Source organism: Pan troglodytes, chromosome 8 (assembly GCF_028858775.2).
Source record: "Pan troglodytes isolate AG18354 chromosome 8, NHGRI_mPanTro3-v2.0_pri, whole genome shotgun sequence".
Lineage (NCBI taxonomy): Eukaryota > Metazoa > Chordata > Mammalia > Primates > Hominidae > Pan > Pan troglodytes.
The window spans coordinates 82,618,810-82,884,038 of NC_072406.2; the positions used below are offsets into that span (position 1 = coordinate 82,618,810).

The 265,229-nt window shown below is 48.9% G+C and overlaps 4 protein-coding genes across 8 annotated transcripts; 2 read left to right on the forward strand and 2 right to left on the reverse strand.

The window, feature by feature from the left end:
- The first annotated feature begins 3,314 nt into the window (after positions 1-3,314).
- On the forward strand, positions 3,315-21,978 carry EIF4EBP2 (eukaryotic translation initiation factor 4E binding protein 2). The gene is made up of 3 exons (XM_003312603.6): positions 3,315-3,808; positions 17,967-18,152; positions 19,780-21,978. Exons 1-3 carry the CDS (start codon positions 3,664-3,666, stop codon positions 19,809-19,811), a joined length of 363 nt encoding a protein of 120 aa, XP_003312651.1. The 5' UTR covers positions 3,315-3,663; the 3' UTR covers positions 19,812-21,978.
- Positions 21,979-30,515: 8,537 nt separating this feature from the next.
- On the reverse strand, positions 30,516-40,217 carry NODAL (nodal growth differentiation factor). 2 transcript variants are annotated; one of them, XM_024346415.2, is made up of 3 exons: positions 40,135-40,217; positions 33,378-34,075; positions 30,516-31,157 (listed from the first exon to the last, which is right to left on the reverse strand). In XM_024346415.2, exons 2-3 carry the CDS (start codon positions 33,867-33,869, stop codon positions 31,005-31,007), a joined length of 645 nt encoding a protein of 214 aa, XP_024202183.1. In that variant the 5' UTR covers positions 33,870-34,075; positions 40,135-40,217; the 3' UTR covers positions 30,516-31,004. The 2 variants fall into 2 exon arrangements, with proteins under 2 accessions (XP_024202183.1, XP_521502.4); XM_521502.8 differs by lacking the exon at positions 40,135-40,217 and adding an exon at positions 39,579-39,785.
- Positions 40,218-76,655: 36,438 nt separating this feature from the next.
- Positions 76,656-170,504, forward strand: PALD1 (phosphatase domain containing paladin 1). Of its 4 annotated transcripts, none has more exons than XM_054659686.2 (20): positions 76,656-76,736; positions 124,182-124,395; positions 127,482-127,584; positions 128,142-128,321; positions 129,556-129,720; positions 130,888-131,048; positions 131,262-131,337; positions 132,189-132,340; positions 132,692-132,791; positions 133,006-133,110; positions 136,148-136,243; positions 136,617-136,745; positions 137,229-137,345; positions 137,429-137,584; positions 137,917-138,099; positions 139,441-139,581; positions 139,802-139,873; positions 145,689-145,829; positions 163,803-163,958; positions 166,011-167,878. In XM_054659686.2, the coding sequence occupies exons 2-20, from the start codon at positions 124,211-124,213 to the stop codon at positions 166,161-166,163; spliced, it is 2,571 nt and encodes an 856-aa protein (XP_054515661.1). In that variant the 5' UTR covers positions 76,656-76,736; positions 124,182-124,210; the 3' UTR covers positions 166,164-167,878. The 4 variants fall into 4 exon arrangements, with proteins under 4 accessions (XP_054515661.1, XP_016773987.2, XP_054515662.1 ...); XM_016918498.4 differs by lacking the exon at positions 76,656-76,736 and adding an exon at positions 76,846-77,138; XM_054659687.2 differs by lacking the exons at positions 76,656-76,736; positions 163,803-163,958; positions 166,011-167,878 and adding exons at positions 76,852-77,138; positions 170,231-170,504.
- A 26,247-nt stretch (positions 170,505-196,751) lies between these two features.
- Positions 196,752-202,255, reverse strand: PRF1 (perforin 1). The gene is made up of 3 exons (XM_001171235.8): positions 202,096-202,255; positions 199,773-200,315; positions 196,752-198,580 (listed from the first exon to the last, which is right to left on the reverse strand). Exons 2-3 carry the CDS (start codon positions 200,309-200,311, stop codon positions 197,452-197,454), a joined length of 1,668 nt encoding a protein of 555 aa, XP_001171235.2. The 5' UTR covers positions 200,312-200,315; positions 202,096-202,255; the 3' UTR covers positions 196,752-197,451.
- Between the last annotated feature and the right edge of the window lie 62,974 nt (positions 202,256-265,229).

Below are 265,229 nucleotides of genomic sequence, written 5' to 3' on the forward strand. Positions count from 1 at the left end.
CTGTCTCAGAATGAATGAATGAATGAATGAATGAATAAATAAATAAAAAACCTCGGCCATGGCTCACACCTGTAATCTCAGCACTTTGGGAGGCCAAGGTGGGCGGATCATGAGGTCAGGAGTTTGAGACCAGCCTGGCCAAGAGAATAGCCTGTCCAATATGGTGAAATCCTGTCTCTACTAAAAATACAAAAATTAGCCAGGCGTGGTGGCAGGCACCTGTAATCCCAGTTACTCGAGAGGCTGAGGCAGGATAATTGCTTTGAACCCAGGAGGCGGAGGTTGTAGTGAGCCAAAGATCACGCCATTGCACTCCAGCCTGGGCAACAGAGCAAGACTCTGACTCAAAACATAGTAATAATAAAAAATAAAACTGGCTAGGCGCGGTGGCTCACGCCTTTAATCCCAGCACTTTGGGAGGCCGAGGTGGGTGGATCATGAGGTCAGGAGATTGAGACCATCCTGGCTAACATGGTGAAATCCCGTCTTTACTAAAAATACAAAAAAATTAGCCAGGCATGGTGGCGGGTGCCTGTAGTCCCAGCTACTCGGGAGGCTGAGGCAGGAGAATAGTGTGAACCCGGGAGGTGGAGCTGGCAGTGAGTCGAGACCGCGCCACTGCACTCTAGCCTGGGCGGCAGAGCGAGACTCCATCTCAAAAAATAATAATAATAATAATAAATAAATAAAACCTCAATTAATTTCAGTATGACTTTGTCAAGAGGCAATTATTTGCTAAGCACTTTATATGCTAACTCACAGGGCTACCAGATGAGGTAACATGGTTATTGCCACATTACAGATGAGGCTCAGAGAGCATAGGTAACTTGTCTGGGGTCACACAGCTTGTAAACGGCAGAGCTGGGACTCAAACCCAGTCTGTATGTTCCGAAACCTGTGCTCTGTTCACTTCCCCCAGGCTGCCTGGCAAAATAAATAAAAAGCACCTGTCCCCAAAACTTTCAAATTGTACTTTGGTTCCTTTATTTCATTTCATCCCATCTTTAGTCCTATCCTCTGTGTCTTTTTTTCTTTTTTTGAGATGGAGTCTTGCTCTGTTGCCCAGGCTGCAGTGCAGTGGCATGATCTCGGCTCACTGCAACCTCTGTCTCAAGGGTTCAAGCGATTCTCCAGCCTCAGTCTCCCAAGTAGCTGGGACTACAGGCATGCGCGACCGCGTCCGGCTAACTTTTTTTTTTTTTTTGTATTTTTGTAGAGATGGGGTTTCACCATGTTGGCCAGGCTGGTCTCGAACTCCTGACCTCAGGTGATCTGCCTACCTCGGCCCCCCAAAGTGCTGGGATTACAGGCATGTGCCACTGCGCCCAGCTTAACTTTTTTGTGCCATCTTTACCCTTGCTCTGGCCAGAAGGGACCCTCCTCACTGTCCCCAGAACACCCCCAAAATTTGTAAATAAAGACAGTTCAAAGAGTGATGCACCTTATTTTTTAATTAATTAACTAACTTTTTTAGAGACAGGGTCTTTTTAGGCTGGAGTGCAGTGGCACAATCGTAGCTCACTATAGCCTTGAACTCCTGGGCTAAAGAGATCCTCCTGCCTTAGCCTCCTGAGTAGGTTGGGACTATAGGTGCACACCACCATGTCTGGATAATTATTTATTTATTTATATTTTTGTAGAAATGTGAGAGGAGGGTCTTGCTTTTTTATCCAGGCTGGTCTTGAACTCCTGGCTTCATGCCATCCTCTTACCTGAGCTTCCCAAATTGCTGAGATTATAGGTGTGAGTTACTGTGCCCCTACTGGACTGATGCACTTTATCAACCACACACTGTAAGCTCTACACAAATGTAAACTAGTATCTTCCCCTTTCCTTCCGCTAGAAGTGTCTCTGTTGGCATGTCCAAAGTCTCAGAGTCTTTCAAGGTTAAACTCAGCCCTCTGCAACTCTGGCAGCTTCCAGATGGCAGGACAGGCAGGGGACTTTTTTTTCTGGATTCCTGGGGCACTCACCACAAAATCAGTACCATGTAATGCCCTGGCCTGCCCTGGGCTGTGTAAGTTCTTTTGTCTATGTTCTTGCCAAGCACCTGTTTGACCCTCTGAGCAGTGAAGCAATAGCTGTTTTCCCCTCAACCTCTCTTACCCTTATTTCTCTCATTTGCAAAATGGGAATGATGGTAGCTATGTTGGCCTTACCCATGAGTGTCTTCCCAGTCCCACCTTGGGCATGTTGTGGGCAGAAGTAGTGCTGCCCTAGTGCAGCGGTTCTCAAAGTGTGATCTGGAGAGCCCTTCGGGGATCTGAGACAACCTTCTTTTCTAACTACATACCTGTGTGAGGCTGGGTTTTCTTCATATAGTTGAATCAACACATTACAACAGCTTGAACACAGAAACAGATATGAGAATACAGCTGTTTTCTATTAAGCCAGATATTAAAGCGTTTGCAAAAATATAAAATAATGCCACTGTTCTATTTGTTTTAGATAATTAAAAAATATAATGTCAACATGTAATAGGTTATTATTTTATGAATTAATAAACATTTAAAACATTCTCAGTTTTAATTTGTTTTTTTTTTTTTTGTTGTTGTTGTTGTTGTTTTTTAGAGACAGGGCCTCACTCTGTTGCCCAGGCTGGAATGCAGTGGCTATTCACAGGTACAATCCCACTAGTGATCAGCAGCGGCTCAGTTTTAATTTCTAATACAATAATTATCAATACATATAATCCACACAAACAAAAGCTCTTGGAAATCCTCAATAATTTTCAAGAATGTAGAGGTACTGAGACACAAAGTTTGAGAACCCCTCGAGGAAAGAATAGAGTTCCAGATCTAGATTTTTCAGGTACCTCATGGTCTAAGCCCTCTCCTGTGCCTCATTTTAACTCTAATACAATAATACTCATTCTTGTTGCCATGGGTGGCTCTTGGTTTCTTCCTTTTCCTAATGTTTAGATCTTGCTTTATGTGTGTATATAGTGATGGTCTTTGGAAGGATACACAATTAACTGGTACAGCGGTTGAGCAGAGTTCGGAAACTGGGAGAAAGTGGCACCATAAACCTTTCTGCTCTGTTTGATTTTTTAAATACAGTACATCGTGCATGTAGTGCCTGAATTAATAATGAACAATTAAAAGTAAAATTACATTTTTAATGCATAGGAATGCATGAGAAACTCAAGTCTGCTCAAGTAAAGTGGTGTTAACCGACAATGACAAACAATAAGAAAGTTTTCCTTGTCCGCCTTCACTTAGCTCGCGCTCCCTCTGGCTCCTCTCCCGCTCGCTGGGGTTAAGGCACTCTCATCTTCAGCCCTGCCCCTCGTCCCCGCCCCCTTCAACAACTTCAGCCACGCCCCTCACTGCCTCGCCCCGCCCCGCGGCGACGTCACCTCCGGCCGACCAGCTTCCCCAACTCCCTCTGGCTCCCGCCTTCGCACGCTTCCGGTCGTCGTCGTCGCCGCTGCTGCCGCTGCTGTTGCTCCTGAGGCTGCTGGCTGAGGCCGGAGGATCGAGCGGCGGCGGCGGCGGCGGCTGAGAGGGCGGCGGCGGGAGCGGAGCGAGACGAGGGAACGGGAGGAAGCGAGCGAGGAGCGCGCAGAGCGCGCTTTTCCGTCCGCCTGAGGAGCCGAAGCAGCCCCGGCCCCGCAGCCGCCGCCTGCCCGCCGGACAAAGCCGAGAGCCCGCGCCCACAGCCATGTCCTCGTCAGCCGGCAGCGGCCACCAGCCCAGCCAGAGCCGCGCCATCCCCACCCGCACCGTGGCCATCAGCGACGCCGCGCAGCTACCTCATGACTATTGCACCACGCCCGGGGGGACGCTCTTCTCCACCACACCGGGAGGTGAGCGCCGGCCAGCCGTCCGCCGCGCCCGGTGTCCCGCCGCGGTCCTCTAACTCCTCGGCGCCTCGGCGCCCGGCCGCTTCGCCCCCGCCCCCAGCTCCACCGAAGCCCCGGGGACGCTGCCCTTGGGCCCGCCCGAGCGTTCGGGACCCTTTACTTCGTGTTCGCTCTTGCCCGCAGCTCGAGTCGGCGCGCGCCCCACTCGGGAATGTGGCTGTCCTGTCGCGAAAAAGAGCTCTTGTTTCCGCTTCGTGGCAGGCTTACGCATTCGACCCAGTTTTCTCTCTCCTCTCTGCCTCCTTCCCGGGCGGATTTGGCTCCACTTGGCCTTGCATTACAGTCTGCATTGCCTGTCTGTTGTAGATTGTGCAAATTAATGCTTGATTTTGGAGCTGGCTCCGGGGCTTTTTAAAAAAGAACTTTGGGAGAGGAATTCGGCCCTGGCATCCTGCGATGGCTTGTTTTTGCTGCTTTTAGAACACCGGGAGGAGGCTGGAATGCGGAGTCTGGAAGCCTCGCCCAGCGTTATCCCGCTTTGACAGCATTGTTTACTTTGCTGGACGAGGCCCCACGGGTGAGGGGAGTCCCCAGGCGGGGAGGAGAGCGTGATAAAATAAAGCTCAAGTAATAGCCAAGGGAAAGTAGGTGGGGGTGGTAGGGCGCTGACAGCCTTAAGGTAGGGTGTCTTTCGGCAGTGACGCCTTTGGAAATGGATTGAAGGACCTTTGTCAAGGACACCCCAGTTGGGTGGGGTGGTTGCTTGATCCTGTGGAAGGGGCTAGAGAGAGGCAATCCAGAGAGAGGGTGGTTCCCTGGCATTGCTTTTCAAAGCATGACCAGGAACTGTTTACAAATAAGTAATACTGGGGTAGAGGTGAAGCTTGGTCACGGGAAGAGAGCTCAAAGGTTGTCTGTGCCCTAACTGGGCTGTCCTCCAGAGGGAGGAGCCTGGAAAGCGATTTTGAGGAGCCTTATTGAAGGGAACGGGGCCTCCTTTTTAACTTCAGAACTTTGTCTTCTTTTGGTGCTGGGGTGGCCTCTTGCTAGAGGGTGGGGACTTCGCAGCTCCTGCGGTCTAGAGGATTGCTAGCCTTGTTCCTGTGGGCAGGGCTCAGGAGCTGTACTACAACCAATCCGGTGCAGTTAGGCCTGGACCATCCTTAAATCAGTTGCACAATAGCAAGGCCTGTGGAGTAAGGAGACCTTCTTGCCAACACCAAGGGATAAAATCTAGGAGGGAGCTTTACAGAGAAATTCAGCCAGGCAGCTCTGGGGGCGGGGCGGGCTGCCTTGAAAGGCTTTTTAAATGACCCAGGCAGAAGTTCATTAATATATATGGAGAGCTGGGTTTAAGGAAATGTTAACTTTGCAGAATAGTGGAGTTCTTAGGTGGCTTAACTCATGGAAGAAATCTCCCCCCGATATGATCAGTTCAAGACCAACTCGTGTTTGAGCATGGTCCAGGGTCTCACTCTGTCGCCCAGGCTGGAGTACAGTGGCACGACCTCGGCTCACTGCATTCTCTACTTCCTGGGCTCAAGCGATCCTCCCACCTCAGCCTCCTGAGTAGCTGGGACCACAGGCACGTGCCGCCACGCCTGGCTAATTTTTTTGTATTTTTGGTAGAGTCTGGGTTTCTCCATGTTGCCCAGGCTCGTCCTGGGCTCAAGTTATTCGCCCCGTCAGCCTCCCAAAGTGCTGGGATTACAGGGGTGAGCCACTGCACCCTGCCAAGATCTTGCTTTTTAATCCTGAAAAATTTTGGCAGACCAGAATCTGCTCCATATAAGAGTTGTCTTGAACTTGAACTGATAGCTTTTAAGAAATAGATGCTGTTTTCCGAGGTGATGGAAAGGGATTTATAACTTCTTCCAGAATTCTTTGTGGTATTGCTCAGTAAATGCCTGTGCTTCCAGAAGTTCAGAACACGTCATAGTAACAACTGCACTCAGCTATAGTGTATTTGGAAAGGGAACTAAACTTTCAGCTATATATTAATCCCCTGAGGGAAGAGCCACCTAGACACGTTTTTGGCTTATGTCAAATAGTCAAGCTACCATACTTTTAAAAATAAGGGCATAGTCTTTAAGCGTTGCTTCAAAGATAGAAGCCTGTCTCATAGCCTGGATTAGTTCTTAAAGTGCTTGCAAAGATTCTGCCAGAAATACTGATTCATTACCCCTCCTCCTAACAACACTCAATCACTGTTTTCTCAAATATCACTTAACTTCCCCCGACATTGTTTCTACACACAGTTTCTTGTTTTGGATTTAAATACTTGTGATCTTGGCTCTTCTTTACTGTTGAGCTTGTATTTATTGGGAGAGCCCATCATAATCTTTGGATTTATTTGTTTATTTATTTATTTATTTTTGGAGACGGAGTTTCACTCTGTAGCCTAGGCTGGAGTGCAGTGGCGCGATCTCGGCTCACTGCAAGCTCTGCCTCCTGGGTTTACGCCATTCTCCTGCCTCAGCCTCCCGAGTAGCTGGGGCTACAGGCGTCCACCACCACGCCCAGCTAATTTTTTGTATTTTTAGTAGAGATAGGGTTTCACCATGTTAGCCAGGATGGTCTTAATCTTCTGACCTCGTGATCTACCCGCCTCGGCCTCCCAAAGTGCTGGGAGTACAGGCGTGAGCCACTGCGCCTGGCTGTAATCTGTGGATTTTTAACATGAGGGCTTATTCAATATCTTTATAAGGACATGGTGCCGTTGCAGTTGGATTTAATCACTATTACAGCAATGAATACTGTTTAGGTGTTCTTTACTTACTGATTTAACTTCCCCCTCTGATGGTTTGTGTATCTCTAATGCTACATTCATCTTCCTCTCATCATGTAATTTTATTTCCCTCAACCAGGGTGCAATAGTTTGTTATCTGGCCACCTCCAGACGCCTGGATTAATATGGTTAGGTATCGTTAGTAAATTTTGTGTGCCCAGGGGAGTGGTTCGCACAAAAGGGGACAACAGACAAAAGTAGGAAATACAGTCCTTGGTCTGAACAGGTTTAAATTCTTGATTTGGGGGTAGGGGCAGACAGATAAGATTTTTAGTTCTGAAAGAGTAGAGTCAAGTGCTAACATATATTTCAGACTTGAAAACATTTAGAAAAATGAGTGATAGGCTTGTATTGGAAATCTCTATTTAGTGGTAAGGGAGGGGATTAACATTTCCTGCCTCAAACTTCTAGAAATCTTCTGGAGGGTCACATACATGTCAGAGCATTCCAGCATAACAACAGTTGATGGACCGAATGCCCTAAATGATCAGACTGAGCAGGGACATTCACAGCATAGCAAACTTAGAGTTTCTCCCCCTTGAAGAGTTCTTTATTCATTGGGGATCACAGGAGATACAGCTTACCCTTGAGCTTTCTCAAAATTGCCTTTCTGTGGTTTGGGAAGTGAGAAGTGGGTGAAAACACACTTGCTGTAACCTCTTGGATTTCTCATATTGCTGGAAGAGTACCCTTTCTCCTTATGAAGGAAGAGGAAACTTTTTGTTGGGCAAATTCCAGGCCAAAAAAAAAGCTCTTGGATTTTATTTTTTTTTTCTATCTGCCTGTGGAGGAGTGGGGATGATATTTGGTTCTTCCATTGAGAAGCTACCTCTGCCCTCAAAGGAAGGTAAAGTTACTATAGTTGGCTCCACTTTTAATAACACTAGTGACCTAGAAGAAACCTAATGCTTTCATTTTATTATTGAGAGAAATTGGGACCCAGAGAGGTTAAGTAACTTGTTAGTATTAAACAGCTAATTATTGTCCGTGAGTCCCTCAAATTTAGTATCCTGATCACTATTCCAGTTTTTTCCTCTACTGTTTTGAGATGCTTATCTTACTAGGAAAGGAAGTTTGCAAACATTTAAAGAGACTTTTCTACCTCTGGAATGCTAGCTAATATGATTCTTTCTGCTACCTTATTTCCTTTCTAGGTGCTGAACTGCCCCCTTTTAGAAGAGTTGTTTTGCTCTGGGGAATGAGCAGAAGCAGAGACACCTCTTTTACCCTTTCTCTTTGCCTTTCTTTTCCTGCACAGAGTTCTCATCAGCCATGGAAAAGTATGCTGTTACCATAACAAGGGCAGCAGAGGGGAACTAACTGTGATGGTCTGAAATTTTGTCTGGGTTGTAGCTCTTCTGCCTCTTGGATAGTTGATATGATTGGTTCATTGGGACAGAATTTCATAAAGGTCATTGGATGGGTTTGGAAAAAAGGAGAAAGCAGGAAGAAGGGAAAATAATCCACTGGGAGTGAAAGTGAACTATACCAAAATAAAGAGTATTGGGGGTGAAGGGAGCTGCTTTTTTTTTTCTTTCTTTCTTTGAGACAGAGTTTCACTCTTGTTGCCCAGGCTGGAGTGCAATGGCGCCATCTTGGCTCACCGCAACCTCCGCCTCCTGGGTTCAAGTGATTCTCCTGCCTCAGCCTCCTGAGTAGCTGGGATTACGGGCGCCCACCACCACGCGTGGCTGATTTTTGTATTTTTAGTAGAGATGGGGTTTTACCATGTTGGCCAGGCTGGTCTCGAACTCCTGACCTCAAGTGATCCGCCCACCTCGGCCTCCCAAAGTGCTGGGATTGAACCACCATGCCCAGCCCTGTTTCTTTTGTTAAGATAAAAATTGTCTTTGTTGGTTTATTAGCACTTCAGAGATTTGATGGTTGTGCACACTGAATGTGGTTTGGCCACCACCTGTCTCCCCGAAGAATACCGAGTTAGGCAGCTTTTAGTTTCCTCTGGGTTATTTGCCATAGAGCTTTTCAGGAGTCTGTCTCTTCATCCAGAGTCTCCATGAAGAACAGATGTTTAAAACTGAAGTTCATTCATAAATGTTCTATAACTCAGTCAATAAAACATAGACCTTGTTCTACCTTCCTAAGTTGAAAGAATAAAAAGCAGAGAAAACACTTTCTTTGTTAAGTCCTTTCTGTTTTTTCCTTTCTTATTTTCCCTTATGGGGGTGGGAGAGAGAAAGACAGGCTTAGACTTCTTTTCTGAGTGCATTAGAAGCACTTGCTGCTTGTTCGTCTTGTATCTGTTTCTCATCTTTTGGTGGGCCCTTACGTGAGACATAGCTGGAGAATTGTCAAGAATTCCTAGTAGAAATTGAAGTTACATGCCAAATGCTTTGTTTCTTTTTTTAATTCAATGTCTAGGCTTGAAGGATACCTTCCTCCTCGTGGTCCCTGCTGCCCTAGCAGTGTTGGTTTGTATGTATGTATTTATAAGATATTTTGTAAGCATCTTTTTTCTTAGTTCCTTATAATGGTTTTTTAATACACTATCTCTTGATGTTTTAAACATACATAACAAAAATTTCCATTTTAGTCATTTTTAATTGTACAGCTCAGTGGGATTAAATATATTCACCTTGTTTTGCAACCATCACCACCATCCATCTTCAGAACTTTTTTCATCTTCCTAAACTGAAACCTCATACCAATTAAACAATAACTTCCCATTAAGCAGTACCACCGCAGCCTCCGGCAACTAATCATCCTACTTTGTGTCTTCATGAATTTGACTACTCTAGGAATCTCAGTTAAATGGAACCACGTAGTAATTGTCCTTTCGTAAATGAACATTCATCAGTGTTCATGCTTTTTTTCTTGCCATTTTGCTTTTTTTTATTATTACTACATTTTTTTAATACCTATGAAAGCAACAAAGTTTTAAAAGTCATATAGTCTTACTGGCCACACAACAAAAAGCAACATTCCGATGCCCCATTCCTTCATCTCCATTTCCACTCTCAGAGACTCTTTTTAAACTCATTTAGCTAACGTGCACTGCAGCCTTGACCTCCTGGGCTCAGCCTCCTGGGATCATAGGAGTGCCACCAAGCACGGCTAATTTTTAAAATTTTTGTAGAGATGATTTCTCACCATGTTTCCCAAGCTGGTCTTAAACTCCTGGGCTCAGATGACCCTCTTGCCTCAGCCTCCCAAAGTGCTGTGATTATAGGTGTGTGAGCCCCTATGCCCAGCCTATTTCTTAGTTTGGGATATTAATTCATTTTCTGCTATGGAAGATGAGGATTTAGTTGTTATATACACCCTTCTCCCAATCAATGTATATACTTCTGTCTCCTATCCTCTTAATTTAACTTTTTTTTACCCTTTTTGGTTAAACTAATATGTATGTAATCTTTACTAAATTTTGGTAAATATTGAATGCAGATGTGGCTGACATTGTTGGTTTCCTGCTCAATAGCTATTCCCTCTTCTTGCTTGCTGCCAGATTCCCTCATTTTTTAAATGGCAAGGTGCTAAACCCCAGGATGTAGACTGTGACAGCTCTTAAGTCAGTCATAGTTTCCCCAGTGTTTGGTCTGGTGGGCATCTGAACCAGTTCTGGACAAATGAGATGTAAAGGAAGTCTGCTGGTGGCTTCTGAGATTTTCCCCTCCAACGGAGAAAGTCCCAGGAGGAAAGCCCTGTTTGACTTCATGTTCTCCTTTCCTGCTTGGAACTCTATTTTATGAGGGTGTGGGTCCATCTCAGCCTTTTTGGAGGGCTTGTGGGCAAATTACTTAATGTTTCGTTCTCCAGGCTGTCTATTTGCGTGAGTAAATGGTTAATTCTAATTCTGGAAGCAGACTTAGTTAAACAGAATTTTATGATGGCGGCCGGGGGGTGGGTGGGGGGACTCCCTGTAAAAATATAGTTAACAACTACCCTGTAAGTTAACCATGTTATAGTGGACTTTCTCTGTGTGGTTTTATTTCAGCTTATATAATTTCTTAACTATATAGCTTAATGCATGGATTATTTATCATTTAAACTAAGGTACTTGGTATTGAAAGAGGCCGTTATGCTTGAATGACCTTGTTTCTATACTAGCCATCTTGGCAAGCGTAACTTTGGGCTTTATTCATTGACCTTCTTGTTGTTTTCTGCAGTTTGAGAATCACTGGTTTTTAGATTCAAAGGTAGATAGGGTTTTTCCCCCCTCTCTGTCAAAGGGACTCAGTTTTACTCTCATATTTCCCTAGTAATGTTAAATCTAGAAAGTCCTGGATGAAAGTATTAGATTTATCCTAATATCTGGTCACTAAGGGATGAAAAATTTATAAATAGCTAATGTTAACCTAGATCTAAAGCTTCCTATTCTGAAATCCAAACATGAAGACTAAGAAAAATATGTACATTTTGAAACAAAGCAGAAAAATGAAACTTCAACAATGTAAAAGAGCGTAAAATGCCAGTAGACAGCCATTTTCAGCAGTTTCTGTTTACAGTGCTTTTGCTGGCTACCATTGTTGCTGTAAATAATATATGTATACTGTGATTTCTTTAACATTAGACAATACTGTTAACTCCCCATTATGAAAGATGAGGAATCTAAGATACTTTTATTACTTTCTGTCTCTTGTTTCTCATCCTCTCTCCATTTACTAATTTCTGTAAATTGTATTATCATTTTTGGCTTCTCTAGTAGTTATCTTTAAAGCTCTAAATAATATGTGTCTCAACCTGTCAACTTTAGCTCTCCACTGTATAAAAGTACACCATTCACCTGTCCTCCTGCCTTTACTTTGCTGGTATGTAACCTCATTATGTTTATAATATCAGGGTTTGTGGGCAGGCTTGGTGGCGTACACCTATAATCCCAATACTTTGTGAGGCCAAGGCAGGAGAATTGCTTGAGCTCAGGAGTTTGAGACCAGTCAGGGCAACGTAATGAGACCCCATCTCTACAAAATATAAAATTAGTTGGACTGTAGTCCCAGCTACTTGGGAGGCTAAGATGGGAGGATCACCTGAGCCCAGGAGGTCAAGGTTGCAGTAAGCCGTGATCATGCCACTGCACTCAAGCCTGGGTGATAGAGCAAGACCCTGACTCTCAAAAAAAAAAAAAAAGAAATCAGAGTTTGTAACATTTACCTACTGTTCCTTAACTGTTAATTCTTCTATGCTTTTACTATAGTTTGATTATAAACGTTGAAAATCAAACAGCATATACAATATTGTGATTTTTTTTCATAACTTTCCAATATAAGACTAAGGAGCATGATTATTTTCATAGAGAAGGAATGGAAAATTGTTTTTTAATTTTTGTAACACTCCATCAATTGATCACAATCATGCCCCATTTTAATACTGTGTTATATGAGCTATGGATTTCTTGTGTAGTCTGTTTTCCTTCTTCAGTAGCTTAAGGTTAACTTGTTTCTAGTTACTTATGGCTGCATTGGTTGACATTAAATTGAGCTGACATAGCGTTGGAGGGAGTCTGGGTGAAATGTGAATTGCTAGGAAGTCCTTGCTTCAGAAAATGTACATCTGTGCATGCATATGTATAAGACACCTTAAATATTTTAGATTTTTTAATAGATTCTCTTGGAATTGATGTAAGTTTATAGTAAACATAATATTCAATAAAGGAAATAAAGGGTTTTTTCCTGCCATTTTATCCATGGTTGAATCTTAATTTTTTTCTTTGAATAATTTTGGTTTTTTAAAAGGTCAGTTTCTTTTGAATTACACCCTAAAATCATTAGTGATTAACAAGCTGATTCTGTATTTTTGCTTTATACCCACTACAATTAAATTTTTTTTAGCTTGCAGAGATTACTAAAATTCAAAAACTTATAAATACTATACTTTCATAGTCATATTTTTCCTGGCTATATTTGAGAACATTATAGCATTAAGACGCTAGTTCTTCAGTGTGTCTTGTTGTCTGAATTATTTACTGTGTTGGCATTCAAAATCAAACATATCTTAGGAATGCATTAAAAAACTATTAGAAATAATAGGTGAGTTTGCCAAGGTTGCAAGATAAAAGAGCCATATAGAAAAACCTGTTTTTGGCCCAGCACAGTGGCTCACGCCTGTAATCCTAGCACTTTGGGAGGCCAAGGCTTGCAGATCACTTGAGGTCAGGAGTTCGAGACCAGCCTGGCCAACATGGTGAAACCCCATCTCTACTAAAAATACAAAAATTAGCTGGGCATGGTAGCGCATACCTGTAATCCCAGCTACTTGGGAGGCTGAGGCAGAAGAATCACTTGAACCCAGAGGGTGGAGGTTGCAGTGAGCTGAGATCACGCCCTGCACTCCCGCCTGGGCAGCAGAGGGAAAATCCGTCTCAAAAGCAAAAACAAAGAAAACTGGTCACGCTTGTTATCCCATCATTTTGGAAGGCTGAGGTGGGCAGATGGCTTGAGCCCAGGAGTTCAAGACCAGCCTGGGCAACATGGTGAAACCCCGTCTCTACAAAAAATACAAAAATTATTTTTTTCTGGGTGACATGTGCCTGTAGTCCCAACTGCTAGGGAGGCTGAGGCAGGAGGACCGCTTGAGCCCAGGAGGTGTAGGTTGCAGTGAGCCAAGATTGCACTTCTGCCCTCTAGCTTGGACAACAGAGCAAGACCCTCTCTCGAAAAAAAAAAAAAGAGAAAAGAAAAGAAAAAGAAAGCAATCCCATTTACAATAGCATGAAAACAATTTGATAGGAATAACTTTAGTCACAAAGCATAAAACTTTTACTCTGGAAACTACAAAACATTGTTGAAAGAAATTAAAGAAGACCCAAATAAGTGGAAAGACATTTGGTGGTCATGGATCAGAAGACTTAATATTGTTAAGATGGTAGTACTCCACAAATTGACCTTCACATTCAGCACAGTCCCTATCATAATCTCAGCTGGCTTCTTTGACAAGCTGACAAAATTCATATGGAACTTTAAGGGACCTAAAATATCCAGAACAATCTTGAAAAAGAAAAACTAAGTTGGAGGACTTACACTTTGTGGTTTCAAAACTTATTACAAGTCAAGACAGTGGGGTACTAGCATATGGATATACATATAGATCAATGGAATAAAATTGAGAGTCCAGAAATAAACCCTCACAATAATGGCCCATTGATCTTCAACAAGGGTGCCAAGACAATTCTGTGGAAAAAGAACAGTTTTCAACAGATAGTGCTGATACAACTGGATATGCACACAGAAAAACTGAAGGTGGACCAGATGGCTCAAAGACCTAAATGTCAGAGCAAAAGCTATTAATGTACAACCTTTAGAAGAAGACAGAGGCAAATCTTTATGACCTTGGATTAGGCAGTGGCCTGAGATATGACTCCAAAAGCACAAACAAAAGAAAAAAAAAAAAAAACAGATACATTGGACATCATGAAAATTAAGAACTTTTGTGCTTCGAAGATCATGAAGAAAATGAAAAGATAACCCACAGAATAGGAGACAATATTTGCAGTCACATAAGAGATTTATATCCAGAATAAAGAACTATCATAATTTAGTAATAAAGACAAATCATTGAAAAATGGGTAAAGGTTCTGAATAGACAGTTTCTTCAAAAGAAGATATGTGGTGGAATGGCCTGTTAAGTACATGAAAACAGCATGTTCAACATAATTAGCCATCAGGGAAATGCAAATTAAGATCAAACCACAGTGAGAAACCACTTCATATCTGCTAATGTTGGCTACAATATATAAAAATTAGAACTCTTACACACTGCTGATGGGAATGTAAAATAGTACAACCACTTTGAAAAACAGGCAGTTCTGGTCGGGCGCGGTGGCTCACGCCTGTAATCCTAACACTTTGGGAGGCCGAGCTGGGCAGATCACGAGGTCAAGGGATCGAGACCATCCTAGCCGACATGGTGAAACCCTGTCTCTACTAGAAATACAAAAATTAGCCGGGCGTGGTAGCATGCGCCTGTAGTCCCAGGTACTTGGGAGGCTGAGGCAGGAGAATCGCTTGAACCCAGGAGGCGGAGGTTGCAGTGAGCCAAGATCATGGAGCTGTACTCCAGCCTGGTGACATAGCGAGACTCTGTCTCAAAAAAAAAAAAAACAGGCAATTTTTCAAAGGGTTAAAGGTAGAGTTACCATATGACCCAGTAGTTCTACCTTAATTTTTTAATTTTTTTTTTTTTTTGAGACAGGGTCTCACTCTGTCATCTAAGCTGAGTGCAGTGGTGCAATCATGGCTCACTGTAACCTCCATCTCCTAGGCTTAAGTGATCCTCCCACCTCAGCCTCCCCAGCAGCTGGGACTACAGGCATGCAACACCACGCCTGGCTAATTTTTGTATTTTTTTTTTAAGAGACGGGATTTTGCCGTGTTGCCCAGGCTGGTCTTGAACTCGTGAGGTCAAGTAATCCACACACGTTGGCCTCCCAAAGTGCTGGGATTACAGGTGTGAGCCATGCCTGGCTAATTCCACTTTTTTAGTTTGGTATATACCCAAAAGAATGGAAATGTGTTCACATGAAAACTTGTACGTGAATGTTATTCATAATAGACAAAAAGTGGAAACAACCCATTTATCAGTTGATGGACTGTTGTTTTTATCGACTTACCAGTCCATCAACTGATAAATTGATAAGGTGCGATATATACATACAATGAAATATTTGGTAATGAAAAAGAAATGAAGTACTGATAAATGCTACAACATAAACGAACTTTGAAGACATTATGAAAGTGAAAGAAGCAGTCACAAAAGACCATATATTGTATGATTCCATTTATATGAAATGGCCAGAGTAGGTAAAACCATATAGAGACAGAAAGTAGATTAGTAGTTGCCTAGGGTCAGAGGGTGTGGGGAGATCAGGTGGCATCTAAGGGGTTGGGGGAGGTTATGGGGGTAATGAAAGGGTTCTAAAATTGATTATGGTGATGATTGTACAGTCCTGCGAATCAACTAAAACTATTGAATTATACACTGTAAGTGGATCAATTGTAAATGAATGCTATTTCAATAAACTTGTAAAATACCGTATCTTATCAGCTCTTTAAGGTCATAGAGGTTCTTCAGAGTTTCTCTTATACCTCACACATTTAGGCAGAATCTCCACTACCTATATCCTAGTTGGTTTAATTGCAATTCTTTAATGTATGCGTTGTTGCTGATACATAATTTAGAAAGCTTGCTTCTGTGCTGTGCTTTTTTCACCACCTCATCTCCACAATTTCCAAGCTTGATGTACTACAGAAGTAAGAATAATCTTGTTCCAGTTTGCAAGTTGACTCATCTGACAGTGAAACCTCACCCTTCTGAAATCTCGTCATGAACAAAAGTGGGGTAACTCAAACAGATAGGCAAAGTCCATTGTTAAACCTCCTTCCCTTTGTTCATTGGAAGGCCATCAGACCCCCTTTCAGCCTATTTGCCCTCATTTTACATAGCATGCTAATAAGCAAGTTGCTGATTTCCAAACCCACCAGACTAGAAACACCAAGTTAGAAAGGGTGTTAAGGGTGTGCTATACAGATTGAATTGTGTCTCCCCAAAATTTTATGTTGAAACCTTAATTCCCAACATGATAGTATTAGGAGGTGGTGCCTTTGGGAGTTAATTAGGCTGAGTTGAGGTCATAAAGGTGGGACCCTCATGATGGGATTTGTGCCCTTGTAAGATGGAACACCACAGAGTTGAGGCCCCCTTACCCCCCCATGTAAGGGACACAAAGAGAAGGCAGCTACCTACAAGCCAGGAAGAGAGCCCTCACCAGAAACCATCCATGCTGGCATCTTAGTGTTGGACTTCTAGCCTCCAGAACTATGAGACAATTTCTGTTGTTTAAGTTGTGCAGTCTGTGGTATTTTGTTATGGCAGCCTAAGCTGACTGAGTCATAGTAGTAGCCTGGAAAAAAGGTAGCTCTTAGTCTAAGGGGACAAGGGCATTGTGGGGGAGGGGTGCACCAGCACAACCTTGACCATCCGAACTCTGTATAGTGATGTTCAGCTGTACAGAGCACCAACTTGATAGGGCTTAGAGACTTCTTAGGTCACAACATAGTATAATAAACAATTTTCATAATACTGTGATTCATCAAGAGGGTTGAATCATTTTCTGTTGAAAGCCATAAAGGGATTTAAATCTGTATTAGAAGTATTTTCTTTCAAGATAATTGAAATTGTTTACCCTTTGAAAGTTGAACTAAGTTTTGTGCTACCCAGAATGCCTCGTTCCTCATAATTTCTAGATGCCTTTTTGAGTGCTACTCTAGTTTTTGTTTTTCAAAGCAGGTTGAAGGTAAGTTTCTACTTTCCTTGTCCTAAAATTATATTTGATTTACATTTTGAGGCAGGATCTTGCTCTGTTGCCCAGGCTGGAGTGCAGTGGTGCAATCATAGCTCACTGTAGCCTTGAACTCCTGGACTCAAGCTATTCTCCTGGCTCAACCCCCGAGTAGTAGGGACTTCAGACCAACAGCACCTCACTTGGCTCTTTTTAAAATAATTTTTTTAGAGACAGGGTCTCACTATGTGGCCCAGACTAGACTCAGACTCCTGGGCTCAAGCAGTCCTCCTGCCTTGGACTCCCAAAGTGTTGGAATTACAGGCATGAGCCACCATGCCCAGGCTCTCTTGTCTTTTTGATAATAGCCATCCTAAGAGATGTGAAGTGATATCTCATTGTCGTTTTGATTTGCATTTCCTTGATGATTAGTGATGTCGAGCACCTTTTAATGTACCTGTTGACCATTTGTAAGCAGCACGTTTCCATAACTGTTTATCAGTTAAAGTGTACTCTTCAAAACTATTGTTTTTAAAACATTCAGGTAGCACTTAACTGGTAAGCAGATTGTTTTGTAGAATAGAGAGGGGCTGCCAGTTTCAGCTTTGACTATAGCTGTGAGAAGAATCTTAGTCTCAGTCCTTCTTTGGAAAGCCTTTAAAAGGGGCTGTTTATTTTTTCTCATACTTGTTTATTCTTTCATTTAAAACTTTTTTTTTTCTTAAAGATGTTAATGTTAGGGCCTAGGTCACATATAAATAAGACATAGCCCTGACATAAGAAACTCAAAGTCTATAAAGAGAGACAGATGGATAAACAGGAGTCCTGTAATGCATGATGTGTGTAAGATGGAGAGGAAGAACCTTTTAAAAAAGTGAGGGGTGGGGGTGCTTCATAAAGGAAGTGATGGTTGGAGCTGAGTCTTGAAGGATCAACAGGAGTGTCCCTGGCGAAGAGAAAGGGCATTCCAGATGGCAGAAGAGCCTGTTTACAGGCAGAGAGGTTAGAGATTATGCTTTCAACTTGAATTGTAAAATCCTTAAAAGTTAGGATTACATGGGATTTAAATTAAATTCCTGGGTGGTATTATATGTTGATAACTCCTTAAATTGTTTCAAACTCTTTTTAACCCTGTTTTCCAGGAACTCGAATCATTTATGACAGAAAGTTTCTGTTGGATCGTCGCAATTCTCCCATGGCTCAGACCCCACCCTGCCATCTGCCCAATATCCCAGGAGTCACTAGCCCTGGCACCTTAATTGAAGACTCCAAAGTAGAAGTAAACAATTTGAACAACTTGAACAATCACGACAGGAAACATGCAGTTGGTAAGAGAATGGCGACGTTGGAGACCTAGAGCGTGGCTCTTGGAATTTGAATGTCTGTTTGCTGTAGGTTGAGAAGCTACTGATTCTTCAGTTTTGTTTTGTTTTTGTTTTTTGTTTTTTGGTTTTTTTGAGACACAGTCTCATTCTGTCACTGAGGCTGGAGTGCAGTGGCACAATCTCAGCACACTGCAACCTCCGCCTCCTGGGTTCAAGCGTTTCTCCTGCCTCAGCCTCCCGAGTAGCGGGGATTACAGGCGCCTGCCACCACGCCTGGCAAATTTTTGTATTTTTTAGTAGAGATGGGGTTTTGCCATGTTGCTTAGGCTGTTCTTGAACTCCTGACCTCAGGTGATCCACCTGCCTCAGCCTCCCAAAGTGCTAGGATTACAGGTGTGAGCCACTGTGCCTGGCCAATTCTTCAGTTAATAACTAATGTTCAGTTATATGTCTCTAAGGTTTCCCTCCTCCCCCAAAGGTTTCTTGAAATACTCTGAAAACCCTGAATTCTAAATCATAAATCTGATGTAGTTGGTGGGAGAAAAGAATCCAGAATCAGGATGATAAACCCCAAAAATGACTCTTTGAACCATGCCTTAAGGACTTCCTGGCCTAGGCTTCATTGGACTAAGGATAACACACACAGAAAACAAAACAATTTCATAGCCCCCATTTCCATCACCCTCAGGCAAATAGACCTTGTTTCTTTTGTTTTGTTTTGTTTTTTGAGACGGAGTCTTGCTCTGTTGCCCAGGCTGGAGTGCAGTGGCATGATCTCGGCTCACTGCAAGCTCTGGTTCCCGGGTTCACGCCATTCTCCTGCCTCAGCCTCCCAAGTAGCTGGGGCTACAGGCACCTGCCACCACGCCCAGCTAATTTTTTGTATTTTTTAGTAGAGACGGGGTTTCACCATGTTAGCCAGGATGGTCTCGATCTCCTGACCTCGTGATCCGCCCGCCTCAGCCTCCCAAAGTGCTGAGATTACAGGTGTGAGCCACTGCGCCTGGCTGACCTTGTTTCTTATATGAGTTTCTTTTATATGGTGTGAGGAAAAGCGGTATGGTTTATTTCTTCTATTTTCCAGAACTGCCTTTAAGGTTTACCTAAATTACCCCTCCTCCAACACATTCTTTTATTCTTTATCACTGTAGAAGCAGAATGGTGCGGTAGGAGTGGCCAGCTCCTGAAATACTCCTCAGGGACTGCACTTGGTGACCCCTAGATGTGGGCCAGCATTCCGCTTTGTCATATTTCAGATGAGTTTTTTAATGGACAAAGTGTTAGTTTGGAGCAGGGCCAAAGTCCAAAGCCTCCAGAAGAATGTGCTCCCCTGAGAGATGGCAAAGAGCTCCCCAAGAGCTGCTGTTTAGTCATCCTGAAGACAAAGGGACAATGGGGATGTTTTCACTTGTGTCCTTTTCCCCAAAACTTCTCCCCATGGGTGATGGGACTGCCATTCTTATTTTTCAGATTAAGACCAGCCAAAGCAAAGCAGAGTAATTGTTTTAAGGCAGCAGAGAGTGGGACAATTTGAATTACTTTTTGTCTCTCATTTAGAGGGAATGACAGTTAAAACTGTTATGTTTTTTTGTGTACGTGCTAAACTCTTCATTTTATTTGTCCTAACTAGGGGATGATGCTCAGTTCGAGATGGACATCTGACTCTCCTGCAAGGATTAGAAGAAAAGCAGCAACACTGATACTTGTGTGCACCTGATTTGGCCAATAGGATCAACAGTGAAAAGACAGAAGAGGCAATACCAGCAGTCCCCATTACAGTCTCCACCTCCCCATCTTCCTCTGGGTGCCAAATGATGGGAAGATGAGCTTCATCTGACCATTTCTTCTCCCTGTCTCCTGTTCCCCTTCCCAGTTAAACAGGTTAGATTGAAGGCCCTTGCTGTATTTCTGTAGAGCTAAGCAGCCCTTAGAGGAAAACAGTTCAGCTCTGACTTTCCTAGTTGTTTTTTTATTGAGAGCCACCCTCATACCCTGTAATTTTGTCCCAAATCAAACATCAACCTACCAACAACTGCCTGGCTGGGAAGTCTGGGGAAGGGATACAGAGCTTGGTGGGCCTAACACCATTCATATTCCTTACCCTCTGTCTCTCCTCCCTGTATCCCACCTATGGTTCAGTGTTGCAAGAGTCTGGGCTTGGGGTCTTTAAAACCAGCAGGGGGAAATGATAAAAAGAGAGCTGCTTTCCCTTTTACCTTGAGGTATTCGTCCCTCGGGGCAGAGCACAGCTTGTGCAACTCTGGTAGCATTACCCTGTGACACTGTTTTGAGGTCCACTTCCTTTCTTTCCTCTGGGAGGAATGTCTTCTGTCTTTGGTATTATAGTTCATCTTCCCATTCTTTTACTTAGTGCATTTGTGCAGATATTTTTAACTCTGTACATCAGAAGAGAGCCCTTGGTAACCAGTTTTGCTCTTCTTCTGCCACTCCTCCCTGCTTGCATCTCGTTGCTGGCAGAGTCCTCTTGTACTTCAAGAAAGCAAAGTGATTTTGTCTGCTCCTAGAGCAGGTCCATACCAAGTAATAGAGGCACTTTAGCTTCCACTTGGTGGGTAAGGCCTGATCATAGTATTCTGTCAGATAATGCCTAAGAATGACCGCTGAAGAACGTTGACCCATTTGAGTACCCGGTCTCAGTCGTCATTTTTAAGTCCAGTGAGCATTGTGGTAGTTGTTCTTAGATTGCAGTTTCTTATGTTTTGAGTTTGAAGTTGATTTTCAGAATGTTCTTAGAAAAGAACTGCATTTTTTTCCTTTGTGGATCTGCTTTGTTTGGCTGCTGGGATAGATAAGCATGGGCTTAAAAAATGTGTTCCTCCCAGTTTTCTTGCCTTTCCTGTTGTACTCTGAATTTCTCTCCCTACCTCCCTTACTTTCTTCCTCTCTCCTTCCTTTCCTTCCTTTTTCTCTACCAGGCCATTTTTCAAATTTACATCAAAGATACCTGAAGTGTTGGTATCTGAGAATATCTGTCACTCCTCTTATCTGAGAAGTGACCTTTTATTTTTAAGATGACTACAGACCTATTTTTAGATATGTTTTCAGTACAATTTTGAACAGCAACTTTTTAATTAAACATCTTCCAGTGTTAGGAAGTTGAGAAACGTTCATAGGCGAGTCTGCTGTTCTATGTCACCATCTTTTGTCTCCCCTAGTCCCCCAGGAGCTCTTTCCTTTCCCCTCTAGTTTTGGGTGTGCATGTTTGGAGTTTGTAGTGGGTGGTTTGTAAAACTGGACCATTCTGCCTTGCTATGGGTTGTTCAAGAAAGCCTCATTCTTTTCTGTGACCCTTTCGCTTTTGTATTCACCCTCCTTCCCACCTACCTGTCCTGGGGCTGTTGAGCAGCATAATAATCCCGGGAGAATGATTCCCCTCATAGAAAGACAAAAGCATCCATCCCCTCATAGTTAAGTAGCCACTGGTGTCCTGGGAATTTCTGGTTGGATTTGGTGCCCTGAACTTTTTTATTAAGAAATCAGATCCCAGGGTGAGAGTAACAGGCCATTTGGCCAAGAAAGAAACCTGTTTGTTTTTCTTTTGAACTATGAAAAGACCCTGTTTGTGAATATATTTTAGAAAGAGAGGAAGGATGTCTGCAGAACTTTGTTCTGTTTTCTGCCACAAAAATGTGAATAGTTCAGAGTGAAAACCTTTTGTGACGGTTGATGTCTCAGGAATAAGCTGGATCTCCAATGTTTTGGGGATGCTTTGAGTCTCAAAAAAAATTGATAATCAGAAAAGTAATTTTTGTTTGTTTGTTTAATGTATCCCTGTTCTGTTTTTAATTAAACTCCAAGTCTCATTTTACATATTCTTGGAAAAACCTAAGTTGTGCTGTAATTTACATAAGAAGCATGCTCAGGACCTCTTTGTACCCTGGGGAGCCTGATTCTTTGGGAATGAAGCTTTTCATTCTTCATACACTGGCCTTGGCATCCTGTGGAATTTGACCCAACTAGCAGCTAGTCAGTCTGTCAGTGAGCAGAAGAGTGAACTCTTCTTGATCTTTATTGCTATGTGTGAAAACTTGGCTTCCTCACTGAACGATGAGGAATGGATTTAAAGCATGAGCTTTAGTAGTATCAAGATGCCATTTTCCTTTTTCTTGCTGTCTTGGGGAGCTTCTGCATGTGACCCCCTAATCAGAAGGCATGTTTTTAGTATTTCTTGGGAGTGTCAGCTGTATAATGCAGCAGCTGTTCAATCCCTTACCCTTCTCTGCAAGGACTTCCTTACAGCTTGGTGCAGTTCTTTCCCGGAGGCCACCACTACTAGACAGTCTTTCTTTTATCTTATGGAGATAAATTGGCATTTAAAAAATAATTTCACAAGGCATGAGATAAACTTTCAATAGATGATACCTTTGTGTCATGCCTCATGGAATTATTTTTAGAACAAGCCAGAGTCCATTGAGTGGTTTACCTCTGCATGTTTGGAGGGAACCTCACAGATGAAACCCTTAATGAATAATGTGTCCGGGGTTTTTTAGAGAGAAGGAGCACTCTTAAGTTACCACTTTGAGACAGCTCTTAACATCTTATTGACCATTTGTAGTTTTCTTTTTATGAGGAACCCATGCTTCTATACTTGGGGGGACAATCGATCTTAATGAGAAGTGACTTCCCTTCAAATTCCAACAGCAGACATGCATTGTCATGGTTCTGTCTTTATAGTGTGGTTTATTGAGTTCAGCAGTTCTCATATTCTGTTTAAATAGGTACAGCATTTTCAAGGGCACAGATACAGAGAAGCTGGCTTTCTAGGTATTGGGCTTCCAAGCCAAGAGTTTTGTCCTTCCACCTGTATTAGTTATCTATTGCTGTGTAAAAAATTACCCTAAATTTAGTATGTTAAAATAGTAAACATTATCTGTCAGTTTCTGTGGGTTAAGAATTTGGGAGTAGTTTAACATGATGGTTCTGGCCCATGGTATCATGAAGTTACAGTCAAGATGTGAACAGGGGCTGCAGTCAGCTGGAGCTGGAGAAACCACTTCCAAGTTCTCTCTTTGTGGCCGTTGGCAGGATGCCTCAGTTTCTTCCCATGTGGGTCTCTGCATAGGGCAGCATGAGTGTCCTCACACCATGACACCTGGCTTCTCCCTGAGCAGCTGATTCCAGAGATCATGGGGCAGGGCCAGGAGAAAGCTGCAGTGCCTTTTAAGACATAGTCTTGGAAAGGACACACCGTCACTTCTTATCCTAGTTGTTAGAAGCAAGCCACTAAGTTCAGCCTGCACTCAAGGAGAGAGGAATTACACATACCTCTACCCCAATGGAGCAGTAGCAAAGAATTTATGGACATATCTTAAAAGCACCACACCCCAACTGGGGATGAAAGTAGGTCAACAGGGAGGTAGGTTTAATCTAGATAAGCTGAAAGATAGATTGCTATCAAAAACAGTTCTCCAAGATGTGCATAGCCAAACTGGGATAGAAGGCAAACTCCCCAAAGCTACCTGCTGGTTTTGAGAGGGGTGGTAAGACATGGCAATTCCCAGGAGTAGTAGAAAATAATATGCCTAACTACCAACAGCTCAAGTATGCTTATTTGCACATCCTAGACTTGGTGTCTGTAAGACTCAGTTACCACTTTTATTTTCCTGTAGCTAGGAATTAGCAAAAGGAACTGGGGCCTTCCAGCTGAGCCACTAAACCTGTCTTATTTGGAATGGGGATTGTCTAGCAAAGGGAGCAAACATGAATTAGATGTTAAGCTATTGAGCTGAAGAAAAGAAAGCAGTTCACATTTAGGTGAAATAGATGATGTTATCAGGAAGCCAGGTTCCCACCAGAGTCGGTGCTTGGTACCTGGTCTCTCCAGTCTCAACAGACTCAGGTCAGGTGTCTCACCCAGGAAGCAACCACTCAATAAAATAGGGAACATCTGAGAATTACAAATGTCTATGCTTGATTGCTCCTCTAAATCCAGTGCATAGGTTAACCCTGCATGCCCATTTCTTCCTGGGCTTCTTGATGGCAATGTGTTCTTAAATAACTGGTCTTGTGTTCATGCTAAAGACAAACTTACATGAAGTTTTTCAGTTTAAGACATTCTAGTGAATGGCTGCTATGTGTTTCTGGCACTCATTCCTAACCAAGTCTTTAGAGATTTCAGATGACCTTAAAGATGTAATATCTTTTTCTTTCTTTCTTTTTTTTTTTTTTTTTCTGAGACAAGAGTTGCGCCCTGTCGCCCAGGCTGGGGTGCTGGAGTGCAGTGGTGCGATCTCAGCTCACTGCAGCCTCTGCTTCCCAGGTTCAAGTGTTTCTCCTGCCTCAGCCTTCCGAGTAGCTGGGATTACAGGCATGTACCACTATGCCTGGCTAATTTTTATTTCTATATTTTAGTAGAGATGGGGTTTCATCATGTTTGCCAGGCTGGTCTCGAACTCCTGGCCTCAAGTGATCCGCCCACCTCAGCCTCCCAAAGTGCTGGGATTACAGGCGTGAGCCACCGCGCCTGGCCAAAGATGCAAATTCTTGTTTGGATTTATGCTCTGCCTCTTCCCAGCATTTTCTTATCTGTAGCCCTGCTTGCTTGAGAGTATACTTGGATAAGAAGTATTGCTGTTGAGGGAGCTATAAGAAAAGGATACTTCTTCCAGAAGTAAAGAACTCGTCTTTAGAGTACCTTTAAATGAATTTTGTTTTTCTTTCTTATTTTGAGGTGGATTGGTCTTCTCTTTTTGGGTTTCCAGCTCACTGGGACTCTCAGACCTTCCCTTTCCAGCTCAAACACCATTAGTTAAATTCCTTCATTCTCATTAGAATGCAGCCTGCTGAGTATGTGGGTTTCACTGCCGGAGTCCATCATTTAGCCAGTATACATAGAGGAACTGCTTCGAATCAAGGCAACTGGTGAAGGGCTTAGCATGTTGGCAGCAATATCCCAGAGATTGAATCTGTTTGCATTTTCCTCATCTAGGATAACAGCTGCTTGAAGCCAGGGCTCTTAGCCCTTTGCATTCCCCTTGAGCGAGGAAGCCACACTGCCTTTCTGTGTCTGGTTCAGAGCTCTTCCTTCTTGGCGTGTTTTCTGGACTACATGCACATGGGCAGCTATAGATTAATCTGCAAAACCTAGTCACTTACCTACCCATAATATCTGGGAAGGTGTGGTATTTGTTTTAAAGAAACATTGTTTCTTTGGGAGGGCAGTTTCTGTCTGGACTTTGAGGTGGACTTAGTTATCCCTACAGTTCTTTAACTCTCAGCTTTTAATAAAAGATGAAATCAGATATTGATGCAGTTGGGTCACAATTCTTTAGAATGCTTCTACCCCAGGGCCGCTTCCTGTTCCTAGTCATGGTTTTCCAGTTTAGCAGTGGAGTTTCTTGAGGCTAACTTACAGAAATTTCTAACTGAAAACTTTAAAGAGTTATTGATACTTGTTTTTTCAGTCAGTCACTTACATCACCTAGCCTACTCTCTGGAATTTAAATTTATTTCTCTAGGCTGGTCCTGGAAGTTGATAACCTTTTGGCAAAGCTTAGATTTAGGAGAAGGCTTATGAGTCCCTGTTCAGCGGGTCTGTGGATTCTCTTTGCTTATGGCTCTCTGCCTGCAGCCCTGGCAGACCATACTGTATGTCATGGATACCCAGTGGAAATATTACTGAGATGAAACACATTTCCAAGGGTATTTAAACTCTCACTCTGCCACCTTTCTAAGGGTGGGAGGCTGGCAGAGAGATGCTGCAATGCTTGATAATCATTTGGCCACATTGAAATTTCCAAAGGGAGCTCTTGCCGGTGCTTAAAACCAAAACTCCTGGACACTTAGAAAATTCCATGAATCTAGCACAAAATATCCATTCTTGCCCAAGTGTATCCCCTTTCTCTCCAGCTTAATCTTTTTTTTTTTTTTTAAAGCCCAGGCCAAGGGTACTTTTAACTGGAAACCGGGGAGGAGGGAAGAACACTAGCAGGGAGCTAAGAGGCAGGTTGCTGGGTAAGCCATCCTGCTCATACCTGGTGCCTGTATCTACATTGCTGAGTGCCGTGCGCCAGTGCCTTTCCTTCATCTGCAGATGGAGCCCATCTCTTTCCACCTGGGTGAGGAGACCCTCTGCTACTCCAGGGGTAAACCTTAAAGAAGGTGTCTTGAAGAGCCCAAAGGACACTCACGTGCTAAGGTGTCCATTTTATGCATCTTTAAAATATTTTATTTAAAAAAAAAATAGCCCTGCCCTGTCTTAGTGCCACTAATGGCCCAGTTCCATCCATTCTGAATGGAAAAGCGGAGACTGCCAGCACTTTCCTTGGTCTTCCCTTTGTCTCCCATGATGTGTTGTTCCCTCATCCCTCCCATCCATTTCACTGTGTGTGGATGGATAGCAGAGGGCACCACGCAGTCCTTGAGGCAGTCCTGTGTGATTCCATGATCAGTTGTTTTTGTATTTTAACTATTCTTCCAAACCAGCAGATGTTTGGAAATTAAGGAAAAAATTAAATTCTCATCAATGGTTGCTGTTATAGTTAAATCAGTAAAGATCTTGAGTATCAACTTGGTGTTTTAATTTTTTAAAAATTTCTGGCAAAATCCTGCTAAGGTTATTTCACATTTCAGGAGTTTCAGTTGGTGGGGGAGATGGGCAGAGGTAAGAGGCAGTTGGCTCTTTATCTGTCAGTTCTCCACGCTTGCGGAGCATGCACTTTGTCAATGTGGACCTGTGTATGCAAAGGAGATGGTGGGACTCTCAGGGAGCATGACCCTGGTCCTGTGCTCAGGAGCTTGCAGGTGAACATGTATATGCTGGGCTGACGGCACCCAAGCATGTCCTTCTCTTAAGTGCCAGCCCTGAGGAAGCCCAAACAACTTTTCCTTTCTCAGAAGAGGGGCTGCCTGTGCCCCTGGGAGCACTGGTTAGATGTCCATCATGCCTGTTACCTCAAACCAAGCTGTGCTGCATGAGCGTCAGATTCCCTGCTGTTAACTAATCCAGCGGGTTTCGTGTATTAGTCCTGAGAATGAGAATTATTTCACGTGCACAGAGGTCCACAGAATAAAACTGGACTGGAGGAAGCTTTCCCATCGGAACTGTCTAGGGGTTTAGGGCACGCACAGGCTTTGGAGTCAGGCAGCTTCAGTTCCAGCTGTGCTGCTTAGTAGCCGAATTACCCAGCAGAATTCTTATTCTACAAGCCTTAGTTTTCTCTAAAATAAGGTTAAGAAACAACTTTTCTAGGTGGTTGTCAGGCCCAGTTGATGTCATAAAGAGCCCAGTGCCTAGTATACTCAGCTCAGTAAACAGTATTTAAGGGACTCAAGCACAGCCCGGTTGACATGGACACCCAGAGATTATTCAGCCCCCTCTCCTCTTCCCTCCAAGTGTGTAAGTTAGGAATGGAACAGGTTTGAGCACTGCAGCTACCACCTACTCATGGAACCTATAGAAGGACTAAAGGATCTCTTTAAGGGAAGATGGGACCAAAACCTTAAAAGCGCTTTCCTACATCCTTTACTCTGCCCTAAAGGCAATTAGGATAGGTAAGGATCTTACTGCTAATGAAAAGGAAGACTTTTTTTTTTTTGAGACTGAATCTCGCTCTGTTGCCCAGGCTGGAGTGCAGTGGTGCGACCTCGGCTCACTGTAACCCCCGCTTCCTGGGTTCAAGTGATTCTCCTGCCTCAGCCTCCTGAGTAGCTGGGATTACAGGCACGTGCTACCATGCCTGGCTAATTTTTGTATTTTTAGTAGAGACGGGGTTTCACCATGTTGATCAGGCTGGTCTCAAACTCCACACCTCGTGATCCGCCCGCCTCAGCCTCCCAAAGTGCTGGGATTATAGGCATGAGCCACCGCGCCGGCCCGAAAAGGAAGACTTAAAGATGGAGACAAACCCCAGGTTAGGGGTGCTATCCCAGGGTCACAGCCACTCCCCACATCTCTATGGATCCCGTGTTTCTGTTTCTTACAATGTTTCTAATTTCTCCAGGCTTACCTACTGCCAGGCCCACCCACTTCCTCAGCCAAGGAGTGTAATGTGTCCAATTTTTCCCACTCACAACTGACTTGGCACTTCTTGAGAGCAAGTTAAAATAACTCTTGAGTGCTCTTAAAACCCTAGGTTCAGGCCAGGTGCAGTGGCTCACAGCTGTAATCTCAACACATTGTGAGGCCAACACAGGACAAGAGCTTGAGCCCAGAAGTTGGAGACCAGCCTAACAACATGGCGAGACCCTGTCTTGACAAAAAACAATCTAAAAAATTAGTTGGGTATGATGGTGCATGCTTGCAGTCCCAGCTACTTGGGAGGCTGAAGTAGGAGGATTGCTTGAGTCCAGGATGGCAAGACTGCAGTGAGCCATGATTGTGCCACTGCACTCCAGTCTGGTTGACAGCAAGATCCTATATCAAAACAACAGAAAACATCCCAGGTTCAGACAGGACACAATTCTCCAAGGTAGTATTTAAAGTGACTTATAGAGCCTTCAGCAAGCACATGGCCTAGAGCATGGAGCTATTCCCTAGGCTCGGGTAGGTAGCCTTTGCCCCAGTGACTTCTGTCCAGGTAACAGAATGACTCTGCTGCTGACGTAGCAAACACTGAGCTTTCAGCAGGGGTCAGCAAAACACAGAGTTTCACTACTTTGTGCACTACTTTTATTTGACATGAGGCAATGCCCTGTCGTCAAGAGTTTGTTCTTGGAGTCAATAGAGCTGACGGTAAACACTCCCACAAGCTGTAGCTACAAATAGCTTGACCTTTCGCTCTCTGGCACCAGCCATGTAAGAAAGTCCTGGGGTGGGATGTTCACTTCTAAGAACTAGTTCAGTAGTGTAATTGGGTTCAAATGTTTGGTTCTAAAGGCTAAGGCTTGGATCCCAAGATAGGTGAGCACAAACCTCTAGTTGCTGTTAAGCAGTAAGTGCCCGTAGGGCTCAAGAGACCAGAGCTCAGCTCTTGGCCCTGCCACTCCTAGCTGTGTGGTCAGGCCCTGAGGCCTCCCTGGGGTCTCATTTAGGAATGGGGATCAGACAAGCTGACCTCACAAGGTTGTCCCTGCTCTGCTGTTCTGTATATGGGCAGATGCAGAATCCTGTTGATTCTGAATTGTTGGATCTGGGCAGTCTATTTCTAGTCCAGGCAGTGAACAGCTGGATCAGCTTTGTTGTGGAATCAAGGCACTGAGGTTTCTCAAGCCCAGGCCTGGCTCCAGCAAATCCAGCCCCTTTCTGGGCCATGACTATGGTGTTGACTCAACCAAAGCCTCAGCTGAGTTCGTCTGAGCTCAACAGGGTTCACAAATGATTGGAATCATTTTCTTTAGCATAAGTGGGTAGGCTTCTTGGGAAAGCAGAATGGGGTAGATATACTGTGGGCTCACATTCCCAATAAAGTGGCCCCTTTGCTCCATGACACTACAAAAAAAGTGCCCCTGCTTTGGCAATGCTCAATGAGATCAAGCTGTTAAGAGCAGAATTGCTTCTTTTGTTTGTTTTATTTGAACAGAGACAGGTTCTCACTATGTTGCCCAGGCTGGTCTTGAACTACTGCACTCAAGTGATCTTCCCATCTCAGCCTCCCAAAGTGCTGGGATTACAGGCATGAGCCACTGCACCCAGCCAGAATTGCTGCCTTTGAGGTCTTTTTACCTGGAAGATAACTGTGGTCAGGGGTTTTTGGGGATAGAGCTGCCTCACTCAGGCTCCTTTTGCTGTGCTGCCCATGTGGAACCTGAAATTAAGTCCGTCTTAGAACCCTGAGTAACAAAAGAGCCGATAAAGGTTAGATTAAGAGCATGTGGCAGGGACTGGGTTTAGCAGGCTTTATAAGCTTTAGAGGGAGATAGGGATAAGGTAGCCCTTCCTATTCAGTCTACGGCTTAAAGCTCATGGCTCTTCTGAGCCTGACAACAGACATTTAATATGAATGCATTAGGATTCACCAGCGTTCCTTTTACAAGTGGAGACTGGACAGTGAATTGCTCACCTGAGGTCGCGCAGCTTCCAGTGACTGAGCTGTGACCACAGAACAAGTATCTTGCCACCCAGGGCAAGGCCTTCACCACTGCTGGATAGGAAGCTCAGAGGCCTCATTAATAGCACACATTGAGAGACTGAGGTGGATTGTCACCAACTTTAACAGACTCAGGTTGTGTCTGCCGAAGCAGACTGACGCAGGGATGTCTTCTGTAACCCAACATGGCCGGTCCTCTTGGATGAGTTCCTGCCTCTGCCTTCACAGGCACCAGCTGGCCCAGGAGAACTAAACAATGGCTTTATTGTTGTACAGCTCATTAGCAGAGAACCACTCCAGTGAGCCTCTGGACAAGGCCAGTGGATTGCCACTGGCCAGCCAGAAAGCTGTGGGGCTCCCCCAACCCAGCCTGAGGCAATGAGATTGACGAACTCTTTTTAATCTATACAGTGATCCCTAATCTTTGGGGAGGGGGACAGGTCACACACAGACTACTTTGGAGAATACATGAAAGCTATAGGTGACTTCATCCCACCTCCAAAATACATGCACATATGTCTCAACTTTCACATACAGTTTCGGGGGGTTCACAGGTTTTTAAAAAATCCAGTAAAGAACTCATGCACTTTTGCTTTTCCTCGCCACTGTCTTTTCAGTAAAGAGAACATCCAGCAAGCCCCCTGCACAGGCTTCTTCCTCCCTCTTCCTGACAGCGGCCTCTGTGCTTGGCCAGACTCCACTGAGCCCTTCATTTACAGAGTGGGCAGCCCCTCCTCTTCAGTTCTGGTGGGCAGAGCAACTTTGCCCCTCTCTCTTTCTCCTTACTGGATTAGATGGTTATCATGTCTTCCAGGAGTTTCCCAGCCTTCCAGAGTGCAGGCAAATCCAGTCTCCCTCCAGGATGTCATCAGAGGCACCCACATTCTTCCACGATCATGTCTTTATGGTGATCTAGGAGCACTCTGCCATTATCCACATACAGCATGCTCAGCGGCTTGGTCTTCACTGGGGCACAGCAAGTGGAAGGGACTCGGTGGGGCTGGTAACGTTTCAGCAAACTCTGTAAAGGAAAGGAAGGGAGTGTCAATTCACATCCTGATGGGCAGGTCAGAATAGTAGTATTTCTGGGTAAAGAGTAAAAAAGTTATGGAGTTAAAGTCAGTTCCTGAGTGCAAAAATAGCAGAAAATTATTTTCATAAAGGAATTAGCTTGCCAATATATCATGAACTCTAATGTCTAAACTACCTTTAGCTCTGTGCTTGTTTTGTGAAAACAGCCTTTAAACAGATTCAAAAAATTACATGTATCTGGGTAGAGTAGTAGCTAATTTTTTTTTTAAGTGGTAGCTAATTTTTATGTTCTCCTATTATTCTAGTCTAAAGGGAATACCTTTTTTTTTTTTCTTTTTTGAGATGGTCTTGCTCTGTTGCCCAGGCTGGAGTGCAGTGGTGTGATCACAGCTCACTGCATCCTCAACCTCCTGGGCTCAGGTGATCCTCCCACCTCAGCCTCCTGTGTAGCTGGGACTACAGGTGCATGCCACCATGCCTGGCTAATTTTTGTATTTTTTGTAGAAATAGGGTTTCGGCATGTTGCCCAGGCTGGTCTTGACCTCCTGGGCTCAAGCGATCCACCCACCTCAGCCTCCCAAAATGCTGGAATTACATGAGTGAGCCACCGTGCCCGGCTGTGAATACCAATTTTTAAAATATTCCAAGAAACTCCTGGTTTACTTCTAGAAATATGAAGCAGAATAGTTAGTCATGTGGAAATTCTTATGGGATTTGCTGTCAGCCAGAGAAGGACAGAGAGAGTCAATAGGAGGAAAGGAACAATCCCTTGGCGTTTTGGAACCAGGGCCTGTCCCTGTGGTCTAGTAACATCTTTTTAGATCAGAGTGTCAGAGTTGGCAATTGGGACTGTCTGGGTCTTTGTGGTGCTCTAGGTGGGCGATGAAAATCAGCAGGCCTGGGTGAGGCTCAGGACAGATCCTCGGAAGCTCTAGTACCCCCAGCGACTCCCTTGCGTGACCTCAGCCCATGTGCTCATGCTCCCCAGAGACCCTGAATCCCGCCTGAGGCTTGGCATGGAGGATATACTGCAAGTCCAAGAGATTCTCATTCCAGACTTCATGGAGTAAAATGAAAACATTTTGGTCCCATATGACCTTGGACAGCAGGGCAGAGCCACCTATAACATCAGATCCACCATATTAGGTTATATTTTCTGTTCTCTCCATCTTCTTCTCTTTCCTAACTCACCAGCTCTGTTCTTCCTCCACCACCTCCTAGACCTTAGGCTGACTAGTGGCACCAAGTGGCAGCCTCTAGCTTTGTCTACTTCTTTTTCTTGTTTTTGAGATGGAGTTTCGCTCCTGTTGCCCAGGCTGGAGTGCAATGGCATGATCTCAGCTCACTGCAATCTCTGCCTCCCGGCTTCAAGTGATTCTCCTGCCTCAGCCTCCCGAGTAGCTGGGATTACAGGCATGTGCCACAACACCCGGCTGATTTTTGTATTTTTAGTAGAGACGGGGTGTCACCATGTTGGTCAGGCTGGTCTCGAACTCCTGACCTCAGGTGATCCACCCACCTCAGCCTCCCAAAGTGTTCGGATTTCAGGCATGTGCCACCGCGCCTGGCTGGCCTTGTCTACTTCTGTTGAATGGGTAGTCAATTCTCAACCAAAATACTGTGGCTGGAACAGTGTGATTCCAACTGTGGCCCCATAATGCAGCCAAACATGCCTGTTACCTAGCAACTGCTTTACATGCCATGTGCATGTCATCTCATTAACCCTACAGCATCCCTCTGAAATATGGCATTGCCCTCCTCATCTTACAGGTGGAAAAACTGAAGCTTGAGAGAATAAGCAACCTAAACAGTATCACACAGCTAATGAGGAGTCAAATGCAGGCCTGCCTGTCCCCAAAGTCCAGATTCTTCCTTTCCTAGAAAGTCCTAGCACTTCCTTTCCCAGGGCTAGGGAAGTGCTGAGACCCTCTGGTCTACCCCCACCCCCTAATTTTATGAAAGACAAGGATAAAGTCCCAGGGAAACAATGTGTTCAGGGCTACCCAATGACGCATGACCCCATACAGGCTCTATAAGGATGTTACACTCGGTCATCTCTACATCCCTGGTACCTAGCACAGGATCTGGCACATTGGAGGTGCTTGAGTAACTGTGAATACAGGAACATAGTCATTTAATAGCAAAGCTAGAGCCCTGTCCCCCAAGGCCAGCTTACTGCCTCCCCTCCCCCTCACGCCTGGCATCCCACCTGGATGTATGCATGGTTGGTCGGATGAAACTCCTCCCCGACAGGATTAGGACACTCGCCCTCGCAGCGATAGGCGTTGTACTGCTTGGGGTAGATGATCCAGGAGCCCCATCCGATCAGGTTGAAGTCCACCTGGAACTTGACCTTCCGACACAGTTGACTTCTGTCTGGCAAGTGATGTCGACGGTGCCTCTTGCCCCACTCCCAGGACAGCTGTCCCTCCTGGGCCCGCCAGGAGCTCTCAGCTTCCCACAGCAAGGTGGACCCACCCAGCCACCTCTGCTCCTGCGAGAGGTTGGAGTAGAGCATAAGGAGCACATTGGTGGCAGGCGGTGTGGGGGGCCGCGGCCAGCACTCTCCAGCTACCCTGGACATCTGCTTCTCCAGGGCCCCAGGGCGCTTCAGCCACTTGGAGAGAGGCCTGGTCACCTCCAAAACCATGCTGCCCAAGGAAAAGGTGACCTGGGACAAAGTGACAGTGAATAGGTCCATCTGAAACCGCTCTAAGCAGCTGTCTGAAGCCTGCTCTGTGTTGGGCTTTGGCTGGTGGAAAATCTCAATGGCAAGTGAGCCCTCAGTGGGGAGGTCCACGGGGCTGGACAGCTGCAGCCGGAGCTCAGCCCATGCCAGATCCTCTTGTTGGCTCAGGAAGGAGAAGTCAAAAGCAAACGTCCAGTTCTGTCCATCCACCTCCACATCTGGGTAGGAGAAAACCAAGAAGGAAGGAGGGTGAGTGAGGGCCTCCCCCAGCCTCAGTCAGCGTCACAACCACCATAGCTCTTGCTGGAGGCCTTACCTTATATAGAATTACCTTCGAATTCTCACCCCAACTCTATGAGTTGGTAAGATTTTCGAGTCCCTTTTAGAGATGAGGAAAACTGAGGCTCAGTGTGGTTAAAAGATCTGACCAAGGTGTCATTCTTGGAAGGTGGCAGAGCCAAGGGTAAATCTGGATTTGCCCAACTGCCAAGCCCAGACTCCGAGTTACTGTTCTTCCAGTCCCCCTTCCAAGATAACTTGCACAGCCAGAGGACAGTCAGTAAAAATGTGATGAGTTGCATCTCCCCCTCCCGTCTCCTCCCGTACATAAAGTCTGACCAACATGGAGAAACCCCGTCTCTACTAAAAATACAAAATTAGCTGGGCATGGTGGTTTGCGCCTGTAATCCCAGCCACTCGAGAATCATTTGAACCCGGGAGGCAGAGGTTGCAGTGAGCCAAGACAGTGCCATTGCACTCCAGCCTGCACAACAAGAGTGAAACTCTGTCTCAAAAAAAAAAAAAAAAAAAAAAAAAGAGTGGCTTGTTTTACAGACACCTTGAGCTAGATGTGAATATCATGGAAAAGCTCAGAGCTCTCAGGGAGCCACAGGCAATAGAAGCCAAAGACTGGTCACCCTCTACCCACCCCCCAGTTCCTAAGAGTTTTTGGCAACCTTACAAATAGGTTTCTAAAGGCTTTCTAGGCATGACTACCCACCTACAGGATGCTCGCCCATTCCTGTCCCAGGTCATTCACACACCTGGGGCACACAGCAATCACATGCACCCAGAAGCTTCCAGAAGGCTGAAAGTGGGAGTTGCCTCTTTACAATACAAGGTGGATTATTTCCCAAAGAAATTCACTTTCTCTCTGATCAAAGATGCTCTATGAGACAACAGATGAATAAACTGTTAGATGCCCAGACTGGACCTACATCAGAGATCATCACCCAGAAGACACACACACCCAGCCCTGTTCCACACACCCAAGACAACCAAACCCAAGCTGGATGACAAGGAGTAGGGGAGCACACTCCATTTATTCTGGTCCTGGATTGATTTTCCCTGATGTCTGGGAATAGCACAGATTTGTGGATTTTCAGGTGACTTAATAGTGATGCCGGGCGCGGTGGCTCACGCCTGTAATCCCAGCACTTTGGGAGGCCAAGGCGGGTGGATCACCTGAGGTCAGGAATTCGAAACCAGCCTGACCAACATGGAGAAACCCTGTCTCTACTAAAAATACAAAATTAGCCGGGTGTGGTGGCTCACGCCTAATCCCAGCTACTCAGGAAGGCTGAGGCAGGAGAATTGCTTGAACCCAGGAGGTGGAGGTTGTGGTGAGCCGGGATCGCGCCACTGAACTCCAGCCTGGGCAACAAGAGCGAAACTCTGTCTCAACAACAACAACAAACATAGTAATGAACTTTCTTCAAGCTCAGTTTCCTCTTCTTTGCGATGGGAATAATGCTGTACCACCCTCTCTGATTATCACAAGGACCCAGAGAAATAAAGAGGTTTGAAGGTTTATTGCTAAATAAAAGTTGGGGTTATTCATTAGAAATAAGACAGGGCATTTGTAACTCTTTGTGAATAGACTCTGGAGGTAGTGATGATCTCTGATGTAGGTCCAGGCTGGCTGCATAACAGTTTATTCATTGACTGTCTCCTTGAGCATCTTTGGTCAGAGAGGAAGTGAATTTCTCTGGGAAATCCAGCTTGTATTGTAAAGGGGTCACTCCCAATCTCAGCCTCATGGCAGCTTCTCCCAGCCTATCTCCAGCAGCTCTTTTTCACTTAGTTTCCACTTCCCTCCTCATTAGCACCTACAGGAGGCAATAACCGGCCCCTGACTAGCAGCTTTCCCCAGAAGTGTGGGGAGGAGGCTAACATTACTCAGCACCCACTGCTGCCACCTGTACCTGGAGGATTCGGGAGGTGAGTTTAAAAACACTTTATCTTGGCCAGGTGTGGTGGGTCACTCCTATAATCCCAGCACTTTGGGAGGCTGAGGTGGGTGGATCACTTGAGGTCAGAAGTTCGAGACCAGCCTGATCAACATGGTGAAACCCTGTCTCTACTAAAAAAAAAATACAAAATTAGCCAGGCATGGTGGTGCACACCTGTAATCCCAGCTACTTGAGAGGCAGAGGCAGGAGAATCGCTTGAACCCAGGAGGTGGAGGTTGCAGTGAGCTGAGATTGCACCATTGCACTCCAGCCTGGGTGACAAAAAGCAAAACTCTGTCTCGAAAAAAGAAAAACTTTATCTCAACTCTTTTAGAAGAAGGCACTCCTGCTTAATGGTTAAGAGCAGGGGCCCCCAAGTCTCCCCATGATGGCTCAAATTCTGTCACTTGCTGTTTGACTTTGGTCAGGCTACTTTCCTTCTCTGAGCCTCAGTTTCCCTCTCTGTAAAAGGGAGATGGTAAAAGTAGCCACCTCACAGGGGTGTTAGGATTAACTGAGATAATTCATGTAATGTGCCATGCCCAGCACAACCAAAGTTCAATAAACATTGGCCATCATCAGCTGCCTCATTATTGCCCAGGTCCGAGAGTTAGAAATGAAGGTGTCCGGACAGGCCACAAGGACCTGGACAGGGGTGCAAAGTTTCCTATGAACAGGATGGGCAGTGGGAAAGGCTGGGTAGGGAAGAGGCTGCTCCTTCCTGCTGAAAGAAGTCTGTGACTCCACCACCCTTCCTACCTTCTCCCACTGCTGCCAGGGTGCCCTGGAACAGGGCTGATAGGTTCTCTGGTTCATCTTAGAATAAGGGTTCTAATATTGTGGGTGTCACTGGTGCCTGATGCAAGGTAGGAATGTTCTCAGAAAAAAACAAACACATCCAAATACAACAAATGTGATTTTAAGGTGGGTATGAGGAAGGGGTTCATGGACACCCAAAAACCCATTCATATGCTGAATGCAGACTTAGCCACACAGATGCCCCTGATGTCCTCCTGGCCCACCTCCAGTTCTTTTTTTTGAGATGGAGTCTCGCTCTGTGGCCAGGCTCGAGTGCAGTGGTGCGATCTCAGCTCACTGCAGCCTCCACCTCCTGGGTTCAAGTGATTCTCCTGCCTCACCCTCCCAAGTAGCTGGGACTACAGGTGCGCGCCACCATGCCCAGCTAATTTTTGTATTTTTAGTAGAGACAGGGTTTCATCACGTTGGGCAGGATGGTCTTGATCTCTTGACCTCATGATCCGACCACCTCGGCCTCCCGAAGTGCTGGGTTACAGGCGTAAGCCACTGTGCCCGGCCCCACCTCTAGTTCTGAAGAAAGTGGCTCACACCCTTGGGTTCCCTTCCAGTCACCGACACCGCCGTCCCCAGACAGGGCTGTGAGGCAGGGCTGTAAGGACCTGACACTGAACACCCACTCTACATTTTCATAAATTATAAGGGTCGTTACCATCAGTGGCTTCCCGTGTGCCAAGTGTTTCACAGGCATTCTCTAAATCTCCTCACTGTTCCTCTCATCTCACCATTTGCAGATGAGAAAACTGAAGGTCCAAGGTGAAGGTTAAACGGCAACAGATACAGATGTAAACCCAATTGGACTCCAACATCCCTTTCATGCAACTGCGGTGCAGCTTATTCTAAATAAACCCAAGATGGAAGGAGTGGGACCAGGACATCCCTTCTCCTCCAGTCTCCCTCCAGGCGGGCTCTTCCCACTGCTCTTAGAAAATGAGGCCAATTCACAACGTAACTGTGCCACATGCCGCTGTACACTAAAAAACAGTGTTTAGGCCGGTCGCGGTGGCTCACGCCTGTAATCCCAACACCTTGGGAGGCCGAGGCAGGCGGATCACGAGACCAGGCGAGACCAGCCTGGCCAATATGGTGAAACTCTGTCTCTACTAAAAATATTAAAAAATAGCTGGGCGCGGTGGCGCTCGCCTGTAGTCTCAGTTACTCGGGAGGCTGAGGCAGGAGAATTCCTTGAACCTGGGAGGCGGAGGTTGCAGTGAGCCGAAATCGTGTCACTGCACTCCAGCCTGGGCAACAGAGGGAGACTCTGTTTCAAAGAAAAAACAAACAAACAAAAAAACAGTGTTTAGCTGAAAGAGAGCAGTCTCCTAATTTACAGAAGGGAAGGCAGATAAACCAAGACGCGCCAGGGACAACAGGGAATCAGGAAGCAGGATTTGAGGCCTAGAACCCAGTTTTCCAGATGCCTGTCCATCACCGCACACATCTCGAACTTTCCAGAAGGGAGTGAACTGGAAAAGCGCTCCCTCCCTTCTTTGCCCCCTCCCATCCCCGGCCGCTTTTCGGTGGAGGGGCCGAGCACTCCAGCAAATTTCTCATTGCCCCGCCCCGGAGGGTGTCCCCTGGTCTGGCTGGTCCCCAGATGACCCTTCCGGAGAGGGTCACCGGCTGTCTGACCCCAGGCGCGGGAGCGAAGGGCCCCCGGCACCAGGTCACAAGGGGCGGGCAGGCGGCAGGTCGGATCAGATTAGCGTTTGTGGATTGCGCCCCGGCCCCAGGGAGGGCCGTCTGGCCCCGCCAGGCGGAGGGAGGCGTGGGCGGCCGCGGCTGCCCAGGCGGCGGAATGTGGATTGAGGCACGGAAGGGGCTCCCTCTCCGCAGCACCCACCTGCTCGCCGCGCTGGGTGCCCAGAACGCGCTGCCAGGTCCTCGAGGGCGATACCCTCAGATCCCTGCCGTCCTTGACACCCACTCCCCTGCAAATCATGGCCCCGAACCCGGGGTTAAGCGAGACACTTGACACTTCCCCGGCGCGGCTGGAGGACCCAAGGCTGCCACAGTTCGCGACTTCGGGACAGCCCATTCCTGATCTCCGGGCCGTGAGCCCGAATCCCCGATGTTACCAGCTCAGCTGCCGATACTCCCGACGTCACACCCCGGGACCCATTCACCCTCACTCGCAGAAAGAAAAAAAAATCGCCAAGACCAAACCATTACAGTAATACCAACGACCGTTGACTGTGGCTGTGCCGGGTACTGCGCTGAGCGTTTCGCGCGCATTGTCATCTCGCGCTTTCCACAGTCTGATAGGCGAGGTGTTATTTATTACACCTATCCTACAGATGCGCAGACCCAGGCGCCGGGATAAGCAACTTCACAAGACTGTGGAGATTAGGAGCTCCCACCCTTCCGCGCTGCACTCCACGCAATCCCAAACCAAAACCCAGAGACAATGGTCCCCGTCGAGGACACACCCTGAACGCTAGAATCCCTTCCCGACTCGGCCGTGGATACGCCCCCAGCCACCAACGCTGCACCCCGAGCCTGCTGACGCGGAGACACCCGCAGAGCTAGGCCCTGGGCTCGGGACGCCCGGGCGGCTGCAAACCCGGCTCGGAGCCGCAGCCCCCAACCCACAGCACTTCCCGAGTCCGCTGGCTGGAGGCGGCGGAGGCGCCCCGGGGGTGCCCAGCAGGGCGCGGCACGCGGCACAGCCTACCTTGTGCCTGTAGGCTGCGGATGATGTCTGCCCTCGGCAGCGGGTCGCGGTAGAGGCTCAGCATGTACGCCAGAGGGGATGGCGACGAGGGCTGCCCCCGCGTACGCAGGAGCGCAGTGGCCACCGTCGCAGCACCCGCCTGGAGTAGGGCCCACCAGGCGTGCAAGAGGAAGGGCAGGCAGTGGGCGTGCATGGTGGGCTGGCCAGGCCTGAAAGCAGCACCTCCAGCCCTTATATCCTGGGCCTCAGCAGCCGCCCCGCCCCCACCTTTCCTCCCTCTGGGGAAGCTTTAAGATCATATAACCCCCCTCCGGAGGGTGGGGGGCAGAGAGACCTCCTGCTGGGGATGGGCGAGACCTGAGCCTGGTGCGGAGGAGGCCCGCAAAGCTGGCTGAGGACCTAGTTCCAGGGACGGGATCTAGGGCTCCTGGTTTGCCCGGTCTGGACACCCTGGCACCCTGCTCCTCTAGGTACCAAAGGCCTTGATGCTGAGACAGAGCAGGCTTGTCCCGGCAGATTCCCAGGTCAGAACTGCGACTTCCTTACTCGACCTCACCTGGGATCCCTGCCCCATCCTCTCCACTCAGGCTGCAAATGGACCGCAGGCTCCTCAAGAAGCGGGAAGAGAATGCCGAGGGATCCTCGCGGCTCTCAGGCAGACTTTGACACAATCTGGCCGGCGCAGCCTCCCTGGCCACTGTCTAGATGGCCTCGGGGAGCACCCCTGGCCCTACCAAATACTGAAGTGCTTTCCTGGGGAAGACAGAAGGCAGGAGGGACCAGGACGATGGCTTCTGCCCATGAAAAGGGCGTGTTCAGCAGAAGCTGGAGCCAGATGGAGCCAACGGGGTGATCCTGGTTCATCAGGCTCTTCCCCGACCGGCAGACATCACCCCAGTGATTTCAGGAGGAAAGGTGTTACCCTTGTTGCCCACATCCCCCAATCCCTGCCTGGTGTGGCAGGGCCACAGAAGACCTGGGTGTCGGCTCAGGGCCACTCACTTTGATCTCTGGGCCCAGCTTTCCTTATTTGCACAAGAGTGATCTTGTCTGGCCTCCTCCCTTCCAGGTGCAAAGTCAAGTCAGGGCTGGAATGACTTTTAAAGAAATGTAAATCCCTGCCCCAGTGTCTGGCCCCATCCGTTTTCCTTTACACCTGAAGGCTCTTTCTCTTCTTAGCTCCCCCCACCTACCTAGCCTTGACAAGCACTTAGCTGCTGGCCAACACTTACTGAACACTTACTAAGCGCCAGGCATAGTGCTAAGTGCTCTATACACCTGACTTCTTTCACAGGATGCCTCTAGCTCAAAAGAACCATAGGCTGCTGGCCGGGCACGGTGGCTCACACCTGTAAGTTCAGCACTTAGGGAGGATGAGGCTGGCAGATTGCCTGAGCTCAGGAGTTCAAGACCAGCCTGGTCAACATGGTGAAACCCTGTCTCTACCCAAAAATACAAAAATGAGCCAGGCATTTTTGTGGTGTGCGCCTGTAGTCCCAGCTCCTCTGGAGGCTGAAGTGGGAGGATTGCTTGAGCCTGGGAGGCGAAGGTTGCAATAAGCCAAGATCGGGCCACTGCACTCCAATCTGGGCAACCGAGTGAGTCCCTGTCTCAAAAAACAAAACAACAACAACAACAACAACAACAACAAAAGAACCATAGGCTGCGACCTGAGCAGGTTGTTAGAAGATGGAGAAAGGCCCAGCAGGCTCAACTAGGAGCTCCAAGCCTTTGTCCTCTGTCTTAGGGGAGGAGGCTGTCCCACATAGCTGGAGGCCTCAGCTGAGATTCAGGAGACCTGGGCTGTCCACCACATGAGCCCTGGACAGTCTGTTAGTTTCCTAAAGCTGGAAATGTCTTGTTCATCCTGCTGTCACACAGTATATACCATCATCATCGTTGGAACTCAAAAAATCTGTGTTAAGTAAATAATTCAGGCCAGGTGTGGTGGTTCATGCCTGTAATCCCAACACATGGGAGGCCAAGGCTGGAGGATCGCTTGAGGCCAGGAGTTTGAGACCAGTCTGGTCAACATAGCAAGACCCTCTTTAAAAAAAATAAAATAAAAACAAGTAAATAATTCAGTGAGACCAGACGCAGTGGCTCACGCCTGTAATCCTAGCACTTTGGGAGGCTGAGGTGGGAAGATCACCTGAGGTCGGGGGTTCGAGACCAGCTTGACCAACATGGAGAAACCCTGTCTCTACCAAAAATACAAAATTAGCTGGGCGTGGTGGCACATGCCTGTAATCCCAGCTACTCGGGAGGCTGAGGCAGGAGCATCGCTTGAACCCAGGAGGCGGAGGTTGCAGTGGGTCAAGATTGCGCCATTGCACTCCAGCCTGGGCAACAAGAGTGAAACTCCGTCTCAAAAAAATAAAAAAAAAAATTCAGTGAATGGCACTATGTCTGAACTCGCCTGAAGATACGTATCACCTTGGTGTTTGTTAAACTGTTGACTCCCTTTTTTTTTTTTTTGAGATGTAGTTTTGCTCTTGTTGCCCAGGCTAGAGTGCAATGGCACGACCTTGGCTCACTGCAACCTCTGCCTCCCCGGTTCAAGCAATTCTTCTGCTTCAGCCTCCCGAGTAGTTGGGATTACAGGTCCCCACCACCATGCCCGGCTAAAATTTGTGTTTTTATTAGAGATGGGGTTTTGCTATGTTGCCCAGGCTGGTCTTAAACACCTGACCTCAGGCGATCCACCCGCCTCAGCCTCCCAAAGTGCTGGGATTACAGGCGTGAGCCACTGCGCCCGGCCAAACTATTGATTCTCAAGTCCAGACCCAGACCTTCGGATTTAGAATTTGGTGAGAGGGCATGGTCATCTACATATTTCACAAGCACTCCAGTGATACTTTTTTCTTTTTTTTTTTTTGAGACAGGGTCTCACTTTGTCACCCAGGCTAGAGTGCAGTTACACAATCTCGGTTCATTGCAGCCTCTGCCTCCTGGGTTCAAGTGATTCTCCTGCCTCAGTAGCTGTAATTTCTGCCTCAGTAGCTGGAATTACAGGCACATGCCACCACGCCTGGCTAAATTTTTGTACTGTTAGTAGAGACAGGAGTTTCACCATCTTGGTCTCGAACTCCTGACCTCGAGTGATCTGCCCGCCTTGGCCTCCATAAGTGCTGGGATTACAGGCATGAGCCTGGCCCTCCAGTGATTCTGATCAGCCAACTTTGGGACCCACATGGGCTAGGGTTCTTGTTGCAGTTTGTAACCCACCTCTCTACATTGTTTCCTCATCTGCAAAACATGTCTAGAGATTACTCCTCCCATGTAGACTAAACGAAATGAATGTAAAAATGCTTTACAAGCTCTAAAGCCTGATGTCACCGTAGAGGATGATGCATGCGGGTATTATTGTGGGCGGTCCATGGTTGTCATCTGACTTCCCCAGCCTAGAGACTCAGCCTCAGCCCTCTGTGTCAGACCCCTCCCCAGAGGCAGAAGGCACCCTCATCCAGGTCATGCACATATAAATACAACAATGACAGGTTGTGGTTTGTGCTGTGGGAGCCTCTGACCAGGACTCAGGTTCCAAGGATGGCAGCACAGGGAAGGCACAGACAACTAGATGGAGGTGCAGGAGTCAGACGCAGTGAAGCCAATTCCAGAACCCAGGTCTACCAAATCACCATGTGGCCTAGGGTGTAGGTGGTCCCTGTTTAAACATGCTCAGCTCAGCTCAGAGCACCCTCATCCACTGAGACTGGGAAGGAACAAAAAAGACGGCATGCTTTCCATGCTGGACCAGAAGCTTCTTTTTTTAAATTTTTAATTAATTAATTAATTTATTTTTTGAGACGGAGTCTCGCTCTGTCGCCCAGACTAGAGTGCAGTGGTGCCATCTCGGCTCACCGCAAACTCCGCCTCCCCGGCTCACGCCATTCTCCTGCCTCAGTATCCTGAATAGCTGGGACTACAGGCGCCCCCCACCACGCCCGGCTAATTTTTTGTATTGTTTAGTGGAGACGGGGTTTCACCATGTTAGCCAGGATGGTCTCGATCTCCTGATCTCATGATCCGCCCGCCTTGGCCTCCCAAAGTGCTGGGATTACAGGCGTGAGCCACCGCGCCCGGCCGGCGCTCACTAACTGTTTAAGGTAAAATGAATAATAATAACCATAGCTAACATTTATTGAGCACCTAATGCACCAGACATTCTGCTAATAATTGCATTGATTTTATCCTCATCCCCACTTCAGAGATTATGAGAAAACAGAAGCTCAGATAATTTGCCCAAAGCCACAAATTTACAAGTGGAAACAGCCAGTATGTGAAGGGTCAGTCTGCTTGTCACCCAAACCCGTTGCTTCCCCATAGAAGAGGAGTGAAAATGTGCCTTGTACTAAGACTTTAAAAAAAACTTTCAAATAACGTCTTGCCTTTCCCAGGGTCCAACAGCTGCAGACAGCTCATTTCTGATGTGTATTGGCTTAGAGCCCTGTGGAGGCCTGGAATTTCTCTCTGACCCACAAGAGCAACTGTCTGACAAAGCTCATCCATCTCTGAACTTTCTTGGGCTCTGGCACTATCCCTGGAAGAAACTGAATCTCTGTTGCTTTTTTAGGACCGAGGCTAACAGTCACCCTCACTTTTTAAAGACATTAGTTAGTCCAGGATCTCTTTCATACAAGAAAGACCAGAAGTGCCCTTTTTCCAGGTGAGGAATGACACCTTCTCGTTTCCTCTGCCCCAGACAGACTGACCGTCAGATTCCCTGACCTGGGAGATAACCTTTGAGGCCATCCCAGCTGGCAAGAGGGTGGGGGCAAAGTCCCTTGAGGTTCTCAGATGCTTTCCATAGAGACATTTTGGACCCTCCCTTGATGTGAGCAGCAATGTGTGACATGGTTAAGTGCTTGGATCCTGAAGTTGAGCCTCCAGGAGGCAGAATCTGGATACTTCTCTGTCACTTCCTGCCTAGGGATATTAGACCAGGCACTTAGCATCCTGAATCTTCTGCTTGCTCAGCTGTAAAATGGAGACAAATCATATCTACTGACAGGAATGCTATAAGTAGTAAATGTGTGTAAAGTGTATAGTGCACGTAGCATTTAGTCATTCATTCATTCATTCATCGAACAAACCTGCTTGTCTAGTGAGTCTCTGGCAGGCTGACTTAGAGCTAGATTCTCAGGGAATCAAGGACATGTGTTTAGTGAGCATTTCCTGTATGCCAGGGGTGACACTGGCTGCCTTTGCCTGTATATTGCCTATATAAGCAATCCTGTTCACCCCTCACTGATGTTCTGTGCGGAAAGCCTTTCAGGGATGGAGAAACTGAGGTACACAGGAATTAAAGCATAAGCTTTGTGAGGGTGGAGAGCACCTGCTTCATCATATCCCTCTGTGCCTAGCATAGCTCCTGGCACACAGGTACCAGTAAGTATTTGCTAAGTGATTGAACCCCATATTCCCAAAGCAGGGCCCCCAAACACCCTTGCCTTTCACGTATTCTTTCCTCCTGCTGTTTCTACTTTATCTCCCCCAGTAAACTCCTAAACTCCTACTCATCTATCAAGACACAGTTTAAAAGTCTCCTCTTCCACAAACCTGTAACTGCCCCCACAGCAATTTAGCAGAGCCCTCTTCTTCTTCTTCTTTTTTTTTTTTTTTTTTTTTGAGATGGAATCTCACTCTGTCTCCAGGCTGGGGTGCAGTGGCATGATCTTGGCTCACTGCAACCTCTGCCTCCCAGGTTCAAGTGATTCTCCTGCCTCAGCCTCCTGAGTAGCTGATATTACAGGTGAGTGCCACCAGGCCTGGCTAATTTTTGTACTTTTAGTAGAGATGGGGTTTCAGCATGTTGGCCAGGCTGGTCTCAAACTCCCAACCTCAGATGATCCATCCACCTCGGCCTCCCAGAGTGCTGGGATTACAGGCATGAGCTACCGCACCTGGCCAGCAGAGCCCTCTTCTAAGTAAAGCATCAGGGCGGGGTGTGGTGGCTCGTGCCTGCAATCCCAGTGCTTTGGGAGGCCAAGATGGAAGGATCGATTGAGACCAGGAGTTTGAGACCAGCCTAGGCAACATGGTGAGACCCTGTCTCTACAAAAAATTTAAAAATTAGCCAGCTGGTGCCTGTAGTCCCAGCTACTTGGGAGGCTGAGATGGCAGGAGGTCAAGGCTGCAGTGAGCCATGATCACACCACTCCACTCCAGCCTGGGTGACAGAGTGAGACCCTGTCTCAGGAAAAAAAAAAAAAAAAAAAAAGAAGAAGAAGAAAATCAACAAGCAAAATAAAGCATCATTGAGCAGTTGTCTAAACTCTCTTCAGTGAAGGCCACCAGCCTACCAGATTGTGAGCTGCCTAGGAGCAGGGGTGACCCCTGACTCCTTTCTCTCTGAGGCCCCAGCCCCTGGTTTATAACTGCCCACTGTTTGCTGGAATCTGCAACCTACGTGAATGAATTCAATCTCATAAAGGCAGGTCTAAGACAAGTCTCTCGCTTCTACCTTTAGTCTGTATCCCCAACTGTTGGTCTTGGAGGCTGATGCCCAGGCTGAGAGGTGCCATCCAGTGACTCTGCTGGGCATATGTGGCTCTCTGTGATCTCAAGCTAGAAATGAGCCTCCATCTCCAGCCCTGTTGTCCAGAGCCCTCCCCTGCAAACCCCTTCGAGCCCAAAAGCACTCCAGCCACATGCAAACACCTGCCCTTCCCCAAAGTTCAGAGCTGTTCTTTTTCTGCCCAAAATGATTTTGCCTCCTCTTCATTCAACAAAACATTCCTATTTCTCCCACAGAATCCAGCCCAAGAGTCTTTTCTTCCATGAAGCTTTCCTTATATGATCTCCCTCCCCTCAGGCACTCTCCCCTGAGACCCCTTCCTTATCCAGGCTCCGATCCCAGCCATTCTTTGTTTATGGGACACGATCTTCGAGCCCCTGGGAGCTTCCCACCAGCAAGCCTGGTGCTGGTTTGCACTGTATTCTTCAAAGCGCTGGGCAAAGGGCCTGGTATGCAGTAAGTGGAGGTTGCAAACCATGCCTGCAGCTGGCCCTGGCTGATGCAGTGTTTTGTCTGCCCGCCAACTATGTTTTTAAAAGTTTTGGGCTGACTGCCATGGCTTGCACCTGTAATCCCAGCACTTTCGGAGGCTGAGACAGGAGGATCACTTGAGCCCAGGAGTTTAAGACCAGCCTGGGCAACATAGCATGACCTCATCTCTAAAACAACAAAAAAGTACATCCCGGCCTACATGGTGAAACTCCGTCTCTACTAAAAATACAAAAATTAGCCGGGTGTGGTGGTGCATGCATGTAATCCTAGCTATTCGGGAGGCTGAGACGGGAGAATCGCTTGAACCACGGAGTCGGAGGTTGCAGTGAGCCGAGATGTGCCTCTGCACTCCAGCCTGGGCGACAGAGTGAGACTCCACCTCAAAAAATAAAATAAAATAAAAAAGAAAGAAAAAAGTATCTGGGCATTGTGGCCTACGCCTGTAGTTTCAGTTATGCAGGGGGCTAAAGGAGGGAAGATGGCTTGGGTACAGGAGGTTGAGGCTGCAGTGAGCCATGACCGTGCTACTGTACTCCAGCCTGGGCCACAGACTGAGACCCTGTCTCAAACACAACAAAACAAAAAACAAAAAGAAAGAAAAGTTTTTAAGATGCCAACAGTGTACATTTTTGAGATTGTTCATAAAATATGTTTTTGTTTTTTTTTCTTCATTTGAGAAATGGAAAGAAAGGTCTGGACCCTCATTTCAACATGGAAAAGTTTCCCTAAAGCCAAATAGTCACTATTTCCTTTAGGCAGGGTCTATTCTCTTAAGTGCTAGAGTCAATCCTTAACTTATTACACCCAATTTGCCTGGCCCTGGAGAACCTTGTTATATTTTATTTTATTTAAAAATTATTATTAGTTTTTTGAGATGGAGTCTCACTCTGTCACCCAGGCTGGAGTGCAGTGGACTGATCTCGTCTCACTGCAACCTCTGCCTCCCAGTTCAAGTGATTCTCATGCCTCAGCCTCCCGAGTAGCTGGGATTACAGGCATGCACCAGTATGCCTGGCTAATTTTTGTATTTTTAGTAGAGACGAGGTTTCACTATGTTGCCAGGCTGGTCTTGAACTCCTGACCTCAGGTGATCCGTCCCTCTCAGCCTACCAAAGCAGTGGGATTACAGGTGTGAGCCACTGCTCCCAGCCCCACTTGTTATATTTTAGATGACAGAAAGACACTCTGGAGTCAGTTAGGAGTGTTTGGGTTGGGCCCATCTCATTGTCCTTCTTCAAAGGGACTAATTCATGCATTGTGGGTAGCTGGCCCAGGCTGGATGAGATAGACATAATCTATTATTCTATAAAGGCTTACTATAATGTGTTTGCACTCTCCTATCAATCCTATGAAGTGGATTGGATGGTTACTCCCATTTTACAGGTGAGGAAACTGAGGCTCAGAGAGGTTAAGCAGCTTGCCCAGGTGGAGCATCTAGCAGGTGGTAATGTGAGGGGCCCTAAGTCGTTGTGACTTGAGAAGCCACACTGGATGCTCCCTTGTCCCAGCAGAGTCACTTATTATTACTTTCCTTGCACAGAGAGGTCTTTCCCAGCTTCCCCCATCTAAATTGACATCCTGCACTCTGTTATATCACTCTGTTGATTTTCTCCACGGCTCTTCCATGGTCAGAAATTACCTTGTGGTTGGGCGCAGTGGCTCACGCCTGCAATCCCAGCACTTTGGGAGGCTGAGGCAGGCAGATCACATGAGGTCAGGAGTTCGAGACCAGCCTGGCCAACATGGCGAAACCCTGTCTCTACTAAAAATATAAAAATTAGCCAGGCATGGTGGCGCGTGCCTGTAAGTCCAGCTACTCGGGAGGCTGAGGCAGGAGAATCGCTTGAACCTCGGAGGCGGAGGTTGCAGTGAGCCGAGGTCGCGCCATTGCACTACAGCCTGGGCAACAAGAACAAGACTCTGCCTCAAAAAAAAAAGAAAAAAGAAAAAGAAAAAAAGAAATTACCTTATTTTGTTTTGTACTGTATGTTTCTTTTTTATCCTTTCCCCTCCCCAGCACTAGGCTGGCTATAAGCAGCTTCTCTGTTTAGTTCATTGCTGGACCCCCAGTCGTTAGCACAGTTCTTGACACATGCAAGTGTTCATAGTACACCTTTGTTGAATGAATGCATTTAACCCGGTGTCTGCATTGCAGGACACAGAGGTAAGAAGGCAAAGACAGGGAAGGTGCTTCTTGGTCCAGTGGCCACTAAAAGGACATAAGTCCCTCAGGTCAGCAGCTTCCACTGCTTTCAAGTTCTTCCACCTCACTCTCCTGAGCACACGGTTGGGTACACAGTGGGTCTCAAATACTGGGTGCACTGTCTTGGCATGCTGACGTCTGGACATCAGCAAGACAATGTCTTCTGTGTCCCCATCTCCTTATGGACATGATTCATGTTACTGCACCTTCTGTGTGCATCGCTCATGCCTCCAGTCTCTCCCGTGGTCCTTGCAGGAGCTATGTGACCTGAGCAGGGCTGGTACCACCCTCAGACAGGGTGACTGGCCCCACATCATCCAGCTGGCAGGGCCTGGTCTGTCTGACTCTGAAGCTCAAGCTCCTCCTGCTCCCATGGCCCCCCAGCCTCTTGGGGTGGAGCCAAGTCGAGGCTTGCGCTTCCCACAGGGTCAGGAGGTGAAGGCACAGCCTGGCCTTGGAACCCCGCGGAATGGGAAGGTTTTGTGAAACAAACAGAGAGACCACCAGGAGGGTGCCCTCCCCTTCCACCCCGGAAGCTTCTCAGAGATTCCCACAGCCCAGCCAGCTGCCTCTGCCTCCCACCTTCCCACTTCCCCTCCACGGGGAGTCACTGGTGCTGAAGTTGAGTTGGAGATGACCTAACTCTGAGCCTGGGGGTGGGAGAAAGGCTCTGAGAGAGAGAGAGAGAGAGAGAGAGAGAGAGAGAAAGAGAGAAAGAGAGAGAAAGCCATGAATAAGAATCAGAACTGGCCGGGTGTGGTGGCTCATGCCTGTAATCCCAGCACTTTGGGAGGCCAAGGCAGGCGGATCACCTGAAATCAGGAGTTCAAGACCAGCCCGACTAACATGGTGAAACCCCTCCTTTACTAACAATGCAAAAATTAGCCGGGCCTAGTGGCACACGCTTGTAATCCCAGCTGCTAGGGAGGCTGAGGCAGGAGAATCGCTTGAACCCGGGAGGCGGAGGTTGCAGTGAGCTGAGATTGTGCCACTGCACTCCAGCCTGGGCAACAAGAGCGAAACTCCTCTCAATAATAATAAAAATAAAAATAAATAATAATAATATAAAAATAAAAATAAGCTGGGCGCGGTGGCTCACGCCTGTAATCCCAGCACTTTGGGAGGCTGAGGCGAGTGGATCATGAGGTCAGGAGATCGAGACCATCCTGGCTAACACGGTGAAATCCCGTCTCTACTAAACATACAAAAAATTAGCCGGGCGTGGTGGCGGGTGCCTGTAGTCCCAGCTACTCAGGAGGCTGAGGCAGGAGAATTGCCTGAACCCAGAAGGCGGAGCTTGCAGTGAGCTGAGATCGAGCCACTGCACGCCAGCCTGGGCGACAGAGCGAGTCTCCGTCTCAAAAAAAAAAAAGTCAGAACTAAGGGCCGGGCACGGTGGCTCACGCCTGTAATCCCAGCACTCTGGGAGGCTGAGGCAGGCAGATCATCTGAGATCAGGAGTTCAAGACCAGCCTGGCCAAGGTGGTGAAACCCCATCTGTACAAAAAATACAAAAATTAGCCAGGCATGATGGTGGGTGCCTGTAATTCCAGCTACTCAGAAGGCTGAGGCAGAAGAACTGCTTGAACCCAGGAGGCAGAGGTTGCAGTAAGCCAAGATTGTGCCATTGCACTCCAGCCTGGGCAACATAGTGAGACTATGTCTCAAGAAGAAACGAGGCTGGGTGCGGTGGCTCACGCCTCTAATCCCAGCACTTTGGGAGGCTGAGGCGAGTGGGTCACCTGAGGTCAGGAGTTTGAGACCAACCTCGCCAACATGGTGAAACCTTGTCTATGCTAAAAATACAAAAATTAGCTGGGCATGATGGTGGGCACCTGTAATCCCAGCTACTCAGAAGGCTGAGTCAGGAGAATCGCTTGAACCTGGGAGGCAGTGGTTGTAATGAGCCGAGGTAGTGCCACTGCACTCCAGCCCAGGCGACAGAGAGAGATTCTGTCTCAGAAAAAAAAAAGGCCGGGCGCGGTGGCTCACGCCTGTAATCCCAGCACTTTGGGAGGCTGGAGCGGGCGGATCACGAGGTCAGGAGATCAAGACCATCCTGGCTAACATGGTGAAACCCCATCTCCATTAAAAATACAAAAAAATTAGCCGGGCGTGATGGCGGGCGCCTGTAGTTCCAGCTACTCGGGAGGCTGAGGCAGGAGAATGGCGTGAACCCAGGAGGCAGAGCTTGCAGTGAGCCAAGATCCCACCACTGCACTCCAGCCTGGGAGACAGAGCAAGACTCTGTCTCAAAAAAAAAAAAAAAAGAATCAGAACGAAGAATAAACACTAAACAAACTAAGAATAACACTAAGCACTTAGGGAGTGCTTACTGTGTGCCAGGCACTGACTGTGCCAAAGAGATTTATATGTGCAGTTAGCTCAGTGTCTTCCAAAATTGCTTGAAGACAGTAATCACTGGGAGCAATTATTAGTCATAAAGAGAGCTCTAAAAGTCCTAGTGCACTATTTTAGTCATATTTAATCTTTAATAACTTCAAAATTATAAGTGATAGAAACTTACAAAACCAGCTTCTGATAATTTATTGAAATTTCTTTTATACTTGTTTGGTTTTGTGATCTTTGAGTAATATATTTTAAATTTTATTGTTTTGTTTCCGTCAACAGTTGCTATCTTCAAAAAGCATTTATATTAAAAACATATTATTCAAAATTCAAAACCATCCAAAAGACCATGGATAATTCAAGTTCAAAGCTGAATAGATAACGACCAGGCATGGTGGCTGTGATCTCAGTACTTTGGGAGGCCAAGGCAGGAGGATCACTTGAGCCCAAGAGTTCAAGACTGCAGTGAAATATGATCATGCCACTGCACTCCAGCCTGGGTGACAGAGTGAGATCCTGTCTCTTAAAAAAAAAAAAAAAAAAGTGAATGAGTAAACAAATTGTGGTATATCCATATATTGAAATACTATCTGACAATAAAAACGAATGAGCTATTGATACACATGAAGGGGATGAATCTCAAAACAATGATACAACAATGATGTTGAGTGAAAGAATCCCAACAAAAAGTAGTATGTACTGGATAATTCCATTTCTATAAAATTCTAGAAAATGCAGACTAATGTATAGTGGCAGAAAGCAGACCAATGGGTTGCCTAGGGATGGGGGAGAGGGAGGGATAACAAAGGGCAGAAGGAAAGTTTTGGGAGTGATAAATATGTTCATTTTCGTTTCTTTTTTTTTTTTTTTTTTTTTGAGACAGAGTCTTACTCTGTCACCCAGGCTGGAGTGCAGTGGTGCAATCTCTGCTCACTGAAACCTCCACCTCTGGGGTTCAAGCGATTCTTATGCTTTAGCCTCTGGAGTAGCTGAGGTCACAGGTGCGCGCCACTGTGACTCGGTAATTTTTGTGTTTTTAGTAGAGACGGCGTTTCCCATGTTGGGCAGGCTGGTCTCAAACTCCTGACCTCAGGTGATCTGCCCGCCTTGGCCTCCCAAAGTGCTGGGATTACAGGCATGAGCCACTGTGCCTGGCCTATTCATTTTCTTAATTGTGGTGATGGTTATATATATCTCAAAGCTTATCAAAATGCACACTTTAAATATTTGCAATTGTAGCCTAGTCAACATGGTGAAACCCCGTCTCTGCAAAAAATATAAAAATTAGTCTGGCGTGGTGGTGCGTGCCTGTAGTCCCAGCAACTCCAGGGGCTGAGGCAGGAGGATCGCTTGAGCCTAGGAGGTAGAGGTTGCAGTGAGCTGAGATCATGTCACTGCATTCCAGCCTGGGTGACAGAGTGAGACCCTGCCTCAAAAAAAAAAAAAAAAAAAAAGAAAATATTCACAGTTGTGTGTTGATTATACCTTACTAAAGCTGTAAAAATGAAATTAAATGTAATGAACTTTAGAACTATAAAACTTGGCTAGGCACAGTGGCTCATGCTTGTAATCCCAGCACTTTGAGAGGGTGAAGCAGGAGAATTGCTTGAGCCCAGGACTTCGAGACCAGCCTGGGCAACATGGTGACACAGCGTCTCCACAAAAACTACAAAAATTAGCCAAGTGTGGAGGCAAGCACCTGTAGTTTCAGCTACTCAGGAGGCTGAAGTGGGAGGATAGCTTGGGCCCAAGAGATTAAGGCTACAATGAGCCATGATCGTGCCATTGCACTCCAGCCTGGGTGACAGAGTGAGACTCTGTCTCAAAAAAATTATATATGTCTATATATATCTTATTTGAAATTCATAAAACTAATGTGTAAAAAATTTAAATAAACTTTGATGTTCTTTGTAAGTTTGTAGCATTTATACTTCTGAAATAGAAGTATACTTAATAGAACATACTTCTATTAGAGCTTAAAAGTGCTTTAAAACTTTTAAGGATATCAGTCTTATAGGTCTATAGCCTCAGGGGCCCTGGGGTGGGACCCGGGAATCCTTGCTCTTTCAAAGAGTAAGGTGGGAAACAGCATAATCTTTTTTCTCTCTCCGTCTCTCTCTCTGTCTTTCTCTCTCCCTCTCTTTAGCTCTCTGGCTTTTCACAAACCCATGAGATAGGTATTGCTAAAGATGAGGGATCGGAGGCTCAGAGAGGCTCGGTGACTTGCCTCAGGTCACACAGCTCATTAACAACGGTGCTGGGATTGGAGTGCAGGCAGTCTGACTCCAAAGCCCACACAGGCAGGGGCTGGGGGCACTTACATCATCTCAAACTCCCCAGTCCCTGTTCCTTGTTGGCCACTGACCGCAGAGCTCTCAAGAGCCCCAGGCTGGTGCATTCCCCACTAACATCAAAGGGCCCCAGGCTTCAAAGGCAGGTGAGGAAGATGCACATACCCCATACCTGGCTGGGTATGCAGGGAAGCCTGGGAGAGCTAATACGATTAAGCAGAGACCCAGTGGGGCCGGAAGTAGCTTCCCTGAGTAGATCATTCACTGGAAGTGGCTTGCATACATTCTCACTCACCAACCACCCTCAGAGTCTTTCATTCTAGGGCTACTAGCAAAACCTCTGGACACTTGGGAATTAGGACAGCAGTGGGGGCTGTGCCAATTGAGTGTCCATCCCATAGATGGACAAACTTGTTTGAAGCCAATTGTTACCAAATTTGTGCCAGGCATGGTGCTGAGTGCTTCAGACTTGTCTCATTTTTATTCTGAAATTAGGTACAGGGTAACTATGTTAAATGCATGACTCCAAGGAGCTCCTTTGATGTTGCATTCTGTAGGTATAATTATTCCCATTTTACTGATGAGAAAATGAAGGCTTGGAATACCTGCCCAAGGTCAAGTTGGTACTAAGTGGCTAGAATTGGTACCCAGGACTATTTTGATTCTAAACTCCATTCCCTGCCTTGGCCGTCAGGAGGGACAAACAGCTAAGACACCAGCATGTTCTCCTGGCCCTTTCCCTTTACTCTGGGTGTCAGGAGTGTCAGGGGTGGCAGGAGTGATCTGTGCCTGTTTGCCCACAGATCACCCCACATATCTTTAGGGAATGGGAAATGGGCAATCTAAAGCTGAGATCATCTCCTCATGATTCGAGATGTTACAAAACTACAAGGCCTCCCCGACCTTCTCCCATTGCTCCCATGTTCATGCCCCCATCCCCCAATCATTCTCCCACCAACCTGCGCTGCAAACACTCCCTGACCAAGGCTGCTGTTTCAGAGCCAGAAAGCGCTGGGGTTATGAGGAGTGAGGGAGGCTCCAAGCGCAGGGCCACTTCCCCCCAGCTCCTGTCTTGGCCACACCAGCCTCCCTCCCAGGGGAGCTTCCAGCCCAACCTTCCCAGCCTATTCTTGCCTACTCTTGCCCTCCCACCCCACCCCTCAGCTCCGTTTTTCTGTCCTCTCTGTCCCTGTCCGAACTTTCCTTCCCCACTGGAAGATCTAAGGTCACATACCCTTTCTCCGCCTGTACCTGCCTCAGGTCCTGAGCTGCCCCATCAGGGATGGTGGGGTCAGTAACAAAAATTTGGAGGGACCCACCCTGCTGGGAAAATCGTCCTTGATGGGAAAGTGCAGCCAAGGAAACTCCCTGAGGGCAGAGGTGGGGGAGCAGGAGGGTTGTTTAAATCAGTACCAGTTAGGCTGGGGTATGGGGGGCAGCACACCTAGGTCCTGCTCCCAGCTCAACCCTGACCAGCACATGACCTTATTGAGCCTCAGTTTCCACATCTAGGATGATTCCTAGCCCTGTCGCCGCACTTGACTGTCCTATGCTTGGTGGAGCTCTGAGGCCAGCGGGTGGAAGTGTCTCCTCACATTCAGGGCCTGCACAGTTTCTTCTCCCTCTCCTCTACCCACTCTTTGATGAAATGCAGCCAATTCCCGCACACCCCCCTGCCCCCCTCCCCTGCCTGCTTAGTTCTTATGTATTGTGCTATTGTGCTTTTTTTTTTTTTTTTTTTTTGTTTTCAGATGGAGTTTCACTCTTGTTGCCCAGGCTGGAGTGCAATGACGCGGTCTCGGCTCACTGCAAACTCCACTTCCTGAGTTCAACCGATTCTCCTGCCTCAGCCTCCCAAGTAGCTGGGATTACAGGTGCCTGCCACCACACCGGCTAATTTTTGTATTTTTAGTAGAGACAGGGTTTCACCATGTTGGCCAGGCTGGTCTGGTCTTGAACTCCTGATCTCAGGTGATCCACCCGCCTCGGCCTCCCAAAGTGCTGGGATTAGAGGCGTGAGCCACCGTGCCCATCCCGTATTGTGCTTTTTAAACACAAAATGAATGCCTATTTGCTGTAGAAAATTTGCAGACTATATAACGGTATATACAGGAAGAGAAAAATCCCCTGTAACCCCATGATCTAGATATAACCATGGTTAATATTTTGGGGGTACATTCTTCCTGTCCCCTGCACTTAGGTATTTATGTGCACATGCATTTATGTGCACTTAGAAGATTCACACCATGTGAACTGTTCTGTAAACTACTTCTTTTATGAAACCAGAACATCTTTCCGGGCCATAAAGCATCCTCTCCACTACCATTTAAAAATAAACGTTGGCTGGGTGTGGTGGCTCATGTCTGTAATCTCAGCACTTTGGGAGGCCAAGGCAGGCAGATTGTTTGAGCCCAGGAGTTCGAGACCAGCCTGGCCAACATGGTGAAACCTCGTCTCTACTAACAATACAATAATTAGCCGAGTGTGGTGGCAGACACCTGTAATCCCAGCTACTCAGAAGACTGAGGCAGGAGAATCGCTTGAACCCGGGAGGCGGAGGTTGCAGTGAGCCGAGTTCTCGCTACTGCTCTCCAGCGTGGGCGACAGAGGGAGACTCCGCCTAAAAAAAAAAAAAAAAAAGTTGCTTAATTCTTTAGGCCTCCTCCTCCAGGAAGCCAGACTGGAGGATTTCTCCAGCCCAGTCAGCCTCTCTCAGGGTCCTTACACCATGTTCCCTGTTATCCACCTTCTCGTAGACTGTGAACTTCCAGGGGACAGAAGCCCACTCTGGGCCCTTTCACTCAGTGCCCGGTGTACGTAATAGATGCTTAATAAATGAGGCTGGAAAGGGTACTTTTCTTGATTGCTGTCAGCAGGAGGAGGCTGAGGCAGAGGAAAAGAGCACTGGACTTGGAGTTGGCGTGCCTGCCTGCCTGCCTCTAGCTTCGCACTCTTGTTTGCAGCGAAGGGGCATAGTGGTCTGTGCGGCGCGGTGCCCAGTCCCGCCCGCCCCGCCGCGCCTGGCCGGGCGCCTGGCACAGCCCAGGCGCTCAGCGGAGGCCCCAGGCATGGCAGGACCTACGGGGCCCGGTGAGGTGAGCGCGCCAGGCCGGCCGGCTGGGCTGGAGGCAGAGGCCCAGGCGCCCGCCCTCGTGGGAAAGCGCGCGGAGGGCGACCCGGGTGAGTCAGCCGAAGAGCAGACGGGCTGCGGAGCAAGAAGACCGAGGCTGGAGGCGGCAGTGAGTGTTCCCGCCGGGCGGGTGGCGTTGTCGCCGCCAAGGGGGACCCACCCCGCTCCCCTGTTCCCCGCACTGCGGGTCCCGCCGCCGGGGCCGGGACAAGAGCCTAGTGAGACAGAGACGCTCCGGCGCGAGCTCCTGCCCAGGCCCTGTGGTCGGGCGGGGTGGGGGTTACCCAGGGCTCTGCCCTCAGCGGGATGTGTCCCCTCCCATCTGTCCCGTCCCCTCGCTGGGCTTCTGTCCAGTGGCCTCATTCTCTTGCTGCTGGTGGGAAGGGTGGGATGTGCCTGCTTGGTAAATTGTGGGGCGCCACTAAACGCGGGGGGCCCCCATTTGGTGCCAGGCGAGGCCTGGTGCGTGGGCAGGAGAGTCAGGATGGGCCCCGCACACCATCACCGCCTTACCACGGTGCTGCACTGCTAAACCAAGGGATTACTGCTGTTCCTGGGCTCAGGGAGAGAGCGGCTCCCCCACCTTTATCCCCCGCCATCCGCCCACCCACTGCTTCACCATTCCCCCATCCCACCCCACCCCACTCCAAGCCCCAGGGAGCCCAGTTTATAAGAGCCACTGCCACCGTTTGTCCATCGCTCACTGGGACGCTGCTTTGTGATAAACATTTTGCACAGTTACCTCAGTTAGCCCTCCCGCTGGCACTATACTGACGGCTCCCTTTTCAGATGAGGAACCGGGGCTCGGAGAGGTGAAGTCACTTCTTCAAGGTCACTGCAGTCAGAGGCGGAGCTGCCCTGAGGCTAATTGAAGCTTAAGTTTCAGAGCCTTGCAAGGCCCGGACCTAATTTTTGCATTTGTATTTTTGTGTTCTTTTCCTTTAAAAGCCCCCTCCCCCGACAGTAGGAGGGTCAAGCCCCTTCAAAATGGATCTCTCTGACCGTGCCTGGTCTGTCTGCTGTCCTCTGTGGCACTGCCTCGGATGGGTGGGGATGGGGGGTTGCTGGGGCTGGGCAGTGCCAACCTGGCATGGAGGGAAGGACGTCCAGATTTGGTCAAGGGGCCCACATGACCTTTGCATGAGTCTTGGCAGACTCCAAACAGCCTGCTGTGCGCGGAGCCAGCTTAGGCAGAGCCCCCGCCTTGAGACGTTGGGATCTTCTCTGGGACTCAGCTGTCCTCATCTGAGTTAGGGGTGGTTATTATGGGGTAACTGCAGACACGAGGTGAAAGTGGAAGGAACAGAGGCTGGAAAGCTCGGAGCCCTGCCTGTCCTCCGTTCCCCCACGTACTCCCCCTCAGCCACCCCATAGGTGAACGCCACTCTGCCCTGTGCCCTCATCTTCACAGCCAGCCCTCTCCCCTCCAGCTGCCGCACCTTCTCCATAGCAGTTGTCCGTGGTGCCGTCTCCCTACACTCCCCGCTTCACGGTCACCCTTCACCCCGTTCCATTGTGTGCCTCCTGCCTCCACCCACCATGGCGTCTGCCCTGGCTTGGGTTGTATAGGAGAGACTCCGTGTTACCAAATTGGCTCCAGCCCTGCCTGGCCGCACAGCAGCCTTTGACACGGTTGAAATGCTCCCCACCTCTTAGCTTTCGTGCGGCTAAGCTTCCCTTCCGCCGTCTGCGCCCCTGCTCAGTCCTCTTTGTCTTCTGAGCCTCTTCCCCCTGCCCCGGGCCTCCCCTCCCCTCGGCCCGCCCTCCAAGGCTGTGCTTCGACTTCTCTTCTCCCCTGCCGTTACTTGCCTCTCCTGGAGGGTCTCACCCATCCTGGGGCTTAAAAGCCACCAATGCCCATGGTGCCCGGCCTTTGTCTACCCCAGACCAGTCCTCAGAACTCTGGACCCCTGCACCCACCGGCCTACCGTGCGTCTCCCGTGGGCTCCCTCACAGTCATCTCCCGCTCCATTCATCAAGACTGAACTCCTCTGCGCCTTCTCCAGCGTTCTGTCTGCAGCCAAGCCCCTGATTCCTGATTCCTTCCTCCCTCAACACCACAACATCCAACCTCATACCAGCCCTGTGGATCCCACTTCCAAAATGGCTCCCTAGAATCCACCTGCTCCTCCCCATCTCTTCTGTCACCACCTGGTCCCAGCCACCATCGTCTCTCTCCTGGACAACTGTGGAGGCCTCCCTGCCTCCACCCTGGCCCCCCAGAATCCACTCCTCTCAGGAGCTAGATGGGATGGCATCACTCCCCTCACTGAAACCCTTCAGTGCCTCTCATTGCCTGTAGGATGAAATACAAGCTCCAGGCCGGGCCAGGTGGCTCACGCCTGTAATCTCAGCACTTTGGGAGGCCGAGGCGGGCGGATCACCTGAGGTCAGGAGTTCAAGACCAGCCTGGCCAACGTGGAGAACCCCGTCTCTACTAAAAATACAAAAATTAGCCGGGCGTGGTGGCATGCACCTGTAATCCCAGCTACTTGGGAGGCTGAGGCAGGAGAATCACTTGAACCCAAGAGGCAGAGGTTGCAGTGAGCTGAGATCGTGCCATTGCACTCCAGCCTGAGCAACAAGAGCAAAACTTCGTTTCAAAAAAAAGAAAAGAAAATACAAGCTCCAGAACCCCGGCCTGCGGGCCTCAGCCCTCTGGCTCATTGCTGTGCAGCTGCAGCAGCCTTCTTTCTGCTTCTAGAGTGTGATGTGAGTGTTCCCATTGCAGGGCCTTTGCCCCTGCTGTCTCCTCTGGCTGGAATGCCCTTTCTCCCACTCTTTGCCTGGCACACATCTAATTAGCCTTCAAGTCTTAGCTTAAGGGATGACCTCCTTGGAGAGGCCTTCCCCACGATCCCCTGTCACACTCCCTAGGAGTACCCCAAGTACTTACTGTCAGCTGGAATTATGTCTTTATTTCTGGGGCTATGGGTTAATGTCTGCCACCCCCACCAGATTACAAGCTCCACGGGGCTGTCTGGTTTACTGTCTGTGTTGCTCTGCCTCTCCTGTGCCTAGCACAGTGCCAGGCACACAGTCCGCACCCAGGAAACACGTGTGAAGGAAAGGTGTGGAGGCCCAGCTGCCAAAGTTGTCCTGCTGCCATCTGTCCAGCAGATGGCCTCCCAGACCAGAGCTTCACCTCTGTAGATGGGTACCCATAGCAGTCCTCAGATTCCGGGACAGCTCCTGTGCAAATCCCGGGGCCCCCACTTGAGATCCACATGGCAGATGTGGGAGCCAGGCCATGCCCTCTTTTGTCTTCAGTCCCAGAAAGCCCTTGGCACTTGCTTTTTTGAGATTTACGACTTGGCATTGTGATTTTTTTGTTTTTTGTTTTTGTTTTCATTTTTGAGGCAGGGTCTCGCTCTGTCACCCAGGCTGGAGTGCAATGGCACAATCATGACTAATTGCAGCCTCAACCTCCCTGGCTCAAGCCATCCTCCCACCTCAGCCTCCCGAGTAGCTGGGACTACAGGCATGTGCAATCATGCCCGGCATATTTTTGTATTATTTGTAGAGATGGAGTTTCACCGTGTTGCCCAGGCTGGTCTCAAACTCCTGACCTTGAGCGATCCGCCCACCTCAGCTTCCCATAGTGCTGGGACTGCAGGTGTGAGCCACCACCCTCGGCTTGGCATCATGATTATCTACCTGCATGTCCTACAAGGGGACTAGGGGCAACTCAAGCCAGAGACCTGATCTCACCTGTCTCTTTTTCCTTGCTTGTGCAGAGCTCAGAAAACAAATGACTAGTAGGGAAACTGAGTGACTCAGTCAGTGGAGAGACTGCTCCTGGAAGTTAACATTAAGGCTTTGGAGCCCCATTCCTGGGTTCTACTCCTGGCTCTGGGGCTTCCTAGTTGTGAGGCTTAGGCGAGTTTCTTAACTAATCTATGCCTCCCCTGTAAAGTGGGAATACTATGTGCCTCATAGGATTGTTGTGAGACTTGAATGAGGAAATACATGAAAAGTCTTTTTTTTCTGGTGCCTGGCATGTAATCAATGCTCAGTAAATGGGAGCTTTTATCATTGAACAATTCTTTACCCCCTACTGGAAGTCCAGTCTCAGCTGGGGAGAGGCTGCCTACTGTTGCACTGGGCACAATTGTGCATGCTTGTGCAGGGCATGCACACACATATGCAAGAACAACACACAACTCTCCCAGCTGTGGCGTGAGCTGGCCAAGGTGCCTCCCTTGCCAGAACAGGGGAGCCTGGCAGATGCCTTGTGCCCCCCTGGCACTGTGCCTCCTGTGCCCAGTGCCATTGGCTTGGCAAGACAGGTTGCCATGGCAGCAGGTGACTGGGCCTGCAGGCGGGGACAGTGGGTAGCCTTGGCTGAGCTCTCTGGTTTTTTAGAAGCGGGTGGCTTGCTGCCAAGGCACAGGCTTTCCTGTTACTTGGCTGCATCCATGGCCACACCCAGGAGCCCCTGTGGGCTCCCAGCCCTGGGAACTGGGAGACTGAGCCAGCCACTCACTCTGGGCATTCCCCCAGGCCTGGGGACATGCCCCATTGTCCATCACTCACATTCCACTGGAAAGATCTGGCGTGGGTCTTTTTCCTCTACCCCGTGGTGAACTCCTGGAGAGTTCAGATTGCACCCAGCACGTTGTAGGTCTCTCTCGAATGTTTGTGGGGTGAATCAAAAAACAAAAAATGCGCCGGTCACGGTGGCTCACGCCTGTAATCCCAGCACTTTGGGAGGCCAAGGCGGGCAGATCACAAGGTCAGGAGATCAAGACCATCCTGGCTAACACGGTGAAAACCCATCTCTACTAAAAATACAAAAAATTAGCCGGGCATGGTGGCAGGCGCCCGTAGTCCCAGCTACCAGCTACAGGGAGGCTGAGGCAGGAGAATGGCGTGAACCCGGGAGGCGGGAGCCGAGATCGTGCCACTGCACTCCAGCCTGGGTGACAGAGCGAGACTCCGTCTCAAAAAAAAAGAACAGGTAAAGCAGGTAGAATTATGACTTTACTCTCCTCTCACCACCTAGAGGAGAAAAGGTGGTGAGAGGAGCGTAAAGTCTCCAGACATAATTCTACCTGCTCTAGAGATTAATATCTAATTAATAATATTACTTTAGTACCCACTGTGTGCCAGACATTGCTCTAGGTGAAGCCAAGATTTGAACCCAGATGGATACATTCCTGCTGTCATGGAGCTAATATCCTAGTGGAGGGAGACAGACAATAAACAAACAGGCAAAAAAACCCAGGAAAACATCAGATAAGGACTACAGGTGCTATGCTGAGAATTACAATAGGGGGATGCAGTAGGGAGGAACTGAGTGGCCACCTCAGATGTGGGGACAGGAAAGGCCTCTCCAAGGAGGCGACATTTAAGCAAAGACCTAATTGGAAGAAAGGAAGATCTGGACGGGGAGCCTTCTAGGAATATGGACAAGCTAGTTCAGAGGCCCTGAGGACAGACCACACTTGACCAGTGTGGAAAGAAGTGAGGTTGAATTTAGTAGGTGAAGGGGATGACGAAGCTACACATACAGTAAAGTGTACTAATCCTAAGGTTACAACTTGATGAGTTTTCACGCATGCATTTGTCCACATAACCCCTATCCAGATCAAGCTATAGCACCCCAGAAAGTTCCCTCGGGCCCCTCCCAGTCAGTGTTGCCCCTCACCCACGGGCTGCTCTTCTGGCCTTGATGATTGTCATAGGCTAATTTTGCCTGTCCCTGGACTTCATATAAATGATGAGATCTTATTCTGTATTCTTGTTTGTATCTGGCTTTTTTTTTTTTTTTTTTTTTTGAGACAGAGTTTCACTCTTGTTGCCTAGGCTGGAGTGCAGTGGCACAATCTTGGCTCACTGCAACCTCTACCTCCTGGGTTCAAGCAATTCTTCCACCTCAGCCTCCTGAGTAGCTGGGATTACAGGTGTGTGCCACCATGCCCAGCTAATTTTTTCGTATTTTTAGTTGAGATGGGGTTTCACCATGTTGGCCAGGCTGGTCTCGAACTCCTGACCTCAGGTGATCCATCCACCTCGGCCTCCCAAAGTCCTGGGATTACACGCATGAGCCACCGCACCCAGCCTGGCTTCTTTCACTCATCATTAGGTCTATGATGTTCATCCATGATGTTGCTTTGTATGGGTAGTTCACTCATTTCAGTTGCTGGGGTATTCCAGGCTAAAACTGTACCTCCTTTCTTTTTTTTTTTTTTTGAGATGGAGTCTTGCTCTGTCGCCCAGGCTGGAGTGCAGTGGTGCAGTCTCTGCTCATTGCAGTCTCTGCCTCCCGGGTTCAAGCTATTCTCCTGCTTCAGCCTCCCGAGCAGCTGGGATTACAGGCACATACCACCACGCCCGGCTAATTTTTTTGTAATTTTAGTAGAGATGGGGTTTCACCATGTTGGCCAGGCTGGTCTCGAACTCCTGGCCTCAGGAGATCCACCCATTTTGGCCTTCCAAAGTGCTGGGATTACAGGAGTGAGCCACCATGCCCGGCCTCTACGTACACTTTATTTATGTATGTATGTATGTATGTATGTTTGAGATGGAGTCTCGCTCTGTTGCCCAGGCTGGAGTGTAGTGGCATGATCTCGGCTCACTGCAAGCTCCACCTCCCGGGTTCACATCATTCTCCTGCCTCAGCCTCCCGAGTAGCTGGGACTACAGGCACCCACCACCATGCCCAGCTAATTTTTTGTATTTTTAGTAAAGGCGGGGTTTCACCATGTTAGCCAGGATGGTCTCGATCTCCTGACCTTGTGATCCGCCCGCCTCTGCCTCCCAAAGTGCTGGGATTACAGGCGTGAGCCACCGCGCCCGGCCTCGTCATACACTTTTAAGTAGCTTATATATGCTGGTGAAAGGTCCCCTGGTTCTCTTCCATTTTACAGGTGGGGAAACTGAGGCTCAGAGAAGGGAATAGACTTATCCCTGGTTACTCAGGCAGTTAGTGGCTGACAGTGGTACTGCTGACTCTGTAGAAGGCAGAGGCCCTGGGTTCCAGGGAGGGAGGAGGAGAGAATGAGTATTTACTGAGCACCTACTATATATCAGGTCCTCCATAGCTATTATGTCATTTGCCGTCATCCTCAAAATAACCCTGCCAATTAGGCGTGATTATGTTAGTTTTACAGGTGAGGGGCCTGAGTCTAAGAAACATATTTACAGAGTGGAGTCAGGACTCAGGCGGGCCAATCTGACTCCAAAGCCTGACACCCTCCAAGACATCACGCTGCCACTCAGGGAGGGGTGAAGACTCCATACGCCAAGGCTGCACAGGCTGAATGCAGAACTCACAGGTGAATGAAGAGCTTGAGGGGGCTTGTTGGATTAGGCTGGTCCCTCCTCAGGATGGAGGACAGCAGGGAGAAAGGTCCTGGTCTTCTGCTTTGAACCCCTGCCAGGGTCCCGCAGACATTTACCCCCTGACGCCCCAGTTTCGTGGTTAACTTGCTGTTAACCTTGGGCCAGGTACTCCCTCTCTGGCTCCTTTTAGCTCTGCTCTTCTGAGTGGGGTTTGGACTGGGAGTCTCTTGGCCTTCACTGTTCTGATCCTGCCCCATGCCCCAGGGCTGTCACCGGGGAGGCTGGAGGGGAGAGGGGCTTTGGGACCTCCAGGGTCTCTACCTCCTCCACATGCTGGTCTTCCTGATTCAGAGCTGGATCTCAGGCCCCCTTGGGACTTTGTGAGGAGGCCTTTTGTTGGAGGAGGACAATTATTTTCTCACATTCAGTGGGTTGTCTTTTAAAAAAAATTGTGGTAAAATATGCATAACATAAAGTTTGCCATTTTAACCTTTTTTTTTTTCTTTTTGAGACAGAGTCTCACTCTGTTGCTCAGGCTGGAGTGTAGTGGTGCGATCTCAGCTCACTGCAACCTCTGCCTCCTAGGTTCAAGCGATTCTCCTTTCTCAGCCTCTGAGTAGTTGGGATTATAGGTGCCCGCCACCATGCCTGGCTAATTTTTGTATTTTTAGTAGAGAAGGGGTTTCACCATGTTGGCTAGGCTGCTCTTGAACTCCTGACTTCGTGATCTGCCCACCTCAGCTTCCCAAAGTGTCACGATTACAGGTGTGAGCCACCACGCCCGCCCATTTTAATGATTTTTAATTAAACACTACAGTGGCATTAAGTACATTCTTGTAGCTGTGCAACCATGAGCACCATCCATCTCCAGAAGCTTTACATCTTCTCAGGCTGGAACTCCTTACCCATTAAACAATCACCGAGGCTTTTAAAATAGTGGTTTTTGGAGATGGCAGGCAGCCCTCCTTGAGAAGCGTGAGGGAAGTTGTAAGAGAACGTGAGAGAATGTGGAACACTCTGGGGAGAAGGGACAGGAATTTGAGGGGAGAAAGCAAGGGCCCCGGGGCAGGCAGGCTTAGCAAGCTCACCTCCGGGATGCTGCCAGGGCTCGGAGAGTCCCCTGCATGGGCTCTTTCCTTCCTTCCACAGCCACCCCAGCCCCACCATCCTGGCCTCACCCTCTCTCCCTGTAAGGAAATGGTGGGCATTTTAACAATTTCGCTGCCTCCTGCCAGCAGCAGCCCACTCCTGCACCCTCTTCAGAGACTTGAAGTGGGTGACAACTCCTGACGGGCGGGCCTGGGGGTGCAGAAAGGGACTTGTCCACGGGTCTCTAAGTGTCAAATGTCAGGTAGGTGTGAAGTCAGAGCCAGGAGACCAGCTTCTGGGGGGTATGGGAGGTGTTGAGTGTTGAGAGAAAGCAGGGTTTCATTCTCTTCTTGACCCCCTTGGGAAAGAGGCCCCCTGGGGAGCTGGAGGTAGAATCACAGTTAAGGCCTCTTCTGGTCCTAGAGGTTCCCACCAGCCTTTGAAAGTCCTGGAATGTTTAGCTGGAGAAGCCTGGGGGTGGGGGTATGAGATGGTGTTTCTCAAATATTTGAGAGGCAGCCCCCTGGGAGGAGGTACCTGTGCTCTGGTGGTCCCAGTGGTGGAGGTGGGGGGTGGGAGGTGAGGGGAAGTAAAAGAATAGCTGGAGAGTGAGGGGAGCCACTGAGAAGTGGATGTCGGGTTCATGTGTGGAGAAGGGTGAAGGATGTCCTAACACCCCGCACAGTTCGCGGGGAAGCGGATGGCCTCTGAAGGAGTGAGATCCCCGTCACTGGGAGGATTCAAGTCAGGCAGCAGTTTAGTAGCCGTATACAAGAGCTCTGGAGTCAGAGAGGGCTGGGGAACACTGGGCAAGTTCCTCAATTGCTGTGTGCCTGAATTTCTTCATTTGTAAAATGAGGATAGCAATGGAACCTGCTCTAAGGGTTTTGTGAGGAGTGAGATCATGATTCTGACACAGTAGCCAGCACTTAGAACGCACCCAGGATAGGACAGGAGTGCATGGAGGGGATTCTTGGATGAGGTGGGGAGTTAGATTAACTCCTCACTACGAGCCCCCCAGCCTGGATTTTCATGGAAGGAGTGCCCTGGGGCTCACTGTGGCAATGCCCCTGAGTTATCTGAAGTTCGCCACCTGCCACCAAATGGGCAGTTTACCCACCCACCCCCCATTGATGGGGTCTGAGGACAGTACCTTGTAATTACACACAAGTCAGGGGTTATTTATCCTGTTTTACAGATGAAGAGACTGAGGCTGAGAGGCTCCTTGGCATTCCCAGCACAGACATGAGAAGACAGGAATGAGATGAGGATTCAGGTTTCCAGAAGCCTGGTCAGGGGACTTGACCTGTTGTGATGGCCCTTATGGAGCCTGGCCCCTGGGCTTCCCTCTGTCAGAGTAGTTGCCTATCTTACTGGGAAGAAGGCAGGTGTGGTCCACCAGGTAAGGTTTTTTTTGAGATGTAGTTTTGCTCTTGTCACCCAGGCTGGAGTGCAATGGCGCGATCTCGGCTCACTGCAACCTTCACCTCCCGGGTTCAAGCGATTCTCCTGCCTCAGCTTCCTGGGTAGCTGAGATTATAGGTGCCCGACACCATGCCCAGCTAATTTTTGTATTTTTAGTAGAGAGGAGGTTTCACCACATTGGCCAGGCTGGTCTCGAACTCCTGACCTCCGGTGATCCACCCGGCTCGGCCTCCCAAAGTGCTGGGATTACAGGCTTGAGCTACTGCGCCTGGTCACCAGGCAAGGTTTTTAAGGAAACTTTCTTTCCCTAGAGCCCAAGTGTGGAGCCCCCCTTCCCTGCCTTTGCCCACAAGGAGCCCCTGCCCAGGACTTCTTATGGATGGGGTGTAGTGGGCAGAGCACAGCAGCCTCACCCTAGCCCATGAGGCGGGACTGTGTGTGTGTGTGTGTGTGTGTGTGTGTGTGTTTTGAGATGGAGTCTCGCTCTGTCACCCAGGCTGGAGTGCAGTGGTGTGATCTTGGCTCACGGCAACCTCCGCCCCCCAGGTTCAAGCGATTCTCCTGAGGCAGGACTCTTATTATGGTCCTATAGTAGATGAAGAGACTGAGACTCGGGGCACACAGCTGGTAAGGGACAGAGCTGGGATTTAAATCCAGTAGCGTGGCTTTAAAGCTTGCCTTTATCTACCCACAGTGGAGGGGGCATGGTACCATCTCTGAATCCATTACCTCTAGCCGCGGAAGGCACCTTGGATTTAGGGACTGCATGTGTTCCTTCTGAGCCTTGGCCAGCACACCCTTAAGAGGAGCTGGCATCGCTGGGGCCTCTGCCAGCTGGAGTTGGGAACATCTCACCCCAGGCTGGCAGGCGGCTAAGGGTCAGTTTGGCCTATCAGCCAGAGGATTACCTCGGAGTCCCTTGGAACATGGATTCCCAAATGTGAAACATTCTACCGTGGCCTTAAACCCTCTGAGGGGGCTTTCCCAGGCTCAGCCCTGGAGATTCTGGCTGAGGAGGGCTGGGCGGAGCCTGGGAGTCTGTCGTGTATACCCTCCACCAGTGATTCAAATGCACACACAGGCAGGCTGAGGAACAACTGTTTACTCCTAACTGCTGGACCGTGAATGCTTGTCTCAGATTGTCTGGGGGTGTCTGGAGGGGCCTTCCAAGCCAGCGGAGCTCCGGCGGCTGCTAGTTGAAGTGAATGTGCATTGAATGCATTATGCTTCTGAGTTTGCTGTAGAGGTGAGCAGGCTGATAAGCTGGGCTGGGTTCCCCTGGGCCACCCCTGCCTGCTGCTGGGTGCCTGCAAGATGCAAAGGGTGGGTGGGCTGGCGGGTGTCTGTGCCTTCTGAGAAGCCTAGACCTCAGCTAGCACCACAAGAAAGGAGACTGAGTCAGGTCATGAGTTCCTCATTGCTGGGAATAGTCAAGCAGAGGCAAGGGGGTTTAGTACAGGGCTGCTCCAGGTCTGGCAGGGTGCACTGACTGGCTTCTTAGAGTCCGTTTCTTTTTTCTTTTTTTTGAGATGGAGTCTCGCTCTGTCGCCCAGGCTGGAGTGCAGTGGTGCAATCTCGACTCGCTGCAACCTCTGCCTCCTGGGTTCAAGCAATTCTCCTGCCTCAGCCTCCCGAGTAGCTGGGACTACAGGCGCCCGCCACCACGCCTGGTTAATTTTTGTATTTTTAGTAGGAACAGGGTTTCACCATGTTGGCCAGGCTGGTCTCAAACTCCTGACCTCAGGTGATCTGCCCGCCTCAGCATCCCAAAGTGCTGGGATTGCAGGCATGAACCACTATGCCCGGCCCTGACTCTGTTTCTTTAAATTGCATTTATTATGTCCATCATATTCTGATGGCAGAAGGGGTGAATGGTGTGATATTTGGGGGCTGCTTTAAAACACTCCAACAAGGAAAAGGAAAACAGTAGATGAAGCAAGTGTGGCAAAATCTTGATAACTGTCATATCTGGACAATGGGTGTATAGAATCAATTATACTATTCTCTACATTTGTGCATATGTAAGAATGTTCCAAATTAAAATGACAAATGACTTAATTATTAGAATGTCAGAAATGCATGGTGTAAAAAACTCAACTATGCAGTAGGATAGTGGGAGGTCAGTCTGCTCCCCTCTCCCAGACCCCAGTCCCCTCTTAGGACTAAGTCCTCTTTTCAGCCTCTTCTACAGCCTTCCAGAGGTTGACTGTGTGTATACAAGCCTATGAGTATAAGTGTGATTTATTATTTTTTATTATATAATAAATAATATTTTTTTATTATATAATAAATAATATTATTATTTATTATATTTTATTTTTTGACACAGGATCTTACTCTGTCACCCAGGCTGGAGTGCAGTGGCATGATCTTGGCTCACTGCAACTTCTGCCTCCTGGGTTCAAGCGATTCTCCTGCCTCAGCCTCCCAAGTAGCTGGAACTACAGGCATGCACCACCACACCCAGGAAATTTTTGTATTTTTATTTTTATTTTATTTATGTATTTATTTTTTGAGGTGGAGTTTCACTCTTATTGTCCAGGCTGGAGTGCAATGACACGATCTCGGCTCACCGCAACCTCCGCCTCCTGGGTTCAAGTGATTCTTCAAGTGATTCTCCTGCCTCAGCCCCCTGAGTAGCTGGGATTACAGGTATGCGCCACCACACCTGGCTAATTTAGTTTTTTTTTTGTGTGTGTGGTACTTTTAGTAGAGATGGGGTTTCACCATGTTGGCCAGGCTGGCTTCAAACTCCTGACCTCCCTCATGATCCTCCCACCTCGGCCTCCCAAAGTGTTGGGATTATAGGCGTGAGCCACCGTGTCCGGCCTGAATTTTTGTATTTTTAGTAGAGACAAGGTTTCTCCATATTAGCCAGGCTGGTCTTGAACTCCTGACCTCAGGTGATCCATTGGCCTTGGCCTCCCAAAGTGCTTGGATTATAGGCATGAGCCAACGCGCTCAGCCTCGATAGTATTATACATTTATTACTCTTATCCCTGGATACTGGGTTTCCAAGCTCGCTGCACATTTCTGTGTGTGCATCTGGGTGGGTGTAACTGTCGGACAGGATTCTGTGGTTGGAATCCATGTGACTTATTCATCACCTTAGAGACAGATACTGAGGCTGCCTCCAGCACCCCACTGTCATGGTCAACACCACTGTGGTCATCCTTGTCCATGTCCATCTCTGAATCTTGCCCTTTACTCTAGCAAGCATTTTTTCTCAGCCCACATACATCTGCCTTGGGTTTTAAAATAGCTGCACGGTGTTCCTAGTTTTGGATGTTCCATAGTTTAGCCAATCACCTCTCTATTGACAGACCTTTCAATCTTCTCTTTCATTATCTCACTCAAACTATGAATAGCCTTGTTCAGTTGTCAGTTTGCACACATGCAAGCACATTTCTAGGCGAAAGTCCTAGTGATGGAATTGCTGAGGCAAAGGGTCTGTGCCTTTGTCATTTGCATGGATACTGCCAGAAAAGTGTGAGAATATCTGTTTCCCACCCATCAGCAAAGCTGTCTTCCAGCGCTTAGGTTCTTTGAGGCTCAGAGAGTGGTGGCCTGGCTGGGATAACACAGCCAGTGAGAGTTGGCACTGAGCCTGGCATGCAGGAAACTGAACCCTGGCCAGTGACCTTCCCAAGGCACTGCTTTGGCTTCTTCATGCCCGAAGCTTCACAGAGTCTGGGACCTTCCTAGCAAGTCTGGGGGCCTCGGCCTTTGGAATGTGCCTGGTAAGCAACCCCTCCAAGTGCCCACTAGCCCAGAGCAGTGTCAGCCTTGGAGCTCGTCACACGAAAGCCCCTGGGAGGTTGTGTCAGGCCTGGCCTCCGTAGATCCCTGACCCCTTCCTCACCCCCACCTCCCTGCAGCATCTTCATAAAGGGCTCTGTCGGAGTGAGACATCCTTGGGAGCCTGGAGTGGTGTTGCCTGGAGACAACTGGGCAACAGATCTGAGTTATTTATTTATTTATTTATTGAGACGGAGTTTTGCTCTTGTCGCCTGGGCTGGAGTGCAATGACGCGATCTTGGTTCACTGCAACCTCCACCTCCCGGGTTCAAGCGATTCTCCTGCCTCAGCCTCCCCAGTAGCTGGGATTATAGATGCCTGCCACCATGCCTGGCTAATTTTTGTATTTTTAGTAGAGATGGGGTTTCACCATGTTGGCCGGGTTGGTCTCAAACTCCTGACCTCAGGTGATCTGCCCGCCTCAGCCTCCCAAAGTGCTGGGATTACAGGTGTGAGCCACTGCGCCTGGCCAGATCTGAGTTATTTAAAGGAGAGAGAGGGTGGGACGGAAGGGATGACAGCCTGTTTATTCAGGGATGGATGGTCCTGCTGCTGCAGGGTTTGGCAGCCCCCTCCCACCCCTTGTCTTTCCCAGTGTCCAGAGCCTGGGACTCTGCAGCGAGACCCAGTAGAAGGCCACTTGGAGCACCTTTCTGACGGCAGTAGTGGTGGGGGATTCTCTGCATGCCCCGGGGGCTCTGTACGAGTGCTGGCTAGGGGAGGGAGGAGGTGTGGGCAGAAGGACCAAGCATTGGAGAGGAATCTTCTGATGTTGATAACCACAACTCCTATTATGAACTTCCTCTCAGACAGCTATTTGCTAAGAATTTTAAATTTATTAGTTCATTTGATCTCAAAACTTGTCAAGGTAGGTATGACTATCCCCATTTTACAGATGTGGAAACTGAGGCTCAGAGAGACATTAAGTGACTTGCCTGAGGTCACACAGCTAAGTGGCAGAAACCAAATGAAAACTCAGGTCTTGTCTGATGCAGAAGCCAGAACAAACCTCCATACATTGCTAGAGATGGCAGGGCCCTTGAATGCACCCACGTCTCCCCACCCCTAGCTGACCTGGAAGGTCCTGCATCCCGCCCTGCTGGGTGCCGCCAATCGTGCTTCCCCAGCACCCTGGCCCCACCCCGACTCTGCAGGAAACACAGGGCTCTGAAATGATCCGTGACTTGTCTGCCTCTCCCACAGGTCTGTGAGCACCTCGAGGGCAGGGCAGGGTCTTATTCATCTCTGTGTCCTGAGCCCAGAGTCAGGCACATAGTGGGCACTTAAAGAGCATTTCCACATGGAGCTTGGATGCTTGAGCAGCTCTCCCTCAGACAGGGGCCAGCTGTCTATCTATGGACCCTCACTCTCTCCCCGACAGCCCCGCAGGGACCAGAAGAAATGATCCTTCTTTTTTTGTTGTGTACTTGTTTACTGTCCTCCCAGCCCACTAAAATGTCAGTTCCATGAAGGCAGGAACTTGTCTGCCTCATTCACTTCTCAGGGGATAGAACAGTCTTGGAATATAGAAGGGGCTCCATAAATGTTTGTTGACAGACTAATTTTTTTTTTTTTAATTGAGACGGAGTCTGTCACCCAGGCTGGAGTGCAGTGGTGTGATCTCAGCTCACTGCAACCTCTGCCTCCCAGTTTCAAGCGATGCTCGTGCCTCAGCCTCCCAAGTAGCTGGGATTACAGGCGCACGCCACTATGCCTGGCTAATTTTTTTGTATTTTTAGTAGAGACGGGGTTTTGCCATGTTGGCCAGGCTGGTCTCGAACTCCTGACCTCAGGTGATCCACCCCCCCTCAGCCTCCCAAAGTGTTGGGATTACAGGTGTGAGCCACAGTACCCGGCCTGACTGACTAAATAAATGAATGAAATATTCGTGGAATGAATGAGCCAGGATTCCTCCCTGCTTTTCTCTCCTGATCTGATGGAGCATCTCCCTGTAGAACCTGAAGAATGTTCTGGAGCTAGAATCACACTCCTGCCACATGTCCTGGGTGCTCTTCAGTCAGGCCCTTAAGTGGTCCTGTGGGGAGGGAGGGGAGCAAGATCTGGTCCCTGCTCTTAGGAACCTCATTGTTCTGTGCAGCATGTTCAAACTGGAGGTCACGGGCAAAATCAGTGTAGTGCCCTGCAGTCAGCAATAACAAAAAGAAATAGGATAAGATAGATTAGAGGGCCGGGCGTGGTGGCTCACACCTGTAATCCCAGCACTTTGGGCAGCCGAGGCAGGTGGATCACCTGAGGTCAGGAGTTTGAGACCAGACTGGCCAACATGGTGAAACCCTGTCTCTACTAAAAATACAAAAATTATCTGGGCGTGGTGGCGGGCGCCTGTAATTCTGGCTACTCAGGAGGCTGAGGCAGGAGAATTGCTTGAATCCAGGAGGCGGAGGCAGCAGTGAGCCGAGATTGTGCCACCACCACTGCACTCCAGCCTGAGACTCTGTCCAAGGAAGGAAGGAAGGAAGCAGGATGCATCCAATGCAGTAAGGCTAAGCATTTTTTTGTGAATAACACACATTCACATATCTGTGTAGCCGGCCCTGGTGTAAAATGTATTTCTTACTTTGGGTCTTGATAAAAAAAAAGGTTTGAACCTTGTGTATGAATTTGGGAGTCGGGGGACGTAATCCTTAGGCTTAGACCCAAAGAAGGATATAACCAATAAAATGAATAATCCTGCCCATAATATGATGCCGATAACTGAACATGTATCCTGCGCCAGACGGGGATGCTCAGGTCCCAGGGACTGGCAGGGAAGGGAGGGGAAGGATTCCAGAGTGGACAGAGATCCCATGGGCAGATAGGGGAGGAGTCGAAGGCAAATTGCCTGGAGGAGGAACCTGAACTCAGCCTCCAAACACCCCTCTGCCCTGGCAGGTTCAGGGCTAGGTCATGGTGTGAGCTTGGGTGGCAACAGTAATGACGGGAACAGCTGTCATCAGTAAGTACTTGCTGAGTGCCAAGCACCTTTTATCCTCCAGTCTTTCCCAGGAAGCAAGAACTGCTCTTTGCATCATTTTATAAATGAGGAGACTTGGAGCAATGTGGTAACTTGTAGCATAGGGGGTCACATGGTGGTAAAGTTGCTGTGGCTAGATCCAAGCCCAGGTCTGCCCTGCTTAAAGCCCTTGTCTTTAGGATTGCACACAGAAGGGGGCTGAAAAAGTGGGAGTGCTGGATGCTGGAGATAGGGCAGTGGGCCCGGAAGGGCGGATGGCCAGGGCAGACAGGGGATCCGTCTGTGTTGGGATTCAGGCGTCACGGATGAGTTTGCGTGAGGCTCAGAGACCACTGGGCTCAGGGTGAAATCGCAGGCCCCAAGACTCCCACCCTGAAGGGTGCACATGATCCCTGTTCTTGGCAGTAAGGTGGTCACAAGGAGCAAGGCCAGCCCATGTCCTGATGTTGTCCACTCCTCAGGTCCAGTGTCCCTCAGCTGTGGCAGATGTCAGGGGAGTGGGGAGTAGAGAAGAGCAGCGAGGGCCTGTTTCCCATCTTTGATCAAGATTCATCTTTGCTGGTTTGAACCCAGCTCCTCTGCTTTCCAGCGAGTCATTTGTGCCTGTCAGGAAATCATTTTTGGCTTGAGTGTTCCCTGGAGGGAATCTGGGGTTCCCACAGCTCATGTTTCTGCCCAGGAACTGCACTTGGGAGCTCTCTCCCAAGAGCACCAGCACCTTGCTTGGGCTGATGGGGCAGTGGATGGCCACAGGCGAGTCTGTCGGGGCGTGAGTAACAGGTTACTCATATTCTTTGCAGCAGCAGCTTGTCTGGTTTTGGACGGTTGCAGGTGCTTTGTGTGTGTGCTACACGTACACACACATACACACATGCTCACTCATAAAGCCACACTCACTCCCACTAGACACTTGCACAAACATGGATCCCTGCAAATATGAGTTCATGCACGAGCAATACAAGAATGATAACATGGTGTCTTGGACGCTTGTGTGTGGGGGATGTGGGTGCTGGCAGTGCTGGTGGAGTGCTGGGTGAGTGGGGGTCAGTCCCGACCTCTCTCCTTCCTGAGATCCTGTTCTGGGACCCATGAATCTTTTCTCAGGGGATTTTGGGCTTCTGCTCTGAGCTTCCAGATTTCTCAGGAATCTTCTGCTGCAGTTTGAGAGGCTCGAATGGGCTCAACTGAGAGCTGGCTCGACTGATTCTTTTGTTCTGCCTGGGGCTGGGGAGAGAGCAGGATGCCTTCTCTTGGGTGTACCCAGGGCTGCTCTGTGGCCTTCTCTCCTTCAACATTCAGTCCTTGTTCCCCTCCCAGGCCCACGGTGGGGCAGATCTGACTGAATCTTTCTTGTGGTTGGGACTCTCCTAGCCCCACGGCCAGCAGACAGCCAGGGCTGCAGGACTTGCTATTCTGAGTAGGGACTTGGCAGGCCCTCTGGGGGGCTGGTGGTGGGCTGGTGAGGCTGGGCACTGTGGTTTGGATGCAGTCTGTGGCCTGACCCTGAGGAACCTCCAAGCCCTCAGCCCCCTACCTACCAGCTGAACCCTGAGGCTGACTGTTAGACCCAGAAGGGTTGTGACTGCAGGCTGTCCTGAGAACATCTTTGTCCTGGGCTTTTCTGCTTGGTTCAACAAGAACACCTACTGTGTGTGTGGTGAGTACAAATAAATGTATGGAGACGTGCCAGGCACTGTGCTGTGGGCCAAAAGACAGGTCAGGCACAGGTAGGACATAGCTTTTGTTCTCTGGGAGCTAGAGAGGCACACCGCCATGGATCCCGGCATCTGCTGGGCAGGGAGGGTGAGGGGAAGCAAAGTGTGTGTATTTGTATGTGTGTATGTGCATATGTGTATGTGCTATGTTTATGTATGTATATGTGTGCGCATGCATACCTATAGGTATGCATGTTTATGTATGTATATATTTGTATACATACATGTGCATGTATGTGTATACATGTGTGCATACACATGCACGTGTATGTAAATGTATATTTTGCACCTGCTCACACACATGCTGCCCCTACCTTAGTCCTGGCCTAGAAGAGGACATTATCCTGGAATGCATCCTCAGGATGGCAGGCTTCAGCTGGGGAGTCTGACAGCTGGTGGGATGGGATATGGGGCTGTGGCAAGAGGAAGAAGGAAGGAAACTGTGGCCCAGGATGGAGTCCTACAGTGTGCCACACACGATGCCTGGACATTACTTGCCCAGCTCACTGGCTTCTCAAATACCTCTCTGAAGGAGGATGAAGCCATCTTATGGATGTAGAAGTTGGGAATCTGAGAACTTACGTCACTTTTCCCAGACCACACAGCCAGTAAATTGTGAGCCACTTTGAGCCTAGCTCTGCTGAACTCTGAAGGTCAGGTCTGTTTCCCAAGGCCACTATGGGATTTTCTCTGCTGCTGTCCTTTTCACACACCTTGGGTGTCGCAGGAGCAGGTATGGAGCTGAGGACGTCTTCCCTGGGCCTGTTTCCTCATTTGTTAAAATAGGGATCAGAAAAGTACCGACCTTATAACATCGCGAGGCACTTAAGAGCTAGGTGCTAGGGACATGGTGAGACCACCACAATGAGTCATTTCTCTTGTCTTCAGTTATTCTTAGGGGTCATGGGGAATGTGTTCCCCTCTCCCAGCCCAGCGCTCTCCAGCCTGACAGAGGTGGGGCCTACACTGCCTGCATCCTGGGGCAACCCCAGCTCGCCCAAATCCAGCTCCAGTCCTGAATGGGGGTGAGGCAAGTGGTAACAGGTGAGAAAAAAGGATTTCCCGAGTGTGGAGCAGCGAGAGGGAGGAAGTGACTCACCAACCACAACAAAGCCTATCTCTCCGCGAGGAAGCACCAGCGAGGAGTGAACGTACGCACGTGGGTGCGTTCACCCACGTGCTCGCGGGGGCGTGCGGGGCCGTCGGAGTGGGCCGGGCTGGCTGCCGCCTAGTGCTAGTCCGCGCGTGTGGGGTGAGGGGTGGGGGTGGGGGTGGGGGGGCAGGCCTATGGTGCGGGTCACTGCCTGGAGCCGCATGATGGGTGGGGGCGGAGGGACCCCTCTCCATCCAAAGCTCTGCTCTGCTGTTCCCCTCTCACCTCTGGGGGCCGAGGGGCGCGTTTCCTTAGGACCCCGGGGCGTGGGAGAAGCCCCTGCTTGGGGGGACAGTCTGCTGTTTAGGGGCTCCCCTTCGACACGTGGGAGGCAAAAGTGCAGAGCGCACGATCATCCAGCTCCGGCCGCACTGCACAGCGAGGCCGGCCCGGAGCCCGGATGCTGGGCTCGGTCCCGCCGAGGCTCGGCCTGGCTGTAAAGCAGAGTGGGGCGAGGGAAGCCGGGTCAGCGGGTGTCGCGGGTAGCCGGCGTCCGGGACGGGGTGTGGCGCCCAGAGCGCTGCTGCCTCTCGCAGCCAGGAGGCTGGATAGTCGGGTTTGGGTGTCTTCCAGAAGGAGCCGCACTAGCGACGAGGGAAGAGGAACTGGCTTCCCGGGCAGTCTCCCCCGCCCCAAACTTTTCCTCCTCGCGGAGGGTGGGCGGGCGGAGGGAGGAAGCGCAGCCGGGGAACGTGGGGCCCGCGTTCCTCCCGCCCGGGGGCTGCGGCTGGGGTGAGTGTGTCTTTAAATCTGAGCCCCCAGCCCCTCGCGGTGGGGCTGGGGCTCGCGGTCCGGGCGGGGGCGGGCGCGGTGATTGGCGGCCGGGTCGGGTCCGCCCCTCGGCGTTGGGTAGCGGGGCGCTGGGGAGCAGCGCGGCGCGCACGGGCCGGGGCGCGCAGCTCCCGTCGCCGGTGAGCACGGGCTCCCTCTCGCGTGGCCTCGCCGGGTCCGCCTGGCCTGCCCACCTCCGGAGCCACCTCTGCCCCCGCATGGGCTGGCGAAGTTGGGAGGAGCGAGCCGGAGCCGGAGCCCGCGCCGGGCGCGCCCCGTCGCTGCCTGACTCGGCGCCCGCAGTTCGGGCGCAGCACGCCGGCCGCAGGAGCACGGATGCCCCCCGGAGCCGCGGGCTGGCAGGTACCGAAGTGTCCTGCCCTGGGGCTGGCGAGGGGAGGGCAAATCTGGAATCCCCCGGGCACCCCCCAGCCCGAGGCTGCTCCAGACACCAACTCCCCATCCTTTGGAGAGGTGAGGTCCTGGGCCTTCACCCCACACCCGCTCAGGATTGGTCCCTGGGAGGCAAGAGGGACTCACAGGGAGCAGTTGCTGGGTGGTTGTGTGTGTTGGACCCTGGGCTACCCCCTCTCCCGAGTTCCCTGGGTTTGGTGTAGGCATGGGCTGGTGACAATTCCACTTTTCATTGCCAGACCTGGGAGCATGGCCAGGAGCAAGGGTTCCCCGCGAAGTTAGGGGGAGATTGGGGAGAGGGAAGCCGCTTCATGACCGAGATGGGGTCCTGGGACTCATCTCTAGGGGGCGTGAGGGCCTCAGACCCAGGACGAGTCCAGAAGTCTCAGCGGGCACAGGCTTTGATTCTTGGCCCAGTCTGGCCCTCTTCCTCTGTAGGCCCGGGTCTCCGAGGAGAGTACATTTTTCAGTTTCAGAGTGTTTTCCTGAAGGGGCAGTAACCTGTCAGAGAGAGAGTGGCCTATGGGAGACCGGGCTCCTGAAGGTGGCCGGGATGGTTGGAGCCCTTTCTCTTGGGTTGTCAGAGATGGGAGTAAAACTTCATGGCCCAGGGAATCTTCTGGGCATCTCTACTCTCCCAGCCAGAGGCCCAGGAACCAACTCCTTGGCTTCTGGGTAGAGTAACCTGAACCCAGTGGCCGAGCACCTCTTAAATGCCAGGAAGGGCACTGGGCCGTGCCCCTGGAATGTGTGGATGGGGGAGGATTTGGAGGATTCTGTCCTCAGGAGGCTCAGCCCCTGGGGGCAAGACAGGACATAAACACACAAAGTTCCCCGATACAGGGTTTCAATACCAGTCCTAGACTGGTGATAGTGGAAAGCCAAGAGGCTACACACCATTAATTGCTATGTGAGTAATATAGGCTGCGAGAGTGCCAGGGCAGCAGAGAGCCAGTTCCATGCAAGCAAGCAAATGTGCTGAAATGTTCCAGCTCCATGCCCGCCCTTCCTTATTACCTTGCTCCAAGGGCAGGGAGCAGCAGGGGCACTGAGGAGGTTCTCCTGCACTCATCCCCACCCACTCCCAGGTTTGTTTGTTTCCTGCTGGTGGATTTCTGAAGTAACCCATTTGGTTTCTTGGCTTGGGCTGAGCACAGGACACTCCTAGTTGCCCTGTGGCTCCTGGGGTTTGGGGTCTAGAGCCAGCCTTGTAGGAGGTTCAGAGGTAAGCAGGAGGAAGTCCTCACTTCCTTTCTGAAGAGCCTCCGTCGCAGGGGGTTGGGGTAGGTTGGGAGGCTGGCAGGCACTGGGCCAGTTTCCTATGAGTGCAGACAGACCCCAGGTGGTGCATGCACCCCCCCTTCCCTTTCCTGGCCAGTGTTGGGGGTGGGCACAGTAGGGCCCAGGTGGCTTGAGGTGGGTGGTTCCTGGCACAGCTCTGACCTCACTTCTGTGAGGCTCTGCTGTATCTGGGGCCCTGCCCCCTCCCTCATTGTCCCTGGCAGGTTTCTGTTTTTCTGGAACACTTCGTGGAGGTGGCAGTGTGCTCATGCTCGTGGCCTTGGGTGCAGTTCTGGGAGTGGGAGTTGCTGAGCTCACCCGAAGCCCTTGGCTGGCACTGTGAGAACTTGTGTGAACACACTTGCCTGCCTCCAAACAGGTGGTGCACAGACCTGGGTTACCCAGGCACCTGTGGGGGATGCCCCGTGTGGGCAGAGACGTGAGTGCATGTGTGTGCTCAGGTTTACAGCTGTGTGGGCAGAGACATAGAGGAGCTGGATACATATATACATGAGGACAGACACAGGAGGATGGTGGGGGTGAGCAAACAACCCAGGGACACAGACATGTGCGGGGACAGACATACATGAACCCATCAGCGTGGGCCACGTATGGGCTGCAGACACGTACATAGAAATACACCATCGCTGGGATCTGAATCTCCCCACATGGGAGGCAGACATGTAAGTGGACAGACATATAGGTAGACCCAGCAGAGCACAGACGGGGATGGGAACCGACATTCCCAGACAAAAGACTCGGAGCCACAGGGAAGCCGCTCAAGTACCTGGGCAGAATGGAGTTGGCTGTGAGCTCCTGGGGGGCACAGACACATATGCTTGCCAGAGCCAGCTGACAGCAGAGGCCAGGAACCAGACACAGGTGGGTTCTGAGAGGTAGGCCGAGGCGCGCATTGCCTGGTTATCACTGTTTCCCTGCGTGGCACAGTGCCCGGAAGTTGTCCTGTTTGGGGTGGTGATGGTACAGGTGCTCTGTGTGGAGCTTATTTCTAGACTCTCACTTTGGGGTTTGAGGACCCCAAAAAGCTCAGTCTCCTGTGTTTTACTCAGAGTCATTTGGCCTCTCCACCTCTGCATTACAAGGCTGTGTTTGTGCCTTAAGTGCCAGCAGGTGCTCTTTGAATTTTGATTCTCATCTTCCCTGGATCTCCAGAGGCTTCCTGAAGTGAGGCTGTGTGGCCTGGGTAGGGTGCTCCAACTGTTCCTTTCCTACCAGAATAGGAGAGGAACTGCCAGGGGATTCTCCTTCTGAACCCAAGCCTGCGGGTCTTTGACAGGGATCCCCCAGGTGAGAGAGAGAGCACACATGTAGCTGCGTCTGTGATGAGAGCCACTGCCCTCTGGGGCGGGCTCCTTCTCTGCTAAGCCACGGGCTTGCACAGGGAAGGGGTCCCCCACCTGGCTATGCTCAGGTCTCCTCTGCCCAACCTGGCACCTGAGAGACAGCCCAGATTCTAGATATGCTTTGATACTAATGCACCATGCAACCTCCAGCAAGTCAATTAATGTATTGGTTTCCTCATCTTTAGAGTGGGGTCAGTAACCTCTACCTCCTTGTGGGTTCAGTGGGAGAAAATCAGTGCAAAGAATGTGGCCCAGTGCATGGCATGGAGTGAGTGCTCAGTTGATGTGGCGGTGGGGGCCTTTGATTATGAGCCATCCCCTGTGGCCAGGACTCTGCAGGGCTTCCTCAGCAGCTAGGTGCATGGCCCTGGGCCTCTGGGTGAGGCCTGGAGCAGGCTGGGTGGGCCAGGCACCTCTCCTGTGAAAGCTGGAGGGCTTTGTCCTCAGTCGGTGCCCACTAGTCCCTCCTTAGCCCTGTGGGACCTCCATACATGGGGTCAGGAAATGGCAGGCTGGGCGGGCTTATGGAAGCTTGGGCCTGCTGACTGCTGGGCCTCTGGGAGGGGAGCCAGTGTTTGCTAAGAATAGTCCCAAATCATGGCTTTCGCCTCCCAGAGGGCAGCCCAGCCATGTGCTGCCCCTGTCTTGGGCCAAGGCACTTGCACATGGACTTTTTATGTTTCCTGTAACTGGTGCTCAGCACAGGATTGAGCCTGGGAGCAGCAGGCTTAGTCTGGGAGGAGGCTCTGTTTGTCTTCCGAGGCCTTTGGCTGGGACCCAGGGAAAGAGAAGGTCTGGAAGCACTGGCCTTTATAATCCCTGAGTTCCTTTTCCACTCAGGGCTTTTCCTGACACATCTGCCTCGACCATCTTCCTACTTGCAAATAGACCTGTTGTGATTAAGAACACTGGCTCTGGAAAGAAACTACCAGGGTCTGAATTTCTGCTCCCTTCCTCATTAGCCGTGTGGCCCAGGGCAAGAAACTTAACCTCTCTGTGCCTCAAGTCCCTTGTGTAACAGGGTTAAGGATAGCAACTCCCTTATGAGAATGTCACAAGGATGAAAGGAGGTAATCGCAGAGAGCCTCCGAGGCTGTCTGGCTCCTAGGAAGTACTCAGTAAACATTAGGTGCTTATGTTATTACCATGATGTTATTCTCTCAGCAGAGGCCAGGATGCTTGCACAGGACCAGTTGGTGGGAAGGGACCAGAGTGGCATCTTGATGTGGGTTCCTGAGCTTTCTTGGCCCTGGGTTCAGTATGAGGTGCAGGGGCTCCGAAGGTAGATTAAACTCTGTCCCTGCCAGGAGGTGAGTGAGGTACATGCAGACCCCATGTCTGGTTCTGTGATGGGGTCTGTGCTAGTTATGGTTGGAGCCTGAGGGAGGGAATGGCTGGCCTGGGGTGTGTATGATACTTCACGTGGGCTTTGAGGGATGGCCAGGAGTTTGCAAAGGAGGAGGGCAAGGCTTCCCCAGCAGAAAGAGCAGCGTGGCAGAGGTGTGACAGCCCTTGGGAAGCGTTTTGTGTATTTCCCATAACTGGCATGTGGGCTGACTTTGGCTTTTAGGGGTGCCCCTGCCTGGGCTGAAGCTGGGGCACTGATGAGAGAGGCAGGTGGGGTGTCTGGGTCATCTGCACACCCATGGAAGGCAGTAGAGAACATCTTTGGGAACTGGGTGTGTCACTGCCAATGCTTTGGGCTCCCATGGAGCTGGGGCTTTCAGAAATTCCCCAAGGAGGGAGGATGTGGTGCTGCGAGGGCTGTGGGTACCCTGGGAAACGGCCAACAGGCTGGGCTGGGGCCCATGGGAGGGAAGAGGGGTGGGTGCCTTGAGATGACCTGGGACCCTGCCAGCTTCTGCATCCTGCTGAGCCCCAGGCCCTTCCTCTCTGTGGGCTGTGCCGGCCTCTGTCTGGCCTTCCCAGAGTGGAGGCCTGGGACGCTGGGACATTTTTCGAAGATTCTGTTTAGAAAGCACAGAGGGGACTTCTCCTCCCCTTTTCCTTTTCCTGGAATGGAGAATCTCCTGAAGGAGTTAACCCCTTTCCTGCTGGTCACAGAGTGGCCCATGCATGTGTCCCCCGCTTATTTTAGGATCACTGTTTTATTGTTGCCCTTTCTGTTACACGGGATGTATACATCAGGTGCTGAAAGGTACAACACATTCTGCAACTGAGCGCCACCTTCCATGACTGAACAGGCAAAGAAAGTACACTGAACATCAGCATCTGGCAATATATTTTTTGTTTGTTTGTTTTTTTTGAGATGGAGTCTCACTCTGTTGCCCGGGCTGGAGTGCAGTGGCGCATTCTTAGCTCACTGCAACCTCTGCGTCCCAGGTTCAAGCAATTCTCGTGCCTCAGCCTCCTGAGTAGCTGGGATTACAGGTGCCCACCACCACGCCCAGCTAATTTTTGTATTTTTAATAGAGATGGGGTTTCACCGCATTGGCCAGGCTTGTCTCAAACTCCTGATCTCAGGTGGTCTGCCTGCCTTGGCCTCCCAAAGTGTTGGGATTACAGGCATGAGCCACCGTGCTCGACCCCAATATTTTTCTAAAAAGAGACTAAAATGGATTTAAATTGATTAACACTTTTAAATCACATCTAATATTTGATACTACATGATTCAATATAGCTGAATGATGCAATGATAGAAAATGTGTTTACATCAAAGAATACAACCAAAATTAAGATAGCAAACAAAACCCATATACTTTTTTTAAACAGGAAAATACTTTTGAAGGGTACGTGTAACTGCCCATTCTTTTATTTTATTTTATTTTATTTTTTTGAGACAGAGTCTCGGTCTGTCACCCAGGCTGGAGTGCAGTGGCATGATCTCAGCTCACTCAAGCTCCGCCTCCCGGGTTCAAGCGATTCTCCTGCCTCAGCCTCCTTAGTAGCTGGGACTACAGGTGTGTGCCACTATGCCTGGCTAATTTTTGTGTTTTTAGTATAGACGGGGTTTTGCCATTTTGACCAGGTTGGTTTCGAACTCCTGACCTCAGGTGATCTGCCCGCCTCGGCCTCCCAAAGTGCTGGGATTACAGGCATGAGTCACTGCGCCCAGCTGAAACTGCCCATTCTTTTAAAGAAAATTTACTGCAAGCAAAGTTATCAACCTTCAGAAAATGCACACATAGTATTGCTAAGCATCCCCCATTCCAATATGCACACTTGGAAAATACAAAGTTAAACAAATTGTAAACAATAGGTGAGCTTCATATTTTTAAGAATATGGAAAGAAATCCCATTTTTAGCAGTGTTGTACAAAGAACTGTCTTTTCATGTGAAATTCATGAATTGTCCTTCTGTTGGGATCATACTTCACAAAACCACCATGTTTTTGAAACAAGATTACAGAGTACGAACATCTTAGCAATGTTATCTTATTATTAAAGTTAAATTTTTTTTTTTTTTTACTATTTTTCAAAACATCTCCCTTAAGTATGTAGGATTCATCTTTAAAATTCTTCCTAGAAATAATATACAAAGGAGAGGTATGTTTATTCCCTGTTATACTTCTGGAAGGCACTTCCATGGTGGAGAAGGGGCTTCTTTCTCTTCTGTTCATTGATTGTTTTTGTCCTTGGTGTGTGTTAAGATGTAAGATTTCAGGTTAGTTGTCTGAGCAAACTTCTTTTTTTTTTTTTTTTCTTGTTTTTGAGACAGAGTTTCACTCTTGTTGCCCAGGCTGGAGTACAGTGGTGTGATCTCAGCTCACTGCAACCTCTGCCTCCTGGGTTCAAGCGATTCTCCTGCCTCAGCCTCCCAAGTAGCTGGGACTACAAGTGTGCACCACCACACCCGGCTGATTTTTGCATTTTTAGTAGAGATGGGGTTTCACCATGTTGGCCAGGCTGGTCTTGAACTCCTGACCTCAAGTGATTCACCCGCCCCGGCCCCTCAAAGTGCTGGGATTACAGACGTGAGCCGCTGTGCCCAGCCACAAACTTCTTTTATTACAACCACGGAAGGGGCACACATGGGTCCTGTCTCTGGTATGGATTCACACACGCGTGCACAAATTGAAGTCCAATAAAAAGCATTTCCCACAGACCCACCATGTGCCATGAAAGAGCTTCTCTCCAGCACAGACTGGTTGGTGTTGTTCTGGTCTTGAGCTCTCAACAAGAGCTTTGCCGTGTTCTTCACAGACGAGGACTCTGGGACTGTGGCTGTGCAGATGTTTTCTCATGGCAGAGTTATCCAAGAACATCTTCGTGCTCCCTTTATGAGGGCAAGCTGTTGTTCTTGGGGCATCATCTTATTTAATTTTTCTTGGCTTCAGTCTAGCAAGTTATGCCAATTGTTTAGGATTTGAGAGGTTACTGCCAGGTATTCCTCCAGGAGGAAGTTTCTTTCCTGTCATATACTCTGAAAATCAGGAGGCAGGTTCTCTTCAATGGCCAGTTCTTCAACCACTGTTGAAGTATCAAAGTCAATATCTTTTTTTTTTTTTTTTTTCTCTGAGGACTACATGGTGACCAAAAACTTGCCCTCCAGGTTCTTGATCTGCACCTGCTTCTGCTCCCACTTGTTGTTGCGTGGGTTGGCGCCATCACCACCCACCACATTTCTGCTTTGACGTCTGCCCTGTAGTGACTGAACCCTTCATCCTGGGACCCCTGAGGTTGGTGCCAACCCCTGCACTTCCCAGGGACAGCCCTCTATCAGGGCCCCGGGACCCTGGTTGACAGGGCCTAGAAGACTTCATTAGCCAGTTGGGCACTGTGGCTCACACCTGTAATCCCAGCACTTTGGGAGGCCGGGGCAGGCGGATCACTTGAGGTCAGGAGTTCAAGACCAGCCTGGCCAACATGGTGAAACCCCATCTCTACTAATAATACAAAAATTAGCCAGGTGTGGTGGTGGGTGCCTGTAGTCCCAGCTACTCAGGAGGCTGAGACTGGAGAATAGCTTGAACCCAGGAGGCAGAGGTTGCAATGAGCTGAGGTTGCGCCACTGCACCCCAGCCTGGGCAACAGAGTGAGATTCTATCTCAAAAAACAAAACAAAACAAAACAAAACAAAAAACCTCATCAGCCTGATCTGAGTGGTGGTTTAGCTTTGCCTTGACCATCATCTGCAGGTGTGCTCCCTCCCTTCCTCCCGAGGCAGCCCTGTCTGCTGGAGCACAAGGACTTCTGGAGTCTCCTGCAGGTGTTGCCCTGCTGGCTCAGCCCAAGGCCTTGTGGGAATCTGATTTCTGAATGCCTCAAAGAGAAGGGCCCTCCCTAGAGACGAGCCCCAGAGTTGCCCTTTGGGGAGCCCTCTGGGGAGGTGTGGAGTAGTCTCTGCTCCAGGGGGCTCTGAGCTGGGCCCTAAGGCATCAGGTAAATAAGCCCTGGGCTGGCATTTGACTGTCCCTCTGAGCCCAATTTTCTTTTTTTCTTTTTTCTTCTTTTTTTTTTTTTTTGAGACAGAGTCTCGCTCTGTTGCCCAGGCTGGAGTGCAGTGGCATAATCTTGGCTCACTGCAAGCTCCACCTCCCAGGTTCACGCCATTCTCCTGCCTCATCCTCCCGAGTAGCTGGGACTACAGGCGCCCGCCACCATGCCCGGCTAATTTTTTGTGTTTTTAGTAGAGACGGGGTTTCACTGTGTTAGCCAGGATGGTCTCGATCTCCTGACCTTGTGATCCGCCCGTCTTGGCCTCCCAAAGTGCTGGGATTACAGGCGTGAACCACCGCACCCGGCTGTGCCCAATTTTCTCACCTGCAGAATGGGCGTGAACATTTTCCCCTGCCTATCTTTCATGTTTTTTTTTTAAACTGAGGTGAAATCCATTTAAATACAATAAACCATTTTAAAGCCCACAATTTAGAGGCATTTAGTATAGTCACATTGTTGTACAACCACCACTTCTATCACATTCTAAAACATTTTATCACCCTAAAGGAAAACTCTACCTATTAAGCAGTTACTCACCATTCCCTTCTCCACCACAGTACTTTTTTTCTTTAAAAAAAAAAAAAAAAAAAGAAACAGTTTTGTTGAGATATGTGTACCATAAAATACACCTGCCTGAAGTGTGCACTTTGGTGAATATCGGTAAAAGTCCTGGGCATGCAGCCAACTCCTAGACAAGTCTGACAACACTTTCCATCACCTAGAAGGGCCCTGTGCTCCCTTGTAGCCGGTCACCACTCCCACCTTGGGCCCAGGCCCACTCATCTACTTTCTGTCACTATGATTTTGTTTTTTCTGGATTTTTCACATACGTGGACTCATATAACAGGTAGCTTTTAGTGACTGGCTTCTTTACTCAACATGATGTTTTTTGAGATTCATCTCTGTTATTGGATGATTTAATCAGTTCCATTCCTTTTTTTATTGGTGAGTAGTATTCCAATGTGTGGGATATGTTAAAAATAGTTTAAAATTTCTCTCTCTCTTTTTTAAGAAGGGCCTCTTTCCTGTTGCCCAGGCTGCAGTGAAGTGGCTCAGGGTCGACTCACTGCAGCCTTAACTTCTGGCCTCAAATGATCCTCCCACCTCAGCCTTCTGAGTAGTTGGGACTACAGGTGTGCACCACCATGCCCGGCTAATTTTTGTATTTTTAGTAGAGACGGGGTTTTGCCCTGTTGCCCAGGCTGGTCTTGAACTCCTGGACTGAAGTGATCTGCCTGCCTCAGCCTCCTAAAGTGCTGGGATTACAGGCGTAAGCCACCATGCCCGGCCTAAAATAATCTTCACAAAAGATTCAAGTAGTAGCTTCACAGAAAGTAAAATGTCAAAGTCCCCTTTCCCCTCCTTCCCCTCTCTCTGGTCCCCGTAGGTAACACTGTCAGCAGTGTGCTGAGTATCCTTTGGTCTTTTTTCTGTACCTCTACATGAATTTGTGTGGTTTTTTATTTTTGGGGTGTAAATGAGCTCAAACTCGGTCCATGGCTGTGGGGCCTGCTTTCATCCGGCCATGTATCATGCAGAGGGACCCCACCACTGCCATGGGAGTTCTGAGCACATGCCCTGAGCTGGGGCTCGGCGGGGCTTTGGGAGAGATGGGAAGAAGTCTTCCTGGAGGTGGTTAATTTAGAGCAGGTTCTGGAGAAGAGTAGCATTGGATCAAAGGGGATCAGTCTGTCCGAAACAGCCTCTGTGGTGACCCGTCCCTGGGGTCTGGGTGGATGTATCCTCCTGCTGCTGGGGGTCTGGGTGGATGCATTCTGCTGCTGGGGGTCTGGGTGGATGTATCCTCCTGCTGCTGGGGGTCTGGGTGGATGTATTCTGCTGCTGGGGGTCTGGGTGGATGTATCCTCCTGCTGCTGGGGGTCTGGGTGGATGTATCCTCCTGCTGCTGGGGGTCTGGGTGGATGTATCCTCCTGCTGCTGGGGGTCTGGGTGGATGTATCCTCCTGCTGCTGGGGATTCTGGGCGGATGTGTCCTTCTGCCGCTTCATCAATGACCCCGACTTGGCTGCCGCTGGTGGGGGCTTCTTCCCGTCTCTCTGAAGTGTCACTGGAAGGAATAGGCCTAGGAGAGGGCAGTTCGTTGGGTTGACAGAAGAGGGACCCTTGGGGAGTTGCCCCTTGCCAAAGTCTCTTTAGGCAGCCTGTAGGGGCCTCCCAATAGCTATCTTGCCCAGCCTACGTGGGTGGAGGATGGGATGCCTGTGGCCTCTGAGGAAGGGGCTGCCTGGGCTCAGATTTTCACCCTCCTGGCCCCACCCCAACCCCAACCAATGAGACTGCAGCCAGTGGGGTCCCAGGTGCTCCGAGTCTTATGTCATGCTGCTTTCCTTGACACTGCCATCGATGTATAGATGAACCCCACCCCCTGCATCCTAAAGTTGGTTGTTTTCATTGTTTTTAAGTTTTCCCTAACTTAACAGTACAAAGTAGTGCCTTAATTGTAAGACATGAGTTCTGGGAGATAGGAATCCTGTGTGGTGGTTCCAGGGCAGCCACCTGCTTACCCAGGAAGGGGTTGTCTTGTGACTTGGGGTCTCATCCTGGGCTCAGGAATCCTGTAGGGGGAGGGGAGGACCTGGCGGGGAGCTCTGCATAGGTGGGTTTGTGGATGTTTCCCTTTCTGCAGCTCAGTGCTGCTCAAATGTGGGTAATACGTGGACTCCCAATTCACAGCCCTATTGAGATCTAATTCACATGCTGTACAATTCACTCATTTAGTAGCTTTTAGTACATTCAAAGAGCTGTTGTCTCACCACAGTCTAATTTTACAACATTTTCATCAACCTCAAAAGATACCCCAGTACCCATTGGTAGTCACTCCCCACCCCCAGCCCACTAGCATGCTCTGTATCTCTATAGATTTGCTAATTCTAGACATTTCATATAAATGAAATCATACAACATATGGGTTTTTTGTAGACTCCCTCTCTCTCTCTTTTTTTTTTTGAGATGGAGTCTCGCTCTGTTGCCCAGTCTGGAGTATAGTGGCGTGATCTCGGCTGATGGCAACCTCCACCTCCCGGGTTCAAGTGATTCTCCTGCCTAAGCTTCCCGAGTAGCTGGGATCACAGGCACCTGCCACCATGCCCAGCTAATTTTTGTATTTTTAGTAGAGATGAGGTTTCACCGTGTTGGCCAGGCTGGTCTTGAACTCCTGACCTCAGGTGATCCATCTGTCTCGGCCTCCCATAATGCTGGGATTACAGGCATGAGCCACCATGCCTGGCCCTGTCTCTCTCTCTCTCTTTTTTAAAGGTCTCACTCTTGCTCAGGCTGGGGTGCAGTGGTGCAATCACGGCTCACTGAAGCCTCAACCTCCTGGGCTCAGGTGATCCTCCCTCCTCAGTCTCCTGAGTAGCTAGGACCACAGGCATGTGCCACCACATCCGGCTAATTTAAAAGTTTTTTTTAATAGAGACGAGGTCTTGTGTTGCCCAGGACTTCAACTCCTGAGCTCAGGACTCCCTTTTGAACAACAACAACAAACCCCTCACTTGCTGATTGACATTATTCTTACTGTAATATAACTGAAATGTGTATAAGACCAGGCATAAGCACCTTAGACTTAAAGTTTTTACAAAACTATTAAAAAAAACAGGAAATAGTAGTAAAACCAGAAAGCCAACTCATTTCCAATGAACAATTACTTTAATTGGAAGGATGTTAACTGCACCTACATTGCCAGCCTTGGGTTGATGGTAGAGAGCTGTGCCCTTGGGCCTCTCTTGTGTCCCCTGCCTCTGTTTCTTGGGCCTGTTGTATAGGGAAGTACTAATAATGTTGGGCTGATGGGACGGGTTGGGGTAATCAGACCTCACATTTAAGCCTAGACTACGTGTGAGCAATCCCTGAATGTCTGTTTTAATAGGGTATTGCCCGATACTCGGAAAGCTGGCTTGTTTGATTGAAGACAAGCATAGAATAGTGGCATTATTGAAATCTGCTTGTAGTGGCTCTTAAACCCACTTCTTTTTTTTTTTTGGAGACGGAGTCTCGCTCCGTCGCCCAGGCATGGCGCAATCTGGGCTCACTGCAAGCTCCGCCTCCTGGGTTCACGCCATTCTCCTGCCTCAGCCTCCCGAGTAGCTGGGACTACAGGCACCTGCCACCACGCCCGGCTAATTTTTTGTATTTTTAGTAGAGACGGGGTTTCACTGTGTTAGCCAGGATGGTCTCGATCTCCTGACTTTGTGATCCACTTGCCTCGGCCTCCCAAAGTGCTGGGATTACAGGCGTGAGCCACTGTGCCCAGCCTAAACCCACTTCTTGTAGGAATCAGGAATTTGGCACAGAGATGGGCTTTGCTCATTTCACACAGATGCTGTCAACATGCACATGGTCCTGACTGCTAAGAGGCTGGGCCTTTGAATTGGGCACCTCCAGGCTGCCATGGGCTATGGGGTGGCTCTGTTCTCCCTCCCCACCTGCTTTTTTTTCCTATTTGAATCGCAACCTTTCTTTGTGCTGTGTGTGATGATATCATTTGGCCTTCATGGAGAAGGAACTGGATTGTAAACACAGGAGCAAACTTGAGGCTCAAATTGTAGGGCACTGCTTGCTTATGAGATGGTTATTCAGATGACCAGGGGATGCTCTCATTACTTTTTGAAATGAATTAAAATAACCCTTTTAAAGTGTACAGTTCAGTGACAGTACATTTGCAATGTTTTGCAACCATCACCACAAACATTTTCAGTTCCAAAACATTTTCATCACCCCAAAAGGAAAACTCCATCCATCCATTAAGTAATCCCTCCCAGTTTCCCCTCCCCCAGCCTTGGCAACCATGGATCTGCATTCTGTCTCTGGATTTACCTATTTTGGATAGTTCATATAAGGGGAATCATGTAATATGTGACCTTCTGTGTCTGGCTTTTTTCACTTAGCATAGTGTTCAGGGCTCATCTGTGTTGTAGCAAGTATCAGTACTCCATTCCCTTTTATGGCTGAGTAACTTTCCATTGTATGGATAGGTCACACTTTGTTTATTCGTTTATTATTTGATGGGCATTTGGGTTGTTTCTACCTTTTGGCTATTGTGAATAGCTGATTGGCTGCTATGAATGTTCATGTGCAAGTATTTGTTTGGATACTTGTTTTTTATTCTCTTGGGTATATACTTAGCAGTGGGATTGCTTGGTCATATGGTAAGTCTTTGTTTAACTTTTTGAGTTTGATGTTCTGGAATTAGACAGCGGTGATGGTTGCACAACTTTGTGAATATACTAAAAATCATTAAGTCATATACAGACGGTCCCTGACTTAGGTGGTTTCACTTATGCTTTTTCAACTTTACAATGGGTTTATAACTCCGTGGTAAGTCAAGGACCTCCTTATATCCTGCGATTTGTATCACTCTACCATTGTAAAGTTGAAAAAGTGTAAGTGGAACCATCATTAAGTCAGGGGCTGTCTGCTGTGTTACCAGAATTAAATGCATTTTTGACTTTTTTTTTTTTTGAGACAGAGTCTTGCTCTGTCACCCAGGCTGGAGTGCAGTGGCGCAATCTTGGCTCACTGCAGTCTCTGCCTCCTAGGTTCAAACAATTCTCCTGCCTCAGCTTCCTGAGTAGCTGGGATTACAGGTACCTGCCACCACGCCCGGCTAATTTTTGTGTATTTAGTAGAGATGGGGTTTCACCATGTTGGCCAGGCTGGTGTAGAACTCCTGACCTCAGGTGATCCACCTGCCTTGGCCTCCCAAACTGCTGGGATTACAGGTGTGAGCCACCACCTGGCCTTGACTTATGATATGTATAATTTATGATGGGTTTGTCAGAATGTAACCCCATGATTACATCAAGGAGCATCTGTACTTTAAAGGGTGAATTTTATGTTATGTGAATTATATCTCAATTTAAAAATTTCACAGATCCCTAAGCAGGCATTCATGGAGTCTGGATTGAGTCATGTTCTCAGTTTTGGCAACCCAGGGTCCTGCATCACCTCTTGGGAATCCTGGGGTCTCCCTTGGTGGGTGAGGACACTGCGTCTCACTCCATAGTCCCATTTTTATGGGTAATCGGTGCGAGCTACAGGAAACAAATGGGCTCACTGGCTGCCTGCCCCCCTACCTTGGCTCATTCTGGCCCTTTCCAGCTGCCGCTGCTGCTTCCTTTTTTTGAGTCAGGGCCTTGCTGTGTTGCCCAGGTTGGAGTGCAGTGGCATGATCGCAGTTCACTGCAACCTTGAACTCCTGGGCTCAAGTGATCTTCCCGCCACAGCCTCTCAAAATGTTGGAATTACAGGCATAAGTCACCACTCGTAGCCTGTTTCTGGCACCTAAACAAGAGGTGCTTACTGTAGAACTGTTCCTTAGTTTCCCCACCCGTGAAGGAGGTCTGTGAGCAGCCCAGCCATGGCCACAGCCTGGGCTCTGCGGACAGTGATGTCTGCAGTGGGTCAGACATGCCACATTGACTTCCTCTCCAGATCCTCTTTTCCTCTGTCTGTCTTTTGTGTCGCTTTCCACAATGGCCTGTGTGAGCCTCGGGACCAGTTCCTCTTTTGGGATGCTGCTTCCTTCTAAGATTGCAGCTGAGGGTGGCGTTGGGCCCCTTGTCTGTCTGTTCAGTCCTCACTGCACACCCACTTCCCCCAAGTCTGGCCCGTCTCAGTTGGTGGCAACCCCATGCTTCTAGGTGTTCAGGCCAAACACTGCAAAGCTGTCCGTGGTTTCTCTCTTTCTCTTACACTTCAGAAAAGATGTGCCAGGAGGTTCACTGGCCTCACCTTCAGCATGGATGCACGGCGAGCCATGTCCTCACCTGTCCTCTGCTGCTGGCCCCACCTCCAGCATCACCTGCACTGTTGCAGTAGCCACCTGATGTTTCTGCTGGTTTCTGCCCTTGTCCCCAACCAAGTCTTCTAACGCAGCAGCTAGCAGACCTTGTCAGAACTTAAAACTCAGGTCAGAGCACTTCTCTGTCCTAAGCTCCCTAGGGGCTCCCTGTATCCTCACAGTAAAAGCCAGTGTCCTTACTGTGGCTTCCAGGACACCATCATCCAATACCCAGCCTCATGCTCACCTTGTCATAGCCGCACCGGCTAGCTCATGGCTCTTTCAATACCCTAGGAACGCCCCCCCCGCCACAGGACGTTTGCATAGGCTAGCCCCGCGACCGGAGGTCCTTTTTCTCCAGAGAGCCACAGGGCTGCCGTGTCACTTCCTTCAGTCTTTACTCTCATGTGAGGCCTCCCCTGCATACCTTGTCTAAAATTTCACCTCTTCCCTGCATCTCCTTGTATACTATTTTACTAATTTATATAGTTTATTTCTGTGTCTCTTGCTAGTATGCATGAGGCAGGGATTTTTGCTCTGTATTTCTGGCTCCTAGAACAGTGCCTCACACATAGGTGGTGTCCCAGAAATGTTTGTAGGATAGCTACAGGAAGAGAGAATGCATGAGCCCATTTTATAGATGAGAAAATGATCCTCAGAAAGGTGGACTGGAACCTGGTCTCTCCACTCCCTGCCCGGGGCTCTCTGGCTGAACCACAGTTGCCACCTCCTCTTCCCCATATCCCTGACTCCAGAACAGTCACGTGAACCTCGTGGGTTTGAGTGTTCAGAGCTCCCTTAGAAGCTCCCCTTGTCAGCGGGGTAATTATGGAACTGGCAGCTACCTCTGGGCATTTGCACGGAAAGGATGGTAAGAGCCTGTTCCCGTGGGTGGGGGCTTGGTCTGTGTGAGGCACTGGGTTTGGCAAGTTAGAGAGATTTCTCAGTTAAACCTCACAGCTTCCTGTGGAAGGGGACTGGTCATGTTCTCCATTCTGCAGACAGTGAAGTAGGGAGCTTTTATACGGGCAGAAATGAAAAAGATTGGTAACATGTTGAACTAGGCAGGATGTGGGGAAACTGGCTTTCTTAAGCATGAAGCAGCATTGGTTGCTGTATACAATGCAACAACCTTTTGGAAAGGTAATTTGGCAGTATCTCTGAAAGCTGTTTAAGTGCACATCTTTAGCTCAGCCTCCTGAATTCTGGTAACCTGTCCTAAAGAAGTAAACTATCAGGATGCAAGGCTGTGTGCACAAGGATTTTGCGGCAGTGAACCGGAGACTCGCTGTCTCCTTTCAGTTCTGTGTTCTTCCCACCGCAGGGCATCTGCACGGGCCGTTCCCTCTGCTGCCAGGCATGTGTCTTCACATGACCGGGGCCTTCCTGTCTTCATACGTCGGCATAGGCCTTCCATGACTGTCATATCTAAAATATGTTCCTTCCCTATCTTTCTCATCTAGCTCAGCCTCTCAGCCCCTGGTAGCCCACATCACAATGTATACAGTGTATCATAATCGTGTTCCCTGGTGGACTCCCTCCCTCCCTCCCTCTCCTTCTCTTGTTGGAAGATCTGCTCCATGAGGGTCCGGGTCTGTGCCTGTCTGGTTGACAGGGTCAGTACTTCGCAGCTGTTTGTTGAATGAGTAGTGATGCAATGAAATGGCTTTTGCCACCATTAAGCAGACAGGGTTGGAATTACGTGTATTGGCTGGGAGGGGTGTTTGTATTAAGCAGACGGGGTTGGAATTACCTGTATTGGCTGGGAGGGGTGTTTGTGTTGTCCTGTTAAGGGCAAAAGCTTGTTGCACAAGGAAGCTTAAGAGGTGGGCTTGGATGGGGATGGGAAGGGCATAAGCGTTTTCTCTATAGACCTTTGACTTGTGACAATAAGTACAAGTTACTTTTGTAATAAAAAACATCTGGCAGGCCGGGTGTGGTGGCTCACACCTGTAATCCCAGCACTGTGGGAGACTGGGGCAGGAGGATCACTGAGGCCAAGGAGTTTGAGGGGAGCCTGGGCAGCATAGTGAGATTCTTGTCTCTACAAAAAAAAAAAAAAAAAAATTAACCAGCTGCGGTAGTGTGTGCCTGTAGTTCCCCAGATACTTGGGAGGTTGAGATGGGAGGATTGCTTGAGTCTGGGAGGTCAAGGCTGCAGTGAGTCATGATCGTACCACTGTACTCCAGCCTGGGCAACAGAGGGAGACTCTATCTCAAACAACAATAACAACAACAACAACTGCAGTAACAACAACAAAACCTGGTTAACCAACAAAGAAAATTTTAAAAAAGGGGAAGAAATATCCCATTAGGGAGTATCAGGACTTGAACTCTGGTCTTTCGGACTCCCAGCCCATTTTCTTACCCATAACCCAACCCTTGCCATGTTTCCACACACAGCCTGTTAGTATAGCCTCACTGCAGTCCTCAGGGGAGGGCAGAGTATGAGTTATTAGGTATTTCTGTTTTATTTTGTCAATTGAGATCTAATTTTCAGATAGTGAATCAAGGCATAGCTTGATGAATTGCTACGGTTGTATCACCTGTGTCTCCCTACCCAGATCAAGGTGTAGAACATTTCCAGTGCCCCAGAGGTTCCCTGGTGCCCCTTCCCGGTCCTTTCCCCCACCCTGCCACCCCTGTAGGTGGTCACTCTCCTGACCGCCTTCCCAAGGATCAGTCCTGCCTATTCTTGAACTTTGTACAAGTGGACTAACACAGTATGAGCTGTTTTTATCTGGTGTCTTTCATTCCACATCAGCCCTGAGGGAGTCACCCGTGTCGCTGCAGGTATCAGTGTCGTTCATTTCATTGCTGAGTAGGCTTCCATGGTAGGGACAATTTGTTAATTCTTTTTCTTATTGTTGGGACTTTGCCATGTTTCCTTTTTTGGTGCTTGTGGATAAAGCTACTGTGAACATTTTTGTGTCTTTTGATGAACATGAACACTCGCTTCTCTAGGACATAGAGCCAGGTGTGAACTGCTGGGTGCTGGGGTAGAATCCTCCTTTCACCAAGAGGGAGACCGAGGAGGTTCCAGAGGGTCTGAGAGAGGAAGAGCCTTGCCCAGGGTCACATGATAACTCGATTAGCCTGTCTAACCCTCTTCCTCCCTTCACCTTCCAGTCTTAACAACCTCCCACTCCCAGCTGCAGCCTTGTGGGAGAGTGGGCAGGCTGGAGTTGGGGGTGGGGGGACTTCTGGAGGGCCATATTTCCAAGTCTTGTTGCACTGGGCGTGCCCACGAAGCAGCAGTCTTCTCTGCCTTCCTCGCCCACCTCCTTCCCCATCCCTGGCTCCAGAGCGAGTGGCCAGACTGCAGTTTGCCCTACGTGGTGGTTGGTGCTGGGAGAGATGAGGAGGGCTTGCTGTTTGTTGGATGTTGGTGCTGGCCAGGCACAGACCCCGATCAGCACATAGGGGCTGTACTGGCATCTTGAGCCTGGGGTGGTGCACATACGTGGATGAAGATCTGAGCAGAGCCCTGCACACACCTTCTACTCACGCGTGCTCCTGGCGGGTGCAGGTGTGCACAGCTGCCTCGCTCAGACCCAGCCTGTCTGGGGCCAGCGCATGCCTGGCCACAAGGCCGCCAACTCCCTGACCCGAGGTAGCGTTTGGGTCATTCCTCAGCGCCACTCACAGAGCTCTCCTGACTGTGCCAACTCTCTGGGTGGTGGTGCCTTTAGCTCTTTCCATATCTGCTCCATCTCTCCATCCTGAGCTCTGCAGGGCTGGAGATAGAAATGAATATAGGCATTAAAAACTTTTTTTTTTTTTTTTGAGACAAAGTCTCGCTCTGTCACCCTGGCTGGAGTGCAGTAGTAGCGCGATCTCGGCCCACTGCAACCTCTGCCTCCCGAGTTCAAGCGATTCTCCTGCCTCAGCCTCCCGAGTAGCTGGGACTACAGGCGTGTGCCACCATGCCTGGCTAATTTTTGTGTGTGTGTGTATTTGTAGTAGAAACAGGGTTTTACCATGTTAACCAGGATGGTCTTGATCTCCTGACCTCGTGATCTGCCCGCCTTGGCCTCCCAAAGTGCTGGGATTATAGGCGGGAGCCATGTGCCTGGCCTATTAAAAACATTTTTTAATGAGGCCTTAATTTTCTTTTACCATGGTAAAATATACGTAACATAAAATTTACCATTTTGGGCGTTTAAAATTGTATAATTTAATGTCATTAAGAGCATCCATATTGTGCACCCATCACCACCATCCAGCCCCAGAACTTTTCCTTCTTTCCAAACTGAAACTCTGCACCCATTAAACACTAACTCCCCACTCCCTCTCCTCCAGGCCCTGGCACCCGCAGTTCTACTTCCTGTCTCTGAATTTGACCAAGGTATCTCATATTATTGGAATCGTACAATATTTCTTCTTTTGTGTCTGGCTTAAACATATAACATAATGTCCTCAAGGTTCATCCGTATTGTAACGTGTCAGAATTCATTTCTTTTAAAAAATGTTAACATTTATTTTATTTTTCTTTAGAGATGGGGTCTTGCTCTATCACCAGAGCTAGAGCGAGCACAGTGGCATGGTCCTAGCTCACTGCAACCTCAAGTTCCTGGGCTCAAGCAATCCTCCTGTTTCAGCCTCCCAAGTAGCTGGGACCACAGGAGTGTGCGCCACACCTGGCTAATCTTTAAAATTATTTTTTATCGAGATGAGATCTTGTGTTGCCCAGGCTGGTATCAAACTCCTGACTTCAAGCAGTCCTCTTGCCTTAGCCTCCCAAAGTGTTGAGATAACAAGCATGAGCCACTATGCCTGTCCTGTTTTGTTTTTTTTTGAGGCTGTAATTGTTCTTTTGAGCGTATTTGAAAGGTATCGCACAGACTGGGCGCGGTGGCTCATGCCTGTAATCCCAGCACTTTGGGAGGCTGAGGTGGGTAGATCACCTGAGGTCAGGAGTTTGAGACCAGCCTGGCTAACATGGTAAAACCCGGTTTCTACTAAAAATACAAAAAATTAGCCAGACGTGGTAGCGCGTGCCTGTAAACCCAACTACTTTTGAGGCTGAGGCTGGAGAATTGCTTGAACCTGGGAGGCAGAAGTTACAGTGAGCCAAGATCGCCCCATTGCACTCCAGATTGGGCAACAAGAGCAAAACTTTATCTCAAAAAAAAAAAGGTATCGTACGTCTTTGGGATTGAGTGAGGGGGTCAGCTTGATGGTGAGAGTGGCAATAAATAGCATTTGTTATGTTTACCAGGTGCTAGCACTTTCCTTACATTGTCTCATGTAATCCTTATCATATCCCTATGAAGTAGGTATTAACATTGTCCTTATTTTACACATAAGGGAACTAGGCTCAGAGAAGTTCGGTAACTTAGCCAAGGTCACACAGTAAGTCACGGGCAAGCTAGGTTTGGATGCCAGTTCTGCCTGGCTCTACAGCCAGTGCTGTGTGTTCCTGACCCCAGCTCTGGCCCTTCCTTCTTCAATACCAGGCTTAGAGTTATTTCTTCAAATCCTTCTTGTCACCTCTCTGGCCTGAGTGTGGAGCTGATTGGTGCCATGGTATGGGCCCCTCCTCCCAGCCCCAGGTCCCCTTCCTGGGCCCCAGCTTCTTCTGAAAGCCTCTTTATGCAGCAGCCTCTGGGCCAGGCGGGAGTGTCTGCAGGGAGGTGGGCCTCAGAGCCCGCAGTGTGAGGCTGGCAGGGGCGGCTTGGCCTGGGGTGGCCACACGGCAGGATGTCCCTCTTGGCAGGACTTTCCCTGAAAAAACAGCCACCAGGACTTCAGGATGGAAGGGACAGATAAACAGGAAGAGGGAGAAACTTAAAAATATTTTTCTTCCTCTCCCATGGCCTGGCATTTTCTCGCTGCTCCTCCCTCTGCCACTGGAGGTTTGAGGTGGTGGAGCGCTTGCTCCCCTGCCCGAAGCTGCCCGGGGGCCTGGAGAGCCACAGCTGGCAGGTGCAGGTTCATTCTTGTGGGTTTTGTTTTGCCTGATGGGCTGGTGTGAGCCTAGGCATTCAGGGCCAGACGGCCTGAGTTTGAATCTTTGCTCCACTGTTTCTTTACCGTGGGTTCTAGGCCAAGTCACTCAGCCTCCTGATGCATCAGAATGGCCACAATCTGTAGCCGCAGGGCTATTTGGAGAAATGATATGGCAGTGACTCTTTGTCACGCTCCAGCTGTGACACTCAGGTGGATCTGTACAGGGGTTTTCTCAGTTAGTCCTCATGGCCTCAGAGGTGGGTGTGGGCATGGACTTCACTGACAGGTGTTGAAGCATAGAGAGGTGGAGCTTCAGTCAGGGGCATCAGGCTGGTCGTGGCGGAGCTGAGGCTCGAGCCCAGACAGTCTGCATTCAATGCCCTGCTTGCTCATTGGTCTGACGTATGGTACCTTGGCACATGGTACTGTTGGAACTGTGAACTTCTTTCTTAGTTTGGGGTTGGTGGGGTGAGCTTTGCACCCCAGATGTCCCAGAGCAGTACCCACCCTGTTGCTCAGGTGCCTCCACATGGTGCCTCCTCCCTGCAGCCCCACTAGGTGGACACAGGCCGTGGTTGTGCTTCTCTCCCATTGCCACAGCTGGGCAGCACATCACACCCCGCAGAGCAACACCTAAGATCCTGGCATGGTCCCCAGGGACTGGGGTTCGGCCTACCCCACCTCATCCTATATTCTGGCCTCACAAGCACCTTAATTCTTCCCACAATACTATACAGGAAGCACCTCTCTCTATGCTGCTCCCTCTGCGCAGAGTGTGCTTCCTCCCCCTTCCGGTCTATCAAATGTTGCTCATCCTTTAAGTCCCAGCTCTGTTCCTTTTTCGGGAAGCCTCCCCAGAGTTCCCGACCATTAGTTAACATCTTCCGCCACTGTGCAGCTCGGTATAATGGGAAAGGTGCTGGAGTCCCTGCGCTTCTGTCAGCCTCTCTGTGCCTCAGTTTCCTTATCTGTGGATTGGGGATTATAGGGGTCGGGGAAGGAGAAAGCTTGGACTCTCTTGCTCTGGTCCGTGTGGAGTTGGCTGGAGCCGGTGCAATGTGGCCCTCTTTAGGGTTAAGTTCCTCCCATGCCAGGGGCGGAAGTGAAGAGGACAATGTGTGAAATGAAGTCACTTCCCTGCCGGGGGTCTGCCGTGTGCCTGGCCTTCTGCAGTAAATCCTGTTTCCTCCTCGGCCTCTGTATGCCCACCCATTCCTGGCTCCCATGACCCCACAGGCCACCAGCAGGTGGGGGCTCCTGATGGAATGTTGGCCTGTCTTTCATCCGGCAAGGTCACTTCCTGTCTGGATAAGCCATCCCACCTTTCCTGCCACTGAGGGAGGCTACATGAGGTCAAGTGCAATGCCCAGCCTGCTCCTTTTACTCCTGAGGATGCTGAGGCCCAGGGAGGGGAGAGAACTTCCTGGGGTCAGGCCTCCGGACCACACTCCAATTGTGGGGAGGACTGTGTGGGCCAGGGTGCCTCCTGTGGTTGTTTCTGGGGAAAACCAGGCCTCACAGGCCTGCTGCATGAGGTGAGGAAGTTTCTCGGCCTCCCTGGGCCTCCATGGAACCTGGGGGAACCTGAGTGTAAGAACCATCCTGAGAACTAACCTGGTCTGGCCAGGACATCATGGCCTTATTTAACCTTCACTGCCCTGCAGGAGAGCGAGGCTCAGAGAGGCCAAGCCATGGGCCTCTGGTGAGGGACAGCGCTGGGGTCTACGCAGCTCCTTCTTATCCCACTGGCCAGTTTTCCCATGAGAAGGTGTTGAGCGTTCCAGCAGTGGCACCTCGGGAGCGTCCTCACCCCGTGGGGTCAGGGTCTCTTGGGCTGTGAAGCTGTTGCAGAACCATGGTTGCTGGTGTCAGCGGCCACTGTGTAGTTCTTTTTTGTCTTTCTTTTTTTTCTAAATAGTGTATGTTTACTGTAGGGAAATGAGAGAAAATAAAGATATCCAGGAAGATGAGAAAAATCATCTGAGATCCCATTTTCCAGAGATAAGCACGGTTCACCATTGATGTTTTGAGATTTGTCCTTCTAGACATTTTTCCTCTGTGTATGTGTGTGTGTGCGTGCGTGCATGCATACCTATGTTCATGCACATTTGTATACAAGAGGCCTCCCCCTTTTTAATGGAACAAAACTCTAAAATACTGTAGTGTCTTTTGTTTTTAAACTAGACATATAGTAGATATTTTTCTACATCAGTAAATAAGCTGCTATTTCATTCGAAGTTTGACATCCATAAAAGAGCCAAGGACAGTGGCTCATGCCTGTAATCCCAGTGCCCTGGGAGACTGAGGCAGGAGCATTAGTTGAGGTCAGGAGTTCGAGACCAACCTGGGCAACATAGTGAGACCCTCATCTCTACAAAAAATACAGACTCCTGTATCCCATCACCACACCCTCTTCCTGCTCTCAACAGGACTTCTTGCCTGACTTTCAACATTATAGACTAGTTTTGCCTGTTTTTGAGTTTTAGATAAATGGAATCATGTAGTATTTGCTTATGTTGGCTTTTTTCGCTCCATGTCCTGTTAAGGATGTTCATCTGCTGCTCCATCCATTTTGATGGCCTTAATGACATCCATGATACATTCAGCTTCAAGCACTGTTGATGTGAAAGACATTTCTAATCTTTCACTAATATCAACAGAACTGTACTGGATACCTTTGTGGCCCTGTCTTTCCCTGTTTCCTTTGGATACATTGATAGAAGGATTGCAGGGTCAAAGGGTCTGCAGGACAGTTTTGTTGATATTAGTGAAAGACTAGAAGTATCTTTCACATTCATAGTGGTTGAAGTGGAATGTATCATGGACGTCATTGTGTAGTCATGAAAATGGATGGAGCAGGGGTGGATGAATATCCCTAACAGGATATGGGGCAAAAGAAGCCAATGTAAGCAAATACTACATGGTTCCATTCATCTAAAAAGGCCACTTTAAAGATATTTTAGAATTATTACCGGTTTACATCCTGCCAGGTGCTCAGGAGAGAGCCCGTCCCCAGTGCCCATGCCCACATGGGTGTTTCCACCCTGGTTCACCTCCGATGTGATGATGGACACTGCATGGTTTTCATTGTTTCTGGGTTCTCTTCTCTTCTCTTTTCTCTTCTCTCTTTTCTTTTCTTTTCTTTTGGAGTTTCGCTCTTGTTGCCCAGGCTGGAGTGCAGTGGCGTGATCTCGGCTCACTGCATCCTCTACCTCCTGGGTTCAAGCAATTCTCCAGCCTCAGCCTCCTGAGTAGCTGAGATTACAGGCATGCACCACCATGCCCAGCTAATTTTGTATTTTTAGTAGAGATGGGGTTTCTCCATGTTGGTCAGGCTGGTCTCAAACTCCCGACCTCACGTGATCTGCCTGCCTCGGCCTCCCAAAGTGCTGGGATTATAGAGGTGAACCACCACGCCCAGCTGATTTCTGGGTTTTCCATTACAAGTTAGGTTGGACATTGTGTCTCATGTTCATTGGCCATTTGTATTTCTTCTCTTTCTATTTTGCTTATTATTTTTGGTCTGTTTTACTTTCAAAATGTACTTGTTTTCCCATTTGTTTGAAAAATAATCCGTATGTTGAATGACAGATAATAGGCCGGGCACAATGGCTCATGCCTGTAATCCCAGCACTTAGGGAGGCCAAGGCGGGTGGATCACCTTAGGTCAGGAGTTCGAGAACAGCCTGGCCAACATGGCAAAACCCCGTCTCTACTAAAAATATAAAAATTAGCCGGGCATGGTGGTGTGTGCCTGTAATCCTAGCTACTCAGGAGGCTGAGGCATGAATCGCTTGAACCTGGGAGGCAGAGGCTGTGGTGAGCCTATATCACGCCACTGCACTCCAGCCTGAGTGACAGAGCGAGACTCTTGTCTCAGAAGAAAAAAAAGAGAATGACAAATAATAAAAATACGTTGAAAATATTTTTATCCAGTTTGTCATTTGCCTTGTAACTTCGTGTTTTGTTTTTTTCTGATTGGTCAAAAGCTGATTATTTTTTATGCAGTCTGATCTGTCCATCTTTAACTTTTATGTGTTCTGCCTCCAGAATTTTGTGTAGAAAGTTCTTTTCTGTCCCAAGATTATACAAATATTTACTTACATTCTCTTCTTTCATGTCTGTGGCTTCCCTTGTATCACGTCTTCTTTTATCCTTCCGCACTTCCTTTGGGAGCGTAATGTAAGATGAGGGGCAGCTATAAAGAGCATGCCTGGGAAGCCTGGCTGCCTGGCTTTGAGCCCTGCTCAGCCACCTGTGCACCCTTGGGGCAAGTTAACCCGGACCATCTGGGCCTCAGTGTCTGCACCTGCAAAAATGGGAGTAAGGCAAGGGTTGTGAAGGTGAAATCAAACTGTTTGTAAACGTATTCTCAGGGCTTCTTTACACTTAAAAATTGAAGACTCTAAGAGCTTTTGTGTGGCTTGTATACATATATCAATAGCTACCACACTGGAAATTGAAACAGTATATTTAAAAACACATATTTCGGCTGGGCACGGTGGCTCATGCCCGTAATCCCAGCACTTTGGGAGGCTGAGGTGGGTGGATCACCTGAGGTCAGGAGTTCGAGATCAGCCTGGCCAACATAGTGAAACCCTGTCTCTACTAAAAATACAAAAATTAGGCATGGTGGCGCATGCCTGTGATCTCAGCTACTCGGGAGGCTGAGGCAGGAGAATCACTTGAACCTGGGAGGCGGAGGTTGCAGTGAGCCGAGATCGTGCCACTGCACTCCAGCCTGGGTGACAGATTAAGACTTCGTCTCAGAAAACTAACAAACAAAAACACGTATTTATAAATTCATTTATAACAAACCTATTATGTGGTAACATAAATAAAATCTATTATTTTTCCTGGAAAATAACTGTATGTTCCAAAACAAAAAAATTGAATAGGAAGCGTGGCATTGCCTTTCAGATTTGCAAGCCTCTTTCGTGTCTGGCTTAACAGAAGACAGCTGGATTCTCATGCCTGCCTCTGCATTCAATCTATTGCGATACATTGTTTTGACTGAAGTACGGTGAAGAAAATCGGCTTCACCACAGATATGTAATGTGAAAAGGGAGGAATATTTTATTAGCTTCTAGATATTTTCCTTTGATCCTACGTAAAAATTTGACAGGTGGTTGATTCTTAAAGCTAGTTGAAATGTGGAATCTGAAAGCACATTAATGAACATTTTGTACCTCGTCACGTTAAGATCCACTGGACTGTGTTGCAGTGCGAATGGCTCCGTTACGGGATTTTGTAATATCAGGCATCTGTCTTTGGGAAAATATTGGCCCTGTGTGTTACACAGATCTTCCAAATGTGGATACATTTCATGTCAACATTTTTAAAAAGTCACATCTGTTACTATCGTCACACCTATTATCAGAAAAATCTTTCTGTTTTCAGCAGCTTTTGAACTCACAGTGGGTGACACACGCTTTCCAAAATTCTAATTTTCCCTTGAAAGCTCCAAGCTCCAACTTTATTATTGGCAACAAATTAAGTCAGTTGTTTTCTTTGAAGGGACAGGCTCACTTTACTCATTTTTGTGAAAATATCTGCCATGGCCAGGTGTGGTGGCTCACGCCTATAATCCCAGCACTTTGGGAGGCCGAGGGAGGCAGATCACCTGAGGTTGGGGGTTCGAGACTAGCCTGTTCGAGACCAACATGGAGAAACCCCATCTCTACTAAAAAAAATACAAAATTAGCCGGGCATGGTGGTGCATGCCTATAATTTCAGCTACTCGGAAGGCTGAGGCAGGAGAATCGCTTCAACCCAGGAGGCGGAGGTTGCCGTGAGCCGAGATCACGCCATTGTACTCCAGCCTGGGCAACAAGAGAGAAACTCTGTCTCAAAACAAAACAAAACAAAACAACAAATCAGAAACTGTCTGCCAAATACTCATATCTGAAAACCTACTGTTTGTCTGTCGGTCATTCTGTCAAGTAAAAATGTTGTTCCCGGCCAGGTGCAGTGGCTCACGTCTGTAGTCCCAGCATTTTGGGAGGCTGAGGTGGGCGGGTCACTTGAGCCCAGGAGTTGGAGACCATCCTGGACAACATGGCCAAACCCCATATCTACCCAAAATACAAAAGTTAGCCGGGCATGGTGGCACACACCTGTAGTCCCAGCTATTTGGGAGGCTGAGGTGGTAGGAGGATAGCTTGAGCCCGGGTTGAGGATGTGGTGAACCGTGATCGTGCCACTGCACTCCAGCCTGGGTGACAAAGCAAGACCCCATCTCAAAAAAAAAAAAAAATAGTATTCTTTGGACTAGAGGCTGGGTCAGCTCCAACTCTGACGAGCTCTGTGTCATTCTTGGGCCTTACATGCACTTCCCGTTTTATCACACAGAATGTCAAATGGACATGTACCCAAAGGCTAAGATTCAGTGAAACTAATCATTTTTACTGCCTCATCATGGACCCTTACATGATATTGGTGAATTTTGTCACTGCGAGTGCATATCTCTGGGAACACAGTGAGACCGGCCCATTTTGGGGCTGCTGCCTTGTTCTACTGAGACTCTAGCAGTTTCACCCCCTCCATGGCTTTTGAGCCACCAAATGTCATTCCAGTGAAAGGCAGTGACGTCTTAGTGCTGCGGTGAGAATCCTGTTGACCTCTGGACCCCTGGAAGGAAGGCGCTGGGCCCTGGGGTCTGGGGAGCCTGCTTTCAGAACTGTAGGATTAGATGACAGATGCACGGCTGAGCACAGTGCCTGGCACGCTCTTGGAGTCCAGTACATGTTACCTGCTGCCATTATTATCCTTTCCCCCAACGAACCTGAGTGACACGGCCTGGGGGAGTGGAGGTGGAAGCCATTGGGTTAAGAATTCAGTGTTTGTGATTTCAAATCCTGCTCAAGGTGCTAACATGTTTGGTCCTCAGGAGTGAGTGAAGGGCCCAGGGGACTTGATAGGTGCCCCATTTTACTTGCCCCTCTGAGCAGCAGGGAGGGCATGACTCATCGAGAGACCCAGGGGTCTCAACCAGGCAACTCTCCCTCATGGGTGGAATCTGCCTCTCAGAGAGGAGCCCTCTCAGAGTCACTCTGTCTTCCTTCTGACCTGAAAGGGCTTCCTTGGCCTCTGGCCTCCATGTGTCCTCCTCCTTAGCCTTCTTACCTGGGGGTGGGGGCGGTCAAAGGTCAGCGCCTTCCGCCCAGCATTTTCTTTCAGGCAGTCAACACATGGTGGCCACTTATGGACTGTATGTTGTATTCTGGGACCTGGACTAAAACCCCATCTGTGCTGTCTGATTTATTCTCACAACACAGACACCTGCAAAGTTGATCCTTTAAAAAAATTATCTTTCTATTAAAAAAATTTTTTTTAGGCCAGGCACGGTGGCTCGTGCCTGTAATCCTAGCACTTTGGGAGGTCGAGGTAGAGGGATCACCTGAGATCGGGAGTTCAAGACCAGCCTGGCCAACATGGTGAAAACCCGTCTCTACTAAAAATACAAAAAAAAAAAAAAAAAAAATTAGCCGGGCATGGTGGCGGGTGCCTATAATCCCAGCTACTTGGGAGGTTGAGGCAGGAGAATCGCTTGAATACATGAGGAGGAGGTTGCAGTGAGCTGAGGTAGTGCCATTGCACTCCAGCCTGGGCTACAAGAGCGAAACTCTGTCTCAAAAAACAACCAAACAAACAAAAAATTTTAGAGACAGGGTCTTGCTCTGTCACCCAGGCTGGAGTGCAGTGGTGCGATCACAGCTCACTGCAGCCTTGACCTGGGCTCAAGTGATCCTCCCACCTTAGCCTCCCAAGTAGCTGGGACTGAAGGTGTGCACCACCATGCCTGGCTAATTTTTGTACTTTTAGTAGAGATGGGGTTTCGCCATGTTGCCCAGGCTGGTCTCGAACTTGTGGCCTCAAGCTATCCGCCAGCCTTGGCTTCCCAAAGTTCTGGGACCACAGGTGCATACCACCACACTGGCTAATTGTTACATTTGTATGTTTTTGTGTGTGTGTGTGTGTGTGTGTGTGTGTGTGTGTGTGTGTGGTGTATGTATGTGTTCGTAGAGATGAGGTCTCACCATCTTGCCCAGGCTAGCTTTTTATTGTTTTGAAAAAATTTTCCCTGTTTTGTTTATCCAAGTGGCTCCTTTGTGCCAAGCACAGGCCAGGCCCTGAGGATGCCAGTGAAGGCCAGCACCAGCTCCTGCCTGGTGGGTCCCCAGGGAGACCCCTGTGGTGGGAAGGCACGGAGGGGAGGGTAAGGAAGCCTCCTGATGCAGGGAGTGGGCTGGACAAGAAGATTGAGCCAGTCAGGAAGATGTGGAATGAGTGATTGGGGGGCTGGTGTGTGGCCCTCAAACTTCACTGCTCCACGGAAGAAACAGCAGCATCTTTTCTGTCGCTGGAGGAAAACTGGCTGGGCCAGACCATTTGAGAGATGGCCCAGCCTTGTTGTTTATGGAATATGTCAAGGATCTTCAAAGGCAACATTTCTGCCATAAACAGACTGCAGAACAGCCTGCTCCCACCCCCTGGTCCAGTAAGATGCTCCTCGGCTTTCTTATTATTTTTGTTATTGATGTTGATTATTTGCCAAGGCCTGTTGATGGTGCCCATTCTGGGGACTGTGAGGAGGTGCACTGGCTGGAGTTTAGGGCATGGGAGTTGGGGAGCAGCAGGTTGGAGAAGGGCTGGGCCAGCCCAGCGTGCTCCTGGACTGCCACATGCTGCGCCCTGAGTCCAGCTGATATGCTTAAGGTGGAATCTGCCTCCTCGGAAGCAGGGTCACTGGCCCCAGCTGGACGTGCCCAGTGATGTGCATGAGCAGGAGGTGCCTTAGAGAGTGAGGAGCAGGAGACCCCTGTCCCAACGCCACCACCCACTGTTCTTGTGACTGTGGGCAGGTCTCCGGCCACCCGTGGACCCCAGTTTCCTCCTTTGTAAAATGAAAGGGTCAGACTTGGGTCTCAAAGGTACTTCTGGCTCTCAACTCTAAGACACACGTGGGTGCCCAGGGTGGGTTTCGACTCTGTATGGCGTGTGTGTGTGTGTGTATGTGTGCAGGCCTGTGGGAGCTGCGGAACCTGTGTGTGTGTGTGTGTGTGTGTGTGTATGTGTGCAGGCCTGTGGGAGCTGCGGAACCTGTGTGTGTGTGTGTGTGTGTGTGTGTGTGTGTGTGTGTGCAGGCCTGTGGGAGTTGCGGGACCAGGCCCAGGGCAGGTGAAGGGCTGGTCTGAGCCCCTGCCCTGGGTACAGACCTGGACGTTTCATGTGACCTGCACCCACAGTAGGGGAACCCTGCAGCAGGGCAGCTTCCTCTGTGTTTGTTCTTGAGCTGAGGCAGATGTTTCCTCCAGCTGGCCACTCGGCCCCCTGCCGTCCCCCAGAGTCGGGCCCTATTTTTAGCTCCATTGTTACTCACCCTGGGCATCTGGCTGCCAGGGGCGTGTAAGAGGCCATGGCTCCGGAAGGGGTACTCTCCCCCTGGGTCCCACATGTTCTTTGCCCCCTGCCGGTCCCTGCTCTAAGCTTCCTAGTGTCCGTTGGGAAAGCTGGGGTGGCTTCAGTGGAGGAATGAGGGAGTGGCAGGTGAAGTGCAGGAAGAGCCAGCTGCGGAAACGGAGGCTGGGCTCTGTCTTGTCTTGTAGAGAACTCTCTGGCCTGTTTTTTCACCTGCTTGATGGGACAGTTGCCCTGTGCTTCTCCCTTCCTCATAAGGTTGTCCTGAAGTTCCAATGTGAAATGTACTTGGTAAAGTGGCATTTGGAATCTACAACTATTGTGGGCTGAATCCTGTTAGTAGGGCTGCCCCACAGAAGGAACATCAGACCCAGAGTGGGGAGGTGAGGCATGTACTTAGGAAACACCAGGCCACCGGGGTCAGGGCCAGGCTGGGTGGAGCACAGGCTGAGTGCTGCTTGGCTTGGAGCAGGAGGCCCATTCATTTCCACTGGATGTTGATGGATGTACTGAAGGGGGTGAGGGTGGGCTGGCGTGCCTGGTTGTGGGACCCACAAGGGTGAGGACAGGGAAGGGCCTTAGGTCCTGGGAGGGCCTTGAGGGCCTTGAGCAGCTCTGTGGGGCAGCTCTGGAACTTCTCTCTAGGAGGGCACAGGGTGGGTCTGGGGGCAGGAAGTGCTGCAGCTTCTTCTGAGCGTGCAGCCAGTACACCAGCTCTGCTCCTGGCTGTTTGACACACAGGGCTTTCAGGAAACATTGATTTTGCACAAAGAATTCAGCTGCTGAAATGTCTGAAAACCACCCATCTATCTCGTCCAGATGGAAATAAGCGTGGGCTGTGCTGAACTCTTGGAAAGTCAGGGCTGGAGGAAAACTTCTAGTGGGGCTTTTTTTTTCTGTTCAACACTACAGGGCAGCTGGGATCTGGATTTGCCTAAAATATTGGGGATGTGTGGGGCAAATTCATGGTGTTGAGATGAGGGTGCCTAAGGGGGTACTTGAGTGCTGGGCAAAGGAGTTTAGACTGGAGGCCACAGTGGTGGGTGGGATGGAGACAGATGCTCAGAATCCAGGTCATGGTTCTCCCCAGCTCCTTGAAATGATGCTTTAGGTACCTGGGAGATTGCTGGAGGTTGGAAGTGGGGCTGAAGTGTGCTTTCCCACTGTCACTCTGGGTCTAGTCCCTGGTGGCAGCCAGGAGAGTGTCAGCAGGGCAGAGCACTGGGTGAGGTCTCAGGCCACTCTGAGTTTCTGCTGACCTTGAAATGTCCAAATGCCTGACTTCCTGGAAGTGAGCACATGAGCATTCCAGATACTCTTAACCCTATTCTTCCTGGGCCCCCCTCCCTAAGGCATTTGCCCCCAACACCTGGCTGCATGGAACCTAGAGATGGACAGGAGCCAGCCTTTTTCAGAAGAAGGCATTGCCTTTCTGTGAGTTGACCAGCTCCTTCCTAATTGTTACACTCCCCTCCCTCTGCTCCTTCCTGAAAGAACCAACAGGGCAGGGTCCCTCCCATCCAGGTAACACCTTCTTGCTTCCCAGGGACTTCCTTGGCTGAGAAGGCTCCCTAGAGGGAAAAGGAGAGACTCTGCCCTCCAGATGCAGAGAGGCTTGTGGTCTTTCTCTGCCATTTTGGAGCAGTAGAGGCCAGGTCTCTATCTATAAGGTGGAACAAACATTTAGCGGCTTGGGACTTTCGAAATCTCTGAGCAGCTGACTCAGGGAAAGCTGCTTCACCATGCTGTCTCGCAGTTAGTTGATGGTGCTCTAACGGTGTGCATCTCGTGTGTATATCCTCAGCTATCCTGCAGGCCCTGGTGGGCAGGGATTACGTTCTGTGAACCACACACTTGGATCCTGGGCTCCCAGGATCCTGGAGTCACTCCGCCCAAATGTGGAGCTGCCAGCCCACAGTGTAGCCTGGCTTTCACCAGTAGGGAAACTTGACATTCTCCTGCAAGAGGAGAAAGAAATAAATTCTCTCCTGTTCCCATGTGGCATGTGATCACTGAGGGTCAAACCTAAAAATAACAGAGTGCATTAATCAGGATTAGATTTGGCTGCAAGTAATAGGAAAAGCCAAATAACAGTGGTTTACACAACTTGGAAGTTTATTTCTTCATTCTGTCTAAGCCCAGAGTTTTGCAGACCAGGTCTGGTATAGTAGCTCTACCCTATAGTTTCCTTGGGGAACTTGATGTCCACCGCACTGTTCCCAGGCTGTGGCTTCAAGGGCTCATGGTTCAAGATGGCTGTGAAACTTAAGTCATCATATCTGTGTCCAGGCAGCAGGATCGAGACAGGGAGGAAAGGGGTCTTGTAAGGAAGGATTCCAGAACTTGGCATCTTATACTGAGGCTTATGTCCCTGTCTTAGTCCATTTTCTGCTGCTATCACAGAATATCATGGACTGGGTAATTTATAATGAACAGAAATTTATTTGACTTACAATTCTGGAGGCTGGGAGGTCTAAGAGCACAGCACTGACATCTACTTGGCGTCTGGTGCAGGCCTTCTTGCTGTGTCCTCTTATGGCAGAAGGCAGAAGGGCAGGTGAGCATGTGAAACAGATAAAACTCACTCCCCAAATCCCAATTTTAAAAGGCATCGAGGGCGGGGCGTGGTGGCTCACGCCTGTAATCCCAGCACTTTGGGAGGCTGAGGCAGGTGGATCATGAGGTCAGGAGTTCGAGACCAGCCTGGCCAACATGGTGAAACCCCATCTCTACTAAAAATACAAAAATTAGCTGGGTGTGGTGGCAGGTGCCTGTAGTCCCAGCTACTCGGGAGGCTGAGGCAGAAGAATCACTTGAACCTGGGAGGCGGAGGTTGCAGTGAGCTGAGATCGCGCCACTGCACTCCAGCCTGGAGACAGAGCGAGACTCCGTCTCAAAAGAGGAAAAAAAAAGGCATTGAATCCACCGTGAGGACAGAGCCCTCATGGCCTAATCACACCTCTTAAAGGCCTCTTAATACTATTATAATGGCAATTAAATTCCAACATGAGTTTTGGAGGGGCCATTCAAACCATAGCAGTACTGTTAGCCTGTTAGTCACATGGCCCCAGGTCGCTGCAAGGGAGGTGGGGAATGCAGTCTTGGCTCTGGGCAGCTGTGTGCTCAGCTGGCTGTCCCTGCTTCTGGGGGATGAAGGCATTGTGAGCTTTTTGATTAAATCTGGGCCATTCCCAGGCTGAAAAGCTGGACCAGAGCTTCAGGGCTTGAGTCTCTCACAGAGAGATTTCCCAATGGGGACATCAGTCCTGCCTTGGGACCAGAAAGCCACATGCTGTAGGCCAGGAAGGGGGAAGCAGGGGCTGAGCCCGAGGGAGAAAGGCTTTAGAGGTGTTAGCAGACAGCTCAGTGGCAGTGGTTAGAATTAGGGAGGCAGCGACCTCTTCTTAGTGTGGTCAGAGCATGCCAAGAAAGTGTGGTCTGTGTCTGGGCTGCTGAGGCCCGAGGGCAAGGGCCAAGCTCATTCATAGGACAGTGGCCAAGAAGCGGGGACTGAAAGGCTTGGGAAAAGTAAGGAAGCTCTGCAGGTTCTGGGACACAAGTGAACACGGTAAGCAGTGGAAGGCCCACCCCAGGACAGGGTTAGACTGGGAGCACTGTCTCCTTCTAGCCCACAAGAGGCCAGGGCAGGGCCCAAGTACAGTGTGGAAGTCCAGCCTGGTGGACTGCAGGGATCCCTGCCCAAGCCCACCCCCTGCTCACCTCCTCCAGGGGCACCTTGTTGTTGCACATTTTTTAATTCATCAAGAGAAGCCAGAGATCTAGATTTTTATTTGAAATTCATTGATTTCAAACTACGGGTGGCTAATTAGAGTGGAAAATACAAAACTATGAGGATCATACAGATTGCTCCTGAGACCGTCCTCTGGGTCCTCAGGGGCAGAACCAGGAGGAATCCATGGAGCACTTCTCATAAGACAGCTTAACACTTTTTTCAGTTTTATTTTTGAAATTTTTTAACCCCCATTTTTTTATTTGGAAAAATTTTAAACCTACAGACAAATTGAAAGAGTTCGCCGGGTGCGGTGGCTTATGCCTGTAATCTCACCACTTTGGGAGGCCGAGGTGGGTGCATCATTTGAGGTTAGGAGTTCGAGACCAGCCTGGCCAACATGGTGAAACCCCATCTCTGCAAAAAAAAAAAAAAAAAAAATACAAAAATTAGCCAGGAGTGGTGGCACATGCCTGTAGTCCCAGCTACGTGGGAGGCTGAGGCAGGAATTGCTTGAATCCGGGAGGCGGAGGTTGCAGTGAGCCGAGATTGCGCCACTGCCCTCCAGCCTGGGCGACACAGTGAGAATCCGTCTCAAAAGATAAAAAAAAAGAAGAGTGCAGTAAGTAAACTCCTGTCTGCCAACACCAGGTAAGATTTGTTTCATTTACTTCTCTCTCTAAATCATGAACGTCAGACATCAAGAGGCGTTACCCCCAAATGCTTCAGCCTGTATTTCCTAAGAACAAGGGCATTCTCCTTTTAGCCACAATCTGAGGATGTTAACTTATTTATCCAGCATATACTCCATCCTCAAATTTTCCCAGTTGTCCTCAGAATGCTCATTACAGCCTTTCCCTGCTCCCCAATCTGCGATCCCATAGACAGAGTGGCAGAGCAGACCCACTTGGAGGCAGGCAACTAGGGGTGCTGGAAAAGGTCCTGAATTCCAGGAACCTGCAGGCCCATGATGGCTGGCCCACACCCGGTGACCCGGGGACCGCTGCTGGCTGCGGGGCAGGCTTTGTCATCCCGAGAACCCGCCTGCCAGGTGAGCTGAGAGGGAGGCTTCCCCCTGCTCTCTGAGGGCGGGCAGGGACTTCCCCATCCCTCCACAGCTTCTCTCCGCTCAGTGGGCCGACCTGATTTGCATTCCCACACTCTGCTGGCCCTGGGTGCTGGCCTCCATGTGCCACAGTGCCTCTGCGGGCCGTCCGGTCATTCTGTCCACCTTTGCCCACTTCCTGCTGCATGCCCACCTTGACTTGTCATCTCAGTGTGTGGCAGCCATGAGGCCTCCTTCCTGCCAGGAGTTGGCGCTTGTTTCAAAGGCTCCCCAGGGATTGCAGGCTGAAGCCTGGAAGTCAGGGCTGCCCCCCGCAGTGGCAGCCCCGCCTGCAGAGCAAAGGACTGCATTTCCACACGTCCTCTAATTTCTGTTTTTAACTTTTAAACTATTTTTTTTCTAGTTTAGAAAAATATAAAAACACTTGAGAAACACATAATTTAGCAGGTGAAGGGTTCCTGTGATCCCAGCCCCCAGACAGCTTTATTTTAACATTTAGATTGGACTCTTCCTAGTTTTAAAGAGAAAGAGGCTGAGGGGCAGAAGTCATGAAGGATGGGTCTGTGGGACCCCCAAGAGATGAAGGAGTCGGGGCCAGGAGCCTCTGCCTCCATGAAGCCTGTCACCTGGGAGGTTCATGACTTTGACTTTGCTCAGCCGTCACCTCTTCTGTAAAGTGGTGATCCTAATTCTCGGCTCTCTTGAGGGCTGTAGCAAAGACACAAAAATCCTACCAGACTGTACAAGTGGAATTATTGTCAGGGGAACATGCGCTGCAGTGGGCAGAGTGCGCCTGGGCAGAGGGCCAGGGTTAAGGACACGGGGCTGGAGGAGCATGGGGTGCTTTGAGGTGGGTGGGGTGAGGGTTCTCTGGGTGAAGAGTTGTGACCTTTGCCCAACTTGGAAACTTATACAAATAACTAAACTTAAAAAGAAAATGTTCCTAGGGTAATCATGTTCATTGTAAGATATTTAGAAGCGATGGATGAGCAAAACAGAAGAAAATAAATATCACCCTGCAGCTCACTACTCAGGAATAAGTACCATTGCTGTTGAAGTAGATGGCCCCTAGTCTTTGGTGCCTACTTGTTGAGAACCAGCCTTGGCCCATCATCAGTAACCAGACAGGGTGGGGAGGTAAAGTGATGGAGAGACTCTGCCCTGCCCTCTTGGATCAGATTCGAAAGGGAAGGAGATAGGTCAGTCAGGTGCTAGTGGCCCAAAGCTGGTGGGGGCAGAGGGTTGGAGAGAACTGGGCTGACTCAGGCTGGGCACCTGTTCTTCCAGGGGTGGAGGACTTGTGCGAGGGCCCAGAGCAGAGCTGGGGCCTCCTGGTTCTTGAGGAAGGCCAAGAGCAGATGGGAACCTACCCCGAATGGCTTACCAGACAAAGCGGAATGAGGAGAGTGATGCGATGATCGTGGTTGTTAAGGAGGGTGGCTGCTGTGGCCCAGCCCAGCCTGGCTCTGCCCTGCTGGCTGCCTGGGTTGAGAGCCAGGGACTGCTGGCCATTCACAGATGGCGCCTGGGTGAGGCCCCTGGTTCTAGTCCTGGTCCTGAAGGTTCACGTCTGTGGCAGCTGGCAGTTGCTGGGAGTTCAGTGCAGGGTCAGCCATGGTGTGGGGGGATGAGGTCAGGGCAGCTGAGGAGTTGGAGCCCTCGCTGTGCTGTGTGTCGGGCCATCCAGGTGTTGCTCTGCACACATTCACTGATTTCATCTTTATACGGTCCAGCAGGGGAGGTACCGGTGGTCCCCAGTTTACAGTTGGGGAAACGGTTTGGGGAAATCAAGCCATGAACCCAAGATAATGTGACTAATGCATGATAGAAGTGGGGTTCAGCTGGTGTCCTGCCCAGAGCCCACGATTCACAGAGCCTAAGCCCTGTGTCCCCAGCCAGGGGTCAGGATGTGAAGAGTTGCCACTCCTGCAAGCCCTTGCTTTTCTTTTTGTTCAATGGGAATGAAAACACCAATTTTCTGGGGCTTTTGCATGCCTCTAACAGATATTTATTAAACTCTTACCTGCAACAGGCACTGGGCTCAGCCCTGAGTACCCTGAGCTGAGCAAGAGGTGTCCTCAGGGTCACAGAGGACTTAAGACTCAGAGCAGTGCCACCCAGTAGAAATCTCACAGGAGCCACGTGCCGCACTTTATTTTTATTTTTTTGAGACGGAGTCTCGTTCTGTTGCCCAGGCTGGAGTGCAGTGGTGCGATCTCAGCTCATTGCAACCTCTGCCTTCTGGGTTCCAGCGATCCTCCTGCCTCAGCCTCCCGAGTAGCTGGGACTACAGGCGTGCACCACCATGCCTGGCTAATTTTTGTATTTTTATAAAAAAGGCACGGTTTTTCCATGTTGGTCAGGCTGGTCTTGAATTCCTGTCCTCAAGTGATCCGCCTACCTCAGCCTCTTACAGGTGTGAGCTATCGCTCCCAGCCTTGTGTGGCACTTTAAACAGCTGCCTTCAAATACAGATGAATGAGTGAACTTAGTTTTAATAACATATATTATTTAACTCAGTATATCAAAAGATTATCATTTTGAGATGTAATCAACATAAACTATGTTTTGGTTCTTAGTTTTTTATTTTTTGAGACAGAGTCTCACTCTTGTCCAGGCTGGAGTGCAGTAGTTCGATCATGGTTCACTGCAGCCTTGACCTCCTGGGCTCAAGCGATCCTCCTGTCTCAGTCTTCTAAGTTGCTGCTACTACAGGCATGCACCACCACACCTGGCCATTTTTTTTTTCTTTCTATTTTTGGCAGAGACAGCGTTTCTATGTTGCCCAGGCTGGTCTCGAATTCCTGGGCTCAAGCAATCCTCCTGACTCGACCTCTCAGTGTGCTATTATGGACATAAGCCACTGTGCCCAGCCCCAATATACATTGTTAATGAGATATTTTACTATTTTTTTTTTTGTAGCTAGTCTTCAGAATCCGGTATGTATGTTACACTTGCAGCATGTCCTAGTGTGGACCAGCCAGATTTCCAGGGCTCAGTGATCACAAGGCACACAGCCCAGCTTCAGAGGCCAATGGGCCAGTGTCTCCCAAACACCTAGAATCACCTTACCTTTATTGGCCAGGCCCTTTTCTGAGGTCTTTACCCACAAGATATTATTTAACTTTCGCAATTACCTCATGAAGGAGGTGCTACTGTTGTTCCCATTTCACAGAAGTGGCAGCAGAGGTCCAGAGAGGTTATGGGGCCAAGGTTGCACAGCCGATGAATGACGGAGCTCAGTGTGAAGGTGTCACGAGAGGAGAACATTGTGGGACAAAGGACGGGGACACCTCTTGTTTTTAACAGATTTATTGAGGTAGAGTTCATACAATGAAATTACCCCCTTTTAAGTGTTCATTTTTTTTTTTTTGAGATGGAGTCTTGCTCTGTCACCCAGGCTGGAGTGCAGTGGTGCAGTCTCAGCTCACTGCAACCTCCGTCTCCTGGGTTCAAGCGATCCTCCTGCCTCAGCCTCCTGAGAAGCCGGGACTACAGGCACGTGCCACTACGCCTGGAAAATTTTTGTGTATTTAGTGGAGATGGGGTTTTACCATGTTGACCAGGCTGGTCTCGAACTCCTGACCTCAGGTGATCTGCTCACCTCGGCTTTCCAAAGTTCTGGGATTACAGGCGTGAGCCACCACACCTGGCCTAAGTGTTCAGTTTGATCAGCATTGGCAAATGTACGCCGTTGTGTGGCCATTACATTCAGTGTCCCCAGCAGTTCCATCCCCCAAAATGTGCCCTCGTGCAGTTGAGTCCTTCCTCCACCGACCTGCTGTCTGCCCCTGCAGTTTTCACGGGGTTATACAGTGTAAATGTCTGGGGCTTGGCTTGTTTCTCTCGGTAATAGTTTTGAGGTTCACCCATATTGTTGTGTCTATCTGTAGTCTGCTCCTTTTTGTGGTTGGTTTTTTTATTTTTATTTTTTGAGATGGAGTTTCACTCTTGTTGCCCAGGCTGGAGTGCAATGGCGCAATCTCGGCTTACTGCAACCTCTGCCTCCCGGGTTCAAGCGATTCTCCTGCCTCAGCTTCCCAAGTAACTGGGATTACAGGCATGTGCCATCACGCCTGGCTAATTTTGTATTTTTAGTAGAGATGGGGTTTCTCGATGTTGGTCAGGCTGGTCTCGAACTCCCAACCTCAGGTGATCCGCCCGCCTCGGCCTCCAAAGTGCTGGGATTACAGGCGAGAGCCACTGCGCCCGGCCGCTGTGTGGTGTATTATGGTGTGGATCTATCACATTGCGTTCATCTGTTCACCAGGTGATGGACATTGAGTTGGGCTCAATGTTTGCTGTTATGAATATGCTGCTGTGTACAAGTCTTTTTCTGCACATATTTGCATTTCTCCTGGATGGGTACCTAAGAGTGGAATTGCCGGGTCATATGAGAAGGGTATGTCTCCATTCGTAAGAAATTACAAAACTGTCTTCTAGGTGGCTGTATGCTTTCACTGCTCGCCAGCAGTGTATGTGAGTTCCAGTTACTCATATCTTCCTCAGAGCTCGGTATCGTCAGTCTTTTAAATTTGTCATTCTAGTGCAGGACCCTGATGACATGATCCCGAACATCTATTTAATGTGCTTATTTGGCATCTGTATGTATCTTCAAATCTTTTGCCCATCTTTACATTTTAAAAAAATTGACTTGATATTGACTTGTTTAGAGTTGGCACCTCTTTTTTGGGTCAGGATTAAATGAGATAATATACGTCAAACGCCTTGCAGTCAGAGATTCACCCATTGGCCCTCCTGGTGTACCCCTCTCTGCGCTCAGGGTCTCTGGCTCTCTCAGGTGGCTGTTCAAACCCCACCTCACCCCCAGTGAGTCCCCGACCCCTGCCCCCTGGCAGGCACATGAGTCACACACTCTCGACCAACACAGTGACTGACTAGCATAATTCCATAGTGACACATCTCTGTGTGTTCACAACACAGTCTTCCTGTTTGCCTCAGGCCAGAGGCAGTGCAGCCCAGCCAGGGAGCCTTGGGTCTGGAGAAAGGAGCCCTGAGTCCCAATTCTGTCCTTGTGGCCACTTGCTGTGTGAATGGGGGCATATCACCTGTTCTGTGCCTCAGTTGCCTCATCTGTGGAAAGAGAGTATTTTACTATGTTTTATTTTTTGTAAATGAGAGTCTTGCTATGTTGCCCAGGCTGGTCTTGAACTCTTGGGCTCAAGCAGTCTGCCCACCTCAGCCTCCCAAAGTACTGAGATTACAGGTGTGAGCTACTGTGCCTGGCCTCTAATATTTTAGTCCATTCAGGCTGCTATGACAAAACGCCATGAACTGGGTATCTTAAAAACAATGGAAATTTATGTTTCATGGTTCTAGAGGCTGAGAAGTCCAGGACTAAGGCATTGATTCAGTATCTGATACAGGCCCACTTTTTCATTGATCTTGCCTTCTTGCCGTATCCTCAGATGGTGTGACGAGGCAGCTCTCTGGGGTCCCTATTATAAGGGCACTGATCCCATTCCTGAGGGTTCTGCCCTCATGAATTAATTACCCCCTCTCCCCCAAAGCCTCCACCTCCTAATACCATGACCTCGGGGATTAGGATTTCTTTCTTTCTTTCTTTCTTTCCTTTCTTTCCTTTCTTTCCTTTCTTTCCTTTCTTTCTTTTGAGACGGAGTCTGGCTCTGTCGCCCAGGCTGGAGTGCAGTGGCGCGATCTCAACTCACCGCAACCTCTGCCTCCCAGATTCAAGTGATTCTCCTGCCTTACCCTCCCAAGTAGCTGGGATTACAGGTGTGTGCTACCACGCTGGGCTAATTTTTGTATTTTTAGTAGAGACGGGGTTTCGCCATGTTGGCCAGGCTGGTCTCAAACTCCTGACTTCAGGTGATCTGCCCGCCTCAGCCTCCTGAAGTGCTGGGATTATAGGTGTGAGCCACTGTGCCCAGCCTGGGATTAGGATTTTAACATATGAGTTTTTAGGGGCAAAACATTCAGACCACAACAGCTAGATGAACTTCAGGGATGTGGCCAGCTCTGAATCTGCTTTTTGGGGGATACAGGGCAGGGGGTCTTGAGTGGTTAGGCCTCAGCAGCGATAGGGTCTTGCAGCAACAGCCATTTGTGGAGATTGCTGTGGTCTCAGCATCTCTAAGGTGGGACTTGGGATTGTGCCAGAGGGTCTGGGATTCCGGCGGGCGGGGAGGGCAGGAAAAAGGGACGGGGTGGGCGTAGTGGCTGGGGTCAGTGGCAGACAGCCACCTTTCTGCTGCAGTCTGAGAAGCCAGACTCTATTTTGGAAAAGCTACCAGTCATCTTTTTCAAGCCCACTGGGCTTGACATGCTGGGAGGTTGTGGCTGCTGCACCCTGGCAAGGACAAAGAAGGTGGGGGTTTGTAAACTTTAGATTCTAGGTGGGGAAACCAAGATTGGAATGGTGATGGTTCATTTCCCCCAGAACCATACACAAAGCAATGGACTTCCACTCCCAAGATATTTAGGAATCAGCTCTTGAACCTCTTGCCTATTGTTCCTACCCCAGGGCCCAGAATGGGCATCTCTAGCTTCCCCTGGGCTTGAATACTGCCATTGACAAAAGGCTCACCACTCTGGCAGGTTGGGTGAGTATGTTGGAGCATCAGGCAGCTAATGGGTGAATTGGAGCTAATGTCCCACCTTCTGAAGCTTGAGTCCTCTTAAGGAAATGAGGTGACCTCTCTGCCAAGGACTCCATAGGTCAGTTTCTTTTCTTTTCTTTCTTTCTTTCTTTTTTTTTTTTTTTTTTTTTTTTTGCGGTGGAGTTTTGCTCTTGTTGCCCAGGCTGGAGTGCAATGGTGTGATCTCGGCTCACTGCAGTCTCTGCCTTCTGGGTTTAAGCGACTCTCCTGCCTCAGCCTCCCAAGTAGCTGGGATTACAGGTGCCTGCCAGCACACCCGGCTAATTTTTGTATTTTTAGTAGAGATAGGGTTTTGCCATGTTGGCCAAGCTGGTCTCGAATTCCTGACCTTAGATGATCCGCCCGCCTCAGCCTCCCAAAATGCTGGGATTACAGGCGTGAGCCACCGCGCCCGCCAGTTTCTTTTCCGACTGCCATGAGAGGCAGGAGAATGGCATGTCTGTGTGCCAGACTTTCTCAAATGCCATTAGAGCTGCAGCCTGGATGATTCTGTGGCTTTTTAGCTGGATACTGAGGGTTTCCATGGGTGAGATGGGTCCTGGAGTCCCTGACTGTCTATTGGAAGCTGTGTAACTCTCTAGGAGGCCTCGTCAGGGTGTTCCCGCAGAGAGTGGAGTGGATGGGGTTGGGAGTTGTTCAGATCCAAGAGGGAAGGGGACAGTGTGAGGTGCTTTTACTGCTAGGGTCAGCTCTAAAGAGGCAAGGAGGAAGCTGAGGGGCAGTTGTCAACTGCTGCCCCTTCCCAAAGACCAGCTGTCCTCATCTGAAAATGGACACAATGAGGCCTCATCCTTTTAGGGTTCTGGGGATTGATATGACATAAAGCATCCAGCAAGGTGCCCAGCGCTTCATGAGGGCTTTGGAATATTAATAACAGAAGCAGAGAAGATGGAAGAGGGCCTGTGTTTGTGGGTGGGGAATGTTCTTCCCTTAAAGCAAGGTTTCCTCTTTTTTCTCTTTTTTTGAGATGGAGTCTTGCTCTGTCGCCCAGGCTGAAGTGCAGTGGTGCGATCTCGGCTCACTGCAACCTCTGCCTCCTGGGTTCAAGGATTCTCCTGCCTCAGCCTCCCGAGTAGCTGGGATTCCAGGAGCCCGCCACCATGCCCGGCTAATTTTTTTTTATTTTTAGTAGAGACGGGGTTTCACCATGTTGGCGAGGCTGGTCTCGAACTCCTAACCTCAAGTGATCCGCCCGCTTCGGCCTTCCAAAGTGCTAGGATTACAGGCATGAAGCAAGCGTGGCTGGTTTCCCCTTTTTTTTTGTGCCAAGGACCCCCAAGCAGAAGCCCATGGATTCCTTCTCAGAATGCTTTTAAATACATAAAATAGGTGGGGTTACAAAGGAAATATGTTTCATTGAGAGAACTGTCAAAATACTTAAACACATTGCGTTTAAATAATAAACAGTAAACAAATGGTAATATTTGTCCTTAGGTATTATTGCACTAATAAGATAACCCATTAGGCAAATTAAGGTTACATTTTACTTTTGAAGAGACTCATCAGTGACAAGGCTGCAGTGGCTCAGCTTCAATGGGGGTGTCACACTGGGGAGTGTCTTTGAGGGAAAGGCTTGTGCCCCGCATGGTGGACACCCAGGCCGTTGTGATTTTTTTTTTTTGAGGTTTCCCAAGTATTGCAAATCCCACTTTGCAAATGTAATTGCAGCTTCTTTGCAGCTAGTTTTATAAGGCAAGGTCAGGCTTCTGTCTAGGATTGCTAGGATTCTCCAAGCTTGTTGAGTTCACCTGAATCATGAGGACCCATAGCGGGAGTGGGGAGTGGTTTAAGAGCACCAGGTGCAGAATTGCCCGAAGCTGGCCAGGTGCGTCAGCCCAGCGTCTGTAGGCAGGGGAGCGGGGGCTCACGTGGTCCCTGATGGGTCTGATAATGACTGTTGTTTAGAAGAGTGGTATCGTAAGCGACATTTCCAGATCCCACTGCGACGTGACGTGAAAATGGCCGTGAGCTCCGTGGGCACTGCCTCATACTCCATTGTCACTGCAGGGGCAGCCCTCACTCATGACCAAAGGAGAGTTAGAAGGTAGGAAATAAAGGCATAAACCATTCACCAACTATGCAGGGACATCTCATCCCAACCCACTTCCCCCTGTCTTTCCCTAGCAGAGGTTTGAGCACTAGGCACCCCACCTGCACCCCCACCTTTGCTGACCCCTGTCCCTGGCAGGTGACAGCCGTGCTGTGACCACTGGGACCACTAATCTGAGGCGCCAGATCCCCCTGAAGCTGGAAGGGGCTTTCAGACCATCCCAACCCTCACTATCATTTTACAGTGGCTGTGGACACTGAGGCCCAGAGAGGGGAAGGAAGTGGTCCAAGGCCCTTCAGTGTGTGGCCAGCAGGAGGAAGGCCCCACGCTGGTGAGGTTCTTTCTGGCAGAGTTGAGAGAGATTTCAGGGTAAGAGCTACAGTGTGACAAGCCTGGGGTTGCACCCCCTTCTAGATATTTTGGAGGTGGGCTTGATTTTCAAAGGACATTGCTCTCCCACCCCTAACTGCCTGTTCTACCCCTGCGGCCTGCAGCTGTGAACATCTGTGTCATCTCTGGGCCACCCTTGCAGGGCACCAGCTACAGCTGTGCCCTGTCATTGCCTCTGGAGCCCATGAGAGGTGAGGGTGGCTGGAACTGGAGCTGGGGGCAGGCAGGGGAGGAGAGGCGGAGGTGTCAGGCCGAGCCCAGCCCTGTGGGGACGGGCCCTGATGCCTGGCCTTGGCCTGAAGCTGTGGCTAGCTGTTGCCTTCTGCAGACCCTTCTGTGTCCTGCCCATCCTCTCCCTCGGGAGAGCTGCCCTGAGCCCTTGTTCTCCAGGCTGTTCCCACACATGTCTTTTTGGCCCAGGTTGCTGGGAGGGGTCTGGGAAAGTTTGATGAGGGCCGTTTGGGGCCTGCCAGGGCTGGTGAGGTGGAGAGAAGGTTCCGCTCTGCCCTTCGCCAGTGAGGGGGCCACTGCAGAGCTCCCTCCCCTCTTTGAGCTGCCTATTTTTCTGTTTGGGAACATAGAGGCTCATTCCCTCCACCCTTGCCAAAAAGAGAGAGAAAGAGAGGGAGAAATTAGGGTGTGGAGCACCATGGAGATGGGGCTCTTTTAAACACAAGGTGTGTGTGTTAACGAAGCTGTCACAAGGCTCCTGGGAGTTTTCAAGGGTGACAGGCGTGAGTGGGGGTGGGGGTGGGGGGATCTTTCCAGACTGGAGAGGGATGGGTGGCTGTTTGAGAAGGTTCTGGGAGGGCCGATGAGTCTGGAGTTGTTCTCTCTGAGAGTCCCTGAATGGGAGGTGGCTCTAGGGTAGGACCCTGAGTGCATGGTCCAGAGGAGGCCTGGGGAACACCCACCTGGGGATCAGAGCTCTGGTTCAGGACCTGGGGAAGAAGGGACAGTGAGCTCAGCCTTCAGACTGACCTGACCTCAGCTTCATGCTGACCCCATGACCCTACCTTCCACTTCTTGAGGTGATGCTGCTGCTTATGGGAGGGCTGGGGGGAGTGTGGATGGTTGGGAGCAGACAGTCCCTACTGATGTGGAGCAGCTTGTGCCTGGTTGAGGGCAGCTGGGAAGGTTGCCGTGCTCTAAGGATGCTTATTGTCCAAGGATGCTTATTGTCCTGGTGCTTCTGCAGAGTCGAGGGGTGGGGGGCTGGCAGGGCAGCTTGCCCCGATCCCCAGTCCTGGACCATCAGTATGTGGAGCCAGTGGCCACTGAGCTCCCAGAAAGTTCCCTGAGCCTCTGTCCCTCCTGTCTGTCGCCCTCTGTCCATGTGGAATTCCCAGCCCCCTCCCTTCTCTGCAGCTCTGGCTCTCAGACCCCTGAGCCACTCCTTCCCCATCCCTTGACCAGCCCTTAAAAGATGTCCCAGCCATCTTTTGTAGCCATTCCTTTATTCTTTAAATAGGTTTTAACCATATTACCCAGTGTTTGGAGGAGAAAAATTAGAAAATACAGATAAGCAAAAAAGAGAAAATAAAAATCATCCATAATCTCATCACTTGCAGATAACTCATGCTAGCATCCTGGTGTCTGTCCCTTGGACTCATCCTGATGCCCTTTCGTGAGTTACAGTGGGGCTGTGGCCTGCACTTCCTATGCAACCTGCTCTGTCCTAGATGTCTTTCCATGTCAGCCAATGATATTTTTAATGGCTGTTTAACATTCTACCCTGTAGATGTCTCATTATTTATTCAGCAAATCCTCTGCTGTGGGCTAGAGGTTGTTTCCAATGTTGTGTGATTATAAACAACACCCCAGTCAACAAAACATCGTGGTACACCACTTTGTGTACACATCCTCAAGTATTTCCTTAGGAGGGAGCCTTGCAGGACTGCTAAATCCCCAAGGGTGCCCGGTGTTCTTCAAGTGGGGTGGGAGCTGTGCCTGTTGAGGATATAGATGTTGATTCAGATTTTTATTTTTTATTTTTTTGAGATAGAGTCTCACTCTGTCACCTAGGCTGGAGTGGAGTGGCTCGATCTCTGTTCACTGCAACCTTTACTTCCCGGGTTTAAGCGATTCTCGTGCCTCAGCATCCTGAGTAGCTGGGATTATAGGTGCATGCCACCATGCCTGGCTAATTTTGTATTTTTTTTTTTAAGTAGATATGGGGTTTCACCATGTTGGCCAGGATAGTCTCGAACTCCTGGTCTCAAGCGATCTGCCTGCCTCAGCCTCCCAAAGTGCTGGGATTATAGGCATGAGCCACTGCACCCGGCCACCAATTCAGATATTGATGTTGATGTTGAGTTTGGGGCCTGGTATTTTCTTTGAACACTTGATCTGCTGATAGCTCACCTAATCTGGACTTCCTTGGCCTTATTTTATGACATTCGTGGCTATATGTCCTTCTGCATCCGTTCCCATCCAAGGCCTTCAAATCCAAGTCTGACTTCCTTCTTTGCATCTATCTGCCCCTGGTTCTTTCTCGGTGACATTTCCTGCTTCTCCTAGCCTGAAAGGTCTGGCCTTTGTCTATACCACCTGAAATAGTCACTTTGAACTCTAGGCCCTGACCTGCTGTGGATGATTCACCTCTTTCTGTCTCATTTTCACAAGAGGAGTGTAAACTAAAGGGGTTGGGGGCTGCATCTTTATGTCTGTCTATGTCCGTGACTCCCCCAAAGCATCGGTAAAGGGCCGGGTATAGAGCAGGCACTCAGTGAGCATGTGATCTTCTGGGCCCCAGGGTGTAGGTGGCAAGCCTGCCTCTGTCTCCAGCTGCAGAGTGAGCTGCCTTTCTCTGTATGGTGGAGGGCGAGAGGTGGGTCAGGTCTCCTGCTGTGGCTTTTCCCATCCCCTCCTTCACTGCACACCCTCTTATCCTACAGGTCTGGGGTCCTGAGGCTGCCGGCAGACTATGGGTACAACGGCCAGCACAGCCCAGCAGACGGTCTCGGCAGGCACCCCGTTTGAGGGCCTCCAGGGCAGCGGCACGATGGACAGTCGGCACTCCGTCAGCGTCCACTCCTTCCAGACCACTAGCTTGCATAACAGCAAGGCCAAGTCCATCATCCCCAACAAGGTGGCCCCTGTTGTGATCACGTGAGTGGCAGGGGGAGTGTGCCCATGTCCCTGGGAGACATGATGGGCGGGGGGACCTGCTTGGGGGTGCAGTGGCATACAGCACTTAACGCTTGCAGACTGGATTCGGGTTCATAGATGATGACACTGAGGCCCAGGGAGATGAAGCAGTTCATAGGGAGTCACACTGCATGCACCTGGTAGAGCTGGTCTCTGTCATGGGTCTCTGAGCCCATGCTACTCACCACGTCCACAGTGTGAGGGAATGCGGAAGAGGAGGCATGGCTGGGGGACCCCCCTTTTAAAAATAATTTTTGGCTTAACATTTTCAAAAGAAGTTTATGTACTTGATGGATGAAATTGGGATTTCTTTTTCACAGACAGTAATTATGGCTCAAAACTGAGGCTAACACCAGGCTGTTGAAGGGCCTTGGGCTGAAGGAGCTGGAAGCTGCTAGTTGGCTGTCCTAATGATGCCCCTCAGGGCTTGTTCTGGCAGCATGTTCTGGTGTTCTGAGATCTGTACATACTGTGTGCATCCAGAGGAAGAGGGTTATGATGGGTCCCTGAAACCCTGTCTGCCCTGTGGGGCTTGGAGGAAGGGGCGGGTGCTGGAGAGCCATGCTGGGGAGGACAGGAAGATGGAGGGGATGTTGGATCCATCTCCTGGTGCGTTGAGAAGCCTCGTACTTTCCACACCTCTGCCCACTGTGCTCCCCTCCTCTGGGTCTTCCAGGATGCAGGAAGCAGGAGATGACTAGCTAGGAATTAAATGTGTTCCACACATCAAAGTTTGGCAAAGACTTAGCAGATGGGTCCTTCTGTATAAGGAAACCTGAGGGGTGGGAATGATAAACCCTGCCTGCCAGCTCTGGGGCCTGCCAGGAAAACCGTCATCATAATCAATTCTTGGGCTTCTGATAAGGGGAGGAAAAGGGATGTCATATAAAAGAGACTTGATATGGAGTCTCTGTACTGACAATGACAAAGGTGGGTTTGGGGCCTGAAGGTAGCACGAAGACTCGTGCCCCAGGCCTGGTTCTGCCCTTGCTTTGTTCTGTGACCTTGCACAAGTTCCTTTCCCTCTCTGGGCCTCAGTTTCCTTATCAACATAAGCAGAGATGACATTCAGAATATTTAACCAAGTGATGTGTCTCAGAACAGTTGCTGACCAGCCATAAAAATCCTGTACACAGGGCTGTGCTTAGGGCCTGGAGCCAGCCATGAGCGCAGCACTTTTTGAGGGTGTAGAATGTTTGAAGTGGAAGGGACCTCTAGAAATCATCCAATAGAGGGGTCAGCAAACTACATCCTGCGGGCCCAATGTGGCCTGTTTTTTTCAAATAAAGTTTTATTGGAATGTTGACACTTCCTTTCACTTACATAGTATCTGTGGATGCTTAGGGCCTCAATGGCAGAATTGAGTAGTTGCAACAGGCACTGTATGGCCCACAAAGCAAGTATTTACTGTGTGGCCCTTTCCAGAAAAGGAATGGCAACCCGTGATCTAATGCATTTTAGCTCAGATGTGAAAACTGGGTTTCAGGGAGGTAGAGAGATTTGCTCCCCATGGGTCACGTGGTAACAAGGAGGCAGAGCTGGAGTGGGAACCCAGGCCTCTTCTAGTGCTCCTCTGCCATACCCATTCCACCCCTTGCCTTTCCAAAAGGCACTTTTTTTTTTTAAATTTAAGTTCTAGGGTACATGTGCACAACGTGCATGTCCATCACATATGCACACATGTGCCATGTTGGTGTGCTGCACCCACCAACCCGCCATCCACGTCAGGCATATCTCTCAATGCCATCCCTCCCCCCTCCCCCCACCCCACAACAGGCCCTGGTATGTGATGCTTCCCTTCCCGTGTCCAAGTGTTCTCATTGTTCAGTTCCCACCTATGAGTGAGAACATGCAGTGTTTGGTTTTTTGTCCTTGCGATGGTTTGCTGAGAATGATGGTTTCCACCTTCATCCATGTCCCTACAAAGGACATGAATTCATCATTTTTTATGGCTACATAGTATTCCATGGTGTATATGAAGGCACTTCTTTTGTCAAGAGGACCTAACATCAGATCATTAACTCTGGGAGGCTCTGTCATATTCATTGTTATCATCAGCACCGGAGCTATTGTGTCTTGAGGGCACAGTAAATCTTGTTTGAGTGTTTGGACTTTTACCTGGTTTAGCATCTACAGAAATCTTGATTTTTATCTGTGGGTTTTGTTTGAAATAGCCCTGTGTGGAGGTAGAACTACAATTATATTAATAAATGCTTACTGTGCCCCAGGCACTGGGCTAAGCACTTACAATCATTAGCACATTTAATTCTCAGGACAGTCTTGGGGGTAGGAATTCCTGGAAATGAGCTCCTTGTCCAAAGCTATAGAGTTACCAAGCGGTGGGTGGAGTTGGGCTTCATGCCCCAAGCCTGCGTTCTAAACCACCTCACTGTGTGTGGAGTTAGCAGTGTAGGGACTGTCCCTCCAATACAATCTGATGGAGGGACCATCCAGTGATGTTGTCTTCTTCAGGGTACAGGCTAGGCCGCTGTCATAAAGTAACCCAGATAGGATGCCTTCCTCAGGACGAAGCTCATCTCTTACATGCAAGTCCACGAGGACATCCAGGCTGGGATGGCTGCTCCGTGATCATCCAGGCCCCTTCTCCCTCATTGCTCCAACATCATCAACATGTGGCTTCCGTCTTATCATCTAAGATGTTCTACCTCTGCCATCACTTCTGGATTTTAGCCAGGAAGAAGGGGAGAAGACAAAATAGAAGGCACCTCTTCTCTTTGGGAATGGCCTGGAATTTGCACACACATCACTTTTCCTCACATCATTGGCCAGAACTTAAATCATGTGACCACAATGAGTTGCAAGGGAGGCTGGGAAATGTAGTCTTCAGCTGGGTGGCTCAGTCCTCAGTCACAGCCCTGGGGCTCTCTTGTTGAGGAAGAAGGGAAGAGTGGATATTGAGGGACAATGGGCAGTCTCTGCCACAAATCGTAGCCACAGGGGTTTTCCTGCGGTGGGCTCTGTGAGGGTGGAGCTGGCCTTGACCAAGGAGGTTGCTTGACTCAGTTTCCATTCTGCCCCCCCCCCAGGTACAACTGCAAGGAGGAGTTCCAGATCCATGATGAGCTGCTCAAGGCTCATTACACGTTGGGCCGGCTCTCGGACAACACCCCTGAGCACTACCTGGTGCAAGTGAGCTCAGGCCTTACCCTGCCAGCCCGCCTGCTGCCTCCCACCCCTATCTCTCATGAATTCCCTCCCTCACCTCCCTCTGGCCCTCCCCAACTTTCCCCGTCTCTCTGCCCATTTTCAGAACTGGCAGGGCCCTAGGATGGAGCTAGCACCGTGGTCCTCTGGTTGATTCCTGGTGCCCCAGCTCTGCCTTCCTACAAAAGCCCCTTCCAGGGGAGCTCCTACCCTAGAGCCAGCTTTGCCTCTGGAGAGCCTCTCCCTGCTCTTTCCTCCAGGCCTGGCTCAGACGTCACCTCCCACATGAAGCCCTCTCTGATGTCCCCTCTGGAGGAGTTGTCTTTCCTTTTCCTACACTTTATGATACCCTTCCCCAGATCACAGAGAGTTATATATTTTGTCTGTTTTTTCCATGAACTGCAGGCAACTTGAAGGCAGGATCATGTTCTTCTTGCCCCTATTTCCCCCATCCCTGTCCCCTGGAGCCCAGGACAGAGCTCCATCTGCAGAAAATACCCCTGAGCCATCTGAGTGACCTTCTTGTGGCTCTCCCCTGCCAGGGCCGCTACTTCCTGGTGCGGGATGTCACTGAGAAGATGGATGTGCTGGGCACCGTGGGAAGCTGTGGGGCCCCCAACTTCCGGCAGGTGCAGGGTGGGCTCACTGTGTTCGGCATGGGACAGCCCAGCCTCTCAGGGTTCAGGCGGGTCCTCCAGAAACTCCAGAAGGACGGACATAGGGTAAGTATGCCACTTCCCAGGCAGAAGCCAGGTCCCCAAAGCCAGGGAGAGGGGCACCTTGGAGGGGCAGCTTTAGAGGCGCTGGAGGGGGCTGCTGCATGGGGCTGCTGCATGCTGGAGAGGTGGGGTAGTGGCCTGGACTAGGCCCTGCCTGCCAGGACGGTCACTGCTGTTGGTCTGGTTGGGAAATTCTGGTGAATGTTGATTGCATGTCCTGACTGGATGGCGGGGCACAAGGTCAGAAGCCTTCATAGACCCTACTTGGGAGCCTCAGAGGAAGCAGGGGGCGTGACCGGGTGACAGGAGGAGCCAGCTCATAATTTGACAGCTTGCTGAATGGTGATCACAGCTAACACTTAAGTCCTGATGTTAGCCCTGTGATGGAGTGGCAGTTTGTCTCCCATTTTGCAGAGGAGGAAACAGGCCCAGAGAGGCTAAGTGACTTGCTCAAGGTCACACAGCTCATGAGTGGTACCCCAAGACCCAAACCCAGGCAGCTGAATTCCCAAGTGCCTGCTTTCAAGGACTGTTCTTACCTGTCGGATGTTGAGGCAGGGTTTTACGTGTCCCTAGGACACAGGCTGAGGGTCTGCTGTGATTGTAGGCTTCTTGAGTGCAGCTGCATCTGAATTGACCCCGGAGTTAAGGTGGAAAGGCTTTGAGTGAGACAGAATGGGGTGGGGGTGTGGGCTGTGTGCAGGTCCCATCTTCCCATCTTGATGATAAGTTCCTCAAGGGGACCATCTGCCCACACATTTCCCTCTGCCTGTATGGTGCTCAGTGAATGAATGATTGCGTGGTCATGGGGCATTCATTTCTTCAGCTGATGTTCATCAAACACCTGATTTATCCAGGACACCATGCTAGGACACCATGCTAGGAATTATGGGTACATGAAAATGACCAGGACATGATTTTGCCTACGAGGAACCTGTGGTCCATTAAGGGGGAAAAGATGCATTCATTGATAGTACAAAGCAGGAATTAACGCCAAGAGATTCATATGAAGGACTCTTGACCCTGACAGGAGGCAGGGGTCACTGCTGACTGGGAGGGTCACGGGGAGGTAGCATTTGGACTGAGCTTTGTTTCTTGGGTAGGATTCAGGTTGCAGGGATGGCGTGGGGTGCAGGAGGAAGGAACAGCTTGGGCAGAGGCCCTGAGGTGGGGCAGTGGTGCAGGTGTCTGTGCGGGATCATGATGATGGCTTCCTTCCCCCTCGGGCTCCTGGCAGGAGTGTGTCATCTTCTGTGTGCGGGAGGAACCTGTGCTTTTCCTGCGTGCAGATGAGGACTTTGTGTCCTACACACCTCGAGACAAGCAGAACCTTCATGAGAACCTCCAGGGCCTTGGACCCGGGGTCCGGGTGGAGAGCCTGGAGCTGGCCATCCGGAAAGAGGTGAGGACCAGTGCGGTGTGCGGGAGACCCCAGCCCACAGCCCAGCTTTGCAGATGCTCTTTTTGGGGCCAGCTCACCTGCTCTTACTGGCCCATGTTCCCCCACTGTTGTGCCCTGCTTGGGTGAGTGGCTGGCTGCAAGGCTGACTCACGGGCAGCCAGAGGAAGGACTTCCTATTCTAGCTCTCTTTGCCTCTGCCCCTTTCCCACCCTGCTTGTCTCCTTGATGCTCAATGTCCTTATTTAGAAAGGGGTCTGGTGGGCCGGGTGCAGTGGCTTATACCTGTAATTCCAGCACTTTGGGAGGCCGAGGTGGGCAGGAGTTCAAGACCAGCCTGACCAACGTGGTGAAACCGTGTCTCTACTAAAAATACAAAAAATTAGCTGGACGTGCTTGCGCATGCCTATAATCCTAGCTACTCGGGAGGCTGAGGCAGGAGAATTGCTTGAACCTGGGAGGCGGAGGTTGCAGTGAGCCGAGATCACACTACTGCACTCCAGCATGGGCTACAGAGTGAAACTCTTTCTAAAAAAAAAAAAAAAAAAAAGAAAAAGAAAGGGTTCTAGGTGAGTGAAAAGAGCGCTAGACCAGAAGGACCAAGGCTGTAGTTCAACGCTTTGAGAGCCACGAGCCTCTGAGTCAGTTCCCTCGGTGGGTCTGTGGGCCTGTTTCAGGATCCTCTGTCCTCCTCCTCTTCCATAACACAGAGGCTTGTGGAGGCCTCTGAGGCAGCTGACATACCATGAAGGTGTGTGAATAGGGTGTGGGGTCCCAGTGTCCCCAGAAACTTCCAGGTCAGGAACCGAGGCCATGCCGGCGCCCAGCTCTTTGCCTCTCCCATCCCCTCCAGGCCTCCTGTGTGCTCTGCTCCCCTCGGCTCCAGCTCCCAGCTGACCACACCTCCCCCGTCCTGGCACTGGTGGCTTTGTGAATTCCTGCACCCACTGGGCAGAGCCCTCCCGCCTTGCCCCTCTGTAGGCACCCCGATTCCTTCAGAACTCCCAGGAATGGCATAGAGAGCACTTCTGGCTGTGTAGTTCCCTCATGGGGGGCAGAAGCCTGCCTGTGGCCTCTGCATGGTCTGGTCACTCCAGAGCTCAGCCAGGGCACTCAGGGAGGGTCTTGAAGTTCAGGCCATGGCCCTCTGACCCCCACACCTCCCTCTAGATCCACGACTTTGCCCAGCTGAGCGAGAACACATATCATGTGTACCATAACACCGAGGACCTGCGGGGGGAGCCCCATGCCGTGGCCATCCGTGGTGAGGATGACTTGCATGTGACGGAGGAGGTGTACAAGCGGCCCCTCTTCCTGCAGCCCACCTACAGGTACCACAGGGCCACCCCCAGCCCTGGCCATGGGTGCTCCAGGTCCTGCTCTCCAGCTGAAGCCTCAGTTTCACCGTCTGCAGGTTGGGCGGAGTCCCCCACACCCATGTCTCCCACAGTGGGGCCCATTTCCAAACAGTGCCTGGGAATAGGGGGTGAGGGGGATTCCCAGAGTGGGTGCCTGCCTGATGGCTGCTCTCCCTCACCTGGCAGGTACCACCGCCTGCCCCTGCCCGAGCAAGGGAGTCCCCTGGAGGCCCAGTTGGACGCCTTTGTCAGTGTTCTCCGGGTAACTGGGGCACGGGCACGCATGGGGGAGGAGTCTTGAGAGTCGTCCCCATGGAGGTGCTCAGGGTGGGCACAGCCTCTCGCCTTCCTCAGAGGAAGGCTTCGTTCTGTGTTGTGTATGTGAGCATGTTAGGGTGGACGTGTGTTGGTGTCTGTCTCTGTATATGTCTGTGTGTGTCAGCGCCTTTGTGTGTGTCTGTGGGGAGTGTGTGTACATGTTTATGTGTCTCTCTGTGTGTCTGTGTGTTCCTGTCTGTGTGTCTCTGTGTGGGGATACATGTGTTTCTGTGTGTGTATGTGTCTGTGTGTGTATGTGTCTGTGTGTGTGTACCTGTATGTAGGTGTGTGTTTGTGCATTCTCTTATGGCAGAGTCCATCACTGACCGCTGGCCCAGTTGCTGGCCGTGGCTGGGCTGCTAACTTGCTGTGTGGTCCCGGACTAATCACCTCACCTCTCTAGACCTCAGTTCCTCATTTCTTTAGTGGAGCTAACGACTCTTGCCCTATAGACTCTTCAGCTGACATTTCCTGAGTCCTGGCGGAGTTTCTCTCCAGCCCCCTTCAGGGCATTATCTTATTTCACTGGCATCTTGCAGAAGGTGTTAATACTGGCCTGGTGCCCTCTGAGTCACTCTCACTTCCAGTTCTTTGAGCTCCTCCAAGGCCTGGGGAGGGAGCAGGTGGAGCTGATCAGGCTGTGGCTTTGGCAGAAGAGGCCAAGACACCTATTGGAGCCCACTTTGCTGCAGACCGTGGGGCAGGGTGGGCTGATGTCATGTTTTTCCCCCTGCTCAGGCCTCAGCCCAGGGTTTCCTGGTCTCACTGGGGCCTGATCCTCATGGTCTTTCCCAGGAGACCCCCAGCCTGCTGCAGCTCCGCGATGCCCACGGGCCTCCCCCAGCCCTCGTCTTCAGCTGCCAGATGGGCATGGGCAGGACCAACCTGGGCATGGTCCTGGGCACCCTCATCCTGCTTCACCGCAGTGGGACCACCTCCCAGCCAGAGTGAGTGGCCCGGGGCCCAGCGTCCTGAAGGGCTGTGGGGCCGAGGAGGGGACAGGCTGCCCCACAGTGTGGGGACATGTCTAGGAGCCCAGAGCCAGAGCTGGAAATTTGGCATCTGGGGTTCATTTCCTGGTTTGCCACGAGACTTGCTGGGAGACCTGGAGAAAGTCACCTGACCTTTCTGGGCCTCAGTTTCCCTAGTTGGGGAAATGTCCCCTGATTCCCACAATGTGATTCAGAAGGAACCTGTAGTCTGGTGTCCCCCAGCGGCCATATGAGTGGAGACAGCAGGCAGGTGGCCGTGTGAGACCTTTGGAAGAGCCTGCTAATGTACTGACCCTGCCTCGACAGGGCTGCCCCCACGCAGGCCAAGCCCCTGCCTATGGAGCAGTTCCAGGTGATCCAGAGCTTTCTCCGCATGGTGCCCCAGGGAAGGAGGATGGTGGAAGAGGTGAGCGAGGGACAGCAAAGGGCTGGGGCAGGGGTGGTGGAGGGGACGGTCACTCCTCTCACTGGTCGGGGCTCTCTTCCTTCCCGATACCCTCCCCTACCTCTTTGCCGATCTTTTTCTTTCCCTCTCTTTTCTCTTTTCTCCTGCCGTTCTGCCTTGACCCTGCTCCCCACCCCCCCACCTCCCTCTTACTTGCCTTGGTCTCTGGCACCAGGTGGACAGAGCCATCACTGCCTGTGCCGAGTTGCATGACCTGAAAGAAGTGGTCTTGGAAAACCAGAAGAAGTTAGAAGGTATCCGACCGGAGAGCCCAGCCCAGGTGAGGCATGGAAGGACGTGTGAGCAGTCTGCTTCTCTGTGAGCCCTGCAGCCTGATTTCATTAGGCATGTTGACTGGTTTCTTTCAGACTGACTTTTTCTGGCTGCTGCGTCTCCCATGAGAAGAGCAGTTTTCAGAGGAAGGGGAGATAGGGGCTCTGGGCCCACAGGAAGGACAAGGAAGAGGGGAAGTTTACTTTTCCTGACCAGGTCCCTTCAGCTGCAGAATAAACAGGACAGAGGAAGGGGCTGCTGGCCAGGGCTGCAGGGGCCCCTGGACTCAGATACTCCCCAGGCCACTCATGGCCTCCCACTAGTAAAACTCCTGGTGTTTCTTTGGGAAGACTGGGGTTTGGTCCAGCTGGCTGCTTCTGAAAGACTTATGGGCTCTAGGCTGTCTCAGCAGACCCTGTCCCCATGCCTTAGCGAAAGGAGGTGGGCTTGATAGTGTTTATATCATACAGCGCATGGAAAGAATCTGAAGCCACAGAGGCAGCTTCATCTTCTTTTTTCTTGTTTCTTCTTCTCTTCCTCCTCCTCCTTCTCCTCCCCCCTTTTTCCTCGCCCTCTTCCTCCTTCCCCCTTCCTCCTCCCCCCGCTTCCTCCTTCCCCCTCTTCCTCTTCCCCACTCTTCCTCCTCTCCCCTTCCTTCTCCCTCTCCTCCTCTTTCTCCGCCTCTTCCTCCTTCCTCCTCTTCTTTCCTCCTCCTCCTTCCTCCTCCTTCTCTTCCTTCCTCCTCCTTCTTCCTCCTTCCTCCTCTTCTTTCCTCCTCCTCCTTCCTCCTCCTTCTCTTCCTTCCTCCTCCTTCTTCCTCCTTCCTTCTCCTTCCTCTTCCTCCTTCTCCTCCTTCTTCTCGTCTTCCTCCTCCCTCCTCCCTTCCTTCTCCTCCTCCTTCTCCTTTCTTCTCCTTTTTCTTCTTCTCCTCCTCCTCCTGCTTCTCCTTCAATAGGGTCTTGCTCTGTTGCCCAGGCTGGAGCGCAGGGGTGCAGTCATAGCTCACTGCAACCTCGAACTCCTAGACTCAAGGGATTCGTCCACCTCAACCTCCTGAGTACCTGGGACTACAGGTGCATGTCACCACACCTTACTTTTTTAGAGATGGGGTCTTGCTATGTTGCCCAGGCTGGTCTTCAACTCCTGGCCTCAAGCAGTCCTCCTGCCTTGGCCTCCCAAAACACTGGGTCTTTTTCTTTCTAAAAATATTTTTAAAAGGCTGGGCACGGTGGCTCACACCTGTAATCCCAGCACTTTGGGAGGCTGAGGCAGATGGATCACTTGAAATCAGGAGTTTGAGACCAGACTGGCCAACATGGTGAAATCCTGTCTCCACAGAAAACACAGAAATTAGCTGGGTGTGGTGGCACGCGTAGTACCAACTACCAGGGAGCTGGTGTGTGCCCAGTAGTACCAGCTATCAGGGAGGCTGAGGCAGGAGGATCCTGTGAGCCCAGGAGTTCGAGGCTGCAGTGGGCTATGATCGTACCACTGCACTCTAGGCTGAGCAACAGAGCAAGACCCTGTCTCAAAAAACAAAACAAAATGAACCCAAACCAAAAAAAAAAAATCCCACACAGTACTTAGAGCCTGCCACAGAGTCCCTGGAATGTCACCCCTGCTGTGATTTACTAAACAGTCCCCCTCTTCTTGGACAATTGAGTTGCTCCAGTTCCCCATCAGTGTAAATACTTCTTTGTTGAGCAGCTTCATGAAAATGAAGGCTGTTGTGTATTTAGGATTCTTTCTCCCCTTAGTCTAGATTGGGCATCAGCAAACTACGGCTTAGACCAAATCCAGCCTGCCGCCTGTCTTTGTAAATGTGTTACTGGAACACAGTCTTGCTGTTCTCTACTCTGCTGGCCCACGACTGCTCTTATGCTGGGATGGCAGAGTTCAGTAGCTGCAGCAGGGACCCTGAAGCCTGAAAGTCTAGAGTATTTACCGTCTGGCCCTTTATGGAAAAAGTTTGCTGACACCTGGTGGAGATTCCCAAAGATGGGATTAAATTTCACCAAAGGGCGTGGCCCTTCTTTAGGACCTCTGTGAATCTCACTTGAATCTCACTTGCCCTCCAAAAGGTACTGACCCAGCAGGAGAACCTGGAGATCCGAGGGCCCTTGGGGTTCTCTCGGACAACCCACCATGCAGAGGAAGCTGGGCTGGGGTCAGGAGACTTGGGGAATCTGGCTCTGTTTGCTGTCAGCTGTGTGACTTTAAGGAAGTTACCTAATTTCTCTGAATCTCCGTTTCCCTCTGTAAATTAGGAGTAATTAGGATGGCTCCCCTGGAGCACTGCTGTGAGGGTCTTTGTATTTGTATTTTCTTGTGGAGAGGCTCCAGTTCTTTTTTTTTTTTTGAGACAGGGTCTCACTTTGTCATCTGGGCTGGAGTGCAACGGTGAGATCATAGCTCACTGGAGCCTCAACCTCCCAGGTTCAAGCGATTCTCCCACCTCAGCCTCACGAGTGGCTGGGACTACAGGCATGTGCCACCATGCCTAATTTTTGTATTTTTTTATAGAGATGGGGTTTTGCCATGTTGCCCAGCTTGTTTTGCACTCCTGAGCTGAAGCGATCTGGCTGTCTCAGCCTCCCAACGTGCCGGGACCACAGGCGTGAGCCACCGCACCCAGCCAGGTTCCAGTTCTTAAGGGAGGGCCTCTGGCTCGGGGGTGTTCACACACTGGGCTTCCTCAACACAGAGGGTGCACAACCCTGACCTGTTGGGTGTCGCTGGAGCTAAGTGAGGGAGCCCCTGCCTGTCTTGGCGCTGGGAGCCTGCTTGGGGAGACCAGCCCTGCACCTAGAACCACAGTGCCTGGTGTGGTCACCCACATATCTCCCCTGACCGCAGATAACCACAGCATCTGGGATAGGGTGAGACACTTAGAAGAACTTACAGCCTGGCAGAACTGTGTCATGAAGGGAGGGGAAGACTGTCTTCTGGGGAGTTCCAAGGCTTAACTCCTGCCCTTGCAGGGATGGGGACAGGGACAAGACTGCCTGAGGAGTCTGTCCTTAACACCCTGTCCTCTCTCTCAGGGAAGCGGCAGCCGACACAGCATCTGGCAGAGGGCGCTGTGGAGCCTGGAGCGATACTTCTACCTGATCCTGTTTAACTACTACCTTCATGAGCAGGTGGGGCCTGGGAGGAGCAGACCTACGTCCCCTCCTCCTGGGCCTCTCCCAGCCTCCCCACCGCAGTGACTGGCTTGCTGTGGAGGGAGACCCCCCAAGGAACCGGGGAGGGAAGGGAGGCCAAGAGAGACCCAGATTCAGGAGTAGTCCCTGAGCAGCTGGGCATAGGGAGGCCCCACCTCTTTCCACCGGGCCCTTGTCTCTGTCCTTAACCAGGACACCAGACGTCCAGGTCTTCTCTCAGCCACTCCCTTGTCCCTGCTCTGGGCCATGTTGGATATCTTTTGGGGCTTCCCCTGCCATGGTGTGGGCAGGGAGGGTTCAGGATGGCCCTGTGCCCCTGAATTCCTCGTCTCTCTGCCTCGGGCTGCAGTACCCGCTGGCCTTTGCCCTCAGTTTCAGCCGCTGGCTGTGTGCCCACCCTGAGCTGTACCGCCTGCCCGTGACGCTGAGCTCAGCAGGCCCTGTGGCCCCGAGGGACCTCATCGCCAGGGGCTCCCTGGTGAGTATGACTGGCAGTCGGAGAAGTGGGCATGGCTGTGTACTGGCCCTGGCCCCTAAACACTGGATTCCTGTAGGGTTGGGGTAAGCATTGCCCTTGCAGGAGGTGAAGAAGAGAGGCTGTGGGTGTTGGGATCCTCTTGTGAGCAGAATGGGGTCATGCTTAGGCCCCAGCAAGCATTTGCAGCTTTGGCAGCTGTTCTGGTACCTTCTCCTCAGTCTCAAACCCAAGAGCTCTGGGCAGGGTTCTGTGATCTTTGCCTCCAGCTTCTTCTCTTTGAGCCTCAGCTTCCTGGTCCAGAGAGTGGGCGCCATTGCACTTCTTCTTGCCAGGGCCGGGGGAAGCTCCAAGTGTGCAGGAGTGCTTTGTAAACTGTGAAGCTCGGGTTCCACCCCGCCCCCCGTCTGCCTTGGGCCAGGTCCTGACCCTTTCTGCGGCTGCAGTCGGCTGCTGTGGGTCCCAGGCTCGGTGCTCTTCCCACAGCGGGAGGACGATCTGGTCTCCCCGGACGCGCTCAGCACTGTCAGAGAGATGGATGTGGCCAACTTCCGGCGGGTGCCCCGCATGCCCATCTACGGCACGGCCCAGCCCAGCGCCAAGGTGAGCCCCCCTCAGGGCCTGGGTCCCCCAGTGGGTTTGGGGAGGGAGGGCTGAGCACTCACTGCCGGCCCTCCTGTGCCCAGGCCCTGGGGAGCATCCTGGCCTACCTGACGGACGCCAAGAGGAGGCTGCGGAAGGTTGTCTGGGTGAGCCTTCGGGAGGAGGCCGTGTTGGAGTGTGACGGGCACACCCACAGCCTGCGGTGGCCTGGGCCCCCTGTGGCTCCTGACCAGCTGGAGGTGAGGCCCCCTGCCCTCTAGGCACCCCTGCCTCCGAGGCTTCTGGGGAGTGGCCTGGGAGGGTCTTCAGAAGGCCTCACACTCCCGCAGACAGATGGAGAATCTGAGGCCCCGGGAGGAGCAGTGTCAGGGAGTGGCCAACTCAGGATTCCCACTAAAGTGCTCTGCTAACCTGCTTGGCTTTAGGGGGTGGCTGTGACCCCTGAGGCTTGGGGGGGTCAGGGATGGGACTGGAAGCCAGGGCCAGGCCTGGCCATGGCAGGCTGTGGCCTTTCAGGGCTAGCCTAGAGCCTGCCCCAATGGCCTGTGTCCTCCCTCCTGCCCTTGCCCAGACCCTGGAGGCCCAGCTGAAGGCCCATCTAAGCGAGCCTCCCCCAGGCAAGGAGGGCCCCCCGACCTACAGGTTCCAGACCTGCCTCACCATGCAGGAGGTCTTCAGCCAGCACCGCAGGGCCTGTCCTGGCCTCACCTACCACCGCATCCCCATGCCGGACTTCTGTGCCCCCCGAGAGGAGGTGAGGGTGCTGCTCAGGCTGAGGCCACTGGGGAGGGACAGGAGGCCTCCCTGTCTCCCCTCTGGTCTGGGCTCTGGGAGAATGAAACGACCCCAGCTTCTCTACGGGGCCCGGGAATGGTCTCACGAGGTTTTCCGATTTGGCCCAAGTGGTTTATTCACATTCCTTCCAAGCTTTGTGTGTGTGTACATGTGTTTATTATGTGTTATAGGGTATATGTGTGTGTATTATGTTATAGGTGTGTGTGTATCGGAGTGTGTATTCTGTTACGTGTGTGCATATGTGTTATAAGATGTGTGTACATGTGTTTATTATGTTGTAGGGTGTATGTGTGTGTATTGTGTTATGGGTGTGTGTTATAGGTGTGTGTGTGTTATCGGGGTGTGTGTGTATTCTGTTACAGGTGTGTGTGTGTATTTGTTATAAGGTGTGTGTGTGTGTTGAGGGTGAACATGTCCAGGTTGTCCGTGGTGTGTGTGTCTCAGTTGGGGGACTGTGTATGGAGTGTGTGGGTGGCGTGTGGAATGTGTGTGTGTGTGCATGTCTTTTTATGGAGTTTGTGATGTCTCCCTTGTCTGTATTGGGGGCTGTGTGTGGAAAACCCATCTTTAGGGGAGTGGTGTGGTGTGTGGTAGGGTTTGTGGAGGGGTCGTTAGGAATGTGTGTGTGTGGCATCTGTAGGTCTGTGACTGTGGGTGTCTGTATAGTGTGTGTGTTTACCGGACGTGGATCCCTGTGTGGTGCGTGTGTCTGGCATGTGTTGTAGGTGAGCCACCGTGTGCGTGGTGCGTGTGTTGTAGGTGGGTCGCTGTGTACTGTGTAACTGGCAATGGGGTCCGTTTCCTGCCTGAGCCCCTCCTGGCGCATCTCTTCGCGGCTCTCACTGCCTGCGGTCTGCTGCCTCCTGGTGGCCTTGTGCTGCAGGGCTGTTCTGAGGTCAGGCCCCCGTCCATGGTGGGACCAGGGCTGGGTCCAGCTCAGGTGGGTGGCAGGGCCAGCAGTCTATGTGCAGCCCAGGGGTTCAGTACACAGGGGTGACATACAGGTGCATGTCCTGCCTGGTGGAGGGTGGGTACCTTGAGCCCCAGGTGCATGCTGTGTTGGCTCACACATCCTGTCCAGGTGCTTGGTGTGAGGGTGATTACGACTGCACAGGTGCAGCTGTTTACACGCACATGGTCTCATGCACCCCGGTGAGTTTTGTTTGTGTGTGCAAGCTTGGGAGCCTGACAATTTCTGGCCCGAGGACAGTGGCTGGGGCTGCCATGTGGATGGGGACCCTGTTGGGGTTTGTGCATCCAAGAGACGCCCGCTGACCCAGACCTTGCTTTTCCCGTCCAGGACTTTGACCAGCTGCTGGAGGCCCTGCGGGCCGCCCTCTCCAAGGACCCAGGCACTGGCTTCGTGTTCAGCTGCCTCAGCGGCCAGGGCCGTACCACGACTGCGATGGTGGTGGCTGTCCTGGCCTTCTGGCACATCCAAGTACGTGTGGCCTCTCAAGTGAGATTAGAGGTTCGCCTGGAGGAGGGTAGACACTCAGGTCCCAGGCACACTGGCTCCACAGGAGGGTGTGAGGGGCAGAGACAGCCGGGTGTGGTCCCAGAGCCCCTTCCATCAGTCTTGGGCAGCCCCCAAGTCCTCCCCAGCAAGGGGCTCCTGGCGTTGGGAGGGGGCTTCTGTCTCAGCAGCTGTCTTCCCTCAGGGCTTCCCCGAGGTGGGTGAGGAGGAGCTCGTGAGTGTGCCTGATGCCAAGTTCACTAAGGGTGAATTTCAGGTGAGCATGCCCTGCGGGGTCCCTGAGGCACCTTGGGATGGGAGGAGGAGGAGGACTCCTGCTTGCCGGTCTAGGGGTCCTCAAAGCACGTCCCAATGCAGTCACGTCTGCCACCTCATCATATCAGTGCTTCCCTGTTCCCATTTTATAGATGAGCCCAGCAAGGCATGGGACAGCTTGGCTCTGAGGCCCTGGCAGACGGCCGGCTATGGAGATGTGGGCTGGACCCCTCCCTGCCCGGCCTTGCTGTTGGGCTGCTGTGTGCCTTGGGGAGGTCACTGGCCACTGTCTTGTCTGGGTAATGTTGATAACAACCTCCCAGTACCTTCAACCCAGCTGTGGTTGGTGACCTTGTGTGGGTCCCCAGCCTACTTTGCCCTGCCTGTTCCTCTATTTCAGATTAGGGCACTGGATGGCCAGCCACAAACATTCCAGATTTAGTCATCCATGTATTGTGCACCTGCCACATGCCACAGGCCATCTTCTCAGGCATCCTGAGAGTCGTGGCAACGTCCCTCGGAGTTGGCCCATGGCTGACCCACAGTCAGCAGCACAGTTGGCTCGTGTCTCACTGGCTAACTTCGCCACTTGCCCCTCCCCTGCCCTCGCCCCAGTCCTGAGGCCCTGACCGCTATGCAGCACCTCACACTTGCTAAGCTCTTGCAGCCTCTGGGCCTTTGCATATGCGGTGGCTTCTCCCTTCCTTCTTCTGGCTGATTCTCTGATTCTTTCCTTTTTCCTTTTCTTTATGTGGTAAAATATGCATAACATAAAATGTACCATTTCAACCATTTTTAAATGTACAGTTCAGTGGTGTTAAGTACATTCACGTTGTTGTGCAACTGTTGCCACAACCCATCTAACTCCTTCATCTTGCAAAACAGAACTCTGCTCTCCTATTCAGTAATTATTCCCCATCCTCCCTCCCAGCAGCCCCTGTTCTACTTTCTGTCTCAATGGATGTGACTACTCTAGGAATCTTCTATGAGTGGAATCGTACAGTATTTGTGTTTTATGACTAGTTTATTTCACTGAGCATAATGTTCTCAAGGTTTACCCACATTGTAATATGTGTCAGAATTTCTTTCCTTTTAGAGGCTGAATAATATCCCATTGTATGGATAGACCGCATTTTGTTTCTCCATTCCTCCATCAAGGGACACTATTTGCTTCCACCTTTTGGCTGTCATGAGTAATGCTGCTATGAAATGCATAGTGCACGTAGCTGAGTCCCTGCTTTCAGTTCTTTTGGGCATATACTCAGGAATGGAATTGCTGGATCCTATGGTAATTCTGTTTACTTTTTTGAGGAACCACCATGCTGTTTGCCGCAGGATATGCACCATTTTACATTCCCACCAGCAACACACAAAGGTTCTGATATTTCCACATCCTCACCAACACTTGATTTCTTTTTTCTTTTTTCTGTTTTTTTTAGAGGTGGGAGTTCACCGTGTTGGCCAGGCTGGTCTTGAACTCCTGACCTCAGATGATCCACCCGCCTCGGCCTCCCAAAGTGCTGGGAGCCACTGTGCCCAGCCGTTTGTTTGTTTGTTTTTTTTTTTTTTGGATAATAGCCATCCTGCTGGGTATGAAGTGGTATATTGTGGCTTTGATTTGCATTTCTCTAATGATTAGTGATGTTCAATATCTTTTTATGTGTTTATTGGCCACTTGTATATCTTCTTTGGAGAAATGTCTGTTCAAGTCCTTTGTCCATTTTTGAATTGGATTGTTGTTGAGTTTTGGTTCTTTATATATTCTGGAAACTAATCACTTATAAGAGAGGTGATATGTAAATATGTTCTCTATTCTGTGGGCTGACTTTTTACTCATTGATAGTGTCATTTGATGCACAAAAATTTTTAATTTTGATGTAGTTTGTCTGTTTTTTCTTTTGTTGCCTGTGCCCTTGGTGCTATATCCAAGAAATCATTGCTAACTCCAATGTCATGAAGCTTCTCCCTTGTGTTTTATCCTAAGACTTTTATAGTTTTTAACTCTTAGTTTTAGGTCTTTGATCCATTTTGAGTTAGTTTTTTTGTATGGTGTGAGGTAAGGGTTATCTAAGTTTATTCTTTTGCATGTGGATATCTGGTTTTTCCAGCACCATTAGTTCAAGAGTCTGTCTTTCCCCATTGAAGGGTCTTGGCACCCTTGTTGAAAGCCACTTGACCATATGTATGAGGGTTTTATTTTCCAGCTGAGTTTAGTCTTTGCATCGGTCCCTTGAATGTGATGGTCAGGCCTCTCCTTCTTCACACCAGGCCCTGTGCTGGGAGCTGTGTGTACTCCCTCTGTCCCCTTTCCCAGCTCCCAGGAGGTAGGTGCTTTTACTGCTCCCAGTTTATAGATGAGAAAATGAGGCCTGGGGAGACAAGTTTATTACCCTAGGGCCACATCAGAGAGGTGGGGCTGGGGTATAAGCCAGGCTGTAGACCTCAGAGCCTGTGTTCCAAAGTTACATCATGTGACCTGAAGACACCCCTGTACACCCTATCCTCACCCACCCCCAGATAATCTAGACCAGCTTCCTTTGCAATTAGTTCAGCATTTGCTGAGCCCACAGTCTGTTGGGGAGAAAGGATCAATAGAGCGTGAAGAGGCCCAGAGCAGACACTGGTTCTAAGGGCCAAGAGTGCAGCTGAGGGAGCCTGAGAGGACTTCATAGAGGAGGCAGCATTTGAGTGCCTTTGGGGAAGATGAGTGAGTATCCTTGGTGAGGAGGGGAGTGTCTAGAGGGATCAAGTGTGCAAAGGAGGGATTCTGGAAAGGGCAGGAACTATGTAAGGCTGTGATTTGTCAGAAGGGAAGCAGGCAGGACTGAGGGGTGGGGGCCCATATTGTGAAGGCCCTGGAGGTTTGCACTATGTGTTTGACCTTGACCGTGAGGCCAGAAGGGAGGCAGAGGAGGTTGTGATCAGGCTCTCAGTCTGGGGGCCCCAGCAGGCAGTTATGTGGATTGGGGAGTGGAGGGAGAGGCAGGAGCTGAGTGAGGAGGGGCTGCAGGGTGAGCAGGAGCAGCCCAGTCCTCATTGGTAGGTCTTGAGGGCTCCTGGATGTGGGGTGAGGAGGGCACCTAGGATGACCTCGAGTTTCTGGCTTTGCAGTAGTGACAGCTGTCGATGTGGAATTCAGGGGAGGAACAGCTGCAGCAGAGGCCAGGAGTTGGGTTCCCTGTGAAAAGCTGCAGCCCTCTGTCTGAGGTGGCCCCCAGAGGACGCAGTTCCCTGCACCCTCCTGGCGACCTGCCTAGAGCTTGGGATTGGGGATGTGGACTGGACAGCTCCCTCCTACTCCCCTGGGCACAGCCTGAGCCAGATCTGCCACTAGTTCCTTCCAGACTATTCCTTTTTCTCCTCCCACTTGGTTGCAACTCCATGCCTGCTGGGGTGCCCAGCACCAGGCCAGGACTCTGAGAAGCGCAGGAGTTGGGGAAAGGTCCTTCCCTGTTCTTAAGTGGCAGCCAGAGAGAGAAGAGAGCGAGTTAGGTGTTCATTCATTCACTGGGCAGCTGTTGCTGGGGCACCGGGCAGGTGCCAGGCACCACTCCAGGTGCCGGCAGAAAGCCCCTCACTTAGTGGGGAGCGGGTGTGAAAGTGGAAGCAGATGAGCAGGTGGCTGTCGACCACGGGACAGGGCGCTGTGGGGACCTTGCAGGGTGGTGGGGGTAGGTGGTGGGAGGGGTTATGGGTGATGCTGGAGAGGTAGGCTGGACCCAGTGGTGCGGGGAGCCTTTAGACCCCAGTTTCTGTGCTGAGTGCAAGAGAGCCATGAAGAGACCAAAGCCCGGGAATTATACAAACATGGGTTCACATTTATACTTTCGTAAGACCTCTCTGGCCACCAGGGAGAGGGAGGGTGGGGAGGAAGTGGAGACGCTGGTCAGAAGGGTACTGCTGTGGAGGCAAAGGGGGATGGGGGTCTGGATCAGGTGCCAGCTGTAGAGAGGTGCAGTGTAGACAGATTTGGAGGGGAACTCAGCACAGGGTGGCTGGGAGGGCCTGTGGGGGAAAAGCCATAAAGTAACCTAAACAGGCTTCAGTTTTCCCAGCAGTAAGGGGCAGATTATATCATTTTTTTTTCTTTTTTCTTTTTCTTATTACTTAGAGATGGGGTCTCACTACGTTGGCCAGGTTGGTCTTGAACTTCTGGCCTCAAGTGATCTCCCCACCTTGGCCTCCCAAAGTGCTGGAATTACAGGTATGAGCCACTGCACCTGACTGGGGTGGGGAATTATATCAGATGAGTAGTGTCCAACTCTGAGCGTCTGCGCAGTGCCTGGGGGCTGCTGCAGGTTAGGAGGAGGGTGGGGAGTCTTCTTACACCCCCTCCTCACCCCTCCAGCCCTAGTATGTGACAGCTATCAGTTTTATAGATCAAAGTTCTGCATGAGGCCTCGTTTGAAGCAGGATTTCTACTGCTTAAAAAATAAGCACCTCGACCAGGCGTGGTGGCTCATGCCTGTAATCCCAGCACTTTGGGAGGCTTAGGCGGGTGGATCACCTGAGGCCAGGAGTTCAAGACCAGCCTGGCCAACATGGTGAAACCCTGTCTCTACTAAAAATACAAAAATTAGCTGGGTGCGGTGGCAGGTGCCTGTAATCCCAGCTACTTGGGAGGCTGAGGCGGGAGAATTGCTTGAACCCAAGAGGCAGAGGTTGCAGTGAGCCGAGATCTCACCACTGCACTCCAGACTGGGTGACAGGGCGAGACTCCATCTCAAACAAAACAAAACAAAACAAAAATAAGCACCTTAGATCAGCTTAACATTCCATGGGTGCATTGGGGTGGTTTTTGTATCGTGTAATACAAAGCATACAAAATGGCAATTTGGAGTCACAGTCGTGCATTTAATATGTCTTGAACATCTTAAATGACTTATATTCCCATGTTTTTTTTTGTAGAATTATTTCTAACATAAACCACTTCTTGACTGTGGCTCTCCTGTGAGAACTGTGTGCACTCTGTGATGTCTTTGGCTGTGGCAGTCCCGTTTTCCTAGTAACTCTATTGATGTGCTTGGACACTGAAAATCTGTGTAGTGTGCAAGACATTAAGTTGTGGATTGGTGGGGCTTATGCCACAGCTTATCAACACTTGAAAATACTGGTACTTAATATCTTCTTAAAGAACAATTTGCCTCCAAATTTTAAGCTGGAAAGTTAATGGAATAACTTTCCAGCACTTTGGGAGGCCAAGGGTGTGGATTGCTTTAGCCCAGGAGTTCGAGATTAGCCTGGGCAACATGCCAAAACCCCGTTTCTACTAAAAGTACAAGATATTAGCCAGGCGTGGTGGCATGGGCCTTTAGTCCCAGCTACTCAGGAGGCTGGGGTAGGAGGATCACCTGAATCCAGGAAGTTGAGGCTTCAGTAAGCCCTGATCACGCCACTGCACTCCTGCCTGGACGACAGAGTGAGACTCTGTCTCCAAACAACAACAACAACAACAACAACAACAACAACAACAACAACAACAACAATAAATGTCAATGGAATAACTAAAAAGGAATCATAATCCATGCCTTTTTTAGATTTTTGGTACAAATTCAATGTCTGTGTACTGATCCTCAACACAACCAATAAATCCCAATTGTGGAGGAAAAAGAAAAGCATCTGGGTAGCCTGGCCCCGGAGATGTTCAGGATCCCCCTGTCCTCCCTCAGTCTGAGAACTGAGGAGCAGGCAGGGCTCTCTGTTCAGCGCCTGGGCCTTAGGCCTGGTGTGGCCTTTTGGTGAGGGTGCAAGCCTGGTGCTTGGGCTGTGGGCTCTTACCAGTTTTATGTCTGCTCACCCCCCTGCTCTGGCCCCAGGTAGTAATGAAGGTGGTGCAGCTGCTACCCGATGGGCACCGTGTGAAGAAGGAGGTGGACGCGGCGCTGGACACTGTCAGCGAGACCATGACGCCCATGCACTACCACCTGCGGGAGATCATCATCTGCACTTACCGCCAGGTGAGCCCCCACCCCACCCCACCCTGCCCCAGCCACCCTTCCAGGGGTGCACAGCCAGGGAGTGGCTGATGTGGCTTTGGGGTTGCTAGGGGTCCTAGGGGCCCCTCCTTGGCTCGTGGTCACTTTTCCACCTTCTGGAAGTGGAAGTGATCCATGAAATGGACACATCCCCAGCCCCGACCCACTGGTATGGGTACCAGATTCTGGAGTGGTAGGGGAGATGCATGCAGGGGCCATGTTCAAAGCATTCAACAACTGCTGTGGCCCTGGAACCAATCAAGGATGTGGCCAATAAGAGTGAACACCCAGGAGCCCCGTGGTGCCAGGCGTTAACCCTCTTGTTTCGGGGTCCTGGCGGGGGGACCAGAGGTCCCAGACAGGAGTCAGGTAGTGGGTGGATGGAGATCCTCAGGGTCTTGGGGTGGCTGTTTCACAACTAGCACGGAGGCCGTCATCTCAGGACGTGGGTATGTCTGTGCTGCCCTGGGGCTGGGGCTGGCTCCCAGATGGGGTGTTTTTTATCTGTAAAAATTGTTTTTAAATAACTCATTACATTATAAAAATAAAGTTTTGGCCAGGTGCAGTGGCTCACCCCTGTAATCCTAGCACTTTAGGAGGCCGAGGCAGGCAGACTACCTGAGGTCAGGAGTCGGAGACCAGACTGGCCAACATGGTGAAACTCCATCTCTACTGAAATACAAAAATTAGCCGGGCATGGTGGCAGGCGCCTGTAGTCCCAGCTACTCGGGAGGCTGAGACAGGAGAATTGCTTGAACCCGGGAGGCGGAGGTTGCCGTGAGCCAAGATCGTGCCATTGCACTCCAGCCTGGGCGATAGTGAGACTCCTCAAAAAAAAAAAAGTTTCATAATAGTCCAGATTTCATGTAACCATCTGGATTTTCAGCCTATCTGGAAAGAATGTGCCCTCAAGCCTGCCTGGGTCCCCAATACTCCCTGCTCTGTTGCACTCGGCCCTACTGGACCAGTCCCATGACCACAGGCTAGTGTGGGCTCTGGAGTTTTTGGCCTGGGTCTGTGTGGAGTGTTCACTTCTGTTCCTCTCTGGCCCATTGAATCTGATTGGCTTCTGGAACAGAGGCCGGTGCTGAGTGGGAGGGGCAGTGGTGGGAGCCGGTGGGTAGGGGGTGAGGACTCCATGGTGCTAAGAGAGGGCTATATGTACCAGCCATGTGTTCCCCACTGCTGGCCAGCAATTCTCAGAAACAGCTCTTGCCTGTGGCCCCTGCAGAGGGGGCCTGCCCCAAGCCAGCCCTATGCTCGGCTGCAGCTGTGCACACATTGGGGAAATGACTGATTGGTCCCAGCTTTTGCTCAGGGTCATGGATCAGGCCCTGATTGGGGCAAAGGGTGGATGCCTAGCTGGAAGGCAGGGCAAGGCATCTGGGGTCAATCTGGGTTTAAGATCAGAGGTCATTTGGGAGGGGAGTTTGGAGAGATAAAGAGGCTGCCAGGCCAGGGGAAGAGTGGCTCACACCTGTAATCCCAGCACTTTGGGAGACTCAGGCAGGAGGATCACTTGAGGCTAGGAGTTTGATACCTCCCTGGGCGACATAGCAAGACCTTGTCTCTACCGAAAAAAAAAAAAAAAAAAAAAAAAAAAAAAGGGCTGTTAAATGTGGGGAGGGGAAGGTGGTTAAGGAGTTTCAGAAGATGGACTTTGGTGAATTTAGGAAGAACTGTTTTCTTCAGGGCCACAGTTAGATTGGGTCCTGAGTCTCCTTTTGAGTTACCTTTGGGTCCCACTCACAATGGTCTTTTGGGAGCAATGAGCTAAGAAGCTGAGCTCCTCCCACTTTCAGAGGATGCTGAGAGGGCTGAGAATGGAAGCTTCCAGTTCAGTCTGGAAGCTGGAGGCCCAATAGTTGAAAAAGGATGCCTGCTTCAGAGCATCTTAGACCTTCCATCCCATGCTGGCCAGGCTCTGTTAGAGAGCCCCTACCTCCCTGACTCCTGAAGCTGATAGGCCCCCCTTCCTCTGAGCTCTGCAGCCCTCGATGTCCATTGCGAGGCACCCAGAGGGTGGAGCAGGGAGCGTGACAGGGCCTGAGCCATGGGGAGAGAGGAGGGCTCCCCCAGAGCTGGCCTGGAGCAGTGTCCTCAGAGACAGCCTGGGAAGGCGCATCAGGCGGGAGGGGATGCATGGCAAAGGCCAGGGGGCCGAAAGGTGCAAAACGAGTTTAGAGGCAGCAAAGGTGGTTCGGTGCCCGCATCTGATGACACAGAAGTTGTTGGAGATGAGTTGGTATGGGTGAGTTGGCACTCCTCCTTGGACATTGGAGAGGGAAGGGTAGTTGGGGCTGCTAGAGGTGACTGCTTGACTCTGTTGGCATTGGAGAAGGAAGGTGGCTGGGGCTGTTAGAGGTGGTCACTCTGGCTGCCTTCTGGATGTGAAGTGTTTTTTAATGAGAGAGGAAGCAGAGCCAGCTAGGATTCTTACCCGCTCCCACCAGGTCACCCACCCCCTTTCCAAAGGCCAGGTTGGTCGTGACCTCTGCAGTGGGAGGACGGAGATCCCCGAGCCCCAAGGCCCCTTGGAGGGCCCAGAGGCAAGATGTAGAGTCATTCTGGGATATGGCCACCAGGTGGCGCCAGTGACCTACTGGCCAAATTCTTAGAGGCACTGAAGAGCAGAGGGACTGAGATGAGACACCCTCTAGTTCAGGGGCTTGCACCCCACATGTCCAAGAGATCTGAGAGCTTTAAACCATGCTGTGGCAGAGCTCCATCCCTAGAGAGTCTGATTTAGTTGGTAGGGGTGTCTTGGCCAGGGCACGGGTCTTGTTTTTGAAGTCTCCCAGGTGATTCCAACACACAGCCAAGGCTGAGAGCCACATATTCTAAGCAGCGGCCCCCAGCTTTAGTGGGCTTCAGAATCACATGTTAGACTTGTTAAAATGCAGACTGCTGGGCCCCACTCTGGAGCTTCTGATTCTGTAGGTCTGGAGGTCGAACACACTCCCAGATGATACTGATGCTGGCGGGGACCACACTAGGGGATGTATACAATTCACGATGTATACAATTCATGTGCCATGCAATTCACTTATTTATGGTACACGAGTCTCTGGTTTTTAGTACATTCATAGAGTTGTGCATCCAGCACCACATCAAGTTTAGAACATTTTTCATCACCCTAAAAAGAAACCTCACACCCGCTAGCAATCACTTCCCCTCCCCCACCATCTGGCAGCCACTGATCTTTCTGCCTCTGTGGATTTGCATGGTCTGGCCATTTCATATAAGTGGAATCATACACTATGTGGTCCTTTGTGTCTGGCTTCTTTCACTTAGCATAATGTTTGAAGGTTTATCCGTGTTGTAGCATGTATTATTACTGCATTTTTATGGCTGAATAATATTCCATTGTATAGACATATCCCATTATGTCTGTCTGTTTATCAGCTGATGGACATTTGGTTTGTTGTAGAACTTTTTGGCTATTATGAATAATGTTGCCGTGAAAATTCATGTACAAGTTTTTGTGTGAACGTATGTTTTCATTTCTCTTGGTTATATACCTAGGAGTGGAATTGCCGGATCATATGGTAATTCTGTGTTTAACCTTTTCAGGTTAACCACCGTGAGTTGGTGGCTGAGTGGGGATGAGAGGCAACGATCTTCACTCCCAGCCCACGCTCCTCCCCAGACCATGTTGTCCTTGACCCAAGGATCTCATCCATGTTGCCCCAGTGGGCTGCAGGGAGATGTGCGGAGTCTCTAGAAAGGCAGCGGCCCCTACCACCCCTTCCCTCTAATGGTGACTTCTGGAAATTGGCAGCTGGGTCTCACCTGTGGTATCAGCTGTTTATTTAAACTTCTGCCCTCTGGTTTCAAACCAGAAGTCCCCAGGTGGCCTCCAGCAGGGTCTGTGGTTCCCTGCTCAGAGCCGGGTGCTGTCCGTGCAGAGGGTGCCATCAGCCTGGTCAGATCCCCCACAGCCTCTGGATGTAAATGGACCTGAGCTCAGGCTTGGGTAGGGCTTTATCCCCTCCATCGGCTTAATTTGCCCGGGAATGTTCTAGGACCGGTCCACATTTGGCCCATCTGAAGTTTTCCAAAATCCCAAGAGTCCACTTGGGATCCTGAAATTCAACAGCATGTGTCTGCTTGGCTTCCTGCCCCTCACTCCCCAGGGCCCCCAAATGGTGAATTTCCTTTTCCTGGCCCCCTGCCGGCTTCAGCAGTCAACTTATACTTTAGTAATAAGCAGTGAAGAACACAGCTCCTGTGATATGGCATTTGTGCTTCTTCAGCAATAAAGCTATTCCAGGGCCCTCAGTTGGGAACAGTGGAAGAATTTGGTGGTCAGTTTCCTGTTGTGGATCAGAGAGGAGGGCTCAGAATGTGCATGAGTCTTCATCTGCACCCTGAGGTTGCGCAGCAAGAATAAGGACAGTAAGTACCAAAAGCTTAGGTGGCTCAGGTTGAGCAAAGAGTCTCCCAGAGTCTCCCAGAATCCTGCCAACTCAGCGATGATTTTACTTTTGCCCGTTTCCTTCTGGGCATCATGCACTTGCATGCAGCTCTCTGGAAGCTGTGATTGTGGCAGGCCCATGGGACGTCTCTCGCCGCTCACCTAGGCTGTGTTTATGCATTTCAACATGTGCCCAGCCAGCATGTGCTGCCTCAGTGCTGGGCCCTGGGCGGACACTGAGTAGGGAACGGTGATGAAAGGTACGCAGAGCTGACGTTCTCGTAGGGCAGAGAGAGGCAAAATTAAGCAACAGCTCCGGCTTCTGGGCATTTTGTCGTGTTTGCTGAGGAGCCCTTACATCATCGCATTCCGTGTTCACATTCCATGCAGTGAGTGGAAGTACTGTTTCTCATGCTGTTGCTGTGTGTAGCACGCGCGGCCCTTCACATTCTTTCCTGTCGTCTTCTGGGATGGGGGGTGATGTGGACCTCGTAGCGCATGTGGCTTTTCCGTTGTGTGGATTATTTTTGTAAAGCTGATACTTAGAAGTAGAATTACTGAATGAGTCAAAACTTAGGAACTTATATTTTTAAGTATTTTGGAATGTTTCAAACAGAAAATTTCAAAGCAGAGAGCATAATTTCCTCAGCCCTCATGTGCCCACCTCCCAGCTGCAGTAAGTACCCATCTCAGCCAGTCTTATTTTATCTCAAGCCCTCCGAGCTCTCACTGAATTATTTTAAAGCACATCCCAGTCCTCATGTTACTTCTTCTGTGCATATTTCAGTACATACCTCTAAAGAAGGGGGATCTTTTAAAGAAGGCAGTCACACTGCCATTATTGCCTCTTAAACAATGGACAGTCGCTACTTACCAGCAAACATCTGGTTAGTGTTTAGATGTTTCCACTAATCTCACAGGCTTTTTGCAGCTGGATCAGGATCCAAACAAGATCCACATGTTGCATTTGGTTGACGTGGCCCTAAGTCTCTTTTAATCTCATACAGTTCTCCTTTTCCCCCCTGAAATATATTTGTGAGGTAAACTGGTTGTCTTCCTGGGCTTCCTGGAGCTAATTTTCCTAGTTGCACCCCTAGGTTTAAGTTGGCCTGTGCTTCCTGGAAATGGTTCGCATCCAAGGCTTCATAAGATTCCAGCTCAGTGTGGCCGGAATGGTTACTGGGGGTGCCGTATGCTGCTGTTGGGGCTGGAAGGTCCTGTCATCTCTCCTATTATGACTGGCTTGCAGCAGTGTGCATCACCAACTTGCAGAATGGTGATCTGCTGGCTCTCTCATTCCATCTACATTAATTAACTGCGATACTTCCAGAACGAGAGACTTCCCCTCAGGTGTGTTGGGGACAGACAGGCAGGTTCCATGCTTGCTGTTTCCTTTGATTTCCCTGTCTCCAGTGGATGGGTTGGTTTGGGAGATGCTTGTCTAAAAATGAGGGAAAGATGTTGGCTTCAGCAAGGCCTAATGTTCCTCCAGATTTGGATGTGGTTGGAGTCTGTGAGGAGAGTCTGGGTGACTGGAGTGAGAGCCAGCAGGGAGTGGGATGGGGTAGAGGCTCATGCGGAGGGACAGGGAGTCACTAGAGACCCAGTGCCGGCCACACATGTCCTGACATCTCCTTAGCCAACTTGGAAGTAGTCCGAGAGGTGCCCATGCTGGGCTGATAGACATTTTTACGACCACCGTCCTCACTTTGCCTGTGTGTGATAAAGGGTGTGCTAATGTTGGTTCCGGTTTTACATTTGAGGAGGGAGGCACTGAGCTTGCCCAAGAACACACAGCTGGCAGATTTAGGAGGGGGACAAGACCCGGCCCCTGACTCCCAGATTGAGCCTCTCTGCCATGCCACATGGCCTCCCAAGCAGGCGGAGGCACCATTTCACCTCTCCCTGCCCACCTTGAGCCCTGCTGCAGGGAAACAGAACTGGAAGCCATGGTCCTTGCCTTTGAGGAAGTCGCAGACTGACCAGGAGAAGGACAAGGACAAGAACACATCCCAGACACAGGTTGTGGGTGCATCTGGGAGGTAGTGGAGCCAAGCCTGGGGACATATTTTCCACTGCGACAGACCTTCCCTGAGGGAACAGCCTCGACGCTTCTCTCTATGCCTGTCTCAAGCAGCCCGACTTCACGGGGCTGCAGCCCACGGCGGTGCCCCTCTGTTCTCCAGTGTCTGCAAGGTTGAGTCAAGGCTTGGATGCCTCCTGCATGTGAAGGGGCCAGATGCTTGGGGCATTTTAAGAACTGCCTCAAGGCCATGCGCTCTGGCTCATGCCTGTAATCCCAGCACTTTGGGAGGCCAAGGTGGGAGGATCACCTGAGGTCGGGAGTTCAAGACCAGCCTGGCCAACACGGTGAAACCCTGTCTCTACAAAAAATACAAAAATTAGCCGAGCGTGGTGGCGCACACCTGTAATCCCAGCTACTCGGGAGGCTGAGGCAGGAGAATCACTTGAACCCTGGAGGCAGAGGTTGCAGTAAGCCGAGATCATGCTGCTGCACTCTAGCCTGGGTGACAGAGTGAGACTCCATCTCAAAACAAACAAATAAACAAACTGCCTCAAAAGGAAAAAAGAAAGAAAACCCATTGAACAAAGCCACCTCCGGCGCTTTGGACGGAAGTTAGAATGCCGGGCCCTGGCTGAGGAGAATCCAACATGGCCGCCAGCCCAGGGCGGTGACACCCGCGGCAGACTTCGTTGTTTCCTTTTGGGCTTGGAAAGGGAAAATATTTATGACAAAAACCAAAGTCAGGGCACCTGGAGGAGCCCTGCTAGAATCATTAATGCCAGCAGCACTTTTCCTGGGCTTTGGCTGGTGACGTTAATTCTTAGTGTTGGGTATTTAAAACAGCCTGTGTCTCCTGTTTTCCTTTCAGAAGAGTTTGAAGAACAGCTGAGGTGAAGGGAGCCACACAGGGAGAAGGAAACATCCTCTGGTCTCAAAGCGAGATTTATTGTATAAAGACTATAGTGCTTTAACTTTGAGCAGTGCTTTTTGAGCCTCGCCTCCCCTCTCCTTCCCCCCTCCTCCCCTCCCCCTCCCCCTCCTCCCCTCCCCCCTCCTCCCCTCCCCCCTCCCCCTCCTCCCCTCCCCCTCCCCCTCCCCCCTCCCCCTCCTCCTCCCCTCCCCCCTCCCCTCCTCCCCCTCCCCCCTCCTCCCCTCCCCTCCCCCTCCCCCCTCCCCCCCTCCTCCCCTCCCCCCTCCCCCCTCCTCCCCTCCCCCCTCCCCCTCCTCCCCCTCCCCCCTCCCCCTCCCCCCTCCCCCCTCCCCCTCCTCCCCCCTCCTCCCCCTCCCCCCTCCTCCCCCTCCCCCCTCCTCCCCCTCCCCCTCCTCCCCCTCCCCCTCCTCCCCCCTCCTCCCCCTCTCCCTCCTCCCCCCTCCTCCCCTCCCCTCCCCCTCCCCCTCCCCCTCCCCTCCCCCCTCCCCCTCCCCTCCCCCCTCCCCCCTCCTCCCCTCCCCCCTCCTCCCCTCCCCCTCCTCCCCTCCCCTCCCCCCTCCTCCCCCCTCCCCTCCTCCCCCCTCCTCCCCCCTCCCCTCCTCCCCCCTCCTCCCCCCTCCCCTCCTCCCCCCTCCTCCCCCCTCCCCTCCTCCCCCCTCCCCTCCTCCCCCCTCCTCCCCCCTCCCCTCCTCCCCCCTCCTCCCCCCTCCCCTCCTCCCCCCTCCCCTCCTCCCCCCTCCTCCCCCCTCCCCTCCTCCCCCCTCCCCTCCTCCCCCCTCCTCCCCCTCCCCCCTCCTCCCCCTCCCCCCCTCCTCTCCCTCCCCCTCCTCCCCCCTCCTCCCCCCTCCCCTCCTCCCCCCTCCCCTCCTCCCCCCTCCTCCCCCTCCTCCCCCCTCCTCCCCCTCCCCCTCCTCCCCTCCCCCTCCTCTCCCCTCCTCCCCCCTCCTCCCCCCTCCCCCCTCCCCCCTCCCCCCTCCCCCCTCCTCCCCCCCTCCCCCCCTCCTCCCCTCCCCCCTCCTCTCCCCCTCCCCCCCTCCCCCCTCCCCTCCCCTTCCCCTCCCCTCCACTCCCCTTCCCCTCCCCTCCACTCCCCTTCCCCTCCCCTCCACTCCCCTTCCCCCTTCCCCTCCCCTCCTCCCCTCCCCTCCTCCCCTCCCCTCCCCTCCCCTTTCTTTGAGACAGAGCCTTGCTCCGTCGCCCAGGCTGGAGTGCAGTGGCACAACCTTGGCTCACTGCAATTTCTGCCTCCCAGGTTCAAGTGATTTTCCTACCTCAGCCTCCCAAGTATCTGGGATTACAGGTGCCTGCCACCACCACTCCCGGCTAATTTTTGTATTTTTACTAGAGCCGGGGTTTTGCCATGTTTCCCAGGCTGGTCTCAAACTCCTGGACTCAAGTGATCCATAAGCCTCGGCCTCCCACAGTGCTGGGATTACAGGTGTGAGCCACTGTACCTGGTTGCTATTTGAGTTTTCTAAGAACTCACCTTTTGTCTTTTGTGGTCCTCAGACAGATGGTGAGAACAGGACAAATTTTATTAGACCCATTTGACTGAGAAGAAACTGAGGCCTAATGAAGTTTTGTGATTGGCTGGAGGCTGGACCAGAAGCTGGCTCCCAACTCCTCGACTTGCATCCCTTTTCCGCCGCTGTGGCAGCCACGACCCGGGGGCAATCTTGTGGTGGCAGAGAAGGGAAGCATTGGCAGGGAAGCTGCCAGCCACTACTGTGTGACTGCCTGGGTTGGTGCAGAGTTGGTCCTGCGACCAAAGGAGCTTCCAGGAGGTCAGAGAGACCAGCTCCGTGCCCCAAGGGCTGAGGTCATTTCTTAAGAAAAAAGACCAGAGAGCTCTGGCTCTGAGCCCCAGGCAGGGTCTTTCTCAGCCTCTTGAAAACTCTGGCTGTTGGCTGGGCGCAGTGGCTCCCGCCTGTAATCCCAGCACCTTGGGAGGCTGAGGCGGGTGGATCATGAGGTCAGGAGATCGAGACCATCCTTGCTAACATGGTGAAACCGCTTCTATACTAAAAATATAAAAAATTAGCCGCGCGAGGTGGCGGGCACCTGTAATCCCAGCTACTTGGGAGGCTGAGGCAGGAGAATGGCAGGAACCCGGGAGGCGGAGCTTGCAGTGAGCTGAGATCGCACCACTGCACTCCAGCCTGGGTGACAGAGTGAGACTCCATCTCAAAACAAAACAAAACAAAAACCCTGGCTGCCAAAGTTGTTCCCCAGAGACATGGTTCCAATAAGTAATGTGTCTTGGGAGCAGGGCCAGAGCAATTAGGGCAGCCCTGCAGTGCTATGAGCTGTCACATAAAATAGAACCCAAGCAAAGGCTGCTTACTAGGCTCTTTCACGTGAACCCAGCCTAGAACGGCTTCCAGAACGGAGTGTGTGTGTGAGTGTACATGTGAGTACCCATGTGCTCTTGTGTGTGTAGGGCACATGTTCTCAGTAGCCGAGACCTCTCTCTCTCTCTCTCTCTCTCTCTCTCTCTCTCTCTCTCTGTCTCTACCTTTTTGAGACAGGGTCTTGCTCTGTTGCCCAGGCTGGAGTGCAGTGGTGCAATCATAGCTCACTGTAGCCTCAACCTCCTGGGTTCAGGTGATTCTCCTGCCGTGGCCTCCTGAGTAGGTGGCACTACAGAGATGCGCCACCATGCCTGGCTAATTTTTTAATTTTTCTGTAGAGACATGGTCTTTGCTGTGGTGCCCAGGCTGGCCTCAAACTACTGGGCTCAAGTCATCCTCTCGCCTCAGCCTCCCAAAGTGCTGGGATTACAGGTGCGAGCCACCATACCTGGCTGCTGAGACCGCTCATCTCTCTTCCTTCCCATTGTAGGGCAAGCTGGTATTTCCATTCTCCAGGAGGACTTTCCTGCTTTATTCAACAACAAACATCCATTGAGCAGCTATGGTTTCTAAGTGTGCACCACTGGGCTTAGAATTGTTGATGGGCTTGCGGGGATTAATCTCAACTCCAGCACCACCGCCTCCTTCACCCCCTGGGTAATCCCGAGACCCTGCCTTGGTGCCTGCTGCTCTCATTGTCCCAATTGTGGTTGTTACCAGAGGTCCTTGTTTCTGCTGCAAGGTCCACCTCTGAAACCCTGACTCCAGGACCCTGCCTGGCACAAGTAGGGGCTCCACAAATGTCTTTCTAGTGAGTGGATGGAGGGAAGGTTGAGTAAATCATTGCATAAATAAATAGGAAAACCTGACTGTACCTTCATTATTAACTGTTAGTCTTCCAGGACAGAGCGTTCTTCTGCAGCAAGCAAAAGAGCCCTGGGTCAGGGGTTGGAAGCCCTGGCTGCAGCCCTGGCTCTGCCAGTAACTCCCTGTGGAACCTTGGGCAAGTCACTTTGGCCTGCCTGGACCCCTGTTTTTCCATCTGTCACCTGGAGTTGTTACCCTTGCTCTGCGTGCTTTGAGGAGTAGTGGTGAGGACCAGTCTGGGGTCCATGGCAGGTGGGATGGGGTGTGGGGTGTGCAGGGTGGCTGGGCTGCCAGGCAGGCTCTATGGGCTACATGTGGACACAGTGGGCCTCTTGAGGAACTAGACTGTGTCCTCTCAGCATTGAATCTCTGTGCCTGGCCTAGAGGTGCTGCTCAACAGCATCTGTTGAACTCACAGCATGCAGAGTGGCCCACGGCACCAGGTCAAGTCCCTTCACACTTTGAAATTACTTAACAAAATATGATGTCACCTTTGGAAAATGGGTTACTGGTAGGGATTGAGGGCAATTTTGTCCTTCCAGGGGTTAGGTACAGAAAAGCGTCCTGTACTGGGGCTCCACCGCTGGGCTGGCCTGAGGATGCAGTTTGCAGGGACTCGGTGGGGACCCACCACACGCAGCGGCTGGTGCTGCACATGGGAAGAGGGTGGGCTGCCAGCCCTGGAACCTGCCCTTCAGCCACTGGCCATCTTTGGGGACTGTCACTTGCCTCCCCACCTCAGCTGGAGGCAGAGGTCACCAGGCCAGGTTTCTTTCTGTTGAGTGGGTGAGCGAGGGGATACTAAGGAGTCTTCAGTAATGGCAGGGGGTGGCAGGGTGGGGAGTGTTGCTGTCTGGCTTGGCTTGATGAAGACCCTGAACCTGGCCTTGTTGGCTCTTCCTTTTTTTTTTTTTTTTTTTTTTTTAGAGACAGAGTCTTGCTCTGTCACCCAGGCTGCAGTGCAGTGGCGCAGTCATGGTTCACTGACTGTAACCTCCGCCTCTTGGGCTCAAGTCATTCTCCCACCTCAGCCCCCAGGCCTGAATGACTGGGGCTACAGGCGTGTGCCACCACACCTGCCTCTTTTTTGTTGTTCTTTTGATAGAGACAGGGTCTTGCTCTGTTGCCTGGGTTGCTGGCTCTTCTTATTTCTCCTCTGGGACTGTCTTCTCCTGAACCTCAGCTGAGTCCAGGTCTTCAAGCATGTGGCCTCCTCGGTGGACAGGAGGCCTGGGTTCCTGCTTGGGCTCTGTTGCCTACTCTCCATGTGACCGTGGCAGGTCATTTCACCTCTTTGACCTCAGCCTCCCTTTCTGGAAGGCAAAGGGGTTGGCACAGGCAACCGAGGTGTCCTGTGAAGCTGGAATGAATGAAAATGCAAGGTGCACATGTTTGTCATTCATTGATTTGACAAACAGTTATTACACACCTACTAAGTGCACTGCACTAGGTGCTGGAGATGCCACACAAAGGGCAAAAGCTCCCGTCCTCATGGAGTCTGCACTCTAGTGACGGAGATCTGTGGCAGGCAGCACACACATCAGGGCCGTGGTCTGTTGGACAGCGGGGTATCCGTTGGGAGAAGCGGAGCCTCTAAGTGTCACATGTTGCAACTATCTGAGGCAGGTATACACGGGGAGTAAGAAGAATTTTAGCAAATTCTTTAGTAAGAATTTGCTAAAATTCTTCTTACTAAAGAAGGTACAGAAAGGAACGTTTTAAGAGAAAGTATGTAAAAGGTAAAGAAAGGCAGATTTTTAGAGAAAGTATGAAAATATATTGCAAGGGTGCAGTGGGCAAGTTAGCAAGAGAAGTGCTGGTTGCAAGGAGACAGAGGCTGGCTGGGGATTTTTTAGGACAGTGCTTGTGCTGTTTGCTGAAGAGGGCTTTGTGCAGTACTGATAATGCCGAGGTTGCAGTGAGCTAAGTTGCATTTTTCTATCAGTCGAGGGTCTGGTGATAGCTGGGCATGGGAAGATTGTGTCATTTGCGTAGGAGGGCCGTGTCCTGGACCATGAAGAAAGGCAGACTTGGAGCTTATCTGCTTTCTCTCTTTGCTTTCTCCTGGTCCCGCCAGCCTTACCCCTTTCCCTAATTAGGACTCCACAGTTATGAGGTGCCGACGGGGCGGTATGAGGGCTTGCAGTTAGGGGTGGTTAGGCAGGGACTCCATGAGAAGGTGGTGTTGAACAGACCTGAAGGAGGACCTGTGCTGGCATCCAGGGGAAGAATGGTTCAGACAGAGGGTGTGGCTTGCGTGCAGTCCCCGAGGTGGGAGCTGTCTGTGTGTTTGAGGAGCAGAGCTAGGGAACCGGAGGGCAGGAGAGGAGGGCAGAGGTTATGGGGACAGGAGGCAGACTGTGGGGCCTTTTCTGGGATTGCTGGGACTTTGGCTTCTACTCTGAGTGCAAAGGAAGAAATCGCAGGGTTTTGGGCAGACACTTACTGTTTGTACGGTCATTTAGGTGCTATGTTGAGAATAGACAGCAGGGGGCGGGAGAGGTGGCAGGGGGCCAGCCAGGGGCTGTCACGGAGTCAAGGGTGTCTGGGACCAGGGTGGTGAGAGGCGGTCAGCCTCTGGAGGTGTTTCGAAGTGGAGCCAGTGAGGTTTCCTGATTGACTGGCCGTGGGGTTGAGAAGGGCGAAGTGAAAGAGGAGTCCCGGGTTCTGGCCTGTGTACCTGGGAGGTTGGAGTTGCCACTGAGATGGGCTGGCTTATGGACGCAGCAGGTTTGGGGTGTGCTCAGGAGGTTCACTGGGACATGCTTTGTGGGTTTGGGCTGCCTGACCCTTATCCATGCGGAGCACTTGAGCCACTGGCATGTCCGGTCTGCAATCCTCAGAGTCTGTCTAGGATCTGGATTCAAGATGATACTAGAAGCTGTGAGGCAGGACAAGAGGGCCTGGGGAGGAGTGCTCACTGAGCGCCTGCCACATACCAAGTTCTCTGCAGACCCCCAGGGCGGTGGGGAGAAGGGGGAAGTGTAAACCTGGTTATTGGCTGGTGCCCGCCCCTGGGTTTATGGTTGTTTTGAGACAGCCCCTGCCTTGATGAAGCAATTAGAATCTGTTAAGATGGAATTTAGTGCAATGTTTAATTGAAAGGTTCAGCCTGAGGGCAGAGGAGGCTAAGAAGGGCAGGGCTGTCGGGCTGGAAGGCCCGGAGCAGGCTTGCACTTTGGGAGAGTGGGGGCTTGGCATAGGCCTGGAGGGAACCCGACCAGGCAGGAGGAACAGCATGGGTGAAGGTATAGAGACAAGAGTGAGCAGGGAGTGGTGGGCTTGACTGTGGCCAAGTGGGGGAGGGTGGTAGGAAGAGCTGGGGTCTTGGGGCTCATCTCCCAGCTCAGAACTCTGAGTTTGGGCAGGATGCCTACTGTTTGAAGGGTTAACTAAGCATGTGCTAAACAAACAAACAAACAAACAAACAAACCAAAAACAACCTTGCTGAGCCTCATCTGCAAAATGGGACGGTCCCGCCTCCTTCACAGGGTTGCTAGGAGAATGTGTTAGGGTCTAATCCTCAGGTCAGGATGTGACGCGCTCGGCCCGCAGGTGGCACTCAGTAGACCCTGACGCACGTGTTCTGCTTGTGTGGTAGCCTGGGGAGGCTCCCCAGCCCTGCCTCAGTGGGCCTCTCCCTGGTGGCCCGGCAAAGAGCAGAGCTTCATGAGAGCCCCTGCTGGCACTGCTGGGCTGCCTCGATGCCAGCCAGGCCGGAGGTTTGAGAGGCCCGAAGTACCCAGTGCCCCGGCCACCTCTCCTGGCCCTCTTCTATTTTAGGGCTCAGTCCAATGGATGAGGAAGCCTTGTCCGGCTCCACCACAGCTAATGACAGCCTGGCAGGCCGTATATAAACAGCTCCACTATTTTTATCGACAGGAGGTGGCTGACCCGTCCTCCCCAGGCAGTGGTGCTAACATGGGACGGTGTTAAGGAAACCAGGGCCTTGATAGGAAGATGGGCAATTGTCTCAAATCACAGACCTGTGATCCAGCAAGATGTGCCCTCGGAACCTTCTGGGGGCGGGGGTCAGGCGTCACCTGTACACAGTGGTCTGAATTTGGAGATAATTCTACCTTTGCCAGTAGAGCTCAGAAGGAGCCACTCCACCTCTTACCCCAGAGAATCTTTCTCAGACCTAATCCTTACCCGTGTCTGTTGCAACAGGCAGCCTCCATCCCCACGGCTGTGGGAGAGGATCGTGCTGGTGCGGTCGTGTCCACGGCACATAGCCAGAGCTGAGGGCGTTTCACGCCCATAGCACATTGCCTCTGAGCTCTTTAATTGAAAGCAGTTTAGAATGGCTCTTGCCCGGTGGAACTGTGGGTGATTTCCTTTTCTTCCTTCTAAGAAAATGTTTTGAAATAGGCTCCAGGCTTTCGGATGGAGCTTGGGGAAGGATAGAAGCAGCCTAAGGGGTGGGGTGGAGAGCGGCCAGTTGCATTGTGGCGCAGACCGTCCATCCTTGCAGATAGGTGGGGTTGCGTTGTATTGGCTGCGGTTTATATTTAGGTAAAATCTTTGTTGTTGTTGTTCACTCCCCAGTCTCTAAGCAAATCCTGCCCCCAGCGGCCCCATCACTTCTGCGGCCCCATCACTTCTGTGGCAGCCATGGGCCATTCCCGCCCTCAAATCCCCAGAAACCCTCACTGGCCTCTGTCTGCAGGGCCAGGCCTTGGCTTGGCCTCCATACCCACTCCAGGCCTGGCCTCTCACCTTCACCCCTCCCCTACCGCCATGAGCTCCTCCCACTCTGCCCACCCTGGGAGGGGGTTCCCTGGGGACTTACCTCATTCTTGGGCCCCCTTCCTGCCTTTCATGCCTTCCGCCACTCAAGGCACCGTTCTGCCTCCTCTCTGTAGACCTCACCCACCCTAGATGTCCCCTCTTCCTTGAGCCTGCAGCTGCTGTGGCTGCTTTGAAATTATTTCCATCCCCCTCCAGGCACGGAGGGCAGGGTCTGTGAGTAGTTCATCTTTGCATCCCCAGTTTGTGGCTTGGGTGATGGGCACGGTGTAGTGGTCCCTCCCTGCTGGATGGATGAGCGTATTAGTGAGCTTTCTGTGGTGCACACGTGCCTTCTCATCCCTCACTTTGCTGAGAAATCCTACTTCCATAAACCTGGGGCCTGTGAGTTTAAATGGCAGAACCAGGACCTGAACCCAGCTCATGGGACTCATGTCTCCCAGGGAGTCACAGTGCTGGCTCTGGTCCCCTCGCCCCTCTTGGGCACAGCCTGCTGTCCACCTTTCACCCCTGTCCCCATCTCCAGGGCCCCAGAGCTCCTTCTGGATGGATGGGTGGGCAGGCTTTGCAAGTTACCATCTACTCTGCGACCCTGGAGGCAAAGACAGCAAAGGCCGTGGAGGTAGAAGTGGGAGGTTGGGGACCACAGGCCCTGCTCAAGCAACTCCAGCTCTGATTCTTGGGACTGTGGGCTGTGCCACGTCTGAGGCCGCAGAGCCCACCCTGGGGCTAAGGAGGAGATGCATGTAGGCTGACGTCGTGTTCCTGTGCGGAAGGGCTTCCAGCTGCAGCCCAGCTGTGAGGAGAGCAGCCCTTTCCGGCTCCCAGAGGCTGGGGCTTGCTGTGCCCTCGCACAGATGTTCCTGGTGCCCGAGGGATGATCCCTGTGCCACGTCCTCTTCCTGGAGCAGGGAGAGCTGCTGTGGGTTTGGGGGATGGGGTGAGAAGGGGATGGGTGTGAGGCGAGGTGTGGCCTTTGCTTTCCAAACTCCCCTTCCATAGCGTGCAGGGGAGGGTGCTGGGTGGGTGACATGTCTGTGAGGGGTGGAAGGAGCAGGGTGGGCAGGGTGCCCTGTAGGAGAGCCTGGCTGTGCATGTCCTGGGCCTTATCCCCTGGCCTGTGGCCTGTCCCCTGACCCCCCAAATCGTGGAGAACCTAGAAGGGACCCTCTTTAAGTTCCCTTCCTCCTGAGCACAAATCTCCCATACATCTTCTGTTAACAAGTCACCCATACTCTCAAACCCTCAATGGCTCCCCAGTACTGAAGCCATAACGTGTAACCTTGGCTATAGAGAGTCACCCAGAGGGATTTTTGACAATCCCGATGCCCAGGCTACACCCTGCTGAGATTCTCATTGGATTTTTCTAGGTGGGGCCCAGGCATCTGCATTTTAAAGTTCCTCGTGTTTCTCATGGACAGCAAGGTTGTGAACCGCTGACCTGGGATAAACTTTCTAGGTGACAGGTGGCTTCCATAATAGATCCAGCCCAGCTCCCCCTCTTGTCCCTCCTCATCCTCCTTCCAGCCAGGCCAGCCCCTCTCAGCCCCCACACTCCAGGCAGCAGCCTCACCTCTGTTTCCCCCATCTGGTCCACATTCTGTCTGTGCAAATCCACCAGGCCTCCACGGCCCAGCGGCACTTCTACACTCTCTGGGAAATCTCTCTTTAATTGGCTTTGCTGTCCCTCTCTGCCCCAGCACGTGGCCTGGTGCCATTTCCCATGAAGATGCTCAGGCTTGCTTGCTTAAAAGATCGATGCCCCACAGCCTCCCCTGCACCCACACATCCTCTCCCAACCCCTCTCCTGAGCCACTTCCTCTCTTGCTGCTCCTCGGCCAGGTGGCCTTTCTCTGTTACCTGTCCCCAGCCTTGGAGAGGGTGAGGGCTGGGGGGTCTGAGGGCTTTATGTGTACCCCTTTCACTTTTGGAAGTCACTTAGGGACCTTTGGACTCAGAGGCCAAGATGGGGTTTCTCCCCTTCAAGGCTGGAGGATGAACTCACCCACCCAGTAGGCCCAGTGTGGGGGTGGATTGAGGGGAGGAGATTGATGTGCGTCCACACGGCAGAGCCTTGAGACCGTAGCCTTGATGACCCCTGCCATCGGTGCCTCCCAGGCCACTGGTCAGAGCCCTCATACCCTCGCTGAGGGAGACCTGAGGGGCAGCAGAGAGAGGAGTGAAGCCTTTCCTCTGATCCTTGGAAGATTGGGGGTTGGCAGGAAGTGGCAGTAAGGGTCCTCCCACCCTGGGCGTCGGTCCTGCCGTGTGGGAGGGCCTCAGCATACCTCAGGCGCCATGCAGGGTATCTACAATGAGCTCTCCTGCTGTCCCCGTTCACCCCTCAGAACAGGACAGTGGTTATGATTCCATGGCGAGGAGAGGGAGGCTCAGGGAGGCCAGGAGGCTTGCCATGCCTCTCAGGTAGGAAGTGGGCTCCTGACCCGCGGCCCCGGCTTGCTCCATTGCTCGTCCTGTAACCCAGGTGGAGGCAACGCCCTCAGCTCTGAGGCTGGATCACCCTGCCCTGGCACTCAGGGCAGCAGGGTGGCATGTTTGTGTGTTGGGGGACACGGATCCCCCCACACTGACCCCACCCTGTCCTGTCCTCCAGGCGAAGGCAGCGAAAGAGGCGCAGGAAATGCGGAGGCTGCAGCTGCAGAGCCTGCAGTACTTGGAGCGCTATGTCTGCCTGATTCTCTTCAACGCGTACCTCCACCTGGAGAAGGCCGACTCCTGGCAGAGGCCCTTCAGCACCTGGATGCAGGAGGTGAGGGGAGGCTGAGGCCAAGAGGGGCCAGGGCGATGGCTCCTGCAGATGGAGCTGGGTCACAGCCACGCAGTGCCTGTACATGGCCTGTGGGGACCCCGTGACAGGCGGGAAGAGCCCCCATCCCCCTTTCTGCAGGAGGCTTCTGTTTGGCCAAGAGTTTGTCTAATCTGACTTTGGGTCCCGAGCAGTTTGTCTGTGCCTGGCAGGCAGTTGATGAGTTTGATGAATGAACAAATGAATGAGGAGGAGGGAGGGGACAGAGTGGTGAGGGACAGAGCAGGGCAGCCTCTGGGGCTGGGACCCTGTCACCACAGCCACCCTGGCGTGCATGACAGCTCTGGGCCCACCTGGGCACTTCATGCCCACAATTGTGGTCAGCCCTCACCTGTGCTCCGCGAGGGCCTAGGGTGAGGCTGTAGTGGCCCTGCCCCTTTCTCCCTCCAGCCGTGACCTTGGACCAGTGAGCCAACTCCTCCACAGCTGCTGGCCTTAGCACTAACATGGAGGTGGTGTGGATCCTGTGGGTGCCAGCCCTGAAGGCTGCGTTGGGGACTCGGGGAGACATACAGTGCCATCTGCTGGAGCCTGTACTAGGCAGGTCTAGCACGCTGTGATTGTCGCTCTCCCATTTTACAGAGGCAGAGACTGAGCACAGAGAGGGTGGGTGACTTGTTCAAGGTTGGCATTAGGGCTGATTGATTGGCTCCAGTGCCCACCGTATCCTGACCTAAGACACCTCCCTTGCTGTCCGGCCTCCTGGATCCTCTCTGTCTGGCCTCCTGGCTCTTCTTGCACTCAGTTGTTTTAGAGGCAGAGCTGCCACCTTGGCACCTCTAGGTCAGAAGAGAGGCCTCCTTCCCTCCTTGGCAAAGCGGCCTGTAATTACTCCTCTGCCAGGAAGCTGGCCCCTCCAGACCTCACCAGCAGATCCTGGCAGTTCTAATCTGGACTGGAGGCTGGAATTAGCTCCTGGGAAGTGGGTGGGTGGAGAGCAGGGGCCGGTGACCTGGCCAGAGTGGGCACAGGAAGGGTATGGGGGCTGAGGCAGGTGTGAAGTGGACTCAGGGCTATGAAGGAGTGGAGGCAGAGTGGCAGGCTTTGAGGGTGGGCCTTGGGACGTCAGGTGGAGAAGCATTTGAAATGCCCCCGGTGCATGTGATGTGTGTTGAGTCAGGAGACCTGATGGGGTCACACCAAGGCCATGTCGGGGCGCCTTCTTGAGCAGGCCTGGGCTCAGCTTCCTCTGCGAGCCCCTGGGGAGGGGTGGAGGTGGAAGGGGATGAGGACACTTCCTGCTTGGGTTCTGCTTGGAGAGCAGAAGTTGGGGGAGCCTGGGGCCGAGAGGAAGCTTGATCCCCTCCCCAGCTGAATCCCCCACTGGGGGAGGTCAAGGAAGGAGGGCTGCCGGTCCAGGCAGAAGTGTGGGTTCCAGCCTCGGGACCTCAGCCCCTCTCTCCTGCGGATGAGTGGAGGGTAGCAGTGAGGGAGGCCCCAGAGCCAGAGCGGGACGGACCCATTCCTTTGTGGAGGCTGCACCCTCCCCTTCCCCAGGATGGTGGAGAGAGAAGGGGACTGGTTGTGGATGGTTTGAGTCTGGTGCCAGGGTCTGGGCTGCTGGGCGGCAGGGCTGAGTGCCCAGGGGTGCCTCCAGCTAGCCCACCTGGGGCAGAGGCCATAGCCTTACCTGCCCCTGCATCCACGTTCTTCCTCCAGCCCTCCCTTTAGGCCCTGCTCCTGGGCGTCCACATGGGAGCATCGAGCTGCACAGGGCCCAGTGTGTGCCTGGCCTCCCTCGCTGCTCTCTGCGTGGAGCACTCACTGTCTGCCCAGTACTTTCTGTATGTGTAGAGTCCTCCTTGAGACAGTCCTGTGAGGTAGAGTCTTTTCCTTGCTATGAGGAAACATGCTCAGAGAAGTTAACAGAAGTCAAGGTGCAAACTTGTTCAGGTCACCAAGTTCACAGGCCACAGACTCATCTTCAGAACTCAGTGGCCTTAGTGGCACCCTCCCTCCTCTGAAACACTGCTCCTGCCTCTGCTCTCCTCCCAGGTGGCATCGAAGGCTGGTATCTACGAGATCCTTAACGAGCTGGGCTTCCCCGAGCTGGAGAGCGGGGAGGACCAGCCCTTCTCCAGGCTGCGCTACCGGTGGCAGGAGCAGAGCTGCAGCCTCGAGCCCTCCGCCCCCAAGGACTTGCTGTAGGGGGCCTTACTCCCTGTCCCCCCACCCACAGGGCCCCACGCAGGCCTGGGGTGTCTGAGGTGCTCTTGGCTGGGAGCGGCCCTGAGGGGTGCTGGCCTTGAAATGATTCCCCCGCTTCCTGGAGAGACTGGGCGGAGTTGGGAGCCTTTTTAGAAAGAACTTTATAGGACAGGGAGACAGCACAGCCATCCCTTGCAAACCACCAAGGTGTGTGGCTGACCTCCAGGGAGGAGTACTCACTGGAGTGCTCACAAGGTGCACACTGCTGTGTGTACCTTGCAGACAGGCCGGCGTTTAGTCTCCAAGGGGCTCACTCCCCCAGTTGCCAAACACTGTGGATCTCTCTGTCCTCTTCTCCCTGCTCTCAGATTGGCCTGGCAGCCCCTGGCACAGAGCAGACCCGGCCACTGGTAGCTCCCCACTTCCTTACTCCTGCTGCTCTGCCATTGCCGCTCCCCTTCTTGCTGCCCAAGCACTGCCCTCGGGTGTCTGGCAGCCTGAGGTGGGTGGAGGGGACAGTGTTCTGGATAGATCTATCATGTGAAAGGCAGCTTCACCCAGTTTTCTGGACTCTCATGCCCCCATCTCCAACCTGGGAGACTTCAGGAATGACAACCTACCCAGCCTGGTGGGGCTGGCAGGATGGTGGAGGTTTCTCAAGGAGCTGGAGACTTCAGGGAGCCCCTCTCATGGGGAGGAAAGAGCTTCCAGGGGGCGAACGCAGCACAGAGGAAGAGGCCTGCTCCACTTGTCTGGGAACCTGGGCAGGAGGCACAGAGGAAGCCAAGGCCTGGAGCTGCAGGTCCCCCGGCATCTCTCTCTGTCCCGGCAGCCCAGGATGGCCTGGTGCCCCCACCTGCTGCAGCAGGAGCCCCAAGGAGTGCTAGCTGAGGGTGGTTGCTGGGGTGGTCCTCATGGACAGTGAGGTGTGCAAGGGTGCACTGAGGGTGGTGGGAGGGGATCACCTGGGTTCCAGGCCATCCTTGCTGAGCATCTTTGAGCCTGCCTTCCGGTGGGAGCAGAAAAGGCCAGACCCTGCTGAGCTAGAGGCCGCTGGGTTCCACTGTTTCCACACAGCGGGAAGGCTGCTGGGAACAGGTGGCAGAGAAGTGCCATGTTTGAGTTGAGCCTTGCAGCTCTTCCAGCTGGGGACTGGTGCTTGCTGAAACCCAGGAGCTGAACAGTGAGGAGGCTGTCCACCTTGCTTGGCTCACTGGGACCAGGAAAGCCTGTCTTTGGTTAGGCTCGTATACTTCTGCAGAAAAAAAAAAAAGGATGTCATTGGTCATGATATTTGAAAAGGGGAGAAGGCCGAAGTTGTTCCCATTTACCCAGTATTGGAAAATATTTGACCCCCTTGGCTGAATTCTTTTGCAGAACTACTGTATGTCTGTTCACTACCTTTTCAGGTTTATTGTTTTTATTTTTGCATGAATTAAGACGTTTTAATTTCTTTGCAGACAAGGTCTAGATGCGGAGTCAGAGATGGGACTGAATGGGGAGGGATCCTTTGTGTTCTCATGGTTGGCTCTGACTTTCAGCTGTGTTGGGACCACTGGCTGATCACATCACCTCTCTGCCTCAGTTTCCCCATCTGTAAAATGGGAGAATAATACTTGCCTACCTACCTCACAGGGGTGTTGTGAGGATTCATTTGTGATTTTTTTTTTTTTTGTACAGCGCTTTTAAGCATTAAAAACAGCTAAATGTGAGTGCACCTGGCTGCTAATATGTCTTTAGTGTCAGACAGATGTTCTAGAACTGGTACAACAGGCTGGGGTCCCTGCCCCTTCAGAGTAAGGGTGGGCAGGCAGAGTGAGTTGAGAGCACCTGTTCTTGGCACTTCCAGCTCTAGAGCAGGCGGGTTTTTGCAGACACGCATCCCCAGTTTTGCCTCACCCTCTTACACTGGATGTCAGGCTGAGCTCCTCCTTGAAGAAAGCAACGGAACCAGGGACGTATGAAGGATTGCTGCATCTAGGGAAACAGTATAGAGCAAAGTGGAATTGGGGGCCTGTGAAGGAGCCTGGATCTCAGCCTCCACTTTCTCCCCTAACCCCTGTGGGCCCCACCTGACCCCTTCGGGCCTCTGGTTGATTGAACACACCTCACCCCTGGTTGAGTGCTGGCATTTAAAGAGTCAGTGGGGAGGGTGGGGTAGAGACAGCACTGACTCCAGGTCTCTTCCCCCATGCTTGCAGGGTTAGGGGAACAAGGTTGTAGTTCCGAGGTCAGCTGGGGTGGGCAGAATGGAACCCAGAGCCCCCACCGCCCCCAGGGTTGGTGTTCTCCCCAGACTAGGAGAGAAGGCCCCGGGGGTTCTTTCCCAGCCCAGCAGGGTATGGAAGTTGTCTTCTCTAGGTGCAAGAATGCTCTGTGTGGCTTCTGGACACCAGTGTAGAGCTGTGTACACCGGGGTGAGGGTGGGGGGGGTGGGGGTGGCTCTGCCATTCTCTCCCTGGGATGTGGGGACACACAGGAGTGAGTGGGTGTGCCTGTGTGTGTTCCCAAGTTCCCCTGGGCCTGCTGTAGCCTGTGGGAGGGCGCTTAGCAATGACATGAATGGCACTGACCCACATTTCAGTAGCTCCTGCTGGTCAGCAGCATCTCAGCCCTCATGTTAAATGAGTGAACCCAGCACAGCAAAGGAGCAATCAGCAGAGTTAGGGAGCCTACCGAATAGGAGACGGCATTTGCAAACCATCCATCTGATAAGGGGTTAGTATCCCAAATCCATAGGAAACCCAAACAATACAATAGTAAAAAAGCAAGTAACTCAAAAGAACACACACAAATGACCCACAGGCATATGAAAGAAATGTCCGGTATTACTAATCACCAGGGAAAGGCAATGGAAATCACCTCACACCTGTTAGGATGGCTGCAGGAAGAGACAGAAGAGAAGTGCTGGCGAGGATGTGGAGACAGGAAACCCTCGCACCCTGTTGGTGATATTGTCGGTTAGTACACACGTTCTGGAAAACACTGGGTTGGGGGTTCCTCAGAAAACCAAAAATAGGACTATGTATGATCCAGCCATCCCACTCCTGGGTACACATGCAAAGGAAATGGAATCCGTGTGTCAGAGAGGTGTCTGCACCCCATGTTCACTGCAGCATTATTCACAGTAGCCAAGACATGGGATCAGTGTGTTCATCAGTGGATGAATGGATAAAGAAAATGTGGTCTGTATACAATGGGATACTATTCAGCCTTTAAAAAGGAAATCCTGGCCAGGCGCAATGGCTCACGCCTGTAATCCCAGCACTTTGTGAGGCCGAGGTGAGTGGATCACTTGAGGTCAGGAGTTCGAGACCAGCCTGCTCAACATGGTGAAACCCTGTCTCTACTTAAAATACAAAAATTAGCCAGATGTGGTGGTAGGTGCCTGTAATCCCAGCTACTTGGGAGGCTGAGGCAGGAGAATCACTTGAACCCAGGATGTGGAGGTTGCAGTGAGCTGAGATCACGCCACTGCACTCCAGCCTGGGCCATGGAGCAAAACTCCGTCTCAAAAAAAAAAAACAACAACAAAAAAACCTGTCATTTGTGACAACATGAGTGAACCTGGGGAACACTATCCTGAGTGAAATAAGCCAGGCACAAAAAGACAAGTATCACATGATCTCATATGTGGAGTCTAAAAAAATCCAACTCAGAGTAACATGGTGGTTACCAGAGGCTGGGGTGGAATGGGGTGAGGTTGGGGAGATGTTGGTCAAAGTTCACAGCATTTCGGTTAGAGTAAGTTCAAGGGATCTATTGTATATCATGCTTACTACAGTTGATAACAATGTTGTATATTTGAAAATTGCTGAGAGAAGATTTTAAGTGTTCTCGTAACTTGGTAGCTATGTGTCACCAAATGATAAGTATGTGAGGTAAGGTGTATGTTAAATATCTTGACTTAGCCACTTCACAACGTATATATACCTCAAGACATCCTTTTGTACACTGTAAACATATACAACTTAGCAGCTCATTTTAAGAAAGTACCATTTAGTCTGATCTTTCCTCTGTGTTAATCTAAACTAGTGATTTTTTTTTTTTTTTTTTTTTTTTTTTAGATGAAATCTTTTTCTGTCGCCCAGGCTGGAGTCCAGTGGCGCGATCTTGGCTCGCTGCAACCTCCACCTCCTGGGTTCAAGCGATTCTCTGGCCTCAGCCTCCCAAGCAGCTGGGATTTTAGGCACGCACCACCACACCCAGCTAATTTTTGTATTTTTAATAGAGACAAGGTTTCGCCATGTTGGCCAGACTGGTCTCAAACTCCTGACCTCAGGTGATCCACCTGCTTTGGCCTCCCAAAGTGCTGGGATTACAGGTGTCAGCCACTGCGCCTGGCCACTAGTGATGTTTTGATACATTCTTTGTTATGTCTCTTTCTTAAATACCAGTACATATTGCTGAATTATAATATTAAAAAACGAGTTAATATACATGCAACCTTTAGGACAGTGCCTGACAGTGCCTGTGAGTATACAATCAGTTTTAGCTGACTTTGCCCAGTCTCTCTCTCCAAGCCCTGTGGGTGCTCAGAAGGAGTCCCCCATTGATCTATATGTGTGGTCACTGTCATGTGGCATCCTCATTGCTTCCAGGACTTCAGACATCCCTGACCCTACCCCCACCCCCATTTCAGGTGCCCAGGCTGTGCCGTGTCAGGCGGGACTTGACCTTGGGTCTGTGCCTACTTTTAACCAAGGATTTGGCCAGGTCCCTGGTTAAGCCTCCACCCTGTCTTCCCTGCTGCCCTGGTGGAGACCCGGTACCCCAGGCTAGCAGCCTTGATATGCCTGGCTCCCACTCCCTTAAGACATGTTCTTTCCTGGAAGCCCCTCAATCTTCTGGGGGTCCTGTCACACCAGTTTGCCCAGACTAGGCAGGCCTTAGCTGGGTCCACCTGGGACGTGCACCCCTTAATGTGGTGATGAGTGCCCTTAGTGTTCTGTGTATAAGGGGTCATGTGCAAGGCAGAGGTCTGTGCATGTCAGCTGTGGGCAGTGATGCAGCAGATCACTGCAAAATTGGGCATCTACACAGACCAGGCACCATGCCAGGCACCAGGGAGCTGTGGACGGGGACAGCCTGCCTTCCAGGAGCTGGTGGCACTGCAAGGACAAGAGAGAATGAACAAATCATTTTCGCCAGGTGTCGTGAGAGCTAGGGTGGGGCAGGGTTTGGAGAACAGTGTCGGTGTGATAGGCCAGAACCAGCCAGGACCCCACTTCCCTCTCTTCTGAAGCTTCTAGAACAAGGAACCAGCGATGTTGTGGACCCAGGGGGAGCCAGGGGGCCTGTGGTGTTGGGTGGGACCACCGCACCCCGGAAACCATATAGCACTGATGGTCTGAGCTCTTCTTAATCTCTGCACCCTCTCTCCCATCCTTTAGCCAGACTTGAGATCTGGCCAGACCCTGAGAAGGGCCCATCCACAAAGGGCCTTTGGTTTCTCTACTTGTCACAAGAACTGGTTTTGGATGAACAGGAAGAATGAAGCCGCCCACCGGCCATCGCCTGCCTGGTCCTTTCTTGTGGTGTTCAGTGCGGAAACCTCAAACTGTATCTGCAGAATTGGCACACATGTATTGTAACTGGTTTTCTCTTACAAAAAGCTGTTCGTCTTTTATTCATACAAGTACAGTGTAACCATCCACTAGTTGTGAAAATTCAACCAGTATCTTTATCTCCCTCCCTGTTCTCACTCCTACTCCCTGGGCTCTGGTTTTAAAAGGTATCACTGTGACCCATGCAGCCCAGTGGGTGGTTGGGCCTTTCTCCTCTCTGTGCTGTCCCTGGCTGTGTGGCATCCCCGCCTGCTTCTCTGGCCACCTAACACTGTGTGCTATACACACCCCTTTCTGCTCAGCCAGCAAGCGTGGTTTCAGCATCCATCCATACAGTGAAGCAGTTCAAAAGAGCTTGGGTAAATCACACCGCCTCTCTGAGACACAATGTCCTCAATTGTAAGTGGGATTAAAATGCTTATTTTGGGCCGGACGTGGTGGCTCATGCCTGTAATCCCAGCACTTTGGGAGGCCAAGGTGAGTGAATCACCTGTGGTCAAGAGTTCAAGACCAGCCTGGATAACATGGTGAAACCCCATCTCTACTAAAACTACAAAAATTAACTGGGCATGGTGGTGGGTGCCTGTAATCCCTGCTACTCGGGAGGTTGAGGCAGGAGAATCACTTGAACCTGGGAGGCGGAGGTTGCAGCGAGCCGAGATCACGCCACTGCACTCCAGCCTGTGAGACAGAGTGAGACGCCATCTCAAAAAAAAAAAAAAAAGAAAAGAAAAAGAAAAAAATGCTTATTTTGTAGGGTAAGTGGAAGGATCAGAGTTAATGACCATGAAGTTCCTATTGCTGGGCCTTACACACAGCAGGTACTCACTGCAGGAATTGTCTTGTTCTGTAGAGTATGTTATTAGGAGCCCTGGAGCAGAAGAGTCCATCTGAGGAGTATCAGAGTTAGTGGTATGGAAGTGACATTACTCATGAGTGATGGCAGGGGGTCAGGGGCAGAGGGCACCACTGGCTCTCGGAATGCAGCACCTCAGCTTGGGTGTCCTCTGGCACTAGAGGAGCCAGTAAGAGGCATGAAGGCATTTCTTAGTATTTCTTGGGGGAAGCCATCCAGAATTCTCTAAAGATGAGAGCAGAGGTGGGCTTGGTGGGCCAGGGAGAGTCGTTGGGAAGGACTAACTTGGTGGTTTCCCAGAGGAAGCCAACAGCGGGAGAACCCTTGGCACATCGGCCCTGGGAGAGTGTAGCAGGAATTTCCATAAATGTGTTCGGTTGGGTTAGGGCAGACAGCCTGGCTTCCAGAAAACCTGCCTGCTTTGCATTGCCCAGTACAGCAGGTTTGGGACAGGAAGCTCCAGAGTGACTTTAATTCTAGAGCCTGCTGGGGACCTTGGCCAGTCACTGCCTTCTCTGGGTGGTGTCCCTTCCTTGGCAATAGCAGACTGATCCTTCCCCCTCTTGCCTCTACGTAGCCTGAGGGAAAAGGAGAAAAAGCACTTCTCCCTCTCCACCTTGGCCTAAAGGAGGGCAGGGCAGATGCCAGGGTCTGTTGCGCACTGACTGTGTGCTGAGGCCCGCACTAAGTTCTTTACACACAACATTGAAAACGGGCTAATTCCATCAGGTCTACCTGCCCTGCTTGCTTTGGGTTGCTTTTTTAATTCTCCCCCTCCCAAGCTTTTTCTGTGAAGCTGAAGGCTGTGGTAGCTGAAGGCCTCACCGCTGAACACTGGAACTTAACCTTCACTGGCTACTTTATAGATAACATTCATAGGTCACCATGGTAATATTCACTTCAGTGTTTTTCAGGAACTTGGCCAGCGCCTGTCTAGTTCAAACTAGCTGAGACCCCGATCCTTCACCCTAGACTGCCCAAGTGCCCAAGGGGTGGCCTTTTGAAGTCAGAGGGCCGACAACTCCACCCTCAGATCATGCAAATGCCACCATTTTTGTTACATGTGCCCTGTGAAGTGCCGTGAAGCCTGACTACCCTTGCTCAGGAGGAACCTGTCACTTCATTTTTTTCCCACTGCCGATCACCTGTCCCCATGATTTAGATCATCCCACTTCCCTTACCTGTAAATATCCTTAAGCCTTATCCTCAAGGGTCGGGTGGGGGTGGTTTTGAGAGCTGTTCTCCCACCTCCTCATATATTGCCCTTGCAAATAAATCTTTCTCTTTTGCAAAACCCATGTCATCATGATTTATTCACTGTGCAGAGGTAGAATGAACCTGGACCTAGCCAATCTTACTTAACAATTTTTGTATTTTTAGTAGAGGTGGGTTTTCACCATGTTGGCCAGGCTGGTCTTGAACTCCTGACCTCAAATAATCCATCCAGCTCAGCCTCCCAAAGTGCTGGGATTACAGGCGTATGCCACCGCGCCCAGCCCATTTGATGAGTTTTTACAAATGCATACACCTGTGTAATTCAAACCTCTAACAAGATATATAGACTTGCATTGGGGTTTTTAATGTTAAAACTTACAACAATACTTCAAATAATGTCTTCAAACACAAATCTTTGTACAGGTAATAATTAGACTCCTTTGGGTGACATATTTCAGAAAACAGCCCCAGCTAGCTTAAGCAAAGAGGGAGAGTGTAAAAAATATGACTCCATGGCACGGTGGCTCACACCTGTAATCCCAGCAATTTGAGAGGCTGAGGTGGGTGGATCATGAGGTCAGGAGTTCAAGATCAACCTGGCCAAGATGGTGAAACCCTGTCTCCACTAAAAATATAAAAATTAGTGCCAGGCACCTGTAATCCCAGCTACTCGGGAGGCTGAGGCAGCAGAGGTTGCAGTGAGCCAAGATCGCGCCACTGCACTCCAGCCTGGGTGAAAGCGAGAGACTCTATCTCAAAAAAAAAAAAAAAAAAAAAAAAAAAAAAAAAATATATATATATATATATATATATATATATATATATATATATATGTATATATATGACCAGCAGAGGACCATGGCAGGAATGCAGCAGGGACTGGGACTAGGAGGCTGCCCGGGGAGTCCTGGAAGCTCCCTCTGTGTCCTCCATAGGGGTGCACCACTCACTTCTCCCCTCAGGCAACCTGCTCCTGCTGCAGAGAGAACAGTTGGACCACCTTCCAGCAATTGCACTTCTGGATCCAACACAGTGTTCGTGCCAAGGCCTTGCTCCCCCATCCAGCACACTCCACCCACAGGCTGCTGACTGAGCAGGGCAGGGATATAGAGCTGGCTGTGTCTGCCCCTCCATCCTGCAGCCAGGCTGGGAGCCTCCCCATTGGTCTGACCAAGAGTTGCCCAGAGCTACCCTGCAGTGTCAGGCTTGTTGTGTCTACTGAGGAAAGATGAGGTTCATACACATTTGGAAAGGAGAGCTTTATTTCTCATAAAGGGTTGCAACCTGCTGGGTGGTCATTCTGACAGGCTGGGAAACGTAGCCTCTGGCCAGAAGCCAGAAACAGACACTTCGAAGGTGGGGAGAATAAGACAGGGATTTATGCTGAATAGGGTGTCCAGATATACATATTCAACAGGTTATAGGAGCAGCAATGAATATTCACAAAGGGGAGGCAAGGGCATTCGTAGTAGGGTAACATGTATGTAACACGTGTCCCAGATTCACTTTGGGGTGGAGACTTAACATTTAAACGTATTACAGTTAGGCCCTCTACATTAAAACGGGAAGCAGAGGACACGAAGGCCCTCTGGGTGCAGCTTCTGGAGACTGGCCAGAACCACTCTGTGGCCAGGGTTTTTTTTTTTTTTTTTTTTTTTTTATCAGGAGGGACTGCTTAGCGGTTGCTGTGTCAAGCTGCAAAAGGGGAGGGGCTGTGTTAGGCAGTTGGTTGGTACCAGCGTGAAGCAGTGGTTTCTGTTTAACCCTTAGAGAAGAAAGCCTAATGGTTAGGGAGGGAGGGGGCATAATGAGGCCTGTCCAACCTCCTGTTCCATCATGTCCGGGAACTCCATTTTTAAGGTTTCTCGGGGGTCCCCTAGGCCAAGAGGTGGTCCATTTGGTCAGTTGAGGGGCTTAGGATTTTATTTCTCTGACTCTTTCCCTCTCTCTTTTTGTGGGTATTAGAGCCACACTGTGGTTTGAAGGCCCTTCCTGTTGCCTTCTGTTTCCTCCTTTGTTCTTCACAGGTGTTTTGCCAAATAGCTTTCTTGCACAGACTTGAACAACCCACCCTCTGCCTTGTCTCAGCCTCTCTGGGCACCTGCTTTGTCTCTGAAGGCCGGCACTGCTGTGGCACTGCTTGGTGAACATGACCACCCTGGTTTCCAGCTTCACATGGTACAGTTCCAGCAGACTAAGAGCTGGTTCTTGCCCTGCCCTGTGCTGCCATCTCAAGAGAGGGGGCAGGTCCTGTCCACGATGGTGGTCATGGGTCAGGGAACTGTTGCTTAATCTTCCCTGTGGATGGAGGAGGCTGTAGCCATCTGGGTTGGTGCCTCCAAATCTGTGGATGGAAGTGCAAACCTCTGGTTATCTCCTAAACAAAGGGAAGCTTCATTTTGAAGGCTTTCCATATGTACCTTCAGTTTGTCCTTTAGAAATGCCCTGTTTCAGAGTCTCAGATAGCAGTGAGTGGGCATGCTCTTTCCCAGCCTTGCTAGCACTGCCCACAGTTTTATGACTCAGAATGGAATCTCATATTTGTTCAATTTTATTTCTTTTTAACTAACAGTGAAGTTGGATTTTTTTCATGTGTTTTGGCCATTTTTTTTTTTCTGTTATGAATTGTTTATGTCCTTTGCTGACTTTTTTGTTTGGGTGTTTGTCTTCCTTCCTTCCCTTCCTTCCTTCCTTCCTTCCTCCTCTTTCTTTTCTCTTTCTTTCTTTCTCTCTCTTTCTCTCCTTCCTTCCTTCCTCTCTCTCTTTCTTTCATTCATTCATTCTTTCTTTCTTTTTGTTCTTTCTTCTTTCTTCCTTTTCTTTCTTTTCTTTCCTTCCTTCCTTCTTTCATTGTTTCCTTCCTTCTTTCCTCCTTTTTCTTTCTTTCTTGCGTTCTTTCTCCTTTTTTCTTTTTGTTCTTTCTTCTTTCTTCCTTTTCTTTCTTTCCTTCCTTCTTTCTTTCTTTCTTTTCTTTCTTTCATTCTTTCCTTCCTTCCTTCCTCTTTCTTTCTCTTTCTCCTTCTCTTTCCCTCCCTCCCTCCCTCGCTTCCTTCCTCTCTCCCTCCCTCTCTCTCTTTCTCTCTTTCTTTCTTTCTCTCTCTCTCTCTCTTCTTTCTTTCTGCCTTTCTCCTTTTCTTCTCCCTTTCTCCCTTTCTCTTTCTTTTCTTTTCTTTTTCTTTTTTAAATTCTGTGCTGCTTCTGGGACAGGGTCTTACTTTATCACCCAGGCTAGAGTGCAGTGGTGCAATCATAACTCACTGCACCCTCGACCTCCTAGGCTCAAGTGATTCTCCCACCTCAGCCTCCAGAGTAGCTGGAACTATAGGCATATGCCACCACACTCGGCTAATTTTTGAATTTTCTTTTTTTTGTAGAGATGGGGTCTCACTATGTTGGCCAGTCTTGTCTTGAACTTCTGGGCTCAAGTGATTCTCCCACCTCAGTCTCCCGAAGTGTTGGGATTACAGGGTGAGCTACCACACTTGACCCCTTTCCTATTGATTTGTTAAGATGATAACTTTATCATATATGTTGCATTTATTTTTTAGCTTTAAAATACCATTAGATACACATGCTGTCTTAGAGCCTGTCCTCTCCATTCCTGTGTGTCTCAGTCTATGCTGGAGCTGACCTAGTTTCAGATCAATAACCTTTGCTTATTTTATGATGTCCTTTATTAGATTACTTACTTTTTCAAGCATTATATCTGGTTTCTTTTACAGTCATCATCTCGTTCAATCCTCCAACAATACCACAAGGTGTTATTTTACAGCTAGAGATACCCGTGTCTGATGCCAAATCCTTGCTTGTTTCAGGGCTGGATATGGTAATCCTCTCTGCCATTTTCGATGACAGGTTGAGAGGAGAGAAAGGTAGATCCTGGAAGAGTGCCCAGGCTGGGGTGACTCGGGGAGGAGACTAAGGGGAAAGCATGATGACTTTGAAAGCCCTCCGTCAAATTCTTGTGGTTCTCTGACTTGATGTTATTTAAACCCCTGTGTACTTTCAAGAGGTTCCCCTCTACAGCCACAAGAATGGGAAATGGCTTGTGTTCTCTGAGTCACACTGGTAGATTATCTATGGGCCTTCTGAGTTTCACTTTGCACCCCCTCTTGGCTATTCTTTCCTTTTCCCACATCCGCCCACCTCACCATCAACAAACCTGCACAGTGTCTTTGCCCTTCAAAAGTAATTGTTACTCTTTCTTTGAACTAAATGACGGCATCTAAGCTGAATTAAACACTCATAGCCTTTCACAGTTTATGAAAGTATCCATTTCCCCATTCCTGCCTTAACATTTGAGGTCGCCAATCCTTTTAATTTTTGCCAATCTGATAAGAAAAAAAGTCTTTTATTTTTACCTTAACTTGACTTTTCCAGATTAGTAATGAGGTTGGAACATCCTTTCATATGTTTACTGGCCATTTGAATTTATTCTGTTATGTATATGCCCATTTTTCTACTAGATTGTCTTTTTTTAATTAATAGGCATAAAATTTTAATATAATTTGTTTTGTGGGTAGGTAGATAGATATACAGTCAGTTCTTTCTCCCAGTTTGTCTCAGGTCTTGTAACGTTTTTAGTGTATTTTGTCATAGAGAAGTTGTTCAATTTATACATGGTGTGTTTTGTGACTTGTGTAAGCAAGCCTTCCCTACCCAAGGTTCTAGATCTCTTTCCTATGTTTTCTTTGAATATTTCTACAGTGTTGTCTTTTATGTTTAATGCTTTAATTCATCTGGAATAAACTTTTGTGAATGACATGAGATAGTGAATTTTTTTTTCCAAAATGGATATCCAGTTGGCCCACATTTATTATTATTTGTTATTATTATTTTAGAGATGGGATCTTGCTATGTTGCTCAGGCTGGTGTTGACCTCTTGGCCTCAAGCAATCCTCCTGCCTCAGCCTCCCAAGTAGCTGGGACCACAGGCACGTGCCACTGCACCAGGCTGGCCTACATTATTTACGGAATAGCCACATTTCCCCCCTACTGGAACTATGGTTTTCATCATATGTGAAGTAAGCACTTATACCTGAGTCCATAGAGTAGACACGGGGTTGTTGTTGCTCCTGGCCTCCATTCATCCTTCTGGTAACCATGTCTGATTTTCCCCATCCCCAGCAGGAACAAGAACCAAGGCTTGAGCCAATTTGTGCATCTCATTGTCCTGGCACTGCCATTGGCCCAGGGCTGGCCATGTGACTCAGCCGGCCAATTACACCCAATCAGAGCTTATCCCTGGCATTTGTCTGAGTGACTGGAAGAGTGTTAACTATTCTCGTGAAACTTAAAAGGGAGAGGCCAGATGTGGCTACAGTTGTCACACAGCCACAAGGTGAAAACAAATATGAAAATGAAACCAACACACCAAGGCCAGTGGAATTGAGCTGAGGCAACTGCTGTTGCCCTTTAGCTGCCGTACCCCATCATGTCTAGAGCCAGGTTACCCGTATGCCCACAAAACTTTTAACTGACAACCCAGATCCTTTTGTGCTTAAGTGAGCTGGGTTGGGTTTTCTGTCATTGCAAGGGAGACATATTCTATATCTGTACTCTAGTCTCTCCATTGATTGTTTTCGAGGTCTTCTCAAGTTCTTGTTCTTTCTCCCTTCCTCCTTCTGTCCCCCATCCTCATTCTCTCCTTCTTTCATTCATTCTTTCTTTTCCATTCTTCTATACTTCTGGAGTGTTCCAGTGTACTTTCATTTCCAAATGGATTTTAGAACCAGCATATGGACTTCTATTTAAAAATCTCATTGGTATTTTGATTGAAATTACATTTAATTTATTGACTAATTTAGGGAGAATGGGCACTTTTATAATATTGTGTGTTCCCAGTAAGGAATATGTTTTTTCCCTATGTTTATTAAGGTTTCTTTTGTGTCTTTTAATAATAAAAGTTATTAACACTCCTCTTTTAAGTCATACCTACTTCTCATGAAATTTATTCATGGTTTATTTTTTGAAATTATGTTTTTTTTTTCTATTACAGTTTCTGATTGACTAATTAATGCTCATGCAGGGAAAATATAAATATTTCTTTTTGTTTGAATTTGGCCATATTCTTGAACTCACTTAATAACTAAGTTTTCTGATTGATTAGTGCTCATGTAGGAAAAAATAAATATTTCCTTTTGTTTGAATTTGGCCATATTCTTGAACCCACTTAATAACTAAGTTTTTAGAAACTTGTCTTGGATTTTGGAGATAGATGATGGTATTATCTGCAAATAATAACTATTTAATTTCTTTCTAATATGTATAATTAGTATTTCTTTTTCTTGTCTTTTGTTATAAAGGCTAGACCTTCCTGTACAATATTTGGAATAGTGACCATTCTTATACTTTCTGAGTCTAATGGGAGTATTTCACCACTAACTGTAATTTTTGATCTAGGTTTCAAGTAGGCACATTTGTCAAATTAAAGAAATTTTCTTTTATTACTGGTTTGCAGATTTTAAAAAATTATAAATTGATTTTTAATTTTAAAAATGTTTTCTTGACATCTATTGAGGTGGTCATATATTTTCTCCTTTAATATGTTAACTTTAAAAAGTACATTAGCAGATTTTCCAATGTTGACTGATCCTTTGCATTCTTTTTTTTTTTTTTTTGAGATGGAGTCTCACTTTGTCACCCAGGCTGGAGTACAGTGGTGTGATCTTGACTCACTGCAACCTCTGCCTCCTGGGTTAAAGCTATTCTCCTGCCTCAGCCTCTCTAGTAGCTGGGACTACAGGTGTCTGCCACCACGCCTGGTTAATTTTTGTATTTTTAGTAGAAACAGGGTTTCACCATGTTAGCCAGACTGGTCTCGAACTCCTGACCTCAGGTGATCTGCCCGCCTTAGCCTCCCCAAGTGCTGGGATTATAGGCATGAGCCATTGCGCCCGGCCAACATTCTTAAATGTTTATTACTTCGTCGTGGTGTTGTCTTCTTTTATCATATTGCTGAAACTAAATTTCTAATATTTTATTTAGGATATTTGTGACTATGTTTATGAGTGTTTTTTTTCCACCATGTTATCCTTTTTAATTTTGTTGTCAGGGTTATGATAGTTTTATACATGTGTTAGGTAGTTTTGTCTTTTTCAACATTTTGGAATAGTTCATATAACTTGTGGATCATCTGTGGCTTGAAGTTTTCATAGAACTCTTAATATTGGACTGGTCTTTTTTTAGGTGTGAATTTTTCATAAAGTTTTTTTCTTCTATGTTTATTAGTCTTTTTGGGCTTCTTACTTTCCCTTGGGTCAGTTTTGGTAAAATGGCAACATTTTCTGAGAGTAACACATAGATAGCAATCTTTTTCAAGATTTTTGAGCCAGGAGTGGTGGCTCACACCTGTAATCCCAGCATTTTGGGAGGCTGAGGGAGGAGGATCACTTGAGGTCAGCAGTTCAAAACCAGCCTGGCCAACATGGTGAAACCCCATCTCTACTAAAAATACAAAAATTAGCCAGTCGTGGTGGTGCATACTTGTAGTTCCAGCTACTCAGGAGGCTGAGGCAGGAGAATCGCTTGAACTCAGGAGGCAGAGGTTGCAGTGAGCTGAGATTGCGCCACTGCACTCCAGCCTGGGCAATGGAGCGAGACTCCGTGTCAAAAAAAAAAAAAAAGGTTTTCAGCAAAGTGTGGTGGCTCATGCCTGTAATCCCAGAACTTTGGGATGCCAAGGTGGGAGAAGTGCTTGAGACTGTGAGCTCAAGACCAGCCTGAGCAACATAGCCAACACTCCCCTTCTACACCCCAACCCCTAGAGTGGTGGCTCTCACCTGTAGTCTTAGCTACTCAAGGGGCTGAGGTGGGAGGATCACTTGAGCCCAGGAGTTCAAGGCTACAGTGAGCTAGGATTGCACCACTGCACTCCAACCTGGGCAACAGAGTGAGACCCTGTATCCAGAAAAAAAAAAAAAAAAATGCCTCCTCTGCATCTGTATTTTTGTCCCCATTCTCAATTTTAATGTTTATGAATATTTTACATATTTTTTTCTTGGTCACCTTTGCCTATTTTATTGTCTCTTTATTATTATTATTATTTTAAATTTTTAGATGAAGTAGCTTTAAGACACTACACTGTCCTTATTTTGCTCACTTTGCCCATGACTGGCGACACGTCAATGTGCCCAGCATTTGGAAGCCTTGCTCGAAACTGAGAACTAGCTGCTTAGGCTTGTGTCCTGCGAGCTCTGGTGAGTTCTCCCCAAAAAGACGTGTCCTGGGACTGCCTGGGCATGGGTTCTGTTGGATCCCTGGGTGGCATTTCCATTGAGGTGGCTGCCTATGGCTGTTTTCTGGGCTTGCAAGACGGGAATGAACTTGGGTGTGTTTGTACTTCCCATGGGGAGGTTATGTCATTGCTCTTCCGGCTAAATTTACAAGGGTTTTGAGAAAGAATTTAAAGCACACAGGCTCTGAGTGACCAAAGCATCCTGCTGCTTCCAACCCCTTGGGAGGGAAGCCCTGGGTGGTGGGGGATTAGGGGAGGCGTGGAAGCCCTGGGTAGGTGGGGGATTAGGGGAGGCGTGGAAGCCCTGGGTAGGTGGGGGATTAGGGGAGGCGTGGAAGCCCTGGGTAGGTGGGGGATTAGGGGAGGCGTGGAAGCCCTGGGTAGGTGGGGGATTAGGGGAGGCGTGGAAGCCCTGGGTGGTGGGGGATTAGGGGAGGCGTGGAAGCCCTGGGTAGGTGGGGGATTAGGGGAGGCGTGGAAGCCCTGGGTAGGTGGGTACACCTAAGTCCTAGGTGCTGGAGGGGTCCATGGAACTCCTGTGTGGGGAGGGTGCCGTGGAGTTCCTGGGGGGAAGGCTGTGGCCATGCGAGATGACACTACCCCCTTGCAGTTGCCTAGGTCCCTCCCTCCCTCCCTGCCTGCCTTCGGTACCAGGCTGTTGCAGTGGGACCAGGCCCTTGGACTGCCCTCTGCCCCCACCTCTTTCCCGGGTGGCTGACGTTCTCCCACTGTCTCCTTCACTGAGGACAGGCAAGGTCATAGCTTCATAAAGAGATTTTCCAGGGAAGATTTTAGGCAGGGGAAAGTTGGCCCCTGCTGGAGCAGGTCTCTTGGCGAGAGGTGAGAACAGCCACAAGCACAGAAGCCATTTGCAGACGGACGGGTGTGTCTCTGTGTCCCCATGGCACCGTACACAGGAGAGTCCGTGAGTGTTTCCTGAGTGAATCGCTCCACTCTCCCGGCCTCAATCCCTTCATCTCTAAAATAGAATTGATAATGCTTTCCCCCCAGACACCCCTCAGCACGGGCAGGATTTCCCAGCCGTCAGAGGAGGTAGGGCAGGACAGGCATCAACCCAGAAGCAGAGGCCTTTCCAGTGTGGCTCTGAGAAAGCCTAGAGCTGCTTTTACATTAGGGCCTCCTACATGTGAGCACATGTGTGATCTCAACTGCTTTCACTGGTAATGTGCCCAGGCTGCACACGAGTAGCTGGGGACTCAGAGGGGAAGCTACTTGCTGAAGGACACTCAGCATAAGGGGCAGAGCCCACCCCCCACTTCTGGTCTGGGAAGGCTTTGGGAATGCTGTCCACTCCAGATGGTATCAGTAAGGAACCTTTTGTCCAGTTCTGTTGAACAAAGAACAACAAAGATAACCAATAAACAAATGCTTTTAGGAAATAGCTGGGAGACGTAATTAGGGGAGAAAGTCTAAATCATGAAGCCTTTTCAAGAAAGTCCTAGTATTGTTAGAGGAACCCCTGCTTATTAGGCCTCTGGTTTAATAAAACATGACTAGAGTGACTCTATCTTAAAGTGAATAGCTGGGCACTCACAAGGCACCTATAAGGTTAAGGCTTATATTCTGAAAATAGCCATATTCCAAGCTGACTACCAATTATAACTCCAAAATATTTATGGCCATACAGGACATCTCCCACCAAGCCTGCAGAATGTCCAAATGGTCTAAAAATACAACCCTCTTTACGCATTTTTTTTTTGAGACAGTCTCACTCTGTTGTCCAGGCTGGAGTGCAGTTTGGAGTGTAGTGGTACCATCACGGCTCACTGCAACCTTGACTTCCTCGGGCTCTGGCGATCCTTCAACTTCCGCCTCCTGAGTAGCTGCGACTACAGCCGCTCGCCACCAAGCCGGGCTAATTTTTTGTACTTTTTGTAGAAACAGATCTTCACCATGTTGCCCAGGCTGGTCTTGAACTCCTGGGCTCAAGCAATCCGCCCACCTTGGCTACCCAAAGCAGATGTGAGCCACCAAGCCCGGCCTGTTTCTTTTAAGTGGAAACACTAACAAAGGCAGGTGCAGCCTGTTTCTTATAAGTGGAAACACTAACAAAGGAGGGTGCGTTCCTCCTCCTGCTTTCTGAGGATGCCCCACTCTGTAACAAAGGAGTTTCCAATGCATTTACTTCTTTCAGTGTGCTCTGTGACCTGCTCCCAGTTCTTTCCTGCACAAGATCCAGGAACTGTCCCTGGGGGTCTGGATCCGTACCCCTCTTTTTCTGGCAACAGTATTATTTTCAAATACACTACAGATAATAAGCAAGAATGAGCTGCTGCATCACCCCATGGGGGTCCCTGCAGTACCAGCTTCCAGCAGCATGTCAGAGTCACGAGGGATTGCTTACTCAGGGTTTGTAAACTGATCTGCATGGTTTGCTTAATAAGCAAAACTGCATGGTCTAAATGGTTTCCAAAAAACTTGAAAGCAATTTAGGTTCTTTAGAAAGTTACATAATTCCTTGCCATCTCATTTGTCCTGTCGTGGGGTCTGAAAATCTTGTTTTAGTTTTGTTTTTTAAATCATAAACGGATGTTCATGTCTAGACTGCAGGCTCCGGCTTAGACCTGGGCTCTTCATGTCTCCTGTGCCCAGCTTGCTCTGTTAGCAGTGGGGAGCGGCTTCTGGCAGACTGGAGACCTGGCCACTCCCTCAGCACTCAGCCTCCCGAGAGAGGGAGGGTGTGAGTGCTAGGGAGTGGGGCCTTCTGGCCCATCCACATATGGCCTGGAGCCAGCTCTCTTCCTGTTCTGCCTGTGAGGTCCTCACTGCCGGCTGAGAGGGTTGGAGTGACAGAGAAGGGGTCCAGCATGCCCAGCATGGTGACTGACATGGGTGTACTCAGGGCACACTCCTTACTTTTCCTTCAAGCTCCCTGTAATTCCCATTTCCAGCCTTGCCCACCTTCTTCTCCTCCCAAGAATGGGCATGGGAGCTGGGGTCTGCTCAGTGAGTGCCCCTAGCTCTGGCCCCTGGAGAGCTGGCACTGTATGCCACCTGTGGGAATCACTTCCAAATGCCCAGGAGAGTAGGGAGCAACAGCCAGAGGAGCTGAGATTAACCAGTGTGGAGGGAGGGCCCTGAGGAGTCCCCTCTGTCCTGCAGAAGGAGAAGAGTGACTTAGGGCACGCGGGCACTGCCTCAGGCCCTGCAGCAGCTGAGGGGAGGACATACCCAGTGCCGTTGGCTGCAGACGCTGCTTGTCCAAATCCTACCCTTTGCAGCAATTAAGTGAGTGGGGGACTTTGGGCAAGCTATCAGACCTCTCTGAACCTCAGCTTCCTCATGTATAAAAGAGGCCCTTAGGAAAATAAAGTGAGATCAAGCATTTATGCAGGGCCTGTCCCAAAGTAGGCACTTAGGCAGTGGTAAGTAAAGGTAAATACACGAAAACCCCTGAAAGTGCTTGGCATTGATGATGAGTTTGTGCCTCTTAGGCGTGTGTGGCAGGGGCAGGGAACCTTGGCTGGCTCTGGGCCAAGTCCCTTCCTCCAAAAATATTGTCTCCCTCAACTGTGAGTCTCCAACCGTTTCCAGGTAAAAAGGAGAAGAGCTGGCCTTTCTGGGTGGGAGAGAAGCAGTGAGAAGGGGGCTGCTCCTCTCTGCAAGGGAGCCCTGAAGATGAGGAGGTGGGAGGGGAGGGGACAGGAACCCAGGCCACCTCTTCTTAGCTTCTTCTCAGGAGCAGGGCTTGGCATTCCTCTTTCTCCCCCACTTTCTCCCTCTCTTGTTCTCTTTCCCCCACCCCTCCAACAATCTGCTCTCAGTTCGCAGTCATTTTAATTCACTTTGGTCCAACAGACGTTTTCTTGTTTGTGAATTTCCCTTTCAGACCAGGCTTTGTGGGAATACTGGGATGAACAAGCCGTGGCCCCCACCCCCCATGAGCTCACAGTCCTGTGAAGGGGCGAGGTGAAGTGGGAATACATGTCAGCATTCATTCATTCATTCATTCATCAATCAATATGCTGTGCCAGGCCCGTGCAGGGGCTATGGAGACGAAGAGGCATCAACAGAAGGAGGTGGTACCGGGGAGAGAAGCCCTGGATGCAGCGTAGGTGCACACCCATGTAGCTTGCCATTCTCCCCACCTGGCCAGGGCCTCTGCTCCAGGGGAGAGCTTAAGGTAGGGCAGTGTGTGTGTTGGGGGGTTGGCTGCAAAGGCCTTCCTTGAGTAGAGGGTGGACTCCCTGATGCTGGGGAGCTGAAGCTGGACCCCTGGTCAAGTCCTGATCTGATGGGTGTGTTAATTCTTGGGACCCCAATTGCTTAGTGCAAATCTGCCTTCTAATCAAAGTTATCCATCTGCTCGCTGAGATTAATGAGTATCTGATTGCCTCCTTTGGAAAGGCTAATCAGAAACTCAAAATAATGCAGCCATTTGTTTCTTATCTACTTATGACTGGGAAGTCCCCTCCTCACTTCGAGTTGTCCTGCCTTTCAGAACCGAACCAATGTTCATCTTGCTTATACTGATTGATGTCTCATGTCTCCCTAAAATGTATAAAACCAAGCTGTGCCCCAACCACCTTGGGCACATGTTCCCAGGACCTTTGAGGCTGTGTCACACACACACACCCTTAACTTTGGCAAAATAAACTTTCTACATTGATTGAGACCTGTCGCAGATATTTGGGGTTCACAGGTGGGAAGGTGGGCTCAGGAAGGCCAAGGCAGAGGCTAGCTAAGAAGCTAGAGGCAGGCTGTGGAAAACAGTTTGGTGGCTTCTCACAAGGTTAAACATAGAACTACCATATGACCCAACAATTCCACTCCTTGGTATATATTTAAAAGAATTGAAAGCAGGGACTCAAATAGATACTTGCACGTCAATGTTCACAGCAGTGTTATTCACAATAGCCAAAGGTGGAAACAAGCCAAGTGTCTGTCCATTGATGAATGAATGGAGAAACAAAATGCGCTCTAGACATACAATGGAATATATTCAGCCACAAAAGGAATAACGTTTTTCATTTTTATTATTATTTTTTAAGAAAGAGTCTCACTCTGTTGCCCAGGCTGAAGTGCAGTGGCGTGATCTCAGCTCACTGCAACCTCTGCCTCTCAGGTTCAAGCAATTCTCCCACCTCAGCCTCCTGAGTAGCTGGGATTCCAGGCACCCACCACCACACCTGGCTAATTTTTGTATTTTTAGTAGAGATGGGGTTTCGCCATGTTGGCCAGGCTGGTCTTGAACTCCTGACTTCAGGTAATCTACCCATCTTAGCCTGCCAAAGTGCTGGGGTTACAGGTGTCAGCCACCGCGCCCAGCAGGAATAAAATTTTGATACATGCTACAACACGGATGAAGCTTGAAAACATTGTACTAACTGAAATTAGCAGAAACGAGAAATATTGCATGATTCCACTTATATGACGTACCTAGAATAGGGCAAATTCATACAGACAGAAAAAAGAACAGAGATTACCAGAGGCTAAGGGAAAGCCATTTTTTAATGGCTGCAGAGTTTTTGTTGAGGACCCTGAAAAATTTTAGGTGTAGATAGTGGTGAATGCATTTAATATCACTGAATTGTACACTTACGAATGGTTAAAATGGTTAAAATGAAAAATACTGTGTTGTGTATATCTTATCAGATTTTTAAAAAACAAGTGTCAGGGTAGCTTGGGGAGATGGCCCCCCAAGGACATTCCCCTAAAGTGAGTCCTTTCCAGCCACTGTGTTGAAGATGGCTGTGGGGACCAGGAAGGGATGGCGTTAGGGGAGGCTGCGAGGAGCACACTGTGGGCGTTCAGGCGTCCTGCAGTGCAGCTGCTGGAGGAAGTTCCAGGCAAATGTGAGGGGAAAAACCAGAGCTTTCTGGGCTACTTTGTTTCTAAAATGGGGATAAGTATTAGGTTGGTGCAAAAGTAATTGTGGTTTTTGCCATTAAAAGTAAAGTAATTGTGGTTTTTGGCATTAAGAGTAATGACATTACTTTTAAAAAGTAATGCCGTTTAAAAGTAATGGCAAAACCCGCAATTACTTCTTCTGCACCAACCTTATTTGCCTTACAGCGTTGTTGGGAAGACTAAAGGAGCTAATATGTATTACATATACATGTTGTATGTACATGTCATGTAAAACAACATGTGTTACGTGTATGGCCCTTAAAACATTATAGTAAGTGCTCAAGAAATGTTATTTTTTAGTATTTTACTTCTGGTGTTTGTGAGAGAAAAATAATGGAAGTGAAGGGCAGGGAAAGGGAGTGAGGTCTCTCCATTTCTCCAACTTGGAAAAATGCTTTATGAAATGAAATCACATGAAGTCCTAGAACCCACATTACCATGGTGGAGGACAGGCGTCTGCAGTAGCTATGTCCCCTCTCAATTACTGCCTTCTGCCACTGGCGGAGCCTTGCGTGAAGGTCCTAGTGCCTGATGGTGCTGATTCCTGTGAATAAATGTAACTGCAAAAATGAACCCCAAATGCCCTGTGGGTTCATTTTGCCGGCTGCCCAGATAGAGCTGATTTTCAAGACAGGGGAATTGCAATGAGGAGTTTAATTCATACAGAGCCAGCTAAATGGGAGACTGAAGGTATATTACTCAAATCAGTACTCCCGAAAATTCAGAGGCTGGGGTTTTTCAAGGATAGTTTGGCGGCAAGGGAAGAGGGGCTGCTGATTGTCTGGGGACACAATTGTAGAGGTGTGGAAAATGGTCTTCCTGCTTGTTGAGTCTGCCTCTGGGTGGGGACCACAGGAGCAGTTGAGCCAAGAGTCATGGGTCCAGGCGGGGCCATCTGGTTGTCAGAAATGCGAGTCTAAAAGAACATCTCAAAAGGCCAATCTTAGGTGTTCTTCAGTTGTGACGTTATTTATGGGCAGGAGTAATTGGGGAAGTTGCAAATCTAGTGTCCTTTGGAATAATGGAGGTTAATCGTTTCTGTCTACATCTTAGCAGAATTCAGGCTCCTCCCATCCTTCTAACCTGATGGTTTTTCATTAGTTTTACAAGGCAGTTGAGTTTTGGGGAAGGGCTAGTATCAGTTAGACTGTAAACTAAATTTCTCCCAAAGTTAGCTTGGCCCAAGCCCAGGAATGACCAATGGCACTCTGGAGGTTAAAGGCAAGATGGGAGTTAGTCAGATCAGATGTCTTTCACTGTCATAATTTTCTCACTGTTATAATTTTTGCAAAGGCAGTTTCATAAAGAGGAAAGAGAGACAAGTATGTTTTCTTCAGGGTCAGCCTCTTTTTGTGATGGTTGAGTCTCACAAGGAGTTTGGGGTTCCCAGGAAAAAATCCAGTGTCCTGCCAGCAAGCTGACGTCACTGCTCTTTTAAGAGGAAACTGGGAACCAGCTGTTGTGGAGATTAACTATGAGTGCAGATGTACAGTTGGAGCCCTACAATAAACAAAAGGTTCTGATTCTGCCCCACCAAACAACAGCAGCTGCTCTTGTTCTGGTTGGGCAGGGTTGAGTATCTGGGCCTTTGGGAAGAGAAAGTTAATAGGATCAGGGCTTCTTCCAGCATGAGAAAGATGGTGTTGTTCATGAGATGTACCCATTGTGCAGACTGGCGAGGGCGGGGCTGCTGGGTCCACCTGTTACCGGACAGGGGTCCCGTTCCAGACCCCAACAGAGGGTTCTTGGATCTCATGCAAGAACGAATTTGAGGTGAATCCATAAAGTGAAAGCAAGCTTAGAAGTAAAGAAACAAAAGAATGGCTACTCCATAAGCAGAGCAGTCCCAAGGGCTGCTTGTTGGCTATTTTTGTGGTTATTTCTTGATTAAATGCCGAATACGGGTGGATTATTCATGAGTTTTCTGGGAAAGGTGCAGGCAATTCCTGGATCTGAGGGTTCTTCCCCCTTTTAGAACATATAGGGTAACTTCCTGACATTGCCATGACATTTGTAAACTGTCATGGCGCTGGTGGGAGTGTCTTTTAGCATGATAATGCATTATAATTAGCATATAATGAGCAGTGAGGAAGACCAGAGGTCACTTTCATTACCATCTTGGTTTTGATGGGTTTTGGCTAGCTTCTTTACCACAACCTGTCCTATCAGCAAGGTCTTTGTGACCTGTTTCTTGTGCTGACCTCCTATCTCATCCTGTGACTTAGAATGCCTAACCTCCTAGGAAAGCAGCCCAGTAGGTCTCAGCCTCATTTTACCCAGCCCCTATTCAAGATGGAGTCGCTCTGGTTCAAACACCTCTGACACACCAGGCCATGCCACTGAGTGTCAGGGACTAAACAGCTTGTGGGATCAGGGCTGAGACTCTCCATGCTGAAAGCTGCAAATAAATCACGGTTCCAGCCCCCTCATTTGCAGCTGGGGACTCAAGTCTGGAGGGGGAGTTTTATGTGCTTGCAATGTACAAGAGAACTGATTGAGGTTGGGAATCTGTCTTGGACCAAAGTCGAAATTCATATGATTGGACTGGTTTCTATGACTGGGTCTCCAGTGTGTGGCTGGAGTCTTTTCAATGTGGCTTAGGTTGGATGTCAGTCCTTGGCTCCTCTCCAGGATCCTGTCTGTGACTGAGACTATCTCTGTGCATCACTAACTCTAACCACCCCCTGAGAATCTCACCTGTGACCTTGGTCTCAACTGCACCAGTCACATCCTCCTGTCCTCAACGGTGAAAACCTGGCAGATGCTCAGCCTGCCCCTGCCCCAGGAGTGCTGTGGTCAGCTGAGCTGTGGAAGTCGAGGCTGGAAAGGACCTCATCAGCCAGTGGAGGGGAGGGGAAGGAAGGAGATCCTGTGAGCAGGCTAAGGTGGTAGACCTTGCCCCTCTGTGGCCAGAACCTGCCCAGGCCAAGTGGGCATCAGCTTTGCCCAGAGAAACAGCTGCCCTAGCTGCAACTGACCCCAGTTGGTGATGAGGTCTATTGAGGAACAAAGAATCAAGAGCAAACAACCAAGAGCATCCATCCCTCCCAGAAGGGGGTCTCACTTCTGTTGTCAGCTACAGAGAAGAGAGGCGGCTGGCCCAGCTCCACCTCCACCTTCTCCTGGGCAGTGTCTGGCCCTTCCATGACTCCTTCACGGAAGGAGAGTGAGGGGAAGCTGCTGCATGGACTGGAATCAGCCCAGTGGTCCTTCTGCCTAACCACATTGAAGACAGGGCCAGTGATTTATGTATGTAGTATGTATGTATGTATGTATGTATGTATGTATGTATGTATGTATTTTTAGAGACTGGGTCTCACTCTGTTCCTCAGGCTGGAGTGCAGTGGCATGACCATAGCTCACTGCAGTCTTGACCTCCTGGGCTCAAGTGATCCTCCTGCCTTAGCCTCCCAAATAGCTAGGACTAACACGGTTGGCTAAAACCAAAGCTTTAAATATATAGAATCCTTGAGCCACAACCAGGAGTGGATGTTAGGCTTCTGTGGTAGGTAGCCTACTGTGTAGGCTCCTATGTAGGAGGTACGCCTCTGTGTAATATGAGAGCTCGTAGCTAGAACCTTCTAAATGTGGGACAGTTACCTTAGGAGGTAATGAGCTGTCTGTCTCTGGGGGAGTTCAAGCAGAGGCTGGAAAATTCCTTGGTGGGGTTCATTCATCCACTCATTCATCTTCCATCTACTCATCCATCCAATATTTTTCATTTATCAAATTTATGCCAGGTGCTGGACTAGTTGATTCAACCATGAATAAGATAGAAATGGCTTGTGGCTTCACAGTGCTATGATGGGGAAACGCTGGGGACTACAGAAGCACGGTAGAGGGCGGCATGACCTAGACCTGGCAGTCAGGGAAGGCTTCCTGGAGTAAGTGATCTTTGAAGCTAAAGGCTGAAGGTTGAGAAGGACTTAGCTGCAAGGAGTCAATAGAGTGTGAGCCAGTCAATGACACAGTCAGATGTGTGTCTTAGCTGGTTTCCTCAGAGGCAGACCCTGAGGCAGGGATCCAAGGGTGTATGGTTTCCACTGGGGGGGGTGACTCCAGAAAGTACCAGTGAGGGGGTGTGGTAGTGAGACAGGAAAGGGAGGCAGCCAAGAAGGTGTATGTGGTCAAGCAAGTCACCTCTGTGTGCAAATGGAGCTTCCACCTGCTGTAGAACTCTGGGAGCCAGTGTGGCATATGTCCTGCAGTTATTCCCTGGACAGGGAGTGAGCTGGGGTATTTGTATACCAACTTTCCTCAGCCACTGGTTGTGGGTTTTTCTGGACTGAGTGGGACATGGACACTATTCTCAAATAATTCTGGCCTCCTGATGGGGCAGGCAGAGTGGGCCCCAGCACAGGCCTTAGACAGGTGCAGGGGCTGGTGGTTGTGGTGGGGTCTGAAGGGATCTGCGCAGGGTGCTGGCATCACCGTGGCTGCAGGGTGAGTGAGGGGCATGCACGAGCCCTGAGATCAGTGAGAAGGCCAAAGGCGGAGTGGGCCAAGCAAGAGATACTGGCAACCAAGAGAGGCTGTGGTTATGAGGAAGCGACAGATGTCAGGATGTGGAGTGGCGTGGAGGAATGGAGATGCTGGTGAGCAAGAGGAACCACAGCCTCCCAAGGCTGCAGCAGCCCCCTCACCACAAGGAACTCCCTCGCTCCCTCACCCCTACACCACCTCCCCCTCCAGCAGGCATCTCCTGCGTCCAAACACATCAGGGACGCCAGGGTCACTGTGCCGGCTTGTCAGGACCACGAAGGTGTGTATGGAGGGAGATGATGGTGCTGTGGCAACTGCTTAAAAAACAAAAGCTAGGGCTGGCTCACGCCTGTAATCCCAGCACTTTGGGAGGCCAAGGTGGGAAGATCACTTGAGGCCAGGAGTCTGAGACCAGCCTGGGCAACGTGGAGAGATCCTGACTCTGCAAAACATTAAAAAATTAGTCAGGCATGGTGGTGCATGCCAGCTGCTCAGGAGGCTGGGGTGGGAGGATCACTTTAGCCCCGGAGTCAAGGCTGCACTGAGCTATGATTGTGCCGCTGTGCTCCAGCCTGGGCAATAGAGCAAGACCTTGTCTCTAAAAAAACAAAAAACCTGGGTTGTTGTCAATGCCAGCCCCAAGTCTTGGAAGAGACCCCTTGGACTGTGTGCGCATATGAAAATGAATGTCATCCTGACTACCTGTAGCTTCCAGTGTGCCCACGTCAGTCTTCCTGTTGGATGCAGCCCTCAAGGGGACAGGCGCTCAGCATGACTTTCTGTCCTTGGGGGCCCCAGGACCTGGATCATAGAAGGCACTCAGTAACAATCCGTCAGGTGATGGAGAACGTGAATGGACCCCTGCTTCTGTGCTTCCTGCCATTGGGAGGGAGGGGCTGGGGGACAATTGTGTGGTGGTTCTAAGGGCAGGATCCCACTAGCGTTGGGGAAGGGGATGGTGTTGTCAACCAGGGTTTTAAACTGCAGGCAAAAGAAGCCAAGTCTGGATAGATAAGTAGAAAAAGAATGTATTGACTGGGCATCTCACAGAGTCGCCTGGGTGGCTGGGCAGCCTGAGCATCCAGGAACAGTGCCCCTAAATCCTGCCTCGGGACTGGCCCAGTGGGGACACTGCTGCAGAGTCGTAGCTACCTCTGGTTGTTCCTCTGACCCCATAATCCCTAGACACTCTCACCAGCAGCCCCAGGAACTCCCTCTTCCTGCAACGACAGCTCCAGATTCCATGGGGAGCAAGGTCGGCACCTGCATCCCCTGGGCAGTATCCTCCCAGCACAGGTCCCTACATTTGGACTCAGCCTCTGCCTCTTCCCCTGAGGGTTTTCCCTGGCCATTGGACTCTGCTCTGCCTGCCCCTTTGGTGGAGTGAGGGGGAAATTAACACCCATGTGTGGAAGCAGACACACATGGTGTATGAAAACACCCTGGCTCCCTCAGTGCTAGGCTAGAGGCACGTGTTCTTCTTTGTCTCCAGGACAGCTCTGGCTGCCCACAGTGATGACTTGTGGGAAAATGCACTTTTTTTTTTTTTTAATTTGAGACAGAGTCTCACTTTGTCACCTAGGCTGGAGTGCAGTGACATGATCTCAGCTCACTGCAACCTCTGCCTCCTGGGTTCAAGCAATTCTCCTGCCTCAGCCTCCTGAGTAGCTGGGACTACAGGCGTGTGCCACCAAGCCCAGCTAATTTTTTTGTATCTTTAGTAGACAGGGTTTCACCATGTTGGCCAGGCTGGTCTTGGACTCCTGGCCTCAAGTGATCCGCCCGTCTTGGCCTCCCAAAGTGCTGGGATTACAGGCGTGAGTCACCACGCCCGGCCAAAAATGTACTTTTTATTGGCCAGCCTCCCTGCCGGCTCACTTCCCCTCTCCCCTACTGATGCCTCCTGGGATCACCTCTGCATAAATTACCTGCACTCAAACCCTCATTTCAGTGCCTGCTTCTCAGGAAATCACATATCTAGGCAGCTGTACCTGACTGGCAGCCCCAGTCCCATGTTCTTTCCTAGGTATAAGGGAGGGTGCAGAAGACAGAATTGGGCATTTTCAGCTTCAGGGGGAGGTGGGCTCTGCTTCCCACCAGACTCATAAGGAGGATGACCCTGTCATCCAGGGCCCCAGTAGGACGCCAGTGGCATATTCAAATTACAATAATTGGTGGAAGGTTTATTCAGACTTAAGGGAGTGGAAGAGATAGTGCAGTGTCTTAGGATGAGCAGCGGCAGAGTTTTGCAGCCCTAGGTCTGAAGGGACAAAGGGGCACGGGCAGTTACTAGAACTGGGAAAGAAAGAGACATGCAGGCCAGGTGTGGTAGCTCACACCTGTAATCCCAGTACTTTGGGAGGCTGAGGTGGGAGGATTGCTTGAACTCAGGAGTTCAGCAACATGGAGAAACCCCGCCTCTACCAAAAGTACAAAAATTAGCCAGGCATGGTGGTATGTGCCTGTAGTCCCAGCTACTCAGGAGGCTGAGGTGGGAGGATCACCTGAGCCTGGGAGGTCAAGATTGCACTGAGCCATGATTGTGCCAATGCAACTCCAGCCAGGGTGACTGGTGGTGTTGTGGCAGAGGAAAAGATGGGACCAAACAAGCCACATTTGAAAAAAAAAAAAGAGAGAGTGAGATGTGCAGAGGTCCCCTGGAAAGGTGCAGTGACATAAGGGACAGAGCCAGCCCAAGGCCACCTCACTAGGGACATGGAGGGGAGCATGTCCCTATTTGTACTCCACCTCCCTAATCTCCTGCCCACTGATAAGGCTCAGACAGGTCAGTCCCCTGGGTCGGAGCAGGGTGAAGCAGGTGGGTACAAGACCTGGAGGGCAAACGGAAGGAGGCTAGCACAGTGGAGACTTCCTCAAACAAACAAGGGGGCCTCAGGTGTGCCAAAGCATCCCAACGTCCAGGTGGGGTGGAAATGAAAGTGTCATGCTGGGTCTTGAGTTAGGGCTGGCTCTTTCTGCCACTAACTTCTTCTGTGACTACAGTTGAATCCCTTCCTCCTGCTAGGTCTCAGTTTCCCTGTGTATGAAACCAGATGAACTTTCAGCACCCTCCTGTAGCACTAGGAAGGTTCAAGACAGTCCTGAAGAGGGAGTAAAATAGACTGTCGTTTTGGAGAAACTGGGGCCCGGCAGGCAGAGAGACTTGCTGGGGGTCACTGATCACATAGCTATTGAGCAAGACTTCCATTTCTTGTCAGGGCTGTCCCCTGAGCCAGGCCCGCCCTGGCCTTTTGAACCTGCTTTCCCCGGGAGGCACCGCCCACCCCCATGTTTGTTTCCAATGAGCGCAGCAGGCACCGTGAAGTGTCGAGGTCTCTCTCATGCTCTGGTTTGAGTGTGTGTCTGTGAATGGGACATGTGGTAACGGTAGTTTCACCAGGCTTTTGGACCTTGGCCACCCCTGCTGTCCCACCTGGGGATTTAGGGTTAATGTAATGTCACTGCTTGGCATTTGGGCCTATGAGTCCCATACAAACTTCAAAGAACTTAATTTATAGGGAGTTTCAAAGAGAGTCGGGAGGGCTGTGCCCGCTCCTCTGGACCCTCTGACAATGACCCTGCACAGCCTGCACAGCCGTGTCCAGGAAGCTGCCTGGAATCTTGCAGTCCACTCCACGGGACTGTGTGCTGAGGCCTATGTCCCAGGCACATGAAACAAAGACCATTTCATCTTATGTTGGAAGCCGAGACTCTGGGGTTTTCTGCATCCAAGGCCTAGGAGGCCCACAGAGCCCACCTTGTTGGAACCAATGCTCCTTTCCTTGAAATCATGAGACAGGGGAGAGCTTTTCAGCTTTGTGCAAAATGGTTCTGTTGAAAGTAGAATTTTCAAAACAGATAGCCCTGGATCAATTATGGCCCACATGCATGTTCTCTTTGGCTTGCACCATGTTTGCCCACAAAGGTGTATTTTCACAAAATGAAATTAACTGCCACAGTTAGAAGTCAGATTGTGGTTTGACTTTAAATAAGTAGAAGACCTGGCAGCACGGGGCTCATGTTCCTGCATGAAATGTTTGGCTGGAGCAGCACTGCAGCCCCTCCACCCGCACAAAAGATACGCACTCTTTAGTTGACCACAGTCCTTACCATGCCCTATTGTCTTCCAGCTGGGAGCTGAATGCCTGTTGCCATTTATCATGTTTATGCTACTGCTTTCTTGAGTCAGAGAGTTATGAGGAAGGTAAAATATTTTGTGTCCCCACGTTTCTGACAAAAGTGGAAAAGCAGTTTATATACATTATCTGCCAGCCTGTTTTCACTGGGTTGCCAGTGTAGAAGTTTAACTCTGGGGTGTGTTTGGTCCCATCTTTTCCTCTGCCACAACACCACCATGATGATCACCATAACATCATATTTATTGGCCCTTTATCAAGCTATGTACATGGTGAGACAGGTCAGGACAGGCCTCCATTTGTCTCAGGGGCAAAGCATTGTGGGCAAAGAAGACAGAACAGCTGGAGCTGATGGGGCTCCAGTTAAGGCAATGAAGGCTTTGCCACACCATAGAGGGCTCAAGGGAAGGGTCCTAAAAGACCAGCCCTGAGCAGCCTGGTGGGAACAGCCTCTTGGCCTTCTGCCCAGCTCCTGGCTGAAGCTGTGATCTGTGTAGCTGTGACTGCAGGGCTTGAGAATGGCGGAGGGCTTAGGCAGTTTGGACAGGGTGAATCGGGATTAGCGTGTAAACCCAGCCACCTCCCTGAAAAACAGTCTGTATCTCCCTTTTCCATCTGTCTGATGCGCATCCAATCTTTTGGCTTCTCTGGGCCACGTTGGAAGAAGAATTGTGTTGGGCCACATGTAAAATCCACTAGCACTAACGATAGCCGATGAGCTAAAAAAAAAAATCGCAAAAAGAAACTCATAATGTTTTAAGAAAGTTTGCGAATTTGCGTTGGGCCGCATTCAAAGCCATCCTGGGCCGCATGCAGGCCTCGGGTTGGACAAGCTTGGTCTAATGGGAATACGAAGACAGCCCTGGCTCCCACTGTGAGAACCCCTTCAGTCCAAGCATACTGGTCCTTTCCAAGCTCACTGTTCTCACCACACGGCCCCACTCCGGTTTCCTGGAGGCTCCCCCAGAAGCATTTGGGGGACATAGTCCAGGCAGGTGCCTCCTCCCAGGTGGGGCAAGCACCTGGCATGATAGCGGAATTTTAGGTGGCCATGATTCAGGTTGCATCTCACCTCATGGGAACCAGACTTGGGAGCCTGATCACAGGTGCCAAGGAGGTCATCATCCCCGCCAGAGTCCTGATCCCAGACCTGCAACCTCAGGGGCCCCCCTGTGACCAGGAGCACATCCCCAAAATCCAGCCGCACTGACCAGACGGGGTTGTTATTGTCCCACACGGTGCTCGTCCTCAGCTCCTGGCCACCAAAGAAGAGCTTCACATAGGCATCCGTGGCAGTGAACCAGTCCCCCCACAGGCCCCATGCTTGGATGAAGGTCACCTCCAGCTGGGCCAGGCCCCTCTGCCGAGGGCAGCAGTCCTGGGTGGTGACCGCTGAGCCATGGCACACACACTGGCATGGGTCTCGGGGGCTCTTCTGCCGCCCTGGTGGGCACGGCCGGCTGCAATCCCTCCAGCGAGCCCTGTCCGTCAGGTACTGACTCAGGGCCCTCCTCAGTGCCTCCCGCCGCGGGTCCTGGCTGTCCAGCAGCACGTGCAGGGGTTCCAGGGTGTAGTCCACCAGGCCAGGGCTGCCGGGCAGCGAGTTTACCCAGGCTGAGTACTGCTCGGGCCCGGCCTGGATCCCGAACAGCAGGTCGTTAATGGAGGTGTGATGGCCGCCAACCACTTCCGAATGGCGCTCCCGGTAGGTTTGGTGGAAGGAGGCCGTCATCTTGTGCTTCTTCTTCTTCTCCTCACAGGCCTTGGCTTCGGCAGAGATGCTGCCATGGATGCCTATGTTGACCTGGGCCTCGACAGTCAGGCAGTCCTCCACCTCGTTGTCCGTGAGCCCTTCCAGGGCCAGCTCGCAGGTGCGCAGGGCAGTGAGGGCCGATATGCGGCCACCCAGCTCCACAGCCCGGATGAAGTGGGTGCCGTAGTTGGAGATAAGCCTGAGGTAGGCAGGCTGGGTGGAGGCGTTGAAGTGGTGGGGCAGGTCCCCGAGGGCCCTCTTGAAGTCAGGGTGCAGCGGGGGAGTGTGTACCACATGGAAACTGCGAGAAGAGAGAGACCTCAGCTGGGCCCAGGGGAGTATTTCCCCCATTCAATCAAATAACTCCTTCAGGACTGCTCAAGGTCACATGTAAGTGGGCAGAACTAGGACTGGAACCCAGGGGCCCGGCTCCAGAGCACAAGCACAGTGGCACGGGGCTGGCAGGGATGCCTCCGCTCTCACCCCTCAGGGACCTCAGTGCTCTGTATAGGTATTTTCTCTTTTCCTTTTCAAAATAACATTTTTTTCTTTCCTTTTAATTTTCTTATTATAAAAGCAATGATCCTGGCCGGGAGCAGTGGTTCATGCCTGTAACCCCAGCATTTTGGGAGGCCGAGGCGGGAGGATCACTTGAGCCCAGGAGTTTGAGACCAGCCTGGGCAACATAGTGAGACCCCATCTCTATTATTATTATTATTATTTTAAGAAAAAGGAAAAAAGAACATAAAAGCAATGATCCTGCACTGATGGTATCTGTCGAACTTTGGAACCTAGTCATGTGGCCTTCATCCATCCGTCCCCCTGGATGGGTCCCACGTGCCCGGGATCCTGACAGCTTGGGCCATGCTCGGCCTCTCTGTGGAGGAAACGTGGCCCCCAGGTCTGATGAATCAGACCAGGTGACTTGGGTCTGGCCTACAAACACTGTGCCTTTCTCAGACGTGGAATCTGGGTCCCAGACTTCCTACTCCCAGGGGCTAGGGTAGTGACTGCTGTCGCTCAGCAGTGTGGCCCTGCCACAGGCAGGTGTGAGTATTGGTTGAGTGGATGATTGAAGCTCAGAGAGAAGTGAGATGCTCAAGGTCACACAGCAATGAGGAAGGATGACCCGGCCGGGTCTCCTGCCTCTGTCCCTATCCAGGAAGGACTCTGTGGAAGGCTGGCTGTGCCCAGGAAAGGCAGGGTTCAGTACTCACTAGACCTAAATGCACCCTGCTGGGACTCTCAGGCATGGTCTCACTCACTTTCTCTCTACTTGATGTCTCACTGGGCACTCCCAGATTTGGGACCTCCTGGATGAGAGGAGGCCACAGGGCTGAATCACCTGAAGTCTGAGAGCCAGGATTGCAGTTTCTTCCTGGTGGAAGCAGCCTCCAAGTTTGATTGGAGGACTCTGCCTTTCCAGGGCTCCTAGACCACCCAGAGTTTCCCGCACCTTTTCCAGCCCCCCACCCCCTAGCCCCAGCTCTCACCTGTAGAAGCGGCACTCCACTGTGTCAGTGCTGAAGGTGTACTGGTCCTGGTGGGTCTTCTGGGCTGCAAAGTTGGCTGCCTGTGAGTGTGAGCCGGCCACGGACACATGCACATTGCCGGTGGGCTTAGGAGTCACATCCAGCCCGACCTTCCAGTCGTTGCGGATGCTACGAGCCGCATCCCGGGCCACAGCTTCAGTGGAGCTGACTTTGGCCCTGGTTACATGGCGCTGGCAGCCAGAGCCCTGGGCCCGCCAGTTGGTGAGCGCCAGAGGCAGGCGCTGGAGGGTGCCCTCCTGTAGGGCATTTTCACAGAGGGTGCAGGTGCCGTCGGGCCGCAGGAACCTTTGTGTGTCCACTGGGAAGGAGCCCGAGCGGCGGAGGCTGGTCACGTCCACACCCTCCCCGGCCAGCCATGCACCAGGCACGAACTTGTGGCTGCGCTTGCACTCTGAGCGTGCGGCTGTGTGGCACGGGGCAGGGACGGGCAGGGGCAGCAGCAGGAGAAGGATGCCCAGGAGGAGCAGACGGGCCGCCATGGAGCTGCAGAGACAGGGGGCACTTGGGCTCTGGGAAGCCATGGGTGGAGGGATGGAGGATGACTGCTCCCTTCCCCCACAGCCACAGATTATCAGGGCACATGGAAGGGGAGGGGCTGAGATATCTCTTAAGTCATTATTCAATGAATGTCAGAGCTGGTATGTCCCTTATAGGCCTGGTTCAGCCCCCACATTGTACAGATGGGCCCAGAGAGGGGAAAAGCCCTGCCCAGGGTCACACAGCCAAGGGGAGCCCCTTTTTAGAATTTCCCTAAGGCCTAATGGGGATCTAGGTGGATGGCTCTGTCCCCAGGACACAACTGTGGGTGGTGGGGAGGGGGCTGTGGCCACAGAAGAGGGGACAGAGTAGCTGTAGCAGGTTTAGGGAGGGGTCTGGGGACCTGAGGAAGCCTTCATTCTGAAGAAGTGTCATTTTTGGCCCCAGAACAAGCCACCCTTTGCCCACCCTGACTCTCACTCTGTTTCTTTGTCTCTGTCACTCTCTCTAACCTCTCTCCCTCCCACTGAGCCCTTAACAGAATTGGAAGAGAAATGAGGTCCTATATTGCACCTATTCTTCCCATTTTCCCTTTGGGGCTCTCCCTCTGAGCTTTATGGAATAACATCAGCCCGAATTCTAGAATAAAATCTGCTGACCTGGCCAGGTGTGGTGGCTCACACCTGTAATCCCAACACTGTGGGAGGCAGAGGCAGGTGGATCACTGGAGGTCAGAAGTTTGAGACCAGCCTGGCCAACGTGGTGCAACCCCCTCTTTACTAAAAATACAAAAATTAGCTGGGCATGGTGGCGGGTGCCTGTAATCCCAGCTACTTGGGAGGCTGAGACAGGAGAATCGCTTGAACCCAGGAGGCGGAGGTTGCAGTAAGCCAAGATCGTACCACTGCACTCCAGCCTGGGTGATAGAGTGAGACTCTGCCTCAAAAAAAATAAAAAATAAAAAAAGAGAAAGAAAAAAAAGAAAAAGGGGCAGACCTGACCACACCCTTGGATTTTGTGTGGGGAAAGGCCTCGATGGTTGCTCTTCAGATCCTTTCTTGCTGCCCCTCCCCTCTTTGCCACTCCCTGCCAAGCTCTGTGGCCTTCAGCAGTGACAGGGGCCCCCCTATTGCCTACTATGGACAATGATTGTCTGGAAGGTTCTTCCTAATTTTAAGGTGTTTCTGGGGCCTTGCCTGGGCCTGTTTATGATCTGGAACCTCCTTTCTCTAACCTTACCCAAGCCTAACCTTATCCAAGCTGAGCTCTTCAAAGGCCTTTGCCCTTGGGTACCACAGGTTCTGAGACAAGAGGGCTATGGAGAGCCCCCATTATAGCTGGAGCCTCCTGCCCTGCCCAAAGGTGTGACTTGAAGGGTGGAATTTCAGGCAGCGTGGCTCGCCCCAGGGAGGCAAAGAGGCCAGGGGAATCTTCAAAGGCCCTGGGCTCATCCCAGCTAGGAGGCGGGCACAGTCATAACCCTAATCCAGGGAACTCAGCCTTCATCCTGACTCTCATGGTATTCTGTCCCAGGGAGCCTCTTTCCAGCTTTCTTAGAAGCTTTAATGTCAGCACTTGCAGGGCCTTAGAAACTGCACGCTACCTCTTCATTTCATACATGAGGAAACTGAGGCCCAGGGTGGACACAGAGCTGCCCAGCGAGTTAGTGATGGGCACCGTCTGTGACCCAGGTGTCTTGTCTTATAGGTCACGGCACTTCCTGCTCCATCAGGCTCTTCCCCTCCACCCAGGGCCCCAGGCCCCCCAATCCCTGCTCTCTCCTTACCTGGAATCCCGTATAGAGAAGCGGCTACACAGACGGATATCCTCTCTTCACCGAGGCTCCTGGAATGGTGGCATCAGCCCCCCAGGCAGCCCACTGTGGCTCCTTGCACCAGCCACCACTCATATCACTTCTACTTCCTGCCCCGCCCCCAGCTGTGGTCACAGGTCCTTTGTGCTCTCCCCTCCCACGAGCACCCACCCTGTCCTCAGCCCTCATCCGGCTCCCCACTGACAGCCCTCAGGAAGCGAGCAGCAGGGCCAGAGGCTCATCTGCCGAGTAGAGCTGCTGGGGCTCGGGGACTCAGGGCACACAGGCGGAGGAGGATGGGGCGCTGAGGACTTTGAGACTCGGCCCTGGTGTTGATGAACAGGCCAGCAGGGCCATCTCCTTGCTTCCGATGCACAGCATCGCATGTGTGGGATGTAAGAGGCAAGCAGAGGCGGCGGCTGAGAGCATGGGCCTACACGCCAGACCGCCGGGGCTTGGGCAGCTCGGTTATGCACCAGCAGTGTGGACTGGTAGGGTTCTTCAGCCTCACTGTGCCTCAGTTTCTTCACTGAACAATTGGGATTGTAGGTCATGTAGACCCTAGGGGTTGTTGTGAAGTGCTTGGAACTGTGCCTGGCCCTTCTTGAGTGTCAGTGCCTGTGGCCATTCCCTCCTCCCTGAGTGGGAGAAGAGAGATGTTGCTCTAATCTTGCCATCCACTTCCTGCTCAACCTACATCCCACCCTAGCCCAGGCTCCGAACTCCAAGCATATTCCTCAAACAGGGGCTCCTGCTCCTCGCTTTGTGAGGACAGCCAGTGGCCTCCACGCTGGCTCCAGCCCTGCTGAGGTCGTGGGTGCTGGTGAGAGTGGTCTGGTAGCACCAGAGGACGTGTCTTCTGCACTCTTTGCCTTGCTTGAGGTCAGGGTGGGGTGAGGTTTCCATGGGTGGAGTGACTCACAGGGCACTGGGGGGCAAAATCACACGGCTTCTGGGGTGGGGGCAGCTGGGTAAGGGAGGAGGTGGTTCTCACAACTTGTTCTCATAACTGTGTATATGATGGGAAGAAGTGGCCGCAGGCTCCAGACCACATGTGACATCATGTCTCATGGGTCACACTTTGGGGCTCATCCCTTGCGTTTATGTCCCTGCTTCCGTCCCTGCACTTACAGGAACAGGGGCTTATGCTGTCTTCTCGGAATCTGGCCCCATCTTCTCTCCGCGGTGTCCCCACCCTCTTCTAGAAACTGCAGCCTCCTGATCGCTTTCCAGCTGTCACCCATGGCCTGACTTGGATGCTGAGGCTGTGAGGAGTTTCTTTCCTGACCATGACAGGAAGGCCAGTTTGAGGGACATAGAAGTCCTGCAAAGTATCTGCAGGAAAAGAGAGGCAAAGTCTAAACAGGTTCTGATCCCAGCTTCACCAGAAACTTACCGTATGCCTCACGGCGATAGATATCAACCCCCTTTCTGAGCGTTAGTTTCCTCACCTATAAAATCAAAGAGAGGACTTTGGAATTCTACACATCCTTCCAGCTAATGATAAAATGTACACTTGGCAGGTTTCAAGTGGCTTATGAAGTGGCTAATGCCCAAGAGATGCTGGTGGTTGTTATAAAGAGCCGAAATGACATTGAGGGTGATGACTGTTTTTGACTCGTTTAACTGATGACAGCTGTCCTTCTGAAACTTGACACTTGAATGTGCATTAAGCAGAGTTTTTCCTCAGAGACACAAGTTTCAACAAGTGCGTAATTTGTTCAATCACCAGACACCATGTATATGGTTTTCTTTAGTAACAACAATCTTTAGATGTAATTCACATACCATATAATTCACCCATTTCAAGTATACGATTCAATGGCTTTAGTATGTTCACAGAGTTGTACAGCCACCGCTACAGTCAATTTTAGAACATCTTCATCACTTTCCAGAAATAAAACCTATACCCACTGGTGGTCATTTCTCATTTCTTTTTCTTTTTCTTTTTTTTTGAGATGAAGTCTTGATTTGTCACCCAGACTGGAGTGCAGTGGCATGATCTCGGCTCACTGCAACCTCTGCCTCCCAGGTTCAAGCGATTCTCCCACCTCAGCCTCCCCAGTAGCTGGGACCACAGGCATGCGCTACCACGCCTGGCTAATTTTTTTTTTTTTTTTTTTGTATTTTTAGTAGAGACGGGGTTTCACCATGATGGCCAGGCTGGTCTTGAACTCCTGATCTGCAAGTGATCTGCCCACCTTGGCCTCCCAAAGTGCTGGGATTACAGGCGTGAGCCACCGTGCCTGGCCATTTCTCATTTCTTCATAACGCTAATCTACTTTATCTCTCTGTTAATTTTCCCATTTTCGACAATTCATATAAAAAGAATCATAGCATATGTGGCCTTTTGTGTCTGGCTTGTTTCATTTAACATAATACTTTCAAGGTTCATCCATGTTGTAGCATGTATCAGTACTTTAGTCCATTTCATGGCTGAATAATATTATATTATATGGACGTATCACAATTTGTTTACCCATTCATAATTGATGGATTTATTGGTTGTTTCTACTTTTTAGCTGTTATGAATAATGCTGTTATGAACATTTGTGTACAGGTTACTGTGTGGACATATGTTTCCATTTCTCTTGAGTATATATCTAGGAGTGGACTTGCTGGGACATGTGGTAACTATAGGTTTAACTTTTTGAGGAAGTGTTTTCCAACGTGATTGCATTGTTTTGCATTTCTCCAGCAGCTCATGAGAGTTCTAATGCCTCCTTTCCAAATCAAACCAAGGTTCCACTAGTTCCTTGCCAAACCTTGATTATAGCCATCCTGGTGGGTGTGAAGTCGTACCTTATTGTGGTTTTGACTTGGATCTCCCCAGTGGCTAATGAAGTTGAACATCTTTCCATATGCTTATTGGCCATTTGTACACCTTCTTTGGAGAAATGTCTATTCAAGTCCTTTGCCCCTATTTTGAACTGAGTTGTCTTTTTATTGTTGAATTGTAATAGCTCTTTCTATGTTTTGGCTTCTAGACCCTTATCAGATATAGAATTTGCAAATATTTTTTCCTATTTTGGCAGTTGTCTTTCTTTTCACTTTCTTGAGGGTGCCCCTGAAGTATAAAAATATTTTACTTTTGGCCAGGCATGGTGGCTCACACCTGTAATGCCAGCACTTTCGGAGGCCAAGGTAGGAGGATCGCTTAAGTCCAGGAATTCAAGACCAACCTAGGCAATGTGGCAAAACCCTGTCTGTACAAAAAATACAAAAATTAGCCAGGCATGGTGATGTGTGCCTGCTTTTTGGGATAGTTCCAAATAGATCCAGCTATTTGGGAGGCTGAGGTGCGAGGATTGCTTGAGCCCAGGAGTTCGAGACCAGCCTGGGCAACATGGCAAGACCCTGTCTCTGAAAAAAAAAAAAAAAAAAATTAGCTGAGAGTGGTGGCACGCACACACCCCTGTAGTCCAAGCTACTCAGAAGGCTTAGGTGGGAGGATTTCTTGAGCCTGAGGGGTCGAGGCTGCAATGAGCCAAGATCACACCGCTTTACTCTGGCCTGGGTGACAGATTGAGACACTGTCTCAAAAAAAAAAAAAGATTTTACAGGCCGGGCGGGGTGGCTCACGCCTGTAATCCCAGCACTTTGGGAGGCCGAGGCGGGTGGATCACGAAGTCAGGAGATCGAGACCATCCTGGCTAACACAGTGAAACCCCGTCTCTACTAAAAAAATACAAAAAATTAGCCGAGCGTGGTGGTGGGCGCCTGTAGTCCCAGCTACTCAGGAGGCTGAGGCAGGAGAATGGCGTGAACCCGGGAGGCGGAGCTTACAGTGAGCCAAGATCATGCCACTGCACTCCAGCCTGGGCGACAGAGCAAGACTCTGTCTCAAAAAAAAAATTTTTTTTTACTTTTGTTGAAGTTCAATTTATCTATTTTTTTCTTTTGTTGCTTATATTTTTAATGCCATATCTAAGAAGGTTCTGCCTAATCCAAGATCATGAAGATTTATTCCTATGTTTTCTTCTAAGAGTTTTATAGTTTTAGCTCTTATATTTAGGTCTATTATCCATTTGGAGTTAATTTTTGTGTATGGAAAGGGGTCCAACTTCATTCTTTTGCATGTGGATATCGTATATGGTTTTGATTTTTTTAGGTTATAAAATACCTGCTTTAGATAGAACAGTGCCATAAATCTTGCCATCTTGGAATGTTCATGTCCCTCCAAGATTCATGTTGAAACTTAATCCAATAGTATTAAGGAGTGGGGCCTTTAGGAGGTAATTAGGTCATGAGGGTTCTGCCTTCATGAATGGGATTAGTGCCCTTATAAAAGGGCTTGAGGGAGTCTGTTTGTACCTTCTTGCTCTTCTGCCCTTCCACCATATGAGGTCACAGCAACAGGCACCGTCTGTGGAGCAGAGAGCAAACTTTCACCAGATATCACGTCTGCTGGTACTTTGATCTTGAACTTTCCAGCCTCCGTAACTGTGAGAAATACATTTCTATTATTTATAAATTATCCAGTCTAACATATTTTGCTATGGCAGCAGGAGTAGACTAAGCAAGAAATTGTGCTGGGAGTGGGGTGCTGCTGCAACAAATACCTAAAAATGTGGAAGCAGCTTTGCAGCTGAGTAATGGGTAGAGGCTGGAAGAGTTTGAGGTTCATGCTGAAAAAAACTTGTATTTCTGTGAACGGACTATAAAGGGTTTTTCTAGTGAGGGTTCAGAAGACGAGGAGAACTGTAGAGAGAGCTTCAATCATTTTAGAGATTATTTAAGTGGTTGCAAGTGGAACATTGGTAGAAATATAAATGGTAAAGGCTACTTTGATGAGGTCTTAGATGGAAATAAGAAACATCTTCTTGTTAAGTGGAAGAAAGGTGATCCTTGTTATAAAGTGGCAAATAATTTGGCTGCATTGTGTTTGTGTTCTAGTGTTTTGTGGAAGGCAAAACTTATGAGCAACGAAAGAGCATATTTGGTAGAAGAAATCTCTAAGCAAAGTGTTGAGGATGCAGCATGGCTTTTCTTGATTGCTTACAGTAAAATACAAGACGAGAGAAATGAATTAAGGGTGAAATATATAGTTAAAAGGGAAGTAGAACTTAAAAGAGTTGGAAAGTTCTCAGCGTGGCCAGGTTGTAAAGAATGAGAAAGTGTTTGAGAGAGAATACCAATGGTGTGGCCAAGTGAATGTTTGATAGGGAGATTTATATGGCTAGAAGAATGCCAGGTGATATTCATCAAGATGATGGGAAAATGGCCCCCAAGGCATTTTGGAGATCCTCAAGGCTGCCACTACTATTACAGGCCCAGAGTGCCAGGGTTTTGTGGTCCGAATGGTTTCAAGGGAGGGACCCAGGATGCCTTTGGGGCTTTGGGGTTTGCTGCCCAGGGCTGCATCAAATTTCTACTCCATGCATTCTGGCACAGAGCTCCTTGGTCACCTCAAGTGTGGCTAGTGGGCCTAGGTGCAGTGTGGTCTACAGTGGTTGTCCCTTTGGTTGCCCCATGGATACCATGCTCCATGGCTGGAGCACCATGCTTCATGCCCACAAGTGTAAAATTGGATACATTGGAGCATGGTATCCATGCAGTGTTAAACTGCAGTGGGGGCATGGCTATGACCACCTGGATTTCAAAGGATGTCCTATAGAGGCTTGGGGCCCAGGCAGAGAACTATCATAGATGTGAGACCACTTCAGAGAGCCCCCACTAGGGAAATGTCTAGTGGACCTGTGGGGTTGGGGCCACCTCAGAAATCCCCCACTAGGGCTCCCAGTGGAGCCATGGGGGCAGAGTGACCCTGGAGACGCCAGACCAGGAGAGCCACCAGCATGCAACTCCAATCTGGGAGATTCTCAGGGACTGGACTCCAATACATGAGGGCCACTGTGTGGGTGGTGCCAAGCGAAGCTGTGGGGACAGTGCTGCCTGGAAGCATGACTTCCACCCCAGTGTGCGCAGAAGGTGGGGCATGGAGTCAAAGATTATTTTCAAGTCTTAAGATTTACCGTTGTTTGCTCTGTTGGGTTTTGGACTTGGTCAAGGCCTGTCACCCCTTTCTTCTTTCCTATTGCTCCCTTTTGGAATGGGAATGTCTATCTATGCCCATCCCACCACTGTATTTTTTTTTTTTTTTGTGAGACAGAGTTTCCCTCTTGTCACCCAGGCTGAAGTACAAAGGCACCATCTTGGCTCATTGCAACTTCTACCTCCCAGGTTCAAGCAATTCTCCTGCCTCAGTCTCCCAAGTAGCTGGAATTACAGGCACCCGCCACCATGCCCAGCTAATTTTTTTTGTATTTTTAGTGGAGACAGGGTGTTGCCATATTGGCCAGGCTGGTCTTGAACTCCTGACCTCAGGTGACCTGCCCGCCTTGGCCTCCCAAAGTGCTGGGATTACAGATGTGAGCCACTGTGCCTGGCCCCACCATTGTATTTTGGAAGCACGTAACTTTTTTTATTTCGTAGGTTGACAGCTGGAGAGCAGCTTGCCTCAGGGTAATTTTATTTTATTTTATTTTTTTGAGACAGTCTCACTCTGTTGCCCAGTCTGGAGTGCAGTGGTGGGAACCTTGGTTCACTGCAACCTCCACCTCCCAGGTTCAAGTAATCCTCCTGCCTCAGCCTCTCGAGTAGCTGAGACTACAGGCACATGCCACCACACCCGGCTACTTTTTTGTATTTTAGTAGAGACGAGGTTTCAACGTGTTGGCCAGGCTGATCTCGAACTCCTGACCTCAAGTGATCCACTCGTCTCAGGATTACAGGAGTGAGCCACCGTGCCCGGCCTGCCTCAGGTTGAATTATACCTTAAGTCTCATCCATATGTGATTTAGATGATACTCATTTTAAATTTTTCATTTCGTTTTATTTTTTTTAAGTGACAGAGTCCCACTGTCTTGCCTGGGCTGGAGTGTAGTGGTACAGTCTCTGCAGCCTCGAACTCCTGGGCTCAAGGGATCATCCCACCTCAGTCTCTTGAGTAGCTGGGACTATTCAAGATGATATTCAGATGAAATGTAGACTGGACTTAAACTTTAAAGTTGATGGTGAAGTGAGTTAAAACTTTTGGGGGTATTGAGATGGAATGAATGTATTTCGTATGTCAGAAGGACATGAATTTGGGGGGCACCAGGGGTGGAATGCTATAGTTTTCTTTTTTTTTTTTTTTTCTGATATGGAGTTTTCCTCTTGTTACCCAGGCTGCAGTGCAATGGCGCGATCTCGGCTCACTGCAACCTCTGCCTCCTGGGTTCAAGTGATTCTCCTGCCTCAGCCTCCCAAGTAGTTGCAATTACAGGTATGTGCCACCACACCCGGCTAATTTTGTAATTTTTTTTAGTAGAGATGGGGTTTCACCACGTTGGTCAGGTTGGTCTTGAACTCCTGGCCTCAGGTGATCCACCCGCCTCGGCCTCCCAGAGTGTTGGGATTACAGGCATGAGCCACTGCGCCCGGCCTGGAATGCAATATAGTTTGAATATTTGTGTGTCTCCAAAATTTCTGATGACACCCCTCAGTGCAATAGTATTAAGAAGTATTAAGAGTATTAAGAGAGCCCCGCCCTCATGAGTGGGATTAGTGCCCTTATAAAAGGGCTTGAGGGAGTCTATTAGTCCCTTTTGCCTTTCTACCCTTCTGCTGTGTGTGTGAGGACACAAGGTGTCGTCTATGGAGTAGGGAAAGCCTTCACCAGACACTGAGTCTGCTGGCACCTTGATCGTAGACTTCCCAGCCTCCAGAACTGTGAGTAATAAAGTTCTATTATTTATAAATTACCCATGCTAAGGCCTTTTGATATAGCAGCAGGAACAGGCGAAGGCAGCACTCGACATAGGATGCACGAGGGAGATAGAGCATGATTGCATCTGCTGAAGTGCAGTACCTACCACATAAATGACAGCTGTGACCTGAAATCAAAGAGGTCCTTTAACAAAACTAGTGTTTAGATGCTAATTATCATGCATATATTAAAGAGCCAAAATGCAGTCACATGTGGTGTTTTCTTCACCCTGCGATAATTCTTTAGTGCCTTTTCTTTACAAGTTTGTGAAACTTTGAGGTTCTTCTCCCACAGCCCTCAACAGTGTTACCCACAGTTCTTGTTTTGCCCTTTGTCTCATAAAATGAGACAAAAGAACTGAAGAAATCTTTCCTCTTTTTCCACTCTACAAAAGGCTTCATAGAAGATTGGCGCTCTGTTGGTGTAATTGGGTAGATTTTATTCAGGTTTATTGGGTAGCTTTATTCAGGTTTTCTGTTTTGTTTGTTTTCTGGTATCAGTTTTGGCAAGTTATGTTTTTCTAAATCCTTCACACTGTCTAAAATTTCACACTTGTGGGCATGAAGTTGTTTACAATGTTCTTTCTCTTAAAAACAAAATCTTTCTGAGTTGGTAGTGATGCCCTATTTTGACAAAAGATTTTTTAAAAAATGGCTTTAGGCCGGGCATGGTGGCTCACGCCTGTAATCCCAGCACTTTGGGAGGCCGAGGCAGGTGGATCACAAGGTCAGGAGATCGAGACCATCCTGGCTAACACGGTGAAACCCTGTCTCTATAAAAATACAAAAAACTAGCCGGGCGTGGTGGCAGGCGCCTGTGGTCCCAGCTACTCAGGAGGCTGAGGCAGGAGAATGGCGTGAACCCAGGAGGTGGAGCTTGCAGTGAGCCAAGATCACGCCACTGCACTCCAGCCTGGGCGACAGAGCAAGACTCTGTCTCAAAAAAAAAAAAACAAAAAAAGGCTTTTTTCTTTTTCATGGATCAGTCTTGATAAAGATTTATACATATCACATTAATTTTTTCAAAGAACGTACTCTTGGCTTTATTGATTTTCTCTATTGTATCATTATTTTCCATTTTGTTAATTTCATTAAAAATTTTTTTTCACTTCCTTCCTTTTCCCTTTCGTTTGGGCTTCTTCTGTTGTTCTTTTTCTAACTTCTTGAGTTGAACCCTTAGCTCATTAATTTTCAGTCTTTCTTTTTCTTTATTTTCAGTAAGCAAATGCTTCTTTAAGTAATCATTTAAGCCTCTACATTTCTAAGAATCTTTTTAACTGTGTCTCTAAAGTTTTGGGATGTGGTATTTTCATAATTGCCTAGTTTTAAAATATTTTCTTATAATTTCTTTTTTGGCTTGCAAGTTATTTATAAAGTGTGCTTTCCACGATTTCAGTCATAGGGGTTTTAAATGCTATCTGTTGGTTATGAATTTCTAACATAGTTGCATTGTAGTCAGAGCATGTTGTCTGTGTGACACCCATTCATTAAGGTTTATTGACATTTTTTCTATGGTCTACCGAATGTTTAGTTTTGTAAATGTTCCTGTGTACTTGAGAAGAATATGTATTTGCTAATTTTTGGATGCAGCGTTCTATGTTCAAATCTGTGGTCTTTTGAAACAGTCATTACTGAGAGAATCATGTTGAAATCTTCTACGATGAAGGTAGATTGTTTAGCTTCTCTCTATACCTTTCGTTCTGTCAGTTTTTGCTTTACATATTTGGAAGTTGCTTTATTAAACAAGTTTAGTATAGTGTTGTCTTCCAGGATTGAACTCTTTATTATTATGTAGTGGCTCTTTTTATCTCAAACAATGCTTTTTGCCTAAATGTCTATTTGGTCTGGTATTAATAGAGCTGTTCCAACTTTCCTTTTTTTACTATTATTTTTAATTGTGGTAAAATATATGTAACATGGAATCTACCAGGTTAATAATTTTTTTTTTTTTTTTTTTTTTTTTGAGACGGAGTCTCACTCTGTTGTCTGGTTGGAGTGCAGTGGCACGATCTTGGCTCACGGCAACCTCTGCCTCTCGAGTTCAAGTGATTCTCCTGCCTCAGCCTCCCGAATAGCTGGGACTACAGGCACACGCAACCATGCCCAGCTAATTTTTTTGTATTTTTAGTAGAGACAGGGTTTTACCATGTTGGCCAGGATGGTCTCGATCTCTTGACCTCGTGATCCGCCTGTCTGGGTCTCCCAAAGTGCTGGGATTACAGGCGTGAGCCACCGCGCCTGGCCTATTTTAATAATTTTTAAGTGTACCAGCTTTCTTTTGATTCATTCCACCATGGATGTATTCTACCTTACTTCCAAATTCCGTGTGCTCTTATATTTTAGATAGGCCTTTGTTAAACATAATTAGTTGGAGTTTGTTTTGTCATCCAGCCTGAGGGACTGTTTAACTATGTGTTAAGTCCATGTATATTTGTGATTACTGTTCTAATAGAGTTTGTTTCCACCATCATGTTTTATATTTGTTTATTGTCTTGCTTTTTTCTGTGTATCCTTCCTCCCTCCCTTCCTTCCTTCTTTTGGGTTGACTGAACTTTAGAAGAATTACATTCTTTACTCTCTACTCGTTTAGTTCTTGCACCCTCTATTTCTGATTGTTTGGTGGTTACCCATAAAAAATGCTAACATGCATTCTAAACAGTCTAAAATTGTTTACTACTTCCCTCCTTCCCAAGGATACAAAGATCTTAGAATGCTGCTAACTCAAATCACCTTTTGGCTGGGCGCAGTGGCTCACACCTGTAATCCCAGCACTTTGGGAGGCCGAGGCGGGTGGATCACCTGAGTTCAGGAGTTTGAGTCCAGCCTGGCCAACATGGTGCAACCCCGTCTCTACTGAAAATACAAAAATTAGCTGGGTGTGGTGATGTGCGTCTGTAGTCCCAGCTGCTCGGGAGGCTAAGCGGGGAGAATCGCTTGAACCCAGGAGGCAGAGGTTGCAGTGAGCCACGATTGCGCCACTGCACTCCAGCCTGGGTTATACAGTGAGACTCCATCTCAAAAAATAATAATGATAATAAAATTAAAAAATCACCTTTTGCCATTCTGAAAGTTATTTTTGTCCAGTATTTTAGTTCCATCTCATTTTTCCTCTGCTAAATCATTTATTAGTACTATTGCTTGATATAATCAACATTTGTCTGTATTTATGCATGTTTACCAGTGTCTTTGCTCATTTATTCTTTGATCTAGCTTTCTTCGGAGATAACTTTTCTTTTCCTTGAAGCGCCCATTAGAAAAGTGCTTTCAGTGAGTCTCTCTGGTAGCACATGCTCTCAGTTTCTGTTTGTCTGAGCTGTCTATTTCATCCCTGTTCTTGAATTATCATTTGAGCTGGTTGACCCTTTGAAGTTATTGCTGGTTGACTCCCCTCGGTGCTTCTAAGTTATTATGTCACAGTTTCTGGCTTCCACTGTTGCTACTGTTTAATTGTTATTCTTCATAGAGAATTTGTCTTTTTTGTGGGGGAGGCTGTTTTTAAGATCTTTTCAGTTTTGGTTTTCTGAAATTTTACTATGAAGTACATATCTAGAGATGACTTCTTTAAATGTATTCTGTTTGGGATTTGTGGTGCTTCCTGAGTCTGAGGATTCACATCCTTTAACATTCTGGAAAAAATCTTGGCTGTTACAGTGTCATATATTCCATCTCCCTCATTTGCTCTACCTTTTGCCTTTTTTTTTTTTTTTTCTGAGACAGGATCTCGCTCTGTTGTCCAGGCTGGAGTGCAGTGGCACAATCCTGGCTTACTGCAACCTCCATCTCCCAGGCTCAAGCTATCCTCCCACCTCAGCCTCCTGAGTAGCTGGGACTACAGGCACACGCCACTGGACCCAGCCTATTTTTGTGTTTTTGGTAGAGAAAGGGTTTCACCATGTTGGCCAGGCTAGTCTCGAACTCCTGAGCTCAAGTGATTTGCCTGCTTCGACCTCTCAAAGTGCTGGGATTACAGGCATGAGCCACCATGCCCAGTCTACTTTTTGCCTTTTTGAATGCCATTGGTGATATAATAGTCCATTTCACTCTCTCTTCCATGTCTGTTATGCTTTTTTTCTTATTTCCCACTTTCTGTCTTTTTGTACTGAGTTGCCATTATTTTTCTCCTGTTCTTTTCAATTCATGAATTGTTGCTTCAGATGTGTCTAATGTACGATTACTTCATACTTTGGGTTTTAAGATTAGGTAATACACGTACCAAGATGCAAAAATCAAAGTGGTGGAAAATATATACAGTGAATAATCCTTCTCTGGCTCTTTCCCCATTTGCTCCAGTCCAACTGACCTCCATAGGTGCCACTGTTGTTGTTTTTTTTTTCCTAATTTATTTGGTGGCCTCTCAGAGTTTTATCATGCAAATAAAAGCAAGTGCAAACATAAATAGTTTTTTATTCTCCTCCTTTCTCACACAACAGGAACCCTATTATACATCTTGCTGTGTACTTTGTCTTTATTTTTACTGAATACAGTTTGGAAATCTTACCTTGTAGCATATAATTTCCTCAATCTTTTATTTAAAAAAAATGTTGCATAGTATTTTGTTATATGGATGAACCGCAACTTATTGGGCCAGCCTTTTAATGATGGCCATTTGGGTTATTTATAGTCTTTTGCTCTAATGAACAATGTTGCAGTAAATAACCTTGTACACACCTCCTTTTGGACATGTGGAGGATATCTGTAGAATAAATTCCCAGGAATTGAATTGCTGGAACAGAACCTTACACGTTTTTAATTTTGTAATAAATTTGCTATAAATAGCCCCCATAAGGACAGTTTTCACTCTTACCAGCAAAGCATAAGTGGCCTCATTTCCCTCAGTCTTACCGATGACATTTTTTTTTGTTTAGTTAATTTTTGCTTTTAATGATTTATGTGTAAACTCTGTTTCATTCTTTTTCAAAATTTCATGACTATGTCTTCTAGTTATTGAAACAAATTTTAAACATGTCAACGTATTCATTTTGGGTTTTATATCTAGTTATGCCAACACATAAAACCTTTGGTGCAGCTCATTCTTTATCTTGTTATACAGCTGAATCTTCCTGGTTGGTGGATTGTTTCCTTGAGGGTTTTGCTTGCAATGTTAGATTGTGAGCTCATTCTTGGCTGCCCTTCACCTGTGGGAATCCTGCAAAGCTTAGGATTGAGAACATTCCTCCAAAGTGGGTTTGCATGTGCTTTTATGAGACACTTCCCGTTTTTACCGACTCAGACCTATTTATGCTTATTTTTTGGCTTGGCATGTTCTGACTCACGCAAGTGGCATATGGGAAGGTAGACCTGTGGTTCTGATGTTTAAGGAGAGACCGTCCTTCCACTCAGATTTAAGACTGAGAAAAATGAGTTTTTTTCTGGACTCCCTATCCCAGTAAATAGATCCTTTTAACAGCCTATCCTTTGATTGACATTATTAGCCCTTTGAGTATTTATTTAGTTTTTTACGTGGAGTGGTCTCAGCTTCAATTCCCCTACTCTGCAACCCTGCCCAGCCTTATTTCCTGTTGCTCGTGTGGTCACCGTAGCCTGAGGTTCTGGCTTCCCTGGCCAGGCCTGTGTCCTCAGGGTATCCCTGGCTGTTGGCCTGCTTTACCCTCTAGTTTTTGCTTCTTTATTATTTTTGGCTGCTTAGAATTTCCCTTACTTTTTTCCAATTTTGTTTATGCTTTTTGATATATGTATTTAATTCTGTCTTTCTAGGTAACAGAAGTGGGTTTTCTCATAGAAAGCTTTTAAGGATAGCTACTCTGTAATATTTGTTCTTTATTCTTTCAGTCAGTGAATATTTATTGATTGCCTACTATGTGCTAGATTATTCTGTTCTTTCTGTTTTACTTTAAAAGACTCAAAGGACTCTGGTAGGTATAGCAACCACTAGTTAATTCAGATGAAGGAGCTTTTTGTTTGTTTTGTTTGCTTGTTTTTTCCTGTTTTAACATAGAGATCTTTTTCATTGTTGTTGTTGAGAGGGAGTCTCATTATATCACCCAGGCTGGTCTCAAACTCCTGGGCTCAAGGGATCCTCCCATCTCAGTCTCCTGAGTAGCTGGGATTATAGGCATGAGCCACCATGCCCGGCTCCTAGCACAGAGATCTAAGCCCATGGTGGTGAGGGCTATGAACAAGCCTATGGTGGTTACAAATTCATACCGACAACATTTTCATATGAGATTGACCCAATTTAGGGAGCACAAAGAGAGCATTTCTAACACCTTTGATTTGAGGTCTACCCCGCCACATCAACTCTATCAGCTAACCAAACAAGAACCTAGAATGCGAATGTGCATGTTGTGGAAATGAGTAGTAGAAGTAGAATCTCCCGCTGTAATGACTGAATGTTTATGTTTCTCCCAAAATTCATGTGTTCAAATCCCAACCACCAATGTGATGGTACTAGGAGGTAGAGCCTTTGGGAAGTAATAGGCTATGACGGTGGTAATCAGGTCATAATCCCTTATGAATGGTGTCAGTGCCCTTATTAGAGAGGCTCCAGAGGACTGGAATGAAATGAGGAGACAGCCGTCTGCAGCTCAGAGGAGGGCCCTTGCCAGAGCCCAGCAAGCTGGCACCCTAATCTCAGACTTCTGGCCTCCAGAACTGGGAGACATCAATTTCTGTTCTTTGAAGTCACCCAGTCTGTGGTACTTCTGTTATAGCAGACTGAACAGATGAAGGGACCTGCATTTGTTTTGTTTTAAATCAATGGTAACACTGAGGATTGCTATAAGGATTACCGTAGGAATCTCCCCAAATGAACCTATACTTAGAGGAACTGGAAAGACATCAGGGTCCCCTTCTCTCCTGTCCTTTCTGTATCTCCTGTTCAGATTTTGTAGGCTTTTACCTCCCTTTCTTTCTCTTCTTCATTCTTCCCTTTCACCAGATTGCCTTCTTGCCCCTCATTTGCTTCAGGAGACCCATGGTAGCTGTTTAGAAATGGCAGCCCCAATCGTCTCATTTGGCTCCATGACCCCCACTCTTGATTATGTCTGACACAGACTTTACAGTTTACAAAGAATTTTGTGTGTGTTATTTCATCTGCACCTAACAATGTTGTGACATATGCAAAATATTGTTATCCCTATTTTTTTTTAATTAAAAAAACTGAGACCCAGCAAGAAGTACTTGCCCAATGTTATACAACCAACAAGTGGCAGAGCAGGGAGCAGACCTAGGTTTTCTGGCTTGAGGCCAGTGCTCTCGCAGGAGCCCAGCTCATACAGCTGTCTAGCAAATCCACGTTCAAGTGAAATTCCAATGTCTGGAAAAACTGGATTTCTAACTCATCCCTGAGCTCCCAGTTTTCTGATATTTCTATTAAAGAACAGTGGGTCTGTTACTTCTCTGTGAGAGCAATGCCCTTAGATTATACAGTTTAAAAATTTGGTGTGGGTTTTGTGAATGTTCTGACAGTCTGCCTACCATTTGGTCTGGCCAGCCAGCCATGCTGAGCCATGGCTGGGGTTTTTTGATGGATTGCTAGTGGCCAAGGGCTTGTGAAAACATAAATGTCTCACTGAGCGCAAACCTGAATGGAAAAAAAGAAAAGAAGTTCTGAGTAAGAGTCTGACTAATGACTTCTTGGAAGAAACTGAACAGTGTCTGAGACTTTTTCATCTGCCTTTAGCTAGCAAAGTTTCTTCCGAAAGCCCCACAGCCCCACGCATTTGACTAGCACTGGTGGATGTGTACATTCATCCACCATGCCACGCATTGATGGAGTCTTTAATGAACACATACTATGCACCAGGTGCTAATAATCATAGAGAGGGCTACAAAGACACATAAAATAGGGTTCCATCCTTAAAGGAGCCTACCATCCAAATATACATTTTGGCATCATAACTGAACTTATAGTTCTGGGAGCCAGAGTGCCTGGTCAAAATTCTGGCTCTACCGCTTTCAACTAACAACAATTAACCTTGTATCCGAGTATTTATCTCTTTAAGCTGCAGTGTCTTCATCTGTAAAATAAGACCAACAAAGGTACCCATCCAACTATGCCTCTAACTCAGAACACTGCTGTGAAGATGAAATGAGGTAATAATGTGTTTAAAGAGCTTGACGCAGAGTAAAAGATCAAAATAAAACTGAAGTCATTGGCATAAAACCTTAAAGGTGGTTTGAGATGTGTGGCTTAGCAATGAAGAGCTACCGTGGTTCGGAGGGGAGCAGTGGGTTTGGGTCTCTATGTTACCAGAACAAGATGCATGCGAAGGACTGGCAGGTAGCAAAGACTGTGCAGAGGTTTTCAGGGAGGAGAACAACAGGGGCAAAAGCATGGAGACAAAAAAGAGCAACTCACATGAAGGAAACAGCATGTGTTTCTGGGTTGGACTAGGATGTAGGGATAAATGAGTGGGTATTAATCATTATAACTGTAAGCATCCCATGTTTAACATGCACTCTCTGCCAGACACCTTGTGAATTTATAATTATCATGTAAATTAATCCTCCCAACAACCCATGAAATCTCCTCATAAAATCTTGAAACTTGCCAGCTAAATATCCTTCTAGGACAAAGTCTCACACAGAGGCAAAATGGCTGGGACTAGACTCTAAACTGAGCAAGACAGGGAGCCATGTACAGATAAGGTCCAGACAAAACTGGAGGAAGGCTACAGAGGAAGTCATTCCCAGACTCTTCAACCCATTTTAAAGACATTTTTCAGTACAACAGAAGAGGGAGCCCTAGAGTCACGAATCTAGGCCAAGAAATCTTTTCCCATTCTCCCCATTGAGGACTGCCCGAAAAACTATCTCACTTAAACATAAGCAATGCAAAAGGATCGCAGAGGAGAAATCCAGTCCCGTTCAGTTTTTTTGTTTTGTTTTGTTTTGTTTTTAAAGAAAAAGAAGTTGATTAGCATAGTAACAGATCATCAGGCAATGATCTCTGGAAAGACATGCCCTACAAAATACATAAAATTTTTCATTTGATATTTTTAAATGAAGTAGAAGAGTTTTTAAAATGACAGAATTTAGGAAACTAAAGCATAAGTCAGGATTATAAAAATTAAGAGATGAGATAATTGGACACAAGGAAAATTTGAAAAGAGCTCACACAGAATTTAGTTAGGAAAAAACCATTTTTCTTTTCTAAAAAAAACCTCTAACCATTTTAGAAATAAAAAGAAGTTAGAATGAATAAATAACATAAATAATGTCATAAGAGAAATAGAAGATGAAACAGAGGAAATTAAAAAAGTCAAAAGTGGAGACTGGTTAAAAAAAAGATATAAAGGTGATAGATATGGAAGATAGAGAAGATCCAACCCATGTATAAAAGAGACCTTAAAGAAGAAAACTGAAGTAATGAAACAGAATAAATACATACTGTAGTGAAATATGTTAACGTACCTCTCTTTTTAACTGATAAAACAAGTGGACAATAAAATCAGTAAAGATACAAAAAAATTGAACAATGCAATGATAAGCTTGACCCAACTGACATATATAGGACACTGTACCCATATACCAAAGTGTTGATGAAAAGGCTAAACTTTGTAAAATATTTAAAGAGGCTTATTCAGAGCCAATATGAGTGACCATGGCCCAGGATACGTTCTCAAGAGGTCCTAAGAAAGTGTGCCCAAGGTGGTTGGGCTACAGTTTGGTTTTATACATTTTAGGGAACAAGAGTTGCAAGGAAAGACATAAGTCAATACATGGAAGGTGTACATTGGTTCAGCCTAAAGAGGTGGGATGTCTTATGGGGAGGGGACTGCTTCCAGGTCATATAGGTAGAGTCAAAGATTTTCTGATTGGCAATTGGTTGAAAGAGTTAAGCTTTGTCTAAAGGCTTAAGAAGTCAGTAGAAAGGAATCCTTGAGCTAAGACAAGGGGGTTGTGGAAGCCAAGGCCCTTGTTACGTAGATGAAGTCTCATAGGTGGCAGCCCGCAGACAGCATGTGATGCCATACCAGAGTTAGGTTGGAATTTTGTGTTTTATTACTACAAAGAGTCTGTTTTGTCGGTCTTATGATCTCTCTTTTAATATTAATGCTGGCCGGTTGTGCCTAAACTCCAAAAGGGAGGGGGCATAATGAGGCCTCTCCAACTTCCCTTCCCGTCGTGATTGGGAATTCATTTTTTCAGGTTTTCCTTGGCCCAGAGGGAGTCCATTCAATCAGTTGGGTAGCTTAGGATTTTGTTTTTGGTTTACAAAAGAAATATGTCTTTTTTTCAAGTGCGTACTGAACATTTACCTAAATTGGCAATTTACTGGGCCATAAAATATCTCAAAACATTTCAATGGATTAAAAATTTACAGAGAATGTTACTCAGTGGATTAAGCAAGAAATCAATAACAAGAACAAAAAAAAAACAAACAAAAAAAATCAAAATGTTTGAAAATATACAAGGGTTAAATTACATTTAGCCTAAAGCTGCCTCCTTACATAGTTCAAGTTTGGCCTAAAGGTTTCTCAGTAAGTAATGAACTGTAACCTAACTGGATGTGTGAACAGACTATAACCTACTCTTTTATTTTATTCTATTTTTTTGACACAGAGTCTCACTGTGTCACCTAGGCTGGAGTGCAGTGGCACAATCTTGGCTCACTGCAACCTCCACCTCCCAGGTTCAAGTGATTCTTGTGCCTCGGCCTCGCAAGTAGCTGGGTTTAGGTGCGCACCACCATGCCCAGCTAATTTTTGTATTTTTAGTAGACACGGGGTTTCACCATGTTGTCCAGGCTAGTCTTGAACTCCTGACCTCAGGTGATCCACCCGCCTTGGCCTCCCAAAGTGCTAGGATTATAGGTGTGGGTGACCATGCCGGGCCTTGTAACCTACTCTTGTAACAAGTAGGTCTTAGCCAATCACAGCAGTCATATTTCAACCACTTACGGGCAGCCAATGGTTCAAACCATGCTCAGATAAGGCAAACGCTTAGTTGCCTTTTGGATTGGCTGCCAAGCAACTAATCTGGCTGTTCCTGCGTCTCACTTCTGTTTTCTGTATTTCACTTTCCCTTTTCTGTCCATAAATCCTTTCCAACCACCAGAGTCACTTTGAACCTCTTCTGTCTGGTTCTAGGGACTGCCCAATTTGTGAAATGTTCTTTGCTCAATTAAACTCTGTTAAATTTAATTTGTCTAAAACTTTTCTTCTAACACCAATATCCTTCAAAATAAGTTCCAAATCAAAGAATAAGTCAGAAAATACTTTTAACTGAATGATAAAAATATGATACACTAAAATACATGGGATGCAACTAATATTATGTTTAGAGGGAAGTTTATGGTCATAAATGCACATTTCAGAAAAGGAGAAAGATTTAATATTGTAAAAAAACAAAATATGTTACTCTAAAATATGGTTTTAGCAGATCAGAATATGCCACTCCAAAATATGCCTCTGGCATAAGAATGATTTTGAGCTGATTATTATTATTTATTTATTTTTGAGACAGAGTCTCACTCTGTTGCCCAGGCTGGAGTGCAGTGGTGCGATCTCCACTCACTGCAAGCTCCGCCTCCCAGGTTCACATCATTCTCCTGCCTCAGCCTCCTGAGTAGCTGGGACTACAGGCACCTGCCACCATGCCTGGCTAATTTTTTTTTTTTTTGTATTTTTAGTAGAGACGGGGTTTCACCATATTAGCCAGGATGGCCTCGATCTCCTGACCTCGTGATCTGCTTGTCTCAGCCTCCCAAAGTGCTGGGATTACAAATGTGAATCACTACGCCTGGCCGAGCTGAGTATTTTTGATGGCAGTGGCTGCTGCCATCATGCTGGCTGCAGCAGGGAGGCACAGCTTTGGCTGCACACTCCATAAAGCTGGTGGGAGTTGGGAGGAGAGCTCTCTGGGTGCTGCTGCAACTGCCCAACCAGCAGCTTCAGACCCAGGCCTCCTGCTCTACAGAGCACGCAGGAGACTCACCCTCCTGGGTGGGGCTACAGCCATCCAAATTGCAGCTGTGCTCTTTGAGGAGGTCTGGGAGCAGGCAGGATCTGCCCTCCTGGGTGTGGCTGTGACCGCCCTCCCAGGTGCAGGAGCTGGTGTCTCTGCAGCGTGCACCCTCAGTGGCCTTAGGAAGGACACTCCTCCATCCCTCCAAGCTCAGAGGTGTCTTTTCCCACTGCCTGGCTTCTCTTCACTCATGGTGCCTCCTCTGATCTTGGAGGGGGTGTTGGGGCCAAGCCCAGGGGCCATGAATGGCAGTGGGAGGCAAATTGATTTTTGGGTGGAAGGAGGCAGGTCCCCAGTAAGGCCACACCTTTAGGCCAGGGAAGGTCTGAAGGCTGGGGACCGGGCTGCCAGTCCTGCAGATTGGCAGACTGGTGGGGGGACTTGTGGTGCCTCTTCTGGGCCTCCCATGGCCACCCAGGGACCAACTGGCATGTACTTCCTTCCCTCCAAGGCCCATAAAAGCCCAGGGCTCAGCCAGAGTGGGGCAGAGGACGAAGAGGGCGGAGATGATGGGAGGACCACCTGCACAGAGGAGTACTTTCCCTGCTGATAGCTGCAGAGACCTGCAGAGATGTCCAAATGACCTGCCTGCAGAGAGGAGTTATCCTCTCCAGGGCCTCCTTTTTGTGGAGAGCTGAACACTGGATGGGATGACCTGCCTACAGAGAGGAGCTACCCATTCCTCTAAGCTGTTCTAACACTAAATAAAACTCTTCTTCACCCTTCACTTGTCTGCGTACCTCATTCTTCTGGATACAGGACAAGAACTTGGGCAATGGTGCTGTGGCCACAGAGGTTTCTGGCCAGAAAAGTCCACACCCTAGAGATCCCTTAAAATTTTGAGAAACTGCAGACATAGGAGAAGTTCTGAAAACACAGTAAATATTACCCTTTTATAAGGGAAATTAAAAGCCATAAAGGAAATCTCCATTTGTAAAGATGTTTCCTGCTCAGTACCAGAAAGAGAAGAATGATGCTAAATCACTGGAAACTCTTATCAGTGGAGAAGGTATCAACTTAAATCTGCCTAACAAACCTTATCCTATTTTCTTTTCTTTTCTTTTTTTTTTTTGAGATAGGGTCTCACTTTGTTTACCTAAGCTGGAGTGCAGTGGCATGATCTAGGCTCACTGCAACTTCCACCCACTGGGTTCAAGCAAGTCTCCTGCCTCAGCTGGGATTACAGGCATGTACCACCATGCCCAGCTAATTTTTGTAATTTTAGTAGAGATGGGGTTTCACCATGTTGCCCAGGCTGCTCTCGAACTCCTGGCCTCAAGTGATCCGCCTGCCTTGGCCTCCCAAATTGCTGGGATTACAGGCATGAGCCACTGCACCCGGCTTGAGATTTTCTTGGGCATCTCCCCACAGCTGGCCTTCTTCACACCCTTGTATTTTTGTTTTAGCTGAAGATTATATCTAAGCCTGAACTCAGAGCCATCTCTTTGAGATTTACTCATTTACTCTAGGTATCTTATGTATGTTTGACCATCAACAAGTCTGTTGCAGTATACATGGTAAGTCAATACATCAACACTGAGAGTTGCATCAGAGAAAAAGTTTTAATCATAGGGCTGCCCAGCAAGGAGGCAAGAGGAAACTTCAAATCTGCCTCCCAGAGGAGTTGGGCGTTAGAGATTTTAAGGAGTTTGGAGTGGCCAAGGTGTGGAGATTGTTGATTGGTCAAAGAGTGCAGCGTGAAATCCTGGGATGGGGAGATGAAGAAACTGCATTCTCATGTTGATTCAGCTCCTCTGTGGGAGTCTTCAAGCTGATGGGCATCAGCTGTTCAGCTGGAATTCAGGATCTGAAAACATCTTAAGTAATTCTTTTTTTTTTTTTTTTGAGGCGGAGTCTCACTCTGTCACCCAGGCTGGAGCGCAGTGATGTGATCTCGGCTCACTGCAAGCTCCGCCTCCCGGGTTCACGCCATTCTCCTGCCTCAGCCTCCCGAGTAGCTGGGAACTACAGGTGCCTGCCAACACGCCCGGCTAATTTTTTGTATTTTTAGTAGAGACGGGGTTTCACTGTGTTCACCAGGCTGGTCTCCATCTCCTGACCTTGTGATCCGCCCGCCTCGGCCTCCCAAAGTGCTGGGATTACAGGCATGAGCCACCGCACCCGGCCATCTTCAGTAATTCTTAAACAAAAGCCTTAGGTGTCAGAGATCCTATCTATAGGAACAGTGGGAATGCAGATGGTCGGGATCTAGTGCTACGTGACTTTAAATTACAAAGAAGTGCTGGGCTCAGTGGCTTGTGTAATCCCAGCACTTTGGGAGGCCGAGGCGGGCGGATCACATAAGGTCGGGAGTTCGAGACCAGCCTGACCAACATGGAGAAACCCCGGCTCTACTAAAAATACAAAATTAGCCGGGCATGGTGGCACATGCCTGTAATCCCAGCTACTGGGGAGGCTGAGGCAGGAGAATCGCTTGAACCTGGGAGGCGGAGGTTGCAGTGAGCCGAGATCGCGCCATTGCACTCCAGCCTGGGCAACAAGAGTGAAACTCTGTCTCAAAAAAAAAAAAAAAAAAAAAAAAAAAAATAGATTAAAAAAAAAAAATTACAAAGAAGTGGGCCAAAGTGCAGCCTGCTTAGTGCTCCTAATGCTTAATAATGAGTATATTTCTGCCCAGAACACTGCATGTATTTCTTGTTAACCCTGAAAGGATGGTTTTATATGCGTAAAGTATATGTGTTATTAAACTTCTGTTTGTTATTCTCTTGTCACTCTTTTGTTCCAGGGATCTGTCCTAACTAAGAACTATGAAGCTGTAAACCAAAATAAAATCCTAAAAGCTGGGCATGGTGGCTCATGCCTGTAATCCTAGCCTTTTGGAAGGCCAAGATGGGTGGATCACCTGAGCTCAGGAGTTTAAGACCAGCCTGGGCAACATGAAACCCTGTCTCTACCAAAAACAAAAACAAAAACAAAAAACAACTGGGCATGTTGACATGTGTCTGTAGTCCCAGCTACTTGTGGGGCTGAGGTGGGAGAATTGCTTGAGCGCAGGAGGTGGAGGCTGCAGTAAGCCGAGATCGCACCATTACACTCCAGCCTGGGTGACAGAGTGAGACTCTGTCTCAAAGAAAAAAAATCCTAAGTCCCCCGGTAGACTGAATGAACCCTTTTGGCCAAGGGGATCCTAGGGAAACCTGAAAAACTAAACTCTAGGCCATGACAGTAAGGGAGGTCAGACACACCTTTTTATACCTCCTCCCTTTTAGAGTTTAGGAACAACTGACCAGCATTAACATAAAATAGAGATCATAAAGCTGACAAAACAGATTATTTGTAGCAAATTCCAGTCTGACTCTGGGATAACATCACATGACAGATAGCAGACCCTGAAGGAAATAAAAATATTTTAGTCTAAAATATAATTATTTGACATATTTTAAAAGAGTCCTTCAAAGCCATCTTTTCAGGAAGCCTGCTACCTGGAGACTTCATCTGCATAACAAGAACCTTGGCTTCCACAATCCCCCTTAACTCAAGCATTTCTTTCTACTGACTTCAGATTTTTAGACAAAGCTTAAGTCTTTCAACTAATTGCTAATCAGAAAATCTTTGAATCCACCTATACCTGTAAGTCCCTCCTTCAAAATGTCCTGCCTTTCTGGGCTGAACCAATGTACATCTTCTATGTATTGATTTATGTCTTTGCTTGTAACTTCTGTCCCCCACAAAATGTATAAAACAAAACTGTCAGGCCTCTGAGCCCAAGCCTGCACATATACATCCAGATGGCCTGAAGCAAGTGAAGAATCACAGAAGAAGTGAAAATGGCCGGTTCCTGCCTTAACTGATGACATTACCTTGTGAAATTCCTTTTCCTGGCTCAGAAGCTCCCCCACTGGGCACCTTGTGTCCCCTGCCCCTGCCCACCAAAGAACAACCCCCTTTGACTGTAATTTTCCACTACCTACCCAAATTCTATAAAACGGCCCCACCCGTATCTCCCTTCACTGACTCTCTTTTTGGACTCAGCTCGTCTACACCCAGGTGATTAAAAACCTTTATTGCTCACACAAAGCCTGTTTGGTGATCTCTTCACACGGACGCGTGTGAGAAAAACTATTACTTGACCACTTTGGGCACACCTTCTCAGAACCTCTTGAGACTTTTCCGGGCCATGTTCACTCATATTGACTTAGAATAAACCTTTTAAAATATTTACAGAGTTTGGCTTTTTTTCCTCAATAAACAATAGAGAAAAAATTATTTTTCCTCCCTTACAATATCAATAATCAAAGTATACATCTAAAGATGTTTAAAAGAGGACAACAGATTAAATCCAAACAGTGGAGGAAGGAAATACTAAAGAGAAGAGCAAAAGTTAATGAAACAACCAGCTGTCATGGCTCACACCTGTAATCCCAGCATTTTGGGAGGCTGAGGCGGGTGGATCACTTGAGGTCAGGAGTTCAAGACCAGCCTGGTCAACATGGTGAAACCTTGTCTCTACTAAAAATACAAAAATTAGCCAGGTATGGTGGCACGTGCCTGTAGTTCCAGCTCCTCAGGAATCTGAGGCAGCAGAATCACTTGAACCCGGGAGGCAGAGGTTGCAGTGAGCTGAGATCATGTCACTGCACTCCAGGCTGGGTGACAGAGCAAGAATCTGTCTTGAAAAAAAAAAAGAGAGAGAGAGAGAAGGTACAAATTAGCAATATCAGAAATGAAAAAGAAGACATTACTACAGCACCTACAAACATTAAAAAGGTCATAAGGAGATATTATGAACAATTTTATGCCAATAAATTTGACAATTTAGATAAAACAGTACATTTCCTTAAAACAATAGCTTACCAAAGCTAACACAGAAATACATTAAAAATCTGGGTAACCTATAGCCAGAAAATAAATGTTTTCTTTTTAAAAAATTGAGACTTGTGTACCATAAGACTTACCCTTTTAAGGTGTAAGATTCAGTGGCATTAAGAACATTCACAATGTTATACAATCATCATCATTACCTAGTTCCAGAACATTTTTACTATCCCAAAAAGAAACCTACTAATCAGTACTCATTCCCCATTTACTCTTCCCCCATCCTATCCCCATGGCAACTGTTAATCTACTTTCTTTCTCTATGGATTTGCCTATTCTTGACACTTCATGTAAGTGGGATCATACAAGATGTAGCTTGTTTGTTTGGCTTCTTTTACTTAGCATAATCCTTTCAAAATTCATCTACGTTGCAGAATTTATCAGTATTTTTCTTGATATTTCTGAATAATACTTCATTGTATGGTTATACCTCATAAGTTGATGGGTTGTTTCTATTTTCTGATTATTATGAACAATGGGGCTATGAACCTTCATATATAAGCTTTGTGTGAACATACATTTTCATTGCTCTTGGGTATGTTACTGGAAGTGGAATTGCTGGTTCTTATAGTAATTCTAGGTTTGACATTTGGAGGAATTGCCAAACTGTTTTCCAAAGCAGCTGCACCACTTCACATTCCCACCAAAAATGTATGAGAGTTTCAGTTTCTCCACAACCTAACCAACTCTCTTAGTCAGTCTGTTTGAGCTGCTATAACTAACTACCTTAGACTGGGTAATTTATAAACAATAGAGATTTATTGCTCATAGTTCTGGAGGCTGGGAAGTCCAAGATCAAGACACCAGCAGATTTGGTGTCTGGTGAGGGCTCACTCACTCCTTCATAGATGGCACCTTCTTGTTGTATCCTTACATGTGAGAAGGGGCAAACAAACTCCCTTGGGGCTTCTTTTATAAGGGCACCCATCCCATTCCTTAGGGTAGAGCCTTCATGACCTAATTATCTCTAAATGCCCCATTTCCTAATACCATATTGGGAATTAGGTTTCAACATATAGATTCAGGGGCTGGGGGACACAAACATTCAAGACCACAGCATTGTCTTTTTGGTTGTAGCCATCTTAGTGGGTGTGAAGCGACATCCCATTTTGGTTTTGATTTATGTTTCCCTAAGGACTAATGTTGAACACAGTTTCATGTACTTATTGGTAATTTTGTATATGTTATTTGGAGAAATGTTTATTCAGATACTTTGCCCATATTTTATTTTGGTATTTGTCTTTTTATTTAGTTGTAATTTTTTAATGTATTCTGGATACTAGATCCTTGTTAGACATATGATTTGCAAAAACTTTTTCCCACTCTGTAGGTTGTCTTTTCACTTTTTTGATAATGTTCTTTGATGCACAAAAGTTTCAAATTTTGATAAATTTCAATTTATTTATTTTTTTGCTTATGCTTTTGGTGTCATATCTAAGAAACAGTTGCCTAATCTGAAGTTGAAAAGATTTGGGCCTATGTTTTCTTCTAAGAGTCTTATAATACAGTTGACCTTTGAACAAGACAGGTTTGAACTGTGCAGGTCCACATATATGTGGATTTTTTCCAATAAATATAATGGGAATTTTTTTGGAGATTTACAACAATTTGAAAAAACTCAAGATGAACCACATAGCCTAGTAATATTAAAAAAACATAAGAAAAAGTTAGGTATATCATGAATGCATAAAATATATGTAGACACCAGTTTATTTTATTATTTACAACCATAAAATATACACGAATCTATTATAAAAAGTTAAAACTTATCAAAACTTACAAATACAAACACCGACCTTATAAGGCACCATTCAGAGTTGAGAGAAATGTAAACAAATGTAAAGATACAGTATTAAATCATAATTGCTTCAAAACAACTGTAGTCCATACTGCACTATTGTGATAACTGCATAGCCACCTCCTGTTGCTATTGTAGTGAGACCAAGTGTTGTGAGTATCTGCCTAAAACACCATGTGATGCTAATCACTCCATGGGGGCAGCTCATCTCTCCAGTAAAATTGCATATCACAGTAAAAAGTGATCTCTTGGCCAGGTGTGGTGGCTCATGCTTGTAATCCCAGCATTTTGGGAGGCTGAGGAAGGAGGATCACTTGAGCCCAGGAGTTTGAGACCAGCCTGAGCAACATAAGGAAACCCTGTTTCTACAAAAAATAAAAACAATTAGCCAGGTGTTGGCACCAATCTGTGGTCCCAGCTACTAGGGAGGCTGAGGTGGGAGGATTGCTTGAGCCCAGGAGGTTGAGGCTGCCACTGCCATGATCATGCCACTGCACTTTTTTTTGAGGGGGGGAGGGGGAAAAGGTCTCACTCTGTTGCCCAGACTAAGTGAGAATCTCTATGGTTCTCATGTTTTGTTTTGTTTTTAATTGCATTTAGTGCAATACCATAAATCTTGAATAACACCAGGGGACCCATATGAAGTGCCACTAGAGATGCTGGAGGTGTTCCCAAGTATTAGAGAAAAGTCATTACATTACAAGAAAAAGTTGAATTGCTTGATAGGTGCCATAGATTGAGGTGTGCTGCTGCAGTTGTCCATCATTTCAAGACAAATGAATCCAGGATAAGGGCTATCATAAAAAAAAAGAGAAGGAAATTAGCAAAATTGTTGCTGCCGCCACACCAGCAGGCATAAAAACTTTGCACTTGTTTTGAAATACCCTTGTATTTAATATTTAAAATGCAGCTTTTATGTGGGTGCAGGATTGCTGTAATAAAGACATACCTATAAACTCTAATATGATTCAAGAAAAAGCAAAGGCATTACATGACAACTGAAAGCAAAAAGAAGGTGAAGGATCAAAAGCTGGAGAACTTAATACTAGCAAAGGATGGTTTGATCATTTAAGCCAAAGAGGTTTGGCTTAAGAAATGTCAAGATGACAGGAAGAGGAGCTTCTGCTGATCAAAAGGCAGCAGACGAGTTTCCAGATGCCTTTAAGAAAATCATTGTGGAGGCTGGGCATGGTGGCTCATACCTGTAATCTCAGCACTTTGGAAGACCGAGGAGGAAGGATGGCTTGAGCTTAGAATTTGAGACCAGCCATGGCAACATAGTGAGATCTCATCTCCACTAAAAATAAAAATAGCCAGGCATGGTGGCATGCATCTACAGTCCCAGTTACTTAGGAGGCTGAGGCAGAAGGGTCATTTGAGCTGTGAGGTCAAGGCTGCAGTGAGCCATGACCACACCATTGCACTCTAGCCTGGGAGACAGAGTGAGACACTGCTTCAAAAAAGAAAAAAGGGGGAAAAAATGAAAAGAAAATCATTGTGGAGAAAGGAAATCTGCCTGGGAAGTTTTTTTTTTTTTTTTGAGACAGAGTCTCACTCTGTCACCCAGGCTGGAGTGCAGTGGTGATCTTGGTTCACTGCAACCTCCGCCTCCCAGTTCAAAAGATTCTCCTGCCTCAGTCTCCCGAGTAGCTGGGATTACAGGCATGTGCCACCATGCCCGGCTAATTTTGTATTTTTAGTAGAGATGGGGTTTCTCCATGTTGGTCAGGCTGGTCTTGAACTCCTGACCTCAGGTGATCTGTCCACCTCAGCCTCCCAAAGTGCTGGGATTACAGGCACTTTGAGCCATTGCACCCGGCCTTGGAAGGTTTTTAATGAAGACAAAAGTGCCCTATTCTTTTCCCACCAAGGACATATGTTAGTAAGGAGAAAAGTCAGCATCAGGATTTACTCCAGGAAGGGATAAATTAACTCTACTATTTTGTGTAAATGCAGTCAGACATATGATCAGGACTGCCTTTATCTATAAGGCTGCTAACCCCTGTGCCATGAAGAGAAAAGATAAACACCAGCTGCCAGTCTTTTGGTTGTACAACAAGAAGGCTTGGACAATGAGAACCCTTTCTGGATTGGTTCCATTAATGCTTTGTCCCGAAGTTAGGAAACATCTTGCCAGTAAGGACTGTCTTTTAAAGTTCTTTTGATATTGGACAATATTCCTGGCCACCCAGAACCCCATCGGTTCAACACTGAAGGTATTGAAGTAGTGTACTTGCTCCCAAATATGTCTCTAATTCAGCCCCTAGATCAGGTGGCCATAAGAACCTTTAAGGCTCATTACACACCACACTCTATGGAATAAAGGATTGTCAATGTGATGGAAGAAAACCAAGACAGAGAGAATATCACGAATATCTGGGAGGATTACACCATTAAAGATGTCATCATTGCTACAGAAAAAGCTGTGAAAGCCATCAAGCCTGAATCAATAAATTCCTGCTGGAGAAAACTGTGTCCAGATGTTGTGCATGACTTCGTAGGATTTATGACAGAGCCAATCAAAGAACTCAAAACAGAGATTGTGGTTATGGCAAAAAGGTCGGGGGATGGTGGTGAAGGGTTTCAAGATATGGATCTTGGAGAAATTCAAGAGCTAATAGACACCACATCAGAGGAATTAATAGAAGATGACTTGATGGAGACGAATGCTTCCAAACAACTGCAAGATGATGAGGAAGAAGACACAGAACAAATAGCGCCAGAAACAAATTGACATTAGACAATCTGGCAGAAGCGTTCCAATTATTCAAGACTACTCTTGACTTTTACAACAGGGACATTCTACAGGCACTGAAACTAAAGCGAATGGTGGAAGAAGGCGTGGGACCACATAGAAACATGTTTAGAGAAATAAAAAAGCAAAAAAGTCAGATAGAAAGTAGGATGTATTTCTGTAAAGTTACACTGAGCGTGCCTTCCTCTCCTGCCTCCCCTTCCACCTCCTCCATCTCTTCTGCCTCTGTCACCCGAGACAGCAAGATCAACCGCCTCCCTTTCTTCAGCCTACTAAACGTGAACATCAAGAGGATGAAGACATTTATGATGATACACTTCTATTAAATGAACAGTAAATATATTTGCTTTTTCTTGTGATTATCTTTACATTTCCTTTCTGTAGCTTCCTTTATTGTTACAATATAGTATATGATATACACAATATACGAAATATGTTAATCACCTGTGTATGTTAATGGTAAGGCTTCTGGTCACCACCTAATCACCTCTTAAAAGTGCCACCTGGTCCCACCTCTTTTTTTGTTTGTTTGTTTTTTTAAATTTGAGACAGAGTCTTACTCACTGTAACCTCCGCCTCCTGGGTTCAAGCAATTGTCCTGCCTCAGACTCCTGAGCAGCTGGGACTGCAGGTGTGCACCACCACGCCCAGCTAATTTTTGTATTTTTAGTAGAGACAGGTTTAACCATGTTAGCCAGGCTGGTCTAAAACTCCTGACCTCAAGTGATCCGCCTGTCTCACCCTCCCAAAATGTTGGGATTACAGGCGTGAGCCACTGTGCCCGGCTTGGTCCCACCTCTTATACTGTCCCAATGACAATTAAATTCCGACATGAGTTTTGGAGGTGACACGCAAACCATAGCAGTCCTGAAGACAAGAGGTGCAGCACACCGTGCAGGTCCACATGGGAAAGATGCCAGGGAGGGCAGGAGGCAGAAGAGAGGAGCAAGGGACAGACTGGGGCCAGAGCCTTTCCTGGGGCTTCCTTGGAGAGGGAAGGCAAGGCAGGATGAACAGTTTAGGATTGGCTGTGTTGAACCATTTCAGTGGGCTTTGGGCTCTAGGGGTGTACCCAGCCGTCTGCCACCTGGCCCTGGGATGAGTAAGGCAGAGAGATGAGTAAGGCAGAGGGAGGAGTAAGGCAGAGGGATGAGTGAGGCAGAGGGAGGAGTGAGGCAGAGGGAGGAGTGAGGCAGAGGGAGGAGTGAGGCAGAGGGAGGAGTGAGGCAGAGGGAGGAGTGAGGCAGAGGGAGGAGTGAGGCAGAGGGAGGAGTGAGGCAGAGGTGTGGCTCTGCGCTGGCTAGTTTGCATTTAAAAGACCCACTCCCGGCAGGGCCCTTTGCTGTCTTTCAGAATTGGCTAATTAGTTGGAGGGGAGGTCTGTCCCCAGTTAGAAATGTTTTTTTTCTTTGTTTTTATTTTAAATTTGATTTTTAGGATGTCAAACTATTATAATATTGTTATATACAAAGTTTTGGTGCTGCAAAAGGAATAGCACTTGAATATAAAATTTTCTTTTTAATTCTCAGCAAGGCAAGTTACTTCTATATAGAAGGGTGCACCCTTACAGATGGAACAATGGTGAGCGCACACTTGGACAAGGGAGGGGGAAGGGTTCTTATCCCTGATGCACGTGGCCCCTGCTGCTGTATCGTTCCCCTATTGGCTAGGGTTAGACCACACAGGCTAAACTAATTCCGATTGGCTAATTTAAAGAGAATGGGGTGAGTGCTTTGGCGGGAGTCAGGGTAGAGCAGGTAGCAGGTAATTGGAATGAGTTAGGGTGGAGCAGGTGATTGGAATGTAGGGTGGAGCAGGTGATCAGAATGAGTCAGGGTAGAGTAGGTAATTGGAATGAGTCAAGGTGGAGTAGGTAATTGAAAAAGGCTGCTTCAAGAGGAAGTTAAGTTTAAAAGTAGGAGGCAAATAATTGAACATACTGACATATTAATTATTTGAAAAGAAATTTAGAACTCATATCTAACAATATGCAGAAAATTTAAAACATTTACAATAAAGTTTATTTCTGGATTCTCATTTCATTTTTTTTTGTCACTCAGGCTGGGGTGCAGTGTCCTGATCTCAGCTCACGGTAACCTCTGCCTCCCAGGTTCAAGTGATTCTCCTGTCTCAGCCTCCCAAGTAGCTAGGATTACAGGAGTGTGCCACCACATCCAGCTAATTTTTGTATTTTTAGTAGAAATGAGGTTTCACCATGTTGGCCAGTCTGGTCTTGAACTCCTGACCTCAAGCGATCTGCTTGCCTCCGCCTCCCAAAGTGCTGGGATTACAGGCATGAGCCACCGTGCCTGGCCTGGATTCTCATTTCTATCCCATTGACCTTTTATGTTTATCCTTTGGCAATACCACAAAGTCTTAGTTACGATAGCAGAAAATCCATTTATTTATTTATTTATTTTTGAGGCAGAGTCTTGCTATGTCGCCCAGGCTGGGGTGCAGTGGTGCCATCATAGCTCACTGCATGTTCCATGGCATCCCTCTTCAAACTCCTCGCCTCAAAGGATTCTCCTATCTCGACTTCCCACAGTGCTGGGATTATAGGCCTGACCTACTGTGCCTGGCTAGAAAATCAATTTAATCTTCTAAAAAACAAATAAACACACACACACACACACACACACACACACACACACAAACACAAACACATTCCTACAAAGATAACTCTAGGCCTAAACCGTGGGTTTCATCCAAATATTTAGGGGCAATATAACATTAATCTTACCTAAAACTTTCCAGGGAAAACAGTTCCTTCATTTTATGAGGTCAGAATCACCTTGATCACAGAACTTCACAAGAATATTATAAAACATAAAAATTACAGGTAAGTCTCTCTCATAATCATAGATGTAAAAATTCCAAAAATATTTTAGCAAATTGAATCCGGCAGTATACAAAAAAGATAATCTGACATGACAAAGCTGGGTTTATTCCAGCTTTGGAACGGATGCAAGGATGGCTTATTATTTGGGAATCAATCAACATAATTTATCATATAACAGAGTAAAAGGATAAAAACATCATATGATAATCTCAGTAGATGTAGACAAAGCATGCAATAAAATTTGATACTCTTTCATGATTAAAAAACTCAACAATTTAAGAATGAGAATTATAGGTAGCATCATACTTGAAGTTGAAATATTAAATAATTTTTCTTGGAAAATGGAATAAGACCAGGGGGCTTGCTTTCACCAGCTGTATTCAACAGGCACTGGGTTGCATCCAGTATAAGCAAGAAAAGGAAATAAAGGCCTATGATTGGAAAGAAATAAAACAATCATTTTTTGAAGATGACATATTGAGTAAATTGAAAATGGAAAGAATCTAATAAAAAATGATTCAATTAATAAGTAAATTAGTAATGCCACTGGATTCAAAGTAGACATACCAGCAACAATCATAAAATGAAATACAAAGAAGGATTTCATTTATGGGAGCATCATAATACAACAAATTCCTAGGGATAAGTTTAGTGAAGGATGACTGCTATACAAAAATCTCCAAAACACGTACCGAGGGAAATCATGTAAGGGAGAGATATGTCAACTTTCATGAATTAGAAAATTCAAGATTGTAGACAAGTCATTGCTCCCTAATTTGATCGGCATTTGTAATGCAATCCCAGTAAAAACCCTAAGGTTCTGTTATGGAAATGTACATGCAAATTCTAAAATTTATAGAAAATGTAAAGAGCCAAGGCTAGTCAAGAATAGATAGAAACCAAAGCTGGAATGGAGAACTTGTACCACCAAATATAAAGACTTGTTATAAACCTACAATAACTAAGTCAGTGTGGTATTAGCATAAATATAGAAAAATAGGCCAATGGGGCTGAATAAGGTCCAGAAACAAATACCCACATATGGTCACCAGAATGGTGACATGCAAGTCACTGAAATGCAATGAAAGAATGTTCTTTTCAATAAATGGTAGATGAAATTTGGATACCCAGAGAGGAAAAAGATGTATCTTGAATCTCACTGTACCCCATATGAAATAAATTCCAGCTGGATGTAGAACTAAATGTGAAAAACAACAAATCCATAAGAAAAAGGCAAAAAGCGGCCGGGCGTGGCAGCTCATGCCTGTAATCCCAGCATTTTGGGAGGCGGAGGCGGGTGGATCACTTGAGCCCAGGAGCTCAAGACCAGCCTAGGCAACATAGGGAGTCCTATCTCTACAAAAAACACAAAAATTAGCCAGGCGTGGTGGCGCATGCCTGTAGTCCCAGCTACTAGCGAGGCTGAGGTAGGAGAATCACCTGAGCCCTAGGAGGTTGAGGGTGCAGTGAGTTGTGGTCACACCACTGCACTCCAGTCTGGGCGACAGAGTGAGACCCTATCTAAAAACAAACAAACAAACAAATCAAACAAACAGAAAAAGAAAAAGGAGGCAAAAAACATCAAACTGATTAAATAACTATTTAGTAATTTTTTAAGAGGTAAACATACATATACCTAAGAGCAAGCAGTCCCACTCCTGCCCCCATAGAAATAATTGCTTATGTCCAACAAAGGATATGTACAAGACTGGTCATGGCAGTGCTGTGCATAAATAGCCCAAATGGAAACAACCCAAATGCCCATAAACAATAGGATGGGTGAATAAATGATAGAATATTCATGCAATGGAATTTTATGCAGCAGCAAAAAAATGATGAATGACTGATACAAGAGACAAGTATGGATGAATCTCACATAAAAATGTTGAGTTTGAGACCAGCCTGGCCAACATAGTGAAACCCTGTCTCTACCAAAAATACAAAAAATTAGCTGGGTGCGGTGGCGGGCTCCTGTAATCCCAGCTACTTGGGAGGCTGAGGCAGGAGAATGGCTTGAACCCAGGAGGTGGAGGTTGCAGTGAGTCGAGATCACACCATTGCACTCCAGACCGGGCGACAGTGTGAGACTCCGTCTAAAAAAAAAAAAAAAAAAAGTTGAGTGAACAAAACCAGACACAATAGAATACAAACTGTATGATTCCATGTAAATGAAATTTAAAATGGGGGAAATGAATCTGTGGCGACAGAAGTCAGAAGACTGGTTATTTTGTCAAGCAGTGTTAGGGATGGAGAGGGTAGTACATGGAGGGGCTTTCTGGACAGCTTATGATCCCTCCTTCTTTCCTTCCTTTCCTTTTTTTTTTTTTTTTTTAAGACAGAGTCTCGCTCTTGTAGCCCAGGCTGGAGTGCAATGTGGCACGATCTCGGCTCACTGCAACCTCTGCCTCCTGGGTTCAAGCGATTCTCCTGCCTCAGCCTCCCGAGTAGCTGGGATTACAGGAAAGTACCACCATGCCTAGCTAATTTTTGTATTTTCAGTAGAGACAGAGTTTTGCCACGTTGGTCAGGCTGGCCTCGAACACCTCAGGTGATCCTCTGCCTCAGCCTCCCAAAGTGCTGGGATTACAGGCGTGAGCCACCGCTCCTGGCCTATTATCTTGTTTTTCATGCCACATATATAAAGGAAATTTGTCAGTTGCATCATTCTTGCCATGAACTCTCATTATACCTTTACATTTAAAAGTTATCAGGCACAAATTAACCACAACCTTTTTTTCTGAGACAGAGTTTCGCTCTTGTTGCCCAGGCTGGAGTGCAATGGCGCGATCTCGGCTCACAGCAACCTCCGCCTCCCGGGTTCAAGCTATTCTCCTGCCTCAGCCTCCCGAGTAGCTGGGATTACAGGCATGCACCACCACCATGACTAATTTTGTATTTTTAGTAGAGATGGGGTTTCTCCATGTTGGTCAGGCTGGTCTTGAACTCCCAACCTCAGGTGATCTGCCCGCCTTGGCCTCCCAAAGTGCTGGGATTACAGGCATGAGCTGCCGCTCCCAGCAACCATTTTTTTTTTTAAAATAGGCTGGGCATGGTGGCTCATGCCTCTAATCCCAGCACTTTGGGAGGCCGAGGCGGGTGGACCACTTGAGGTCAGGAGTTCGAGACCAACCTGGCCAACATGATGAAACCTTGTCTCTACCAAAAAGAAAAAAAAAATACAAAAATTAGCCGGGCATGGTGGTGTGCTCCTGTAGTCCCAGCTAGTCAGGAGGCTGAGGTGGGAGGATTGCCTCTACCTGAGAGGCAGAGATCACACCACTGCACTCCAGCCTGGGCGACAAAGACCCTGTCTTAAAAAAAAAAAAAAGAAAAAAGGAAAAAGTGAAAATAATTGTCCCATTATAAAATAAGTACCCTTGGGAGGTAGTGAGCTTCCCATCACTGGGGAGATGCAGACAGCTGCTGGCGCCTGAGCACTGGGTAGAGGAGTCGGCAGGGGCGGAGTATGCGCACTGGGGGAGAAGTGGGGCAGATCAGACCAGTGCATGCTGAGATTCTACTTTTTGGAGACTCTGCTTCTCACTATAAAGTGGCGTGCTGAGATTTTAGACGCTTTTAAGTTTTTTTAAAAAATTATTATTTCTTTTTTATTATACTTTAAGTTCTAGGGTACATGTGCACAACGTGCAGTTTTGTTACATAGGTATACATGTGCCATGTTGGTTTGCTGCACCCATCAACTTGTCATTTACATTAGGTATTTCTCCTAATGCTATCCCTCCCCCAGCCCCTCACCCCCTGGCAGGCCCCGGTATGTGATGTTCCCGCCCTGTGTCCGTGTGTTCTTATTGTTCAACTCTCACCTATAAGTGAGAACATGCAGTGTTTGGTTTTCTGTCCTTGTGATAGTTTGCTTAGAATGATGGTTTCTAGCTTCATCCATGTCCCTGCGAAGGACATGAATTCATCCTTTTTTATGGTTGCATAGTATTCCATGGTGTATATGTGCCACCTTCTCTTAATCCAGTCTATCGTTGATGGACATTTGGGTTGGTTCCAAGTCTTTGCTATTGTGAATAGTGCCACAATAAACATACGTGTGTGTGTATCATTATTGTAGAATGATTTATAATCCTTTGGGTATATGCCTAGTAATGGGATTGCTGGGTCAAATGGTATTTCTAGTTCTAGATCCTTGAGGAATCACCACACTGTCTTCAACAATGGTTGAACTAATTTACACTCCCACCAACTGTATAAAAGCGTTCCTATTTCTCCACATCCTCTCCAGCATCTGCTATTTCCTGACTTTTTAATGATTGCCTTTCTAACTGGCGTGAGATGGTATCTCATTGTGGTTTTGATTTGCATTTTTCTGATGACCAGTGATGATGAGCATTTTTACATGTCTGTTGGCTGCATAAATGTCTTATTTTGAGAAGTGTCTGTTCATATCCTTTTCCCACTTTTTGATGGGTTTTTTTTTTCTTGTAAATTTGTTTAAGTTCTTTGTAGATTCTGGGTATTAGCCCTTTGTCAGATGGGTAGACTGTAAAAATTTTCTCCCATTCTGTAGGTTGCCTGTTCACTCTAATGATAGTTTATTTTGCTGTGGAGAAGCTCTTTAGTTTAATTAGATCCCATTTGTCTATTTTGGTTTTTGTTGCCATTGTTTTTGGTGTTTTAGTCATGAAGTCCTTGCCCATGCCTATGTCCTGAATGGTATTGCCTAGGTTTTCTTCTAGGGTTTTTTATGGTATTAGGGCTTACATTTAAGTCTTTAATCCGTCTTGAGTTAATTTTTGTATACAGTGTAAGAAAGGGATCCAGTTTCAGCTTTGTACATATGGCTAGTCAGTTTTCCCAGCACCATTTATTAAATAGGGAATCTTTTCCCCATTGCTTGTTTTTGTCAGGTTTGTCAAAGATCAGATGGTTGTAGATGTGTGGTGTTATTTCTGAGGCCTCTATTCTGCTCCATTCATTTATATATCTGTTTTGGTATCAGTACCATGCTTTTTTGGTTACTGTAGCCTTGTAGTATAGTTTGAAGTCAGGTAGCGTGATGCCTCCAGCTTTGTTCTTTTTGCTTAGGATTGACTTGGCGATGCGGGCTCTTTTTTGGTTCCATATGAACTTTAAAGTAGTTTTTTTCCAGTTCTGTGAAGAAAGGCAATGGTAGCTTGACGGGGATAGCATTGAATCTATAAATTACTTTGGGCCGTATGGCCATTTTCATGATATTGATTTTTCCTATCCATGAGCATGGAATGTTCTTCCATTTGTTTGTGTCCTCTTTTATTTCATTGAGCAGTGATTTATAGTTCTCCTTGAAGAGGTCCTTCACATCCCTTGTAAGTTGGATTCCTAGGTATTTTATTCTCTTTGAAGCAATTGTGAATGGGAGTTCACTCATGATTTGGCTCTCTGTTTGTCTGTTATTGGTGTATAGGAATGCTTGTGATTTTTGCACATTGATTTTGTATCCTGAGACTTTGCAGAAGTTGCTTATCAGCTTAAGGAGATTTTGGGCTGAGACGATGGGGTTTTCTAAATATAAAATCATGTCATCTGCAAACAGGGACAATTTCACTTCCTCCTTTCCTAATTAAATACCCTTTACTTCTTTCTCTTGCCTGATTTCCCTGGCCAGAACTTCCAACACTATGTTGAATAGGAGTGGTGAGAGAGGGCATCCTTGTCTTGTGCCGGTTTTCAAAGGGAATGCTTCCAGTTTTTGCCCATTCAGTATGATATTGGCTGTGGGTTTGTCATAAATAGCTCTTATTATTTTGAGATATGTTCCATCAATACATGGTTTATTGAGAGTTTTTAGCATGAAGAGCTGTTGAATTTTGTCGAAGGCCTTTTCTGCATCTATTGAGATAATCATGTGGTTTTTGTCGTTGGTTCTGTTTATGTGATGGATTATGTTTATTGATTTGCATATGTTGAACCAGCCTTGCATCCCAGGGATGAAGCCAACTTGATCGTAATGGATAAGCTTTTTGATGTGCTGCTGGATTCGGTTTGCCAGGATTTTATTGAGGATTTTCGCATCGATGTTCATCAAGGATATTGGTCTAAAATTCTCTTTTTTTTGTGTCTCTGCCAGACTTTGGTATCAGGATGATGCTGACCTCATAATATGAGTTATGGAGGATTCCCTCTTTTTCTATTGATTGGAATAGTTTCAGAAGAAATGATACCAGCTCCTCTTTGTACCTCTGGTAGTATTCAGCTGTGAATCCATCTGGTCCTGGACTTTTTCTGGTTGGTAGGTTATTAATTATTGCCTCAATTTCAGAAACTGTTATTGGTCTATTCAGAGATTCAGCTTCTTCCTGGTTTAGTCTTGGGAGGGTGTATGTGTCCAGGAATTTATATATTTCTTCTAGATTTTCTAGTTTATTTGTGTAGAGGTGTTTATAGTATTCTCTGATGGTAGTTTGTATTTCTGTGGGATTGGTGGTGATATCCCCTTTATCATTTTTTATTGCATCTATTTGATTCTTCTCTCTTTTCTTCTTTATTAGTCTTGCTAGTGGTCTATCTATTTTGTTGGTCTTTTAAAAAAACCACCTCCTGGATTCATTGATTTTTTTTTTTTTGAGACGGAGTCTCGCTCTGTCGCCCAGGCTGGAGTGCAGTGGCGCGATCTCGGCTCACTGCAAGCTCCGCCTCCCGGGTTCACGCCATTCTCCTGCCTCAGCCTCCCGAGTAGCTGGGACTACAGGCGCCCGCTACCACGCCCGGCTAATTTTTTGTATTTTTAGTAGAGACGGGGTTTCACCGTGTTAGCCAGGATGGTCTCGATCTCCTGACCTCGTGATCCGCCCGCCTCGGCCTCCCAAAGTGCTGGGATTACAGGCGTGAGCCACCGCGCCCGGCCGATTCATTGATTTTTTGAAGGTTTTTTTGTATGTCTATCTGCTTCAGTTCTGCTCTGATCTTAGTTATTTCTTGCCTTCCGCTAGCATTTGAATGTGTTTGCTCTTGTTTCTCTAGTTCTTTTAATTGTGATGTCAGAGTGTCGATTTTAGACCTTTTCTGCTTTCTCTTGTGGACATTTAGTGCTATAAATTTCCCTCTACACACTGCTTTAAATGTGTCCCAGAGATTCTGGTACATTGTGTCTTTGTTCTCATTGGTTTCAAAGAACATCTTTATTTCTGCCTTCATTTCGTTATTTATGCAGTAGTCATTCAGGAGCAGGTTGTTCAGTTTCCATGTAGTTGTGTGGTTTTGAGTGAGTTTCTTAATTCTGAGTTCTAATTTGATTGCACTGTGGTCTGAGAGACAATTTGTTGTGATTTTGTTCTTTTACATTTGCTGAGGAGTGCTTTACTTCCAATCGTGGTCAATTTGAGAATAAGTGAGATGTGGTGCTGAGAAGAATGTATATTCTGTTGATTTGGGGTGGAGAGTTCTGTAGATGTCTATTAGGTCTGCTTGGTGCAGAGCTGAGTTCAAGTCCTGGATATCCTTGTTAACCTTCTGTCTCGTTGATCTGTCTAATATTGACAATGGGGTGTTAAAGTCTCCCATTATTATTGTGTGGGAGTCTAAGTCTCTTTGTAGGTCTCTAAGGACTTGCTTTATGAATCTGGGTGCTCCTGTATTGGGTGCATATATATTTAGAATAGTTAGCTCTTGTTGAATTGATCTGTTTACCATTGTGTAATGGCCTTCTTTGTCTCTTTTGATCTTTGTTGGTTTAAAGTCTGTTTTATCAGAGACTAGGATTGCAACCCCTGCTTTTTTTTGCTTTCCATTTGCTTGGTAGATCTTCCTCCATCCCTTTATTTTGAGCCTATATGCGTCTTTGCACATGAGATGGGTCTCCTGAATACAGCACCGATGGGTCTTGACTCTTTATCCAATTTGTCAGTCTGAGTCTTTTAATTGGGGCATTTAGTCCACTTACATTTAAGGTTAATATTGTTATGTTTGAATTTGATCCTGTCATTATGATGCTAGCTGGTTATTTTGCCCATTAATTGATGCAGTTTCTTCATAGCATCAATGGTCTTTACCATTTAGCATGTTTTTGCAGTGGCTGGTACTGGTTGTTCCTTTCCATGTTTATAGTGCTTCCTTCAGGAGCTCTTGTAAGGCAGGCCTGGTGGTGACGAAATCTCTCAGCATTTGCTTGTCTGTAAAGTATTTTATTTCTCCTTCACTTATGAAGCTTAGTTTGGCTGGATATGAGGTTTTGGGTTGAAAATTCTTTTCTTTAAGAATATTGAATATTGGCCCCCACTGTCTTCTGGCTTGTAGGGTTTCTGCCAAGAGATCCGCTGTTAGTCTGATGGGCTTCCCTTTGTGGGTACCCCGACCTTTCTCTCTGGCTGCCCTTAACATTTTTTCCTTCATTTCAACCTTGGTGAATCTGACAATTATGTGTCTTGGGGTTGCTCTTCTCGAGGAGTACCTTTGTGGTGTTCTCTGTATTTCCTGAATTTGAATATTGGCCTGCCTTGCTAGGTTAGGGAAGTTCTCCTAGATCCTACCCTGAAGAGTGTTTTCTAACTTGGTTCCATTCTCCCCATCACTTTACAGTACACCAGTCAAATATATATTTGGTCTTTTCACATAGTCTCATATTTCTTGGAGTCTTTGTTCATTTCTTTTCACTCTTTTTTCTCTAATCTTGTCTTCTTGCTTTATTTCATTAATTTGATCTTCCATCACTGATATCCTTTCTTCCACTTGATTGAATCAGCTATTGAAGCTTGTGCATGCATCACAAAGTTCTCATGCCATGGTTTTCAGCTCCATCAGGTCATTTAAGCTCCTCTCTATGTTGTTTATTCTAGTTGGCCATTCGTCTAACCTTTTTTCAAGGTTTTTAGCTTCCTTGTGATGGGTTAGAACATGCTCTTTTAGCTCTGAGAAGTTTGTTATTACCAACCTTCTGAAGCCTACTTCTGTCAACTCGTCAAACTTATTCTCCATCCAGCTTTGTTCCCTTGCTGGCGAGGAGCTCCAATCCTTTGGAGGAGAAGAGGTGCTCTATTTTTTTGGAATTCTCAGCTTTTCTATTCTGGTTTCTCCCCATCTTTGCAGTTTTATCTATGTTTGGTCTTTGATGTTGGTGACCTACAGATGGGGTTTTGGTGTGGATGTCCTTTTTGTTGATGTTGATGCTATTCCTTTCTGTTTGTTAGTTTTCCTTCTAACGTCAGACCCCTCAGTTGCAGGTCTGTTGGAGTTTGCTGGAGGTCCACTCCAGATCCTGTTTGCCTGGATATCACCAGCGGAGGCTGCAGAGCAGCAAAGATTGCTGCCTGATCCTTCCTCTAGAAGCTTCGTCCCAGAGGGGCACCTGCCTGTTTGAGGTGTCTGTCAGCCCCTACTGGGAGGTGTTTCCCAGTCAGGCTACACAGGGGTCAGGGACCTGCTTGAGGAGGCAGTCTGTCTGTTCTTGGAGCTCAAACGCCGTGCTGAGAGAACCACTGCTCTCTTCAGAGCTGTCAGACAGGGACGTTTAAGTCTGCAGAAGCTGTCTGCTGCCTTTTGTTCTACTATGCCCTGCCCCCAGAGGTGGAATCCATAGAGACAGTAGGCCTTGCTGAGCTGTGGTGGGCTCCATCCAGTTCGTGCTCTTTGTTTACACTGTGAGCTACTCAAGCCTCAGCAATGGCAGATGCCCCTCCCTTCATCCAGCTGCAGCATCGCAGGTCGATCTCAGACTGCTGTGCTAGCAGTGAGCAAGGCTCCGTGGGTGTGGGACCCACCAAGCCAGGCATGGGAGGGTGTCTCCTGGTGTGCCAGTTGCTAGGACTGTGTATAGCTCAGTATTTGGTCAGAAGTGTACCATTTCTCCAGGTACAGTCTGTCACGGCTTCCCTTGGCTAGGAAAGGGAAATCCCCTGACCCCTTGTGCTTCCCCGGGTGAGGCAACGCCTCGCCCTGCTTCAGCCCACCCTCCATGAGCTGCACCCACTGTCCAACGAGTGCTAGTGAGATGAACCAGGTACCTCAGTTGCAAATGCAGAAATCACCTGTCTTCTGTGTTGATCTTGCTGGGAGCTGCAGACTGGAGGTCTTCCTATTCGGCCATCTTCGAAGTGACCTCCGACCCTTTTATGTTTGAATGCTTTCTGTCAATAAATGAGGGAAATGCCATTTTAAATTTATGAGCGGCTTTTTCTTTTCCTTTTGGTTTGGGGTAGAGTTACAAGGCAATTTATCTTTGGGGTAAATATAGAGCTTTTGTTAAAAAACAAAAACATTAGCCTTTGGAGATGCAGGGGTGCAGGCCAGATCTTTGTGACCCTGGGCTGGAGCCTCCGTTTCCACATCTGAAAACAGGGGCATTAATATCCACCTGCCCAGCAAATCAGAGGGTTACTGTGAATGTGAAATGACCTAGTGGGCTGTAGGCATCATGGCCATCTTCACCTTTTGCTCTTACCCTGGTGGTGAGGGCTCAGTCTGTGGTCACCTGGCCCTCACCCTGCTGTAACTCTGCTTAGGGCTCTGCTTTCAGGCCTTTGTGATGGGAGCGTGTTTGTGCACCCTATAGTCATGAACAGCATCTCCTCTGTCACCTGCATAGCTCTGTACAATTGTCAGGGGGCTTTCATGCTCATCCATGATCTCATTTAGAAAAAAAAAACTGAGCACAGAATCTACCAAAGCCCCCAGATCTGGGTGTCTTATTTTGTAATTTGCTCATTTAAAGCAATAATATCAAATGCAGTCAGATTAACAGCCATTTGTTGAATCCTTACAATGTACCAGGTGCTCTGCTAAACACTTTCCATACATTTCACACTAACCACAGACCAAGAAACTAGGTCTATGATTTCCCTATTTTCCATATGGAGAAACTGAGGCTCAGAGGGTTTAAGAAACATCCCTTAAGTCACAGAGCTGTTAAGTGGCAGAGCCAGGACTCAAACTGACCTCTGTCTGACCCTCATGAGCATAGCTTACTTGCCTAAAACACTTCCAGATCCTATATGTATCAGGGGCAGTGTGTGGAATCCCCCTGCTGAGGGATCTAGTGCCCAGGTAGGGGTGCAAAGCTGCCGAGGTTGGAGAGAAGATGGAAAAAAGAAAGCGGAATTTGTCAACAGGGCACCCCTGGCTGGAGTGGGTACCCTGGACAGGATGTTGGGGGACCTGGTTTGGAATATCAGAGCTTACATTCTCCCACAGCATGACCTTGGCCCATTCAACTCCACTTTCTGCCTTCAGTTTTCCCTCCAGAAACACTGTTAGGATCACAGCGGTCATTATTTGTGGTGCAGCTGCTTCATGATTGCTTAGCACGGCCCATGAATCATTGGATTCATCTTTAGAAAATCCCTCATGGAAGGATGCAAAGGCATAAGAATGATACCATGGACTTTGGGGACTTGGGGGAAAGGGTGGGAGTGGGTGAGGGATAAAAGACTACACATCGGGTACAGTGTACACTGCTCACGTGATGGGTGCACAAAATCTCAGACATCACTACTAAAGAACTCATTCATGTAACCAAACACCACTTGTTCCCCAAAAACCTATTGAAATAAACAAAGATCCCTCATAAGTGGATATCATTATTCTTTTAATTTTACAGAGAAGGAAACTGAGGCACTTAAAGGTAAAGTAACTTGTATCAACTCACCTGGATGGTTAGTGTTGGCACCAGGGCTTGAACCTGTGCCACCTGATTTCAGAGTTTTGTGGAATTGTGGAATTGGTGGAGCCCTCAGGTTCCCACTGTTATGGGTCAAAGGTATCTGAGTCACCTGGCAGGGAATCCATACAGGTCTGTAGCAACCTCAATTCTTGCCTCCTCAGAAAGAAAGAATTCAACTGAGGGGCATAAGGCAGAAGGAGAGACCAATGCAAGTTTCAGAGCAGGAGTGGAAGTTTATTTAAAAGGCTTTAGAAAAGGAAAGAAAGGAAAACATGCTTGGAAGAAACCCAAGCAGGCATGTGAAGGTCAAGTGCAGTGTTTAGCCCTGATCCTAGGACTTTCTAGGCTGGCCCCTTTCCCATGATTCTTCCCTTAGGGTGGGCTGCCCACATGCACAGTGCCCTCCTTACACTTGGAGGTGAGCATGTACAGTGTGGTTAGGAAGTTGTATGCACACCCATCTGAAGCTTTCTTCTGTTTTCTGGTGGAGTGCCCCCTGAAGGTAATACTCCACCATTTTGTCTCTTGATGCACATGCCCAGGCTCATTAGTCCAATACCTGAGATTTTGTTGGAAGCCCCTTTTTGCTTCTCCCTGGCACCTGCATTCAATTAACACTTTAATGCAACAGGTGTGGACCATAAGGAAACGGCCACTCCCTGGTGCTGACTGCCAGTTTATCACTTTTAGAGAGACAATGTGACAACAGCCAAACCATCGCTCAATGTAGTAGGTGGAGGAGAGCTCTCTCTTGCCCCATGCATGTCTGTCTACCTGTAACACCACCAGCTGGAGTTCCCTGGGGCCTTTTCTCCTGCTAGGATCAGGGAAGTAATGAGGGACCCTGGGGCAGAGGAGGAAGCCCTAAGGGTAGGAGTCTCTGTGGATGGTCACCAGGGTAGGGGTCCTCTGTCACCAATGGCCAAGAGAAATGGAGGAGGGGCTGTCAGCTAAGTCAGAGGCTGCCCCTCAATGGCCTCTCCCTTATTAGTTTGATATGGTCCTGGAAGTGCCCACCCCTGCCTGGCTGCCTTCCTTCTCCGCAACCCAAGGTACCTGGCTCCCCTACTAACCCTCACCCAGATGGTCTCAGATGCTGCTTCTGGATGCTCTGGTCCCATGCAAGGCCCAGGGAAGAAAAGCCTGTTGCTCACTGCTTGCCCTTGTACTTAAGGAGACGGGAGGCCTCTTCCCTGTCAGCTCACAGGCTCACATTAGCCCCCCACAGTATCTGTTGGGAGACAATTCCCTTGGATCTTTTGTGTCATGTCACAGCTTTTGTTCCAGACTATCTTTTCAAGGATTTTTGTACAGCAAACAGATTGGACATGGCCTTGGAAGATAAAGATCTTGTATCCAGGGTAGAGGTCAGATTTGTTTGCTGTCCCCCAGGGTGGGGATGGGGCAGTGTAGGGGAAATGGCTGCACTTTAGTCAGGAGTAGGCTGCGGTGGCCTTCCAGTGCAGCATGACTCAATGGGTTTGGAGTGCAAGCGCACAACTCCACACATTATGTAACCATGCTGCATAAGGCGCATTAGGTGACCACTCATGTGAGCTTGTGCTTGGCTCAGAGCCACTAGTGTCTATAAAAGGTATCATTACCCTGATGACGCTGTATGTACAGCTCTTGCCCAGGCTCATGCCCACAGAGAGAATAAAGCCATGTCAAAATTGCCTACAATTCCTTAAGTGTTTTTCCAGCTACCTGCCACCTGCCCTCTGACTTCCCTCGGACCCAGTTTGGTCTAGAAACTGACAATTGGCACTGTAAGCAGGATCCCAATGTAACTGAGCCTTCTGTCCCCACCAATTCCAGGTTGGCCTTGTGGCCACAACATAGACTGTGGTACTCGGTGGCAGCTGTGCTTCTTAGATGGGCTCTGGTGGAAACCTGGGTGGCAGTAGATGGGTTCCCCTACAAGCATGGAGAAGGTGCTGAAGCAGCTGGAAGCACAGAGCATCAAGAAGGAGCAAACCTTTGCTGGCAGAGTTGGATGGGCATTTTTGACTGTGCAATGGGAAGTACACACCCTGTCTCTGAGGGATGTAGTGCAGGTAAGGGACCTTCAGGCTCAGGTGGGGCACCTGGAGGCCCAGCTACAGAGCTCAGAAAGAGTTAGAGGCTGCTGTGAATGGGGACCTCCAGGTGCAGGTGGGGTGCCTGGAGGCCCAGCTACACTGATCAGAAAAAGAATTAGAGGCTGCAGTGAATGCAGGCTTGGGTCCACCATTTCTGTCTGAGGCCCCCACTCGGTCTGATATTGAGGAGGAGGGACTCCTGTTGTGGGCTTACCCAATGGTCTGTCAAAAGATAGATCATGAACAGCCGATGGGGCCCCAAGGGCGGGCTCAGGGACCCCCCCACCGTAATGCAACACACTTCATATATTCCCTGTACCCCAACTGAGTTGCAGAAATTAGGCAAGCAGTGCCACCAGCATCCAGGGGAACTCCTGACTGCCTGGATGCTTCGTTTGTGGGACAAGGCAGCAGATAGTATCTCTTGTTCTGTCTCTGAGTTGGAAGAGCTGGCCTCCATCATGACTCATCCCTCCGTCAGTCAGCAGTTGCAAGTGAGCAGGTGGTGAGCAACAGGGCAAGGTGACCACACCCTGACTGAGTGGCTATGGGCAGCCATATAGACTGTGTGGAACAATGCTGGTGAAATACCTAAAACTGTGAGCAAATGGTAGTCATGTGCCAATTTGGTGCAAGCCATCTTTGAGATGGGTATGCGGCAGGCTATGTTTGACCTGAATACTTGGGGGCCAGATGATGAATGTTTCACCTCCCACATGAGGGATCTCCTTTTGGGTTCTGCATCCCCAAGCTGCTGTTCTCACCCCATACATAGGGCACCACATACATGAAGTGATCACTGCTGTGGTGGCCCTTGGGGAAGCAGAAGGCTGTCAGCAAGACTGAGGGGTCCATGCTGTAAAGAAGGGGAAGGTGCCTTTCCCATAAAGGGCTCACCCATGGGACAAAAGGGGGCCCAATGAGTGACATGCTCATAGATGTGGATACATTTGATTTTGGCCAGGGTTGACTGAGAGAAAATTGATAAGCAGCTCAATGAAGTACCCTTAACTTTGTGGAGACACTTGTGTCTACAGCAGCAATTCCAGAAAATGCTCAAGGGAGAGAAGGACATTACTGCATGACCCAGTCCCAGCTGGGTGCTCCAGATCAAAGACTACTTGCTGCAGCCAGGTGGAAATGTAGAGCCTTTTCTGTTTGATTAGGGAACTGGCTGAGGTGCCCGGCTTGGGGGGACATCGGATGACTGGAGGCCACATGTAAAATTAGCAATCCACTGGTCCCCCACCAATGTACAGTGGGTACTGGCACTGGTAGATACTGGAGCAGACAGTAGCCTTGTTTACGGGAACCTGGGTAAGTTTCTGGACAAAACTGCATACACTGATGATTATGGAGGCTGGTCAGTGAAAGTGAAACTGATATCTCTACACCTTGGCATCGGCCGTTTGGCTCCCCGTTTATATACTGTGTATGTCTCTCCCATGCTAGAATACATTCTGGGGGTGGACATTTTACATGACCTGGCATTACAAACCACGGCTGGGGAACTCAGACTCTGAGTGCATGTGGTGAAGCCGGTGCCATGTGGACATATGCATCAACAGCCTCAGGTCCTGCCACAACCCCGATGGGTTACTTCCACCCATTACTACTGTTTGCTGGGTGGGTAGATGGAGATAACAGAGACAATTAAAAAGCTGGAGCAGGTGCAGATAATGCATGGCAACCACAGCCCCTACAATTATCTGGTGTGGCCAGCTAGAAAGACTGATGGAACTTGGGAGATAACGGTGGACTATTGGGAACTGAATAAAGTAATACCCCCTTTGCATGCATCTGTATCATCATGAATTTGATGCACTGTTTGATGATGGAACTGGGACAGTATCACTATGTAGTGGACTTGGCCTTATGTACCTGCCACTGTTCTCTCCACATTGCCCAGATACCCACATAACCAGGAGGCTCTATGCTCTCGGGTTCTGCAAGTACGGTGAACCCCTTGGTGGTTCTATCCCCTGGCAGTGGCTATCCCTCAAGTGGGTATCATAACTGTAGAAGCACAAGTTACTGCTCTTGCAGAGCACACTGCTCAGGCTCTGAATTACATCTGAGTGGCCCTCTTCCTGTTAACGGATGAAGTTGATCAGATCAGAAAGGTATCGTTGCAAAACCAAATGGCCTTAGACATAGTAACTGATGCCCAATGAGTCACCTGTGCTCTTTTAGGAACACAATGTTATACCTTTATTCCTTACAACACTTGGCAGAGCAAAACAGCACCCTTTAAGGGGTCTCACAGGAGATTAAGGCAGTTGAGAGCCTTACTGACAACTCCCAGCAGAGATGGTGGGCATCCTTGGGCTCTGGCCTATGCTGGGCCCTAATAGTCATAAGTAGCATAGCTGGGATCCTAGTAGTGAGCTGTTGCTCTCTGTATTGTTGTTGTGGGTTGTGGATTCAGAAATCTGCCCTATGGGCATGTATCCCCACCTGAAAGATGCCCTTGGTCTAGGAGGTGGAGTGTAAGGGAAATGGCTGTGCTTTAGTCAGGAGTAGGCCGAGGTGGCCTTCCGGCACAGCATGACTCAGTGGGTTTGGAGTGCAGGCGCATAACTATACACATCATGTAACCATGCCATGTGAGGCGCATTAGGTGACCAGTCACCTGAGCTTGTGCTTGGCTTGGAGCCACTATTGTCTGTAAAAGGTATAATTACCCTGCTGATGCTGTACATATGGCTCACGCCCAGAGAGAGAATAAAGCCATGTTGAAACTGCCTATGATTCCTTGAGTGTTTTCCCAGCTACCTGCCACCCAGTCACTGACTCCCCTCAGACCTCAGTTTGGGCTAGAACCTAACAGGCATGTTTGGCCGCAGCCCCCTTTTAAGTTTGGAGGTTTCTTCTGCTGTGTCCCTCAGCTGTGACACAAAACTGTGGTAGCATCCACATGGGCCTGCCTCCACATTGGCCCTGTGGGACTGGGAGTGTGAGGGTAACATGAAGATCTTGCTGCCTGCTGTCCCCTGAGCAACAGCGTCCTTAGTCTCTGACCCAGGACTTTTGTGTCTTCTTCCAGGAAACTGGATTAGCTTAAAAGTAGAGCAACATCTCTCACACTTCATAGCTCTTTACAGTTTTGACAACAAGGATGGGTGCTGATGGAGACATGGCTTTCTGGAAGACCCCTTGGATCTGGTAACAAATGCTCTCCCCAAGTGGTGGGTGAGGGTTGTGGAGTAAGGGTCCCCCACTGTTCTTATTAATGAGGCTCTCACTTTGCCTCAACAACACTTTTCTTGTTTTTTATTATTATTATTATTATTTTTGCCTCCTGCAGGTAGGAGGAGGAAGGGCCAAGGAGTCCCCAAAGCTGATAGAGAGCTCCAGGTGGGTCCAAACTGAGCCTAGCTGGCCACAGGGCTGCTAAAACCCAAAGCATGGGGGCATTGCCCTCCCAGCAGATGGACTACCTGAACTTCCACTACTGACATTTCTTCAGACTGATAAACCTAATCTGTGTCTTGTGTTTGGCTTTCTGGACATTGACAATGGTGCACCTTTCATTACAAAAGCTACTCACCGGGATTGAATTTCTGACTCTACCTCCCTCCCCACCCACCCCATCTTAGTAAGAATCTTAGGTCATGGGGTGTGGCAGCCTCCAGAGACAGAGATCTCCTCCTCTCAGCTGCTCTCTAGGCACGGGGGCTGGGGTGGTGTGTGCACCTATTTTGAAAATTCAGTGGTCAGTCACTTCCGAGTAGGAGGAAGCTTCGTCTTGGATGGTTGGAGAGGACTCTGGGAAGCACATAGCTCAGGGGCCCTAGTTTCACATCTCATAACGTGCAATCTAGAGTCCTTTTTTAGCTCATTCCGGATTTAGGCCTGCACACTCTACTTTACTTCTCTGGGTGCTTTGCTGTCTCCATGACCTTGTCTTTCAATGGCTCTCTGCAGCCCTCCACCCAAGGCCTCTGCTCTGCTCCACTGGCCTGAGGTAGCCATCTGCTGACTGAGTCAGGGGCCCTGGGAGAATTCCTGACCTGGTTCCCACCCCACAAGCTCCCAGCTTCCCAGTGCTGACTTGGCTAATTGATCTGGAGTCCTTGCCAAAAATCATATCCTGCAGGCCTGTGGAGCCTTAAACGTGGAGTGGCTGTACAGCCCCGCTGGGCTCAGCTGCTCGGAGTTATAAAAAGAACTGCAGTGCATGTGGTGGGCCGGTGACTAACGTGGCCACTTGGGGAGTCGTCATCAGCTGTTGGGTGAGGTGATGTGTATCAGGCTGCACTCAGTTCCCAAGGTTCAACCCTGGAGGCTGATCTCCTTTCTCACCTCCTTAGTCCAGGCTGCAGGAGAGATTTCTGCCTTGAGCGCAGAACTTAATCAGTGGCTCACTGTCTATCCTGAGTTATGGCTGTGGTACAGCCCAGCTCTAGGCACTGTGGCAGGCCCTGCACTGTGAGGAACTGTCATGAGGTGAATGATTTGGCGAGAAATGATATGCTGACAGTTTGCAGACACTAAAGGAGTGTGAGGAATGGGGAGTGGATTTTGGAGTCTGAAGAGCTACCTCCACATCCCAACTCTGCCACTTACTAGCTGTGTGGCTTTGGGCTGGTTATTTAACTTCTCTGGACCTCAGTTTGCCTTGTCTGTGAAATGAAAACAATACCTACCCCATGAGGGTTACATGAAAAAAACACAGTAGAATCCATTTTAATCTGACCTTGAGTCCTAAGAGAAGGAAGGAGGAAAAGTTATCCCTGGCTGGGTGACACTTGGCATATCCAGCTGTCCCGGGTGGAGCTCTTAGCAGAAGCCCCCCCTTTTTTTTTTGAGATGGAGTCTTGCCCTATCACCCAGGCTGGAGTGCAGTGGCATGATCTCAGCTCACTGCAACTCTCGCCTTTTGGGTCCAAGCGATTCTCATGCCTCAGCCTCTCAAGCAACTGGGATTACAGGCATTCACCACCACACCCAGCTAATTTTTGTATTTCTAGCAGAGACGGGGTTCCGCCATATTGTCCAGGCTGCTCTCAAACTCCTGACCTTAAGTGATCTGCCCACCTCGGTCTCCCAAAGTGCTGGGATTATAGGTGTGAGCCACCACGCCCGGACAAGCACAGCCTTTTAACAGCAGCCTGCAAGACCCACACTTTACTCCACGAACATATCAATATTACTGTTGTTGTGTTGGTAGGAGATGCTGTCTCCCTGGGAACCTTTTTACTTAAGCCTGGACCATAAACCATGGTAGTAATGGTTCTCTTGTTTGTGGTGGCACATCCATACAGGTGTGCAGCAACCTCAGTTCTTGCCTCCTCAGAAGAAAGAATTTGACTGAGGGGCATAAGTCAGAAGGAGAGACCAAGGCAAGTTTTGAAGCAGGAGTGAAAGTTTATTAAAAAGCTTTAGAGGCTAGGCGTGGTGGCTCATGTCTGTAATCCCAGCACTTTGGGAGGCCGAGGCAGGCGGATCACTTGAGGTCAGGAGTTCGAGACCAGCCTGGCCAACATGGTGAAACCCCATCTCTACTAAAAATACAAAAATTAGCTGGGCGTGGTGGCGGGCGCCTGTAATCCCAGCTACTCAGGAGGCTGAGGCAGGAGAATCACTTGAAACTCTGCAGTGGGGTGAGATCGTGCCTCTACACTCCAGCCTGGGCTTCAGAGCGAGACTCTTTCTAACAACAACAACAACAACAACAACAACAACAACAACAGCAACAACAAAACCCCCAAAGCTTTAGAGCAGGAATGAAAGCAAGGAAAATACACTTCGAAGAGGCCCAAGCAGGTAACTTGAAGAACAAGTGCAGGACTTGACCTTTTGACTTGGGGTTTTATACGTTGGCATGCTTCTGGGGTCTTGCGTCCCTTCTCACTTGATTCTTTTTTTTTTTTTTTTTAGATAGAGTTTTGCTCTTGTTGCCCAGGCTGGAGTGCAATGGTGCAATCTCAGCTCACCACAACCTCCACCTCCCAGGTTCAAGTGATTCTCCTGCCTCAGCCTCCTGAGTAGCTGAGATTACAGGCGTGCTCCATGCCTGGCTAATTTTGTATTTTTAGTAGAGATAGAGTTTCTCCATGTTGGTCAGGCTGGTCTTGAACTCCCAACCTCAGGTGATTTGCCCACTGCGGCCTCCCAAAGTACTAGGATTACAGGCATGAGCCACCATGCCCGGCCTTCTCGCTTGATTCTTCCCTTGGGGTGAGCTGCCCGCGTGCACGGTGGCCTGCTAGCCCTTTGGGGGGTAGCATGTGCAGTGTGTTTACTGGAGTTGTACACATGCTCACCCGAGGAGTTCTTCCCTTTTACTGGTGGAATGCTCCTGGAAGGTCAACTCCGCCATTTCGTGTCTTAATGCACATGCTTGAGCCCACTCGCCCAGCTCCTGAGATCTTATAGGAAACTGATGATCACCAGTTTTAGGTGTTTTCTATCTACAGGCAGAATGCCTTTTCCTGGTGCTGGTTGAGACCTATTACTATTTTAGAGAGGCAGTGTGACAACTGCCTAACCATCACCTAATGATCGCCTGATTTTCCTGGTGGGGTGTAGGGGCCCTCTTCTGCCCTGTTCATGTCTCACTAGCTACCCACCGTAAAACTCCTGAGCACACTATTGGAGCTGGTGGGGTTTTCTTTGCAAATGCCGCCATGTCACCCATAGCTTGGCCTGCAGGTCCCTGCACTAGTGCCAATGTAGATATTTTCTTTCCAAATCTAATCCCTAATTTACACACCCTTTGTGATGATGAGTTCAAATTCTTAGAAAAATTATTTAGCCCCCTGGAGAGACTGCTCTCCCAGTGTGGAGGGCTGGGGCTGGGGTCATATGTCAATATTGTTCAATGTGACACATATTTACTGAGCACCTACTCAGTGCCCATCCCTGGTGAGACAAAAGATGAGTGAGGAATGGCCCCTGCCCTTGAGAAACATATAAGAAATGTTCAGCAAGAAGCGTGTGTCTTTCTCTTGACCATAATGGCAATCTCCTAACACTGGAATAGGGTTAAGAAATCATAAAGAGTTAGTTCATGCACGTGTTCGTTGATTCATGAAGGCTTTATAGGGCCTCTACTTTGTCCCAGGCTCTATGCTAGACAGTAGGTAAAGCTGAATTGAAGGTTTTATTTTGCAGTTATTAAGCCTGTGAATAATTTCAGCACAGGAAGCCTACTGTGCCTTTCAGCACAGTTGACTTATGTCCAAGGTACAGATGTGGAACAGAAGAGAGAGTACTGAATGATGTTCTGGTGGGACAGCAGGATGGTTCTGTGTCTGGGAGTGCTTCACAGAGGAAGTGGCTACTGAAAAAGGATTCAAAGGAAGACTCAGCTTGCCAGGTGGATGCATGGGGAAAAGGCATCCTAGGCTGAGGAAACAGCCTGTGCAAAGGCCTGGGGGCTGAGTCATGGACCAGCAGGGCTCAGAGGATTCGCAGAAGTGATCTCATCCACCCACTCATAGTTCAGATGAGGCTGGGATGCAGAGAGCGGAAGGCACTGCCTAGAGCTACTCAGCCAGTTAACCACAGAGTTTTGATGGGAACCTGGCCTCCTACCTCCCAGCCACAGCTGGTATTTTCTTCTGCTGGGGAAATGCTACACATCATACACAATACCATCTTTACCACTTGATGAATCACAAGCAGGTATACATTTAAGTCATCTGAATTTAGTTCAAAGTTTGCAAATGGAGAGCAGAATTAGAGGGGCTGGCTGTGCTTTCCATGGGTCCAGATATATAGTGGGTGCTCAGTAAGGGTCTGTGCCCTCCTCCATGGCCAGATGCGGTTGGGGGGTGGGGGCGGGAAGTAAAGGCAACTGCCTGTTCTAAAGGAACACATGGATGACAACTTCCAACTTAGGATGACTTGAAGCTGGGCTTGTGAAGGCTCTGAGCAGCTGGGCTTGGAAGGCAATAATTTCTCAGGCAGAGCATGAGTACTTCTGTGTCTCCCAGTTTGAAAGGGAGCAAGTCATCCTGAAAATAAGCAAATGTCACTTCACCTCCGACCTGGCTGCCCTTTCAGTGGGTGCAGCGAATAAGGCCTTCTCGGTCATTCCGGGCTTTCAGTTTATGGGACTAAGAAAAAGGCAGAAATGCCAATAGTATACAATCATATCTATTTTATTGTGCTTTGCTTTATTATGCTTGGCAGATACTCCATTTTTAAAAAACAAAGTAAAGGTTTGTGGCAATCCTGCTTTGAGCAAGTCTATTGGTGCCATTTTTCCAACAGCATGTGCTCACTTCATGTCTCTGTGTCACATTTTGGTAATTCTGGCAATATTTCAGACTTTTTCATTATTATTATATCTGTTATGGTAATCTGTAATTATTGATCTTTGATGTTACTATTGTAATTATTTTGGGGTGCCACAAACCGTGCCCCTAAGACAGCAAATTTAATCAATAAATGTTGTGTGTGTTCTGACTGCTCCACCAACTGGCCATTCCTTCATCTCTCCCTCTCTTTTGGCCTCCCTATTCTCCAAGACACAACAATATTGGAATTAGGCCAAGTAATAACCCTACAATGCTGCCTTAAGCGTTCAAGTGAAAGGAAGGGTGGCATATCTTGCTTGAAATAAGAAGCTGGACATGATGAAGCTTAGTGAGGAAGGCATATGGAAAGCAGAAAAAGGCTGAAAATGAGGCCTCTTGTACCAAACAGTTACAAATGCAAAGGAAAAGTTCTTGAAGGAAATTAAAAGTGCTACTTCAGTGAACACAGGAATGATAAGAAAGTGAAGCAGCTTTATTGCTGATATGGAGAAAATTTGAGTAGTCTGAATAGAAGATCAAACTAACCATAACATTCCCTTAAGGCAAAGCCTAATCCAGAGCATGACCCTAACTCTCTCCAGTTCTATAAAGGCAGAGAGAGGTGAGGAAGCTACAGAAAAGAAGTTGGGGCTGGGTATGGTGGCTCACACCTGTAATCCTAGAACTTTGGGAGGCCGAGGCAGGTGGATCACTTAAGTCCAGGAGTTTTGAGATCAGCCTGGGCAACATGGAGAAAACCTGTTGCTACAAAAAAAAAAAAAAAAAAAAAAAAAAAAAAAATTAGCTGGGTGTGGTGGTGCATGCCTGTGGTCTCTGTTACTTGGGAGGCTGAGGTGGGAGAATCTCTTGAGACCGGGAGGTGGAGGTTGCAGTGAGCCATGATTACACCACTCCACTCCAACCTGAGTGACAGAGTGAGACCCTGACACACACACACACACAAGAAAAAGAAAAAGAAAAAAAAGTTGGAAGCTAGCAGAGGTCAGTTTCTGAGGTTTAAGGAAATAAGCTATCTCTTTGATGTAAAAGTACAAGCAGCAAGTGCTGATGTAGAAGCTGCAGCAAGTTATCCAGAAGATCTAGCTAAGACCATCAATGAAGGTGGCTACACTGAACAACAGATTTTCACTGGAGACAAAGCAGCCTTATATGGGAAAAAGATGCCATCTAGGACTTCCACAGCTAGAGAGGAGAAGTCAATGCCTGGCCTCAAAGCTTGAAAGGACAGGCTGGCTCTCTTGTTAGGGGCTAATGTAGCTGGTGACTTTAAGTTTAAGCCAATGCTCCATGGCCATTCTGAAAATCCTAGGGCCCTTAAGAATTGTGATAAATCCACTCTGTCTGTGCTCTAGAAGTGGAACAACAAAGCTTGAATGACAGCATATCTGTTTAGAGCATAGTTTACTGAATGTTTTAAGCCCACTGTTGAGACCTACTGCTGAGAAAAAAAGATTCATTTGAAAATACTACTGTTCACTAACAATGCACCTGGTTACCAAGAGTTGTGATGGAGATGTACAAGGAGATGAATGTTGTTTTCATACCTATTAACACATCATCTGTTCTGCACCCACGGATCAAGTAATTTTGACTTTCAAGTCTTATTACTTAAGAAATACATTTCATAAAGTGATAGCTGCCATAGATAGTGATCCGTCTGACTGACCTGGACAAAGTAAGTTGAAAACCTTCTGGGAAGGGATTCACCATTAGAGATGCCATTAAGAACATTCATGACTCATGGAAGGAGATAAAAATGTCAACATTAACAGGATTTTTTTTGGCTGCCCAGTGCATATAAAAGTTATATTTATGCTATTACATGTACAATAGCATTATGTCTAAAAAACAATGTATGGACCTTAATTTAAAAATGCTTTACTGCTAAAAAATGCTAATGATCATCTGAGCCTTCAGCAAGTCATAATCTTGCTCAAGTCTGGAAGTCTGGAGTTTGTAAGAAGTTGATTGCAACCCTCATGAATGACTCTGAGGGATTCAACATTTCAGTGGAGGAAGTAACTGCAGATGTGGTAGAAATAAGCAAGAGAACTAGAATTGGAAGCAGAGCCTGAAGATGGGACCGAATTGCTGCCATCTCATGATCAAACTTGAATGGTTGAGGGGTTGCTTCTTTACGGATGAGCAAAGAAAGTGGTTTCTTAAGATGATACCTACTCCTGGTGAAGATGCTGTGAATATTGTTGAAATTACAACAAAGGATTTAGAATATTCCATAAACTTAGTTGATAAAGCAGTGGCAGGGTTTAAGAGGATTGATTCCAATCCTGAAATAAGTTCTACTATGGGTAAAATGCTATCAAACAGCATTGTGTGCTACAGAGATGTCTTTTGTGAAAGGAAGAGTTAATCAATATGGCCAATTTCATGGTTGTTTTATTTCAAGAAATTGCCACAGCCACCCCAGCCTTCAGCAACCACCACCCTGATCAGTCAGCAGCCATCAACATGGAGGCAAGACCCTCCACAGCAAAAAGATTATGACTTGCCGAAGGCTCAGATGATTGTTAGCATTTTTTAGCAATAAAGTATTTTTAAATTAAGGCATGTACATTGTTTTTTAGATATAATGCTATTGTACACATAATAGCATAAATATACCTTTTATGTGCACTGGGCAGCCAAAAAAATTGTGTGACTCACTTTATTGCAATATTTGCTTTATTGTGGTGGTCCAGAACCAAACCTGCAACATCCCCAAGGCATGCCTGTATGCCTTTACTGCCCTCGGGTTTTTTTTTTGTTTTTTTGTTTTTTTGTTTGAGACAGAGTCTCGCTCTATCTCCCAGGCTGGGGTGCAGTGGCATGATCTTGGCTCACTGCAACCTACGCCTCCCGGGTTCAAGTGATTCTCCTGCCTCAACCTCCCTAGTAGCTGGGAGTATATGTGTGTGCCACCATGCCCCACTAATTTTTTATATTTTTAGTAGAGACGGGGTTTCACCATGTTGGCCAGGCTGATCTCGAACTCCTGACCTCATGATCTGCCCACCTTGGCCTCCCAAAGTGCTGGGGTTACAGGTGTGAGCCACCACGCCCAGCCGCCTTTTCAATCTTAACTAAGCATTTATTATGTACTGTGGCTGTCACTTTTGCAGTTTCAGGTGTGACAGCAAAACTAGCATGAACTTCTTTTTCCTTCTTCACAATTTCACAGAAGATCTTCGTAATCTCATTGTACAATTTTTTTTTCTTTCCTAATTAAGTTGAAAACTTTCACCTTTTCAGTTAAAAGAAGCATGATACAGCTTCTCTTAGGCACAGCTGCATTGTCAGTATCACTACTCTTGCGTCTTGGGGCCACTGCTATGTAAAGTAAGAGTTACTTGAACACAGGCAAGATTGCCTGGCTGATCTGATAACTCAGATGGCTACTGACTGACTAATGGGTGGGTAGTGAAGACAGCATGGGCACGCTGGACAAAGGGATCATTCATATCCCAGGCAGGATGGATTAGGACAGTGCGAGATTTTGTCACACTACGCTGAACAGCATGCAACTGAAAACATGAATTGCTTATTTCTGAAATTTTCTATGTAATATTATTGGACTGTGGTTGACCATGGGTAACTGAAACCGCAGAAAGCAAAACCATGGATAAGGTGGGACTGCTGTATATAGAATAGTCTATGATATGATATATTAAATACACCATAAATAATACATTGTATAATATAATGCTTTATAGTATAAACTATATAAATTAAATATTAAAATAGAAATTACATATTTAAAATATAAATATAAAATATAAAGACATGCATTTAATATATATGAGAAATATTTAAAGAAGGCAGAGCATAGTATGATAAACACCCTCCCACTGCATCTTAACAGTTTACCCTGTTGTCTCTACCCCAGTACACGACTATGGTTGACTGTAACACCTCGATGTGAGTGAGAAATTTGAATGCAGGTTTTACATCTGTAGCTTTTTAAGTCCCAAAGCTGCTCCTCCTCATAGAATACTCCAGTGGCTACTGAGAGCCCTCCGGATAGGCCAGACTCCCGCACAGGGTCTTTGGAGGCTTGTGAGATTGGATCCCTGCCCACATCTCCCCACCAGCCCCTCATGCTCTGGCTCCTGTTTTGTTCCTTCCACCAGGCAAGTGGCTGTCTCCTCCTGGGACGTTCTGTCCTCCTCTTCCCCTTGCCAACTCCTGATTATCCTTCAGGCTTTGGCTGAAATGGCACTTCCTCCAGGAAGCACTTTATGACAGCTCCAACATGGCTGTGGCTACCGCCCTCCAGCACCGTGCCTGCCCCGGGCCCAGCATGTCAGTCCTCCCTCCCCCAGGGATTGCCTGACCCCTCCTCTGTGACTTTCACTGTTTAGTGAGCTCCGGCACAGGGATTGGCCTGCTAGGCTCACCTCTGCACCCCGTGTGTCCATCATAGAGCTTTTAACAAGTTGGTGGGTACATCACCTCTACTTGTTACATGTTAAACATGAGCTGGAAGGTGGCACAGGGCGTATCCTGGAGGATGAGGGGACCCTGAATGGGTAAAGCCTGCTGAGGAAGGCTTGGCCACCCCTAGCATTGGCTAAGTTGGCCCATTTTGAAAGATTGGAACCATCCTGGTTTCCCAACTAGTAACCATTCACTTCCTTCCCCTCTTTCTGATAGAAACCCGACTTTGCTTATCTTCGTATGAGCAGCCATATGTTTCCAAAGAGGGGGCTCAGCCCTCATCAGGAACTGGCCAAGGCATGGGCTGGTGGGGGGTCTGGACAGTAACACTTGAGGGTGACTCTGCCACTGGGGGGTCCCTGAAGCCTCACCTTATTCTTCAAAAGGGACACAGGAATGTGGGGAATTCTGTAGGACAAATGTCTTGGTTTTCTTGACTTAAAAAAAAAAAAGATGTTGGGGAGGGGAAGAGAGGGAGAGAGAGAAACTGTTTGGATGAGGGGTTAGCAGATTTTTTCTGCCAAATTCCAAGCAGTAAATATTTTAGGCTTTGTGGGCCGTACTGTCTCGGTAGTAACTGCTCAACTCCGCCTCTAGCGGGAATGAACCATGGAACACATAAACAAGCAGAGGCGGCTGCGTTCCCATGAAGCTGATTTACAAAAACACACGGCGGGCTCACTGGGCCCCAGTTGTAGTTTGCCCACTTATGGTATAGATGAAAAGAGACTTCTGAGGTATACTGGCCAGATGAGATGTATGGACTTTGCTTGGATACCCACTTGAACAAATCAAGTCTTTTTTTGAGACAGAGTCTTGCTGTGTCATCCAGACTGGACTGCAGTGGCAGGATCTCCTCTCACTGTAACCTCTGCTTACTGGGTTCAAGTGATTCTCCTGCCTCAGCCTCCTGAGTAACTTGGATTATAGGCACCCACCAGCACGCCCGGCTAATTTTGTATTTTTAGTAGAGACAGGGTTTCACCATGTTGGCCAGGCTGGACTTGAACTCCTGATCTCAAGCAATCCACCCGCCTCAGCCTCCCAAAGTATTGGGATTACAGGCATGAGCCACTGCATCTGGCCCAAACCAAGTCTTAAAAACCAAACAAGACAAAAATGTTTGTGACAGTTGGGGAAATTTGAACAATGATCAGATGCAAGATGATTTTAAGGAATTATTGTTAATTTTGCTAGGTGTGACAAAGACATGGTTTTCGTTGTTGTTGATGTTGTTTTGATTTTGTTTTTAAAGAAGAGAGAGTCTTTATCTACTAGCTGCTGATACTAAATGGGAGATAATGTAGGGGGTTTGCTCTAAAATGACCTCGGGTGTGGAGGGAAGGGGTAAGGATGACACGGAGCTGGCCATATGGGCATAATGATTGAAGCTGGGTGATGGAATTGGGGGAAGGGGCCTCTATACTCTTTTGTCTTCCTTTGTTTATGTTTAAAAATCTGTATAATAAAGTCTCAGCCAGCCGCGGTGGCTTACTCCTTTAATCCCAGAACTTTGGGAGGCCGAGGTGGGTGGATCACCTGAGGTCAGGAGTTCGAGATCAGCCTGGCCAACATGGTGAAACCCCATCTCTGCAAAAAATACAAAACAACTAGCTGGGCATGGTGGTGAGCGCCTGTAATCCCAGCTACTTAGGAGGCTGAGGGCAGGAGAATGGCTTGAACCCAGGAGGTGGAGGTTGCAGCAAGCTGAGACAACACCATTGCACTCCAGCCTGGGCAACAGAGCAAGACTCTCTCAAAAAAAAAAAAAAAAAAAGAAAAAAAAGAAAAGAAATAAAGAAAAAGAAAAAGAAAAAGAAAATCTGTATAATAAAGTCTTTAAAAAGGAGAGACAAGAAAGAACTCCCCGCCAGTTGTGGTGGCTCACACCTATAATCCCAGCACTTTGGGAGGCCGAGACAGGCAGATCACCTGAGGTCAGGAGTTCAAGACCAGCCTGACCGACATGGTGAAACCCCGTCTCTACTAAAAAAAAAAAAAAAAAAAAAAAAATTAGCTGGGCGTGGTGGTGCATGCCTGTAATCCCAGCTACTCAGGTGGCTGAGGCAGGAGAATCACTTGAACCCGGGAGGTGGAGGTTGCTGTCAGCCAAGATTGCGCCACTGCACTGTCACTGGGTGACAAAGGGAGACTCTGTTTCAAAAAAAAGAAAGAACTCCCTCTTCCACTGCCTCTGGTCCCCATTGCATCTGGTGAATATGTGATGCCTGCAGCTAATGCAGTCATTTTACAGCTAAGAAGGAACAAGCCTGAGGATGAGACTAATCCCCAAGCATGACAGAGTGGAAGAGGAAGGGACTGAGATGCTGGAAGATCCTGTGAGGCTGCCAAATTAACCAGGTCCAGCACTGGTCTGCTTCAGGATTCCTTTTTATATGAGATAATAAATTAAGCCATGTGTTTGGTGACATGTAAGCCAAAGTCCCCTTACTGATCTAAAGAAAGGAACAGTATAGAGGTCTGGCCCCTCTTTGCTGCAGAATGTCACCCATGGTATCTAAGAGGATGTTAGGATTGGAAGAAAAGCTGGTAAGTGGTATCCAAGAGGATGTTAGGATTGGAAGAAAAGCTGGTAAGAAGCGTGCCCTGGACGAATCTCTCTGAGTCCTTCCATTATACCATAGGGGCACGGGGAAATGGGGGAGATCACTGCTTCCTGCCTTACTCTCTGGAACCCCAGGCAGCCAATGCCAGGGGCCGCACTGGACTTTGCTTAGGAGGATGCTATAGGAGACCTATGGTTTTAGAAGAGGGAATGGCAGAAACAAAACTCCCAAAGGACAGCTGGGCTTTTTGGCATCCTTCCTTACAAAGACAGGGAGACCTCCTCTCCCCGCACTCCCCAACACGCAGTAACCACAGCCACACAATGTCTACACACAGGGCACAAACAGCATTGTTTCTAACTGATCTCATGGTTCAGCCAGTCTCGGGGGCATCAGCTGTTCTGTAATGCATGACAAATCACTGTGGTTAACTTAACCCATCCTTGTCTCCTAGCTACAGTCATTAGACACTTGCCAAAAAATGTGCAGAGGGAATGCTGGGGAAACAAAGGAGAAAGGTCATGTGGAGAAGGCCACGAGGCCCAGCCCCTCTCCCGCACATCTGGAGGCTTCTGGAGCTCTGCCAGACTCCTGCAGTTCAGATGCAGCACCAGCCCAGGCTTTGGAGACAGGGGATAGGAGATGAGAGTGGTGGCCTTGAATTAGGAGCAAGTCACAGATCTTCAGTTAGTGAGTTTGCTCTCAGTCTTCATTTGGCCCCAGTTTTCTTTTTCTTTTTCTTTGTTTTTTCTTGAGACTCAGTCTCACTCTGTCATCTAGTCAAGTGATCATGGCTCACTGCAGGCTCGACCTCCTTGGGCTCAGGTGATTCTCCCACCTCAGCCTCCCCAAGTAGCTGGGACTACAGGTGCACCACCATGCCTGGCTAATTTTGTATTTTTTGTAGAGACAGGGTTTTGCCATGTTGCTCAGGAAAGTCTTGAACTCCTGGGCTCAAGTGATCCACTGGCCTCAGCTTCCCAAAGGGCTGGGGATTAGAGGTGTGAGCCATTGCTCCCAGCCTGGCCCCAATTTTCAAGGCTTTGTTTAGAGCAGTGATTCTTAAATTTGAGCATGCATCAGAGTCCCCTGGAGGACAGGTTAAAACAGATTGCTGGGCCCCTTCCCCAGAGTTTCTGGTTGAGTAGGACTGGGGTGAGGCCTGAGAATGTGCATGTCTAAAAACTTTCAAGTGATGCTGATTCTGCTGCACAGGGGGACGCTGATTTGAGAACCACTGGCTTAGAGCTGCTGTGCATGACGGTGGCTCTCAGGTAGCAGCAGGAAGAGACTCAGACTCTTCTTCCTCTTCCTTTCCTTTGGGCTGAGGTAGGAACTAACGATGAATGACCAAAGGGGGAACCAATATCACCAATACTCTAAGATCACTGTGAACCAGGAACCAGGAGACTTGAGGTGTTATCCTGCCCCTGAATGATCTTTCTGTGTGGTGTTGCAAGGTCACCTCTGCTCTCTGGGTCTCAGTTTGCCCCTCTGTACAATAGGCAGGTGGTGTTTTTCTGTATGTGTTGTCGTTTCCACTAACAAACAGTTTTATAAAATAAGGAGGCTGGGCACGGTGGCTCACGCCTGTAATCCCAGCACTTTGGGAGGCCGAGGCGGGCAGATCACCTGAGGTCAGGAGTTCAAGACCAGCCTGACCAACATGGTGAAACCCCATCTCTACTAAAAATACAAAAATTAGCCAGGCATGGTGGCCCATGCCTGTAATCCCAGCTACTTGGGAGGCTGAGGCAGGGGAATCACTTGAACCCAGGAGACAGAGGTTGCAGTGAGCCAAGATCGAGTCATTGCACTCCAGCCTGGGCAAAAAGAGTGAAACTCCATCTCAAAATAATAATAATAATAATAAAAACCAAGGAAAACAAAATGAACTAAGTGATCTCCAAGAAGGTGGAGGTGGGAGAATCTCTTGGCAGCAACACCGTGTGCCTGGAAGCCTGGGAGCTGGAATCTGACTTGGGTTTGAATATGGCTCTGATATTTACCAGCTATGAGTGCTGTGAGCACTGGCGGAGCTGCCCAACCTGGCAGAGTCTTAGACTCCTCTTCTGCAAGTGGGGATGAGGATGCTGACCTTACAAAGTTGTTGCAGGAGTGGAGGTAAATGTATAAAGGGGCTGGCCAACAAATATTAGCTATGATTATTATATTTGTTATTTTTAATATCTTTTCAAGGCTTGGCAACTCAGAAAGGCAACTCATCTACTGCATCCGTGCCTGA

Excerpts from the sequence above, each read along its gene's own strand:
- PALD1 (XM_054659686.2), top strand. The coding sequence starts at position 124,211 with ATGGGTACAACGGCCAGCACAGCCCAGCAGACGGTCTCGGCAGGCACC. Across the intron at positions 136,746-137,228 it reads TCATCGCCAGGGGCTCCCTG|CGGGAGGACGATCTGGTCTC; the intron begins GTGAGTATGACT and ends CTCTTCCCACAG. Across the intron at positions 138,100-139,440 it reads TCTGTGCCCCCCGAGAGGAG|GACTTTGACCAGCTGCTGGA; the intron begins GTGAGGGTGCTG and ends TTTCCCGTCCAG.
- EIF4EBP2 (XM_003312603.6), top strand. The coding sequence starts at position 3,664 with ATGTCCTCGTCAGCCGGCAGCGGCCACCAGCCCAGCCAGAGCCGCGCC. Across the intron at positions 3,809-17,966 it reads CTTCTCCACCACACCGGGAG|GAACTCGAATCATTTATGAC; the intron begins GTGAGCGCCGGC and ends CCTGTTTTCCAG. Across the intron at positions 18,153-19,779 it reads CGACAGGAAACATGCAGTTG|GGGATGATGCTCAGTTCGAG; the intron begins GTAAGAGAATGG and ends TGTCCTAACTAG.
- NODAL (XM_521502.8), bottom strand. The coding sequence starts at position 39,771 with ATGCACGCCCACTGCCTGCCCTTCCTCTTGCACGCCTGGTGGGCCCTA. Across the intron at positions 34,076-39,578 it reads CCGCAGCCTACAGGCACAAG|ATGTGGAGGTGGATGGACAG; the intron begins GTAGGCTGTGCC and ends TCTCCTACCCAG. Across the intron at positions 31,158-33,377 it reads CCAACCATGCATACATCCAG|AGTTTGCTGAAACGTTACCA; the intron begins GTGGGATGCCAG and ends TTTCCTTTACAG.
- PRF1 (XM_001171235.8), bottom strand. The coding sequence starts at position 200,311 with ATGGCGGCCCGTCTGCTCCTCCTGGGCATCCTTCTCCTGCTGCTGCCC. Across the intron at positions 198,581-199,772 it reads GTGGAGTGCCGCTTCTACAG|TTTCCATGTGGTACACACTC; the intron begins GTGAGAGCTGGG and ends CTCTTCTCGCAG.